The sequence below is a fragment of the Salmo trutta genome, chromosome 16 (genome assembly GCF_901001165.1).
Source record: "Salmo trutta chromosome 16, fSalTru1.1, whole genome shotgun sequence".
NCBI classification, from domain to species: domain Eukaryota; kingdom Metazoa; phylum Chordata; class Actinopteri; order Salmoniformes; family Salmonidae; genus Salmo; species Salmo trutta.
In genome coordinates this window covers 37,658,153-37,946,510 of record NC_042972.1, presented here as the reverse complement: position 1 = coordinate 37,946,510, position 288,358 = coordinate 37,658,153, and the positions used below count along the sequence as shown (strand labels likewise).

The 288,358-nt window shown below is 43.4% G+C and overlaps 2 protein-coding genes across 9 annotated transcripts; both read right to left on the bottom strand.

Moving 5' to 3' along the window:
- Positions 1–60,564: 60,564 nt before the first annotated feature.
- LOC115150715 (rho guanine nucleotide exchange factor 10-like protein) lies at positions 60,565–238,740 on the bottom strand. The gene is made up of 27 exons (XM_029694267.1): positions 238,398–238,740; positions 216,960–217,271; positions 215,448–215,475; positions 207,247–207,422; positions 205,280–205,381; positions 204,917–205,047; positions 203,843–203,941; positions 202,880–202,988; positions 201,808–201,911; positions 201,317–201,394; positions 200,054–200,233; positions 198,959–199,075; positions 195,275–195,367; positions 194,349–194,519; positions 190,585–190,730; positions 189,642–189,814; positions 185,572–185,687; positions 173,237–173,364; positions 167,450–167,550; positions 150,126–150,244; positions 126,171–126,242; positions 109,827–110,041; positions 105,952–106,109; positions 102,861–103,003; positions 88,499–88,670; positions 64,043–64,165; positions 60,565–63,955 (listed from the first exon to the last, which is right to left on the bottom strand). Exons 2-27 carry the CDS (start codon positions 217,264–217,266, stop codon positions 63,411–63,413), a joined length of 3,906 nt encoding a protein of 1,301 aa, XP_029550127.1. The 5' UTR covers positions 217,267–217,271; positions 238,398–238,740; the 3' UTR covers positions 60,565–63,410.
- A 10,507-nt stretch (positions 238,741–249,247) lies between these two features.
- Positions 249,248–287,353, bottom strand: LOC115150714 (chromodomain-helicase-DNA-binding protein 5). 8 transcript variants are annotated; one of them, XM_029694257.1, is made up of 40 exons: positions 287,276–287,294; positions 286,200–286,482; positions 276,517–276,668; positions 268,387–268,629; positions 268,150–268,268; positions 267,454–267,701; positions 267,256–267,347; positions 266,881–267,007; positions 266,555–266,721; positions 266,226–266,444; positions 265,821–266,027; positions 265,405–265,616; positions 264,521–264,652; positions 264,109–264,223; positions 263,823–264,014; positions 263,424–263,624; positions 263,167–263,304; positions 262,795–262,916; positions 262,319–262,492; positions 262,063–262,204; positions 261,361–261,610; positions 261,128–261,252; positions 260,651–260,930; positions 260,068–260,240; positions 259,677–259,851; positions 258,495–258,581; positions 258,250–258,338; positions 258,028–258,161; positions 257,036–257,180; positions 256,616–256,781; positions 256,405–256,484; positions 255,964–256,183; positions 255,731–255,820; positions 255,460–255,624; positions 253,844–253,952; positions 253,597–253,729; positions 253,005–253,266; positions 252,617–252,780; positions 252,397–252,523; positions 249,248–252,144 (listed from the first exon to the last, which is right to left on the bottom strand). In XM_029694257.1, exons 2-40 carry the CDS (start codon positions 286,264–286,266, stop codon positions 252,020–252,022), a joined length of 6,168 nt encoding a protein of 2,055 aa, XP_029550117.1. In that variant the 5' UTR covers positions 286,267–286,482; positions 287,276–287,294; the 3' UTR covers positions 249,248–252,019. The 8 variants fall into 8 exon arrangements, with proteins under 8 accessions (XP_029550117.1, XP_029550118.1, XP_029550123.1 ...); XM_029694258.1 differs by lacking the exon at positions 287,276–287,294 and adding an exon at positions 286,606–286,783; XM_029694263.1 differs by lacking the exon at positions 286,200–286,482 and having other exon boundaries at positions 287,276–287,353.
- Between the last annotated feature and the right edge of the window lie 1,005 nt (positions 287,354–288,358).

Genomic DNA, 288,358 nt, shown 5'->3' with positions numbered 1-288,358 from the left:
GAAGCTAGCTAACACAGCTCGCTAGCTAGCTAGCTCCTTTATCTTGCCACCAACTTTGCAGTGTGACTGACCAAGGAAAGAACTGTTTTGGAAATTCAAGTTTTGAGTTAATATGTCATGGATGTATACTCTTAAGGATCGGACCCTTTTTTTCAATTTTCGCCGAAAATGACATACCCAAATCTAACTGCCTGTATCTCAGGACCTGAAGCAAGGATATGGATATTCCTGATACCATTTGAAAGGAAACACTTTGAAGTTTGTGGAAATGTGAAATAAATGTAGGAGAAAATAACACATTAGATCTGGTAAAAGACAATACAAACAAAAAAACGTTTTTTTTTCTTCTTTGTATCGTCTTTGAAATGCAAGAGAACGGTCATACAATAAGATAGTAGCCTAGGGGTAATTTAGAGTTTGTCTGAGTGAAAAGTTTCAGACTGATCCAGTGGAGAATTACCTCACTACACAACATTTTGCATCAAGTCTGCCAGGAGTTTGCCCAAATGTGCTGAATTGGTCAATTTATACATTTTAAAATATATAACTATAAAGAACATACAAAAATGCTATGGTAATAAACCATTTAAGTTTACACACTCCCAGGAATGTCATACATGATGGATCATTAGCTTCCCTACAGAAAAGACACATCTAGATGGCCAGGCTGGGTCTGTGTGGAGCCAGAGATAGCAGAGGGGTCAAACTGTAGAACTCCGTTCCTACATTTGAATATAACAATAGATTTTTTCAAACAAAACTACACTACATTTTATCTCTGGGACCCTCAAGATTACTGAATGTAAGTACATTATTTACCTTCAGAGGTGAATTCATCGTGATAAGTGTTTTGTTGTTGTGCACTATCCTCAAACAATAGCATAATATTTTTTTCTATAATAGCTACTGTAAACTGGACACTGCAGATAGATTAACAATAATTTTGAGCTTTCAGCCCATATAAGATATGTCTATGTCCCGGAAAGTTGGCTGTTGTATACGTTTTCTAATCACGTTATCACATATTAAGCAACAACCATCCTGGTATAGGGACACCGATCCCGTGGAGGTTTTAATATAATTGAATTGTTAATAGTTATTGTTAAATGTTCTGGGCCACCTAGCTAGTTAGATTGTCAAGCAAAGTGCGGGTTGGGTTTATCTTACAGCAAGAAAGTTAGAACTGGCTAGATAGCTAGCTAGATTACTTTTGCCAAAACAATTATCATTATTTTCCCCCTCTTGCAGTGGATCCTTCTGGTCTGGAGCCTCAGCTGCCTATGGACAGTCACCTGCAAATCTAAGTTAGTCTTTTGTATCACTTAGCTAAATGTAAATGGGCTCGCTAACACATAATTCACATCAGGTTGCCCTCCCAAAATAGTTCACTTGGACACTAGAAAAATCTATGTGTTATATTTTTAATCATGTTCATGTTGTTATCTCATGTGACCTGCACTGCCATTCAGTTTTGTGTATTGTAAACAGCTAAAGTTCACCAAAGTAAAAGGCCTTTAGTTGACTCAAAAATGTTGTATTCTATACCCATTTGAAGAGAAACAAGTTATGTGTTTGATAAAATTAAAGATTCTCTCAGGTTCCCTATTTAAATGTAGGGGACCAACATGGGTCCTCAACCCCAAGTTTGGGAACCACTGTACTATTAACTTCTCAATGATTGCTTCCTCTCTCTGTCTGTCTCTTGCATTGCAGCCTGACTCACCACTGTCTGTCTCTCTACTCTGTGTAAAGCGAAGTTATTTTGATATGAGAACTAATAGTAGCCTATTTTTTGTTTAGACTATAGTCAGGCGTGAAAGTAAGGCGGTATGGTCCGGTAAGGCATCCAGGCCAGCAAAAGCGATAGAGAGGGCACACCTTATCGGTAAAACATGAGCCTATCACAATAATTAAAACAAAATGTCAAGAATACTGTAGGCTATTACACCATTATTTATCATTACTGCATGTCAGAGGCATGAAGCATTTGCAAAAGGACTTGAAATGTGTGGTATAGCCTACAATAGAACATTGCCATTTTTCCAAGGCAGAGATGAGTGGCCAACACTGAGACTGTCACGTCCTGACCAGTGAGAAGGGTCATTTTAACATAGTAGTATGGTCAGGGTGTGGCACCTCAAGCTGAACCTAGGCAAGACGGAGCTGCTCTTCCTCCCGGGGAAGGACTGCCCGTTCCATGATCTCGTCATCACGGTTGACAACTCCATTGTGTCCTCCTCCCAGAGTGCTAAGAGCCTTGGCGTGACCATGGACAACACCCTGTCGTTCTCCGCTAACATCAAGGCGGTGACCCGATCCTGTAGGTTCATGCTCTACAACATTCGCAGAGTATGACCCTGCCTTACACAGGAAGCGGCGCAGGTCCTAATCCAGGCACTTGCCATCTCCTGTCTGGATTACTGCAACTCGCAGCTGGCGGGGCTCCCTGCCTGTGCCATTAAACCCTTACAACTCATCCAGAACACGCAGCCCGTCTGGTGTTCAACCTTCCCAAGTTCTCTCACGTCACCCCGCTCCTCCGCACACTCCACTGGCTTCCAGTTGAAGCTCGCATCTGCTACAAGACCATGGTGCTTGCCTACGGAGCTGTGAGGGGAACGGCACCTCCGTCCGTACCTTCAGGCTCTGATCAGTCCCTACACCCAAAGAAGGGCACTGCGTTCATCCACCTCTGGCCTGCTCGCCTCCGTACCTCTGTGGAAGCACAGTTCCCGCCCAGCCCAGTCAAAACTGTTCGCTGCTCTGGCACCCCAATGGTGGAACAAGCTCCCTCACGATGCCAGGACAGCGGAGTCAATCACCACCTTCCGGAGACACCTGAAACCCCACCTCTTTAAGGAATACCTGGGATAGGATAAAGTCATCCTTCTAACCCCCCCCCCCAAAAAAAAAAAAGATATAGATGTACTATTGTAAAGTGGTTGTTCCACTGGATATCATAAGGTGAATGCATCAATTTGTAAGTCGCTCTGGATAAGAGCATCTGCTAAATGACGTAAATGTAAATGTAAATGTGGCAGGGGGGTTGTTTTGTGTGTTTTGGGGTATTTTCCTAGGGAGTTTTTCCTAGCCACCATGCTTCTTTCACATGCAATGCTTGCTGTTTGGGGTTTTAGGCTGGGTTTCTATACAGCACTTTGAGATATCAGCTGATGTACGAAGGGCTATATAAATACATTTGATTTGATTTGAAAGACTCCTGCCTCAGATTGGAAACCATACTCGGCCACACATGGAAAATGAAACATAGAAACAGAAAACTAGAACAAATCCCCTAGAAACCAACCCCAAAACACACAAAACAACCCCCCTGCCACGCCCTGACCATACTACTATGGCAAAATGACCCTTCTCACTGGTCAGGACGTGACACCCCCGAAGGTGCAGACCCCGACTGCACCCCAAACAAAAAACCCACAAAAACCCCAAACCTAAAGGGAGGGAAGGGAGGGTGGGTGTAGCACAGGGTTGGGTGTAGCACAGGAAGGGTTGGGTGTAGCACAGGAACCGCCGTAGACAGTGGCCACCCTCCCTTCCCTCCCTTTAGGTTTGGGGTTTTTGTGGGTTTTTTGTTTGGGGTGCAGTCGGGGTCTACACCTTCGGGGGTACTGTCACGTCCTGACCAGTGAGAAGGGTCATTTTGCCATAGTAGTATGGTCAGGGCGTGGCAGGGGGGTTGTTTTGTGTGTTTTGGGGTTGGTTTGTTTCTAGGGGATTTGTTCTAGTTTTCTGTTTCTATGTTTCATTTTCCATGTGTGGCCGAGTATGGTTTCCAATCTGAGGCAGGTGTCTTTCAAATCAAATCAAATCAAATGTATTTATATAGCCCTTCGTACATCAGCTGATATCTCAAAGTGCTGTACAGAAACCCAGCCTAAAACCCCAAACAGCAAGCAATGCATGTGAAAGAAGCACGGTGGCTAGGAAAAACTCCCTAGGAAAAACTCCCTAGAAAGGCCGAAAACCTAGGAAGAAACCTAGAGAGGAACCAGGCTATGAGGGGTAGCCAGTCCTCTTCTGGCTGTGCCGGGTGGATATTATAACAGAACATGGTCAAGATGTTAAAATGTTCATAAATGACCAGCATGGTCAAATAATAATAATCATAGTAGTTGTCGAGGGTGCAACAAGCACGTCCGGTGAACAGGTCAGGGTTCCATAGCCGCAGGCAGAACAGTTGAAACTGGAGCAGCAGCACGGCCAGGTGGACTGGGGACAGCAAGGAGTCATCATGCCAGGTAGTCCTGAGGCATGGTCCTAGGGCTCAGGTCCTCCGAGAGAAAGAAAGAAAGAGAGAATTAGAGAGAGCATATTTAAATTCACACAGGACACGGGATAAGACAAGAGAAATACTCCAGATGTAACAGACTGACCCTAGCCCCCCGACACATAAACTACTGCAGCATAAATACTGGAGGCTGATTGTAAGCCATACTTAGGCAGCCTGTTTTTCGTTGGGTTTTGTGGGTGTTTATTTTCCATTTAGTTATTGTACCTGACGGAACTGTTGGTCGTTTTTGGTATTTTGTAAAGTGTTATTCATTAAAGTATTCAGAATGAGCACTATCCTCGCTGCGCCTTGGTCTATTCAATACGACGCCTGTGACAGGAGTCGATGGACGTTTAAAAATTGTCTTATGTCCGGCATATCACAAACCCACTGTCAGCGGCCTCTCCCTGCCACTTGCCAAGGTTGGTCTGGGCTGAGGTAGATCCGCCTTTGGCGGAGTTTGCCGTTGAACAGAGTGGTGAATGAATGCGCTGCTAACAAAGCAAATCCGGGGGGAGCAGGCAAACATAACGAGTATACCTGAATCACGTTCGCAGAGACACAGGCGTGATTAGAACTCTGAACAATAATATTATCATTCTGAGCATTGACCAATGCTGGGAACTCAATAATACGTGGGTAAACGATAATTAACCAAATAAAAAGTGCGTAAACGCTATTTCACAAATTAAAAGGTGCTTTGTCTTGGCAGTTGCATCCATGACCTTGACCCGGTATTCGATGACATTGATGGCTAAGGAATCTCTTACCATCAATCTTTTGGGAATGGCTCAGTCCAGCTCATTCATACTGGGCAACCTGTCTTTATCATCACACAACGAACTTCCAACAGCAGCATTCCCCTGCTAAATGACCACATTCATTATTCATCAAGGATTTCTGTCATAATCGATTTTGTCCGAGGGGCCTTCATTGCACACTGTGCTCTTAATCCCTACCTCGAGAGACTCTGAACTTTGTCATATCTAATTAGTCAGCTGGAGTCAGCTGCATTAAGACAGCCTCTCCAACCTCCCCATTATATGCATGTTAATCTGGCCAGCCTGTGCTTTTGAATTCCATAACTGCCTCTACGTATTTCCAACATGGCCAGTCATATGATCTTACCTGACAGCGGAGTCATGAAGAGTGTGATGGGAGTTGCAGGGCTCCAGCACTCCAAAATCACTGAGTGGGTATTTCTCCAGAGGATTGTGAGTGTGTTTATGATGGAGCAGCTTCTCAACCAGAATGGAGGTTGCTGTGTGTCATTCATTCACACTGAATTAGACTACATAATGTGATAATGTTAACTCCTTACAGCCACCAGGAACACTTCAAGTATGCTTTGTAAATGTTCTTGTTGATACACAAACAATCAGTGAGAGCTAAAACAAACCATGAAGGGAAAGTATTCAAAATTCAGAAGATGCTAATTTATTCACAATGACACACCACCCCTGCCCCGATCCTATGATCCCTGGGCCTCTCCGTTACCACGTGGAAGATGGGCCTGTGCTGCGTGTGACATCTGTATCTGCCACTGTCCGTGCTGAGCCAGTCATCCTCCCAACTTCTTGGCTGTCAGTCACCAGTGTCCGTGTGCAGCCTGGGACACAGCTGTCACGGTGACAGGAACAATCTCCATGTCCTCACATCCTCCTGAACCGTTTGACTCAGAGGTAATTTAACTCTTTTTGTGAAAACTGAAGATTTACTCAGGTTTATATAAAGGACATGAACAGAAATACAATTCAAGTATCACTCACATACAATGTCACATAATCTGATAATGAGATATAATCTGTTATATTTATTTTATTTATTTATTTCACCTTTATTTAACCAGGTAGACAAATTGAGAACAAGTTCTAATTTACAATTGCAACCTGGCCAAGATAAAGCAAAGCAGTTAGACACATACAACAACACAGAGTTACACATGGAGTAAAACAAACATACAGTCAATAATACTGTAGAAAAATAAGTCTATATACAATGTGAGCAAATGAGGTGAGATAAGGGAGATAAAGGCAAAAAAGGCCATGGTGGCGAAATAAATACAATATAGCAAGTAAAACACTGGAATGGTAGATTTGTAGTGGAAGAAAGTGCAAAGTAGAAATAGAAATAATGGGGTGCAAAGGAGCAAAATAAATATATAAATACAGTAGGGGAAGGGTAGTTGCTTGGGCTAAATTATAGATGGGCTATGTACAGGTGCAGTGATCTGTGAGCTGCTCTGACAGCTGGTGCTTAAAGCTAGTGAGGGAGATAAGTGTTTCCAGTTTCAGAGATTTTTGTAGTTCGTTCCAGTCATTGGCAGCAGAGAACTGGAAGGAGAGACGGCCAAAGGAGGAATTGGCTTTGGGGGTGACCAGAGAGATATACCTGCTGGAGCGCGTGCTACAGGTGGGTGCTGCTATGGTGACCAGTGAGCAGAGAGCGTACAGGTCGCAGTGGTGGGTAGTATATGGGGCTTTGGTGACAAAACGGATGGCACTGTGATAGACTGCATCCAGTTTATTGAGTAGGGTATTGGAGGCTATTTTGTAAATGACATCGCCGAAGTCGAGGATCAGTAGGATGGTCAGTTTTACGAGGGTATGTTTGGCAGCATGAGTGAAGGACGCTTTGTTGCGAAATAAGAAGCCAATTCTAGATTTAACTTTGGATTGGAAATGTTTCATGTGAGTCTGGAAGGAGAGTTTACAGTCTAACGAGACACCTAGTTATTTGTAGTTGTCCACATATTCTAAGTCAGAACCGTCCAGAGTGGTGATGCTGGACGGGCGGGCAGGTGCAGGCAGCGATCGGTTGAAGAGCATGCATTTAGTTTTACTTGTATTTAAGAGCAGTTGGAGTCCACAGAAGGAGAGTTGTATGGCATTGAAGCTCGTCTGGAGGGTAGTTTACACAGTGTCCAAAGAAGGGCCAGAAGTATACAGAATGGTGTCGTCTGCATAGAGGTGGATCAGAGACTCACCAGCAGCAAGAGCGACATCATTGATGTATACAGAGAAAAGAGTTGGCCCAAGAATTGAACCCTGTGGCACACCCATAGAGACTGCCAGAGGCCCGGACAACAGGCCATCCGATTTTACACATTGAACTCTATCAGAGACGTAGTTCGTGAACCAGGCGAGGCAATCATTTGAGAAACCAAGGCTATTGCATCTGCCGATGAGGATGTGGTGATTGACAGAGTCGAAAGCCTTGGCCAGGTCAATGAATACGGCAGCACAGTATTGTTTCTTATCGATGGCGGTAACGATATCGTTTAGGACCTTGAGCGTGGCTGAGGTGCACCCATGACCAGCTCTGAAACCAGGTGCATAGCGGAGAAGGTGCGGTGGGATTCGAAATGATCAGTAATCTGTTTGTTGACTTGGCTTTCGAAGACCTTAGAAAGGCAGGGTTGGATAGATATAGGTCTTTAGCAATTTGGGTCAAGAGTGTCCCCCCCTTTGTAGAGGTGGATGACCGCAGCTGCTTTCCAATCTTTGGGAATCTCAGACGACACGAAAGAGAGCTTGAACAGGCAAGTAATAGGGGTTGCAACATTTTCAACAGATCATTTTAGAAAGAAAGGGTCCAGATTGTCTAGCCCGGCTGATTTTTAGGGGTCCAGATTTTGCAGCAGAAGGCTTGGGCGTGTAGCTGTGGGGGGTGCAGTGCTTTTGACCGTGGTAGGGGTAGCCAGGTGGAAAGCAAGGCCAGCCGTAGAAAAAAGCTTATTGAAATTCTCAATTATAGTGGATTTATCGGTGGTGACAGAGTTTCCTATCCTCAGTGCAGTGGGCAGCTGGGAGGAGGTGTTCTTATTCTCCATGGACTTTACAGTGTCCCAGATCTTTTTTGAGTTTGTGTTGCAGGAAGCAAATTTCTGCTTGAAAAAGCTAGCCTTGGCTTTTCTAACTGCCTGTGTATATTGGTTTCTAACTTCCCTGAAAAGTTGCATATCAGGGGGGCTGTTTGATGCTAATGCAGAACGCCACAGGATGTTTTTGTGTTGGTTAAGGGCAGTCAGGTCTGGAGAGAACCAAGGGCTATATCTGTTCCTGGTTCTAAATTTCTTGAATGGGGCATGCTTATTTAAGATGGTGAGGAAGGCATTTAAAAAAATAACCTGGCATCCTCTACTGACTGGATGGGGTCAATATCCTTCCAGGATACCCGGGCCAGGTCGATTAGAAAGGCCTCCTCGCTGAAGTGTTTCAGGGAGCATTTGACAGTGATGAGTGGAGGTCGTTTGACCGCTGACCCATTACGGATGCAGGCAATGAGGCAGTGATCGCTGAGGTCTTGGTTGAAAACAGCAGAGGTGTATTTAGAGGGCAAGTTGGTTAGGATGATATCTATGAGGGTGCCAGTGTTTACGGCTTTGGGGTGGTACCTGGTAGTTCATTGATAATTAGTGTGAGATTGAGGGCAACAAGCTTAGATTGTAGGATGACTGGGGTGTTAAGCATGTCCCAGTTTAGGTCACCTAGCAGCACAAGCTCTGAAGATAGATGGGGGGCAATCAGTTCACATATGGTGTCCAGAGCACAGCTGGGGGCAGAGGGTAGTCTATAGCAGGCGGCAAAGGTGAGAGACTTGTTTTTAGAGAAGTGGATTTTTAAAAGTAGAAGTTCAAATTGTTTGGGTACAGACCTGGATAGTAGGACAGAACTCTGCAGGCTACCTCTGCCGTAGATTGCAACACCGCCCCTTTGGCCGTTCTATGTTGTCGGAAAATGTTCTTGTTAGGGATGAAGATTTCATATATTAATCACATTTAACCTCTTACATCTAGACGTTCCGCTAGTGCAACACCTGCTCCAATATCCAATGATGGGCGTGGCGCGAAATACAAACTCCTCTAAAATCCGAAAACTTCAATTTTTCAAACATATGACTATTTTGCAGCATTTTAAAGACAAGACTCTCGTTAATCTAACCACACTGTCCGATTTCAAAAAGGCTTTACAGCGAAAGCAAAACATTAGATTATGTCAGCAGAGTACCCAGCCAGAAATAATCAGACACCCATTTTTTAAGCTAGCATATAATGTCACAAAAAACAAAACCACAGCTAAATGCAGCACTAACCTTTGATGATCTTCATCAGATGACAACCCTAGGACATTATGTTATACAATACATGCATGTTTTGTTCAATCAAGTTCATATTTATATCAAAAACCAGCTTTTTTACATTAGCATGTGACGTTCAGAACTAGCATACCCCCCGCAAACTTCCGGTGAATTTACTAAATTACTCACGATAAACGTTCACAAAAAACATAACAATTATTTTAAGAATTATAGATACAGAACTCCTCTATGCACTCGATATGTCCGATTTTAAAATAGCTTTTCGGTGAAAGCACATTTTGCAATATTCTCAGTAGATAGCCCGGCATCACAGGGCTAGCTATTTAGACACCCAGCAAGTTTAGCCTTCACCAAACTCCGATTTACTATTAGAAAAGTTTGATTACCTTTGGTGTTCTTCGTCAGAATGCACTCCCAGGACTTCTACTTCAATAACAAATGTTGGTTTGGTCCAAAATAATCCATAGTTATATCCAAACAGCGGCGTTTTGTTTGTGCGTTCAAGACACTATCCGAAGTGTAAATAAGGGTCACGAGCATGGCGCATTTCGTGACAAAAGATTTCTAAATATTCCATTTCCGTACTTCGAAGCATGTCAACCGCTGTTTAACCTGTCTGGGGTATGTGGGACGATTTCGTCCCACCTACGTAACAGCTACTGAAATTCCAGTGGCGCGATTTTTGAATCGTTAGAAATACTATTACTTCAATTTCTCAAACATATGACTATTTTACAGCTATTTAAAGACAAGAATCTCGTTAATCTAACCCCACTGTCCGATTTCAAAAAGGCTTTACAACGAAAGCAAAACATTAGATTATGTCAGCAGAGTGCCCAGCCAGAAAAAATCAGACAGCCATTTTTCAAGCTAGCATATCATGTCACATAAACCCAAACCACAGCTAAATGCAGCACTAACCTTTGATGATCTTCATCAGATGACACACCTAGGACATTGTGTTATACAATACATGCATGTCTGTTCAATCAAGTTCATATTTATATCAAAAAACAGCTTTTTGCATTAGCATGTGACGTTCAGAAAACGCATAACCCCCGGCAAACTTCCGTTGAATTTACTAACAGTTTGCTAAATTACTCACGATAAACGTTCACAAAAAGCATAACAATTATTTTAAGAATTATAGATACATTACTCCTCTATGCACTCGATATGTCCGATTTTAAAATAGCTTTTCGGATGAAGCACATTTTGCAGTAATCTAAGTACATAGCCCGGCATTACAGGGCTAGCTATTTAGATACCCACCCAGGTCAGCCTCCACCAAAATCACATTTCCTATAAGAAAAATGTTCTTACCTTGCTTGTTCTTCATCAGAATACACTGCCAGGACTTCTACTTCAATAACAAATGTAGGTTTGGTCCCAAATAATCCATCGTTATATCCAAACAGCGACGTTTTGTTCGTGAGTTCTAGAATGCTTCTTCCCGGTCTCGCGCATGGCGCATTGGCGTGTCAAAAATGTCTAAATATTCCATTACCGTACTTCGAAGCATGTCAACCGCTGTTTAAAACCAATTTTTATGCCATTTATGTCGTAGAGAAGTGATAATATTCCGACCGGGAGTATGCATTGAGCCTAAACAGCCGAATAAAATTTCTCCTCAGAAGCGACTCATGCACGCGCATCATTCAAAGGTCCTCTGAGCATCCACTTACAAAAGGCGATAATCTGTTTCAACCTGAGGCTCCCTCGTAAACCTTCAGTTATTTCGCGGGCTCTGAGAGCCTATTGGAGCCCTGGGAATTGTCACGTTACAGCTAAGATCCTTACTTTTCAATAAAAAGATGCAAGACGCACGACTCCTTGTCAGACAGGGTACTTCCTGCTTGAAACCTTGTCAGGTTTTTGCCTGCCATAGGAGTTCTGTTATACTCACAGACACCATTCAAACAGTTTTAGAAAATTCAGAGTGTTTTCTATCCAAACCTGAACAATAATATGCATATTCTAGCTTCTGAGTTGGTGTAGGAGGCAGTTAAAAATGGGAACATATTTTTTCCAAAATTCTCAATACTGCCCCCTACCCCAAACAGGTTAAAATCTATTTTTTTGCCACTTTTCTAGTAAAAAAGCGATAATATTCCGACCGGGAAAGCGTGTATACGTACAAGGAGAGAGAAAATAAAAGCATGGGATCCCCTCGTGCTTGAGCCTGAGTTTCATAGTACTGTGACTGGCAACTATCCAAACGCGGTACTTTTTTTCAGCCAGAGCCTGCAAAGCCACGATTCAGCTTTTTGCCGCCTTCTGAGATCCCATGGGAGCCGTAGGAAGTGTCACGTAACAGCAGAGATCCCCTGTAATGGATAGAGATAATCAAGAAGGGCAAGAAATGGTCAGACAGGGTACTTCATGTACAGAATCTTCTCAGGTTTTGGCCTGCCAAATGAGTTCTGTTATACTCACAGACACCCTTCAAACAGTTTTAGAAACGTTAGGGTGTTTTCTATCCAAAGCTACTAATTATATGCATATTCTAGTTTCTGGGCAGGAGTAATAACCAGATTAAATTGGGTACGTTTTTTATCCGGCCGTGAAAATACTGCCCCCTAGCCATAACAGGTTAACCATACTAGTGCGAGTAAGATTTACACACACTCTAAACAGAGGTTATGCATTAGCAGGTGCAGCATTATGACTGAGATCACCACCACTGTTTGTGTATGTGCAGTTACATTAAAAAATAAATACAATAAACAGTACATTCAGAAAATATTCAGACCTTGACTTTTTCCACATTTTGTGGAAAAAGATCCTTTGCTATGAGACTCGAAATTGAGCTCAGGTGTATCCTGTTTCCATTGATCATCCTTGAGATGTTTCTACAACTTGATTGGAGTCCGCCTGTGGTAAATTCAATTGATTGGACATGATTTGGAAAGGCACACGCCTGTCTATATAAGGTCCCACAGTTGACAGTGCATGTCAGAGCAAAAACCAAGCCATGAGGTCGAAAGAATTGTCCATAGAGCTCCGAGACAGGATTGTGTCGAGGTACAGATCTGGGGAAGGGTACCAAAACATTTCTGCAGCATTGAAGAGCCCCAAAAACACAGTGGCCTCCATCATTCTTAAATGGAATAAGTTTCGAACCACCAAGACCCTTCTTAGAGCTGGCCGCCCGGCCAAACTGTGGAGAGAACCTTCCAAAAGGACAACCATCTCTGCAGCACTCCACCATTCAGACCTTTACAGTAGAGTGGCCAGGTGGAAGCCACTCCTCAGTAAAAGGCATAAGAGCCCGCTTGGAGTTTACCAAAAGGCACCTAAAGGACTCTCAGACCATGAGAAACAAGATTCACTGGTCTGATGAAACCTAGATTGAACTTTTTGGCCTGAATGGCAAGTTTCACGTCTGGAGGAAACCTAACTCCATCCCTATGGTGGCATCATCTTGCTGTGGGGATGTTTTTCAGCGGCAGGGACTGGGACACTAGTCAAGATCGAGGGAAAGATGAACGGCGCAAAGTACAGAGAGATCCTTGATGAAAACCTGCTCCAGAGCACTCAGGACCTGAGACTGGGTGAAGGTTCACCTTCCAACAGGACAATGACCCTAATCAAACAGCCAAGACAACGTAGGAGTGGCTTCAGGACAAGTCTCTAAATGTCCTTGAGTGGCCCAGCCAGAGCCCAGACTTGAACCCGATCAAACATCTCTGGAGAGACTTGAAAATTGCTGTGCAGCGACGCTCCTCATCCAACCTGACAGAGCTTGAGAGGATCTGCAGAGAAGAATGGGAGAAAGTTCCCAAATACAGGTGTGCCAAGCTTGTGGCGTCATATCCAAGAAGACACTATGCTGTAATTGCTGCCAAAGGTGCTTCAACAAAGTACTGAGTAAAGGGCCTGAATACTTATGTAAATTTAAAATATATATATATATATATATATTTTATTCTTTATTACTGCAGTTACTTTTAAATAAGGTCATCTTTTGAGATATAATGTTATCTGGTGGCTCAAAGAGAGACATGGCTTCATGCAATTGATTAACCATAACTGTTAATAAACAGTTAATAGGTTATTTTTGAAAGCAGTCAATGCTTCCACTTATTGCAATGGTTAAATGGTTAACCGTGACCTATGGATGTCAATATATGGTGCCCTGCTGTTGAATATACAGGTAATTGCCAAAATAAAGGAAACACCATCAAAGTGTCTTAGTGCATTGGGCCACCACGAGCCAGAACAGTTTCAATGCACCTTGTCATAGATTCTGCAAGTGTCTGGAACTCTATTGGAGGGATGCAACACCATTCTTCCATGAGAAATTGCATAATTTGGTGTTTTGTAGATGGTGGTGGAAAATGCTGTCTCAGGCGCCGCTCCAGAATCTCCCATAAGTGTTCAATTGGATTGAGATCTGATGACTGAGATGGCCATGGCATATGATTTACATCATTTTCATGCTCATCAAACCATTCAATGGCCACTTGTGCCCTGTGGATGATAATATGGCCTCCCCAGCATTTTTATACAGTACATGACCCTAATTATAATGGGGTGTTAATTGCTTAATTAACTCAGGAACCACACATGTGAGGAAGCACCCACTTTCAATATACTTTGTATCCCTACTTTACTCAAGTGTTTCCATTATTTTGGCAGTTACCTGTATGTTGCAATGGAAATAAATGTGCATTGACTGTTGGCAAGTGACTGTTTAGGCGTTCACCATCCATAGTGTTGGACACATGGTGCTGGCCTCTAATGAGACTGAGGGTGTCTGTATGTGTCTCCCATTACTCACAGCTGAATTCTAACAAGGGTGTGAGACAATGCTGTCATATCCCCCACCGTGTGAGTACAACAGTGTTTGCATTCAGGGAGCTTTCTGTTCCATGAATAATGAAGAAATGCCTAATCAGGTCATACGAGTGTAAATCAACGAAGCACATCGGTGAAGTGACTTGTATTTCGACAGTACCTCATCAAATGGAGGGGGTTCATACTCATGCTCTGCAGAGAGCTCTGACAAAAAAACTATCAGTTTAAACAGCTCAGCTGAAAAGGTATTCAGTTGTAATAGGTAATAGGGAGGGGATGATCAGACATTTTCTTTGTTGAATCTCTGTGGGCCCTATCTAGCCACCCAATTAAATGAATAATGAAATGTCATACATCGGAAATATCAGGGACGCTGAAATGACAATTAGTCTGGAATATTGCTTTGATGTCTGTGGCACATGGATCACCTAAAGCAGAGACACCCAATTACCCAGGGTAATTTCCCTGCAATAACCACCGACAATCAAACAACTGGGAAACAAGTCTCACTAAACAGGAATGCGCTGTGGTTATGCAATGTGTAGGCCTGTATTAAAAATATAATGAACCACTGATTGCTATTTTCCTTTTCATTCATTCAATGATCAGTGTGGGTGCAATGATTGAATAACATGTATGTGTACATTTATTTTGTAACTCTCGCGCACACAATGTGAAAATCAAATCAAATTGTATTAGTCACATGCGCCGAATACAACAGGTGTAGCCCTTAGAGTGAAATGCTTACTTTCAAGCCCCTAACCAACAATGCAGTTTAAAAAATACGAATAAGAAATAAAAGTTACAATTAGTTAAAGAGCAGCAGTAAATAAAAATAGGGAGACTATATACAGTATACAGGGGGCACCGATATAGAGTCAATGTGTGGGTTCACCGGTTAGTCAAGGTAATTGAGGTAATATGTACATGTAGGTAGAGTTATTAAAGTGACTACACTAAAGTGTATGCATAGAAAATAACAGAGAGTAGCAGAAGCGTAAACGACGGGGGGGGGGGGGGGCAAAATGCAAATAGACTGGATAGCCATTTGATTAGATGTTCAGGAGTCTTATGGTTTCGGGGTTAAAGCTGTATAGAAGCCTCTTGGACCTAGACTTGGCGTTCTGGTACCACTTGCCGTGGGGTAGCAGAGAGAACAGTCTATGACTAGGGTGGCTGGAGTCTTTGACAAATGTTAGGGCCTTCCTCTGACACAGCCTGGTATAGAGGTCCTGGATGGCAGGAAGCTTGGCCCCAGTGATGTACTGGGCCATACGCATTACCCTCTGTAGGGCCTTACGGTTGGAAGCCGAGCAGTTGCCATACCAGGCAGTGATGGAACCAGTCAGGATGCTCTCGATGGTGCAGCTGTAGAACCTTCTGAGGACCCATGCCAAATCTTTTCAGTCTCCTGAGGGGGAATAGGTTTTGTCGTGCCTTCTTCACCATTGTCTTGGTGTTCTTGGACCATGTTAGTTTGTTGGTGATGTGAACACCAAGGAACTTGAAGCTCTCAACCTACTCCACTACAGCCCCGTCGATGAGAATGGGGTCATGCTCGGTCCTCTGTTCCTGTAGTCCACAATCATCTTTTTTGTTTTTAATCAGTTGTTGATTGAATATATCTGGTTGTTTTTACCCACAAAGTTCGAGAACTGATGGAACGTTGATTTGTTTGGTTTTGCTAGCTAGCTAGTCAGCACCGGCTGCTTCTTGATCAATGAGACCTGACTGCATTGTGGAAATGGCAGAGCGCTCGTAGTGAGGATGACTACTGCTTTGGCCCCGGTTTCTCGATAGCGATGGAACTTAGGCTTTAGCAATGCATCGTTCCTATAACCATCGAAGAACTCGCATGCATTTCCCAAAACATCTTATAGGAAGAACTTTCAATAACCTGTTTGGGATAGGGGGCAGTATTTTCACGGCCGGATAAAAAACGTACCCGATTTAATCTGGTTATTACTCCTGCCCAGAAACTAGAATATGCATATAATTAGTAGATTTGGATAGAAAACACCCTAACGTTTCTAAAACTGTTTGAATGGTGTCTGTGAGTATAACAGAACTCATATGGCAGGCCAAAACCTGAGAAGATTCTATATGGGAAGTGCCCTGTCTGACCATTTCTTGTCTTTCAATAGCCTCTTTATCGAAAATACAGGATCTCTGCTGTAACGTGACATTTTCTAAGGCTTTCATTGGCTCTAGGAAGGCGCCAGAACGTGGAATGATAGCTCTGCAGTCTCTGGGCGAAAAACAGCAGGGGTTTTGGAGAGTGGTCCTTCTGAGGACAATGGCACTGGCGCGCACGTGCATGTGACGACTCCATGTTTTTCTTTCAGTGTTTGAACAGATACAACGTCTCCTGGTTGGAATATTATCTCTATTTTACGAGAAAAATCTCATAAAAATTGATTTTAACCTGTTAGGGCTAGGGGGCAGTATTTACACGGCCGGATAAAAAAACGTACCCGATTTAATCTGGTTACTACTCCTGCCCAGTAACTAGAATATGCATATAATTTTTGGCTTTGGATGGAAAACACCCTGAAGTTTCTAAAACTGTTTGAATGGTGTCTGTGAGTATAACAGAACTCATATGGCAGGCAAAAACCTGAGAAGATTCCATGCATGAAGTGGCCTGTCTGACAAGTTGTTGTTCTTCTTGCCTCTGTTTATTGAAGACTGAGGATCTTTGCTGTAACGTGACACTTCCTACGGCTCCCATAGGCTCTCAGAGCCCGGGAAAAAGCTGAACGATATCGAGGCAGCCCCAGGCTGAAACACATTATCGCTTTTGACAAGTGGCCGATCAGAGGACAATGGGCTTAGGCGCGTGCCCGAGTCGACCCCATGCTTTATTTTCTTTCGTCTGTGTACCTAATTGCAGATTCCCGGTCAGAATATTATCGCTTTTTTACGAAAAAAATGGCATAAAAATTGATTTTAAACAGCGGTTGACATGCTTCGAAGTACGGTAATGGAATATTTAGAATTTTTTTGTCACGAAATGCGCCGTGCTCGTAACCCTTATTTACCATTCGGATAGTGTCTTGAACGCACGAACAAAACGCCGCTGTTTGAACATAACTATGGATTATTTGGGACCAAACCAACATTTGTTATTGAAGTAGAAGTCCTGGGAGTGCATTCTGACGAAGAACACCAAAGGTAATCAAACTTTTCTAATAGTAAATCGGAGTTTGGTGAAGGCTAAACTTGCTGGGTGTCTAAATAGCTAGTCCTGTGATGCCGGGCTATCTACTTAGAATATTGCAAAATGTGCTTTCACCGGAAAGCTATTTTAAAATCGGACATATCGAGTGCATAGAGGAGTTCTGTATCTATAATTCTTAAAATAATTGTTATGCTTTTTGTGAACATTTATCGTGAGTAATTTAGTAAATTGTTAGTAAATTCGCCGGAAGTTTGCGGGGGGTATGCTAGTTCTGAATGTCACATGCTAATGTAAAAGCTGGTTTTTGATATAAATATGAACTTGATTGAACAAAACATGCATGTATAGTATAACATAATGTCCTAGGGTTGTCATCTGATGAAGATCATCAAAGGTTAGTGCTGCATTTAGCTGTCTTCTGGGTTTATGTGACATTATATGCTAGCTTGAAAAATGGGTGTCTGATTATTTCTGGCTGGGTACTCTGCTGACATAATCTAATCTTTTGCTTTTGTTGTAAAGCCTTTTTGAAATCGGACAGTGTGGTTAGATTAACGAGAGTCTTGTCTTTAAAATGCTGTAAAATAGTCATATGTTTGAGAAATTGAAGTAATAGCATTTCTAAGGTATTTGAATAACGCGCCACAGGATTCCACTGGCTGTTACGTAGGTGGGACGATTTGGTGCCACCTACCCTAGAGAGGTTAAACAGCGTTTGACATGCTTCGAAGTACGGTAATGGAATATTTAGAATTTTTTTGTCACGAAATGCGCCGGCGCGTCACCCTTCGGATAGTGACTTATCCGACCAGTGTCCCACACTGGTCGTAAAATAAGTCCAGTGGACTTTCCACCTCCCCCCAAAAATGGGAACAATAATAATTCCTTGACATGTGTAGTCTCTACTACAATGCAACTAGTAAAATGCTCTAATCATGTGTTCTGGTAGGATAACATTTGTTGAAAGTTGAACATTTACCCTGACACCCCTTTGACTCTATAGCTACATTAATCACCAGTTTCTTCCCAGAGGTCCATAGGTCATCCTTGTAGACTGTCCGATGCTAGTGCCTTACAGCTGTAGACATATCATGTAGGTATCTACTTACGATAGTGCCCTACGCAACACACCACTAAGTAGGATCGACCTAGAGTGTTGGGCCGAAAGGTTGCTGGATCGAAACCCCAAGCTGACAAGGTAAAAATCTGTCATTCTGCCCTGAGCAAGGCAGTTAACCCACTGTTCCCCAGGCGCCGAAGACGTGGATGTCGATTAAAGGAGCCCCAAGCACATCTCTGATTCAGAGGGGTTGGGTTAAATGCAGAAGACATTTCAGTTGAAGGCATTCCGTTGTACAACTGACTAGGTATCCCCCTTTCCCATCTCTTATGGGATTAATTGCCACATAATAAAACATTACAATTCACTATGGTAATGAAATGATAATACTTCCGGTGTTCTCCACATTGTGCATCGCATAAAGACTGAAAAAATATATATATATAAAAAACACATAATTTACAAATAATACTAAACCATAGGTAAAAAAATATAAAGGTAAAAATGTATACATAATAGTATTCTACATTGTAGAATAATAGTCAAGACATCCAAACTATGAAATAACACATATGGAATCACGTAGTAGCCAAAACAGTGTTAAACAAATCAAAATATATTTTACATTCGAGATTCTTCAAATAGCCACCTTTTGCCTTGATGTCAGCTTTGCACACTCTTGGCATTCTCTCAACCAGTTTCACCTGGAATGCTTGTCCAACAGTCTTGAAGGAATTGCCACATACTGTATGCTGAGCACTTGTTGGCTGCTTTTCCTTCACTCTGCAGTCCGACTCATCCCAAACCATCTAAATTTGGTTGAGGTCGGGGGATTGTGGAGGTTTGGTCATCTGATGCAGCACCGCATCACTCTCCTTCTTTGTCAAATAGCCCTTACACAGCCTGGAAGTGTTTTGGGTCATTGTCCTGTTGAAAAACAAATAATAGACCCACTAAGCCTAAACCAGCTGGAATTGTGTATTGCTGCAGAATGCTGTGCTAGCCAGAATGCTGGTTAAGTGTGCCTTGAATTCTAAATAAATCACAGACCATGTCACCAGCAAAGCACCCCCACACCATAGCACCTCCTCCCCCATGTTTTACGGTGGGAAATACACATGCTGAGATCATCCATTCACCCACACTGCGTCTCACAAAGACATGGCGGTTGGAACCAAAAATCTCCATTTAGAAATTACAGTACTTTTTGTACATAGTCCTCCCATTTTAGGGGACCAAAAGTATTGGGACAAATTCACTTATACAGTGCGCTTCGGAAAGTATTCAGACCCCTTGACCTTTTCCACATTTAGTTACATTACAGCCTTATTCTAAAGTGGATTAAATAAATAAAAATCATCAGCAATCTACACACAATACCCCATAATGACAAAGTGAAAACAGGTTTCTAGAAAGTTTTGCAAATGTATTAAAAATTACAAACAGAAATACCTTATTTACATAAGTATTCAAATCCTTTGCTATGAGACCTGAAATTGAGCTCAGGTGCATCCTGTTTCCATTGATCATCCTTGAGATGTTTCTACAACTTGATTAGAGACCACTTGTGGTCAATTCAATTGATTGGACATGATTTGAAAAGGCACACACCTGTTTATATAAGGTCCCACATTTGACAGTGCATGTCAGAGCAAAAACCAAGCTACGAGGACGAAGGAATTGTCCGTAGAGCTCCGAGAGAGGATTGTGTCGAGGCACAGATCTGGGGAGTGGTACCATAACATTTCTGCATCATTGAAGGTCCCCAAGAACACAGTAGCCTCCATCATTCTTAAATGGAAGAAGTTTGGACTGAGCAATCAGGGGCTATATCGGTGTGAATGCATTTGAAATGAGCATTTGTGCATTCACACTGATGTAGCCTTTTAAGTAGCACACAGATGCAATGTTCATTTCCTGTCACTGTTCCTAAAATATGTGGGGTGGTTGTCATGGTAACAGCAGGTCATGCAAAAAACCCACTTCAGAGACAAAAAATGTGATTGGAGAGTCTAGACAGAGGTCGCATATATATGGATAGAGTTTGTATCAGGATTCACATCCACTTAGGCTGTGTTTACACAGGCAGCCCAATTCTGATATTTTGTCCAATTGTTAGTGGGGGAAAAAAGATCAGAATTGGGCTGTCTGTATAAATTCAGCCATATGGAGGCGGTATAAATCGGAAGCCAAACGATAAGATTCCATGTGGTTTTTCTTTGTTAACACATTAGGGATCATATCAAATACTGTAGTGATCAGATATGCAAATAACTGGCAAAATATCTATATTGTGCTGCCTGTGTAAACACAGCCTTAGAGACACAGATGCTAATTTCAGCTTCTTGACCAAAATGATGTAATAGGAAGGAGTTAATGAGCGTTAAGCTATAGATGTTTTACTCTACTCAAAGTGTTGCTTTTCCGTCACACATGATGAATAAGGAATGGACAAGAGATAATTAAAAGACTCTTCTCCTCTTGATGAGACCATCGTATTCATTAAAAGCAGCAAACAAATGATCTGCCTAATGCATTAGCATAGTGCCTTTGCTACTTGAATGCAAACAAACCATTTGCTATTTAATGGTTTTAAAGAGCGATGTGACAGCTGTGGACACATTCAATTGTCAGTTCGGAATAAATTAAACTAAAAAAAATAAAAAATAAAAGGTGACTAGTTATTAAAAGCATCCTTTTGTGGCTGTTTGCTTTGTGGTGTTGGTGGTTACTCTGCATATCAGTCTGTTGACGCCATCGGTGTCAGGGCCAGCTCTAGCCTTTTGGGGGCCCTAAGCAAGATTTGTTTGGGGGGGGGGAATATTTTAGTGGACCCCTTCTTGATGGTGAAAAGTACATTTCCTGCAATTCTCCACATTTTGCCATGGGCGGAGAGAAAACTTTGCAATTTTAGGACAAATTTCAGATAATTCCACTCGTTTTGTAATGACTTATGCCGTTTTAATATGATATCTGAGTGAGAATGACTAACAAAATCAAATCAGGGCCCTCTTAAGGTCAGGGCCCCTGGGCACTTGCCCCCGTTGCCCGGTCAGTATTTGGCCATGATTACGACAAGTTTAGATGGCTGATTAGACCTACTACCCATCTGAAAATTGTTAGCTGACATTACTAATTGAGTGACTGTCAGTGATTAACATAAGAGAAAAACTGCTGATGCACAACCAAATTTTGAAATTGCACCTGGTGTATTCTACTATTCTTACTCTCAATAGTACGTTGAGACCCCTTCTGAGTTCCTTTTTGGGCGGGGGGGGGGGGGCCCTAGCGGCCAGGGGCCCTAAGCATCCGCTTATGTCGCTTATGCCCGGAACCGGCCCTGATCATTCTTCATGCTCATCAATTGTCTCTGAGAGGGTATATGCTCATTAACATGGTCTTTGTACTTATCATGCTATACAGCGGTAGGAATGCCTCCCAGTGATCTTTTTAGGCCACATAGTCCTTCTTCCGTTCCAATTAAGGCGTTCACAAGCTTCCCAGCCGAAACAGTTCGGAAGAGTTTGTGCATATATTATCACAACATTGTGACGTTTTGTTCGTTTTGAACTTCATATGGGTTTTTCGGCTGTTCGGGCACACAACATTTTTTCTCGAGGCCAGCCGAAGTCTACACCCCTTCATCCGTGATTTGTCAACTGTAGGGATTCTTCAATAACGTCTTTGTTCTCATTCAACGAGAGATTACTTGTTTCTCTGCTGATTTTGTCATTGAGAAATACTGCAACAAAAATCTTACTTAGATGTAAAATTGCGTGACGAAGATCTCCTTGACAAAAACGTAAACTTCTTTGAGTTATCTTAGATCAGTACTAACTATTTTGAGGAAATGTATACTGGCTACGATGTCTCAAATAGGACAAACACTACTATAGTACTATTGCTGCTTTTTTCTCATTTTTCAAGAGAAGGTCTTTTAAGGGAGTATACGAGTACACTCATTCGGTTCGTCTAGCCGACTTTGGCTAGCAGCCAGCCAAACTGAAGCATGCTGACACTTTTAGTCCTGATTGAAATCACTCTTCCCTCCAAGCCAAGTGTTTCTACAGTTTATCCACTACTTTACACTGGCCAAGGTCAAACCTCAATACAGCCCATGAATTTGGCATACACTGTGTGTGAATGTCAGATATTTAGAAAATGTTCTAAACCTTTAGGGTATTGGGAATAGTTACAGTGCATTCAGAAAGTATTCAGAACCCGTCCCTTTTTCCACATTTAGTTACGTTACAGCCTTATTCTGAAATGTATTCAATTACTTTTTTCCCCATCAATCTACACACAGTACCCCATAATGACAAAGTGAAAAAGGTTTTTAAAAATGTTTTCACATTTATTAAAAATAAAATAACATAAATACCTTATTTAGATCCTTTGCTATGATACTCGAAATTGAGTTTCTATTGATATTCCTTGATGTTTAAACAACTTGATTCCAACTTGAGTCCACCTGTGGTAAATTCAATTGAATGGAAATTATTTGGAAAGGCACACACCTGTCTATATAAGGTCATGAGATTAAAGGAATTGTCTGTAGAGCTCCAAGACAGGATTGTGTCTAGGCACAGATCTGGGGAGGGTCCAAAACATTTCTGCAGCATTGAAGGTCCCCAAGAACAGAGTGGCCGCACAGCCAAACTGAGTAATCGGGTTAGAAGGGCCTTGGTCAGAGAGGTGACCAAATGTCACATCTGGAGGAAACCTGGCACCATCCCTACGGTGAAGCATGGTGGTGGCAGCATCATGCTGTGGCTATGTTTTTCAGCGGCAGGGACTGGGAGACTACTCAGGATCAAGGGAAAGATGAATGTAGCAAAGTCCAGAATCCTTGATGAAAACCTGCCCCAGAGTGCTCAGAACCTCAGGCTGGGGACGAGGCTTCACCTTCCAACAGGACATCGACCCTAAGCACACAGCCAAGACAATGCAGTAGTGGCTTCGGGACAAGTCTCTGAGTGTCTTTGAGTGGCCCAGCCAGAGACCTGAAAATAGCTGTGCAGTGACGCTCCCCATCCAGCTTGAGAGGATCTGCAGAAAAGAATGGGAGAAACTCCACAAATACAGGTATGCCAAGCTTGTAGCGTCATACCCAAGAAGACTCAAGGCTGTAATCTCTGCCAAAGGTGCTTAAACAACGTACTGAGTAAAGGGTCTAAATACTTACTGGATGTAAATGTGATATTTCAGTTTTCCATGTCTAATACATTTGCAAAAATGTATCCAAACCTGTTTTGCTTTGTCATTATGGGGTATTGTGTGTAGGGGGTATTGATGAGGGAAAATTATTTAATCCATTTTAGAATAAGGCTGTAACGTAACAAAATGTGGAAAAAGTCAAGGCGTCTGAATACTTTCCGAATGCAATGTATCTATGAGTGGTTGTATTAAAGGGTACATGTGACAATTTAGTCATCTGTACTCCTCATCAATTACCTCTAAAAAAAACAACTAATTTCACTGTTTTAATATCTTGTGTTAATAATAAGTTAATAAGTGGTATGTTCACATTAATAAGAATTACGTCCTAGCTAAGGCTGTGTTTACACAGCCACCCTAAACCCAAAACGGATTTTCTTTCTATACCTCATATTTTTTTCTGACTGTCCACACTCAGTTTTACATGTGACCAAATCAGATTTGCTCATTCACACTGATGTAGCCTCTGAAGTAGCACAAATACACTACCGTTCAAAAGTTTTAGAACACCTACTCATTCAAGGGCTTTTCTTTATTTTTACTATTTTCTACATTGTAGAATAATAGTGAAGACATCACCACTATGAAATAACACATATGGAATCATGTAGTAACCCAAAAAATTTTAAACAAATCAAAATATATTTTAGATTTGAGATTCTTCAAAGTAGCCACCCTTTGCCTTGACAGTTTTGCACACTCTTGGCATTCTCTCAACCACCTTTACCTGGAATGCTTGTCCAACAGTCTTGAAGGAGTTCCCACATATACTGAACACTTGTTGGCTGCTTTTCCTTCACTCTGCAGTCCAACTCATACCAAACCATCTCAATTTGGTTAAGGTCGGGGGATTGTGGAGGCCAGGTCATCTGATACAGCACTCCATCACTCTCCTTCTTGGTCAAATAGCCCTAACACAGCCTGGAGGTGTGTTGGGTCATTGTCCTGTTAAAAAAACAAATGATATTCCCACTAAGCCCAAACAAGATGGGATGGCATATCGCTGCAGAATGCTGTGGTAGCCATGCTGGTTAAGTGTGCTTTGAATTCTAAGTAAATCACAGACAGTGTCACCAGCAAAGCACCCACACACCATAACACCTCCTCCTTCATGCTTTACAGTGTCTCACTAAGACACAGCAGTTGGAACCAAAAATCTCAAATTTGGACTCCAGACCAAAGGACACATTTCCACCGGTCTAATGTCCATTGCTCATGTTTCTTGGCCCAATCAAGTCTCTTCTTCTTATTGGAGTCCTTTAGTATTGGTTTCTTTGCAGCATTTTGACCATGAAGGTCTCCTCTGATCAGTTTATTTTGAGATGTCTGTTACTTTAACTCTGTGAAGCATTTATTTGGGCTGCAATTTTTGAGGTTGATAACTCTAATGAACTTAGCAGAGGTAACTCTGGTTCTTCCATTCCTGTGGCGGTCCTCATGAGAGCCAGTTTCATCATAGCGCTTAATATTTTTTGCAACTGCACTTGAAGAAACTTTCAAAGTTCTTGAAATGTTCTGTATTGACTGACCTTCATGTCTTAAAGTAATGATGGACTGTTGTTCCTCTTTGCTTTTTGAAGCTGTTCTTGACATAATATGGACCTGGTATTTTACCAAATAGGGCTGTCTTCTGTATACCACCCCTACCTTGTCACAACACAACTGATTGGCTCAAACACATTAAGAAGGAAAGAAATTCCACAAAAAAAAACTTTTAAAAAGGTACACCTGTTAATTGAAATGCATTCCAGGTGACTACCTCGTGAAGCTGGTTTTGAGAATGCCAAGAGTGTGCAAAGCTGTCATCAATGTAAAGGGTGTCTATTTGAACAATCTCAAAAATGAAATAGATTTTTATTTATTTAACACTTTTTTTGGTTACTACATGATTCCATATGTGCTATTTCATAGTTTTGATGTCTTCACTATTATTCAAAATAGTAAAAATAAAGAAAAACCCTTGAATGAGTAGGTGTTCTAAAACTTTTGACCGGTAGTGTATGCAATGCAAATTTCTTGTCAGTGTTCCTTTACATTGTGTGGTGGTTGGCATGATATTGATAATCCACTTATCCAGAGTGACTTGCGTGAGCAATTAGGGTTAAGTGCCTTGCACATTGACAGATTTTTCACCTAGTCGGTACGGGGATTCAAACCAGCAACCTTTTGGTTGTAATGGCCGACCGCTCTTATTCGCTAGGCTATCTGCCACCCAGACAGAGATTGCATATGGAAAATTGGGTTTGTATCAGGATTCAGATCCACATATGGAGGACATATGGAAGCAATATAAATCGGAAGTAAAAAGATCAGATTCCATGTGTTGTTTTGCTGTTTACACATTAGAGAAAAGATCAGATAGGTATCATATATGCAAATAATTGGCCAAAGATCTGAATTGGGCTGCCTGTGTAAATGCATCCTAAGCACTTTGCATGCCCTTACCACAGCCCAGGTCCCATAATTGCCTTCCCTGACCAGGGATACTGTGCCTATTTTGGTGGAAGCATCATGTTATGGGTATGCTTGTCATCGGCAGAGACTATGGAGTTTGTCAGGATCAAAATAAATATGACAGGAGCAAAGCCGAGGTAAAAAGTTAAAGGAAAACCCCCCTCAGTCTTCGGAAAACCCAACCATGGGACAGAGTTTCATTTTTCAGCAAGATAATTACCAAAATACCAAAGACACAACAAAATGGCTTTCCAAGAGGTGTGGAGTGTTCCTGAGTGGTCTAGTCTCAGTCCTGACTAACATTTTCTTGAAAGGGAAGACAAGGTTTAAATATTGCTGTCCATCAATGATTCCCCCCAACCAAATCTCGCTTAGGGCCCCCAAAAGACCAAAGCCGGCCCTGCTGGAACCAACTGATTTTCAATTACTGGCACCTTTCCACACTGAAAGGTGAGTCAGCTACACTAAACTGGTGGCCATCTCATTAATCCTCGGAGCAATGAGGAAAAACAATGGCCGACTCGCTTAATCAGCAATTATCTAGCACTGCCACCAGAGAGTTCATAATTATCCACCCGTTTATTTCATTAGAATCAGAGGTGCTTCACGTCCCTCTTGGGAACCAACTCTAAAGTACACAAACCAATCTCCCTGATGAAAAGAGGGTTTACATTTGCAGTTTCCTCTACAGTTTAAGAAACAGTATCAATGAAACCTTTGAAGCACTGGTGTCAAATTGGAGATCCAGTCTACGGTATGGTATTTAGTTTGGCTGCTAGACTTTGGATTATCGGTAATATGTTTAATGATTTTTCCATCCCAAGCGAAAAAAAAGTATACTTAAATATACAAAGAATTTAAATAATATACTTCAATTACGATAACTTTTTTCCTAGTATATCTTATGTATACTATAAATATAATATCATTATCTTTCAACACACTTAAAAGTGTACTTTATATTAACTGTTTTTTTCAGTCTTTTAGTATACTATAAATATGCTATCATCACACTTTAATATACTTATTAAAAGTGTAATTGAAGTTATTGTTTGTCTTTTAGTATACTATAAATATACTGTCATGAACCTTCAATACATTTATTAAAAGTATACTTTAAATTCATTGTTTTTCAGTCTGTTAGTATTCTATAAATTTACTTTCATCAACCTTCAATACACGTAAAGTGTACTTTAAATTCATTGTTTTTCATTAAATGTAAACACACTCATTAACACTCAAATTTCAAATCCTTTAATTGTAATTTAGTATATTTATTCCAACTACAGTTGGAGTTTGTTTTTAAGTTGAAGCATTGCTTTTTTAAAATGAAACTCTGCTTGTGAGTGATCACGTACACTATAAGTATACAGTGCCTTGCAAAGGCATTCATAACCCTTATATTTCTTCACATTTTATTGTGTTAAAAAGTAGGATTACAATTGATTTAATTGTCATTTGTTGTCAACAATGAACTCCAAAATACTGTTCAATGTCAAAGTAAATAAATGTAAAGATTAATAAAAATTTGAATACTAAAACATATATTCATTGCTTAAGTATTTTGTTTAGGCGAGCTGAAATTAGTTGAGTCAAATTTGGCTTAACAAATCATAGAATATGTTACATGGACTGTGAAATAATAGGGGTTGACATTATTTTTTTAGGACTAACCCTTCCCCTGTCCCCCATACATACAGTATAACATCTGTAAGGTCCCTCAGTCAAGTATTTAATTTCAAGCACAGATTCAACTACAAAAACTAGGGAGCCTTTCGGAAGCCTCATAAAAGGGCAGTGATTGGTAGGTCGGCAACAATATCAAATCAGACATTGAATATCGCTTTAATTATGGTCAAGTTAATAATTATGCTGTAGATTATGTATTAAACCCCCCAGACACATCAAAGATACAGCTGCAGGACAGGAATGAAACTGCTCAGGGATGTTACCATGAGGCCATTGGGGATTGTAAAACAGTTACAGAGTTCAATGGCTGTGATGGGAGAAAACTGAGGATGGCTCAACAATGTTTTAGTAACTCCACAATAATGATTTAAATGACAAATGGAAAATAATAAAACAAATAAATGCAAAGCCTTACATTTGGGGCATATCCAACACAACACATCACTGAGTAATTGCCGCCTTATTTTTAAGCATGGTGGCTGTATCATTTTATGAGTATGCTTGAGTTTATTCGGATAAAAAGAAACTGGATGGAGCTAAGCACATGCAAAATCCTAGAGGAAAACCTAATTCAGTCTGCTTTACAGCATGTAATGGGACAGGACTTCACATTTTCAGCAGGACAATAGGCCAAATCTACGCAGGAGTTTACTAAGAAGACAGTGAATGTTCCTAAGTGGCCAAGTTACAGTTTTGACTAAAATCTGCTTGAAAATCTATGGCAAGATCGGAAAATTGCTGTGTAGCCATGAGCACAAAATCTTGACAGAGCTTCAAGAATTATGAAAATAATTAAGGGCTAATATTGCACAATCCAGGTGTGTCAAGCTCTTAGAGAGTTAACCTCTCTAGTACATGTGGGACGAACTCGTCCCACCTACGTAACAGCCACTGAAATCCAGTGGCGCGATTTTTGAATCGTTAGAAATGCTATAACTTCAATTTCTCAAACATATGACTATTTCACAGCTATTTAAAGACAAGAATCTCGTTAATCTAACCCCACTGTCCGATTTCAAAAAGGCTTTACAACAAAAGCAAAACATTAGATTATGTCAGCAGAGTGCCCAGCCAGAAAAAATCTGACACCCATTTTTCAAGCTAGCATATCATGTCACATAAACCCAAACCACAGCTAAATGCAGCACTAACCTTTTATAATCTTCATCAGATGACACACCTAGGACATTGTGTTATACAATACATGCATGTCTGTTCAATCAAGTTCATATTTATATCAAAAACCAGCTTTTTACATTAGCATGTGACGTTCAGAAAAAGCATAACCACCGCAAACTTCCGGTGAATTTACTAACAGTTTGCTAAATTACTCACGATAAACGTTCACAAAAAGCATAACAATTATTTTAAGAATTATAGATACATTACCCCTCTATGCACTCGATATGTCCGATTTTAAAATAGCTTTTCGGATGAAGCACATTTTGCAATAATCTAAGTACATAGCCCGGCATTACAGGGCTAGCTATTTAGATACCCACCCAGGTCAGCATCCACCAAAATCACATTTCCTATAAGAAAGATGTTCTTACCTTGCTTGTTCTTCATCAGAATACACTGCCAGGACTTCTACTTCAATAACAAATGTTGGTTTGGTCCCAAATAATCCATCGTTATATCCAAACAGCGACGTTTTGTTCGTGAGTTCTAGAATGCTTCTTCGCGGTGTCGCGCATGGCGCATTGGCGTGTCAAAAATGTCTAAATATTCCATTACCGTACTTCGAAGCATGTCAACCGCTGTTTAAAACCAATTTTTATGCCATTTATGTCATAGAGAAGTGTTAATATTCCGACCGGGAGTATGCATTGAGCCTAAACAGCCGAATAAAATTTCTCCTCAGAAGCGACTCATGCACGCGCATCATTGAAAGGTCCTCCGAGCATCCACTTACAAAAGGCGATAATATATTTCAACCTGAGGTTCCCTCGTAAACCTTCAGTTATTTCGCGGGCTCTGAGAGCCTATTGGAGCCCTGGGAATTGTCACGTTACAGCTAAGATCCTTACTTTTCAATAAAAAGAGGTAAGACGCACGACTCCTTGTCAGACAGGGTACTTCCTGCTTGAAGCCTTGTCAGGTTTTTGCCTGCCATAGGAGTTCTGTTATACTCACAGACACCATTCAAACAGTTTTAGAAAATTCAGAGTGTTTTCTATCCAAACCTGAACAATAATATGCATATTCTAGCTTCTGAGTTGGTGTAGGAGGCAGTTAAAAATGGGAACATATTTTTTCCAAAATTCTCAATACTGCCCCCTATACCAAAGAGGTTAACCAAGAATATTCCCCGCTGTATTCGCTGCCAATGGTGTTTCTAGCATGTATTGACTCAAGGAGCTGAATACTTATGCATCAACTATATTTTAGTTATTTATTTTCTATTCATCTTTTCAAAACATTTATAGAAATCATTCACTTTGACATTTATGTATTTTTTGTAGATTGTTGACAAATTACAAATTTAAATCCATTTTAATCCCACTTTCTAATAACAAAGTGTGAATAAATCTAAGGGATATGAATACTTTTGCAATAATAATAATGAGTTTTGAAGTTCTTTGTGGATTCCTGTTCAGAAGAGTGCAGAGAAAGTTGACAATGATAACAATTGTTTATTGCACAGCTGAGGAACATGCTTACTGAGCGTATACTTTTTCAAATCTCAAGAAAATATACTTAATTATACTTTCAAAAAAAGTATACTTAACCTTAAATGTCCACAAAATATATTTAAAGTATACTTTCAAAAATATATGTGCACAAAAATGCATATTCCCCAGCATCCTTTTCAGCAGTTGAAATTTGGATTTATAACATGATATTATTCTTCAGATTTAGCTTATTCAAACGTTTTGATGTTGATTTTCAAACTGAATAATGTTGTACTTTTAATTAAGCATCACACATTATTGAAATGTTAAGTTATTACCACAACATGAACGACTAAAGTGTAAAATACCAATTGTGCACAATTCGCAAAAGTTATTTTGAAATTAATGCTCCTGCCACTGATGGTTTGTAAATAGAATTTTAACATTGGCTGAGAAGATGCCTTGGTCAATCAAGGTAACATTTACATGGATTTACAGTAGCTAATTTGGTTAATCAGTAGAGATGTATTTGTAAAAGTGTACTTGAAACATGATTATAAATTTTTGTTTTGTAAAGAAAATGCAGGATTTTAAATAGCATTTTAGTATATTTCAAATTTATGAGGAATATACATAAAAGGTACTTAAGATGTATTCAAAGTACATTTGTTTTGCTATTTATCTAATATACTAATATACTTACAGTAAGTGCAAAAAAGTGTCCCAATTCAGATACTAAAATGCTAAATAAAATACAGATAAAATTGATATTAAATGTATTTAAAATTGTTCCAATTTAGATCATTTAAAATATACTTTAAATATGTTAATGAAGTATGATTTAAGTATATTAAATGTTTTTTTCCCGCTTGGGATTGTAGAGCTGTAAATCAATTATTAATGTATTTTATGTATAGTCAATACGTGGGAACACAGCATAGAGTGAAGCCGTTCTATATTGAAAGGAATCCGTTGGCATAGCTATTGTTCTGTTTGCAGTCTGGAGGCAGCTTAAGTTCTCAAAGTATTAGCTTGGTGAGGTGGTATGAAAGGTAGTAAATAATTCAACAAATGATCTCTACACACAGTAAAAAGGAAAATAAAACAAGCTACCTTTTGTACAGCTTTTTTTGTATTTGTGAGGCAGCATTAAGACATGCACAGGGTCAAAGCACTGTACATTTGACATGTGTCTGTGTGTATATGTCATGCGTATGTGTGTGAGTGTGCTAGTTAGCTAGAGCATCTATACTGTATTCTGATTAGGTTTGCAAAATTGCAGGAACTTTCAATAAACTCCCTGGTTTTCCCAAAATCCTGGTTGGATATTCCCAGAATAAGCAGGAATTGCAGAAATCAACAAAACCAAGGTTTTTTGGAAAACCAGAGCATTTACTAAAATGTCCTGGAATTTTGCAACCCTAATTCTGATCATGAAAGCACATCATTGCTTAAATGCATGTCATCTCACCCACCACATGGTGTTCACATTCACATGAAAATACATAATAAAAAAAGGGCTCAATTCTATCTGTATGGTGGAAGTTCCGCGGTATAGCGCGATTGAAATGTAAAGGTAATTTCCCATTGAGCCGACATGTGCAGCGTTTACTGTGAATGCAGTCTCCGTGAACCCATGTGTATTTACATTGTGGAGGTCCCAGGGTCTGATCTAATTTTGAGAGCGATATGTAGTCTATTGCATTGCCTCCAGCCTTTTACATATAAGCTTATCTGATTATCATGCCAACCATCATTGGGCAACCAATTGCAACGCTCCAATAGATAACAACTGTCGTCGAGACCGACACCTCCGACAAGCTCACTTTTCAAATGCATGAAAGGCAGTGGGCAAAACTGAGTTTTCTTCAAAAAATAAATGATTTAAATCAAATCAAATTGCATTTGTCACATGCACCAAATACAACAGGTGTACACCTTACTGTGAAATGCTTACTTACAAGCCCCTAACCAACAATGCATTTCAAGAAATAGAGTTAAGAAAATATTTTTTAAATAAACTAAAGTAAAAAAATAAGAATTAACACAATAAAATAACAATTACGAGGCTATATACAGGGGGTACCGGTACCAAGTCAGTGTGCGGGAGAACAGGTTAGTCGAGGTAATTTGTACATGTAGGTAGGGGTAAAGTGACATTGCATAGATAATAAACAGCGAGTAGCAGAAGTGTAAAAACAAAGGGGGGGGGGGGGGGATCAATGTAAATAGTCCGGGTGGCCATTTGATTAATTGTTCAGCATTCTTATGGCTTGGGGGTAGAAGCTGTTAAGGAGCCTTTTGGACCCAGACTTGCCGTGCGGTAGCAGAGAGAACAGTCTATAACTTGAGTGAGTGACTGGATTCTTTGACAATTTTTTGGCCCTTCCTCTGACACCGCCTAGTATATAGGTCCTGGATGGCAGGAATGTTGGCCCAAGTGATGTATTGGTCCGTATGCACTACCCTCTGTAGCGCCTTATGGTCAGATGCCGAGCAGTTGCCATACCATGCAGTGATGCAACCGGTCAGGATGCTCTTGATGGTGGAGCTGTATAACTTTTTGAGGATCTGGGGCCCCATGCCAAATCTTTTCAGTCTCCTGAGGGGGAAAGGTGTTGTGCCCTCTTCACAACTGTCTTGGTGTGCTTGGACCATGATAGTTTGTTGGTGATGTGGACCTGAAGGAACTTGAAACTCTCAAACCACTACAGCCTCGTTGATATGAATGGGGGCGTGTTCGGCCCTCCTTATCCTGTAGTCCACGACCATCTCCTTTGTCTTGCTCACGTTGACAGAGAGGTTGTTGTCCTGGCACCAAACTGCCAGGTCTCTGACCTCCTCCCTATAGGCTGTCTCATCGTTGTCGGTGATCAGGCCTACCACTGTTGTGTCATCAGAAAACTTAATGATGGTGTTGGAGTCGTGCTTGGCCACAGTCGGAGGTAAACAAGGAGTACAGAAGGTTACTAAGCACGCACACCTGAAGGGTCCCCGTGTTGAGGATCAGCGTGGCAGATATGTTGTTGCCTACCCTTACCACCTGGGGTTGGCCCATCAGGAAATCCAGGTTCCAGTTGCAGGGGGAGGTGTTTAGTCCCAGGGTCCTTAGCTTAGTGATGAGCTTTGTGGACACTATGGTGTTGAACGCTCAGCTGTAGTCAATGAACAGCATTCTCACATAGGTGTTCCTTTTGTCCAGGTGGGAAATGGCAGTGTGGAGTGCGATTGTGTCATCTTTCGATCTGTTGGGGCGGTATGCAAATTGTAGTGGGTCTAGGGTTTCCGGGATGATGGTGTTAATGTGAGTCATGACCAACCTTTCAAAGCTCTTCATGGCTACCGAGGTGAGTGCTACGGGGCAGTAGTCATATAGGCAGGTTACCTTCGCTTTCTTGGGCACAGGGACTATGGTGGTCTGCTTGAAACATGTAGTTATTACAGACTCGGTCAGGGAGAGGTTGAAAATGTCAATAAAGACACTTGCCAGTAGGTCCCGCGCATGCTCTGAGTACACATCCTGGTAATCCGTCTGGCCCTGCGGCCTTGTGAATGTTGACCTGTTTAAAGTCCTTGCTCACATCGGCTACGGGGAGCAGGATGGCTAAATAATTTAGCAGTACATCAGGGTTACTTGCTACTGTGATTCCTGAAATGCAGAGCCTGTTTATGGAATATTTTTTGAATCTGAAATGATCAGCTGGTTAACTAGCTCTCATTTTGACCACCACATGTTGCTAATGCTAGCTAGCTAACCACTTAATATAACTGTTTTCTCAAAATGAATGTTAGCTAGCTAAGTTAGCCATGTTATAAATACAACTCCCATCTGCCTTGGAATTCAGGACAAGATTTGAGAGCACTAGTTAGCTCCAAAAGTAGTTAGTAGCTTTGACTACATGCTGACAGTGAATTCAGAGACTCGCTATTAACAATATTGTACCTGGTTCTCGTGAAGCAATTGTAATGACAGTCCACCACAACATACCCGAGAGTTTCCTGTTTAGCAATTGGTAATCTAGGTTTAATTTCATTGTGTATAAAACACAGTTTGAGATGATTGTGAGGGGATTTCGCTAGTAGTTTGAATAGAGATTTGGGCTTCCCGGGAAAATGTTATTCAAGGTTGCAACAGTAACCAAGGTGGGTAGGGCTTAGCGATGGGTAAATGATCGGTCGTTTTTCTCCATATTAGAGCCTTCAAGACGAAGTGGGTTTAGAAATTACCTTCAGCCTTCACACCCCTCACCCTGCAGGAATGCCTGTGAATAACCCAGAAGACTGAATCTCTATAAGTCCCACACCGTGTTCTGCTGTAGTAAAGGATGTCACACCAAGGCACAAACCCAGGACCTCTGCCCTGCTAGCACATGTGATTGCCGACCTGAAGCATCTTACCAGTTGGCACCACTTGAAAAGCTAGCAATTTGGCGGCGCAAGTGGCGACACTTTAGGCTGAGGACTAAGTTTAACACAACCCCATATGCTACACTATGGTTCTTCGAAAGATAATAGATGGTGAGGAAACTAGGGATATGAATTAGTATGGATAGGCATTAATGTGGCATATGGTGTGGTCCATTTACATCTGCTTGGCCAATTTGTTGATTGGATGATTGATTAATTTAACTGTTTAACATGGGCATGTTGGGGGTATTTTGAGCATTAACGGTATTTTTTTCATAGTTGTTACAGATTTAATTCCACCTAGTAGCTGACTCTCCAAATTATTTCTGTAACATTCTCAATTTTAAGTAATTAAACCCTAGATTTGAAGAGCTATCTAATATTCCCTTTATTGTATCAGAAATGTGACGATTACCTCATAGCATACATTTTTTTTAAATCAAATAGTATCGCAAATCAGGTTTCTAGGGTCAATATTATGTTATGAACAATAATCAGAATTAAAGGTTGTGTGTTACAGATGGTAGTTGTATAAGGAAGAGAACAGAGCTGTCTAGTGGAATAATGGGAGGAATAGGGCAAGTTTGAAAGAGGAATAAGTGCAATATGAAAATGGAGGGAAGAAAGGCAAAAAGTATCTGTGAACACAGAAACATTTTATGAATCTGCTCAGTTTTTACCAACAAGAAATTATAGTTGTGTGTCATCGTAATTATTTTACATTAAAATGATCAGATAAACAAATGCAGTGTAAAGCAAGGTCAGTGCATAATGTTCCAAGCTGAACCTTGAAATGAAGACAAACCAAGATTAAACATCCTCCTACTCAATTTCACTTCATCAGCAAGTACATCTAAATGTAAATGTACTTTGCAGAATCATGCAAATCAAAGGTGACGTGTCCTACATAGCTTCCAAATGTGTAAACAATTTCATTCCTTTGCATTGCCTGGTAATGTTCAATCATGTTGTTAATCATACTCTTACATTCGATTTGAAAAAGGTAGACGATATAAAACAGTTGGTTGGTAAACTGTAAACAAGCTGTCCTTGAACACGGTGGTTGAATGAGGAAACTGAAAGCTCCAATTCCTGATAGTTGCTGATATGTTAAGAGCTTACCCTCTTATTAAGGGCACTTGTCAGTATTTGGTATTCAGACTTACCTTACACAGGTGCACAACAAGCTCTTTGGGAGTGGCTCCCTTATGTGCACTGAATAAATGTAATTCAACCACTGAAAACCCTCCTATTTGCTGGCCAACCGATTTCCTCATGGAGTTTTCATTCTTTGGTGTTTTCAGCAGTAGCGGTATGTAGGTAAAAACACTGGGAAAGCCAAGCCAGTAAAAAAGCCATATTACAACCTATGTTGTGATAATTGTGTTTGCTCTATAACCCTTTCGTTCATACGCCACCTTGATATACAATAAGGCCATAACAACAAAAAGACAACAGTCACACAGCGGCGGAATAAATTCAACTACACATACGTTTGTTTCATCACAAAACCGGAGAGCAACATCTGTCTGGTGGTCCACAAAGCAAATATTGCTTGTAACAAACAGTTATGACCTGCAGCATGGTCAAGCAAGTTATTGTTTTTCACAGTTTACTAAACAACTACTGATTTAGAACCACTGGTGGTGCAAGTCAGCACCAAGACAATGGATGGGAGCACTGCCTCCGCTATTCCAGTACCATTTCAACTTAAACATTTAAGGATGGCTGCGCCCGGCTGGCGGGCGGCCGTGGCTGCGCCCGGCTGGCGGGCGGCTCTGGGGGCTCCGGACAGGCGGGCGGCTCTGGCGGCTCCTGACTGGCGGGCAGCTCTGGCGGCCCCGGACTGGCGGGCAGCTCTGGCGGCTCTGGACTGGCGGGCAGCTCTGGCGGCTCTGGCGGCTCCTGGCAGGCGGGCGGCTCTGGCGGCTCCTGACTGGCGGGCAGCTCTGGCGGCTCCGGACTGGCGGGCAGCTCTGGCGGCTCTGGACTGGCGAGACCCACTGCAGGCCTAGTCCTAGGAGGCGGCACAGGACGGACCAGAATGGGGAGACCCACTGGAGGCCTGGTCCGAGGAGGTTGCACAGGTTTAACCAGGATGGGGAGACCCACTGGAGGCCTAGTCCTGGGAGGTGGCACAGGACGGACCAGACTGGAGAGATCCACTGGAGGCCTTGTCCGAGGAGGAGGCACAGGATAAACCGGACTGTGGGGGAGCACTGGAGTTCTAGACTTTACGCTCTTTACCCATACTCCAGGCTGATTGCCCACTTTGGCCCGGCATGGGCGGAGAGCAGGCATTGGGCGAACTGGACCCTCCTAGCGCCCTGGAGACACAGTGCGCAGAGCCGGTGCAGGATACCCTGGCCCGAAAAGGCGCACTGGAGACCAGACGCGCTGAGCTGGCACAACCCGTCCTGGCTCGATGCCTGCCCTCGCATGGCACTTGCGGGGGGCTGGCCTATAGCGCACCGGGCTATGCACGCGTACTGGGGACACCGTGCGCTTTACCGCATAACACGGTGTCTGACCAGTACTGCGCTGCCTCCTGTAAGCACGGGGAGTTGGCTCAGGTCTACCGCCTGACTCCGCCAATCTCCCCGTGTGCCCCCCCCAAAAAAATTGGGGGGGCTGCCTCCCGTGTCCATTGCGCTCCCTCTCTTCGTACCAGCGCCTCTCAGCTCTCGACTCTTCTATTTCCCATTGCGGGCGGTGATAATCCCTCGCTTGAGCCCATGGTCCTTTCCCATCCAGGATTTCCTCCCAAGTCCACGACTCCAGATAGCTTTTCTCCTGGTTCTTAACCTTGCTCTGCTCCTTACTCCGCTGCTTGGTCTTCTTGTGGTGGGTAATTCTGTAGCGGCTGTCGGAAGAGAGAGTAGACCAAGGTGCAGCGGAGTTAGTGTTCATCATGATTTTAATTTAATAAAGAACACTACACAAAACAAAATGAGAACTGACAGCCAAACAGTCCTGTCAGGTGCAAAACACTCAACAGAAACAATTACCCACAAAACCCAAAGGAAAAACATGCTCCTTATGTGTGACTCCCAATCAGCAACAACGAACTTCAGCTGTGCCTGATTGGGAGCCACACACGGCCCAAAACAAAGAAATACAAAAAACCTAGAAAACGAACATAGAACGCCCACCCAATGTAACACCCTGGCCTAACCAAAATAAAGAACAAAAAACCCTTCTCTATGGCCAGGGCGTTACAAGTCGTCATAAACCATGCCCCAGATTCCAGGTTTAAACTGCCATGCTTGGTCTGTGTTCCATGATGATTCCATGGTAATTCCATGAAGTGGGCTACTTGTCCCAAATTATTTAACTTGTAATACATTAAATATTATCCACTATTGCTAGCGACCCTCAGGATCAGCTACACAGACGTGACAGTATAAAGAAAGTTAATTTAATAATATAACTGAATGATTATAAATGCATGCTACAAATTGAAGGGAACTAAGTGGCGGTGGCTACCGATTGTAGCTCATTTTTAACATGATACAAATTGTTTAAAAAAAAACGGAGAAAAGTCCAGGCTAAAATGAAAACATTCTAGAGCGCCCAAAAGTTAAATTCAGCCACACTTTCACTCTGCCCGGATTTGGCTTATCATCTCTTTTGCCTTGCGTCTCACCGATTCATTCCTGCAAGTTAGAAGGCCATACAATTTAAATTCTGCATAACCTGTTAGGGCTAGGGGGCAGTATTTTCACGGCCGGATAAAAAACGTACCCGATTTAAACTGGTTACTACTCTTTCCCAGAGAATATGCATATTATTAGTAGATTTGGATAGAAAACACTCTGACGTTTCTAAAACTGTTTGAATGGTGTCTGTGAGTATAACAGAACTCATATGGCAGGGAAAAACCTGAGAAAATTCCAAGCAGGAAGTGGCCTGTCTGCGATTTTGTAGTTCTCCCTTTGCTTCTCTATCGAAACCACAGTGCCCGTGGGGTTATGTAGCACTTTCTAAGGCTTCCATTGGCTCTCTAAAGCGTTCAGAAAGCGGATTGACGCGTCTCCTGTCTCCGGGCAGAGTACAGGAGCACAGTTTGTCAGTGGACTGCCTGGTGGCTAAGAGTTTGGAAATGCGCGTTCACAAGACCTCGCCATTTTTTCTCTTCCTTTTTGAATGAATACAGCATTGTGCGGTTGGAATATTATCGCTATTTTATGAGAAAAATACCATAAAAATTGATTTTAAAGTACGGTAATGGAATATTTTGACATTTTTTGTCTCGAAATGCGCTTGCGCGTTACCCTTTCGATAGTGACCTGAACGCACAAACAAAACGGAGGTATTTGCACATAAGTATAGATTATTTGGAACAAAAACAACATTTGTTGTGGAAGTAGCAGTCCTGGGAGTGCATTCTGACAAAGAACAGCAAAGGTAATCCAATTTTTCTAATACTAATTCTGAGTTTAGTGAGCTCCGAACTTGGCGGGTGTCAAATTAGCTAGCCGTGATGGCTGAGCTATATACTCAGAATATTGCAAAATGTGCTTTCGCCGAAAAGCTATTTTAAAATCTGACATAGTGATTGCATAAAGGAGTTCTGTATCTATAATTCTTAAAATAATTTATGTATTTTGTCAACGTTTATCATGAGTAATTTAGTAAATTCACCGGAAGTTTTTGGTGGGAATACAAAAGCTGTTCTTTGATATAAATATGAACTTGATTGAACAAAACATGCATGTATTGTATAATATAATGTCCTAGGAGTGTCATCTGATGAAGATCATCAAAGGTTAGTGCTGCATTTAGCTGTGATTTGGGGTTTTGTGACATATATATGCTTGCTTGAAAAATGGCTGTGTGGTTATTTGTGTCTATGTACTCTCCTAACATAATCTAATGTTTTGCTTTCGCTGTAAAGCCTTTTTGAAATCGGACAATGTGGTTAGATTAACGAGAGTCTTAACTTTAAAATGGTGTAAAATAGTCGTATGTTTGAGATATTGAAATTATAGCATTTTTGAGGTTTTTGTATTTCGCGCCACGCTCTTCCACTGGCTGTTGAATAGAGTGGGACGCTAACGTCCCACCTAGCCCATAGAAGATAAACAGCACAGCATTTCATATACTTCAATGTGGGAAAGGGGAACACATAGCCTACCTGTTGATATGCTTCAGTTTGCTGCCATATGACTGGTTTCAGATGTCTCCAGCGATCATAAGGTAAAATAGATTGAAAAATATTGTCATTTGTATTTACAATCCCCTTTACAAAGATATTGCTTATTTACCTAGATCTTATCAATAGCTCTTATCCATTTTCAAATTACAGTGTATTGACAATGGTGTTACTTCTATCAGGAAAATATTTATTTGATGTTTTTCCACTTGGAACCGACAGGTTGTTAATCGTTTCCTCGCACGTAAAGGTGGTGGAATTATGAAGGAATTAACTCAAAGTCAGAATATGGGGCTGTAGACACACCTCCCTCTGTAAACACACCTCCATTTATTTGATCTCCACACCAAAGTTTTTTATTTTATCTTTATTTAGCTAGGCAAGTCAGTTAAAAACAAATTCTTATTTTCAATGACGGCCTACGAACAGTGGGTTAACTGCCTTGTTCAGGGGCAGATCGACAGATTTGTACCTTGTCAGCTCAGGGATTCAATCTTGCAACCTTGCGGTTACTAGTCCAACTGTCACGCCCTGACCTTAGAGATCTTATTTATTCTCTACGTTTGGTTAGGTCAGGGTTTGACTCGGGTGGGAATATCTATATTTTCTATTTCTTTGTTTTGAGCCGAGTGTGGTTCCCAATCAGAGGCAGCTGTCTATTGTTGTCTCTGATTGGGAATCATACTTAGGCAGCCTGCTTTCCACCTGAGTTTTGTGGGAGGTTGTTTTCTGTTTAGTATTCTGTTACCTGACAGAACCCTTGGCTTTTCGTTTTTGTTACTTTGTTCGAGTGTTTTTTGATCTAATAAAATCATAAACACTTTCCACGCTGCGCTTTGGTCCACTTCTCCTTCTAACAACGACGAGCGTTACCGAACCTCCCACCAAAGACGGACCGAGCAGCGTGGCCAGGAGAGTTGGACATGGGACGAGATCCTGGAAGGCAAAGGACCTTGGACGCGGATTGGGGAATATTGCCGGTGAGGTGAACAGCTGGAGGCAGCGAGAGATGAACGGTGACGATATGAGGAACTAGCACGGCAACAAAGGAAACCCGAGAGGCAGCCCCAAAATATTTTTTTGGGGGGGGGCACACGGGGAGATTGGCAGAGTCAGGGTTTAGACCTGAGCCAACTCCCCGTGCTTACCATGGGGAGCATGTGACCAGGCAGGCACCGTGTTATGCTGTGATGCGCACTATATCTCCAGTGCGCATTCATAGCCCGTTGCGCTCTGTGCCTGCGCCCCGCATTTGCTGTGCTAGTGTGGGCATTCAGCCAGGACGGATGGTGCCGGCTCAGCACTCCTGTCACGCCCTGACCTGAGATCTTATTTATTCTCTATGTTTGGTTAGGTCAGGGTGTGACTCGGGTGGGAATATCTATATTTTCTATTTCTTTGTTTTGAGCCGAGTGCGGTTCCCATTCAGAGGCAGCTGTCTATCGTTGTCTCTGATTGGGAATCATACTTAGCAGCCTGTTTTCCACCTGAGTTTTGTGGGAGGTTGTTTTCTGTTTAGTATTCTGTTACCTGACAGAACTGTTGGCTTTTCGTTTTTGTTACTTTGTTCGAGTGTTTTTTGATCTAATAAAATCATGAACACTTTCCACGCTGCGCTTTGGTCCACTTCTCCTTCTAACAACAACGAGCTTTACACCAACGCTCTAACCACTAGGCTACCTGCTGGCCTAGTTTTTCCCCATGCGTCAGTTCAAGGTCAGAATACATGTAGAGAGAAAAGTGCATAAAATGGGAATAAAGATCCATTTATGCACCCGTAACACAGCTCTGAATTCCCCCCTTAGAGAGAAAGGTGGTCTAAGAGGGATCGATTGTGTGGGGGAGTGCCTTTTGACTTGGTCAATTACCCACCATTGATATGTTGTTGTTCCAGTTGTGTTTGTACTCTTGATCTAGAATTAAACCTATGTGCCCTGAGTGGACCAATTCAATGGGGTATGGATTTCTCGACCACTGAGTCCAAGTCAAGGATGTCTCTCGTTATGAAGAAATGTGCACTAATGTCTTGTTATATGACGTCTTAACTATGTTAAAAGGTACTCTTTAATTGCTTGGAAAGAGTATTAACGATGATAAACTTCTATCAATAAATGAACAGACATGTTAACAGCATGTCAAATCATTAAATAAAATTGTATTTGTCACGTGCCGAATACAAGTCTAGACTTTACCGTGAAATGCTTAATTACGAGCACTTTCTCAACAATGCAGTTAAAAGTACGAAAATGAACAAATAGACAAAAATAAAATAGGAATAGCAAGGCTATATATATAGGCTAACAAGGAGGAGTACAGGGACAGAGTAAGTGTACGGTGGTACGAGGTAGTTGGGGTAAAGAACATTTTTTTTTTGCAGAAATGCCTTCTGGAACATGTGAACTTTCATGTGCCTTAATAACAAACTTGTATGCCATCTGTAAATACAAATAAACATGGCTCTCTCTGGATATACTGTCTGAGTCCGTACAGCCAGTTGTGTTCTCAGTTCATTGCGCAGACAGGAATAAATATCTCTCCGGGAAGAAGAAGGGCGGTGGTGTATGTTTCATGATTAATTACTCACGGTATGATTGTGATAACATGCAGGAACTCAAGTCCTTTTGTTCACCCGGCCTAGAATACCTCACAATCAAATGCCGATCGTATTACCTCCCAAGAGATTTCTCTTCGGTTATAGTCACAGCCATGTATATTCCCCCTCAAGCCGATACCATGACGACCCTCAAAGAACTTTGCTTGACTTTATGCAAACCGGAAACAAAATATCCTGAGAATGCATTTATTGTAGCTGGGGATTTTAACAAAGCAAATTTGAGAAAATGTGTACTGAAGTTCTATCAACACATTGACTGTAGTACTCGCGCTGCTAAAACACTCGACCATTGCTACTCCAATTTCCGGGATGCCTACAAGGCTTGGGAGTGTGTTGCCAAGGAAATAACCTCTCACTCAACATCAACAAAACAAAGGAGCTGATCGTGGACTTCAGGAAACAGCAGAGGGAGCACCCCCCTATCCACATCGACGGGACCGCAGTGGGGAAGGTGGAAAGCTGACAAATCACTGACAAACTGAAATGGTCCACCCACACAGACAGTGTGGTGAAGAAGGCACAACAGAGCCTCTTCAACCTCAGGAGGCTGAAGAAATTTGGCTTGGCACCTAAAACCCTCACAAACCTTTACAGATGTACAATTGAAAGCATCCTGTTGGGTTGTATCACCGCCTGGTACTGCAACTGTACCGCCTGCAACCACAGGGCTCTCCAGAGGGTGGTGCAGTCTGCCCAACGCATCACCGGGGGCAAATTACCTGCCCTCCAGGACACCTACAGCATCCAATGTCATAGAAGGACAAAAAAATCATCAATGTCAACAACCACCCGAGCCACTACCTGTTCAGCCCGCTATCGTCCAGAAAGCGAGGCCAGTACAGGTACATCAAAGCTGGGACCGAGAGACTGAAAAACAGCTTCTATCTCAAGGCCATCAGACTGTTAAATAGCCATCACTAGCACATTAGAGGCTGCTGCCCTATATACACTACCGTTCTAAAGTTTGAGGTCACTTAGAAATGTCCTTGTTTTTGACAGAAACGCACATTTTTGTCCATTTAAAATAACATCAAATTGATCAGAATTACAGTGTAGACATTGTTAATGATGTTAATGACTATTGTAGCTGGAAACAGCTGTTTTTTAATGGAATATCTACACAGGCGTACAGAGTCACATTAACAGCAAACACCAATGGCACGTTGTGTTAGCTAATCCAAGTGTATCATTTTAAAAGGCTAATTGATCATTAGAAAACCCTTTTGCAATTATGTTAGCACAGTTGATATCTGTTGTTCTGATTAAAGAAGCAATAAAACTGGCCTTCTTCAGACTTGTTAAGTATCTGGAGCATCAGCATTTGTGGGTTCGATTACAGGCTCAAAATGTCCAGAAACAAATAACTTTCTTGTGAAACTCGTCAGTCTATTCTTGTTCTGAGAAATGAAGGCTATTCCATGCGAGAAATTGCCAAAAAACTGAAGATCTCGGCCAGTCTGAGATATGGCTTTTTCTTTGCAACTCGGCATGCCGTTATGCTTGACAAGGATTCATTCTCTGTTGCAAGGAAGTGGTCAATTAATTAGTCAAATCCATGACCGAATACAATGCTTTCTTTCATCTGGAATCACAGACCAAAACATTGTTTTAATGAGTAATAGGCATCAATTCGATTTGAGTGACCAATTTTCTAAATAGCAACCTGTGTCTGCACTTTACAGTCATCAAACAACTTTGGCTGTGATAATTCCATCACCCTTTTGTTCTATTACAGCTGGGAGCAGATAAAAAAACACTGGCTTCCATTTGCATGGCTTGTACAACATCACAGATTGCCTCAAAGCTGCCTTTTGAAAGGGGAGGTCGAAGGTCCCTACCGAGCAATCACGGTGTGCTGTTGTCTGACGATGGCCCCATACTGGTCAGTAAAAAGGACACTGCTCAACTGATAAAAGTGCACAGCGTGATGTATCACATCCAGGCTTCACCGATGCCAAAAGGGTAATCTTGTTTTGTGATTAAGCAAATCTTGTCCTGTGAGCTGAACCAACACAGCCTCAGCAGTTTGTAACAGTGACACAATAAACACAATAAATATGGTAACCAGAGGTTGATTTGTCTGCATATTCTATTTGTAGATGACTGTGAGTGACAATTACATCAATAAGTGAAAATCAACCAGCAGTTAATGTATAGTTTGAAAACAAGGAGCAGAAATATACAAAGATGAAATTCAGATCAATTTGTCTAATGCTTTGCTTTTGCAAGTTCTTAGTTTTATCTCGAAATTAAGTCAAATTGCTTCCCTGGCCTATGATGCTGGTGGGTTGGAAAGGGAACTGGCTTTTCTGAGCTAGATAATACAGTGCCCTCTCTAATTATTGGGACAATTGGCTCTGTACTCCAGCACTTTGAATTTGAAATGATATAATGACTATGAGGTTAAAGTGCAGACTGTCTGCTTTAATTTGTGGGTATTTCCATCCATATTGGGTGAACCGTTTAGAAATTACACCACTTTTTGTACATAGTCCCTCTATTTTAGGACACCAAAAGTATTGGGTCAAATTCATTTATATGTTATTAAAGTAGTCAAAAGTTTAGAATGTTGTCCCACATTCTTAGCACACAATGATTATACCAAGCTTGTGACTCTACAAACTTTTTGGACGCATTTGTTTTGGTTGTGTTTCGGATTATTTTGTGCCCAATAGAAATTAATGGTAAATAATGTATTGTGTCATTTTGGAGTCACATTTGTGGTAAATAAGAATAGAATATGTTTCTAAACACTTCTAAATTAATGTGGATGCTACCATGATTACGGATGGTCCTGAATGAATCGTGAATAATGATGAGTAAGAAAGTTACAGACTCACAAATATCATGGTGTAATCATTGCGTGCTCGGAATTTGGGACCAAAAACTAAACTTTTTACTACTTTAACACATATAAGGGCATTTGTCCCAATTTGTTTGGTCCCCTAAATTGTGGGGACTATATCCAAAAAGTGCTGTAATGTCTAAACAATTCACCCAAATGGCTGAAAATACCCTCAAATTAAGGGTGACAGTCTGCACTTTAACCTCATACAATAGTAATTGTCATTCCAAATCCGAAATGCTGGAGTACAGAGCGAAAACAATAACAAATGCGTCACTGTGTCATGCCCTGATCTGTTTCACCTGTTCCTGTGACTGTCTCCACCCCCTCCAGGTGTCGTTTATTTTCCCCAGTGTATTTATCCCTCTGTTTCCTGTCTTTCTGCCTGCCTGACCTTTCTGCCTGCCTTAACCACGAGCCTGTCTGGCACTCTGTACCTTCTGGACTCTGATCTGGTTTTGACCTTTTTCCTGTCCACGACCATTCTCTTGCCTACTCCTTTTGGATTCATAAACATTGTAAGACTCCAACCATCTGCCTCCTGTGTCTGCATCTGGGTCTCGCCTTGTGTCATGATAGTACGAACTGGCCATGACAGACCCAGCAGACTTGGACCTTCCCCGCCACGCTGTCTCCCTGCAGGGAGCCAACATTAGGAGACATGAGGAGTTGTTACAGGGCCTTTTGGAAGGGCTCAGTTACTTGACGTAATACAACGACCATGGGTTAAAGGCTATTATGGAGCAAATCAGGGAGTTAGCTCAGAGGCTGCCTGCCACCTTTGAAAAACCCCAATCACCCAGTAAATGTTTCCCTTTCTGTGGTGAGTTTGTACAGCCTATCCCGGCTCCCCAAGAACACGACTTGCCTCCTCCGGAGCAATATTCGTGGAATCCTGGTACCTTCCGGGGTTTTCTCTCAGTGCTCGCTTATTTTTGAGCTACAGCCATCTTCGTTTCCTTCACACTTCAAAGATAGTGTATATTATTATGCTAATGTCGGGAAGGGTGCTCTCCTGGGCTACGGCAGTTTGGGAACAACATTTGTGCCATTTGTGGTCATCTGGAGGAATTTATGGCAGAGGTGAGAAAAGTTTTTGAGTCTCCGGTATCCGGGAAAAAGGCAGCCAGTAAACTGCTTGACTTACGTCAAACCTCCCGTAGTGTGGGAGACTACGCGATTGATTTTCGCACGTTGGCTGCCGAGAGTACCTGGAATCCGGAGTCTCTTTTCGATACTTTTCTGCACGGATTATCTGAGGAGGTAAAGGATGAGCTAGCTTCTCGGGAATTGCCGGTGGACCTCGACTCCCTTATCGCCCTTACCGTCAAAATCAATGAACGCCTTAGGGAACGTAGGAGTGAGAGGAGGTCTGGTCTCGGGCACTCTCGTGCACCCGCTATGGCTTGTTCACCTTTGAGGGAATCTGGAAGTTTTCGAAGGCAGCTTTTCTGAGAGGATTCGAAGCAACCCGAGCTCTCTCGTGAATCTACGATGAGTGAGTTGAATACTCCTGAGCCAATGCAGTTGGGAAGTGCTAAGTTATCAGTTGGGGAATGCTCACGGAAGATGAACAGTAACTGTTGTCTGTACTGTGGAGCGGCAGGACATTTGATAGCTACCTGCCCTATTAGGAAACCCTTGTCTCTAGTGGGTACCAGCACTATGGTGAGTCAAACTGGGAGTTCACTAATTCCCATCCCCCGCACACCCTTTTTTGTGCTTGTGCTGTGGGGAGACCAATCTAAGTCTCTCCGAGTGCTCATTGACTCTGGGGATGATGAATGTCTTATGGATGCCACTATTGCTTCGGAGCTTGGTATTCCTACTCAGCCTCTCTCTGTTCCCATGGATGCTAGGGCACTGGACAGCCGCTCTATAGGGGAAGTCACCCATAGTACTGTGCCCGTTCAATTACGGGTTTCTGGTAACCACAGTGAGACCATACAGTTCCTCCTCATTGCAGTTGTTTTGGGATTTTCCTTGCTTCAAAAGCACAATCCTGTGATTGACTGGACTAAAAGCTTCATCCTGGGTTGTGGATGTCTCTGCTATTCCCACTGAATACCATGACATCCTGGAAGTGTTCAGTAAGGAACGTGCTACTTCCCTTCCCCCGCACAGTCCTTATGACTGTGCCATTGAGCTTCTCCCATGCACAACACCACCTCGGGTTTGGTTGTATTCTCTGTCCGGAAAAGAGACCAAAGCTATGGAGGAGTACATAGAGGAGACTCTGGCCACTGGGGCCGTCCATCCGTCTGCATCTCCTGCCGGCGCAGGGTTTTTCTTTGTGGAGAAGAAGGACAAGACCCTGTGACCGTGCATTGACTACCGGGGACTAAACAGCATTACGGTTAAAAATCATTACCCCCTACCTCTCCTCGGGGGTTTGAACCTCTCCAGGGGGCCACAATGTTTTCCAAGTTGGACCTTCAGAATGCCTACCACCTGGTTCGGATACGCGAGGGGGATAAGTGGAAGACAGCCTTCAACCCAGCCAGTGGACATTATGAGTACCAGGACATGCCATTTGCACTCACCAACGCCTCCGCTGTTTTCCAGGCTTTGGTCAACGATGTGCTCCGGGACATGTTAAACTGTTTGTGTTCGTTTACCTTGATGACATCCTGTTTGTCCCCGTTCTGCCATAGAACATGTACTTCATGTCAGACAGGTCCTTCAGCGCGTCCTGGAGAACCAATTGTTCGTGAAAGCCGAGAAGTGTGAGTTCCACTGCTCTACTGTCATCTTTCTTGGATATGTCATTGCTGAGGGCAATATTCAGATAGATCCTGGAAAGGTGAAAGCAGTGGTGGATTGGCCTCAACCAATGTCCAGGGTGCAGTTGCAACGGTTTCTTGGTTTTGCTAACTTCTACCGCCGTTTCATTCAGGATTACAGCACCCTGGCGGCCACCCTCTCACCTCTCTCAAGGTACCATTCAAATGGTCTCCAGCTGTTGACAAAGCCTTTGTGGACCTGAAGCATTGGTTCACAACAGCACCCATCCTCATCCATCTGGACCCCTCGCATCAATTTGTGGTGGAAGGTGATGCTTTGGGTGTTGGAGTAGGGGCCATCCTGTCCCAGCAGTCTGCGAAGGACCAAAAGCTTCATCCCTGTGCCTTTCTGTCCCATCATCTCAATCCTGCAGAGAGGAACTACGATGTAGGCAACCGAGAACTCCTGCCGGTTAAGATGGCGTTGGAAGAGTGGAGGCACTGGCTGGAAGGAGTAGAACAGCCATTCTTGGTCTGGACCAACCATAAAAACTTGGAATATCTCCGTACAGCCAAGTGCCTCAACTCCAGGCAGGCCCAGTGGGCCCTCTTGTTTACAAGATCCAACTTCACCATTTCCTACAGCCCATGGTCAAAAAATGTGAAGCCTGACACTCTCACCCGCCTATACATTTCCTCTGCCACACCCTCGACCTCCGAATCTATTCTACCTACCTCATGCTTCGCTGCCACAGTGTATTAGGGTATTGAGAACCTGGTTTGTGAGGCGCAACGCTCCAAGCCTGGACCTGAAGGGGGTCCGGCTAACTGGCTGTTTGTCCCTAACCCAGTCCGGTCCCGGGGCCTGGAATGGGCTCATTCCTCCAGGCTGACCTGTCATCCAGGGTCCGGTCATACACTAGCTTTCCTCCGACAAGGTTTCTGGTGGCCTACTATGGTTCCTGACGTCTCTGCCTTCGTTGCCACATGCACAGTGTGTGCTCAGAACAAGACTCCACGGCAAGCTCCTTCTGTCCTCCTTTGGCCACTACCGAAACCCTCATCGTCCCTGGTCTCATATACCTTGACTTCATATCCCTGGACTCCAAGGCCGCCCATTTCATCCCTCTCCCCAAACTACCCTCTGACAAGGAGACAGCCCAGCTTATGGTGCCGCATGTCTTCCGGATCCATGGACTCCCGGTAGACTTGGTCTCCGATCGGGATCCTCAGTTCTCTTCACAGTTCTGGAAGGCATTCTGCACCCTTATTGGGTCATTGGCCAGCCTGTCATCCAGATTCCATTCCCAAACCAACGGTCAGTCAGCGCGAGCCAACCAAGACCTGGAACCCACCTTGAGATGCCTGGTCTCAACCAACCCCACTACCTGGAGCCGTCAACTGGTCTGGGTGGAGTATGCCCGGAACACCCTTCCCTGTTCTGCCACGGGACTCTCTCCTTTTGAGTGCTCCATGGGGTATCAGCCTCCACTCTTCCCTCAACAAGAGCAGGAGGTCAGCGTACCCTCGGCCCAGATGTTTGTCCACTGTCGACGTACCTGGAGAAGAGCCAGGGCGGCTATTCTCAAGACCAACTCCAGGTATCGTCGACAAGCGGACCGTCGCCGGACCCCAACTCCCCGCAAACGCATTGGGTGGAGAGTATATCTTTCCACTCGGGACCTACCCCTGTGGGTAGAGTCCCGCAAACTGTCTCCCCGGTTCATTGGTCCTTTTCCCATCTCCAGAGGCCTGAGTTGCACTGCTGTCCATCTTGTGTTACCCCGTACCCTCCGTATCCACCCTACTTTCCATGTGTCCAGAATTAAGCCTGAGTCTCACAAGCCTTTGTCTTCTGTTTCCAGGCCCATCTCTCCCCCCGGGTAATTGATGGCAAGCCAGCGTATACGGTGAGACGCCCCCTGAAGGTTCGACCATGGGGCAGGGGTTTCCAGTACCTGATTGACTGGGAGGGTTATGGCCCGAAGCAGAGGTGCTGGGTTCCTGTTAAAGACATCTTGGACCCGGCCCTCATCGCCGATTTCCGACACCCCGGTCAGCCAGGTATGCGCCCAGGTAGGACACCAGGTGGCATCCCGGGGGGGGGGGGGTACTGTCATGCCCTGATCTGTTTCACCTGTCCCTGTGATTGTCTCCACCCTCTCCAGGTGTCGCTTATTTTCCCCAGTGTATTTATCCCAGTGTTTCCTGTCTCTCTGTGCCAGTTCGTCTTGTATGTTTTCCAAGTCAACCAGCGTTTTTCCTGTTCTCCTGCTTTTTGCTATTCTCCTTTTTCTAGTCCTCCCGGTTTTGACCCTTGCCTGTTTCTGGACTCTGTACCCACCTGCCTGACTTTTCTGCCTGCCTTGACCACAAGCCTGTCTGTCATTCTGTACCTCCTATACTATGATCTGGTTTTGACCTTTTGCCTGTCTACAACCATTCTCCTGCCTACTCTTTTGGATTAATAAACATTGTAAGACTCCAACCATCTGCCTCCTGTGTCTGCATCTGGATCTCGCCTTGTGTCATGATACACTGTCCCAATAATTACGGATGGCAGTAATTGATTCCTGCAGTAATGTACAATGGATCATACATTTCTCACCATGAATTGTTTGTGAAATACTGGTTCTGTATTCTGCACAATTGTGAGTTCAATTGCGATTGGCAGATGTATAGATACCAACAGAAAGATGTCCACCATTTCTTACTCAGCTATTTTACCCCTACAAATGTGTTTCGGGGGTACAGTTACTCCATTAGAAGAATTCCATATGATAATTCTGGGAAAGAAATCCATGTGATTGTTTTGTTAAGGATTACTGAAGCTAATATTTGTGATCTAACCATTTTGTGTATAGTATCACATCTGTTGTGGTGCATTTGTAGAGCTGTTTTACAAAACAAATTAGCCACGGGAAACAATTGATTGATCGTTTGCGTGATAGAGCTCTACTTCTTCAGCAATCTTTAATTCAAAGGATTACAACCAAAACCATATTTACAGTATATATCTATAGCTGTATTTCTAAATGGCTCTGCGTATGACAGTAAGAACATCACAAAGGAAAAAAAAACAGATTGCAGTTTTTTTAAGTTGCCTGTTGCTTTGATAACAATAGATTCAATTGTTTTTTTTTACATTCGTTTATGTCACATGAAAACAGAAGGACTATGTTGTATGTTGCGTAACGGGAGTCATATGGATGACGTAATACAACGCGAGACTAGGATGACAGAGGTTTAAAAAACATTCCCTGTCAATGTTGGTTACAGTGAATGTCCACACGCTAAGACTTAACACTTTCAGGCTGGTATGCTTCCTGTGTAGGCTGCAGCCTCCTTTCCTCATGCTATCAGAAGCAGAATTGTATTTTGAATAAATATAATTTCTTCCACCATTAATATTGATTTTCACTCCCTTTGAAAGCTAAGACTCCAAAACTACATTGTGTGTGCCAGTCAGTCCTGGGGCCCTGTGTAAAAAGTCCATTATCCAGCTTCACTTCTTTCTCAGATTAGAGATCAGCCTTGACAGGGAGGATTAGACCCTTTTCTAGTTCCCTTTGGACAACCTAATAGAATCAAAATACACATCTTACACATCAGGTTGCAGGGGGAATTCGGTATTGGCTGACTTAAAAAACAAACTTATGAGGGCTGGGTATGTTTGTGCTTACCTGCATGAAAGCAGAGCATTTTGGCTAATAAAAAAAACGTACATACAGAACATAATGAAGAGCACAGCCATGTCACAAAATGTCTACGGAAAATGTTTGTACTCCTTCAATCTGCCATGTAGGGGAAAAGACCAACAAGTGTATTTCCTTTTGAGAGAGAGAGAAATAGAGTGTATGTGTGAGAGAGAGATGCAAGAGAGAGAGGACGAGATGACTGCCAGTGGACTGATATGGTGTGTGCTGCTCACCCACAAGACTCTTGGCTGGTGGTACAGCTGTCATACAAAGGACACAGACAATAAATACGGTGGTATTACTGGGCATTTGTCAGATGGAGAAGATAGGAGAGGCAATGCTGATTCAGGGCACCAAACAGACACATAGTGAAATAATAGCCTCTCAATATGGATACCAAGGGGGGAAAGTATCGATTTGCATTTGTTATTTTCTATATTGAGGATGCAGCAAGTCATATTTTGTTCACCTTGTAAAACGGAACAGGGCTGTTGTCATATTCAACACATTATTTATCTCTGACTTGTTCATCCAAATAAACCAGTGATAGGAAGAAGAGAGAGCGAGGACTGAATTGACTATACCTGAATGCTAACACTCTCATTTTGTTTGAATAGTGGGAGAAATGTTGGAATAAAAGTGATTTTGATTTACTGCAAGACATAAAACAACATTTTATCTCCTCGATGGAGGTCCCAGTGAGATGGTAGCAGAGAGTTACAGCGATAGATATGAATTGAAGGTCACCCTTCAAATGACTAAACATTCTCATAAAATAAACGCTGCAAGTCAGGAAAAAAAGTACTCTGTATAAAATGTTTTATATTTCCAAAGGTAAACAAAGAGAAGGGAGAGGGGGCTACAATGGTGCTTATACCATAATGTAGTTTGAGGAGATTGCCTGTAAAATTCTTTAGCTTTTTACCAATTATCATTTTACACACTGTTAACATATAAATCATAACATCAAGGACTGGGACCAGGGAGCAGTGAATACACTAAACAAAAAAAGAAAACTATCATTGTTATTTTTATGAAGAGTGTAAGGAAGACGTACCTATTTTTCAATAGCCCTTCTCCCAGTCTCCGGACATGGCGATATATATCGCTGAAGATGATAAGTATTTAATATCACCATGGTGTCGAGCCATGGAGCGGACCTTGTCCTTAGAGACAGGCTGAATAATGTACAGCGATCAAAATTTTATCAATCCGCTGCATGATTAAAAGGCGATAAATAAAATATTTGGGTGAGTCGCTCCAGGAGCCTCCACAAAGCACTTTGTACAGACAGGTCTATCCAGAGCAATGAGAGAGTGATGGGCCTGACAATTAGAGCAGCATGGTGGGAGTTGGAGCAAGGACCTCTGCTTACTTCTCTCCTGCATGGCAGGTCTGTCTGGGAAACTTAATACAATTAGATTTTTTAATTGATTTATTAGGATCTCCATTAGCCAACACCAATGGTGACAGCGAGTCTTACTGGGGTCCGACACATAACAAAAAGGACACTACAGACAATACTTTACATTTTACCTACATTTAAAAACAATAACATGTAGTGTGTGTGAGCATCTATCAGTTACACATACATGTCAGTACCAGTCGTGGTCAAAGGTTTTGAAAATGACACAAATATGAATTTTCACAAAGTCTGCTGTCTCAGTTTGTATGATGGCAATTTGCATATACTCCAGAATGTTATGAAGAGTGATCAGATTGCAAAGTCCCTCTTTACCATGCAAATGAACTGAATCCCCCCAAAAAAACATTTTCACTGCATTTCAGCCCTGCCACAAAAGGACCAGCTGACATCGTGATTCTCTCGTTAACACAAGTGTGAGTGTTGACGAGGACAAAGCTGGAGATCACTCTGTCATGCTGATTGAGTTCAAATAACAGACTGGAAGCTTCAAAAGGAGGCTGGTGCTTGGAATCATTGTTCTTCCTCTGTCAACCATGATTACCTGAAAAAAAACACGTGCCGTCATCATTGCTTTGCACAAAAAGGACTTCACAGGCAAGGATATTGCTGCCAGTAAGATTGCACCTGAATCAACCATTTATCGGATCATCAAGGACTTCAAGGAGAGCGCTTCAATTGTTGTGAAGATGGCTTCAGGGTGCCCAAGAAGGTCCAGCAAGCGCCAGGACCGTCCCCTAAAGTTGATTCAGCTGCGGGATCGGGGAACCACCAGTACAAAGCTTGCTCAGGAATGGCAGCAGGCAGGTGTGAGTGCATCTGCACGCACAGTGAGGCGAAGACTTTTGGAGGATGTTCTGGTGTCAAGAAGGGCAGCAAAGAAGCCACTTCTCTCCAGGAGAAACATCAGGGACAGACTGATATTCTGCAAAAGGTACAGGGATTAGACTGCTGAGGACTGGGGTAAAGTCATTTTCTCCGATGAATCCCCTTTCCGATTGTTTGGGGCATCCGGAAAAAAGCTTGTCTGGAGAAGACAAGGTGAGAGCTACCATCAGTCCTGTGTCATGTCAACAATAAAGCATCCTGAGACCATTCATGTGTGGGGCTGCTTCTCAGCCAAGGGAGTGGGCTCACTCACAATTTTGCCTAAGAACACAGCCATGAATAAAGAATGGTACCAACACATCCTCCGAGAGAAACTTCTCCCAACCATACAGGAACAGTTTGGTGACAAACAATGCCTTTTCCAGAATGATGGAACACCATGCCGTAAGGCAAAAGTGATAACTAAGTGGCTCGGGGAACAAAACATCAATATTTTGGGTCCATGGCCAGGAAACTCCTCAGACCTTAATCCCATTGAGAACTTGTGGTCAATCCATAAGAGGCGGGTGGATGAACAAAAACCCACAAATTATGCAAGAATGGGCTGCCATCAGTCAGGATGTGGCCCAGAAGTTAATTGACAGCATGCCAGGGCGGATTGCAGAGGTCTTGATAAAGAGGGTCAACACTGCAAATATTGACTCTTTGCATCAACTTCATGTAATTGTCAATAAAAGCCTCTGACACTTATGAAATGCTTGTAATTATACTTCAGTATTCCATAGTAACATCTGACAAAAATATCTAAAGACACTGAGGCAGCAAACTTTGTGGAAATTAATATGTGTCATTCTCAGAAATTTTTGGCCAGTAGTAGGCTTGATTACCAACAATGATGAGACAGCCTACAGGGAGGAGGTGAGGACTTTGGGAGTGTGGTGCCAGGAAATTAACCTCTCACTCAATGTCAAACAAAACAAAGGAGATGATCGTGGATTCCAGGAAACAGCAGAGGGTGCACCCCCTTATCCACATCGACGAGACCGCAGTGGAGAAGGTGGAAAGCTTCAAGTTCCTTGGCGTACACATCACTGACAAACTGAAATGGACCACCCACACAGACAGTGTGGTGAAGAAGGCGCAAGAGAGCCTCTTCAACCTCAGGAGGCTGAAGAAATTTGGCTTGGCACCTAAAACCCTCACAAACTTTTACAGATGCACAATTGAGAGCATCCTGTCGGGCTGTATTACCAGCTGGTATGGCAACTGCAATCGCAATTGCAAGGCTCGCCAGAGGGTGGTGCGGTCTGCCCAACGCATTACCGGGGGCAAACTACCAGCTCTCCAGGACACCTACAGCACCCGATATCACAGAAAGGCCAAAAAGATCATCAAGGACATCAACCAACCGAGCCACTGTCTGTTCACCCCACTATCATCCAGAAGGCGAGGTCAGTTCAGGTGCATCAAAGCTGGGACCGATAGACTGAAAAACAGCTTCTATCTCAAGGCCATCAGACTGTTAAACAGCCACCACTAGCACATTAGAGGCTGCTGCCTATAGACATAGACTAGAAATCATTGGCCACTCTAAGTAATGGAACACTAGTCACTTTGATAATGTGTACATATCTTGCATTACTTATCCCATATGCATATACTGTATTCTATACAATTCTACTGTATCTTAGTCACTTTAATAATGTTTACACATCTTGCATTACTCATTTCATATGTATATACTGCATTCTATATTATTCTACTGTATCAAAGTCTATGCCGCTCTGACATCGCTTGTCAATATATGTATGTATTCTTAATTCCATTCCTTACTTAGATTTGTGTTTATTGGGTATATGTTGTGAAATTGTTAGATATTACTTGTTAGATATTACTGCACTGTTGGAGCTACAAACACAAGCATTTCGCTACACCAGCAATAACATCTGCTAAAGATTTGTATGTGACCAATAAAATTTGAGAGGGGGAGAGGCATTGTGCCGTGAGGTGTGTCTTTATTTGCTTTTTGAAACCAGGTTTGCTGTTCACTTGCACTAGATAGGATGAGTTTCCTTGAATTTTTTTCTGGATCTGGGGACTGTGAAAAGACCCCTGGTGGCATGGCTTGTTGGGTAAGTGTCTGTGCTGTGTGTATGTTTACTATGCAAACAATTTGAAATTTCCAACACATTAATATTTCTTATAAAAACAAGAAGTGACATAGTCTTTCCTCAACTCTTATCCAAGAGAGACTGGCATGCATAGTATTAATATTGGCCCTCTGATTACAATGAAGAGCAAGACGTGTCACTATTCTGGGCCAGCTGAAATTAACTAGGTCTTTCTTTGCAGCGCTTGACCATATGACTGGACAATAATCAAGATAAGATAAAACTAGAGCCTGCAGGACTTGCTTTGCGGAGTGTGGTGTCAAAAAAGCAGAGCATCTCTTTATTACGGACAGACCTCTCCCATCTTTACAACCATTGAGTCTATATGTTTTGACCATGACAGTTTACAATGTAAGGTAACGCCAAGTAATTTAGTCTCCTCAACTTGTTCAACAGCCACACCATTCATTACCAGATTCAGCTGAGGTCTAGAACTTAGGGAATTATTTGTACCAAATACAATGCTCTTAGTTTTAGAGATGTTCAGGACCAGTTTATTGCTGGCCACCCATTCCAAAACAGACTGCAACTCTTTGTTAAGAAAACCTCGCCAATATCCAATGGAAGAGCGTGGCACGAAATACAAAAACCTCAAAAATGCAATAATTTCAATTTTTCAAACATACGACTATTTTACACCATTTTAAAGATAAGACTCTCGTTAACCTCTCTTGGGTAGGGGGCAGTATTTTCACGTCCGGATAAAAAACGTACCCGATTTAATCTGGTTATTACTCCTGCCCAGAAACTAGAATATGCATATAATTATTTGATTTTGATAGAAAACACCCTAAAGTTTCTAAAACTGTTTGAATGGTGTCTGTGAGTATAACAGAACTCATATGGCAGGCCAAAACCTGAGAAGATTCTATACAGGAAGTGCCCTCTCTGACCATTTCTTGGCCTTCTATAGCCTCTTTATCGAAAAGAGAGGATCTCTGCTGTAACGTGACATTTTCTAAGGCTCCCATAGGCTCTCAGAAGGCGCCAGAACGGGGAATGATGACTCTGCAGTCCCTGGCTGAAAAACAGTAGCGCATTTGGAAAGTGGGCGATCTGAGAACAATGACACGGGCGTGCGCGTGCATGTGCACGTGAAGACACCATTTTCTTCGTCAGTCTTGATTTTAAACAGCGTTTGACATGCTTCGAAGTACATAAAGCCTTTCAAAAAGGCTTTACAGCGAAAGCAAAACATTAGATTATGTAAGGAGAGTACATAGCCAGAAACAATCACACAGCCATTTTCCAAGCAAGCATATATGTCACATAAACACAAAACACAGCTAAATGAAGCACTAACCTTTGATGATCTTCATCAGATGACACTCCTAGGACATTATGTTATACAATACATGCATGTTTTGTTCAATCAAGTTCATATTTATATCAAAAAACAGCTTTTTACATTGGCGTGTGATGTTCAGAAAATGTATTCCCACCCAAAACTTCCGGTGAATTTACTAAATTACTCATCATAAACGTTGACAAAATACATAACAATTATTTTAAGAATTATAGATACAGAACTCCTTTATGCAATCGCTTTGTCAGATTTTAAAATAGCTTTTCGGCAAAAGCACATTTTGCAATATTCTGAGTACATAGCTCAGCCATCACGGCTAGATATTTTGACAACCACCAAGTTAGGGGCTCACTAAACTATAATATGCATATTCTAGTTTCTGGGCAAGAGTAGTAACCAGATTAAATCGGGTACGTTTTTTCATCTGGCCGTGAAAATACTGCCCCCTATCCACAACAGGTTAAGGGTTACAGTGACTTCATTCGCTGTGGTTGCTGACGTGTATATGGTTGACTCATCAGCATACATGGACACACATGCTTTGTTTAATGCTAGTGGCAGGTCATTGGTAAAATTAGAAAAGAGTAGAGGACCTGGAGAGCTGCCCTGCGGTACACCACACTTTATATGTTTGACATTATAAAAGCTTACATTAAAGAAGGTTGAAGGTTGAAAAGCCATAACACATGTTTTCTCAACAACAGATTATGGTCACTGAAATCTAACAGTTCAGCTCCCGCAATCTTCTTATAATCAATTTCTTTAAATTACTCATCAGTGCAGTACATGTTGAGTGCCCTTCTCTATAAGCATGCTGAAAGTATGTTGTTAATTTATTTACAGAGAAATATCATTGTATTTGGTAAAACACAATTTTTTCCAACAGTTTGCTAAGAGTTGGCATCAAGCTGATAGGTCTGCTTTTAGAACCAATAGAGGCTGCTTTACCACTCTTGGGTAGTGGAATTACTTTGACTTCCCTCCAGGCCTGAGGACAAAGACGTTCCTCTATGCTCAGATTAAATATATAACAGATTGAAGTGGCTATAGAGTCAGCTACCATCCTCAGTAGCTTTCCATCTAAGTTGTGGTTTCTAGAAACCTCTGAGAAATATAGGCCTATGCTTATTCATATGAGATTTAAATGGTCAGTATTACCAACATTTGCCATCCCATAAACCAGATCTAAGCCCATTGCTGTGCCTATTCCTAATATTTGTTACTATGGACAGACATACACTAAGAGCTTTGATGGAGGCCCATAATAACACCCAATATGACTGTGTATGTGGGCCCTGTCTTTGTGTTCTCTTAATGCAAATCGTCAGCCCCAGCCTCTTTGTCGAGGATAGTTGGTACATTGTGCTGTTCTTCCTTTATCATGGGTACTGCTGAGCCGGCAGAAATGAAAAGCAATGCAAATATGCCCAGCTTTTTGGAGCCAATAGATAAAGCATGAAGACCTTCAAACTGCATCGCTTCATTCGCTCCAGTTTAGCCTTGACCGAGCCATGCAAATTATACCTGAGATGCAGGGAGAGTGACGCCGCCAGCTTCACAGGTCCAAAGCTGGGGCTCAAGATAGCCAAATCTCTCCTGGGGCAGGGTTAATTGGGAAAAATATCATTAGAAAGGTTTAGAAAGGGGTTTGTGAAGTTCCCCTGGAAAAAAGGGACATAATGCACTAACTACTGTTTGAGTTCTATTTGACAGGGGAAGCTTGCGCAGCATTTTGGGCTTTTTCTCAGTGTGTCGTTTTGCTTGCAGGGAAGGATGCATTCTATTGCTGACCCAGGTACAAGGTGCAATTCAGCAGAGCTTTATCAGATCAGTATTATGTTCCCTGTTCTATGCATGGTTTTGGACACCGTACAGGTACAGCAGCACAGGGCATTATATGTTCTTCATTCTGCCTCTGCATTGTCTTCTGTTCTGTGGTAAGCAGTTCTCTCCAGGGGAGGCCTAATTTTTTTATATTTTTTTATTTCACCTTTATTTAACCAGGTAGGCAAGTTGAGAACAAGTTCTCATTTACAATTGCGACCTGGCCAAAATAAAGCAAAGCAGTTCGACAACATACAAAAACACAGAGTTACACATGGAGTAAAACAACATACAATCAATGATACAGTAGAAAAAAATGTGAGCAAATTATGTGAGATAAGGGAGGTAAAGGCAAAAAAGGCCATGGTGAGTAATAAGAGTGAGCAGCTTGGTAAATGAGAAATTGCTGTGAAAATGAAGAGAAATAAGGAGAAGCGAACAACAATGTGGATTATTCACACTCAAAGACTATTGAAGCATATTATGATCCATTCTCTTCTGCGTTCTGTTGCAGAGAGTAGGCTACAGTGGGGAAAACATGATTATTAGCTGATCAACGTTATTAGCTGAAGACATTCCCCTGTTTATCAGTTGCTGTCAGCAGGGAGCTATCATAGCTATTTATGAGGAGACATGAGGACAAGAGAGGGTGTTGAAGACATGCAACTGGCAGGTCAGGGGTTTGTAGCACACAGTCCTAATGGCCAACCAGGCCATCCAGAAACCGTAGTAAGCAGGGTCGTCAGCTGCTGCTTGGGCTGGGTTGGCAGACAGCAATGCTACACAGAGAGAATGTCTCCCAAACTGTAGAGAGCCAGCGATTAGATATGCAGCTGGTGTCCCACGTGGAAGGCTAGTGGTGTGGAGACATATGGGCAGATGGCGAGAGGAGGGTCACCAGGTCTAACAGACTGGGCTGGACCTCACTAACATGGGCTGTCCGAACAGAGAAATGTGAAGTCCGGTTCCAAATCAGACGAACCAAGAGATTGGACACAGTGGTCTTTAACAGACAGATTAGACTCATATTAGGCATCACACAATAGGTCGAAATGTAGACAAAAGTTATTTTTTTTTGTAATTGAACTGCTTTAGACTTGCAAAGATACCTTCAAATCAACACACCAACCTTAATTCGAGCCCCACAAAAGATAATTGGAATATCATGTTATCGCTATGAAGTATTTATTTAACATTGACGTATTACACATGAATTATGAAACACTTTCAAAGTACAGTATGTAAGCATGTATTCATTAACGTACCAAAAGGAAATTGGAATTGACATTTAATGGAGTTAAGCAATGTTTTATATGTGCGATGTAACTTAACATTATACTGTACATCTAATGTTAAACTGCTCACTCTATCCACATATACAACTGATTCACATTATTTCATCATGTTCAAAAGTTAAACCGAGTGACTTATCATAGGCCTCTTTCTCTACCACAGGGGTGTCAAAGTCTATAGTATTATAAGGGCACATTATTTTCAATTATGTGAATGAGAGTCAAAGTATGGGTAGCTTCTGTAAAGTTATAATAGACAATCTCCATTTATGAGTGTGAATAGATAAAATAATATTGAGGCTAAAATGATGGGAAAGGATGAGAGGACGGACACACATTAAGATACACATTAAGTTATGAATCCCACAAGAGAAAGGGAAAGTATAAGATGATGAGAATGCATACTGTAGATGCGAGAAGGAATTATACAACAAGCAAATGATCATGCTGTTTGTATGTGGCTGCTATGAAAGTTAACTGTGTTTGCGGTGGTCAGGGGTGTATTCATTCTGCCGATTCTGTTGAAAAACTTAAATGGAAGCAAACAGAATGAAACAGGGATAAACATACCTGAATTTGTCCAATAGAAACTCTCATTTGCAACTGTTGGACTAATGATTACACCCTAGATCAACTAGATGCAGGCAAGAGTCTGCAAGGCGATATTGAATATGTAATTTCTCTCTCAAGCTGTGCACCTACGTCGTAAACTTTAATTTGGAAGCTAGGTTGTAACCTCATGATGGGTATAGGGAAAATTTGAGTATCATGTAGTAGCCTAAACCTATCGATGTTACACTGAGCTAGCTGGGTGAATGGAATGTGAATGACAGTCATCCAATATGCTGTAATAGAAATAAGGCCATTCTCATTAAAAAAAAAAAAGATTGGCCTCCCTCATCTTAAACAGCACCGACCGCCAATGATGTATACTACATAAAGGTTACTCAATCATACACTCTGGCTACATCCAAATAACCTTGACATGTGGGTGACCTCCAGAATAGTGTTGTATAATAGTATTATCATAGGAACACTAAACAAGTCTTGTACAGTAGGCTTTCAACAGCTTTTATCATGTGCACTGTACATTTTGATAGAAACAACGCAACACTGTACTGAGTTATGTTTTCTGTTGACCTTGACCTGTTAAACAAAGAAACTGTATATTAATGCCGGGGAGACGAAGTAAAATAAAATAATGTTTCAGAACCATAGAAAGCATGACCTTCTACTGGGATGAAAAAGAGAACTCGGGTATGGAGATGTAAGGGGAATTATACAACAGATTCTATAGAAGTGGTGACAAAATATGGAATCAACCATCATTTCCATCCAGCAGCATAGGAAACTCAAAATAACACTAAGTCTTCAACACCATGCATTCATAGCCAAACATCTCAATTCATTTGTCAATCAACTCTTTTCAAAGACATTGTCAAAGGTAGGCCATTTCCATTGTAGCAGAATAGAATAGAAACAGAAACAGGGCAGGAGATTACTATGTCTCTGTTAGCACACCAAACCACCGATGGCAATGGCTTCAAACAGGGAGTGAACGAAAGGAGATAAAAATGCTTAAGGACACTAGGGGATAGATTTATCAAAGGTTTGTGTGTGTTAAATTGCCACAAAAACCCATACAAAGCATTTTCCCTTTTAGGTGCCTCCACACAGCCACTAATGGCGTCTAGGTGGCTGCAGCAGTTGTAGCCGTTGTCTTTTGTAGTTAATTCAGTAGGCCTTTTGATGTGTAACATAGGTTAAATGAAGTTTGTTGCATATTATCATGCTGGTGTGGATATGTATTTGCTTTAACTGACTTAAAATTGACAATATCATCGTCATCCACAAGAAACATGTATGGTGTGCATTTTGTACTTTGTAGTAATAGAAGTGGGAACATTTAAATGTAAAACTACTAAACTCTGATAGACCAGGACACATCAAAGACATTGCCTTCTATTCCCTCTCATATCTCAGATAACCTATCTATTTATGCAGTAGGAAAAAAATCTGGCGATTAAGGACTCACAGTCAGCGTCCAACACGCTTTCATTTTTCTAAAAGCACAGATTCACTTGTGACACATTGACAGACATTTCACGTATTTCATATTGCCAGGGAGTGCTTGAGGTTTGCTGAACTAATAGAACTAAATAACAGTGAAGTACTTTGTACACCTACAGTAGTTTCTCAGCTTTTCTCAGTCCTAAACAGATGGCTTCTCTCCCAAAGGATCAGATAAAAGAGGTCCATCTTCGGCACTGCAGCATGGTAGATTCAACAAAGTCTCACTCTCAAAGGAATGTGGTCCATTCTTACTCACAAAGGAAGGCTGTCAACCATGGGAGAGAAATATGTGTGTGAGGCAAGCACTGTCCGCTCTGATGATGCTTGATTTCGGCATATCCATTATTGTAAGGAGGGGAGAGGACCAGTTTAAGCTGTCACGAGAAAGGCTCTGGGCCTGTGGCTGAGAATGAGTAAGCAGGGCCATCCAGATCCACCAATGGGATGGCAGTGCCCCATGCTCAGATGGAGCATGCAGGAGCTCCCTAACACAAAGAGTCATCAGCTGGCCTTGTGCTCTGTGCCAGCACTAATGTCCTGCTTTCACATGGTTCATGTTCCTGGAATTACGGGATGGAGAGGATTCAGGGCTGGGGCAAAGATCTGCTTCTCCCCTCTACACTGCCTGAATGTTGATACCCAGATCACACTGTCAGTGGTAGTTGCCATACCATCAGGGTGGTTTCTGAAGACTCCACCCCCGCCCGCTCCGTTGTCCCTTCCCTCAGTCTGTGGAAGCCCCTGCCCCCAGATATGACCGCTGCCGAGGTCACTCTGTCCCTGCGCCCCCTGTCCCGCTCACAGGGGCGTCCCCGCACCCACATCTCTGGGTTGTCACTGAACTCATAGATTAAGCCATCCTCCAGGCTGTGCTCCAAAGACTCCAGGGAGGAGTCCGATGCTTCATCGCCCCCCGCCGTTAGAGGTCGCCCTGGCAACCCCGAGGTGGAGCGCAACCTGTACTGTAGCAGCACACCCCGCCCCTTGCCCCCCCCCTCCCCCTGGGAGGAGCCTGATTGCGGCAGAGACTCCTGGGAGGAGGAGTCACTGCGGTCCTCCTCTCCGCAGGCAGAGTCGGGTCCGTCCGCCACAGAATCCCTCTTCAGTAGCTCTGGGGACAGGGTGCTGGATGTGGCCACCAGGAAGTCCACCGGACCACAGTGGGCATTCAGAGAGGTCATCCCCTTTCCTGCAGGACAGAGATACAACCAGAAAAGAACAATGGTGACATACATACCCCCAGAAGCAACTAGGTATCCTCCTCCATCCTCTGTACCTGTTATTTTGGGGATGCCCTCCAGTTTGGGCACGGGCAGAGTGATGATGATTCCCTGAACAGTGCCCACCCACAGCAGCCCCTGGTAGATGAGCAGGCTGGTGACACGCATGCTCTTCTGGCCTACAACATAAGAATAGGGAAACATGGGGGTTTTGTTAAGTACTGTCTTAACATTGTAAAAATATGTTTTATTGTCACATACACCGGATAGGTGTAGTGAAATGTGTTGTTTTACAAGGTCAGCCATAGAAGTATAGCACCCCTGGAGCAAATTAGCATTAAGTGCCTTGCTCAAGGGCACACCGACAGACTTTTCACATTGTTGGCTCGGGTATTCAAACTAGCAACCTTTCAGTTACTGGCCCAATGCACTAACTGCTAGGTTACCTGTCCCCCTCATGTTGATATTCTTGATAAATATGGTCTGGTACACTCACTGCATTACACACTTCATTTCCAACCTCCCCTTCCTTGCCAAGACTCTGGAAAGGACTGTTGCCTCCCAATTACAAACCCACCTACTAATCAGCAACCTATATATGGGTGGCAAGTAGCCTAGTGGTTAGGAGCATTGGTCCAGTAATTGAAAGGTTGCTGGTTCAAATCCCAGAGTAGGTGAAACATCTGTCAGTGTGCCCTTCAGCAAGGCTCTTAACCCCACTCTCCAAGGGTGTCTCAGGGGGAATGGGATATGCAAAAGTGTTTTATAATCATTTGCAGTGGTGTAAAGTTCTTAAGTAAAAGTACTAATTAAGTAGTTTTTTGGTCTTTACTTTACTATGTATTTGACAACTTTTACTTATATTTCACTACATTCCTAAAGAAAATAATGTATTTTTAACTCCATACATTTTCCCTGACAACCAAAAGTACTCCATTAAATGCTTAGCAGGACAGGAAAATGGTCCAAGTCACACATATCAAGAGAACATCCTTGGTCATCCCTACTGCCTCTTATCTGGCAGACTTACTAAACACAAATGCTTCGTTTGTAAATTATGTCTGTGTTGGAGTGTGCCCCTGGCTATCCGTAAATTTAAAAAACAAGAAAATGGTGCCATCTGGTTTGTGAAATGATTTATACTTTTACTTTTACTTTTGATACTTAAGTATATTTAAAACCAAAACTTTTACTCAAGTAGTATATTACTGTGTGACTTTTACTTGAGTAATTTCCTATTATGGTGTCTTTACTTTTACTGAAGTATGACAATTGGATACTTTTTCCACCACTGCACTTGTGCATGTGTGAAATAGGACAAATTTCAGCACCCACCTAATTATTGTTATAATCGAGCCCTTCCAGTCTGGTTTCCATCCCCTACACAGTACTTAAACTACACTCCTCAAAGTTGTCAATGACCTCACCTCTGCTGATGCTGGTGCCCTCAACATCCTGATTCTCCTCGACCTGGGTACCGCTTTTGGCACAGTGAGCCATCAGATCCCCTCACTAGGCTTGAGGGTCTGAGTGTTGAAGGCACTGTACTCTCCTGGCTACAATCATACCTTACATACCTGATCCACTACATCTCCCTCAATGGCCACACCTCAGCTGCAGTTACACAGGGTGTCCCCCAGGGCTCTGTGCTGGGCCCCTTACTCTTCATCCTCGCCCTTGGTCAGATCCTCTGTCACTTCTACCTTAAATTCCACTGCTATGCCGATAACACCCAGATCTAACTCAGCACCAAATCCCTTTTCAACTTACTTCTAACCACATTAAATCCTGCCTCTCTGCAATAAAAACATGGATGCAACAAAACTTCCTCAAGCTCAACAGTGATAAAACGGAACTCCTCCTCATAGGCACCAAATCCACCCTCACCAAAGCTGGCAACCTCACCCTCACCATTGATGATACCACTGTCTCTCCCTCCCTCCCCCCACACACGCAACCATGGTGTCATCCTGGACTCCACCCTCTCCTTTGATCACTACATAAGACAGACTGTCAAATCCTCATTCTTCACCTCCGCAACATTGCCAAAGTCAGGTCCTCCCTCTCCCATCCTGTTCCTGAAACCCTCATACATGTATTCTTCTCCTCCCATCTTGACGACTGCAACTCACTGCTCTCCGGTATCAACTCAATGGTTCAAAACTCTGCTGTCCGACACCTCACCCACAGTAAGTCCTGGCAGCTCATCACCCCTGTCCTCTGGTGGCATGGCTTGTGTGGTATGCATGGGTGTCCGAGCTGTGTGCAAGTATTTTAAACTTCTTAAGGATCGGCGTCCCGTCAACAGGACAGTTGTAAATTATGCAGAGCCTCATGTTAAGATCGCAGATTTTAGAGAAACAAATGTCGGTACATACAAGTGTCTTATATCGGCTGAAAGCTTACATTTCGTTAATATAACCGCACTGTCCAATTTACAGTAGCTATTACTGCGGAAAAAATGCCATGCTACTGTTTGAGGAAAGCGCCAAACAACAAAACACTTTTTTTCACCTGATAGGTTTGATAAATTCACCTCTGAATATGAAATGTGTACTTACATTCTGAAATCTTACTCTGATTTATCATCCAAAGGGTCCCAGAGATAACATGAAGTGTTGTTTTGTTAGATAAGATAATTTTTCATATCCTAAAAAGGTCCATATAGCATGCACGATCGATTTTGTATATCCACTCGTTCAATTTGCAAAGAAAGGAATCTGTGAAAATCTCACCTTAAACGTTGTTTCAACGAGTCAAATCACATTAGTATGTATACCTCAGAGATCCTAGAACGTAACAAGACTTCACTATATCATTAGGGACACCAAATTTGTTATTAGAGAGCGACGCCTTAATGGCACGATGATGACGCTGGCGGTCATCCCTTGAATGACTGTATCTTTGTCAAATAAGCACCAATCGGGGTCAAACAAAGCTAGCTAGATAGTCAATGAGCTGGGCTTTACGGCAGTAACCAGGTATATGTTGTAAAATGTAGCTCCTAACCTTGTGCGACAGCATGTCTTTTTATTTTGGACACAAATTAAAAGAGTATTCAGAGTTATGAAGTTATGAAAACTGGTTGTTTTGCAAATGTTGAACTTATAATCTGGCTACTCATACTTGGAAAGCTGAATCAAAGTACAAGTATACAGATTTGACGATATTCTTGCAGGAAAATGTAATATGAATGCGAATGTCTCCTTCACGATTTGCCCAAATGTACCTGGGGACTTCACACTAAAAGTATTGTAGTTCACTCATACTTCAAGTTATCCGTCCAAAACTTTGCACATACACTGCTGTCATCTTGTGGACACTATCTGAATTACAACCAGAGTGATGGCTAGAACCGGAACCTTTCTCTTCCATTTCAAAGATAGCGTATTTTCTTCTACCAGATCTATTGTGATATATTCTCCAACATTCAATTCACATTTCCACAAACTTCAAAGTTTCCTTTCAAATGGTACCAATAATATGCATATCCCTGCTTCAGGGCTTGAGCTACAGGCAATTAGATTTGGGTATGTCATTTAGGCAACAAACAAAACATTTTAAGGGGGGCTATCCCTAACAGACAGCTCGGTACCTTCAGCTTGTCAACACCTCTAACGAAAACAAGTCGTGATGATGTCAATCTCTCTTCCATTTTGAGCCATGAGAGATTGACATGCATGTCATTAATGTTAGCTCTCTGTGTACTTTTAAGGGCCAACCTTGCTGCCCTGTTCTGAGCCAACTGCAATTTTCCCAAGTCCCTCTTTGTGGTCCCAGACCACAATACTGAACAGTAGTCCAGGTGCGACAAAAACAGGGCATGTAGGACCTGCCTTGTTGTTAGTGTTGTTAAGAATGAAGAGCAATGCTTTATTATGGACAGACTTCTCCCCATCTTAACTACTGTTGTATCAATATGTTTTGACCATGACAGTTTACAATCCAGGGTAACTCCAAGCAGTTTAGTCACCTCACCTTGCTCAATTTCCACATTATTCATTACAAGATGTAGTTGAGGTTTAGCATTTAGTGAATGATTTGTCCCAAATACAATGCTTTTAGATTTGAAAATATTTAGGACTAACATATTCCTTGCTACCCATTCCAAAAGTCACTGTAATAGCTGACATGTATAGTGTTGAGTCATCCACATACATAGACACACTGGCCTTACTCATAGCCAGTGGCCCTACACCCAAACAAGGGCACTGCGTTCATCCACCTCTGGCCTGCTCGCCTCCCTACCTCTGAGGAAGCACAGTTCCCGCTCAGCCCAGTCAAAACTGTTCGCTGCTCTGGCACCCCAATGGTGGAACAAGCTCACTCACGACGCCAGGACAGCGGAGTCAATCACCACCTTCCAGAGACACCTGAAACCCCACCTCTTTAAGGAATACCTGGGATAGGATAAAGTAATCCTTCTAACCCCCCCCCCTTAAAAGATTTAGATGCACTATTGTAAAGTGGTTGTTCCACTGGATATCATAAGGTGAATGCACCAATTTGTAAGTCGCTCTGGATAAGAGCGTCTGCTAAATGACTTAAATGTAAATGTAAATATCATTAGTACAGATTGAAAAAAGCAAGGGGCCTAAACAGCTACCATGGGGAATTCCTGCTTCTACCTGGATTATGTTTGAGAGGCTTCCATTAAAGAACACCCTCTGTGTTCTGTTAGACAAGTAACTCTTTATCCACATTATAGCAGGGGAGTGAAGCCATAACACATCAGTTTTTCCAGCAGCAGACTATGATCAATAATGTCAAAAGCTGCACTGAAGTCTAACAAGACAGCCCCACAATCATTTTATCATCAATTTCTCTCAGCCAATCATCAGTCATTTGTGTAAGTGCTGTGCTTGTTGAGTGTCCTCTATATGTGTGCTGAAAGTCTGTTGTCAATTTCTTTACTGTGGAATAGCATTGTATCTGGTCAAACACAATTTTTTCCAGAAGTTTACTAAGGGTTGGTAACAGGATGATTGGTCGGCTATTTGAGCCAGTAAAGGGGACGTTACTATTCTTGGGTAGCGGAATGACTTTAGGCATGGAGGGAAGCTGAGGGCACACACTTTCTAGTAGGCTTAAATCAAAGATGTGGCAAATAGGAGAGGCAATATCGTCCACTATTATCCTCAGTAATTTTCCATTAAGATTGTCAGACCCCGGTGGCTTGTCATTGTTGATAGACAACAATACATTTTTCACCTCTTCCACACTGACTTTACGGAATTCAAAAGTACAATTATTGTCTTTCATAATTTGGTCAGATAGACTTGGATGTGTAGTGTCAGCGTTTGTTGCTGGCATGTTATCCCTACAGTAAGTTTGTTTATCTTGCCAATGAAAAAGTCATTAAAGTAGTTGGCAATATCAATGTGTTTTGTGATGAATGAGCCATCTGATTCAATGAATGATGGTTGCGAGTTGGCTTTTTTCCCCAAAATGTCATTTATGGTGCTCCAAAGCTTTTTACTATCATTCTTTATATACTTTATCTTTGTTTCATAGTATAGTTTCCCTCTCAACCATAACATTTTTCAATTCCTCATCAATCCAAGGGGATTTAACAGTTTTTACAGTAATTTTCTTAATGGGTGTGTGCTTATTAGTAACTGGAATAAGCTGACCTAAGTATGACCTCATATACACTATTTTAGGCCCAGCCTGTGGAACTTTGGTTTTCCTAGATATGGCTATTATATTGTGATCACTACATCCAATGGATTTGGATATTGCTTTAAAGCACATTTCTGCAGCATTAGTAAAGATGTGGTCAATACATGTTGTTGATTTCATTCCTGTGCTGTTTGTAAAAACCCTGGTAACTACCAATTGTGCTGTTTGTAAATACCCTGGGAACTACCAATTGGGGAGAAAAAGGGGTAAAAGTACAAAAAATATTTATAATATTAAACTTAACAAGCTTGAAAACAAACCAAAACATTGTTTAGAAAGTCACTTTTAGTTGCCTAGTTTGCTAGATTGACATATATACTATAATGTTTAAATGGATGGGTTTACTGGTGTGAAAATACACCAGCTGTGCTATTTTGGAACACCATGCTGCTGATGTCATGCAGCCTGTCGTTTTTGTATTTATACTTTTTCATACCGACAAATTTGTTGTCGGAAGACAATAGAATGTTCATGATGTCACTGTGACAACTGTATACAGACATGTCGATAGATGTAGCATAAACCAGCCTTTAGTCTTGAAATCTTTGGCTGTTTAGTACACTATCGTACTCACTCTGTTTAGCCTCATGTGAATCCTTAAAGAGATGGGTGGGCTAAGGCTTAAGAAGGTGTAAACGCTGCTGAATGGGTGTAGACAAAGAAAACCTCTCCAGTAGGTGTACAAAAAAAGTGGGGTCACAAGTTTATCAAATTTCAAAGCAGAAATACTTTCCCATTGTTCCCCAACTGTAGTGTATGAAATACCAAGTCTTTACTTTTATCCAATGTAAAAAACACAATTAAAAATGTTGCTACAAAAGACCGAATCGAGCCGGTCGGTCACATTCGTCTCTGGCCCTCTGTGTGATCACGTGAAATATGCAGTATCATTTTTTTTTGAAACATTAGATGATTTTAAAATGGAAAATGACAAAGCTATAAAACATTATCCTAAATATAAACCATCAATTTAGTGAATACCACTAGTATTTAATAGGAGGGTTTCAGCATGAAATATCCTTTATATATTTTTTACACACCTATATATTTTTTAACTATGTCAACATGTCTTTGTTGTAAATGCTTTGAAGCCAAACTGGTGGCAGTTGTAAAAAAAATACAATAATTAGAAAAGTTGCAGAGTTAATTGAAAATAATGCCATTGTTGATTAGATTAAATTAATTTGTCTATTTTCTTGAACAATATGGTCTATCCACTAGAAACTCATGAACAATTTGGACACAGATATAACAAACATACACTACCTTTCAAACGTTTGGGTCACATAGAAATGTCCTTGTTTTTCAAAGAAAAGCAATTTTTTTGTCCATTAAAATAACTCCAAATTCATCAGAAATACAGTGTAGACATTGTTATTATTGGTAATGACAATTGTAGCTGGAAACGAGAGATTTTTTATGGAATATCTACATCGGCGGACAGAGGCCCATTATCAGCAACTATCACTCCTGTGTTCCAATGGCACGTTGTGTTAGCTAATCCAAGTTTATCATTTGAAAAGGCTAATTGATCATTAAAAAACCCTTTTGCAATTATGTTAGCACAGCTGAAAACTGTTGTCCTGATTAAAGAAGCAATAAAACTGCCCATCTTTAGACTAGTTGAGTATCTGGATCATCAGCATTTGTGGGTTTGATTAAAGGATCAAAATGGCCAGAAAGAAAGACCTTTCTTCTGAAACTCCTCAGTCTATTCTTGTTCTGAGAAATGAAGGCTATTCCATGCGAGAAATTGCAAAGAAACGGAAGATCTCGTACAACGCTGTGTACTACTCCCTTCACAGAACAGCGCAAACTGGCTCTAACCAGAATAGAAAGAGGGGTGGGAGGCCCCGCTGCAAAACTGAGCAAGAAGACAAGTACATTAGTGTCTAGTTTGAAAAAAAGCTGCCTCACAAGTCCTCAACTGGCAGCTTCATTAAATAGTACCCGCAAAACAGTAGTCTCAACTTCAACAGTGAAGAGGCGACTCCGGGATGCTGGCCTTCTAGGCAGAGTCGCAAAGAAAAAGTAATATCTCAGACTGGCCAATAAAAAGAAAAGATTAAGATGGTGAAAAAAAACACAGACACTGGACAGAATAACTCGAGCTTCTTCAATGTTGACGTTGAGACTGGTGTTTTGTGGGTACTATTTAATGACGCCTATGTAGTGTGACGACCCTCCCACTCTGTCTGCCGTATTCTCTCTTGTTCTTGTTTCTTTATTAGGAGGCCGGTGGGCGGAGTTGGAAGGGTCGTCAGAGAAATGGGAAACACCTGGGCTCAGGTGTTTCCCAGGATAAATGGACCTCTTCCCCATTCATTGAGGAGACTCTCTCCACACAGACACCTTGCTGTTTTTGGTTGTGTAGTTTTGTGGTTTTTTTGGTTATTTGCTTTGGCACCTTTCAACACTCAGCATTATTACATTCAAGTATGCAACACACTCACTTACACTACTGATTACTGATTACACATGCCATTGTTACCTACTTAGTTGCTTTATTTAATAAATATATATTTTTGTTACCCTTTGTCTCCACGTTGTCTCCCTTTTGTTACGAACCCTGAGCCGGTTCGTAACAAGTGGGGGCTCATCCGGGATCTTGAACTTGTGTTTGGGAGAAAACGTGGAGGTATGTTAAATTGAAGTGCTTGGTTTGTTAGTTTGAGTTTGGTGCTCAGTACTGGTTGCCTTTGTTGGTTTGGTTTGTGTGCTGTGTTGGAGAGAATACATTGGTTAGTTTCCAGGCCTCTGCCCAGCCTGGAAACACTTGTTCTACTCGCTGTGGGAACATTGGTCTGAGGTGAGTACAATCAGCTGTGTACCTCGGTGGGAGATTTGGTTAGGGTAGTGAAACTTACTACCGGAGCTATAGCCTTTTTCCCCTGATAGGCTTAGCGACGTGTTTCATTTTGGAATATGTTGGGCATTGTTAATGTTTGTTATTTTTGTGTGGTGTCTGTGGACTGAGCAGTTGTCTCGGGAGCACATCCGTGGCTTGGTGGAATCTACCAGCGTGCTGGGGGGTTACTTCCTCGCCAGCGGGCTACAGTGCATAATTACCCACCGCAAATCTGCATGAAGACTAGGGTTGAGTTATTGTAGGTTTTGGGGAAGCTCCATATCTCATTTTTTTTTTTCTGTGGTACCAGTGTGATTGTTTTTTCTCTTGTTGTGGTCTGATGTGCTCAGAGGGGTTGAGTGAGATTTTTTTCTCTCCCTTTCCTCTCTCTCTCTGACTATGGCGTCTAATGTAGACGAGTTCATTCGCTTTCCATCAGAGGAACTGTTAGACTTATGTACTAAAGAACAGCTGTTGAAGGTTGCTGAACACTACAAAATTGAAATTAGTGATAAACGTCTAAAAAATTCCATTAGGTTAATATTGAAGGCCAATCTGATGGAGAGTGGTATTCTTGACGTTACCACTGGGGCAGCCTCTGCTGAGGACTCGCCGTCTCCCCGATATGTCACAATTACCGCTCCATCGGTTAGTCCTAGTAATCTTCTTTTTGAACAGCAGAAAGAGCTGCTTCTGTTACAGCAAGAGCACGATCGTGAGAAGCTAGAGTACGATCGTATAAAATATGAAAAGGAATTGGAATTTAAACAGGATAAGGAGCGTGCAGATCGGTTGAAATATGAAAAGGAATTGGCTGCTGATCAGTTAAAATATGAAAAGGAATTGGCTGCTGATCAGTTAAAATATGAAAAGGAATTGGAATTTAAACAGGATATGGAGCGTGCAGATCGGTTAAAATATGAAAAGGAATTGGAATTTAAACAGGATATCGAGCGTGCTAAAATCAAGCTGCAACAAGAGCGACTAGAGTTGGTTAGGGAAGGAAAGCTCTCAGGAGAGAGTTTGCTCTGGGAAGGTGACCCAGAATTACTTAGGAATCGTTCCTCTTTTGGTCGTGCCCCGGACACATTTGACATTGTTGGGAATTTACGGTTGTTGCCTCAGTTTAATGAAAGGGATCCTGAGACATTCTTTTTGTTGTTTGAGCGTGTTGCTAACGCTAGGAGTTGGCCTGATTCTGATCGCGCTTTGATGTTGCAATGTGTGCTGACTGGTAAAGCGCAGGAAGCATATTCAGCTCTTAGTGTAGCCGACAGTGTCATTTATGATAAGGTTAAAACGGCGGTGTTACAGATTTACGAATTGGTTCCTGAGGCTTACCGCCAACGATTTAGAACTTTAAAAAGGGATGATAAACAAACTCATGTTGAGTTTGTGCGACAATTATCTTCACAGTTTAATCGCTGGTGTTCCGCCTCTGCAGTTATGACTTTCCAAGGGCTGTGTGAGCTGATTATGTTAGAGCAATTTAAGGACACAGTCCCTGATCGTATAGCCACGTATATTAACGAACGGAAAGTTAAAACTGTCGCTGAAGCTGCGGTTTTGGCAGATGAATATGTTTTGACTCACAAAACTGTTTTTGTAGAGCCCCGTATACGGAGTGAGTGGAGACGTTCGGAGAGATTTGGACCTCGGTCACCGAGATACTCTGGTTCACGGGCAGAGTTTTATTCAACTAGGGTTGAGCCTGACTCCCATGGTAAAACTGACTTTGGTCAAGAGTGTCACTACTGTCTAGGCTCAGGACATTGGAAAAACGAATGTCCGGTTCTTAGGTCCAAGGATAAGTTCAGTACAGGTACTTTTGTTAAATCTAAGCCTACGGCGTTAGCTGCGCCTGTTCCACATCAGTTCACTGCCGACACATTGTCTCATGCCCAGGGGCAGGTGAAAGTCCATATTGATCCAGACTATTTACCTTTCATTACGGAGGGTTTTGTGTCTCTGTTAGGAAGTAAGAACCTAGTGCCAGTGAAGATCCTAAGAGACACAGGTGCCTCTGAATCATTTGTGTTGGAATCTCTGTTACCCTTCTCTGCTGAGACTGATTCAGGGAATAGCGTGCTAATTAGGGGAATAGGTTTGAACACTCTGTCAGTTCCATTGCATAGATTAATGTTGGATTGTGGACTGGTGAAAGGTGAGGTTGTTGTGGGGGTGCGTCCTTCATTGCCTATTGAGGGTATTGACGTTATCCTTGGGAATAACTTGGCTGGTGAGCGTGTGTGGCCTGTTGTGTCTCCAGCTCTAGTGGTTTCCACTACACCGGTAATTGTAGGGATTCCTGATGAGAGTGCGCAGAGTTTCCCAGAGGTGTTCTCTGCGTGTGCAGTGACGCGTTCTATGATCCATGGTGATCTAGTTACTGCGTCGGTAAATGAGAATACCACAAAGACGTCTATCACTGTTTTCCCCGTTATTCCGTTACCTGTACCCCGCTCCGATCTAATCGATGCGCAACGGACTGACCCCACATTAGAGAAGTTGCGTGACCAAATTGTGCCTGTGGAACAGTTGGGAGATGTTGCACATGGATATTTTCTCCAAGAGGATGTCCTGATGAGAAAATGGATGTCTCATGGTAGTTGTTTTCTGGGGGAGGCGATTAGTCAGGTTGTTGTACCAGTTAAGCTTCGTGAGTTGGTTTTGACCACTTCTCACAATGATGTTGCTGGACATATGGGTGTGAGGAAAACCTACAATCGTATATTAAGACATTTCTTTTGGCCTGGATTGAAGAGAGATGTTTCTGAGTTTATCAAAACTTGTCACACCTGTCAATTAACTGGTAAACCTAATCAAGCTATTAAGCCAGTACCACTGTTTCCTATTCCGGTACTCAGCCAACCTTTTGAGTACCTGATTATTGATTGTGTTGGTCCTCTGCCTCGTTCTAAAAAAGGTAGTAATTATTTGTTGACTGTGATGTGTCAGACCACTAGGTTTCCGGCTGCCTATCCTCTCCGGTCTATCACGACTAAGTCTGTGTTAAAAGCTTTGACTCAGTTTTTCTCACTGTTTGGAATTCCTAAGGTCATTCAGAGTGATCAAGGATCAAATTTCACCTCTACTCTCTTTGGTCAGGTTTTACAACAGCTCCATATTAAACACAATTTGTCTAGCGCCTATCATGCGCAAAGTCAGGGAGCACTGGAACGTTTCCATCAAACACTTAAGTCTTTGTTGAGAGCTTATTGTACTGAGATGGATAAGGATTGGGAGGAGGGGTTGCCTTGGTTACTGTTAGCCGCTAGGGAGGTTTCACAGGAGAGCACAGGTTTCAGTCCAAATGACCTTGTGTTTGGACATAGGGTGCGTGGACTTTTATCTGTTCTCCAGGATGATTGGAAGTCTCCCGAGCCTCCTCAGTCCTTGTTATCGTATGTGTGTGATTTCCGGCGACGCTTGTATGCCGCTGGTGAAATGGCGAAAGAAAAGCTATCATCTTCACAGGAAAGGATGAAGGGCATATTTGATCGTCGAACTGAGCCTCGTCACTTTAGTCCAGGTGACCGGGTTCTTGCTCTGCTGCCAATTATTGGTTCTCCTTTTCAAGCCTTGTTTGAGCGGCTGGCTGCAGGTCACCTCACGATCAATTTGGCTAAATGTGAGTTTGCTCAGGCAACTGTTACATACCTTGGAAAGGTGGTTGGGCAGGGTGAAGTGCGTCCGGTTCGGGCTAAAGTGGTAGCTATTGATGCTTTTCCACCACCAACTACAAAAAAGGAACTTATGCGTTTCTTGGGAATGATTGGTTACTACCGTGGATTTTGTAGGAACTTTTCTACTGTGGTCGCTCCCTTGACAGAATTGTTGAAAGCTAAGGCTGTTTACGTATGGTCTTCTCATTGTCAACAGGCTTTTGAAGATGCAAAGAGGTTGCTTACCTCAACTCCGGTGCTGGCTGCTCCTCGTGTGGATTTGTCATTTACCTTGCAGGTGGATGCTAGTCATGTGGGGGCAGGTGCAGTTTTGCTGCAAGCAGATGTGTCTGGGGTTGAGAGGCCTGTTAGTTTCTTTTCCAGGAAATTTGATCGTTGTCAGTTGAATTACTCGGTCATTGAAAAAGAAGCGCTAGCACTCATTTGGGCGCTACAACACTTTGAAGTGTATGTTGGGTCGGGGGTAGTACCTATTGTGGTCTACACCGACCATAACCCTCTCACCTTTTTCAGGTCCATGATGTGTCCCAATCAGAGGATAATGAGATGGTGTTTATTTTTACAATCCTTCCATCTCGATGTGAGGCATATCCGGGGAACTGATAACGTGATTGCTGATGCGCTCTCTCGTGCGCCCTGTTCCTGAATATTTATGTGACTGACCGTTGTTTGGTGTTGTCGTGTTCTGTCGTTCCTGTCTGTTCCCTCCTGGTCTCGTTGTTTTTTTTTCCTCTTAAAAGTTGCTTCCTGTACACAAAGGTTGCTGAGGTCTGGGGAGAAGGAGGTTGGCTGGGGCAAGTGGAAGATGAACATGTAACCTCTTGTAAATTTGGGACGCAGAGGCTGGTATGTTGTTCCGGGGCCCTTGTTGGTCCCCGGTTTTATGGGGGGGGGTGTGACGACCCTCCCACTCTGTCTGCCGTATTCTCTCTTGTTCTTGTTTCTTTATTAGGAGGCCGGTGGGCGGAGTTGGAAGGGTCGTCAGAGAAATGGGAAACACCTGGGCTCAGGTGTTTCCCAGGATAAATGGACCTCTTCCCCATTCATTGAGGAGACTCTCTCCACACAGACACCTTGCTGTTTTTGGTTGTGTAGTTTTGTGGTTTTTTTGGTTATTTGCTTTGGCACCTTTCAACACTCAGCATTATTACATTCAAGTATGCAACACACTCACTTACACTACTGATTACTGATTACACATGCCATTGTTACCTACTTAGTTGCTTTATTTAATAAATATATATTTTTGTTACCCTTTGTCTCCACGTTGTCTCCCTTTTGTTACGAACCCTGAGCCGGTTCGTAACAGTAGATATTCCATTAAAAATCAGCCGTTTCCAGCTACAATAGTCATTTACAACATGAACAATGTCTACACTGTATTTCTGATCAATTTGACGTTATTTTAATGGACAAAGAAACGTGTTTTTCTTTCAAAAACAAGGAAATGCATAAGTGACCCCAAACATTGAAAGGTAGTCTATACTATATATTAATACACTGCTCAAAAAAATAAAGGAAACACTAAAATAACACATCCTAGATCTGAATGAATGAAATAATCTTATGAAATATTTTTTTCTTTACATAGTTGAATGTGCTGACAACAAAAGCACACAAAAATAATCAATGGAAATCCAATTTATCAACACATGGAGGTCTGGATTTGGAGTCACAGTGGAAAACCACACTACAGGCTGATCCAACATTGATGCAATGTCCTTAAAACAAGTCAAAATGAGGCTCAGTAGTGTGTGTGGCCTCCACGTGCCTGTATGACCTCCCTACAACGCCTGGGCATGCTCCTGATGAGGTGGCAGATGGTCTCCTGAGGGATCTCCTCCCAGACCTGGACTAAAGCATCCGCCAACTCCTGGACAGTCTGTGGTGCAATGTGACGTTGGTGGATGGAGCGAGACATGATGTCCCAGATGTGCTCAATTGGATTCAGGTCTGGGGAACGGACGGGCCAGTCCATAGCATCAATGCCTTCCTCTTGCAGGAACTGCTGACACACTCCAGCCACATGACGTCTAGCATTGTCTTGCATTAGGAGGAACCCAGGGCCAACCGCACCAGTATATGGTCAAAAAGGGGTCTGAGGATCTCATCTCGGTAGCTAATGGCAGTCAGGCTACCTCTGGCGAGCACATGGAGGGCTGTGCGGCCCCCCAAAGAAATGCCACCCCACACCATGACTGACCCACCGCCAAACCGGTCATGCTGGAGGATGTTGCAGGCAGCAGAACGTTCTCCACGGCGTCTCCAGACTCTGTCACATCTGTCACATGTGCTCAGTATGAACCTGCTTTCATCTGTGAAGAGCACAGGGCGCCAGTGGCGAATCTGCCAATCTTGGTGTTCTCTGGCAAATGCCAAACGTCCTGCACGGTGTTGGGCTGTAAGCACAACCCCCACCTGTGGACGTCGGGCCCTCATACCACCGTCATGGAGTCTGTTTCTGACCGTTTGAGCAGACACATGCACATTTGTGGCCTGCTGGAGGTCATTTTGCAGGGCTCTGGCAGTGCTCCTCCTGCTCCTCCTTGCACAAAGGCGGAGGTAGCGGTCCTACTGCTGGGTTGTTGCCCTCCTACGGCCTCCTCCACGTCTCCTGATGTACTGACCTGTCTCCTGGTAGCGCCTCCATGCTCTGGACACTACGCTGACAGACACAGCAAACCTTCTTGCCACAGCTCGCATTGATGTGCCATCCTGGATGAGCTGCACTACCTGAGCCACTTGTGTGGGTTGTAGACTCCGTCTCATGCTACCACTAGAGTGAAAGCACCGCCAGCATTCAAAAGTGACCAAAACATCAGCCAGGAAGCATAGGAACTGAGAAGTTGTCTGTGGTCACCACCTGCAGAACCACTCCTTTATTGGGGGTGTCTTGCTAATTGCCTATAATTTCCACCTGTTGTCTATTCCATTTGCACAACAGCATGTGAAATGTATTGTCAATCAGTGTTGCTTCCTAAGTGGACAGTTTGATTTCACAGAAGTGTGATTGACTTGGAGTTACATTGTGTTGTTTAAGTGTTCCCTTTATTTTTTTGAGCAGTGTATATATGTTTTAAGTTATTCAAGTAAAAATGACCATAAATTGCTATACCTGTAAATTGCCAATGTTACCGGAATCACTTACCGGTAGCTTTGCAACCCTAGTTATCACTATAAATGAAGATGCCATAATTGTGAATTTACAAACAAAACAGGAGACAATACATGAGGTTTATGTTTTTCTGGTCCCTCAGTCATTGGCTCTCATGGTACTAATATCTAGAGCTCCACTTAATATCTACGGCAATCACCTAATTGAATTACAATAACCGCAATGTGATCGCTACTCAAAGAATTTGCATGGTTGTTCTGTGTCACACTCAGATTATGACGTGTGATTCGCATGAGTGGTTAGAGAGCACCTTAATTGATCCATTTCACCACGCATGAACACAGCTCAAGTTTGGAAGAAACAGCAGGGTTGTGCAACTAGGGTGCGGATGCAGGATCACTGAGGTGCATGTTAATAAGTGTCTGCAGAGAGGAAGCGATCTCAGAGGGTCACAAGAGAGTTAGAAAGCATAGTGAAGAACTCAATTTTAGAAATGTCAGCCAACTGCTTACATAGAGATTGTGTCTATTTCTAGTCTGTGTCACAGAGTGCTGCATCAGAAAGGCAGCGGTTGTCATGAACACCCACTGCAGGGTTAACATGAACTGTAAAGTTAAGTGAGAACATCGTCTAGGAACAGCAATGAAAGAGAATAATGACAAAGACTGGAGTTTAGGGAGGTTGTAGCACTTACCTGCAGTCAAATTACCTAGTGGCCTCATGGGTGGAATGTTATTCATATTTTTCCTAATTTCCTAATTAATAATCATTATTTTAAAAAAGCCACCTAAAATCCGATGTTTCTATGTCAAAAGGTTTTGGTATATTTCAATCTTCTGTGTATATAAAGTTGGGATGCAAACTCAAAATTGAATACATTTCAACTATATATCTGACATGGTACGTCTTCATTTTTTTACGCCCATAACCATGTGTTTGAGGTGCATACTTAAAACAAATATATATTTGTTTAAGACTCTCAGGAAACACTCTGTGACCCTGATTTAGCCCGCTGCTGTAAAAGGTTAAGCGATCCTCCACCTCTGATTTCTACAGTAACGAGGGCTGATCTAAGGAGCGTTTTTTTGTGCTAAAAATATGTTTCTAAAGATAAATATTTTGCTGTGATATTTCAAATGAGGACCTTTTCAAGTACAGTACCAGTCATAAGTTTGGACACACCTACTCATTCAAGGGGTTTTCTTTATTTTTTATATTTTCTACATTGTAGAATAATAGTGAAGACATCAAAACTATGAAATACCACATATGGAATCATGTAGTAATCAAAAAAAGTGTTAAACAAATCAAAATATATTTTTGAGATTCTTCAAAGTAGCCACCCTTTGCCTTGATGACAGCTTTGCACACTTATGGCATTCTCCCAACCAGCTTCATGAGGTAGTCACCTGGAATGCATTTCAATTAACAGGTGTGCCTTCTTAAAAGTTAACTTGTGGAATTTATTTCCTTCATAATGCATTTGAGCCAATCAGTTGTGTTGTGACAATGTAGGGGTGGTATGCAGAAGATAGCCCTATTTGGTAAAGGACCAAGTCCATATACTGGCAAGAACAGCTCAAATAAGCAAAGAGAAACGACAGTCCATCATTACTTTAAGACAAGACAAAAACCATCAAGCGCTATGAAGAAACTGGTTCTCATGATGACCGCCACAGGAAAGGAAGACCCAGAGTTACATCTGCTGCAGAGGATAAATTCATTAGAGTTACCAATCTCTGAAATTGCAGCTCAAATAAATGCTTCACAGAGTTCAAGTAACAGACATCTCATCATCAACTGTTCAGAGGAAACTGTGTGAATCAGGCCTTCATGGTCAAATTGCTGCAAGGAAACCACTACTAAAGGGCACCAATAATAATAAGAGACTAGCTTGGGCCAAGAAACACTAGCAATGGACATTAGACCGGTGGAAATCTGTCCTTTGGTCTGATGAGTCCAAATTTGAGAATTTTGGTTAGAACCGCCGTATCTTTGTGAGACGCAGAGTGGGTGAATGGATGATCTCCGCATGTGTAGTTCCCACCGTGAAGCATGGAGGAGGAGATGTGATGGTGTTGGGGTGCTTTGCTGGTGACAATGTCTTTGATTTATTTAGAATTCAAGACATACTGCATTCTGTAGCGATACGCCATCCCATCTGGTTTGCACTTACTCCCAATATCATTTGTTTTTTAACAAGACAATAATCCAAAACACACCTCCGGGCTGTGTAAGGGCTATTTGACTAAGGAGAGGGATGGATTGCTGCATCAGATGACCTGGCCTCCACAATCACCCATCCTCAACCCAATTCAGATGGTTTGGGATTAGTTCGAACGCAGAGTGAAGGAAAAGCAGCCAACAAGTTCTCAGCATATGTGAGAACTCCTTCAAGACTGCTGGAAAAGCATTCCTCATGAAGCTGGTTGGGAGAATGCCAAGAGTGTGCAAAGCTGTCATCAAGGCAAAGGCTGGCTACTTTGAAGAATCTCAAATATAAAATAGATTTTGATTTGTTTAAAACTTTTTTGTTTACTTCAGGATTCCATATGTGTTATTTCATAGTTTTGATGTCTTCATTATTATTCTGTCTTCATTATGACATCGGACAGAAACCCCTTGATGAGGAGCAGCACATTAACCCTTTGCATTCGTACCCATATACAATTTGAAAGTGGCAGATTTGGTCACTAATAAGAACCGAAATTGAAACATGGTGGCTGTACAGTAACATGCTATACATGATGTCAGAGCTTTGGCTCTGTACTTCACAGCGCTGTGTGGGTTTTGACTGACAGCTGTTCTGAATTTGAGCATCGCTCGCAACAAGAAGTTTCCTCCATCCCTCCCTGTAATTAAGCAACTTTTAGAAATGTTTTATCTCACTGAATGAAATGCTGTAAATTTAGATGACTCAATGTATTTTGAAAGATGCCACTTTGAGGACTATTATAAATACTGCTTTGATGTCATACAAGCAAGCCAAACACCGGTGAGTGCTAATGTGCACTTTACATTTCCAAATCATAAAACCTACGTCATATAGTGTCAAAGTTTACGATCACTATGTTTGATGTACAGTTACAAGATGACATGGCATCATACCCTGGATTGTTCTCTACAGAATGAGCCTGTTTGTTTATTTTGAAGTATATGAATGCACTCATGACTCCTTTCTATGCGCACCAAAATTTTGGTCTGTTTCTCTGAATTGCCATGTGAAAGCCTAACACTGTAAGATCATATATTATAACTTAGCTAGTCATGATGGCAATAGAACAAGCTTTCAAATCATGTCCACCTGACCCAGATTGCAATTTAAAATAGACAATTTTTGGATTGCGTTCCTCAACAGCACAGCTAGGAGAGCTCGAAGAAGTGCCTGATAATGTAGTTGAAGACTCTTCTTTAATCATAAAAGTTACAATTGATAACGGATTTACTCTTTGACCCAGTTTTTTTTCACTTTAAAATGTTGATTTCAAAGTTTAACAAACCATACAACTCTATGCACAAGGACTACTTTCAAAAATTTCTACATGAAATTGTGTAAAAACTAAATTGGTGGAGGAACTGTGCCGATGCAAACTTTAGTAACGGAATTACAGTAAAATCTCCCTCAGGTTTTTATGCGACCACATTTTCAAAACTCTGTAAAATATTTGCTCCAAATTAAGATTCAAAGATGTCTGCAGAAAGAATGGGGTGTCAGCTATGACATGGCACCTTGAGTTAGAAAACATCTATTTTGGTTGTTGAACTACAGTAAGTGAAATGGATTTACACCGGGTTACGGAATTGTGGTAACTGAATTGCATCATGGATCCCTGATCTGTACTACACATAAATGCATAATTATGGAAATGAATGTCATTTTGCTCATATTTCATACGTTTGGACTGTGGTGGCTAATTTCTGCATTACCAAATGAGGAGAGTTACAAACAGACCAGTCTGAGTTAAACTACATATTTAATAATTAAGATACTTTGCAAAAGCACTTGACCTTCAATGATGCCATTGAAAAGGAAGGTCTCTACACAACAATACAAAGAGCATTTTATACCCATGAATCCACCCCTTCAACGTACATTGACGAACCACAAATCTTAGGAACAGTTCACAAAGGTTAAGTTTTGTATGAAAAGATATCTATAAAACACAGCAGACAGCAACTGCTATATCAACAGTGTTCATTATATAGACCGGTATTTGGTTTCCCTAGAACCGTCCCTCCCTGCTACGGTATAGTACAAAACTATTAGCTCATGTCCTCTGGAATTCTTTTTAGGCATCTTATCAAAATACACCATAAATCTCCTCTGTCAGTGCTATCTCATAGAGGCCCATCCTCAGTAAGACAACTCTTGTTCCCACTCGCAGTGACCTGTGCACAGACATTGTGGAGACAAATAATTGGTTCCCCATTAATCACGCCATCCCTTCACATGGTTCAAGAATAGGGAAAGACACATTCACATATGAAGACAATGTTTCATTCTAAAACATCTTAATTATCTATGTTACCCAACTAATTCTGATTCATCCACCACAAGACATCACAGCTCAGCTCAGCAGAGCACTGTAGAGTACAGTGCAGTACAATACAGCACAGAATGGCAGAGCAGAGTAGGGTAGAGTACAGTAGAGTTCAGTACGGTAGAGTGCAGTTGAGTACACTGCAGTATAGTCCAGTACAGTAGAGTTCAGTATATTATATTCTACTGTACTATACTTTATGGTACTGTTCTGTACTGTATTGTATTGTACTGTACTATATTGTATTGAACTGTACTCTACTGTGATCTACTCACTGTACTATACTGTATTGTTCTTGACTGTGCTATCCAAACTTGTGAAACATATCTCTATGATAGGTTCAGATTTGGTTCAGCCCGGTCCGTCTGTGGATGGGGTGGACTGGCCAAATTTGAACATCCATGGACGTCCGGTGTCGGTCGATGCTCAGTGGGTGAGGATGCTGGTTATGGTAAATAGAAAGAGAGGGGTCGTCATGGGTGGGTGCCAGTAAAATCTGGCAGAGGTGACATTAACTGGTGAGTGAGAACGAGAGGCAGTGAGAGAGCAAGAGGGAGAGGTTGTCCAGACTCAGACTGTTTTAACACTCTTGGTTTGACCACCAGATAACAGAAAGAGAAAGAAAACAGTAACCAGCTGAACATAACAGTATGCCAGTGGGAGGCAGGACAGTAGCAGGTGACTATTATGATTTCCCATTGTAGCCAATTCAGTTGCAATAATTCCATTAATGATTTTTTGGGTAACGGAATTACGAGTTTTAATCACTTACTAATTCATAAACAAAATTGATATTAGTAAATCACTATAACTAATTGGTAGGTCAACGAATACTTGTTACTTCTGTCAACTTTCATTATCCTCCCTCCTCATGAGGGAGAGAAATGTTTAAATATCTTAAAGATACAATATGTGGGATTTTGGTAACAGAATTACAAGGCACAAGGCAATGTAAACAATTTCTCCAAATCAAAATATAAGTGTTGATATTAGTTGGCAGGGGTCTTTACTTCAACATTATTGTGTTTTGATGTATTTGTGATACCTTTTAAGACTCTTTCTGGTAGATGTTTTCTAAGACCCCTTTTCCATCTGTTTATCCGGAAATCAAAGCCTTTACATATGACTAATTAAGATGGAAAATGATAGATGTTTCAATCTATGCCTTTCCAAAAATATAGACTCTTAGCTTTCATTTGACATCCAATTTGACATGCTCCTGTGAACTTCACATGTTGGTACTCATGGGTCCTTTTAGATGGAAGTTCCCTTAGAAACTGTGCACACCTTGGAGAGGTGTGTGACCACTTGGAGACACCAGTCAGTCCTCTCAGTCAAACCCTTGACATTTTTGTTGTCTTATGTTGCACCTACCCCACATTTTCCAGGAATATACTTATTATCATGTTAATGAATGTAACCAGAGTATTTTCAGATTTCGGTATCAACAAATGCGGCAAAAAAGGAAGTACATGTAAAATGCTCATAAAATCATCAGTGTAATGTTTGGATTCAGTGTTGTGTCAGGTGAACTGTTGTGTCCTCACCTTTGGTCTAATAATTTTCCCATTATCTCCAAGCTGTTCCCTTTCAATTGCTACTATGGTTATGCATATGCTTTCCATGTTTCTTCTGTAAGAAACATTTCAATTTAGCCACATCCATATAGGCCAATTCCCACGAGTGTAAAAGGTTAAAGGGTGAGGATTTTGGGAAAAGATCATTCATGAATGAATTATCTATTAATATAGAGGCCGGTGGAAATGGAAGAGCATTGATCTGTAATAACTCAATCAATATTCCATGTTTCATGTGCACTCAGTGTATCCAGAAAAACCAGGTGCTCCTTTACCCATGAGCACAGCAGAAGAGAAGCTGGAGCATTTTCTCTCTCAGGCCCTGAGGACCCCTCTAGCCACCCCTCATTCTAGCCCCCCTAACCCCCCTTGCACCCTGTCTCCCAACTTTCCCTGAGGCCAACCTGCCACCCTCTCTCATTCTCATACATGCTGCATATTTCATCAGGAAGTGCTGGAGTAGGGAGGAAATGACCTCAGGATCACCGAACTATCTAAAGTCTAGACATCTGGACCGATAGGAATGTCTTCTACAAGTGTCTAACAAAAATACATTTTGATCTGAGAAAAAAAAGCTTGGGCTTTCTGAAACATGACTCTTTTTATTATTATTTCCTTCTCCATCCATTTCATGAGAAAGGGCTACAACAGTGGAACCGTTGACAGTAATTATCTTTGTCTGGCTGCTGAAGCTTGATTTGGTGCACTGCCTTTTTCTCATTTTAGTTTTGTCCGACTCTGATCCTCAGTCCTTTTGACCTGGAGAATATCAAACTCTGTCTGGGCTGAGATGCATGGTGGAAGGAGGCACATTTGAATACATTCAGACAGCATTAGGGGAAAGGGAGCACAGGCTACACTGAATCAGCTCAAAATACCCTCAGAAACAGTGTGAGAGTTGAGGCACCAGGTTAATCAGGATGTAATGACTCCCTGGGCCATAGGTCCCTGGGCTGAGATTGAATCAAAATGACAATGTGTGGAATGACTACCCTCAGACATACTCTTTTCTGTGTCTGCTGCGTGTTTATCCTGACTCTCCCATGGAAATACCTGGGTTGGCTGATATACAGTATATATAATGTATCATGAAGGTAGGAAGGTGGAGTGTGAGGAAAATGTATACATCATCCTAAAGGGGTTGTAGCGAGAGGTAAAATGAGGGTGAGATGAAGACAGCAAATACGGGTGAGAAGAAAAGAGATGTGGCAGTACAAAATGAAAGGGAGAAAGATAAGGTGAGAAGAGAGAAAGTAAGAGAGGAGAGAAGAAAATGGAGAGACGCCAATAGAAAGAAGGGGGAAAAACTGGCACAATACCAGCGTTGCAGGGATGTTAAAGAAAAAACAAGCGTTTCCATGGCAACTCCTGCAATGAAAAACTTTGCCTGGTAGCATTTTAACAGCGCCTTCATGACTCTACTCCTTTTATTAATTCCAGCCTCTTACCCTACAGCTTCATTAGGGCTTCTCGGGTTCTGGAGGCTACTTATTCAGGTCAATCCTTGGAGCACAGGACCCAAGGAGCAGCTAGCTCCAGCAAGACAAGATACCTGTCCAGTGAGGAGCGCATCGTCGGCGTGACTTAATTGGTGCCCTCTCATTGCTCTTGTACAATGAGGGCCCCAAAAACGGACTAATGTATGCCATATGTTTTCCTCCTAACCCCACTAATACAACAGGTTAGGCTCATGCATTTGCATGTGCTTGAAGACAGATTTGATTGTGATAGAAAAATAGCAAAGACTTGTGGAGTTGACGTTGTGTCATACAACACTTGACTTAAGTGTTTTCTAAATACTTAAAAAAAACAACCAAGATTGGGCCATCAAAATTATAGAGATGCATTAAATCAGAGGGCTTAACCTCTCTTGGGTAGGGGGCAGTATTTTCACATCCGGATGAAAAGCGTGCCCTGTTACTCAGGCACAGAAGCTAGGATATGCATATAATTGGATTTGGATAGAAAACACTCTAAAGTTATAATATAATTAGATTTGGATAGAAAACACTCTAAAGTTTCTAAAACTGTTAAAATAATGTCTGTGAGTATAACAGAACTGATATGGCAGGCGAAACCCCGAGGACAAACCATCCCCAAAAAAACAATTTCAGCCTACCACTATTTTCAATGGCTGTCACTTTTTTTATAAGGCGAAGTCCTCCCAGATTGCAATTCCTAGGGCATTCCTAGATGTCAACAGTCTTTAGAAAGAGTTTCAGGCTGGTTTTTGGAAAAATTTGCCAGAAATTGTAGTTTTTCTAGGTGGCTCCCATTTTGGCTGTAGTGTTTCCAAGCGTGTGAATGAGGGCGCGTTCTTTGGTATTTTTCTCCGGTAAAGACAATAACGATTCTCCGTCTTAAATTGTATTGTTTATTTACGTATTAGGGTACCTAAGGTTTGATTATAAACGTTGTTTGACTTGTTTGGAAAACTTTATTAGTAACGTTTGGGATTAATTTTGTATGCATTTTTATGGAGGGAAACTGGGTGGATTATTGACTGAAGCACGCCAGCTAAACTGAGTTTTTATGGATATAAAGAAGGACATTATCGAACAAAAGGACCATTTGTGATGTAACTGGGACCTTTTGGAGTGCCAACAGAAGAAGATCATCAAAGGTAAGGCAGTTATTATATCACTATTTCTGACTTTCGTGTCGTACCTGCCTGGTTGAAATATATTTTTCATGGTTTTGTATGCGGGGCGCTGTCCTCAGATAATCACATGGTGTGCTTTCGCTGTAAAGCCTTTTTGAAATCTGATACAGCGGCTGGATTAACAAGAAGTTAAGCTTTATTTTGATGTATTACACTTGTGATTTTACGAAAATGAAATATTGATAAATCTGTAGTTTGAATTTTGCGCTCTGCAATTTCACCGGATGTTGGCCAGGTGGGACGCTACCGTCCCACCTGGCCATAAGAAGTTAAGGGCAGGAGTGTTAGAGAGTGCGACATTGGGCTCTACTGTAATAACAGAAGAAAAATGTTGGTCCCTGGAATTAGAAGGTCAAGATGAATCCCTATGCCAACCTGAGGGTGGGCGTTCTATACTGTACCTGGGTTGTGCAAAGATACTCGCGTGGAGATGTTGATTTCCTGCAGATGCTCCAGTGTCTCAGTGTGGAACAGGCGAATAGAAGAGCCCTCACTAAAGGCCATCCAAACTCCTCCCCCAGCCCGCACCATATGGGCCACGCTCACCATGGGGTCTGGGTGCACCTCAAACCTCTGGAAGAGAGGGAAGGGGAGAAGCTGTGAATAACATCACTATGGAAGCAGTGAATAACATCACCATGGAAACCATAGTAGAGATGGGACTTAAAATAGGCCTAGAGCTGGCAACCAAATGCTTACACACAGAACATGTAGATACAAATCAATGACCAAACAGTATGGCCACCGTTAGACCCGTTTTACATTGGTATTTTAAATTAGATATACTGTAGATCTGAGTTTTTTATGAATACAATTAATTTGACATGTAGAGATCCTGGTCTAAATCACGTGATGTTATCTGGGTTAGCTTTCTCTGCTATCAGATATAAGGGTCATGTGACGAAGTGCTGAGGTACAGTGAGGGAAAACATTATTTGATCCCCTGCTGATTTCGTACGTTTGCCCACTGGCAAAGAAATGATCAGTCTATAATTTTAATGGTAGGTTTATTTGAACAGTGAGAGACAACAACAAAACAATCCAGAAAAACGCATGTCAAAAATGTTAAACATTTATTTGCATTTTAATGAGGGAAATAAGTATTTGACCCCCTCTCAATCAGAAAGATTTCTGGCTCCCAGGTGTCTTTTATACAGGTAACGAGCTGAGATTAGGAGCACACTCTTAAAGGGAGTGCTCCTAATCTCAACTTGTTACCTGTATAAAAGACCTGTCCACAGAAGCAATCAATCAATCAGATTCCAAACTCTCCACCATGGCCAAGACCAAAGAGCTCTCCAAGGATGTCAGGGACAAGATTGTAGACCTACACAAGGCTGTAATGGGCTACAAGACCATCGCCAAGCAGCTTGGTGAGAAGGTGACAACAGTTGGTGCGATTATTCGCAAATGGAAAAAACACAAAAGAACTGTCAATCTCCCTCGGCCTGGGGCTCCATGCAAGATCTCACCTCGTGGAGTTGCAATGATCATGAGAACGGTGAGTAATCAGCCCAGAACTACACGGGAGGATCTTGTCAATGATCTCAAGGCAGCTGGGACCATAGTCACCAAGAAAACAGTTGGTAAGACACTACGCCGTGAAGGACTGAAATCCTGCAGCGCCCGCAAGGTCCCTCTGCTCAAGAAAGCACATATACATGCCTGTCTGAAGTTTGCCAATGAACATCTGAATGATTCAGAGGACAACTGGGTGAAAGTGTTGTGGTCAGATGAGACCAAAATGGAGCTCTTTGGCATCAACTCAACTCGCCGTGTTTGGAGGAGGAAGAATGCTGCCTATGACCCCAAGAATCCCATCCCCACCATCAAACATGGAGGTGGAAACATTATGCTTTGGGGGTGTTTTTCTGCTAAGGGGACAGGACAACTTCACCGCATCAAAGGGACGATGGACGGGGCCATGACCCATCAAATCTTGGGTGAGAACCTCCTTTCCTCAGCCAGGGCATTGAAAATGGGTCGTGGATGGGTATTCCAGCATGACAATGACCCAAAACACACAGCCAAGGCAACAAAGGAGTGGCTCAAAAAGAAGCACATTAAGGTCCTGGAGTGGCCTAGCCAGTCTCGAGACCTTAATCCCATAGAAAATCTGTGGAGGGAGCTGAAGGTTCGAGTTGCCAAACGTCAGCCTCGAAATCCTAATGACATGGAGAAGATCTGCAAAGAGGAGTGGGACAAAATCCCTCCTGATATGTGTGCAAACCTGGTGGCCAACTACAAGAAACATCTGACCTCTGTGATTGCCAACAAGGGTTTTGCCACCAAGTACTAAGTCAAGTTTTGCAGAGGGGTCAAATACTTAATTTCCCTCATTAAAATGCAAATCAATTTAGAACAATTTTGACATGCGTTTTTTAGGATTTTTTTGTTGTTATTCTGTCTCTCACTGTTCAAATAAACCTACCATTAAAATTATAGACTGACCATTTCTTTGTCAGTGGGCAAACGTATAAAATCAGCAGGGGATCAAATACTTTTTTCCCCTCACTGTACATGCTTCCAATGTGGAGAAAAAAAATTATCCTAGAGAAATTTGGACATTTATAATACCGGTATATTGCATTCTGGCTATCAAAACAAATGACCATATAAAGTGTGACGTTACTGTCTGTAATTGCTTATTTACCATTGCTTTGCACATCACAATTTTATGGACCTGTATGTAGACATTTTATCCATAATGAAGTTATAATATCATAGATATGACTTTATTAAACGTATGCATGCACATAAAAACTCACCCACACAGAAGCACGCACACAAATGTGCACACTAAAGAAAGTACTGTGGATCAATGACATAAGAACCCCTCTCCAGGATTTGTATTTAATAGTGTTGTATAATAATGTGGCATAATCACCTTCCTGTGTAAAAACCATGCAGATTAAAAACAAAAAACTGTTTTAAATCTTAAATATGTAACTTTTTGGGCGACCTGACCAAGTTCACATAGAATTGTGAGTTATAGATCTGTCATTCTCATTGAAAGCAAGTCTAACAAGCGGTAGATCTGTTCAATGTGCCCTATTTCTATGCTTCCCATTCTTAAGTTGTGTTTTTACGTCTTTTACTTTCGGTTCTGTGCACCAGCTTCAAACAGCTGAAAATACTATATTTTTGGTTAATTAACAAATATTTCACAGTGGTTTAGATGGTACAATGATTCTTTGCGCTTGCTTGTTTTGTCACATAAACTGAAATTAGGCGAACTATTAGAATTTTAGCAACCAGGAAATGGCAGAGCGATTTCTGCATATTGCACCTTTAAGTGATAATTAGGCTGAAAAATAATGGGAATTCACATGAGCACCACAATGTCTACTCCACCCTTGCTCTACCAAGGTTTTCCAGCACACAGCTTTGACCTACAGTACTACAGTAGCTATGTTGGTCTATTATACTTCAAACAATGTTTAGGCAGGTTTCATAGGATTCAAACCGTCTCAAATAGCCTAATTCATACTTTTAGAGGAGGTGCTCCCACAATAATGTGATTTGTACCGCATACAAGGTAAATTATAGAATTTTTCATACACCACTAATTCATACTCTTCAGAGAGATAATGGTTTTTACAGTGTCCTGCTATTAAAATGATGTGTGTATATATTAGCCCCACATCCTTAGACTGTATGTATTTTTAGATATAAGCCTATTGGAAATTGTAGTATCACAATCTTTATTGCAAAAATAAATACAAATACAAACATAACTTTAAGCTACATATTCATTTGGCAGAAGTAATGAACTGTCTTTTGATCACCACAGCAATTGATTAAACAGGACCATGTTTGCATATTCTGAGAGTATGTCAATATTACACAGATACGCTAACGGTTACAGAAATCAGGAATACAGACAGGCTTTATCTATCTGAGTAACACACCACCACCTTTTGTTATGTTGGGCACCTACTGACCAAAAACATTTTTTTATTATGAAAATAAAACATTTTCTCAATGACGTATTGTATCCAGGACCTCTATACCAGGCAATGTCAGAAAGGCCCTAAAAATTGTCAAAGACCCAAGTCATAGATTGTTTTCACTGATACCACACGGCAAACGGTACTGATGCATCAAGTCTTGAACCAACAAGACACTGAACAGCTTCTACCCCAATGCCATAAGACTGCTAAGTAGTTAACCAAATAGCATTTCACTGTCAGTCACAATTGTTGTTTACAAAGCACGTGACAAATAAAATGTGATTTGATTTCTATTGCTAAAATAAAGGTTAAAGGAAATACAGGCAGGCACCACATTACTACGAGACAAAACAGCTCACTCAATCAAGCCTGATGGTCTTGTAAGTATAAAAGCAAAGCATGCTTTCATTTAATAAAAAATAGCTTGAAAAGGTAGTGGAATTGGATAACGTCTTAGTGTGGTATGTGAAAAATCCAATAATTTACCTTGCATGCGGTACAAACCACGTTATTGTGGGAGCGCCTCCTTTAAGAGTATGAATTAGGCTGTTTGAGAAGGTTTGAATCCTAAGCAACCTGCCTACACATTGTTTGAAGTACTTGATTAGAAAAGACAACCAGAACATCTGAATGTAGCACTCTTTAAATCTTTTCCACAAAACCCAAGTAGGCCAGATGACTGGAGATTACCAAACCTGCTTTCTCAGAAGGCCATAGTGTGTCTCTCTTGAGCTTGTAATTAACTGCACCAATGATTCACAGACTGGGGCATCTTTTCTACTGTGTCAGTATACAAAATCCTCCCACCCTCCAACTTCTCAAGACCACAGGAAAAGAGAAGGCTTTTCAGGCACAAACTCGGGCTCCCAAGTGGCGCAGGCACTGCATCTCAGTGCAAGAGGCGTCACTACAGTACCTGGTTTGAATCCAGGCTGTATCACATCCGACGGTGATTGGGAGTCCCATAGGGCGGCGCAAAATTGGCCCAGCGTCGTCTGGGGTAGGCTGTCATTGTAAATAAGAATTTGTTCTTAACTGACTTGCCTAGTTAAATAAAAACTTTTTTAACTGAATGAGTCGCTGAGGAAGAGCAACGCGCCTTATCATGGCTAGGCATGCTACCCCCGAGGTCTGCACCATGACAGGGGCTGGCTCTGGCATCATCTCCCAGGTCCTCTTGGTTTATGAGTCAGGGGCTAAGAGATTAGTCAGAAAGAGAGCGAGACAGTGAGAGTGAGAGAGTGTGAGTGTGAGAGAGAGAGAGAGAGCGCGAGGCACCAGCGGACAGGGATTTCCACCTGTTTGTGTGCTCTTGCCAGAGGGACCTCCTTTGTTTGAGAGTGGGGAGAGAAGAGAACCCTTTGATGTGTTTTCTCTTTTAATTGACTCCACAGCAGTAGGTGCATGCTCTGCTCTGTTTGGGAGGAGAGGATACTGCATCTCTCCCATTTTCAAGTGCAACCACAAAAAAACATGTTTGGGTTAGGTTTAGAAAAAGAAAAGAACCGGTTTAGGGTTAAGTTTAGGGTTAGGACAAGGGTTAAGGTTAAGGTTAGGGCAAGGGTTAGTAGATTGTTAGTTGAACTATAACTGATAATCTGTAGAGCATCTACATTTTAAAAACATTTTGTTTTCTCCGGATGGACTATACAAATAAAGTGGTACCAAATGTTTTTTTTTCTGATAGAGATTTCAATTCAAGAAGCCTTATTTCAAAGAATTTAAGATCTAATTACAGACCAAGTTCAAACTTGTACAAAATGTAAAGAGCATTAACAATGTCAGTGAACCGCGAGAAATTATGAGGGGGGTTTAATCAGTGATTTTGGCATAAACAGACTTATTCATAATTAACAGACTAATCATTAACTGACACCTTGTCATCATGACACCTTGTCTAGCATATGTTTCACTGGATATGTCATTATCTGGCTGCTTTAAATTTGATCTGTCCCTGTACATTGGTGAGGCCAAACACAAAACTTAAAATTAAATGTAACATTAATTTAACTAAGCAAGTTAAATTAATTTACTGTTATTGTAAATTCTTATTTACAATAACAGCCTACACCGGCCAAACCCGGACGACGCTGTACCAATTGTGTGCCACCCTATGGGACTCCCAATTATGGCCAGTTGCGATACAGCCTGGATTCAAACCAGGGTGTCTGTAGTGACGCCTCAAGCACTGAGATGCAGTGCCTTAGACCGCTGCGCCACTCGGGAGCCCAATGTCATAGCCACAGTAATAATTAATTGACTGGTAGGGTAATTTAATTGAAGAGGTTAGTGGAAGTGATATTTGTTTACAGGGCTGCATGACTGCCAGCCTTGACAACATTGGATACTGCCTGGAGTGTCCATCAGCCTATCAGAGCATATATTTGGCACTAAGGTCTCTTCTAAAATGGATGGTGATGCTGAACATGTAGTGGAGCACTCTTTCCTCACTATCAAATAAAGTGAAAGCAACAACTGCTCACCCAATTGACACCATGGTATTAGGGAGCTGAGTTCTGCATTGCTTACAACCACGAGAGTGGTATCAAAGCGTGACAGAGGTAATATGCCCCTACCACCCAGCACTGCTGTCACACAAACAGCAGCACCACCCGAAGTCCTTCATCAGCAGAGGAGAGAAGCACTGCTGGCTAAAGCCCCAGCACTAAAGTATCATTAACCTGTTTGGGATAGGGGGCAGTATTGAGAATTTTGGAAAAAATATGTGCCCATTTTTAACTGCCTCCTACACCAACTCAGAAGCTAGAATATGCATATTATTGTTCAGGTCTGGATAGAAAACACTCTGAATTTTCTAAAACTGTTTGAATGGTGTCTGTGAGTATAACAGAACTCCTATGGCAAGCAAAAACCTGACAAGGTTTCAAGCAGGAAGTACCCTGTCTGACAAGGAGTCGTGCGTCTTGCATCTGTTTATTGAAAAGTAAGGATCTTAGCTGTAACGTGACAATTCCCAGGGCTCCGATAGGCTCTCAGAACCCGGGAAATAACTGAAGGTTAACGAGGCAGCCTCAGGCTGAAACACATTATCGGCTTTGGCAAGTGGCGGCTCAGAGGACCTTTGAATGAGGCGCGTGCACGATTCGCTCCTGAGGATAAATTTTATTCGGCTGTTTAGGCTCAATGCATATTCCGGTCGGAATATTATCACTTTTCTACGAGATAAATGGCATAAAAATTGGTTTTAAACAGCGGTTGACATGCTTCGAAGTACGGTAATGGAATATTTAGACATTTTTTGTCACGCCAATGCGCCATGCTCAAGACCGTGATGTAGCATTCTGATAGTGTCTAGAACTCACGAACAAAACGTTGCTGTTTGGATATAACGATGGATTATTTGGGACCAAACCAACATTTGTTATTGAAGTAGAAGTCCTGGCAGTGTATTCTGACGAAGAACAAGCAAGGTAAGAACATTTTTCTTATAGGAAATGTGATTTTGGTGGAGGCTGACCTGGGTGTGTGTCTAAATAGCTAGCCCTGTGATGCCGGGCTATGTACTTAGATTATTGCAAAATGTGCTTCATCCGAAAAGCTATTTTAAAATCGGACATATCGAGTGCATAGAGGAGTAATGTATCTATAATTCTTAAAATAATTGTTATGCTTTTTGTGAACGTTTATCGTGAGTAATTTAGCAAACTGTTAGTAAATTCCCCGGAAGTTTGCGGGGGTTATGCTTTTTCTGAACGTCACATGCTAATGTAAAAAGCTGTTTTTGATATAAATATGAACTTGATTGAACAGACATGCATGTATTGTATAACACAATGTCCTAGGTGTGTCATCTGATGAAGATCATAAAAGGTTAGTGCTGCATTTAGCTGTGGTTTGGGTTTATGTGACATGATATGCTAGCTTGAAAAATGGGTGTCTGATTATTTCTGGCTGGGCACTCTGCTGACATAATCTAATGTTTTGCTTTCGTTGTAAAGCCTTTTTGAAATCGGACAGTGGGGTTAGATTAACGAGATTCTTGTCTTTAAATAGCTGTAAAATAGTCATATGTTTGAGAAATTGAAGTAATAGTATTTCTAACGATTCAAAAATCGCGCCACTGGATTTCAGTGGCTGTTACGTAGGTGGGACAAGTTCGTCCCACATGCGCCAGAGAGGCTAAAGTCCCACCGCCTGAACAGCTCATTAGCCCTGCATTACACTGAGCGCAATCTCAATTGCACTCTACACTGTCCTTTCACACCTGGAAAAAAGGAACACCTATGTGAGAATGCTGTACCTGCCTAAATGATTACCGCCCCGTGGCACTCACGTCGGTAGCCATGAAATGCTGTGAAAGGCTGGTCATGGCTCACATCAACAGCATCCTCCCGGACACCCGAGACCCACTCCAATTCACATACTGCCCCAACAGATCCACAGATTATGCAATCTCAATCTCACTGCACACCACCCTTTCTCACCTGGACAAAAGGAACACCTATGTGAGAATGCTGTTCATTGACTACAGCTCAAAGTTCAACACCATAGTGCCCACAAAGCTCATCACTAAGCTAAGGACCCTGGGACTAAACACCTCCCTCTGCAACTGGATCCTGGACTTCCTGACAGGCCGCCCCTGGGTGGTAAGGGTAGGCAACAACATATCTGCCATGTGCTCAGTCCCCTCCTGTACTCCCTGTTCACAGACGACTGCATGACCAAGCACGACTACAACACCATCATTAAGTTTGCTGACGACACAACAGTGGTAGGCCTGATCACCGACAACGATGAGATGGCCTATAGGGAGGAGGTCAGAGACCTGGCAGTGTGGTGCCAGGACAACAACCTCTCCCTCAATGTGAGCAAGACAAAGGAGCTGATTGTGGACTACAGGAAAAGGCGGGCCAAACAGGCCCCCATTAACATCGACGGGGCTGTAGTGGAGCGGGTCGAGAGTTTCAAGTTCCTTGGTGTCCACATCACCAACAAACTATCATGGTCCAAACATACCAAGACAGTCGTGAAGAGGGCACGACAAAACCCTTTCCCCCTAAGGAGACTGAAAAGATTTGGCATGGGTCCCCAGATCCTCAAAAAGTTCTACAGCTGCACCATGGAGAGCATCCTGACCGGTTGCATCACAGCCTGCTATGGCAACTGCTCGGCCTTTGACAGCAAGGTGCTACAGAGGGTAGTGCGTACGGCCCAGTACATCACTGGGGCCAAGCTTCCTGAAATCCAGGACCTATATATTAGGCTGTGTCAGAGGAAGGCCAAAAAAATCAAGGCTCCAGTCACCCAAGTCATAGACTGTTCTCTCTGCTACCGCACGGCAAGCGATACTAAGTCTAGGATCAAAAGACTCCTACCCCCAAGCCATAAGACTGCTGAACAATTAATCAAATGGCCACCCGGACTATTTACATTGACCCCTCCCCTTTGTTTTTACACTGCTGCTACTCGCTGCTCCTTATTATCTATGCATAGTCACTTTACAAATTACCTCGACTAACCGGTACCCCCACTCATTGACTCGGTACCAGTACCCCCTGTATATAGCCTCGTTATTGTTAAAGAAATATCTTGTGTTTTATTACATTGTTTTACTTTAGTTTATTTAGTAAATATTTTCTTAACTCTATTTCTTAAACTATATTGTTGGTTAATTAAGGGCTTGTAAGTAAGCATTTCACGGTAAGGTCTCCACCCACAGCGTACACATCACAGACTGAAATGGTCCACCCACAAGGACAGTATGGTGAACTGAAATGGTCCACCCACAAGGACAGTATGGTGAAGAAGGCACAACAGCGCCTCTTCAACCTCAGGAGGCTGAAGAAATGTGGCTTGTCACCTAAAACCCTGACAAACTTTTACAGATACACAATTTTACAGATGTACCTCTGTCTGGTACGACAAATGCACTGCCCTCAACCGCAAGGCTCTCCAGAGGGTGGTGCGGTCTGCAGAACGCATCACCGGGGGCAAACTACCGGCCCTCCAGGACACCTACATCACCCGATGTCATTGCAAGGCCAAAAGTATCATCAAGGACAACAACCACCCGAGCCACTGCCTGTTCATCCCGCAACCATCCAGAAGGCGAGGTCAGTACAGGTGCATCAAAGCTGGGACCACGAGATTGAAAAACAGCTCTACCTCAAGGCCATCAGACTACTAAACAGCAATCACTAACTCAGAGACGCTACTGCCTACATAGAGACTCACTAGTCACTTTAAGCAATACCACTTTAGTAATGTTTACTTAACCTCTTCGCTATAGGGGGCAGTATTTTCACGGCCGGATGAAAAACGTACCCAATTTAAACAGGTTACTACTCTGGCTCAGAAACTAGAATATACATAGTATTAGTATATTTGGATAGAAAACACTCTGAATGATCTAAAACTGTTTGAATGGTGTCTGTGAGTATAACAGAACTCATATGGCAGGCAAAAACCTGAGAAAATTCCAAGCAGGAAGTGGTCTGTTTGAGAATTTGTAGTTCTTCTTTTGGTTCTCTATCGAAACTACAGTATCTGTGCTGTTACGTAGCACTTTCTAATGCTTCCATTGGCTCTCTAAAGCCTTCAGAAAGTGGATTGAGGCGTCTCCTGTCTCTGGGCAGAGTTTTGTAGCTCAGTTTGTCTGTGGTCTGCCTGGTGACTAAAAGATTGGATATGCAAGTTCACAAGATCAGCTGTTTTTTCTATTCCTCTTTGAATGAATACACTATTCTCCGGTTGGAATATTATCGCTATTTTACGAGAAAAATACACTTAACAATTGATTTTAAACAGCGTTTGACATGCTTCTAAGTACGGTAAAGGAACATTTAGAATTTTTTGTCTCGAAATGCGCTTGCGCGTTACCCTTTGGATAGTGATCTGAACGCACGAACAAAATGGAGGTATTTGGACATAAGTATGGATTATTTGGAACAAAAACAACATTTGTTGTGGAAGTAGCAGTCCTGGGAGTGCATTCTGACGAAGATCAGCAAAGGTAATACCATTTTTCTAATAGTAATTCTGAGTTTAGCGAGCCCCGAACTTGGCGGGTGTCAAAATAGCCGTGATGGCTGAGCTATGTACTCAGAATATTGCAAAATGTGCTTTCGCTGAAAAGCTATTTTAAAATCTGACATAGCGATTGCATAAAGGAGTTCTGTATCTATAATTCTTAAAATAATTGTTATGTATTTTGTCAATCTTTATGATGAGTAATTTACTAAATTCACCGGACGTTTTGGGTGGGAATGCATGTTCTGAACATCACATGCTAATGTAAAAAGCAGTTTTTGGATATGGTATACCATAATGTCCTAGGAGTGTCATCTGATGAAGATCATCAAAGGTTAGTGCTTCATTTAGCTGTGTTTTGGGTTTTTGTGACATATATGCTTGCTTGGAAAATGGCTGTGTGATTGTTTTTGGCTATGTACTCTCCTAACATAATATAATGTTTTGCTTTCGCTGTAAAGCCTTTTTGAAATCGGACAATGTGGTTAGATTAACGAGAGTCTTGTCTTTAAAATGGTGTAAAATAGTCGTATGTTGGAAAAATTGAAATTATTGCATTTTTGAGGTTTTTGTATTTCGCGCCACGTTCTTCCATTGGATATTGGAGCAGGCATTCCACTAGCGGAACCCCTAGTTGTAAGAAGATATCTTACATTACTCATCTCATATGTACAGTGCCTTGTAAAATAATTAATCCCCCTTGGCGTTTTTTCCTATTTTGTTGCATTACAACCTGTAATTGAACTTTATTTTTTATTTGAATTTCATGTAATGGACATACACAAAATAGTCCAAATTGGTGAAGTGAAATTTTAAAAATAACTTATTTCAAAAAATTCTAAAAATAAGAAACGGAAAAGTGGTCCGGGCATATGTATTCACCCCCTTTGCTATGAAGCCCTTAAATAAGATCTGGTGTAGCCAATTACCGTCAGAAGTCACAAAAAGAGTTAAATAAAGTCCACCTGTGTGCATTCTAAGTGTCACATGATCTGTCACATGATCTCAGTATATATACAATAGAACAATGTTCTGAAAAGCCCTAGAGTCTGCAACACCACTAAGGAAGGGGCACCACCAAGCAAGCGGCACCATGAAGACCAAGGAGCTCTCCAAACAGGTCAGGAACAAAGTTGTGGGGAGCAACAGATCAGGGGTGATTAATAAAAATATCCAAAACTTTGAACATCCCACGGAGCACCATGAAATCCATTATTAAAAAATGGAAAGAATATGGCACCACAACAAACCTGCCAAGAGAGGGCCGCCAACCAAAACTCACGGACCAGGCAAGGAGGGCATTAATCAGAGAGGCAACAAAGAGACCAAAGATAACCCTGAAGGAGTTGCAAAGCTCCACAGCGGAGATTGGAGTATCTGTCCATAGGACCACTTTAAGCCGTACACTCCACAGAGCTGGGCTTTATGGAAGAGTGGTCAGAAAAAAGCAATTTCTTTTAGTAAAAAATAAGCAAACAAGTTTGTTGCTCGCCAAGAGGCATGTGGGAGACTCCCCACACATATGGCAGAAGGTACTCTGGTCAGATGTGACAAAAATGTTGCTTTTTGGCCATCAAGGAAAATGCTATGTCTGGCGCAAACCCAACACCTCTCATCACCCCGAGAACACTATCCCCACAGTGAAGTATGGTGGTTGCAGCATCATGCTGTGGGGATGTTTTTCATCGGCAGGGACTGGGAAACTGGTCAGAATTGAAGGAATGATGGATGGCGCTAAATACAGGGAATTTCTTCAGGGAAACCTGTTTCAGTCTTCCAGAGATTTGAGACTGGGATGCAGGGTCACCTTCCAGCAGAACAATGACCTTAAGCATACTGCTAAAGCAACACTCAAGTGGTTTAAGGGGAAACATTTATGACTTAAAGATTGCTGTACACCAGCGGAACCCATCCAACTTGAAGGAGCTGGAACAGTTTTGCCTTGAAGAATGGGCAAAAATCCCAGTGGCTAGATGTGCCAAGCTTATAGAGACATACCCCAAGACACTTGCAGCTGTAATTGCTGGAAAAGGTGGCTCTACAAAGTATTGACTTTGGGGGGGGGGTGAATAGTTATGCACACTCAAGTTTTCCGTTTTTTTGTCTTACTTCTTGTTTGTTTCACAATAAAAAATATTTTGCATCTTCAAAGTGGTAGGTATGTTGTGTAAATCAAATGATACAAACCCCCCAAAACTCTATTTTAATTCCAGGTTGTAAGGCACAAAAATAGGAAAAATGCCAAGGGGATGAATACTTTCGCAAGCCACTGTATATACTGTATCTTATACCATCTATTGCATCTTGCCTATGCTGCTCGGCCATCGCTCATCCATGTATTTATATGTACATATTCTTATTCCATCCATTTAGATTTGTGTGTATTAGGTAGTTGTTGGGGAATTATTAGATTACTTGTTAGATATTACTGGACTGTCGGAACTGGAAGCACAAGCATTTCGCTACACTTGCATTAACATCTGCTAACCATGTGTACAGTATGTGACCAATACATTTGATTTGATTTTACCTGTTGTATTCAGTGCATGTGACATAACATTTGATTTGATTTGACAATGTGTCTGTTCTTAGGAGAGGAGCAAATCCACAGCCACAGTCACACAGCCATGGAGGTGAAGGAAGGAAGGAGGGGGATTGGGCATGGGTAGGAGAGTGAGAAGGAGGGGAGTGGGCATGGGTCGGACAGGAGGAAGGAGGGGGAGTAAGCATATTCCTATCTTATAGAGTTGAGAGGAGAGGGAGGTAGACATGCCAAGCCTGTCAATATTGATCAAAGGCCCCTGTGTCGATGCCGTCTTCCCTGGTTAGGCTCTGACGACAGGCCTGATTTAGAACCCTTCTTTTTGAGGGCAGATGGACCATTCCCACAGCTCTGTCATAATGCAGAACACACACACAGGTCGCTTCAAACCCACTAAGGGAGGAGAGGAGGAGAAGGAGGAGAGATGGATGCAGATCCACAGGACTGTCTGAGGGGCTTTATTCTGTTTGCTCGGCACACTGCGATGTCACACCAGTGTGGCGCTGCCCATTTACACAGGAGCTGTGCAGGGAGCGCAGTGTAGCCTTCTGTGTTAACTGCCGGCTCTATCAAGGATCATCAATTCAAGATAGAGCAGAGCTGACAGTAAGGCTGTTCTAACTTAGGTAAATGGGCTAGACCACTAAAGTAGTAGAGAGGGGTGAGTCTGAGTGATCACGACCCTGGCCTGCGCCCCCATCACAAAGTTATTGCTCAGCCCCAGGGGCAAGTGCTGCTTCCCTGATCCCAGTTCCGCATCACAGCCCCAGTGAAGTCAGCCCTCTAGGGTGTGCATTAGTAAGGAAGACAAAGTTATGAAAGGAGCGACCAGCGACGACCTGAGCACACACGCCTGTTCAACGCGGAGGAGGGATATGCTGGAGCCAGCCAGACAGAACCTTGTCTTCTTTGCGTGGTCACTCAGCTGACTAAGCTCTGATCTCCAGAGGACTGGACAGGCAGGAAAGTGTACAAGCACAGAGAGCCACTGCTGCCTCAAAGCTCATTCTGTACTCAGGCTAAGTAACAATGTATAACTCAAGGAGTTTTGAGTTCGAATATATTTTACAATTCCAATAGCAAGTGTGTTGAGTTGAAGGAAAAGACAGGATATTGTTGGGCTTGTTGAGACTATTCTGTGCATGAGCCTCTGCTCTAAGGCAGTTGTGAAAAGTATGCCAGGCGGAAGTGAAGATGCTTTTCAGGAGCATTTCAGGAGGTATGTGTTTGTGTGCTGTTGTGCAAACTATAAAACACTTGGTGCATCTCCTATTGTACCTGGGTGGCAAGGCTGGAGCCCTCGATGACGGTCACAGAGTTGGCACAGCTGGCCCACATAGAGTCCTCCAGTACCAGAAGAGTCCGCACCGGCTCTGGGCCCACAATAACAGTCCTGCAGGAGTTTGGCTCCCACAGCTCACCTGAGAGCACAACACAACCAACACTCAGGATTAGAACACTTTAAACTGAATATTTAAGATCACTTTATTCGTCAGTTACACAAGATCCAACCGAAATGTTACTTCCGCTTTTTTTAATCCCAACCCATCCGAAAGATCCACATACATACAGGTTGTAGAAGGGTGCCCGTGGAGCAGTTGTTGTGGGTGGTAAAGTGCCTTGTTCAAGGGCACAACGGCAAGCAAAAGCATCTAGAATTTGATACCAGCAATCCTTTGGTTGCCAGCTCACTTCCGGACAGATTAGAACTGTCAACCCTTCGGCTGCTGGCTCGCCTCTCTAACCCCTAGGGTACCTGCCGCCCCATTACTCCTACTTTACAATGGACAAATCAAAGCTCTGCTAAAACAGCTGACAAAATCATGACTTGTTATCACCAGTTTATGATTATGTTTTAAATACATGCTACACTTTCTGTTTGACTATGAAATGTAGTGATTCAGCAGTTGTTGCCTTGAGCAAGGCAATTAAACTATATTTATTCTATTTACACTGAAGCAACTTGCCCTGGTGTTTGCTAGACAAATATTCCAAACTGAAAACACATACAAATACTTACTGTTTCACAAACACACATGTGCATGCGCAACTACGCATGCACATGTGCGCACATACACACAAATAGACATACACACATACTGTACACGAGTACTCACGTATGCACACACCAGCTTGAATCACAATTTGATGAAAGCAGTGTCTCTGGAATATGTTTTGAGACTTGTGCGCTAAACAATAATTCATTCTTAATACCATATGCTAATATCAGCCATACACTTTAATCAGCTTTCCAACTTCTTTATCGCAACTTTCTTTTTTTTGCACATCAGTGTGAAAATGAAGCAGACCTTTTTCCTTTGAGTTGTAATCACGGGGCACCCATACCTGCTTCTGTGGCAACGTGTTATAAAGCGCATTACATAAGCATTTCATTTGCAGTGCGTTAATGAAGCAACATTTAAGAAGAAAGTGCACACAGCCATTTAATTAACATTTTTAGTTGTTTATATCTTGCCTTTCAAAACAGAATAGCTTCACAATGACTTGCCCAGGTTAATTGCTTGTCGTGTTCTAAATGTCATTCTTCCACCTTTTCAAATTCAGTCTTTTAAAAGTCCCCTCGGCCCATGCACAAGCGATGTCACTGCTCTACCACACGCACCACAAAAGGAAAAAAGAAATTGGGATTTTCAGCTAAGCAACAATGTGCTGGGAATGCTGTTCATATGCCTTTTGATAGAAGTCCCATGTGAGGACTTGATATTTTCCTACTCCTGCAGACATGGTTTCCAGGCAGTAGCGTACCATCCAGGGGCATCAATCTTTAACAGCTGTGCAAAATGCACAAACATTGCCTGACACCATCCACGCTCCACTCCAGAGCTTTTCACCTGTCTTCTCCCTCTTTTTTATTTATTAATTTTACATAACATGAATAGTCATATTTAATCGACACGCAGCACACTGGCGTAATTAATCATCCTTTCTGCATGGCTGGAGGTGAGAGCAGAGTAGAGTGCTGTGGAGATGCAGGCAGCCACACTGACACAGCCAGGACAGACGCACCACACCACACTGCACGGTGATAAAGCCATTGTGCTCCCGCAGGCTGAGGTGACTGGGAGAGTGAATGTTGAGATTGTGCTAACTAAGCCTCCTGGCCCTACTGTATGATATGTCTGACTGACCAAAGCACAACCATGCCAACCACTGTATGGTGACTTCAGGTGTAATTTCTTCACACTGGCAGGGAATATCACCAACAATGGGCAATAAAATAGGTATTTTAAGGCAACATTTTCAAAGGTTGCTAGTCTTAATTAAGTTGCTTTTCACAAATGTATCCACTTGATGGAATCCCCTGAAAATCCTACCACGCATTACATGTCTCCCAAGCAGACTGAATGCATGACAGAAAATATGTTTCTTGCACACTCACTGAAGCATTCACTGCAGCAGATTGAGACATGCATTAGCATGTACAAATCGACAGATGTACAAATTGAAACAAGGAAACAGTAAGACTCATAATTGCACTACTAATTTGATTGGATTACTAAATCAAAAGCCATTTTTGTTACAGATACAAGCCCTGTTAATAATGTCTAATAACAAAATAACCTATCCATTTTAATGTCACATTCCATACAATATAATACAATTCTTACACATTGTTGCTATGGTAGGCTAATGAGTGAATGCAATGATTATCTGAATTAATATCAATTACTAGCTAATATTTGTACGAGTATTAGTGGCGTGACATAATTATAAATGTATTCCATTCTCCTGCTTTAATTGTACTGCAATTGCTTTCATTGCTATAATGGTGATAGCTTGAAACATGTATTTCTGAGTGTCCATCTATGACTACTGACATAAATAAATTGCTATGTTAGTAGTGTGATGCTTGAACACAATTCTGCCATTTTGGATTTAAATCTGAGGACTATATTCCTGACATACAGGGATTTCTATTTTTTACCCCGTTTTTCTCCCCAATTGGTAGTTACAGTCTTGTCTCATCGCTGCAACTCCAGTACGGAGTCGAGAGTTGTGAGTCATCCGAAACACAACCCAATCAAGCCGCACTGCTTCTTGACACAATGCCCACTTATCCCGGAAGCCAGCCGCACCAATATGTCAGTGGAAACACAGTACACCTGGCAACCATGTCAGCATGCACTGTGCCCGGCCCGCCACAGAATCGCTAGTACGCGATGGGACAAGGACATCCCTGCCGGCCAAACCCTCCCCTAACCCGGACGAAGCTGGGCCAATTGTACGCCGTCCCATGGGTCTCCCGGGCGCGGCCGGCTGCGACAGAACCTGGACTCGAACCCAGAATCTCTAGTGGCATAACTTAGACCATTGCGCCACTCTGGAGGCCAGGGAGAGACCTTCTTACCTCCATTACTTCTTCCATAGACCATCATGGTTCCATCCCTGAGCCCAGCAAACAGCAAGTTGGTGCAATGTTTGAGGCACAGGACAGGGCAGCTATGAGGTTTCCGCAGGTTCAACAGGCACTGGGCCTCAGTGTTCACACTGCCATACACCAGGATGCTGGTGGGAAAAGGAGCAGGTACAGCGTAAATGAACATAATTTATGAAGACCGAGTACCTCGTTAATGTGTCATTTGATGTAACTGGGCACTTTGCTGCTTCAGTATTGTGTGTGCAGCCTCTCGTTCTTTCTCGATTCCATCTGAAGTTCAGTGACTGTGCTGAGCTTTTTTTTTTCTTTACAATTACTTTTTATTTCTTGAAAGCGAACGTTAACTAACTTCGGAGTTGACAGTCATTCTATTGTGTCCCGCTAAAATAAATGCTGAAATTGTGCTGCTATTACACTCTGTCTTTTCCAATGATGTACATGTATATATAAACCCTGGATTGCTGATGCTGTCATAATACCAAATCAAATCTAGCGGTCACACAGGGAAATTATTCCAATTGTTTTTCCACCATAAATTTTTCCCGTAGGGAATTTTAGAAACACATAAAATAAGGGTTGTGTTTCGTGTAGATCTACCCTGGAATTACTTTTTGATAACCATGTAAATCTCTCTAGGTATTTTGACTCATATTGTGGTACTCTATGGGTACTAAAATGTACTCCCCAGAAGGAGCAATTCCATAGGAATTAATATAATTCTACAATTTCAATATAATGTTTCAAGAACAAAATTACTGTAACGATCGTCGAAAGGAGGAGACCAAGGTGCAGCGTGGTGAGTGCTCATGTTCAGTATTTATTATAACTCAGAACACTAAATCAAAATAATAAACAACGGAAAACGAACGTCACGTTCTGCAGGCTTACTCAGCTGTACAAAAACAAGATCCCAAACTGAAGGAGGGAAAAAGGACTGCCTAAGTATGATTCCCAATCAGAGACAACAATAGACAGCTGCCTCTGATTGGAAACCATACTCAGCCAAAACAAAGAAATACAACACATAGAATGCCCACCCCACACCCTGACGTAACAAAATAGAGAAATAAAATGTCTCTCTCAGGTCAGGGCGTGACAGTACCCAACCCCCCAAAGGTGCGGACTCCCGGACGCAAACCTGAACCTATAGGGGAGGGTCCGGGTGGGCATCTACCCATGGTGGCGGCTCCGGTTCGGGGCGTAGTCCCCGCTCCGCCCACTGATCCCTCCGCTTTTGTGCCACCGGACCGTAGATCCTCGCCGGAGGCTCTGGGCTGCGGGCCGCCGCTGGAGGCTCTGGGCTGCGGGCCGCCGCTGGAGGCTCTGGGCTGCGGACCGCCGCTGGAGGCTCAGGGCTGCGGACCGTCGCTGAAGACTCCGGGCTGCGGACCGTCGCTGAAGACTCCGGACTGCGGGCCGTCACAGGAGGTTACGGACTGCGGGCCGTCTCAGGAGGTTCCGGACTGCGGGCCGTCTCAGGAGGTTCCGGACTGCGGGCCGTCTCAGGAGGTTCCGGACTGCGGGCCGTCTCAGGAGGTTCCGGGAGGCTTTGTGCCATGTATCATCACTGGAGGCTCCGGGCCATGGATCATCCCTACAGGCTCCGGGCCATGGATCATCCCTACAGGCTTCTTGCCATGGATAATCACTGGATGCTCCGGGCCATGGATTATCACTGGAAGCTTCGTGCCATGGATCATCACTGGAGGCTTCTTACGTGGAGCTGGAACAGGTCTCACCGGACTGGGGAACGTCAATGGAGACTCTGGACTGGGGGACGTCGCCGGAAGCTCTGGACTGGGAACTGTCGCCGGAAGCTCTGGACTGGGAACTGTCGCCGGAAGCTCTGGACTGGGAAGGCGCACTGGAGCCCTGATGCATGGGGCTGGCACAGGTGGCGCCAGATTGGTAACACGCACCTCAGGGCGAGTGTGAGGAGCAGGAACAGGACACACCGGACTGGGCAGGCGCACTAGAGACCTGATGCGTGGGGCTGGCTCAGGTGGTGCCAGACTGGTGACACGCACTTCCGGGCAAGTGCGAGGAGCAGACACAGGGCGTACCAGACTGGAGAGACTCACTGGAGGCCGGGTGCGTGGAGCAGGCACAGGATATACTGGGCCGTGGAGGCGCACTGGAGGTCTTGAGCATAGAGCTGGCACAATCCGTCCTGGCTGGATTCTTACTTTCACCCGGCAAATGCGGGGCGCTGGCACAGGACGCACTGGGCTGTGAGTGTGCACTGGCGACACAGTGCGCGGAGCCGGCGCAGGATATCCTGGACCGAGGAGGCGAACTGGAGACCAGGAGCGCTGAGCTGGCACCACCCTTCCTGGCTGAATGCTAACTCTAGCCCTGCAAATGCGGGGCGCTGGCACAGAGCTCACCGGGCTGTGAATGCGCACTGGCGACACCGTGCGCATCACCGCTTGCTCAGTCACTCGCTCCCCATGGTAAGCACAGGGAGTTGGCTCAGGTCTCCACCCTGACTCTACCAATCTCCCCGTGTGCCCCCCCCCCCCCAAAAAAATTGGGGGCTGCCTCTCGTGCGTCCGTCGTTGCCGTGCTAGTTCCTCGTCTCGTCGTCGCTCTGCTCTCGCTGCTTCTACCTGTTCCCATGGGAGGCGATGCCATCCAACCTGGATCTCATCCCACGTCCAGGATCCCTTTCCGTCCTGGATGTCTTCCCAGGTCCATTGCTCCGGACCACGCTGCTTGGTCTTTTTGTGGTGGGATCTTCTGTAACGATCGTCGAAAGGAGGAAACCAAGGTGCAGCGTGGTAAGTGCTCATGTTCAGTATAACTCAGAACACTAAATCAAAATAATAAACAACGGAAACGAATGTCACGTTCTGCAGGCTTACTGAGCTGTACAAAAACAAGATACCACACTGAAGGAGGGAAAAAGGGATGCCTAAGTATGATTCCCAATCAGAGACAACAATAGACAGGTGCCTCTGATTGGAAACCATACTCAGCCAAAACAAAGAAATACAACACATAGAATGCCCACCCCACACCCTGACCTAACAAAATAGAGAAATAAAACGTCTCTCTCAGGTCAGGGCGTGACAATTACAGGTATTTTGTATTTCTTTGTGAGGTGGGGACATTAGTACTATTTATTTAACATGTTTTATGTTCAGTTCGCATAATACAATAGAAAATTATGAATTATGGTGTCTGTAACAGAATACACTTGACAAAAATGAATGTAAACATTAATAAATGCATTTCTATAGCTTTTTGTTTTTTTACAATAGAGGAGGAGTACCAAGATGGCTGTGGAGTGGCTTCAGTACAGCGCCCCCATGTCAGTCATCCAGGGTTTATACACATTGGTATTTTCTCTCATCTCAGGACAAATATACAAGAGTGAATGAGTTGAGGGAATGAGTTAACATAAAGAGATAAATGACACATTTCATTTTATTCTGGTGCCCAAATGAATAACAGAAACATTTGCAGAGAAAATAACTACAGTAAACTGGCAATATCTTGCATCTCAAATGCAAGAAGACTGTTTTCTCGTTCTGAGAAAGTAATGCAATCACCACATGCAGTAGAAATGGGAAAATATAGACAGTAGACAGGAAAATAAGAAATGGTTGTGCACCGGGATTCAACGTGTATGAAATCAACTCTGATTTCTTGGTCCGATCTACTACTACTAGTCTGAGAGCAGCCTTACATAAATTGAATACAGATTATGACTCTCTGTGAAAACAAATTGACGTCAGAGTAGGATGATAGTGGTGATACCAACAACAGTAAATACAAGAATATCGCTGTGTAACTCACACTACAGTATTTGACCATTTCTCTAAGAGCTGTGTTCTCCTCACCTTCCATCATCTAGTCCCAAACAGATGGTGTTCCCCACCCCAGTAGAGCTCCTGAAGGCTACAGCCTCCACCTCCTCTGAGGGTCTGGGTTCAGGCACATACTCCAGACACCTCACTGGGGCCCCCACCTGGAGGGTCTTCACTGGACGCAGTGTGGGCCTGTTCAGGGAGAATATCTCCACCTGCCCCTGGGTGACATCTCCTCCGCTGGCCACCTGCAGAGAGAAAAGTGGGTATATAAGGTCAGTAAAATACTCATCTACTAGTCACCTGCAGAGAGAGACGGTGGGATACTCCTCACTGGCTACCTAGAGTGAGAAAAGTTGGGTCATTAAGATACTACAGCACTAGTCATCTAGAGTAGGGGTTGCCAAACCTTTTCACTCAGGCACCCCTACCAGCATTAGGGAATATCCCACGTACGCGCCACATCTATTTCTATGTCAATTTCTCTGTACAAACCCCACGTCGGTGGAGAAAATGTGCAGTTTTAAAGCAAATTTCGTTGCAATTTCATACAAATATCACACGTATAATGTGTATTCATGTTATATTTAGTGACTCAAATAATTACTACAAAATCTATGGACTAGAAAAACCTAGCTAAAAAACGTTAGCAGACATAGGCTCGTTGATCTGGACATTTCTGACAAGCTATAAATAGTTCTCTAAGGTATGCAATGACTCGCATGACAAGAGGAAAACAGATGATACCCTACCAAATTTCGAAATTGAACCTTGTGCATTCTACTATAATAACTTTCAAGAGTAAGTTGAAATCCGGACTGAAAAAAAAAAAAGTTGGAAACCACTGACCTAGAGAGACAGTAGGCAGGCATCTATGGTCAGTAAGATACAGTATACAGTTGAAGTCGGAAACTGACATACACCTTAGCCAAATACATTTAAACTCACTTTTTCACAGTTCCTGACATTTAATCCTAGTAAAATTCCCTGTCTTAGGTCAGTTAGGATCACACACTTTTTCAGTTCTGCCCACAAATTTTATATGGGATTGAGGTCAGGGCTTTGTGATGGCCACTCCAATACCTTGACTTTGTTGTCCTTAAGCCATTTTGCCACAACTTTGGAAGTATGCTTGGGGTAATTTACCATTTTGGAAGACCCATTTGCGACCAAGCTTAAACTTCCTGACTGATGTCTTCAGATGTTCAGATATCATCTATTTTGTGAAGTGCACCAGTCCCTCCTGCAGCAAAGCACCCCCACAACATAACTGTGTGTGTGTTTTAGAGGTCGACCGATTATGATTTTTCAACGCCGATAGCGATTATTGGAGGACCAAAAGATGCCGATACCGATTAATCGGCCAATTTTGTTTAAAATATATATTTGTAATAATGACAATTACAACAATACTGAATGAACACTTTTATTTTAACTTAATACATAAATAAAATCAATTTAGTCTCAAATAAATAATGAAACCTGTTGAATTTGGTTTAAATAATGCAAAAACACCGTGTTGGAGAAGAAAGTAAAAGTGCAATATGTGCCATGTAAAAAAGCTAACGTTTAAGTTCCTTGCTCAGAACATGAGAACATATGAAAGCTGGTGGTTCCTTTTAAAATGAGTCTTCAATATTCCCAGTTAATGTTTTAGGTTGTAGGAATTATAGGACTATTTCTCTCTCTACCATTTGTATTTCATATACCTTTGACTATTGGATGTTCTTATAGGCACTGTAGTATTGCCAGCCTAATCTCGGGAGTTGATAGGCTTGAAGTCATGAACAGCGCTGTGCTTCAAGCATTGCTAAGAGCTGCTCGCAAACGCAGGAAATTGCTGTTTTAATGAATGCTTACGAGCATGCTGCTGCCTACCATCGCTCAGTCAGACTGCTATATCAAATCATAGACTTAATTATGATTCATATAAACACAGAAATACGAGCCTTATGTCATTAATATGGTCAAATCCGGAAACTATCATTTCGAAAACAAAACGTTTATTCTTTCAGTGGCTCAGTTGGTAGAGCATGGTGTTTGCAACGCCAGCATGGTGTGTGCAACGTCAGGGTTGTGGGTTTCGATTCCCACGGGGGGCCAGTACAAAAAAAGGCATTAAATAAAATGTATGCATTCAGTACTGTAAGTCGCTCTGGATAAGAGCGTCTGCTAAATGACTAAAATGTAAATGTAAACATGATGCTGCCACCCCCGTGCTTCACGGTTGGGATGGTGTTCTTCAGGCTAGCAAGCCTCCTGCTTTTTCCTCCAAACATAACGATGGTTATTATGGCCAAACTATTTTTGTTTCATCAGACCAGACGACATTTCTCCAAATGTATGATCTTTGTCCCCATGTGCAGTTGCAAACAGTAGTCTGGCTTTTTTATGGTGGTTTTGGAGCAGTGGCTTCTTCCTTGCTGAGCGGCCTTTGAGATTATGTTGATTTGGACTCGTTTTACTGTGGATATAGATACTTTTGTACCTGTTTCCTCCAGCATCTTCACAAGGTCCTTTGCTGTTGTTCTGGGATTGAGTTACACTTTTCGCACCAAAGTACGTTCACCTCTAGGAGACAGAACGTGTCTCCTTCCTGAGCAGTATGACAGCTGCATGGTCCCATGCTGTTTAAACTTGCATACTATTGTTTGTACAGATGAACGTGGTTCCTTCAGGCGTTTAGAAATTACTCCCAAGGATGAACCAGGCTTGTGGAGGTCTACAATTTATTTTCTGAAGTCTTGGCTGATTTCTTTGGATTTTCCCATAATGTCAAGCAAAGAGGCACTGAGTTTGAAGGTAGGCCTTGAAATACATCCACAGGTACACCTCCAATTGACTCAAATGATGTCAATTATCCTATCAGAAGTTTCTAAAGCCATGACATCATTTTCTGGAATTTTCCAAGCTGTTTAAAGGCACAGTCAACTTAGTGTATGTAAACTTCTGACACACTGGAATTGTGATACAGTGAATTATAAGTGAAATAATCTGTCTGTAAACAATTGTTGGAAAAATGACTTGTGTCATGCACAAAGTAGATGTCCTAACCAACTTGCCAAAACTATAGTTTGTTAACAAGAAATTTGTGGAATGGTTGAAAAATGAGTTTTAATGACTCCAACCTAAGTGTATGTACACTTCCGACTTCAACTGTATCTGGGTCAAGACATCTTCTCCCCTAGCCACCAGCAGAGAATGAGGTGGTCATTTAAAGGTCAGTAAAGACCGTCGGTCACAGCAAACATGCTTCCCAGTCTAAACAGTTTGGGTATATATTATGATTTGTCCGCTTTGGTGTTCGGCAGGTTTTTTTTACGGCTGTTTGACATTCTTCTTGAGGCCTAGTCCAAGTTTGGTAGCCGAAGTCTACGCCCTCTTCGTCTGTGGTTGGTCAGCAGTTCTTTCTTGCCATTCAACAAAAGACAAATAGTTTTCAGAAAATAAAATTTGCTTGAGAAATACTGCACCAAACATCTTAGTGAATGTTAAATTGTGCAACTAAGACCTTCTCTGCAAAAATGTCAAAATTCGTTACAGATTTCTTAGATGAATTCTGACTATTCAGAGGAAGTGTTATGGCTATGTTGTTTCTACGTTGGCTCAAGAAGACAAACTAATATTTCTGCTTCTTTCTCATTTTTCAAGCAGTCTTTTAGGGGAGTTTGCGAGGCACAGAAGTTTTCTTCACCAAGCCGAGTTCTGCTAGGATCAAACCAAACCTAGTATGCAGGTGCCTTAACACAACACAGGCAAATAGGGTCTGGGTGAATGGTGGTTGAGAAATATGTTGGATAGGAGACTATGGGCCATCTTTTTTAGTGACTTGCTCATGCTTACAATATGCACGTCTTGATAGAATTTCAGAAGACGGAGAACACTTCGTCTTCTGTAATTCCTCTTAGATGTGATATTCGCAACTGTCAGCAGTTTCAGCAGAGACTAAAGTTAAAATCAAATATCCTTTCAAATCCTGTCTATAGTCCTCCATCACTTTTAAATATCCCTCAGATTCAGAGACCACAGACTGTAATGGATTCATAATGTCATCTCTAGAACATCAAACAATTTCTAAAACTCAGATCTTTTCATCAACGGAGAACAGAGATATAAAAAAATACTGTACTTTGAAAGGCTGTGCATGGCTTGACAATTGAGGGTTTTCTTTAAGATGATTGATTTAATGCTTGAGTCGGGTACTGAGCAATGACAAACTCAATCCCAATGAAGGGATGAAATACAGCAGTTGACTGTTGAATCAGATGACAAGGTGACCCCTTTAAAACTCATCTTCCACAGAATGGACAGAATGAGACAAGGTTATTGGTCATTAGGAGGGGGGGGCACATTGACCAAGTTCTAACAGTCAGTATCTAAATAATATATGTGAAAAGGTTGATAGTGTATCTGGTTAAGTTGTTGCCAACAAACATGGCTGACCTTTTACAGTTTTGTGCAACTTATTTTTTTACTTATTGTGTACATAATGTTGCTGCTACCGCCTCTTATGACCAAAAATAATTTCTGGACATCAGAAAAGCAATCACTCACCACGGACTGGAAGAAACGTTTTCCTTTAACGAGTCAGACAAGAAGGATATCCTGCTCTCACTGGAACAGGCCCAGATCCACGCCTTTTGCGTGAAGAAAAGACGCCGGAAAAGGGGACGCAGATCGGGGATCCTTCTGAGAAGCCGGAGGCGAGCGAGTAAACTCCCAATGCCTTCCATTAGTGCAATCGTTAGAAAATAAAAAATTGATGATCATCCTACCAACGGGATATCCAAAACTTTAACATCCTATGTTTCACCCAGACGTGGCTGAACGAAGAAACGGACAATATAGAGCTGGCGGGAATTTCCATGCACCGGCAGAACAGAGATTCTACCTCTGGTAAGATGAGGGGTGGGGGTGTGTGTCTTTTTGTCAATAACAGCTGGTGCGTGATGTCTAATATTAAAGAAGTCTCGAGGTATTGCTCGTCTGCGGTAGAGTACCTTATGATAAGTTGTCGACCACACTATCTACCAAGAGAGTTCTCATCTGTATTATTTGTAACCGTCTATTTACCACCATAAAGCGAAGCTGGCACTAAGACCACTCTCAACCAACTCTATAAGGCCATAAGCAAAGAAGAAAATGCTCACCCAGAAGCGGCGTTCCTAGTGGCCCGGGGACTTGAATGCAAGCTAACTAAAATCAGTTTTACCACATTTTTACCAGCATGCAACCAGGGGGACAAAATCCTAGACCACCTTTACTCCACACACAGATGCATACAAAGCTCTCCCCGCCCTCCATTTGGCAAATTTGAGCATAATTCTATCCTCCTGATTCCTGCTTACAAGCAAAAACTAAAGCAGGAAGTACCAGTGACTCGCTCAATACGGAACTGGTCAGATGACACGGATGCTAAACTACAGGACTGTTTTTCTAGCACAGATGGAATATGTTCCGGGATTCATCCAATGGCATTGAGGAATACACCACCTCAGTCATTGGCTTCATCAATAAGTGCATTGACGACGTCGCCCCCACAGTGACTGTACATACATATCCCAACCAGAAGCCATGGATTACAGGCAACATCCGCATCGAGCTAAAGGCTAGAGCTGCCGCTTTCAATGAGCGGGAGATTAATCCGGAATCAGATGGTTTAGTCACCAAAAATACATTGGAAGTAAAATGCATTAAAAAAACAAATAATGAAAGAAAAGCATTGTATGTTAGAATTTTGTAAAGTTGGTACTGGCATTGACAACTTACATGGAAAGATACTAAGGATGTTACTTGACTATATAGCCACTACTATCTCTCATAGACCCACTCCAATTCTCATACCACCCCAACAGATCCACAGATGACGCAATCACAATCGCACTCCACACCGCCCTTTCTCACCTGGACAAAAGGAACACCTATGTGAGAATGCTGTTCATCGACTATAGCTCAGCATTCAACACCATAGAAGCTCATCACTAAGCTAAGGACTCTGGGACTAAACACCTCCCTCTGCAACTGGATCCTGGACTTCTTGAGGGGCCGCTCCCAAGGTGGAAAGAGTATTCAACAACATGTCTGCCACGCTGATCCTTAACACTGGGGCCCCTTGGGGGTGTACTTGTCCCCTTCTGTATTCCCTGTTCACACACGACTGTGTGGCCAAACACGACTCCAACAACATCATTAAGTTTGCTGATGACACAACAGTGGTAGGCATGGACAACGATGAGACGGCCGATAGGGAGGAGGTCAGAGACCTGGCAGTGTGGTGCCAGGACAACAACCTCTCCCTCAATGTGAGCAAGACAAAGGAGCTGATCGTGGACTACAGGAAAAGGCAGGCCGAATAGGCCCCCATTAACATCAACAGGGCTGTAGTGGAACGGGTCGAGAGTTTCAAGTTCCTTGGTGTCCACATCACCAATAAACTATCATGGTCCAAACATACCAAGACAGTCGTGAAGAGGGCACGGCAAAACCTTTTCCCCCTCAGGAGACTGAAAAGATTTGGCATGGGTCCTCAGATACTCAAAAGGTTCTACAGCTGCACCATCGAGAGCATCCTGACCGGTTGCATCACCACCTGGTATGGCAACTGATCGGCATCTGACCATGAGGCACTACAGAGGGTAGTGGAAACGGCCCAGTACATCACTGGGACTAAGCTTCCTGACCTCTATGGACCTATATAATAGGCGGTGTCAGAGGAAAGCCCATAAAATTGTAAGAGACTCCAGTCACCCAAGTTATAGCCTGTTTTCTCTTCTACCGCACAGCAAGCGGTACCGGAGCGCCAAGTCTAGGACCAAAAGGCTCCTCAATAGCTTTTACCCCCAAGCCATTAGACTGGTGAACAATTCATAGAAACCGCCACCGTACAATTCATTGACACCCCCCTCCTCTTGTACACTGCTGCTACTCGCTGTTTGTTTGTTACCTATGCATAGTCATTTCGCCCCCACCTACATGTACAGATTACCTCAATTAGTCTATACCCCTGCACACTGACTCAGTACCGGTGCCCCCTGTATATAGCCTCGTTATTGTTATTCTTATAGTGTTACTTTTTATTATTACTGTAACGATCGTCGTGCAGGAAGGAAGAAGTGGACCAAGGCGCAGCTGGGAGCGAACATATGTTATTTATTTCAGACTGAAATAACACGGTCAAAACAGAGAATAAACGTATCGCTACTGCTCAAACAAAAAGAGACAACAACCCACAAACATCGTGGGGGAAAAGGAACTTAAATATGATTCCCCAATCAGAGGCAACTAGCGACAGCTGTCTCTGATTGGGAATCGACATAACCCAACATAGAAATACGCCCCAAAGCAAGGCTATACCAAAACATAGAAAATAAACTATAGAAATGCCACACCCTGACCAAAATAGAAGAGTTCACCTGGTCAGGGCGTGACAGTACCCCCCCTCCAACGGTGCGTACTCCCGGCGCACCAACCTAAAGTCTTAGTGGGGGGGACCCGGGTGGGCGCCTCACCCTCGGTGGAGGCTCTGGCCCCGGGCGTGTTTCTCCCCCTGCCTCCACCCTAGCCCTACCCCTCTGACCCGGACTGGACCACGGTGGAGCGGCATGCTCAGGCTCCGGAGCGGAGCCGCCGACCGGAACAGGACTGATCACCGGTGGACCAGACACAGGCCGTGCCGGACTGTTGACACGTGCCGTGGGCCTGGTGCGGGGGACAGGGACGGGCCGGACAGGACCGGGGACACGCACCACCAACCTGGTGCGGGGAGCAGGGACGGGCCGGACTGGCCTGGGGACACGCACCACCAACCTGGTGCGGGGAGCAGGGACGGGCCGGACTGGACTGGGGACACGCACCACCGGCTTGGTGCGGGGAGCCGGGATGGGCCGGACAGGACTGGGGACACGCACCACTAACCTGGTGCGGGGAGCAGGAATGGGCCGGACAGGACTGGGGACACGCACCACTAACCTGGTGCGGGGAGCAGGGACGGGCCGGACTGGACTGGGGACACGCACCACTGGCTTGGTGCGGGGAGCAGGGACGGGCCGGACTGGACTGGGGACACGCACCACTAACCTGGTGCGGGGAGCAGGGATGGGCCGGACAGCACTGTGGACACGCACCACTAACCTGGTGCGGGGAGCAGGGACGGGCCGGACTGGACTGGGGACGCCTGGCAGCTCGGGACAGTCTGGGCAGTCTGGCCACTCCGGCAGTTCAGGGCAGTCTGGCCACTCCGGCAGTTCAGCGCAGTCTGGCCACTCCGGCAGTTCAGCGCAGTCTGGCCACTCCGGCAGTTCAGCGCAGTCTGGCCACTCCGGCAGTTCAGCGCAGTCTGGCCACTCCGGCAGTTCAGCGCAGTCTGGCCACTCCGACAGTTCAGCGCAGTCTGGCCACTCCGGCAGTTCAGCGCAGTCTGACCACTCCGGCGACTGTTGACTGACGGGCAGCTCCGACGACTGTTGACTGGCGGGCAGCTCCGACGACTGTTGACTGGCGGGCAGCTCCTGCCCCGTCAAACAGCCCTTGTGCCCCCCCCTAAAAAATTCTTGGGGATGCCTCTCGGTCTCCCTAAACTCTTCCATTGCCCTGGAAATGCTCCTCCTTAACTCGGCCCATGTCCATCCTTCCTCTTCGTTCCTCTGCTGCTTGGTCCTGGTTTGGTGGGTTGTTCTGTAACGATCGTCGTGCAGGAAGGAAGAAGTGGACCAAGGCGCAGCTGGGAGCGAACACATGTTATTTATTTCAGACTGAAATAACACGGTCAAAACAGAGAATAAACGTATCGCTACTGCTCAAACAAAAAGAGACAACAACCCACAAACATTGTGGGGGAAAAGGAACTTAAATATGATTCCCCAATCAGAGGCAACTAGCGACAGCTGTCTCTGATTGGGAATCGACATAACCCAACATAGAAATACGCCCCAAAGCAAGGCTATACCAAAACATAGAAAATAAACTATAGAAATGCCACACCCTGACCAAAATAGAAAAGTTCACCTGGTCAGGGCGTGACAATTACTTTTTATTTTAGCCTACTTGGTAAATATTTTCTTTTTCTTGAACTACACTGTTGGTTAAGGGCTTGTAAGTAAGCATTTCATGGTAAAGTCTACACTTGTTGTATTCAGCGCGTGTGGCAAATAAAGTTTGATTTGATGTAAACAGAGAGGTCTACTTTCTTGGGAACCTGAATATTGACTAGTTTTCATCTTAACTCTTTTCATTTGGGGTGTTTCTATTGGCCACCATGTACTAACAGTCAGTATCTAAAAAATATGTGTGAAATGCTTTATGGTGTATGTGAAGTAAACAGAGAGGTCTACTTAATTGGAGACTTGAATATTGACTGGTTTTTATCAAGCTGTCCACTCAAGAGGAAGCTTCTCACTGTAACCAGTGCCTTTAAATCTAGTTCAGGTTATTAATCAACCTACCAGGATGTTAACAAACACTACAGGTACATGCATTGATCACATTTTTACTAATACTATAAAACTTTGGATGCAGTGATAACAATATAGTGACTATATCCAGGAAAGCCAAAGTTCCAAAAGCGGGGCCTAAAATACTGTATAAGAGGTCATACAAAAGATTTAGCTGTGACTCGTATGTGGATGATGTTAAAAAATATTTGTTGGTCTGATGTGATTAATAAGGAGAATCCAGACGCTGCACTTGATGAATTTATGAAAGTCCTTCTTCCAATTATTTATAAACATGGACATGTTAAGAAACTGACTGTTAGAACTGTTCAGGCTCCATGGATTGATGAGGAATTGAAAAACCGTATGGTTGAAAGAGATGGGGCAAAAGGAATGGCTAATAAGTCTGGCTGCACATCTGACTGGCTGACTTATTGCAAATTGAGAAATGATGTGACTAAACTCTACAAAAAGTAGAAACCGTATTATGAAGTCAAGATCAAGTCAAGATCAATGATATAAAGAATGATGGAAACAACTTTGGAGTACTTTAAATGAAAATATGGGCAGAAAGACAAATTAAATTCCATCTTTCATCGAATCAGTTGGTTTATTCACCAAAAAACCATCGACCCACTCCAATTCTCATACCACCCCAACAGATCCACAGATGACACAATCACAATCGCACTCCACACCGCCCTTTCTCACCTGGACAAAAGGAACACCTATGTGAGAATGCTGTTCATCGACTATAGCTCAGCATTCAACACCATAGAAGCTCATCACTAAGCTAAGGACTCTGGGACTAAACACCTCCCTCTGCAACTGGATCCTGGACTTCCTGAGGGGCCGCTCCCCAGGTGGAAAGAGTATGCAACAACATGTCTGCCACGCTGATCCTTAACACTGGGGCCCCTTGGGGGTGTACTTGTCCTTTCTGTATTCCCTGTTCACACACGACTGTGTAGCCAAACACGACTCCAACAACATCATTAAGTTTGCTGATGACACAACAGTGGTAGGCATGGACAACGATGAGACGGCCGATAGGGAGGAGGTCAGAGACCAGGCAGTGTGGTGCCAGGACAACAACCTCTCCCTCAATGTGAGCAAGACAAAGGAGCTGATCGTGGACTACAGGAAAAGGCGGGCCGAATCTCTGCCCAGAAGGCCAGCATCCCGGAGTCGCCTCTTCACTGTTGACGTTAAGACTGGTGTTTTGCGGGTACTATTTAATGAAGCTGCCAGTTGAGGACTTGTGAGGCATCTGTTTCTCAAACTAAACACTCTAATGTACTTGTCCTCTTGCTCAGCTGTGCACCGGGGCCTCCCACTCCTCTTTCTAGTCTGGTTAGAGACAGTTTGCGCTGTTCTGTGAAGGGAGTAGTCCACAGCATTGTACGAGATCTTCAGTTTCTTGGCAATTTCTCGCATGGAATAGCCTCAGAACAAGAATAGACTGATGAGTTTCAAAGAAAGGTCTTTATTTCTGGCCATTTTGACCCTGTAATGGAACCCACAAATGTTGATAATCCAGATACTCAACTAGTCTAAAGAAGGACAGTTTGGACCAGGTGCCATTGGAACACAGGAGTGATTGTTGCTGATAATGGGCCTCTGTACACCTATGTAGATATACCATAAAAAAAACGGCCGTTTCCAGCTACAATAGTCATTTACCACATTAACAATGTCTACACTGTATTTCTGATAAATTTTATGTTATTTTAATGGACAAAAAGTGTGCTTTTCTTTCAAAAACAAGGACATTTCTAAGTGACCCCAAACTTTTGAACGGTAGTGTGTGTAAATTATAGTCTTTTGTTTGTAAGGTCTTTTCATTATGTGTCGGACCTCAGTAAGACTAGCTGACGCCATTGGCGTCGGCTAATGGGGATCCTAATAAATCAAATAATAAGTCAAATCAAATATTGGCCTTGTGTCAAGCCTGCCAATGTCACTACAAGGGAAGGGAAGAGAGGCAGGGGGTAAACCTAGAGCTGTAGCAATTTCAATTAGGAGGCTCCAAATCACACTCTCCAATCATTAAGTGAAGTCGTCATGGGTTTTCAACAGGATTCTACAAGCTGTTTTTCTCTCTATGGGACTGATACAACTGTCCAACTGAAGTGTATTGTCCCTCCCAAAAACTGACACTGAATAGCAAAGATGGATTTTCCACAGGAGTCACATTATGTGAATAAGACTTGGGATAAATATAGTCTTTAGACCCTTTCGACTCCCCTCCCTGGCCTTATTTGCATGCAATCATTTGTTAGATTTGTATCAGCATGCTGATCTGGAAGGGAAAAGTCCCTTGGGCTCTGGCTAGCGAGCCAGAGCAAATAATGGACTGTTACATGGGGAAAACTACGGAGACGAGCTCCCCGAAAACAAAGCTTCAAGACAAGTGGCTCTGTGTAACAAGAGCCTGAAGCAATCCCAACTCCCTCATTCTCCTACACGTAACCACCCACACATCCAACTGCCCCTGTCCTTCTCCATCCAATTCCTCCACAGACCCAGTGAAATGACTGTGTCCTGACAAACTCATCACTACATGTTTGTGGGAATAGATATCTGGAGTCGTGCCCTGGCCAGAGTTCTATTGTTTTGTCAGAGTGCAGCAGGAATTTCCTTAAAGTATCTAACTGCTCTGACAGCAGTAATTAGATGTGTCTGGAACGAGGGAGGCAGTGTAAGAGGATGAAAATAGACATGCCTTGGTGGTGAGGCTAAGTGAACGCTCAAGTGAACGCTGAAGTTTGTAACGTTGGCAATGACTCATTCTAAAATCTTAGCTCTTATTCTGTTTCAGTCCCGCTTTGTTTACCACGTTACACACCATGAGGATGAATCTGAACTTGTCTGAAATCTGGAGTGGCTGAGGACGAGGGAGCGAGGAGAGGTCATTGATGGTATAAGGGGGAAATACACCAGTCAGAGAAGGGGAGTGAAGCGGCGAATGTAGACAGGCAGGGAAATGCATGTGAATCAGACTGATTAGAAACAATGGCATTGCTGTGATCAAAGCCAGCAGAAATCCCACCAGCCCATCTCACTTTAACATGATTAGTGTCATCCCTCATTTGACAAGCCTGCCAGGGAGGTAGATCTGAGACGAGTGGGGGAGTGAGCAGAGGAGAGCAGAGCGCCCGACCAGTTGTTTATTCATGGATCCACTAGCTCTTATTATGATATTGTGTATCTTCCAAAAAAGAATAATCCTAACTTTGGGATGTTGTTAGGAAATAAATTACAGGCATGTGACATAAAGTAGCTTGGGAAGAACACTTACTTAGGTGAAGATATATGCTGTTTGAAAAGCTTTGTGTGATGATTGCATAGTAGGTAACAGTGGATGCTGGACTGTTTGCAAAACTTGATCTTTCAAGGTAGGTACTTTATTTACTTTGCCACCATGGCATTTTTTTGCTTTTACCTCCCTTATCTCACATCATTTGCTCACATTGTATATAGTCTTATTTTTTTTCTACTGTATTATTGACTGTATGTTGTTTACTCCATGTGTAACTCTGTGTTGTTGTATGTTGTCGAACTGCTTTGCTTTATCTTGGCCAGGTCGCAATTGTAAATGAGAACTTGTTCTCAACTTGCCTACCTGGTTAAATAAAGGTGAAATAAAAAAAATAAAAAATAAATCATGTGTTGCAACCTGTCACACATGTGGCCTACATAACTGCAGCACTTGACGTTCTCAAGCTCAACGTTGCCAAAACATTGCAAAACACTTCAATCATTGTTATTCATTTATTATTTAAGTACTGTACAATCGTGGCCAAAAGTTTTGAGAATGACACAAATATTAATTTTCACAAAGTCTGCTGCCTCAGTTTGTATGATGGCAATTTGCATATACTCCAAAATGTTATGAAGAGTGATCAGATGAATTGCAATTAATTGCAAAGTCCCTCTTTGCCATGCAAATGAACTGAATCCCCCAAAAAACATTTCCACTAAATGTCAACCCTGCCACAAAAGGACCAGCTTACATCATGTCAGTGATTCTCTCGTTAACACAGGTCTGAGTGTTGACGGGACAAGGCTGGAGATCACTCTGTCATGCTGATTGAGTTCAAATAACAGACTGGAAGCTTCAAAAGAAGGGTGGTGCTTGGAATCATTGTTCTTCCTCTGTCAACCATGGTTACCTGTAAGAAAACACGTGCCGTCATCATTGCTTTGCACAAAAAGGGCTTCACAGGCAGGGATATTGCTGCCAGTAAGATTGCACCTAAATCAATCATTTATCGGATCATCAAGAACTTCAAGGAGAGCGGTTCAATTGTTGTGAAGAAGGCTTCAGGGCGCCCAAGAAAGTCCAGCACGTGCCAGGACCATCTCCTAAAGTTGATTCAGCTGCGGTATTGGGGCACCACCAGTACAGAGCTTGCTCAGGAATGGCAGCAGGCAAGTGTGAGTGCATCTGCGAAGACTTTTGGAGTATGGCCTGGTGTCAAGAAGGGCAGCAAAGAAGCCACTTCTCTCCAGGAGAAACATCAGGGACAGACTGATATTCTGCAAAAGGTACAGGGATTGGACTGCTGAGGACTGGGATAAAGTCATTTTCTCTGATGAATCCCCTTTCTGAATGTTTGGGGAATCCGGAAAAAAGCTTGTCCGGAGAAGACAAGGTGAGCGCTACCATCAGTCCTGTGTCATGCCAACAGTAAAGCATCCTGAGAGCATTCATTTGTGGGGTTGATTCTCAGCCAAGGGAGTGGGCTCACTCACAATTTTGCCTAAGAACACAGCCATGAAAAAAGAATGTTACCAACACATCCTCCGAGAGCAACTTCTCCCAACCATACAGGAACAGTTTGGGGATGAACAATGCCTTTTCCAGCATGATGGAACACCGTGCCATAAGGCAAAAGTGATAACTAAGTGGCTCGGGGAACAAAACATCAATATTTTGGGTCCATGGCCAGGAAACTCCTCAGCCCTTAATCTCATAGAGAACTTGTGGTCACTCCTCAAGACGCGGGTGGAGAAACAAAACCCCACAAATTCTGACAAACTCCAAGCATTGATTATGCAAGAATGGGCTGCCATCAGTCAGGATGTGGCCCAGAAGTTAATTGACAGCATGCCAGGGCGGATTGCAAAGGTCTTGAAAAAGAAGGGTCAACACTGAAAATATTGACTCTTTGCATCAACTTCATGTAATTGTCAATAAAAGCCTTTGACACTTATGAAATGCTTGTAATTATACTTCAGTATTCCATAGTAACATCTGACAAAAATATCTAAAGACACTGAGGCAGCAAACTTTGTGAAAATTTATATTTGTGTCATTCTCAAAACTTTTGGCCACGACTGTACATTGAGTGGGGAAGATGGCCAAAGAGCCTATGTTCATGCCCAATGCGCCAGCTGGGTGCACCAGTGGAGTGAATGAAAAGCGTGCTGTGGTCTCCTCAACTAAAAAATCTTGGGAGTAAAACAAGGTTCAGCAATAATAAAGTCTACTATTATTGTGATTTCTGGTGCATATTCAAGGTCAAATAGAGCATAGTCTCTTCCACATAAACATAATTGTCCTCTAAAAGGCATGGATGCATCCCAAATGGCATTCAATTAGCAACATTTTAGTGTAGTATTTTTGACCTGAGCCCTATTGGTCCTGGTCAAAAGTCTTGGACTATGTAGGGAATAGCGTGCCCTTTGGGATACAAACCCAAAGGGTGCTCTAAAATCGAATTGTATTTGTCACATGCTTCGTAGACAACAGGTGTAGACTAACAGTGAAATGCTTACTTACTGGCCCTACCCAACAATGCAGAGTTAAATATAAAATAAAATGAAATAGAAATAGTGACACAAGGAATAAATACAGTACACAGTCAATAACAAAATAGAAAATAACATAGCTATATACAGGGAGTACCAGTCCCGAGTCGATGTGCAGGGGTATGAGGTATTGAGCTAGCTATGTACTGTACATTTACTGTAGGTTGGGGTAAAATGACTAGGCAACAGGATAGATAATAGACAGTAGCAGCAGTGTGTGTGTGTGTGTGTGTGTGTGTGTGTGTGTGTGTGTGTGTGTGTGTGTGTGTGTGTGTGTGTGTGTGTGTGTGTGTGTGTGTGTGTGTGTGTGTGTATGTGTGTGTGGTGTCTGTATATGTGTGTGAATGTTATGTGTGTGTGGGCGTATGTAGTCTGTGTGTGTCTGTTGGGGTGTCAGTGTAAGTTGTGTGAGTAGAGTTCAGAGTCTTCAGGATAACCACTAAAACAATTAAGTCCCAGATAGGGAGCACAGCCTTTCTAGCTAGGTCCTAGAGGGCTTCTTCCACTGTCTGGCATTATCCACCCAATTTATCCACCTGATTTATCAACCTACTTTAGGAGGATTACCCCATCAATTGCCCATTCTTCACAGAAAGGAGGGGCACCAAAAAATGAAACTAAGATTAACAGATGATTTTCTGTGGCATGGTTTTTCACAGAAAGTGGTCCTATTTTAAATCCAGCTAAATTCCAACAAGTCCAGGGATTGTGGCACTTTTGTCTGCCATTGAAATTTGCTCCACTCATCACAAAACCCCTCTGTAGTCTTTTCTTTCTCCCACACTCTCGTATACTACCAAAACGGTTTCGAAAGGGTTCTACCTGGAACCAAAAGGGTTCTACCTGGAACCAAAAATAGTTATTCAAAGGGTTCTCCTATGGGGACAGCCAAAGAACCCGTTTAGGTCTAGATAGCACCTTTTTTACTAAGAGTGTATATGAAAGTGAAGGGTCAGCCAATATAAATGGAATATTACAGAAGGATATTAGTATCAAAAGGTGTCGTGGTTAATGTTTGTTAAATACTTTGGTGTGTGCGTGCATGTCTGTGTGCATGCGTGTGTGCATGTGTGTGTTTGTGTGCATGCGTGCATGTGTGTGTGTGCCTGTAAGCACTGCATGTGTCACTCACCCAGAGGTAGCCTTGAGGTAGCAAGGTGCACCCTGCAGAGAACTGTACTGGATTGTGAAGGGCAGCTTCAAGCTAAAAAGGAAACAAAACAAATATTAAGCAATAAAAAATATTACCAGTGACGTGTAGGCAGGCTTCCCCCAAAAATGTACCCCCTGGCAAACTCATCTCTACTTGTTTGTGGGAATAGATATCTGGAGTCGTGCCCTGGCCAGAGTTCTGTTGTGTTGTCAGAGTGCAGCAGGAACTTCCTGAAAGTAACTAACTGCTTTGACACCAGTAATTAGATGGGTCTAGACCGAGGGGGCAGTGTAAGAGGATGAAAATAGACATGCCAATTCGCAAGAGGCTGAATATTTCTCACCGGAGAAAGCATAGGTGGCTAGCTAGCAAGCTAAAATTGTCCGTTTCTTAAATTAGCCATGCATGGAGATAAGGATTTGGACTTGTGGTTTTACTTAATTCTCCATTCTGGCCAATGATTATAAAGGTGATTCTGATCCATTCGTAAATTCGTACATAGTGCCCCTGGCTTGAGAGGATGGAAGTTCAATATGTAGCTAAATGTAGTAGGCTGATGTTAAGTAGCTGACTCATCATTGCCCATGAAAGGAAGTTAGGCTAGTGAGCAAGCATTTTAGCCAGGTAGCCTAGGACAACAAAAACTCAAAGCGTGCACTGTATGACGGAGTCATAGACTATTTCATCAACATGAAAGAGAGGAGGATGGCTTTGGCATTTCTCTACAAGTAGGGTGAGTCAACATGTTTTTTCTACTTACTCACACACACACAGAAATCACAACCATGGACAGCCAAATCATATTTAGCTTATGTTGATTGGACTAAATTGTTTTTGGTATCTTTTAGTTTTCACTGTATTAGCATAGATGATTTGATGATGGTGCTGGAATAGTGGAGACAGCTTCTGTTTTCTTTGCTACGTGCAGTAACTCTCCGTGTATCTAAATCAATAGTTGTTCAGTATCATTAGCCCGAAAATGTCGGAAACATTAACTTGACCATGCTGTAGGTCATGCAACTGTTTGTTACATGCAATACACTTTGTGGACTTCACCAGACAGAGGTTGGTCTTTGGTTTTGTGATAAAACAGGTGTGGTTGAATTTATTCTGCCACTGTTTCTTCTTATTGTCTCGGCCTTAGGCCTATATATCACAGTCACAAGGCATATAAATCTAACAGGTTATAAAGCAAACAAAGCACTTATCACAACACAAAGGTTGTAATATGGCTTTTCATTTCTGGCTTGGCTTCCCCAGTGATTTTACCCATGCAACGCTACTGAATATTATATATTGTTTTGTTCATTTAGATAATTAAATATTCATCCCCATATGGTTTAGGTACAGTTGCTCTTCTAGCTGGAGACTGATTTCCCTTGGGATTGACTCTACACATCTGGATCGGCTTATAGAGCCCTGTAAGAGGATTAGATTCAGCCAAGACATAGGCCCGTTTCTCAGTGGTGTGGTATCAATTCACGTGTTCCATCGTCAACACGTGTTACCATGTCCAGCAGATCTAAGTTGTCAACCTGTGAGTGACGTTTATTTCCCTGGAGTCTGACAGGTGTTTTTCCATCTAAAAAGGCCACTCTTTTCATATTGGGAACTTCCTTTCAAGCAGCACTCACAGCACAGTTCTCCTACTGACAAAATGACAGTACCACATTGAGAAATTGCACCAGGCATGGGAAATTGATGGAGATGCACTGTTTCATGTTGAAATAAACAAAGGATGTTTCTTTAAAGCTTTTCATTTGGTAGGATGTCAATCATAATAGTGGCCTCCTGCAACGAAGGCATTTTATGACTGTCTAAAATAGGTAGAGTGGGCTAACATACAGTACCTTGTCAGAGTTTGAACCATGGTTTCCATAGCTCCTACTGTTATAATAGCACCCTTGCCCTTTCACTACAGCACAGACCTCTCCTACCTACTGCCCACAGCCATCTGTAGATTCTGCTTCTCAACACCCCCTCACATACAATAAATGTACATGTACTTGGTTTGTGCTATTTGCACCCTCACAATTGAAAGAGCACAGTTAGTACCTGGGACCTGCAGAACAATTGTAGCCATTATGTTGCTCCTGAATGAGAATTTATTTGGGTATGAATGGATGATGAAAAAAAAACCTTTAGCATCAACTCATTTTCTATTACTAAAAAGTTTGGGAAGGTACAGTATACAGTACATGAAAAACAGGGAATCCACTGGAGGACTTTAAGTGCTATTTGAGTGTGACATTTACCTTGACCATAACAGACCAGTCCAGAGTTGGAGCAGTATGAATCGCTGCAATAAAAGGCCTATAACTGGCTAAGCACAGCTCTCAGATCTATGAGTCAGTAGTAAAACAATAGAAATAGACATTCAGAGAATAAGAGAAACAACAGCAGTCTTAGGCCTGGAAGCTTTCAGTGTCGGCCAATGAATAGCTGCTTCTCAATCTTGGTGTCCCCATGAGACAAAGCACTGTCGGCATGCAGCCTCCCTGACCAGCACTATAGCCATGGCTGTGAGGGAATGTTTATTGTTGGTGGTGATGCTGGGCCATGTGGCAAACGGAACATCTAATTGTGTGGTGCTGGGGTGGGAATGTGGCTCAACGAGGTCAGCTATGGATGCTGCACGCCATTTACTGTTGTCCAAAAGGCAGGAAACATCAATCATGGGTAATTTATAACATTCACTTGCCAAATCCCTCCCTCTCTCCCTTGCAGGGTGTGTTTGTAAACACAAAACACACCCCCAAAAATTATGCTGGACAGATGACTGCTTCTGCCCATCTGTCCAGTGAGTGCGTTCCTCCACATCCCCTCGGTCTCTCTACATCTATTCACATTCATCACGCAGATGCACTGTCTCTCTCCATCAATCTCTTGCTCTGCCTCCCCTTTTTTCTTCTCTCTCTCTGCTTATAGAGCCCACGTGTTCCAATCTCTCTCCCTCTCTGCCTGTCTCTCCCTCGCTATTCCTCTTGGCTAGCTACGAGGAGTGAGATGTTTTTTGATTGGTAATTAAACGGCAGTAATAATATGGCTCCATATGGAAGCCCTGCGGTTAGAAGGAGGAGGCTGGTAGCTGAAGCAAAGGGACAGCAGCGTAGCGATGGGATACTGCTGGTTTTGTGGGCTGCAGACAGTGGGTTTTATTAGTCACCGGAGACCGCTGGCCTTTGCAGGTAATTTTCACAGTCAGAGTTTGATTTGTCTCTCTCTCTCTCTCTCTCTCTCAAATATATATATATATATATATATATATATATATATATATATACACACACACACACAGTACCTGTCAAAGGTTTGGACACACCTACTCATTCCTGGGTGTTTACATTGTAGAATAATAGTGAAGACATCAAATCTATGAATAACACATATGGAATCATGTAGTAACCAAAAAAGTGTTAAACAAATTAAAATATATTTCATATTTGAGATTCTTCAAAGTAGCCATTCTTTTCCTTGATGACAGTTTTGCACACTCTTGGCATTATCTCAACCAACGTCTGTTCATTGACCTTTCAACTCTGAACTACACTGTATGTTGAGTGGATTGTTGACTGCTCAATTTTTGCAAATCTTATAATAAGGTTGTTTGAAAGGATCTACAGTCTCTCTCTAGAATTTCCATGACAGTATACAGAAGATAGCTATTTGGTAAAAGACAAAGTCCACATTATGGCAAAAACAGCTCAAATATGCAAAGAGAAATTATGTAATGAGTGCGTTGAGAGTCGGGAAGCAAGTTCAGGAAGTGAGTGTTTTAATAAATAAAATAAACAATGAACGCGAAACACAAACAACGCACCAACATGAAAACAGAGTCAGAAATAATGAAGCCTCTGCAAGGAACCAAAGGGAGTGACATATATAGGGATGGTAATCAGGGAAGTGATGGAGTCCAGGTGAGTCTGACGATGCGTAGGTGTGCGTAACGTCGGTGACAGGTGTGCGGCTTAACGAACAGCCTGGTGACCTAAAGGCCGGAGAGGGAGCATACGTGACAAACGACAGTTCATCATTACTTTGAGACATGAAGGTCAGTCAATGCGGAAATTTTAAGAAGTTTTAAAGTTTCTTCAAGTGCAGTTGCAAAAACCATCAATCACTATGATGAAACTGGCTCTCATGAGGAGCGCCACAGGAAAGGAAGACCTAGAGTTACCTCTGCTGCAGAGGATAAGTTCATTAGAGTTAACTGCACCTCTGACTACAGCCCAAATAAAGTAACAGACACATCTCAACATCAATTGTTCAGAGGAGATTACGTCAATCAGGCCTTCATGGTCGAATTGCTGCAAAGAAACCACTACTAAAGGACAGAAATAAGAAAAAGAGACTTGCTTGGGCCAAGAAACATGAGCAATGGACATTAGACCGGTGGAAATCTGTCCTTTGGTCTGATGATTCCAAATTTGCGATTTTTGGTTCCAACCGCAGTGTCTTTGTGAGACGCAGAGTAGGTGAACGGATGATCTCCCCATGTCTGGTTCCAACCGTGAAGCATGGAGAAGGAGGTGTGATGGTGCTTTACTGGTGACACTGTTGTGATTTATTTAGAATTCAAGACATACTTAACCAGCATGGCTACCACAGTGTTTTGCTGCGATATGCCATCTCATCTGGTTTGCGCTTAGTGGGACTATCATTTGTTTTTCAACAGGACAATGACCCAAAACACACCTCCAGGCTGTGCAAGGGCTATTTGACCAAGAAGGCGAGTGATGGAGTGCTGCAGCAGATGACCTGGCCTCCACAATCACCCAACCTCAACCCAGTTGAGATGTTTGGGATGAGTTCAACCGCAGAGTGAAGGAAAAGCAGCCATCAAGTGCTCAGCATATGTGGGAACACATTCAAGGCTGTTGGAATAGCATTTCAGGTGAAGCTGGAAATAAATTCCACATATTAACTTTTAACAATGCATACCTGTTAATTTAAATGGATTCCAGGAGACTACCTCATAAAGCTGGTTGAGAGAATGCCAAGAGTGTGCAAAACTGTCATCAAGGCAAAGGGTGGCTACTTTGAAGAATCTAAAATCTAAAATATATTTTGATTTGTTTAACACTTTTTTCATTACTACATGATTCTATGTGTTAATTCATTGTAGTAAAAATAGTAAATAGTAAAAATAAAGATATATATGTGTGTGTGTGTGTGTGTGTGTGTGTGTGTGTGTGTGTGTGTGTGTGTGTGTGTGTGTGTGTGTGTGTGTGTGTGTGTGTGTGTGTGCATGTGTATATATGTATATATGTGTGTATGTATGGCGCGGCAGGTAGCCTAGTGGTTAGAGTGTTGGACTAACCGAAAGGTTGCAAGATCGAATCCCCGAGCTGACAAGGTAAAAATCTGTCGTTCTGCCCCTGAACAAGGCAGTTAACCCACTGTTCCTAGGTTGTCATTGAAAATAAGAATTTGTTCTTAACTGACTTGCCTAGTAAAATTTAAAAAAAAGTTATATATGTGTGTGTGTGTGTGTGTGTGTGTGTGTGTGTGTGTGTGTGTGTGTGTGTGTGTGTGTGTGTGTGTGTGTGTGTGTGTGTGTGTGTGTATAGCTAGGCCCTTGACCAAATTGAACTAAATGCAGACAGCAAGTGCTAGATTATGCACATCTTTAGTGTTGACAATGACTAGTGGACGCTCAATAATGTAAATCATAATGCTGGAAGGTGTGAACCAGTTCCACCTAAAACGTACAGGAAGCATCGACAGGTACAAAGGCAGCATGTGGGGTTTCCAGCGATGCACACGCCATTGAGGTTGCCAATTCTAATAAGGTGTCAGTGAGGAACCATTTAAAAATCTAGGTTCCGCTAAGGCAATTGTCAGTCAGCAGCCCACTCTCCCTCACCGTCTACTACAGCTGTCTGCCAAGGAGAGCAGACAAGATCCCAGTTGGATGGGGGAGGATGTAGGGTGGATGGAGGGAGGGAGGGAGGCAGGTAAGCCAGATCGAGCGGAGATTTGATGGAGGACTTTGGGGAACGTGGGGAAGAGAGGGGAAGAGGATCAGCAGGTGAGCTAATTAAAGGGGGATTTGTTGGTGCGATGAGAGGGCGGTCTCCCAGCTGCCGGTTCCCAATGACCCAACGCCCGACACTGAGTCTGCCCCACCCATTACCCCAAGGGTGCGCCAGTCCATATGCCGCCTTCAGACTGACACTATGGTTAGTGTAGGCCAGAGCCGCACTGCAGCATGCTAGGAAAACAGGAGAAGGATGTATAGCCATAGATATTCCTACACACATCATCAGGGACTGGCCTTCCCCTCTATGATAGTCACTATTCATGTTTTATATTGCATCAATGGCAGCCAAACAGTTATATGCATCAACATTTGCTGTCAAAGCCAATAATCTGGCCTGTGATTGAAGGTACTGTCACTGGTAACAGTACACAATAGAACCATGTTTTATACTATTTATACAGTTTACATGTGTTGTCAGGCTTTTGTCTCTGGTTCGACAGAACCAATTAATGTTGTTCTCCTCCTGAGAGAAACACAGGTGGACGTGTGTGTTAACCCTTAAAGTTAAGTTCCTGTGCAGCCGCTGTGAAATATATACTCCACTATGTCTACATTTACTGCACATTAGATGTGTGAAGATTGCTGGGCGTGCTTCTACGAGGCACAAATATCGAACCCAGTGGACCTGTAACGTTATCAATGAGAAGTCACACTGCAGCAAACAGGCTTTGCATTGTCTGTGTAATGGATTATCTTTATTGGAAAGTGTGCTGTATCATCACTGATGGGATGTCTTTTAGAGTGTGATTCCTGAGCTTACAGTTTCGGCCTGCCCAGCAGAGAATTGTGAGTTTGTTTGCAGATGTATTATATATTTAAGCTCAGAATTACAACAACAAAACAAGCCCAGTTAAAGCAACCCAATGGATTTAGGTATAATACACCCAAGGCAAAGCTCCTCCTCCCTCCCCTCCCTTCTCCTATCCTTTCCTGCTCAATACCACATAGTCACACTGCCCCCCTCCCAATTCCACATAGCAATCTCTCACACGCACTAACAGACACTAATAGAAAACCTCCGCTGTTTATTAACTGATAATTGACTGGCTCTGGCGCCTGCTCCCAACTGCATCCCTCACTGCACCCTCCCATTGCCGTAGGCTACAGTCAGGATGGCCGGGAACTGAATTTCCAGTCAAACTGAAATGAATGGCTGCAGGTAAAGCAAACTGAGCAGGTTAGGACTTTCAGGGGTTTTATTGTGAACATGCAGACAAGACTGTGTGGCAATTCACCATTACCATCCACACAAACTGCCTTGAGCATGTGCTGGAGAATAGGATGTGTTTACTGCATGATACATGTTTAGTATTCTGTACAAGGGAATCACAGTGGATTATCTCACAGGGATGTAATCAATAGAGGGTTAGGATTGAACAGTGACAGTCAGGTAACGCCCCCTTCCCAAAAGTAAACCAACACACACACACACACGCGTGCACATGTGTATGCACACACAGGCACACACACACAGTCAGTGGCAGTATTTATAGAGACTCTCTAAGACAGCTTCCAGACTTTTACATTTTTATTTCACCTTTATTTAACCAGGTAGGCCAGTTGAGAACAAGTTCTCATTTACAACTGCGACCTGGCCAAGAAAAGCAAAGCAGTGCGACAAAAACAACAACACAGAGTTACACATAAACAAACGTACAGTCAATAACAGAATAGAAAAGAAAAATTGAAAAATCTATGTACTGCGTGTGCAAATGTAGAAGAGTAGGAAGGTAGGCAATAAATAGGCCATAGAGGTGAAATAATTACAATTTAGCATTAATACTGGAGTGATGAATGTGCAGATGATGATGTGTAAGTAGAGATACTGGAGTGCAAAAGAGCAAGAGGGTAAGTAATAATATGGGTTGAGGTAGTCGGGTGTGCTATTTACAGATTGGCTGTGTACAGGTACAGTGATCGGTAAGCTGCTCTGACAGCTGATGCTTAAAGTTAGAGAGGGAGATATAAGAGCACATGTCTCTGCCACCAATGGGACAGACCTGTGTTTGCTTGTTAGTTGTTCAATATCCTCCAGTGAATCTAACCCAGAAGGATGGCAGGATCAAAGTTGAGACACACTGCTCATGTTATCATTTCATGAGCTGGATGTCATCCAGCGATTTAAATTCCATGAGCGTCAACGGACAGAGATCAAAGTGTCAACCACCTGCTGTGCTTGCAGCCCTCTATTACTCAGAATATTCAAAGTCATTGGAAGACTATGATTAAACCATCTGCAGCAGTAGAAACTCATTGAATAGGGTGCTGCTCTCTTTCTGTTTTTAACTCTTCATTGACCCGTAGCTAAGCTCATAGTGTGGTCAAAGCTCCGGGCTAAACATATGGCTATCAGCTTATTATTAAGCCTGGCCAGGGATGTCTCCTTCAATTTTATAAGTACTGACTGTAGAGTAACGATTGGCTGTCTCCTTTGGCTATCCCACAGATCATATCAGGCAATAACTGGAATGAAGTGGGAGAGTGGTTTTGCATATCTCTGCTCTGAGCGCAGCCTGACATTGCCAGGACATCACAAACTCATATTCGTGACTCAACCCAGATTTTTCTCTTCCTTGTGTCCTTCACAGCTGCTCGCTGACCGATTGCAACATGTCCGACTAATGTGATGCAATTTCCGCATGTCGCTCCCTCCGTCCCCGCGGTCATGGCGGGCGGTTCCAACTCGCCTGGATGAAAGCGATGGACTCTCCCCCGATGAATAGGTTTCAAAAGAGGACCACAGGTCAAGAGTTCTCTGTGGCGTCAATCGCTTCCCTCCATCTCTCCCTTCATCCATCTTTCCCTCTCTCTGCCAGGCACAAATCTATCTGCATGAGGCCAAATTGTTCTGGGCTATGGGGATCTCTGCCCACCTATAAGATGTCACAACCACAACGCCGTCTCGACAGGGGTTCTGGATGGCACCAAACGGGAGGCACAGGGTTTAATCCTCCTGATCAGATGGCATGGGACTCAGAACAAAGGGTCCTCTGGTGCCCACTGAGACAAAAACAGTGGGACGTGGGCACAGTTGCCAAGGCGTCTCTACATAGAATCAAGTAATATCCTGGGTTTGGAATTTCCCCTGTACCATTCTATTGTGGCCTGACTGGCTTGACAAAACAGAAATTCAATGCACGACTCTCTCAAAAATACTAATACATTTTCTGTTTTTGTAAGCCGCGACTTGATACATTTTCTGGACAATGTAAAAAAAAACAAGCCGACTTATACATTTCTGAATATGAACACGGTAGTCAATAAGCCACTATGTGCTCAAAAGCGGGTGCTGTGCTGGGTGCTCTCACAAAGTGCTATCCTCAAACATTTGGTTTTGTCTTTCAGTTTTCTACATGGAGGTAGCTAGTGTTCTAGTAAAATCTGGCAGTGGGCCATGTATTGGATTCAGGTAGAGGGGTGACTGACACGAGTAATTAGTAGAGAAGAACAGAGAGAAGGAGAGAACAAACACAGATCGAAGGAGAGAACAAACCAACACAACAAACAGACAGGAACAATGCAACAGGAACATTCAGAAACAGGGTGGGATGCAGAACTAGTTTGCTTTGTTTTCGTTATAGTGATGCAATGATTTCATATAATTCTGGCACATTAGTCTCCTTTTATATCAAGCAAAAGTAGGCTAAGATTTAGCCCATCTGTTGTGTTCCCATCCTGGTTGTACAATGTGGCTGTGCGCTATCTTGACAGGAACAGAGTGAAGTGAGACGCTGGGCTGGGGTGGAGGGGTTGAGGACAAGGGTGGCTTTCCCCACTCCCAGGCATTGCTAGAGCACGGATGATTTCCAGTAATTAGTATGTTAAATGTCACAGCAACAGATCAGCCTCGTTGTAGATGACCTCGCAGTCCAGCCGTGTAACGGCTCAGGCTGCCCCTGCATCTGAACACCAGCACCACACTGTCCTCTGTTGGTATGGAGTGTAGTAAAGAAGACAAGACATGGATGGAAGCAAGCTGAGGAACACTCAACTCTGTTCTCTTATATCGAGGTGGAGTTGACTATTGAGAACTGGTCACTAGCAACAACATTGAGTCACCATCAGTTGATTCTTTAAAAAATGTCAATTCTGAAAACGCTTACCTGTACCTCAGTGCCAGTCGGTGCAGTTTAAATTGAGGGAAGATAAAACAAATTGAATAAGCATGGCCTTATTTCTATTACAGCATATTGGATGACTGTCATTCATATTCCATTCACCCAGCACAATGTAACGTCAATTGGTTTAGACTACTACGTGATGCAAACATTTTCCCTATACCCATCATTAGAATGCTACAACCTAGCTTCTGAATGAAAGTTTACCACATAGGTCGAGAGAAAAATTTGAGTTGTCAAGGTGACACATTCAATATCACCTCGCACACGCTTGCCTGCATATAGCTGATCTAGGGTGTAATCATTAGTCCAACAGTTGCAAAAGTTTCTACAAATTCAGGTATGTTTATCCCCGTTTTGTTCTTTCTGCTTCTGTTTAAGAAACATAAAAGCTCTTCCTCAACACGCCTGATCACCGCAAACATAATTCACTTTCATAGCAGCCACATACAAAGACCATGATCATTTGCTCGTTGTATAATTCCTTCTCATATCTACGCGCTCTCCTCCGCTCACCTTTTCCCTTTGCTTGTGGACTGTAACCAGGCGAAAACCTTTCCAACCCAAACCTTCACACCATAACCGTGTCATGACGTTGCCCTCTTTGGGTACAGCGAGCACCATCCCCCTCTCTCTGCACCATCCCCCTCTCTCTCTCTCTCTCTCTCTCTCCTACACCCAGGTTGCTGTTAGGCAGGTCATAAATTCCTGGAGGAGATTCTTCCTCATGGCCAGACAGTATATAGAGAGAGTGAGTTTCATAGAGAAAACAAAGGAATTTCTTCCACCTCACAGAACTTGAGAACTGAAAAATATTCATGTTCTGGAGAATGTATAAAAGGTCGGTGAAGCAGCCAGCTACGAACTGGTCCATTTGGTACAATTTTGTGAAACAATACAGCCACATTACCATAACCCTGTTTATAACAGAGTCTCAGTTGTGAGGCTTGCATCTAATTGTGGTATAAAATGAATGAGTAAAAATGAAACTATTTGTGAAATGATGTGATGCTATGTAATGATGTTAATGTGAGAGAATTGTATTTCTGTTTAAAGTTTCACTAAGTCATTGGCCCGCCCCCAGGAGCACAGACATGACCTGGCGTCATGGGACAGCCCTTTTCTATGTTCCAAATAAAACCCCCACCTGGGTTTTCCCACTTCAGACCAAGCTTACCTCGATTACCGAGAGGGCTAAGGTTTGAGTATAGACCATGCTTCTCTCAATTACGAGAGGGCTTAAGGTATGAGTAGAGACCAAGCTTACCTCAATTACGAGAGGGCTAAGGTTTGAGCCCATTGCTGAATTCTTAACCATACCACGTGGTTAAACTCTGAGACTATCTAACCGACAGAATAGGAACAAATCTTTGATACTAATTACTAGTCTGCAGCTAGGAATTCGGTATCATTGAACGTGAAGACCGGCAACCGCCGAAACATCTATTCTTTAACAACATTGCTGAATGTTACACTGAACTATCCATTCTAACCACAGGAGAGAGAGAGAGTGTGCGGACAAACTCTCCAACAGAAACAAACTTTCCAACAGAGATCAAGACGACACACTGAGCGTAAATATATATATTGATTGCAATTATTTCCGAATGAGTGAGCGTTCATGTGCAAAGGATTAGCATTTAATTGTTATAATTATCAACTTTGTAGTGTCTTTTATCTCAGTCGACCCCCACTTCCCTTTTGTCCACCAAGCCGCCATGCGGGTTTAGCCCACTAGGGCACATTCCCCTATCATTTCCCTGTAACCATATCTACTTGCTTGTTTGTGCATTTCTGTGATTATTTAGTTAGTTAACCTCTCTAGGGTAGGTGGCACCAAATCGCCCCACCTACGTAACAGCCAGTGGAATCCTGCAATTAGGTAAACAGACGAAAGAAAATAAATCACTGGGTCGACTCGGGCACGCGCCTAAGCCCTTTGTCCTCTGATCGGCCACTTGGCAAAGGTGATAATGTGTTTCAGCCAGAGGCTGCCTCGATATCGTTCAGCTTTTTCCCGGGCTCTGAGAGCCTATGGGAGCCGTAGGAAGTCTCACGTTACAGCTAAGATCCTGAGTCTTCAATAAACAGAGGCAAGAACAACAACACCTTGTGTTTCATGCAGGCCACTTCCTGCATGAAATCTTCTCAGGTTTTTGCCTGCCATATGAGTTCTGTTATACTCACAGACACCATTCAAACAGTTTTAGAAACTTTAGGGTGTTTTCTATCCAAAGCCAATAATTATATGCATATTCTAGTTACTGGGCAGGAGTAGTAACCAGATTAAATCGGGTACGTTTTTTTATCCGGCCGTGTAAATACTGCCCCCTAGCCCTAACAGGTTTTAATAAATAAATGATTTAAGACAATTGATGTATGGATGACTCATAGTGAAGACTGGGTTCGTGCAGATAACCAACAATTTACAACGTTTGGAATGAGACCGTGAGGTAAAGAACAATTCATCATTAATTAGAAGACTAATTGATCAGATATTAAACTATCTGAACGTTATATTAGGAAAAGTATAACTTTGTAATCTGAATATTTTCCTTGGTGCCCTGACTTCCTAGTTAATTACATCTACCTGATTAGTTAATCATGTAATAATAATTACATAGTATTGATTTGATAAACTAAAAATAAGTCTTCAGTTCAATGATGTCAAAGACACGACAACTGCGAACCGCTACACACAGCCTACATCGTTGTCACCATATTAGCTAACGTCATAGTCAACATAGCTAGCTACTAGAACTAGCGCTTTAATAAACCCGCTACAATCATGCAGTACAGTGTACAGCAAGCAGTTTAGCAGTTACACCGATGGCCCCCAGTGGCAATAAATTAATATAGCTAGCACTCTTTCTTGCTTCTCCTTCATTTTTGAATAAATACATCTTATTTCTCTTTCTTTGAGTAAACTACTAGCACATTGTATGCACTGCAGTGCTAGCCTACTGTAGTTTATTCTTTCCGTACTAGATTAATTTACTGATCCTTTGATTAGGTCGACAACATGTCAGTTCATACTACAAGAGCTCTGATACATTGGAGGACGTCCTCCGGACATTGTCATAATTACTGTGTAAGTCTATGGAAGGGGGTGAGAACCATGAGCTTCCTAGATTTTATATTAGAGTCAATGTACCCAGAGGAGGACCGAAACTAGCTGTCCTCTGGCTACACCATAGTGCTACCCCAGGGAGTGCTGTTGAGGCTACTGTAGATCTTCATCGCAAAACAGTGTGTTTTAATAAATTATTTGGTGACGTGAATAGATTTAGTATAGTTTTATCTAATATTTTATTTTCTGAAATTCACTGAGGAGGATGGTCCTCCCCTCACTCATATGAGGAGCCTCCACTGCTGTATCTATGTTTGTCCTGTACAACTGCGGTCCTTCCGCGGGGTGATGAAATTCATACTTACTAAAAAAAACTTTTATCGAATACAACCACCTACTTTTTCCTAATTTGTGTTGCTCAACTCAGCACGAATGTGCGCCAATTGAATTGGTCAGTGCTATCCGGGTTCCTTGGGACGTCCCTAACCTAAACCCTAACCCGTATTCTTACCCTAACCTTAACCCTTACCTAAGCATTTTTAATTTCAACTTCAATGGTGTAGGGACGTCCCAAGGATCCTGGATTACACGGATCCAATTGAATCTCAATTTACGTACGTAGTATGTAGTACGTAGTATGTACTATGAGCAACACAAATGTGGAAAAAGTCAGTGGTTGCTAAAAGTTTATCAAAGGTATGAATTTCAGGACCGCAATTGTACAGGACAAACTTAGCGTTTTCACAATTTAAATTTTTACAATAATTGACTGATGGTGACTCAATGTTGTTGCTAGCAGTTATCTAAAGTCAACTCCGCCTCGATATAAAAGAACAGAGTTGAGTGTTCCTCAGCTCGATGAAAGCCAGACAGAAAAAGCTTTAAGCAAGGAAAAACTGAGGGTTGTGATAACCATTTTACTACCATGGTAATCACACAAACAAATGCGACCAGACAGTCCACATTTTCTGTCAAACCATACGTGTTATGGCTATCCATTAATATAGTTGGGGAGTATTCATAAGGATGTTGACATCATTCAGAGGCTTGAACGGATGATAATGTAAAGCACGTGATTAATCCTACCTTCACATATATTTAATTGCCATACTTTAGGTCTATTTCCAATAAAACTCATATACTTCATCAGTGCTATTTGAGTTTACCTCTGAAGACTCTACAGACCGCAACAACACTAACAATCTCACAGGGGGGAGCCCAATATACCCAGCAGGAAGCTGAGGTAGCGGAGTTGTGCAGACTATCACCAGCTATATAAAACATTATCTTGGCTCAATACGTTTGGCATCTGATACTCTTTAGTACTGACATGAAGAGATCCACAAAGATGAGACCTTGGTATCTGTCTACACTACATCTAGGTTAAGATGTTGGAACAGCCACAACTCCCAGTGAGTTGTTTTCTCTAAAACCCAGAAGTGTGGCTCTTGCCCTGACCCTGTAAAGAGTGCTTCTTTGATAGGGAGTGTTAAGCAGTAGAAGCTTGTGTGCTGTCACTGTGTCCCCATGATGGTGACGGTGACAACCTAGGCTAGGCGTGTCTGGACTGCAGCAGGTGTTTTTTTTCTGAGCCCAGCGACCCTACCGCGTTGACCGGGAGGCCCAGCCGTATCCAGGCGACACGTCTGCTGTGATCCTGCTAGCACAGAGAAATTAGATTGACACTTCCTCCTGCATCCCCATAATCCTCCCTCCGAGGGCCTGTCTCCTTGTCCCGTTTGAACTGTGGGGATGAGCAGTGGCTGACTGTTTGTGTGGAGAGATCAGTTGTCCTCTGACGCTGGGTGACACACCGGGAGAGAGGAGGAAGGAGATGAATAAACAAGTGACAGATTAGGGCTGTTTGAAATGAACCCCACTTCACCAGAAATCTATAGCCCTCCTAATGAATTACGCTGCTCCTGTGAGACAGGGGGGCTGGGGAGGTTACGGCTTTAGCAATTAATAAAGCAAAGCCTTGATGAGGGATGGGGAAAATGGCTGCAGGGACGGAATGTGCTTTTCAAACAGGCAAGCACAGGCACTTTTTCACCCCGCTGTTTGTGTGTTTATGTTTGCCAGAGAGATAGCGCTGCAGAGTAGAAAGGGAGCCTGCTACGTCCCAGCGGATCTGTGTTGAGGAAGAGCTTTTAATCCATGCTATGGCATCTGTTCACCACAAATCAGAGAGGAGGATGATATCTGCTGCTCAGAAAGGAAGAGAACGACCTTCATGAAGAACAGAGGAAGAGAGCGATTGCATAAGGTGTCATCCTTATGACTTTACCCAAAAACATGTTGGGGAGGAAAAAAATAAACCAACAGATGGATGTTGCATCAGGGAAAAGGGCACCTTTCTCCCTTTCCCTTTCTCTCCCTCTTTTTTTTATCCCTATTTCATGGGCACGTCATCTATGGCATGGTGACAAGCACACATACAGCCTTCAAATTGAGCCACCTTTTCCACCAACGAAATAACAGCTTCGAGTCATTGTCATAAATCAGCAGATCTTTCAAACCCAACGGAGCTATAAAAAGACTCCATTAACACTTACAGCCTGAGACCAGTAGTGATGGCCCCTCTACAAACTCATCTCCAGCACTCTGAGTCACTCCTTTAGGGCCAGTAGTAGAACACGCCACTGCCTCCTCTCTTATCCTCCCATCAGCAGGAAAGATGGATGAGACAGAGAGCGAGAGGGACATGTACAGCACACAGCACACACACAAAACAAGTCCAGTAAACAAGCGCAGAGAACCCAGTGACCATGTTTAATGTGTCTACACTGCACTGAAATGGTCTCGCCATGACGTCTGTTTAATGGATTTAAAAACCCAATAACAGTGACCTTGCTTGGCGAGGCTAGTGATCTCTGTGTACTAATCGAGTGTATTAGGCAGTCTCTGTTGCAGTCTCTGTTTACAGGAGCTAATCCTCAACAACAAAAAATAGAAAAAGCTTGTCACTATCCACTTCAAAGACTACATAATGAAATCTGCAAAGGCATTATAAAGAGCTCTAGTGCTGCATACCAGCCATCACCATCTTCATTCCTTATAATGCCCTTATAAACGGAATGTGGGGGGAAAAAACTATTCTGAGAATCTTTATGGCCTTAGATCTCTTAGAGCCCTATGAGACGCTGAGGAGGATGCTTTTTCAGTCTGGAGGAGACGTGGAGGGATTCTGCTGTGTGTCCAGGTGCAGACACACCCATTTCTCTCACTGCTGCCTTCGTGATCAAGAACCGCCATCCTCTGAGGGCGGTTTGAAAGTGAGAAGTGTGATGCCACATTCCTGGGCTCTAGGGAGACATGTTGTATGCACAAGCATGATCTTAACTGAGACAAGCATGTGACATGCTCTACAGTGACCACCACAGCACACAAGTGATGTGATGTCCTCCTTAGAATGGGAAGAGAATACACATGCTTGTTATAGCTTCCAGTCCCTACTGGATTGGCTGTTGATACCTAGCACTACCTAGCCTGGTTGTTAGGCTAACACCCACATGAAGGTGAAGTTAACATGGCTATCTGAATTATCGTGTTACTTGGAAAGGGGGGTGAGGAGTATAATATTATGTCTACTCTGCTATATTATAGTGCAGTTAAACACAGTCATTTCCCATTGAGGGCAATCAAAGAGTACTTGCTGTAGCCCAGGAGCTAAAAATACATTGTCTCAGGGATGATCTCACTACAAAGGTCCTACGCTGTGTCTACACTTCAGACTTACATGCAGGTTCTGCTATCAAAATGTGAAGATTGCATTCAAAAGACAGGACTACAGTAGATGCACAAAAGTCGCATTGTGGTCTGATTGTGTTCAGATCTGTCTTTTCAATGTAATCTTCGTATTTTGACAGCAGAAGTCGCATGTAAACTCTGAAACAATGTCCCCCACGGAGCTACTATACAAATCATATCAAATTGTATTTGTCACATGCGCCGAATACAACAGGTGTAGAACTTACATTGAAGTGCTTACTTACAAGCCCTTAACCAACAATGCTTTAAGTCAAGAAAAAAAATACAAATATGTGTTAAGGAAAAAATAGATGAGTAAAAATGAATTAACAAATAATTAAACAGCAGCAGTAAAATAACATGCAAGGTTATATACAGAGGGTACCTGCAGTAGCAGAGAGAAGAGTCTATGACTAGGGTGGCTGGAGTCTTTGACAATTTTTAGGGCCTCATTCTGACACCGCCTGATATAGAGGTCCTGGATGGCAGGAAGCTTGCCCCCAGTGATGTACTGGGCCGTACGCACTACCCTCTGAGTGCCTTGCAGTCGGAGGCGGAGCAGTTGTCAGGATGCTCTAAATGGTGCAGCTGTAGAACCTTTTGAGGATCTGAGGACCTATGCCAAATCTTTTCAGTCTTCTGAGGGGGAATAGGCTTTGTCGTGCCCTCTTCACGACTGTCTTGGTGTGTTTGGACCATGATAGTTTGTTGGTGATGTGGACACCAAGGAACTTGAAGCTCTCAACCTGTTCCACTACAGCACCGTCGTTGAGAATGGGGGTGTGCTCGGTCATTCTTTTCCTGTAGTCCACAATCATCTCCTTTGTCTTGATCACGTTGAGGGAGAGGTTGTTGTCCTGGCACCACACGACCAGGTCTCTGAGCTCCTCCCTATAGGCTGTCTCATCGTTGGCCTACCACTGTTGTGTCTTCGGCAAACTTGATGATGGTGTTGGAGTCCTGGGGGCGGCCCATCAGGAAGTCCAGGATCCAGTTGCAGAGGGAGGTGTTTAGTCCCAGGGTCCTTAGCTTAGTGATGAGCTTTGAGGGCACTATGGTGTTGAACGCTGAGCTGTAGTCAATGAATAGCATTCTCACATAGGTGTTCCTTTTGTCCAGGTGGGAAAGGGCAGTGTTGAGTGCAATAGAGATTGCATCATCTGTGGATCTGTTGGGGCGGTATGCAAATTGGGGTGGGTCTAGGGTTTCTAGGATAACGGTGTTGATGTGATCAATGCCCAGCCTTTCAAAGCACTTCATGGCTACAGACATGAGTGCTACGGGTCAGTGGTCATTTAGGCAGGTTATCTTAGTGTTCTTGGGCAGGGGACTATGGTAGCATACTTGAAACATGTTTGCATTACAGACTCAGACAGGGAGAGGTTGAAAATGTCAGTGAGACACTTGCCAGTTGGTCAGCGCATGTTCGGAGTACACATCCTGGTAATCCGTCTGGCCCTGCGGCCTTGAGAATGTTGACCTGTTTAAAGGTCTTACTCACATCGGCTGTGGAGAGCGTGATCACAAAGTCGTCTGGAACAGCTGGTGCTCTCATGCATGTTTCAGTTTTACTTGCATCGAAGCGAGCATAGAAGTAATTTAGCTCATCTGGTAGGTTAGTGTCACTGGGCAGCTCGTGGCTGTTTTTCCCTTTGTAGTCTGAAATAGTTTGCAAGCCCTGCCATATCCAACGAGCATCGGAGCCGGTGTAGTATGATTCAATCGTAGTCATGTATTGATGCTTTGCCTGTTTGATGGTGCGTCGGAGGGCATAGCGGGATTTATTATAAGCTTCCAGGTTAGAGTCCTGCTCCTTGAAAGCGACAGCTCTACACTTTAGCTCAGTGCAGATGTTGCCTGTAATCCATGGCTTCTGGTTGGGGTATGTACGTACTGTCACTGTGGGGACGATATCACTGATGCACTTATTGATGAAGCCAGTGACTGATGTGGTGTACTCCTCAATGCCATCAGAAGAATCGCGGAACATATTCCAGCCTGTGCTAGCAAAACAGTCCTGTAGCTTAGCATCTGCTTCATCTGACCACTTTCATATTGACCGAGTCACTAGTGATTCCTGCTTTAGTTTTGCTTGTAAGCAACAATCAGGAGGATAGAGTTATGGTCAGATTTGCCAAATGGAGGGCTAGGGAGAGCTTTGCATATGTCTCTGTGTGTGGAGTAAAGGTAACATGCTGATGGAAATGAGGAAAAACTGATTTGAATTTCCCTGCATTAAAGCTCCCGGCCACTAGGAGCGCCGCCTCTGGATGAGTGTTTTCCTGTTGCTTATGGCCGTATACAGCTCATTGAGTGTGGTCTTAGTGCCCGCATCAGTCTGCGGTGGTATATAGACAGCTACAAAAAATATAGATGTAAACTCTCTTGGTAAATAGTGTGGTCTACAGCTTATCATGAGATACTCTACCTCAGGCGAGCAAAACCTCGAGACTTACTTAGATTTCGTGCAGCAGCTGTTGTTTACAAATATGCAAAGGCTGCCACCCCTTGTCTTACCAAAGGCCGCTGTTCAATCATGATGAAAAAGCTTAGAACCCGCCAGGTGTATGTAGGATCAACAGATGTAGGATCTTAATTTGATAACTCTTTTGTTGCTGAGAATTTTCCTATACAGCAGGAAATGCAAACTTGTAGTGTATTAAAGGTTTAAAAGGCTTCTTAAGTTTGTAATTTCCACATTAAAATGTATCAATTTATTATAATCCACATAATAATTAATATTTCCTGTAGAAAACTTGCTCAAATTAAGATCCGACATCTGTATGTCGGATCTGGCCCCTTCGGCCACATCTCTTTTAATCTGGATGTCTTTTTTTCCTCGCCCTCAATCAAGTCAGACTGCCAAGTGAGGCTGCCAACGTGGGAGAAAGAGATGTTGGGAGCTTTGTCACAGAGAGGCGTGTGCTTCCCAGTCGTAGTGCAAAGGCAGAACTGCAGAGAGAGGAAGGGAAACAGGAGAGAGAGATAAGAGAGAGACAGAAGAAGAGAGAGGGAGAAAGAACCCTGCTCCAAACCCTGCTCCATTAGCCTGGCCTTGGAGCGTCTGAGTGGGACATACGCTACATGGAATGGAAATAGACGGCCTTGGGAACACAGCAGACCACTTCCCTGTGACATTCACGGTGGAGAAAGGAGGAGAGTGGAGTGGTGAAGCTGGACCCTAGCTGGGGGATTCAAGTTGAGCACCACAGACAAGCCAACTAAAACCGTTTTAACACCCAGCAGAGTTAGACAAAGGCAACAGCCTACAGCCACTTCCCTGGACAACATGAACACTCACTTTCACCCCTCTGTATTAGTTTTATGAACAACAGGTTCACATGTGGTTGGTGAGGTGGGCAATGGGGTAGGGGTATGGTGTTCTAATAATACAATACATTCTACAAAGACCTCATTTCAACATACAGTAGAGCTTAAAGTTGGAGGCATTGCATGGTTAACATATTCTAATTAGTTCCAAGAACAACAAAGGGCTACAGTATGTTTTACATTAGCAATGACAGACACTGCTTATGTGCCTCAGAAGTGGGTCAAACCATGCCTGGTAGATTGGGTCGTGTGCGTGTGTGTCAGTCAGTCCCTACTGATCTCACTCAACAGAGACTTGTGATAAGGGTTTTCTCTGGTGCCTAACGACTTTGCCCAGCAGCCCTCTCCATCTCCCAGCGAGCAGAGCAGAGCAGAGCAGAGCAGTGTTCAGAGTACAGAGCGCACAGCAGCGATCAGTGGGCTGAGCTCCCTCAGGTGACCCATACTCTGCTCACATGTTGTTCATGCTACGCTGCTTTGGAACTTTATTTTTCTTTCGTAACGACTCTGGCCCCTTCGGCCACATCTCTTTTAATCTGGATGTCTTTTTTTCCTCGCCCTCAATCAAGTCAGACTGCCAAGTGAGGCTGCCAACGTGGGAGAAAGAGATGTTGGGAGCTTTGTCACAGAGAGGCGTGTGCTTCCCAGTCTTAGTGCAAAGGCAGAACTGCAGAGAGAGGAAGGGAAACAGGAGAGAGAGATAAGAGAGAGACAGAAGAAGAGAGAGGGAGAAAGAACCCTGCTCCAAACCCTGCTCCATTAGCCTGGCCTTGGAGCGTCTGAGTGGGACATACGCTACATGGAATGGAAATAGACGGCCTTGGGAACACAGCAGACCACTTCCCTGTGACATTCACGGTGGAGAAAGGAGGAGAGTGGAGTGGTGAAGCTGGACCCTAGCTGGGGGATTCAAGTTGAGCACCACAGACAAGCCAACTAAAACCCTTTTAACACCCAGCAGAGTTAGACAAAGGCAACAGCCTACAGCCACTTCCCTGGACAACATGAACACTCACTTTCACCCCTCTGTATTAGTTTTATGAACAACAGGTTCACATGTGGTTGGTGAGGTGGGCAATGGGGTAGGGGTATGGTGTTCTAATAATACAATACATTCTACAAAGACCTCATTTCAACATACAGTAGAGCTTAAAGTTGGAGGCATTGCATGGTTAACATATTCTAATTAGTTCCAAGAACAACAAAGGGCTACAGTATGTTTTACATTAGCAATGACAGACACTGCTTATGTGCCTCAGAAGTGGGTCAAACCATGCCTGGTAGATTGGGTCGTGTGCGTGTGTGTCAGTCAGTCCCTACTGATCTCACTCAACAGAGACTTGTGATAAGGGTTTTCTCTGGTGCCTAACGACTTTGCCCAGCAGCCCTCTCCATCTCCCAGCGAGCAGAGCAGAGCAGAGCAGTGTTCAGAGTACAGAGCGCACAGCAGCGATCAGTGGGCTGAGCTCCCTCAGGTGACCCATACTCTGCTCACATGTTGTTCATGCTACGCTGCTTTGGAACTTTATTTTTCTTTCGTAACGACTCTGGCCCCTTCGGCCACATCTCTTTTAATCTGGATGTCTTTTTTTCCTCGCCCTCAATCAAGTCAGACTGCCAAGTGAGGCTGCCAACGTGGGAGAAAGAGATGTTGGGAGCTTTGTCACAGAGAGGCGTGTGCTTCCCAGTCTTAGTGCAAAGGCAGAACTGCAGAGAGAGGAAGGGAAACAGGAGAGAGAGATAAGAGAGAGACAGAAGAAGAGAGAGGGAGAAAGAAGGAATGAGAGAAAGACAGGGAAAGAGAGAAGAAGGGATAGAAAAAGAGAGGAAGGGGGGCTGCTGTTGAGTTAAGCCCTTAATCACAGGCTGTTCTGCATGAAAGACTTACCACCTTCTCTTTGGTTAAAGAGAAAACACATTCAGCTCGCCTCTCCCAGCCCCTTGTTCCCACATCCTCTACATCAACAACTAATGTGCACACAAAAACATTAATTTCAGAAACTCACCCACACAGTCACATACTGTCATGCAAGCACAAACACAAAAACAAAGCTGTCTCTCATCCCAAGGAAACAATTCGGTATCAGGCAATTTCATGGTCAGCTCATATTAATGACAGATATGCCCTTCTATTGGCATGCTCAGGTGCTTCATTTGTTAGTGTCAGAAATAGAGAATGTGGGCAAATCCTGAAGCAATGTGGTACTTCTGGCTCCAAGTCCATGAATTGCTTTGGCTCACTCTCTCAGCAGGTGTACCAGATATTAGTCGAAGAATCCAGAAGCTCCATGCGATCCTCTGGGAGTGTTCTAAAACCCACAGTAATAGAAAGGCATGTTTGTCTCCTCTAGACTCAACTTTTCCAGCTGCCGAGGACCCCCCTTGCTCCGTTGCCCACATAGTTTCCAGACAGACTATTGGGTTGTGTGTGGGATCTTAATCTAATGTCGGAACATTGATTTATGCTTGGGTGTCCCACGACCATTAAGGCCTGATCACTTTATAACATCCTCCTCTGGTGGTAATTTGGAATCCCCCACCCACCTTGCGATTCAAGCCCCATAACCGCATTATAGCTAAAAAATGTAGTCTGAATATCATCTTCCAGCCACTGCAAATTGATTTTTATAACTCTTTGACGGAGTCCTGAAACCCTTTTAGTCTGTCTCTCACCTGAGTTTGCCATTTGATCTATGAGAGGCTCCCAACTCTTCACAGGCTCTATCGATCGCCACTTTCTAACCAGCTTTGCTGTGGAAGGTACAGTGTCACCTTGTAATTCTAAGACTCCACGGTCGTGTCTAGAGTTGGCAGTTAATAAAGTTTTGGAATTTTAATCATGAAGTTTTGATCATAGAATTCCGAACACATCATGCATTTACATTTAAATGTGCCCACATTGTTTCCGGATTCCCTTTTCCCACGCTATATGCAAATGCAAGTATGCATTCTGAAAATGGTGGAATAGGCAAATATGTTAATTACACAACAACAACTTGATGGCAGTAGCTAACTACTGTAGCTAAGTAGCCTGCTAACTTCTGTAACTAGCCAGAAAGCTAGCAAGCAAATAAATAATCTGTCTGTAAACAATTGTTGGAAAATGACTTGTGTCATGCACAAAGTAGGTGTCCTCACCGACTTGCCAAAACTATAGTTTGTTAACAAGAAATTTGTGGAGTGGTTGAAAAATGAGTTTTAATGACTCCAACCTAAGTGTATGTAAACTTCCAACTTCAACTGTAGACCTGTCTTTTCAATGCAATCTTAATATTTTGATAGCCTAGGACCTTTGTAGTGAGATCATCCTGAGACAAGGTATTTTTAGCTCCTGGGCTGCAGCAAGTACTCTTTGATTGCCTTCAATGGGAAATTAGTGTGTTTAACTGCACTGTAATATAGCTGAGTAGACATAATATTATACTCCTCTTTCATTGTTGTTGCTGCGATCTGATTATTGATTGCGTGGTGATGTCGATAGGGGGCGGCCATTCTGTTTAGCCCTACAGTGTGCCTCAGTTCATGTCTGAGAAACAATTCTAAAAACTATTGAAGAACCCACGCTGCTCTGTTTAACTAGAAGACTTGAGTCGAACAAAGAGGCGTTTTAACCTGGAACTCACCTTCCTGTCCGAGGATTTGGTGGTAAAGACAGGCACACGGCAGGCCAGTAAAGGCCAAAATGGTGCCATGGTCTTCCCTTCATCCTCTGCACAGAACCATCCTGGTGTGTTCTCCTCTCCTAGAAGAAAAGACAACAGGTTTTAATTCCACTCAATCATATGTCGTAATGGCATATACCTTGTAACTGTATTTGTACTTACTGCAGTTGAGCCTTCCAAGTGGGCTCTTTAGGACCCACTTCAAATAAGCAATCACAAGAAATATGAAATACTTGACTGAACAGTGGACACGGTCTATTTTCTTGTTTCCAAAACAAAGTGTAACCCGATGAATTGGTTTCAGGTATGTAATATGAATAGGATAATTTGAATTGTGTGTGTGTAATCAGTCAGAGCAAGGGGAGATGGGACCAGGTACAGCCCACGCCCAGCAGCTCCATGCTAGGCCAACACTGATTAAGACACTGGTTATGATCCTTTATTAAAGAGAAAATAACAGCAAGAATCTGCCCCAGCAGGAGAAAGGCAATCGCTGGTTAATAAAGAATTTGGCTGGCGCATGACATCTGAATACCTCGAAGCCACTACAACAGGTGCACCTGCTCACCAGACACAACACAAATCTGCCAAAATACCTCCATTAAGTAATTTCGTAACTGTCAATTGCAACTAACTAAAAGGCAATTGTGCGTGCAATCAAACAGCTTGTTTTAATTTACTCCCTGTGTCTTGTGCATAACTGCATATATCAATATGCAATAAGCCACAGAAATACAGAGTTGCTGTTTCCAAAGCATTAACATCACAGTGTATCTTAAACACCTAATTTGGTTTGAGATATGCGACCAGTTAATTTGACAGGGGCGGTTGTTTTTGCTATTTGGCTGTTGCAGTGCAGGTAGGAATACAGGAGACTTAGTTGAGTTCTGTCTCCACAACTCATAACATTTCAGATGGGTTTCACTTAGAAGGACTGGTACACAAAAAGAGGGAGTGAATTTGCAGGTGATACAGTACCTCAAGATGTCGCACTGCTTTTAAACCCTTATTCTCAGATTTTCCATAGATAAATATGTACTGGAGACACGTACATTCAACACCTCTTAACTCTGCATAGCTTCATGTTTACAAGCCTCAGTACAGTACTGAATAATTGTTCATGATGATACACATTTATAACCTCCTTGAGATTGATGACCTTCAAAATATGAATCCATTCAGTGATGTTTGGAGTGAGTGAGAGGACAGGGTCAAGGTCAAAGCGCCTTCTGTTGACAGGCTTTCATATCTGATACTCATTTCTTATGATAACTTATTCCATATTTCTCTGAACCAGTGTGAATAGGAACAATGAAACCTTGAGTGTGTCTTCAGAATGATAGAGTTGAGATGTCTTTTGACAACAATGCTAAGAAAAAAAGAGGAAAGTCCAGGCTTTCTTGTGAGCCAGAAGAAAAAACATACTGTATCGCTAAAATCCACTAGTCTAAATCACTGAGGGGTGGTATTTATGTTGAAAGTTAGGTTGCAAATGATGATGTACTGTAGCTCCCTAGTGTTGGCCATTGAAATACAAGTGCACATGCACTATGTCAAATCAATACACATTAGAAATGGTAGAGCATTTGACCAGAGCAACCAGATGAAGTATCCTGCCAGAGAAGACTACCTGACAAATCAGAGGAGCAGGCTCAGAGAGATCATCAACTGATTAATCAATAATGATGAAGTTGGGCTATTTAGTGTTTGGGTTGCAATCATGTATAAAGTATTCATAACTGCAAAGTATTCCTAAATGATCTCCCTCTGAGATGATCTCTGAACCTTTCTCAGATAGAGCTCTTCCCAGGGAGGATCAGGGCTATGAGGGTCATTTATTAAAAGGCTCTAATTGAAGGCAGATTGCCCGAAGCTGGTCCGCATGGGTCAGAGGTTCCACTGATTTCCTTTGCAGAAAGGTGCTCAGCACCTTTCTTCAGCTAATCATTCAATGAGCATAAATAACACTCAACTACTGTATGTTTGGCAACCAAGTGATTGTTGGTTCAGCAAAGGTATTGGTCCTGCTGATGTTATTTGTTGTGGAGGGTGATATTAAATACATGAGTACATCCAAGACTGTTACCCATTCTGATTTCCTTAAGTACTGTGTGCATGAAGGGAGGGAGAAGAAAAACAAAATACAGGCATTGTGAAAACACACCCTGCCATTCAGCTTTTCTTGTGTATTAATGATGACAAGTAATGGTGCCTGCCCCTCGGAACAAACAGTAAACACACAACCAGTCTAATGTAGGCCTTAATGAGAGAAAGACAGACAGTAAACTTCGCTCACAAGCACACATGGGCATGTGCATATACACACACACACACACGGCCAAAGTCACTAATGAATCAGAGATAATACATTCTATTCACAAAAGACCCTCTAATCCTTTCAGATAGAGCAGAAAGCCAGAGCTCCACAGCCAAATATCTCTGTCCCTCCCTCCCTCCCTCTAGCTGCCATTATTCTGCTTAATGTTGTGTTGTAAACTGAAGCATCAAGGTGAAAGATAAACAAACAACGTGTCTCATCAGGTCTGAATGAAAGAGGGAGGAAAGAGAGAGGGGAGCTCGGCCTAGCCACAGTACAGCACTGGTCAGTACACCACTGCCAAATGTGGAAAAGAACTAGAAAATATCAGTTGTGACAGATTACACACCATCACATAAAATTGCTGTCAGGAGCTGCGTCTGGATGTCAACCACTCAAAAATAAAACCTTAGAACCAATACACTAAGGATGGATACTCTGGAGGTAAAACAGTCATCCACTCCAGTCTTGAATGCTGCTGTGGGGCTGCTTCTCTATGCCATCTGGCTGCCTCATATACAACTAAACAAAAAGAATCCTATAATATGACTTCTATTTCCTGGTTACCCAAACTGCCTGGCTACCCAAACTAATGTTTCTTCTCCACGATGAGTCTGGATTTGCCTCTCTCACCTACGATTTCTAGAAAGCAAACACATTCTTGGTCCCAGAAACCGATGGGTTGGGCCAGAGCCAGCCTACATGATGACGTTATCAACTTTGATACTTTGATTGGTTAGATACGATCCAATCACTGATGAATTTTCTTTTTACAACACCCCTCATTTTGAAGTCACACACCAACTTATAGGATGGCAGATTCAGACTGAATGTACAGTACCAGTCAAAAGTTTAGACACACCTAGTCATTGTAACGACCGTCCAAAGGAGTAGATGTAACAGTGTAGGTTCCGTCCCTCTCTTCGCCCCAACCCGGGCTGGGAAACCCTACTTCAAGTCTCAGAGCGAGTAACGTCACTGATTGAAACGCTATTAACGCGCACCACCGCTAACTAACTAGCCATTTCACATCGGTTACATAGACCAAGGTGCAGCCTGGTGAGTGTTCATCTTATTATTTATTATAAATCAGAACACTTAAACAAAATCATAAACAAACGACCGTCACATCTTGCATGCTATAACAAGCAGTACAAAAATAAGATCCCACAACTACAGGTGGGGGGAAAGGCTGCCTAAGTATGATTCCTAATCAGAGACAACGATAGACAGCTGCCTCTGATTAGGAACCATACTCGGCTCAACACAAAGAAATAGACACCATAGAATGCCCACCCCACACCCTGACCTAACCACATAGAGAAACAAACCGTCTCTCTCAGGTCAGGGCGTGACAGTCATTCAAGGGTTTTTCTTAATTTTTACTATTTTCTACATTGTAGAATAATAGCGAAGACATCAAAACTATTAAATAACACATTTGGAATCATGTAGTAACCAAAAAAGTGTTAAGCAAATCAAAATAAATTTTATATTTGAGATTCTTCAAAGTAGCCACCCTTTGCCTTGATAACAGCTTTGCACACTCTTAAAAGCCAACAGAAATAACTTCAAAAGTATAACTTGAAATGAAACCAAGTAATTTGCATGACTACTGATTTCAATAAGATTTTCTGCCAACTTACAAGCAAATACTTTATGAATTTATTGTTACAAATCAGCTTGCAAGGCTGCTAGCCAATTAGGCTACTAACATTAGCCCTACTAGCCTGCTAACGTTACGTTAACACTGCATGAGTCAGCCAGTAGCTATCAACACCTAGCTTACAACTACATTAAAGAAAACCAAGGTTTTGTCAAATCAATAACGGTTATTTTAGAAATACATCCAACCAGTTATCAAATAATGTTACCGGTATATGCATTTATCTTAGCCAGCAAGCCAGTCATCCAGCCAGCTAAAGTTAGTTATTTTAGCCTGCTAGCTAGCCTAGCCAGCTAACTAGCCTAGCTACCCAACCACCATGGGAGACAGAGCTAAATAATATGACAGAAATCAACAGCAACTAGTCTAGCAAAGGCAGGAACCCACAGAAACACACACAAAAATGGCAGCATGGAGAGTTAGCTAATCAAATTAACATATAGTGAGGTAAATCCAAAGTAGATAGACTACAGAGACAATAATACAAAGTTGACCAAACAATTTGGAGGGTGAAAAACAAATGAAGACCATTCGAAGTACTAGCTAAACAATTAGAGCAGGCAGGAATGATTTTCTACTTTCCTTTTGAGCCAGAGGCAAGCCTGTCAGTGGTGCAGGAGAAGTCAGAGCTACATGGAATGGAAAAGCAGAGCAGGATCATGTGGCTCCCACGTGTGGGGAATCTGATTGGTTGTTTACGTTATACCTCCTCATGATTGGTGTATTGTAGCTCACCACTGCCAACAAATCGGTCAGTATGGCAAGTGGTTTACGTTAGCCAGCTCGAGCTAGTTAACGCAGAGTAGATTCTCCATATGACGTTGAGAAATAGTCCATTGTGAGTATGTTTGAAGAAATCATAACTTTGTTTGTAGTTATAGGTAACCAGATCATGACTACAACTAAGTTACTAAGTCTTTGACCACACTGTATTGTTAATTTGATGAGTAAAAACATCATGCTTTCTACCCTTAAGTGAGTGCCAGCGCCTACATTCTGATATAGGATGCATTGATGTGTACTGAACCTGTCGTCCATAATAAAGCGAAGTGTGCTGTGGTAAACTGTGCTGTGGTATACTACATCAGTACAAAATGTACTGGACTTACTGCTGAAGACCACATTTTTATTTATTTTTAACTTTTTCTAGGTAAGTCAGTTAAGAATACATTCTTATTTACAATGACGGCCTAATCTGGCCAAATCCAAATACACAGACTGTAGTATGACCGTAGCCAACAATTAATCTGTCCTTCATGTATTTCTTGCCATTGAAAACCAAACAGAAACATTTACATATTGCAAAATTGCCTTTTCAAAATGACCATTCCATAGAAGTCAAGCAAGTCGTTGCAGTGAACTATCAAAAAGCTGCCCCAAAATAACCTTGTCTTGGTCATGTAGGAGTCTTTGTGATTTTGAATAGCTAAACCATTAGCAAGAGAACGCTCAATTGCATTCATCAAAATGTCAGGCCTTGTTCCCTTGACTTGATCAAATGTAGCACAATGAATGTTGGACAACTGTCTTTAAAGCTTCACCAATTGGACTAGGCCATGGACGATCTGCTCCCCACTCTACCACATTTGGTTTAATGAATGAGAGCTCTCTAGCTGTTGTCCAAGTTTAAATGCTGTATTTTGACCTTCAACTATTCATACTCAGTGGGATCTGTTCTATTTGGAAGCCTATTAATGTGGTGGGAGTTGGGGTCAATTCCATCCAAGTTTTAATCCATTCAAGAATTGAATAGCATCCTGTGACAAATTGACATGTCCAATTCAACAGACAGGAGTTGAAATGGTGATTGATCTCAACATGGAAAGGTGCATTCAAGCCATTCCACATAGGGGTTTAGTTTCTCCGGTTGTGATGTTATATTCAAATCAGGCTTGTGTTTCAAGTCTTTTGCTGATGATGATTTAATTTCCAGAGTGCAGCAGTCTATCAACCCTATGATACAAAGTTATAGACTAATTAAATATACCAGCGCAATTGATATTTCCTAGGGATCAATGCAAGAGTGGGATTTGTTAATTAAATCCCTGATAATGTATTACTCATCATAAACATTTCCCACTGTTTGAGCACAGTGAGATGTTGAGATAATCTTTGCGGTCTGACAGATTCATTTCGGGGTGTAGAAATGTTAAAGCTTAGCAGCATACAGTGGAGCATGTGGCAACGGCTTTATTGTTTGTATTTGACTCATCGTCACTAGGCATCTTTCGATCATTCTTATCCAGTGCTGAATAACTACAACAAAAAACATATAGAAATTGATGTTGCTTAAGCAAGGCAAATAAACGTGCAGTTGCCATAACAACCATAATACGCAACGTGAGCCCTGAAGGAGATACATTGAATGACACCACAGAGGCACAATACTACACTGTAAAGGGGACACTACAGGGCAAAAGAGATCAAAAGGACATGGCAAAATGCTCAACCATTTAAGGTTTAAGACTTGCTGCTACTACAATCTGTCCCCTATACATTTTAAATTGATGGAGCACTATAACCAAATATGAGTTAAATTGGTACAACATTCTCACTCGCAGGTACAACAATATAACCTCTTACAAGGCATGCCTCAAAATATGTTAATGACTAGAAACAACAATATCATGCACCCACTATTGCAGTGGTTCCCACCGGTGTGCTGCGGCACTGGTGTACCTTGAGGAACTCTCAGATGTGCCCTGAAACTTTTCCTAATCTTGATAATTTTTTGGAACACTCGCTTATAAACGTGACCTGTGGAATGCAGATGGAATCTTTACTTGGGAGCGCTAGTGCCTGTCAGATAATACATTAAACGGCACATGGTGTATTGTTGTTGTTGTTTCAAGTCCAGTGTGCTCAGGCTGTTACATTTGTATGATTTGAGGGATGTGCATCACAAGCAAAGCCATTTGAATCATTTTACTTCTTCTATGAAAACCATTATCATAGGCAAGTCTGATTAGGCTTAGCCAGAGGTTGAATTTTTAATATATGATTCTTGGCTTAGCTACACCACAGCCTCTGCCAAAGCTGCAGCCCCCCCTGAAAAATCTGAATAAAAAATGTTAATACAATTAATATATTTTCTTTTTTTAAACCCAAAAGTGGTCCTTTTTCCTATTTTACCAGAGCTACATGTTTTTCTTTCTGTTTCAGATTCACGGGACTCTCTTAAAGGGGTACACACAAATACACCACCATGAGTAAGGAACTGTGAAAACTATGAAAATTATTAAAAATAAACCATACTTCATCTATAAAAAATTGTCACAGAAAATCGATGATTTGCAGTATGGATCAGATGAGATGGAGGTCATTACCAATAATAGGGAAATTGTAGATGTGCTGCAGAATTGTATATCCCATCAAGGGGTGCCATGGTTCAAAAAAGGTTGGTAACCAATGCACAATTGGTCAAAAGGTTTATGACGCTCCAAAGATATGGTCCGGTACTGTATTCTGTGGGGTGGAAATACAGTACCATTCGAAATACAGTAATTATTTCCCGCCCACAAAATGTTCACACAATGCACCATAATTTATAGTATGCCGTAGTAAAACATTTGGGTATTTTACTGTTGATGATACCCTAAGTTACAGTATAAATTACAGTTTTCCATTAACTTGTACAGAACTTGAACTGACAGCATGGATCTGAAGGACATCTCTTCAACTTGAACCTACAACATGGTACAGGAAGCACATGGCCCATCTCCTGTGTTCTGCTCCCCGGTGCTTCATCATAGTGCTTGTTAGCAGTGGATTAAAGACATGATCTGGAACTTTGGTGACTAGTAAGTGTTTTTTAAACCTCACACGTTGGGCTGGATGTGTCAATGTGTAGTTCATACAGACATCATCTATGAGCAGAATAAAAAAAAATCTAAATTAGCCACGAAATCCCTAGTTTGAAAGCGACTGTTTACTGGAAGCTGTGCATCGCCATTTTCCCCCACCTGGGCCAGCCTAGCAATTCGAGTTCCATCCAATAAGGTTCAGCCCTTCGCTATTTGAGTGACAGCTAGTGAGATGCACACACAGCAGAGTGAGAGAGAGAGCAATGACGTGGTGCACATATCTGCACATATGTGACATACAGTAAGTAGTACACCATTTTGGGGAACACTTTTGGCTTGTGAGCACTACTTTCAGAACTACTGGCTAAAAAGTATACAAAACTACTGGAGAATCTCTTTAAGAGGGCGTCTTAGAGTGTGTGCCAGGACGGTCAAGCCACACTCCACTCCTCAAGCATTGTCTATCAATCGGCTGCTGGGGAAGAGGAGAGTCTGACACACTTAGAGATAGCAAGGTAACCACAGGCCACAGCCCCCTGCCTGCCCTCTGCTCCCTGTGGTGGGACTGATTGCTTGTCTCAATCATCCTTTCCACCCTCCCATCCCTTTCAACCTCTCTCTTCTTGCCTCTATCCACTCCTCTGTCTCTCTGTCTCTGGCGCCTCAACTCCTCTCACTTGTCTGCTCTGCTTGTGTGGGCCGTCAAATCAGCAGTCCTAACCTTGCCTGGAAAGGCTGGAAGTCCATACATTGAAATAGTAATTAATTATTCTGCACAAAATGAACCTATTAATTATTAGGCTATGTGTCTGGCTATGTTATTGTAGGACCCTCTTAGAAACATTAGTCCCAATTGAAGTGGCATAAGAGATGCTGCGGAACACATAGCTTTCCTGAGTTCTGAGTGTGCTGCAGCACCACTGTTGGGCAATTGTGGACATGTGGTCCCAAGGTGACACAATTCGAGAGCTTGGGACTATAAGGTTATAATTGGCAAAATGTAGTTATTGACATAGCCTTGTTCTGTTCAATGTTCTCTACCTATGTAGTATTCTAAATACCCCCAATTCATGTTATTAAGTACAAAAGAATACAAGACAAAAGTCGCTGTCACCAATCAAACCAATAAGGGTTTTGGAACTTTAAAGCCAATATCTCAGAATCATATTTTTGTAGATGTAACCTTATCAGCCCAAGCTCTCAAAGTTTTTTTTACTGGAGGCATCTGTTCTATATTGTGTCTGTGATGTAAGGCCTTACTGCTGGACGCATCCAAAAGTAAAAACCTGTACATCAACAAACTTTTCATATCTGGCAGACATTCCTACTGTGTATATAATGTATGTGCCCAAGACAAAGAGCTACGCTACAAGACAAATCATGCTATTAATGTGCTTCAAGTTGTACCTTAGGCATACAATTATGTTCCTGTAGCTTAAGTGTAAGCAATGAGATGTGATTGATGTGTTTTGAAAGTACACTTTGAGGATAGCATTTGGCAAATTGGCACTAAGCGTATTCTGTGCGGTACAGTAAGGAGTGTACATGAAAGCATACCTGAGGGATATAAGTGTGTTATATAAATGGGGGGTTATAACATAAACACTGGTAGCTACAAGGCTGAGTATGGCTCCAAAATTAGCTTTGTGATGTTTAATAGCTCACTAAATCATGCATTCGAGTGTTTGCTATTTGGGGCATCAGCCATTTGGAGACATTTTGGAGCAAGGCACCCCTCTCTGTCCATACAGGATACAGCTGAGTAGAGTTCAACTGCTGATTGAAATAGAAATGACCATGAAATGACAAGAGGGCCTAGTGATGGCAGGCCATCCGTGAAATTACATCAACAACTCCCTTATTGTAATTACATTTGGTTAAATGGGAAAGCAAAGTGGGGGTGTAATGCAATTAACATGTAATTGACATCCTGGCCGGGTTGATGCAAATCCATTTTGTTCACACTGTGGCCTCAACAATGTCTCAATGGATTTTCACCTATATTGCCTATCATAAGTAGCCCCTTGGATTTCTTCACATTTTATGTTGTTACAAAGTGGGATTAAAATAGATTTAATTGTCTTTTTTTTGTCAACGATCTACCCAAAATATTTTGTAGTGTCAAAGTGGAGTTTTGTTATCCTAAATTGTATTAACACTAACAAAAAGTACCTTGATTAGATAAGTATTCACCCCTTGAGCCAATACATGTTAGCACGAGCTTTTGCAGCGATTACAGCTGTGAGTCTTCTTGGGTAAGTCTCTAAGAGCTTTGCATACCTGAATTATGCAATATTTGCCCATTATTCTTTTCTAAATTCCTCAAGCTCTGGCAAGGTGTTGGGGATGATGGCTAGACAGCAATTTCCAAGTCTTGCCATATATTTTCAAGCAGATTTAAGTCAAATCTTTGCCACTCAGGAATATTCACTGTATTCTTGGTAAGCAACTCCAGTGTAGATGTGGCCTTGTGTTATAGGTCTGGTGTAAAGAAAACTGAAGCAGGTTTTCCTCTAGGATTTTGCATGTGCTTAGCTCCATCCGTTTATGTTAATCGGTCTTTGTCAGTCTTTGTCGATGTCAAGCATACCCATACTGTCACATGTATCTTCGTCTTCTGACGATATAACGAAATCGTCGTCGGAAAAGGATGACCAATACGCAGCAGAATCGATATAGTTCATCTTGAACATTTAATTAAATCAACACGAATACAAAAAACAACAAACAAGAAAACGAACGATAAACTGACAGTCTGCAAAGCATAGGCTCAACACAGAACAATCACCCACGAATCACAAACACAAACACACCCCAATATATGGGACTCAATCAAAGGCAGATAGACAACACCTGCCTTCAACTGAGAGTCCCAACCCCAATCAACACAACATAGAAACACACTCACCAGACTACACATAGAAATACATAAACATAGACTATAAACCACAACCCCGGAAATACTACATCAAACACCCTTTAAACAAACACACCACCCTGAACCACATAAAACAAATACCCTCTGTCACGTCCTGACCAAACTACAATACTAATTAACCCTTATACTGGCCAGGATGTGACAGTACCCCCCCCTTAAAGGTGCTAACCCCGGAAGCACCTTTAACACAAAAAACAAAACAAAAACAACAACCCCAAACAACAAAACAAAAATTCCCCTCTACTAAAGGGAGGGAAGGGAGGGTGGCTGCCGTCAACGACGGCACTGTGCTACACCCCCCCCCCCTCCCCAACCCACCTATATCAGGAGGTGGCTCCGGTTCAGGCCTTTCCCGGCAGTCGGGCCACTCTGGCAGTTCGGGGCAGTCTGGCCAGTCTGGCAGCTCGGGGCAGTCTGGCAACTCGGGGCAGTCTGGGCAGTCTGGCAACTTGGGACAGTCTGGGCAGTCTGGCAACTCGGGACAGTCTGGGCAGTCTGGCAACTCGGGACAGTCTGGGCATTCTGGCAACTCGGGACAGTCTGGGCAGTCTGGCAACTCCGGCAGTTCAGGGCAGTCTGGCCACTCCGGCAGTTCAGGGCAGTCTGGCCACTCCGGCAGTTCAGGGCAGTCTGGCCACTCCGGCAGTTCAGGGCAGTCTGGCCACTCCGGCAGTTCAGGGCAGTCTGGCCACTCCGGCAGTTCAGGGCAGTCTGGCCACTCCGGCAGTTCAGGGCAGTCTGGCCACTCCGGCAGTTCAGCGCAGTCTGGCCACTCCGGCAGTTCAGCGCAGTCTGACCACTCCGGCGACTGTTGACTGGCGGGCAGCTCCGACGACTGTTGACTGGCGGGCAGCTCCGACGACTGTTGACTGGCGGGCAGCTCCGACGACTGTTGACTGGCGGGCAGCTCCGACGACTGTTGACTGGCGGGAAGCTCTGACGACTGTTGACTGGCGAGGCTGGGTTTACGCACTTGCAGGCTAGTGCGGGGAGCGGGAACAGGACGAGTCGGACTGGGTTGACGCACTTCCGGGTCCGCACGAGAGACAGGAGCTGGAAACCCAGGGCTATGGAGGCACACAGCCGGTCTAGATCTTACCTCCTGCACAACCCGCCTTGGCTGGATGGAACTAGTAGCCCTGTACGAGCGGAGTGCTCGTACAGGGCAGACTGGGCTGTGCAGGGGCCTGATGGTAGCCGTGCGTAGAGCGGGAGTTGGGTAGCCTGGTCCTCGGAGGCTTACCGGCGACCAGATGCGCTGCGCAGGCATCCTCCTACCAGGCTGGATGCCCGCTCTAGCACGGCACCTGCGAGGGGCTGGAATAACTCGCACCGGACTGTGCGTGCGTATGGGTGAGATAGTGCACTTCTCAGCGAAACATAGCGCTCTCCACCCCATACGCTCCTCCATATAACCACGGGTAGCTGGCTTCCGGCTCTTCCTTCGCCTAGCCAAACTACCCGTGTGCCCCCCCAAAAAAATGTATTGGGGGTGCCTCTCGTGCTTCTCCCTCAGCTCGTCTCTGGCCTCGTACCACCGCCTCTCTGCCTCAATTTCCCACTGCGGGCGGCGATACTCCCCAGCCTGGTGCCAAGGTCCGGCCCCGTCCAGAACTTCCTCCCAAGTCCACTTCTCCCGCCAGTCCAACTCGAACGCCGTCTGCTCCTTCCTCTGCTGCTTGGTCCTTGAGTGGTGGGTGATTCTGTCACATGTATCTTCGTCTTCTGACGATATAACGAAATCGTCGTCGGAAAAGGATGACCAATACGCAGCAGAGTCGATATAGTTCATCTTGAACATTTAATTAAATCAACACGAATACAAAAAACAACAAACAAGAAAACGAACGATAAACTGACAGTCTGCAAAGCATAGGCTCAACACAGAACAATCACCCACGAATCACAAACACAAACACACCCCAATATATGGGACTCTCAATCAAAGGCAGATAGACAACACCTGCCTTCAACTGAGAGTCCCAACCCCAATCAACACAACATAGAAACACACTCACCAGACTACACATAGAAATACATAAACATAGACTATAAACCACAACCCCGGAAATACTACATCAAACACCCTTTAAACAAACACACCACCCTGAACCACATAAAACAAATACCCTCTGTCACGTCCTGACCAAACTACAATACTAATTAACCCTTATACTGGCCAGGACGTGACACATACCATGATACCGCCACCACACCATGCTTGAATTTAAGGTGGCAGTTACTCAGTGATGTGTTGGATTTTCTCCAAACATAAGGTCTAGCATTTAGGCCAAAAGGTGTATTCCTCTGCCATTACTTTTTTTCCAGTATTACTTTAGTGCCTTGTTGCATACAGGATGCATGTTTTGAAAGATTTTTATTCTGTATATTCCTGTCCTATTCTTTTCACTCTGTCAATTATGTCATTATTGTGGAGTCACTACAATGTTGTTGATTCATTCTCAGTTTTCTCCCATTGAACTAGCTGTTTTAAAATCACCTCATGGTGAAATCCCTGAGCAGTTTCCTTCCTGTCCTGCATCTCAGTTCAGAAGGACAACTGGGTCTTTGATGTGTCTGGGTGGTTCAATACATAATCCATAGCATAATTATTAAATTGGCATGCTTAAATAAATATTAAATGTCTGATGTGTTATTGTTACCTATCTACCAATCACTGCCCTTCTTTATGAGGCTTTGGAAGAGCTCCCTGGTCTTTGTAGTTGAATATGTGCTCGAAATTCAATACTTGACTGTGTGACCTTAAAGATGTTGTGTGTAAACAGGGCAATCCTGTCAACCCCTATTATTTCACACAGTGTGAGTCCATGTTACTTATTATGTGATTTGTTAAGCCATATTTTACTGCTGGACTAATTTAGGCTTGCCTAAACAAACGGTGTGAATACGACTATATTTTAGTTATATCATTTTTAGTAATTTGTAAAGATTTGTAGGATTTTCTTTTCACTTTGACATTGTCATATTTTGTGTAAAGTGTAAGTACACAACATGGCCAAAGGTATGTGGACACCTGCTCGTCTAACATCTCATTCCAAAATCATGGGAATTGATATGAAGTTGGTCCCCCCTTTGCTGCTATAACAGCCTCCACTCTTCTGGGAAGGCTTTCCACTAGATGTTGGAACCTTGCTGCGGGGACTTGCTTCCATTCAGCCACAAAAGCATTAGTGAGGTTGGGCACTGATGTTGGGTGATTAGGCCTGGCTCGCAGTTTGTGCACGGGGGCATTGTCATGCTGAAAGAGAAAAGGGCCTTCCCCAAACTGTTGCCACAAAGTTGGAAGCACAGAATCGCTTAGAATGTTATTGTATGCTGTAGCTTTAAGATTTCCGTTCACTGGAACTAAGGGTCCTAGCCCGAATCATGAAAAACAGCCCCAGACAAGTATTCCTCCTCCACCAAAATGTACAGTTTGCACTATGAATTGGGGCAGGTAGCGTTCTCCTGGAATCCGACAAACCCAGATCTGTCCATCTTCTCTGAAGTGATGAATAACGCTTCACCATCTGGCAGTCCGCCAGATGGTGAAGCGTTATTCATCACTTCAGAGAACGCGTTTCCAATGCTCCAGAGTCCAATGGCTCCGAGCTTTACACCACTCCAGCCAACGTTTGGCGTTGCGCATGGTGTGCGGCTGCACGCCCATGGAAACCCATTTCATGAAGCTCCCGATGAACAGTTCTAGTGCTGACGTAGTTTCCAGGGGCAGTTTAGAAATCGGTAGTAGGTGTTGCAATCGAGGACAGACGATTTTTACACGCTACGAGCTTCAGCACTCCCTGGTCCAATTCTGTGAGCTTATGTGGCCTAACACTTCAAGCTGAGCAGTTGTGCTCCTAGACGATTCCACAGCTCTTCAGTACGTGCCATTCTACAGACAATTTTTGTCTATGGAGATTGCATAGCTGTGTTTTATTTATTTTTTACCTTTGCTTTTTTTTTTTACCTTTGATTCGATCTAGCAACCTGGCCTAACGCTCTAACCACTAGGCTACCTGCCGCCCCTGTGTGCTCTATGTTATACAGTGGCTCAAATAGCCAAATCCACTAATTTGAAGAGGTGTCCACATACTTTTGGACTTGTAGTGTATGTTAGGTCTAAATGTATAGTCCTACAGTAATAAACCTATTCTATACGTGACTATTGCAATACTGAGTATAAGGAATAAGGAAGCCAGAAAAATAAGTGGATATAGAGTGCATACAGGCAGGTAAAGTGATGGAGAGAATGTTTTATGGCAGGTTATAATGTTTTATATTAAAAACATTCCTAATATTGAACTTTTAATAGGCTTTTGGAAATGTTTGTCCCTCTCACTGAGTAGCTAGCTGCTATCTGTGTTTTGGGGATCTTTCCACTTAAACCGCAACAACCACTTCGTTATTTGCTCATCACCATTAAAAGATTTCCAATAACTTGAGCTTGAGAAGCATCGTGAGATTGGCATTGGGGTGGTTTGTTGTTGTGCAACCAATCTATTCTGCAAAAACATTCGCTTTCCAAGTAATAACCGGATAATACAAACACTTGGCAAAAGTTGGGTAAGGGGAGGAAACAATTCAAATCAAAATACCAAACAAACCACATTTCCACACTGTTGTCCTAGTCTAACAAAACCATATTGTTTGTACGGTATTGGGGTTGAGAATATACTACATAGACTAAAGCTTTCAGAATGGTTCTAAAATGTGTTTTGAGAGTAATTTGGCTTTGCATTTCGTCCATGTTAATGTAGAAGTGTTTAGCAACATATTCTATTCGTATTTACAATAAAATAGACTCCAAAAGGACACTATACATTTTTAACCATTTACAGTATTTCTATTGGGTACAAAATTATCTGAAACACAACCAAAACAAACAGCAAATGCATTCAACAAGTTTGTAGAGTGACAAGCTTAATGTAGTCATTGTGTGCTACTAATATGAGACCAAGTACTTAACTTCTTACTACTTTAATACACAAGTGAATTTGTACAAAAAATGTACAAAAAATGTTGTAATTTCTAGATGGTTCACCCAATATGGATGAAAGTACCCTCATATTAAAGCTGACAGCACTTTACCATCATTGTCATTGTATCATTTCATGTGTCACTGTCCCAATATTTTGAAGTTAACTATATAAGCTATAATTGCTACTGTGGAAGCTATCTATGAGCTACATAATTTCAATAGATCACCTGTCCTAATCAGCACTGCTGTGTTGTGGATGCTGCTGTGCTGTGGTTTACTCAACTGAAAGTATCCTCCCTGCCTGATGTTTTTGATGCCTTTCTGACAGTCAGACACCCCACGGGCTCTGCTGGAGAGCCTACAGATGTACTCCAGCACTGACGTATTCAGCACACTACCTCATGCCCCACTGTGAGACACAGAGCTGCAGCACCATGCAGAGATCCACTCTAGTGGTCTTTTCACTGGCATTTCTGAGGACAGAGAGATATGCAGATGTCTACAGAAACTAACACTGTGGATAGATAGCCAAACAGACATGACTACTTTAGCCTATAACACATAACAGTAGACTTAGTCCTGGCCCTATCGATCCCTTTGCAAGTTGTCCCTGGGGCTGAGTATTCCTCACCACCACAACGGGATGATGTTCAATTGCATCTCTGGCTGCTCATCTGTAAAATGCATTTCATGTTGTGGTGTTTAATCTGGTTCCAGTAACTTCCTTTGAAACCTTTACAGATTTGTGTACAGGAGCTTACTGTGAAGCCAGCGGCCTCTGGGATTTAAGCAGCCCAAATACAGAGCCGGCCCAAGTAACACGCTATCAGGACGCTTAGAGAGCAATACCTTAGACACAAAACCATGAGTAGTGTATGTATGTGTGCATGTGTTTTTGGGTGAGTCAAGGGGAAGTCATGGGGGGAGTGATGGGGGAGCTAGTTTCACCATGGCAAATCAGATTAATATCATGTACAGTAGCCCTGGCTGGCTAGCCCCGTGTCAGTTGCTCAGAGCACGCTTTGATGAACCTCCCAATTGATGGCCTCCAGCATCCCTGGGTGGATTCACTCCAGTTATAGAGCCAGGCTATAGGTAGTGGGGAGTGGGGAAGAGGGAGACTGGAGGGGGAGGCAGTAGGAAAGAAAATCACAGTGCTGCTCCCTGCTGGAAAGGGACCAGTGCTGATGCAGTCTCCTCAGACTGTGTGTGCCTTCATGCTCAGCTCAATATGGCCTAGCCTCTGAGGCCAAGCACACATTATACAGAACACATTATCCCTGGGGGACATCTTTGGTTAATGTGATTCAATAACACATAACACCAGACTTTCACTGAGCCAATGACTGTAAAACAAACCAGAAAGTGCCTTAGCAGGAGCACAGCTGCCTTAACCACCTTATCCTATATATTACTACTCTTTTGCAAGGATTTGTAAGTGAAATGTTGTAACTACTACTCTATAAAGCCTAAACAACACCATATAAATCAATTCACTGTGTATATTTTGCAGCTTGTATTATGTAACTGGTGTTTTGTTTCAGTAAGGGTAAGGAAGGGTCATGTAATGTAGTACTCACGCTGCGCAATCTTGGCCAGGTGCAGCCAGTTGACCCAGGAGATCTTGCTGAGGGGGCTGGGGGTGTTGAAAACCACCATGAAGCTGACGGGACGTCCCGACCTGGAGGGGAATGCACACACACACAAGTTAAAACAACTGACTCATGCTCTGTGGGGACCTCATCAAGACCGTTGTTCTACTGTCTATAGAAAGCAGCAGCTAAAAGCCCATCTGTGTTTTATGGGCCATTCACTGCACCGGAAAAGAGCCATAAGTGTAGGAATAATGGTATAGTGCTCCATAGAGCAAATCAGAGCAAATCAATAAAGACAAATACCACATACAAATGCTCTGCAAAAGGCCTGTTCCTTCTCAGTGACAGTCCACACAGAGCAAGGAAAAAGTTCCAGGTGCTATTTCAGACTTTCAAACTGAAATTCAAAAAATTCAAGTTCTCTTTAGGTCTACACAGTGTCATATAAGATAGGTCTATGGTCATTAGCTTCCCAAAACCAGGACACCGCTGCAGACTGGTCTATGGATGTATGTTTGGATACGCCATGGGATTGTGATATGGTTGGATTATGTGATTGAAATTCTGGTCTGCTTTTTATTTGGAAGCTTAGTCGTATGTGACTATTCGATGCTGTAAGCCTATCTATTTTACACATGTTGTAAACAAACCCCCCTTCTGCATTAATAAAGACATACTGTAGATATTCTACTGTACTATAAGAATGCCTCCTCTCCTGTAGAGGTACTTCTGGGGACAGGATGACGAGGAGGAGAGGGAAAGGGAGGAGATGTCGAGACCTCTCCCTCAGCGTCAACAAAACAAAGGAACTGATTGTGGACTACAGGAGACAGACGAGGGAGCATACCCCCATCCTCATTGATGGGGCCACAGTGTATAGGGTCAAAAGCTTCGGCGTGCACTTCATTGAGGACCTGAAATGGTCTCACCAAACTGATACCCTGGTGAAGAACAGCGCCTATACAATCTCAGACAGCTGAAGAAATTAAGGACCTCAGTCACCCGAGCCACGGACTGTTCACTTGATTACTGTCTGACAGACAGTACAGGTGCATCAGTACCAAGACCAAGAGACTAAAAAACAGCTTCTATTGCCAAGCTATCAGACTGTTGAACAGCTATCACTAGCCATCTACCAGGTGATGCACACTACTCACACACACACAAGCTATCACATACACACACATACACACACACACACACACACACATGCACACACACACTCACTGTTGTCCCATGTTATAGAGACATTAAACCACTGAACATAGTGTATTCTCAACATAGCTCATTCTAATAGTTTAATTACACTGTTTATACACACCACACATTCATTTATATACTTGATTCTTGACATAGCTCACTCTAATATATCTACTGCTGTACATTTCCTTCTTAGTAAATCGTGTGTAAATTCATCCAGTGTATATACTGTACGTAAACCGTAAATTCCGGACTATAAGCCGCAACTCTTTCCCAGGCTTTGAACCTCGCGGCTTAAGCAATGACGCGGCTAATATATGGATTTTTCCCGCTTTCAATTTTTTTTCTTCCAAAAAAACACATTCTGTGACGTGCTCAGTTTTTTGGTGGCATGAAGCTTTCATTAGACCAATGAAATTGCCGAACGGGTTACGGTCAAACAACTTTTTTGTTTACTGTTTAGATTAAATCGAGCGCGCTCAAACTTCCCATCATTCTGATTACTGTAGTCATTTTGTCACCCTCATCATGGCAAAGACACATAGAAATGCATATGATGCAGCTTTCAAGTTGAAGGCGATTGATCTGGCTGTTGGAAAAGGAAATAGAGCTGCTGCACGGGAGCTTGGTCTTAATGAGTTGATGATAAGACGACGGAAACAGCAGCGTGAGGAATTGACTCAGTGCAAAAAGACAACTAAAGCTTACTGCAAATTATATTTTTTTTGTTACAAGCCGTGTTTCGTTAAAGCCTATTTATTTTTGTTACAAGCCGTGTTTCGTTAAAGCCTATTTATTTTTGTTACAAGCCGTGTTTCGTTAAAGCCTGTGTAAAGTTCATTTGTTTCAATGTACCGGTAGGCACCTGCGGCTTATAGACATGTGCGGCTTATTTATGTTCAAAATATTTATTTATTTTTAATTCAGTGGGTGCGGCTTATATTCAGGTGCACTTAATAGTCTGGAAATTACGGTAGATTGCATTTGGATTACTGTTACAGTGCTATCTGGGTTGTTAATTACATTTGTTTCGACGTTTCTTGATTTTTATTTAAAAGAAATATTATAACAATTTGTGTACTACATTTTACTGCATAGTTAGGAGCCAGTAACATAAGAATTTCTCTGCACCCGCTATAACATCTGCTAAACCTTGGATGCGATCAATAAACTTTGATTTGATTTGAAGGAGTAAGAGTCCTGTAACCACAGAGCCGTAACAAACAGCACATTTCACCTCCCCCTGTTTCAATCAGGATGGTGGAAGTGATGTAAAGGTCAGATGATACGGCATGCGCCGTTGCACCCTGAAGGTAGAGACGCCCAGATCAGATAAGAGAAGGGATGAGAGGGGAGCATGAACTGCTAACACACAAAGAAGGAGCCAGGGAGCTGGATTAACAGGCCAGAATCCCCACTCTGCCCCCCTGCTCCTCGCCCCTTGGCCCCCGACATGCCTCTTACACCCTGGGTAAAAGCTGACAGTTCTGGACCTGAATGTGGGAATAATGTGATCCTTGAACAGGGGGAGCTCAGTGTGGAACTTTTTAAAGGTCTTAGGCCTCCAGTAGTGGCTCAGCACTCTGAGATCAGCAGCTGTGATTGGGCTACCATGTTACCTCTCAACAATGGCACACAGTTTTACATTCACCAACTCCTCCTGCTGACACTCATCCTTGCAGTCTCTATGCAATACTTGTCTTAAATGTTAGTTTTTCCTCTGTTCTACATGAATAAACAAGGACACAGATACTACTTGCTTCAGGTTGAGTGATAAAAGATACAACAGCAGTACACATCCCCAGTGACTCGTATCTCTCTCTCTCTCTCTCAAATCTGCTTCTGTCATACCTGCCTGCTCAGACTGAGTGAGAGCGTGAGAAAAGACAAGGACAGAAAGATGTGAGTAAGATCTCCAAATTATTTGACATGTTGAAAAAGTGGGGCTTTCACACAGAGATGTAATTCATACCCTTCACTGCTTAAATACAGCAGAAGCAATTTCCTGAAGAAAGAGAGAGATGAAGCAAGAGGGGAGGGAGAGGGGGAGAAAGATGAGAATGAAACTGGTCACTTCATCAGATTGCCAGGGAGGGTAATACTTGACGCTCACGCTGCTCCAAACATGCTAATCAGAGCAGACTTGGAGTCCTCCCACCGCCTGATTGACAGGCGCAGTGCAGGTGTGCTGGTACACAAGCAGCATGAGGAAGTAGGCACGGGCATGATGGCGGAATAGAGTGGAGCAAGGACCCAGCCCACAGCCCAAACCCGGGCTGATGTATGGCTGCTGGTCACTGCTGAGGCACACATGTGTCATTAATGCACAAAGAGTGGACCGACACAGAGGTCCTGTGGGAGCATCAGTGTGCCTAGGCCAGACCTGGCTGGACGGGGAAAGTCACAACTTAGCTGCTCATTGCAAGGGGAGTGAATGATGCATGTGCCATGCAGCAAGTCAAAGGTCTTCTTTCCACACTTGGCTTATATGTGTGTGTGTCTATAGCACCATTAAAGCAGCCATAGTTAAAGCAGATGTTAATGATGTGTTGTCACACGTACGGCGGTGCAGTAGAGATTCCCCTCACGTCCTCAGCTCAGTCTGTCCCTGCTCTGCGTGGAGGGATGGAGGGAAAGGAGGCTGTAATGTGCTGCTTGCTTGGAAACTCCCAGGATGACAGGAGGGGACCGACTCAGTAAAGGGGGACTCTGCTGTGGACCCACTCTCCCTCCACCACTCTCACAGAGACAGAGCAAGACTGTATATCAACCTGTGTGCATGATTGAGAATAGAGAGAAAACAAGAGAGAACAAAATAGAGAAAATAGAGAAAAGAGAGAAAGAAGGAGACAGAGAGAGAGACACAGAGAGCAAGATGCCGAGAGCAAGAGAGACACACATAGAGAAAGAAAGAAAAAGAGAGAAAGAAAGAGAGAGGTGTGCCCAGTCTACCCTCTGTTCTCTCCTGCAATCTGCTACCATTGCACCCTGGGTCGTGTCAGAATGGCTGAGGCACCCACCGCGCCAACTATCACCCCCCAACCCCCACCAATCACCACCAAACCCAAGCCCTAAGGCACTCTGCTGGCCCTGCCACCTCAACAGCCAGCCCTGCCGGCCAAGCAACCACCCAGCCTCCAGCAACAATTAGTCTGCTATCAGACCCTGCTCAGCTCTCTCTCTCTCTTTATTACTTTATCGCATGCCTCTCTTCACAATATACTATAACCATCACTACACTCTACACTGGAGTCCAGGTCTGTATAGTACTCTACTTGCTCAAAGCATTTCCCCCACTTTACATTATAGAAACCTGCTTCTCTGTGTGGCAGAATGAGGTCTGTCAGCTGCTACAAACAGATAATGTTACACTATCTGATACAATCCACAGAGATGGGGTACGGGGGTCTTCCTCCCTGGTCCATGCTGCTGCTAATGACATTATCAATGGGACCAAGGGGATGTGGTACTCCTCAAAGGGGATGCTGGGACTTTCTTGTATGCATGACATCTGGCTCCACCAAACATCGAGAAAGCAGCTTGGCCCTGCAGGCCCAGTGTGGCGCCACAGAGGGGGGGGGGGTACCAATCTGCAGTGCTGTGCTGCTCAAGCTGTCACTTTAGGTTGGATGGGTACATTTAGGCCCTCACTGCTGTCACCCTGCCTTGCCCCGTTTATGTTATGGAGGTGGATCAAGGTCTCTTTCCCTCCCTGCTCATAATACTCCCCTCCTCCCCCTCTCATCCTCCACACACTAGCAGCCACAGCACGACTCCCACTCTAATCTGTCTTCATTCTCTATCCTCCTCCTCTACTCTCAGCTGAGTCCATAGCCACTTGAGCACATTACGATAAGCACATTCAGACTCATCACAGTGTGAGAGAATTATAGAAGCTCCCATTAAGGAGCCTTTAGATTTAGAATATCTAAAAATGACAAAATTACCTGTCAGTCAAAGACCACTTTCTGTGTGTCCTTGAGCTGAACTACAATAGCTTTTTAATTTTTTTTTATTCTGTCCGAACAAATGAAAAACACACAATACTGGCTATACCTGTAATATGAATGGAACTCCATGAAAATAACATGGCTAATACTATCATTCCATTTGCGTTCTCAAGGAAGTGAATATGTGAACGATCAGTTAATGACCAATTGCGGTGCACACCTCTAATTTGCCAGCCAGCTGTGGCAGAGATGGGGTCAGGCTTTTAACACTGGCTGAGCGTAATGCCAGGTAATGTGCTCAGTGAGGTTAAGCGAGCGCAACGTCAGGCTCCTGCATCATCGTAACGTTAGCGCCCAGGCACATTAAAATGTTTGTCACCAGCCATTCTCTTTTAGTGTTGAGTGTGATGGCCTGTTTTCCGAGTTATGGATGAGGCAATTTCTCCAGCAACCCATTTTGTGGAGTCAAGACGGCAGTGTAAAACAAGCCCTTGCAGTTCAATTTGTCGTCTTTAAATCGTAAAATCACACAAGTGTGAAGATAATGGATGAATTCCACACATTGGGTGGTACTACAGTATGACTTTAACACAAGGCCCAGTAATATTGATGTAATACTCACTTGTCTGGTCTCCCAGGCACCTGCAGGCGTAAGCGGCACTTGTTGGCACTCTGAAGCTGATCCTCCTTGATCCGAATGAGTCTCTGTAGAGCTAGACACCAGTCCTGGGCCACAGTCGTGTTCAGGTTCTATGATCCACAAACACACAAGAACATTCTGCTGTGACAAGAAAATATAGCTACAGTGCATACTCCCATGTGCACGATATTCTTATATCCACTCCTACATGATGCACTTCTGTGTACATTCACAAGCTAACATTCATGTCTCATGCTTACACTCACACCTTTATATTTATGGACAGTACTGACATAAACTCAGCAAAAAAAGAAACTTCCCCTTTTTCAGGACCCTGTCTTTCAAAGATAATTCGTAAAAATCCAAATAACTTCACAGATCTTCATTGTAAAGGGTTTAAACACTGTTTCCCATGCTTGTTTAATGAACCATAAACAATTAATGAACATGCACCTGTGGAACGGTCGTTAAGACACTAACAGAATGGCAATAACAACTGCCCGAGTTACACCAGGAACGCACAATCCCTCCATCAGTGCTCAGACTGTCCGCAATAGGCTGAGAGGGGCTGGACTGAGGGCTTATAGGCCTGTTGTAAGGCAGGTCCTCACCAGACATCACCGGCAACAACATCGCCTATGGGCACAAACCCACCGTTGCTGGACCAGACAGGACTGGCAAAAAGTGCTCTTCACTGACGAGACGCGGTTTTGTCTCACCAGGGGTGATGGTTGGATTCACGTTTATTGTTGAAGGAATGAGCGTTACACCGAGGCCTGTACTCTGGAGCGGGATCAATTTGGAGGTGGAAGGTCCATTATGGTCCGGGGCGGTGTGTCACAGCATCATCGGACTGAGCTTGTTGTCATTGCAGGCAATCTCAATGCTGTGCGTTACAGGGAAGACAACCTCCTCCCTCATGTGGTACCCTTCCTGCAGGCTCATCCTGACATGACCCTCCAGCATGACAATGCCACCAGCCATACTGCTCATTCTGTGCGTGATTTCCTTCAAGACAGGAATGTCAGTGTTCTGCCATGGCCAGCGAAGAGCCCGGATCTCAATCCCATTGAGCACGTCTGGGACCTGTTGGATCGGAGGGTGAGGGCTAGGGCCATTCCCCCCAGAAATGTCCGGGAACTTGCAGGTGCCTTGGTGGAAGAGTGGGGTAACATCTCACAGCAAGAACTGGCAAATCTGGTGCAGTCCATGAGGAGAAGATGCAATGCAGTACTTAATGCAGCTGGTGGCCACACCAGATACTGACTGTTACTTTTGATTTTGACCCCCCCCTTTGTTCAGGAACACATTATTCCATTTCTGTTAGTCACATGTCTGTGGAACTTGTTCAGTTTATGTCTCAGTTGTTGAATCTTGTTATGTTCATACAAATATTTAGACATGTTAAGTTTGCTGAAAATAAACGGTGTTGACAGTGAGAGGACGTTTCTTTTTTTGCTGAGTTTACTTACACTCTCTATTAAAAGAACCCACCACCCCTTCCTCATAAAACTGCTTCGATTTATAGACCCTTTCATCAACCCACGGCAAAGCACTTTTATACCATCAAATACGTCATACACATTACATCTCCTACACCACTTTTACAGTTAAGTCCCCCCAGTCAAACAGTAAGAATCAAATAAATGTATGAAGTCAATGAGCCATGCAGAAGTATTTCCTATATTTGTTTTGTGGACATTTAGAATATAACTGGGCTGAGTGTGAAAATCAGTAATATGGCGTAAAGCCCATTTTACTCCACCTTAAAAAAATAGAGATCCAAAAGGTCACCTTTCCACTGAGAGGCTCTTTGGAAATTGCTGGAGTATACTGTGACTGTGTTATGTACAGTAGCTTTAATGTGATGGTGGCTACTGGTAGGTGTCCTGATTTGAACACAACAGAGCTCACTACAGGAGAGAGAGGCACTACATTCTTCAGGAGATAGCCCTCAAATCTGTCACATCTTTGATTCTCACATATCCTCTGTTTTTGATATTTTGGGGTATTTTATTAGGATCCTATTAGCTGTTGCAAAAGCAGAAGCTACTCTTTCTGGCACTGTTGGCATGGGGATATCGAATGTATTTATGGTGTTATCAATTGGTGATTCCAGAAAGATGTGTAGCTTTTATATGATCACATTTTAATTACATTTTAATTCTCCATTATGAATTTCATTGTGAATGTTCCCAGAAAGTTCCCTCTCTATCATATTTGAAAAATGATCATCTTTGTTGTTGTACAATGCCCTACATTTGACAAAATAACACTTTGTTCATGCATTTTCAATATCCAATCAAAGCACTCTGTGTTCTCAGAGTTCAGACCTGTAGATAGTTGGGTTGTGGAAGAAAGAAATAACTTTACGTGTGCAAGCATTATTTTGACTTATCAGCTTTATGAAAAATTTGTCAAGCTGCAAATTAAATCTCTTTAAAGTAAAGACCATTGTTTTTGGAGGTCAGGCTGCGGTTCACATTTTTAAAGAAGGTAATATGGATGTAGGCTTTTGTGAGTAACTCGGAGGCAGCCTGGGATATGAGGTGATGCAATAAATACTATAGTAGAACAACAGGTTGGGCTGTGTATACCAAGTATGTCTCCTATAGCATTCCTACAATAAGTAGTGAGGCAGCGTGCGACAGTGGTTTGGCACTAGTGGGGTGGTATGGTGTAATATAGTAAGTAGTAGGGTACGCTGGTGTTATATAGCAAGTAGTGGGGTACGCTGGTGTTATATAGTAAGAAGTGGGGTACGCTGGTGTTATATAGTAAGAAGTGGGGTGGGCTGGTGTTACATAGTAAGTAGTGGGGTGGTGTTATATAGTAAGTAGTGGGGTGGGGTGGGGTGGTGTTATATAGTAAGTAGTGGGGTACGCCGGTGTTATATAGTAAGAAGTGGGGTGGGCTGGTGTTACATAGTAAGTAGTGGGGTGGTGTTATATAGTAAGTAGTGGGGTGGGGTGGTGTTATATAGTAAGTAGTGGGGTGGGCTGGTGTTACATAGTAAGTAGTGGGGTGGGGTGGGGTGGGGTGGGGTGGTGTTATATAGTAAGTAGTGGGCTGGTGTTACATAGTAAGTAGTGGGGTGGTGTTATATAGTAAGTAGTGGGGTGGGGTGGTGTTATATAGTAAGTAGTGGGGTGGGCTGGTGTTACATAGTAAGTAGTGGGGTGGGGTGGGGTGGGGTGGGGTGGTGTTATATAGTAAGTAGTGGGGTGGTGTTATATAGTAAGTAGTGGGGTACGCCGGTGTTATATAGTAAGAAGTGGGGTGGGCTGGTGTTACATAGTAAGTAGTGGGGTGGTGTTATATAGTAAGTAGTGGGGTGGTGTTATATAGTAAGTAGTGGGGTGGGGTGGTGTTATATAGTAAGTAGTGGGGTGTTGTTATATAGTAAGTAGTGGGGTGGTGTTATATAGTAAGAAGTGGGGTGGTGTTATATAGTAAGAAGTGGGGTGGGGTGGTGTTATATAGTAAGTAGTGGGGTGGTGTTATATAGTAAGTAGTGGGGTACGCTGGTGTTATATAGTAAGAAGTGGGGTGGGGTGGTGTTATATAGTAAGTAGTGGGCTGGTGTTACATAGTAAGTAGTGGGGTGGTGTTATATAGTAAGTAGTGGGGTCGTGTTATATAGTAAGTAGTGGGGTGGTGTTATAGTAAGTAGTGGGGTGGTGTTATATAGTAAGTAGTGGGATGGTGTTATATAGTAAGTAGTGGGATGGTGTTACATAGTAAGTAGTGGGGTGGTGTTACATAGTAAGTAGTGGGATGGTGTTACATAGTAAGTAGTGGTGTGGTGTTATATAGTAAGTAGTGGGTTGGTGTTATATAGTAAGTAGTGGGGTGGTGTTATACAGTAAGTAGTGGGGTGGGGAGGTGGTATATAGTAAGTGGTGGGATGGTGTTGTATAATACGTAGTGGGGTGGGGAGGTGTTATATAGTAAGTAGTGGGATGGTGTTACATAGTAAGTAGTGGGGTGGTGTTATATAGTAAGTAGTGGGATGGTGTTACATAGTAAGTAGTGGTGTGGTGTTATATAGTAAGTAGTGGGTTGGTGTTATATAGTAAGTGGTGGGATGGTGTTGTATAATAAGTAGTGGGGTGGGGAGGTGTTATATAGTAAGTGGTGGGATGGTGTTGTATAATACGTAGTGGGGTGGGGAGGTGTTATATAGTAAGTGGTGGGATGGTGTTGTATAATAAGCAGTGGGGTGGGGAGGTGTTATATAGTAAGTGGTGGGATGGTGTTGTATAATAATTAGTTGGGCGGGGTGGTGTTTTTTAGTTAGTAATGTGGCGGGCTGGTGTTATAAAGTAAGTATTGGGATGGTGTTGTATATTAAGTAGTTGGGTGGGGTGGGGTGGTGTTATATAGTCAGTAATGGGGTGGGCTAGTGTTAAAAATTATGTGGATATATTGAAGCAACGTCTCAAGACATCAGTCAGGAAGTTAAAGCTTGGTCGCAAATGGGTCTTCCAAATGGACAATGACCCCAAGCATACTTCCAAAGTTGTGGCAAAATGGCTTAAGGACAACAAAGTCAAGGAATTGGAGTGGCCATCACAAAGCCCTGAACTCAATCCATTTGTGGGCAGAACTGAAAAAGCGTGTGCGAGCAAGGAGGCCTACAAACCTGACTCAGTTACACTAGCTCTGTCAGGAGGAATGGGCCAAAATGCACCCACTTATTGTGGGAAGCTTGTGGAAGGCTTCCCGAAACGTTTGACCCAAGTTAAACAATTTAAAGGCAATGCTACCAAATACTAATTGAGTGTATGTAAACTTCCAAATTCAACTGTATATAATAAGAAGTGTGGAGTCTTATATAGTAAATAGAGGGCTGGTGTTAAATAGTAAGTAGAGGGGTGGTGTTATATAGTAAGTAGTGGGGTGGTGTTATATAGTAAGTAGAGTGGTGGTGTTATATAGTAAGTAGTGGGGTGGTGTTATATAGTAAGTAGAGTGGTGGTGTTATATAGTAAGTAGTGGGGTGGTGTTATATAGTAAGTAGTGGGGTGGGGTGGTGTTAAATAGTAAGTAGTGGGGTGGTGTTATATAGTAAGTAGAGTGGTGGTGTTATATAGTAAGTAGAGTGGTGTTGTTATATAGTAAGTAGTGGGGTGGTGTTATATAGTAAGTAGAGGGGTGGTGTTATATAGTAAGTAGAGGGGTGGTGTTATATAGTAAGTAGAGTGGTGTTGTTATATAGTAAGTAGAGTGGTGGTGTTATATAGTAAGTAGTGGGGTGGTGTTATATAGTAAGTAGAGTGGTGGTGTTATATAGTAAGTAGTGGGGTGGTGTTAAATAGTAAGTAGTGGGGTGGTGTTATATAGTAAGTAGAGTGGTGGTGTTATATAGTAAGTAGAGTGGTGTTGTTATATAGTAAGTAGAGGGGTGGTGTTATATAGTAAGTAGTGGGGTGGTGTTATATAGTAAGTAGAAGGGTGGTGTTATATAGTAAGTAGAGGGGTGGTGTTATATAGTAAGTAGAGTGGTGTTGTTATATAGTAAGTAGAGGGGTGGTGTTATATAGTAAGTAGTGGGGTGGTGTTATATAGTAAGTAGAAGGGTGGTGTTATATAGTAAGTAGAGGGGTGGTGTTATATAGTAAGTAGAGTGGTGTTGTTATATAGTAAGTAGAGGGGTGGTGTTATATAGTAAGTAGAGTGGTGGTGTTATATAGTAAGTAGAGGGGTGGTGTTAAATAGATCTTCCCTGTAGCTCAATTGGTAGAGCATGGTGTTTGCAACGCCAGGGTTGTGGGTTTGATTCCCACGGGGGGCCAGTACAGAGAAGAAAAAATGAAATGTATGCATTCACTACTGTAAGTCGCTCTGGATAAGAGCGTCTGCTAAATGACTAAAATGTAATGTAAATGTATATAGTAAGTAGTGGGGTGGTGTTATATAGTAAGTAGTGGGGTGGTGTTATATAGTAAGTAGTGGGGTGGGCTGGTGTTATATAGTAAGTAGTGGGGTGGGATGGTGTTATGTAGTGGGGTGGGGTGGTGTTATGTAGTGGGGTGGGGTGGTGTTGCATAGTAAGTAGTGGGGTGGGGTGGTGTTCTATAGTAAGCAGTGGGGTGGTGTTATATAGTAAGTAGTGGGGTGGTGTTATATAGTAAGTAGTGTGGTGGGGTGGTATTATATTGTAAGTAGTGGGGTGGTGTTATATAGTAAGTAGTGGGGTGGGATGGTGTTATGTAGTGGGGTGGGGTGGTGTTATGTAGTGGGGTGGGGTGGTGTTGCATAGTAAGTAGTGGGGTGGGGTGGTGTTACATAGTAAGTAGTGGGGTGGTGTTCTATAGTAAGCAGTGGGGTGGTGTTATATAGTAAGTAGTGGGGTGGTGTTATATAGTAAGTAATGGGGTGGGATATTGTTATATAGTAAGAAGTGGGGTGGGGTGGTGTTATATAGTAAGTAGTGGGCTGGTGTTACATAGTAAGTAGTGGGGTTGTGTTATATAGTAAGTAGTGTGGTGGGGTGGTGTTATATTGTAAGTAGTGGGATGGTGTTATATAGTAAGTAGTGGGGTGTTGCTATATAGTAAGTAGTGGGGTGGGGTGTTGCTATATAGTAAGTAGTGGGGTGGTGTTATATAGTAAGTAGTGGGGTAGTGTGGTGTTATATAGTAAGTAGTGGGGTGTGGTGTTGCTATATAGTAAATAGTGGGGTGGTGTTATATAGTAAGTAGTGGGGTGGGGTGTTGCTATATAGTAAGTAGTAGGGTACGCTGGTGTTATATAGTAAGTAGTGGGGTGGGGTGGTGTTATATAGTAAGTAGTGGGGTGGTGTTATATAGTAAGTAGTGGGGTGGGATATTGTTATATAGTAAGTAGTGGGGTGGGGTGTTGCTATATAGTAAGTAGTGGGGTGGGATGGTGTTATATAGTAAGTAGTGGGGTGGGATATTGTTATATAGTAAGTAGTGGGGTGGGGTGTTGCTATATAGTAAATAGTGGGGTGGTGTTATATAGTAAGTAGTGGGGTGGTGTGGTGTTATATAGTAAGTAGTGGGGTGGGGTGTTGCTATATAGTAAATAGTGGGGTGGTGTTATATAGTAAGTAGTGGGGTGGTGTGGTGTTATATAGTAAGTAGTGGGGTGGGGTGTTGCTATATAGTAAGTAGTGGGGTGGTGTTATATAGTAAGTAGTGGGGTGGGATATTGTTATATAGTAAGTAGTAGGGTGGTGTGGTGTTATATAGTAAGTAGTGGGGTGGGATATTGTTATATAGTAAGTAGTGGGGTGGTGTTATATAGTAAGTAGTGGGGTGGGGTGTTGCTATATAGTAAGTAGTGGGGTGGTGTTATATAGTAAGTAGTGGGGTGGGGTGGTGTTATATAGTAAGTAGTGGGGTGGGATATTGTTATATAGTAAGTAGTGGGGTGGGGTGTTGTTATATAGTAAGTAGTGGGGTGGTGTTATATAGTAAGTAGTGGGGTGGGATATTGTTATATAGTAAGTAGTGGGGTGGGATGGTGTTATATAGTAAGTAGTGGGGTGGGGTGGTGTTATATAGTAAGTAGTGGGGTGGGATATTGTTATATAGTAAGTAGTGGGGTGGGGTGTTGTTATATAGTAAGTAGTGGGGTGGGATATTGTTATATAGTAAGTAGTGGGGTGGGGTGTTGCTATATAGTAAGTAGTGGGGTGGTGTTATATAGTAAGTAGTGGGGTGGGATATTGTTATATAGTAAGTAGTGTGGTGGGATATTGTTATATAGTAAGTAGTGGGGTGGGGTGTTGCTATATAGTAAGTAGTGGGGTGGTGTTATATAGTAAGTAGTGGGGTGTTGCTATATAGTAAGTAGTGGGGTGGGATGGTGTTATATAGTAAGTAGTGGGGTGGGGTGGTGTTATATAGTAAGTAGTGGGGTGGGATATTGTTATATAGTAAGTAGTGGGGTGGGGTGTTGCTATATAGTAAGTAGTGGAGTGGGGTGTTGCTATATAGTAAGTAGTGGGGTGGTGTTATATAGTAAGTAGTGGGGTGGGGTGTTGCTATATAGTAAGTAGTGGGGTGGGGTGTTGCTATATAGTAAGTAGTGGGGTGGGATATTGTTATATAGTAAGTAGCGGGGTGGTTTTATATAGTAAGTAGTGGAGTGGGGTGTTGCTATATAGTAAGTAGTGAGGTGGTGTTATATAGTAAGTAGTGGGGTGGTGTTATATAGTAAGTAGTGGGGTGGGATATTGTTATATAGTAAGTAGTGGGGTGGGATATTGTTATCTAGTAAGTAGTGGGGTGGGGTGGGGTGTTGCTATATAGTAAGTAGTGGGGTGGGATATTGTTATATAGTAAGTAGCGGGGTGGTTTTATATAGTAAGTAGTGGAGTGGGGTGTTGCTATATAGTAAGTAGTGAGGTGGTGTTATATAGTAAGTAGTGGGGTGGGGTGGTGTTATATAGTAAGTAGTGGGGTGGGATATTGTTATATAGTAAGTAGTGGGGTGGGATATTGTTATCTAGTAAGTAGTGGGGTGGGGTGGGGTGTTGCTATATAGTAAGTAGTGGGGTGGTGTTATATAGTAAGTAGTGGGGTGGGATATTGTTATCTAGTAAGTAGTGGGGTGGGATGTTGCTATATAGTAAGAAGTGGGGTGGTGTTATATAGTAAGTAGTGGGGTGGGATATTGTTATCTAGTAAGTAGTGGGGTGGGATGTTGCTATATAGTAAGTAGTGGGGTGGGGTGTTGCTATATAGTAAATAGTGGGGTGGTGTTATATAGTAAGTAGTGGGGTGGTGTGGTGTTATATAGTAAGTAGTGGGGTGGGGTGTTGCTATATAGTAAATAGTGGGGTGGTGTTATATAGTAAGTAGTGGGGTGGTGTGGTGTTATATAGTAAGTAGTGGGGTGGGGTGTTGCTATATAGTAAGTAGTGGGGTGGTGTTATATAGTAAGTAGTGGGGTGGGATATTGTTATATAGTAAGTAGTAGGGTGGTGTGGTGTTATATAGTAAGTAGTGGGGTGGGATATTGTTATATAGTAAGTAGTGGGGTGGTGTTATATAGTAAGTAGTGGGGTGGGGTGGTGCTATATAGTAAGTAGTGGGGTGGTGTTATATAGTAAGTAGTGGGGTGGGGTGGTGTTATATAGTAAGTAGTGGGGTGGGATATTGTTATATAGTAAGTAGTGGGGTGGGGTGTTGTTATATAGTAAGTAGTGGGGTGGTGTTATATAGTAAGTAGTGGGGTGGGATATTGTTATATAGTAAGTAGTGGGGTGGGATGGTGTTATATAGTAAGTAGTGGGGTGGGGTGGTGTTATATAGTAAGTAGTGGGGTGGGATATTGTTATATAGTAAGTAGTGGGGTGGGGTGTTGTTATATAGTAAGTAGTGGGGTGGGATATTGTTATATAGTAAGTAGTGGGGTGGGGTGTTGCTATATAGTAAGTAGTGGGGTGGTGTTATATAGTAAGTAGTGGGGTGGGATATTGTTATATAGTAAGTAGTGTGGTGGGATATTGTTATATAGTAAGTAGTGGGGTGGGGTGTTGCTATATAGTAAGTAGTGGGGTGGTGTTATATAGTAAGTAGTGGGGTGTTGCTATATAGTAAGTAGTGGGGTGGGATGGTGTTATATAGTAAGTAGTGGGGTGGGGTGGTGTTATATAGTAAGTAGTGGGGTGGGATATTGTTATATAGTAAGTAGTAGGGTGGGGTGTTGCTATATAGTAAGTAGTGGGGTGGTGTTATATAGTAAGTAGTGAGGTGGTGTTATATAGTAAGTAGTGGGGTGGGGTGTTGCTATATAGTAAGTAGTGAGGTGGTGTTATATAGTAAGTAGTGGGGTGGGGTGTTGCTATATAGTAAGTAGTGGAGTGGGGTGTTGCTATATAGTAAGTAGTGAGGTGGTGTTATATAGTAAGTAGTGGGGTGGGGTGTTGCTATATAGTAAGTAGTGAGGTGGTGTTATATAGTAAGTAGTGGGGTGGGGTGTTGCTATATAGTAAGTAGTGGGGTGGGGTGTTGCTATATAGTAAGTAGTGGAGTGGGGTGTTGCTATATAGTAAGTAGTGAGGTGGTGTTATATAGTAAGTAGTGGGGTGGGGTGTTGCTATATAGTAAGTAGTGAGGTGGTGTTATATAGTAAGTAGTGGGGTGGGATATTGTTATATAGTAAGTAGTGGAGTGGGGTGTTGCTATATAGTAAGTAGTGAGGTGGTGTTATATAGTAAGTAGTGGGGTGGGGTGTTGCTATATAGTAAGTAGTGGGGTGGGGTGTTGCTATATAGTAAGTAGTGGGGTGGTGTTATATAGTAAGTAGTGGGGTGGGATATTGTTATATAGTAAGTAGTGGCATGGGATATTGTTATATAGTAAGTAGTGGGGTGGGATATTGTTATATAGTAAGTAGCGGGGTGGTTTTATATAGTAAGTAGTGGAGTGGGGTGTTGCTATATAGTAAGTAGTGGGGTGGTGTTATATAGTAAGTAGTGGGGTGGGGTGGTGTTATATAGTAAGTAGTGGGGTGGGATATTGTTATATAGTAAGTAGTGGGGTGGGATATTGTTATCTAGTAAGTAGTGGGGTGGGGTGGGGTGTTGCTATATAGTAAGTAGTGGGGTGGGATATTGTTATCTAGTAAGTAGTGGGGTGGGGTGGGGTGTTGCTATATAGTAAGTAGTGGGGTGGGATATTGTTATCTAGTAAGTAGCGGGGTGGTTTTATATAGTAAGTAGTGGGGTGGGGTGTTGCTATATAGTAAGTAGTGGGGTGGTGTTATATAGTAAGTAGTGGGGTGGGATATTGTTATATAGTAAGTAGTGGGGTGGGGTGTTGCTATATAGTAAGTAGTGGGGTGGGGTGTTGTTATATAGTAAGTAGTGGGGTGGTGTTATATAGTAAGTAGTGGGGTGGGATATTGTTATATAGTAAGTAGTGGGGTACGCTGGTGTTATATAGTAAGTAGTGGGGTGTTGTTATATAGTAAGTAGTGGGGTGTTGCTATATAGTAAGTAGTGGGGTGGTGTTATATAGTAAGTAGTGGGGTGGTGTTATATAGTAAGTAGTGATGTGGGATATTGTTATATAGTAAGTAGTGGGGTGGGGTGGTGTTATATAGTAAGTAGTGGGGTGGGATATTGTTATATAGTAAGTAGTGGGGTGGGATATTGTTATATAGTAAGTAGTGGGGTGGGATGGTGTTATATAGTAAGTAGTGGGGTGGTGTTATATAGTAAGTAGTGGGGTGGGATATTGTTATATAGTAAGTAGTGGGGTGGGGTGTTGCTATATAGTAAGTAGTGGGGTGGTGTTATATAGTAAGTAGTGGGGTGGGATATTGTTATATAGTAAGTAGTGGGGTGGGATATTGTTATATAGTAAGTAGTGGGGTGGGATGGTGTTATATAGTAAGTAGTGGGGTGGTGTTATATAGTAAGTAGTGGGGTGGGATATTGTTATATAGTAAGTAGTGGGGTGGGGTGTTGCTATATAGTAAGTAGTGGGGTGGTGTTATATAGTAAGTAGTGGGGTGGGATATTGTTATATAGTAAGTAGTGGGGTGGGATATTGTTATATAGTAAGTAGTGGGGTGGTGTTATATAGTAAGTAGTGGGGTGGGATATTGTTATATAGTAAGTAGTGGGGTGGGATATTGTTATATAGTAAGTAGTGGAGTGGGGTGTTGCTATATAGTAAGTAGTGAGGTGGTTTTATATAGTAAGTAGTGGGGTGGGGTGTTGCTATATAGTAAGTAGTGGGGTGGGATATTGTTATATAGTAAGTAGCTGGGTGGTTTTATATAGTAAGTAGTGGGGTGGGGTGTTGCTATATAGTAAGTAGTGGGGTGGGCTGGTGTTATATAGTAAGTAGTGGGGTGGGATATTGTTATATAGTAAGTAGTGGGGTACGCTGGTGTTATATAGTAAGTAGTGGGGTGGGGTGTTGTTTTATAGTAAGTAGTGGGGTGGTGTTATATAGTAAGTAGTGGGGTGGTGTGGTGTTATATAGTAAGTAGTGGGGTGGGATATTGTTATATAGTAAGTAGTGGGGTGGGATATTGTTATATAGTAAGTAGTGGGGTGGGGTGGTGTTATATAGTAAGTAGTGGGGTGGTGTTATATAGTAAGTAGTGGGGTGGGATATTGTTATATAGTAAGTAGTGGGGTGGGGTGGTGTTATATAGTAAGTAGTGGGGTGGTGTTATATAGTAAGTAGTGGGGTGGGGTGGTGTTATATAGTAAGTAGTGGGGTGGGATATTGTTATATAGTAAGTAGTGGGGTGGGGTGGTGTTATATAGTAAGTAGTGGGGTGGGATATTGTTATCTAGTAAGTAGTGGGGTGGGGTGTACCTGGTATGTCCCCTGTAGTGTTCCCACCAGTAGTGTGACCTCCTCCACCACAGACAAGTCGTGCTGCAGGTCCTGGAGTTCCTGGTAAAGCCGTGGAGGACCCAGGATCACTTTCCCTGTGGTCAACACACAACACAGCCTGTCACACTACAGTGCACACATCAACAGGTTACACCAGTTAACATGTCACACACATCAATGCTTGTCTCCTGAAGACATCATGAAACATCTCAAGGTCAAACAACAATCCCCAAATGGAACTGCATTTCGAGACTTTCCTGAACTACAATAACTAGTGGAAGTGATAAAGAAAACTTGCACTTGTTGAAACTCTGGTTCCACTAAGAAAGGAGTTCAATGTGTGATGGATCGATCACCACCGTTATTTGTTGAACAGTCTGAATGAAGTCGGGAGTCTGAATGCATAACTAAAAAGCAGATAGAGAGAGGCCATTTGGAGCTATATGATGCCCTTTTCCCAAACAAAAGGAATGCAGGTGTCTCATTAGATGTGAGATTCACCAATCGATTTTGAAGCACACTCTTTAAAGTCTACCTCTCCAACCTCAGGGAATCAATAGCTCTACCTCTCACTGCCATCCTCCCTCCCTAATGCCCTCGTCCACATCTCTACACAAGGCTCCAGGAGCACAACACAATTCAATGTTGCAGCAAGATGTAGCTGTAGCCTTGTCCTGTGCTGTCATCACAACCACATAATCAAGTAGCAGTCCGGCTTTGGCACAAGGCAGGTAACTGAAGCATGGCCCTTTGTGGGAATCTAGTGGCTGTGTAAAGCCAGGGGGTGGCTGTGTGGCTGTATCGACAAATAGTCAGAGAGTGGAGAGAGGCAGGTATTGTTCTCTTAAGAGAGCCTTTGTAACCTTTAAGCCTTTAGTGCAGAGGAGGCTGGCGAGCGGAGCTATAGGAGGACGGGCTCATTGTAATGGCTGGAATGGAATGAGCCCATCCTCCTGTAACTACTCCCACCAGCCTTCACTGATTTAATGGGATCTCTCACACAGACGGGCATAGACATCTGACATCTGTGAGACACGATCAATAGCAGACACATCTGAATATAAAGAGGTGTGCCTGCTGTGACTCTCTGTAAACAATAGCTTCCCTGTAGCTGTGGGGCTTTGGGATTCGCTGGCACACAGGTCCGCTGTGTCCCCGCCTGCCTAGAGTTGGCCCCAGCCCCAGAGGTGAATGTGCTGAGTTGTAATCCAGCGTAATCCCGTTGGTGTGGCGGGATTGGTTTTCACACTCAGACACGGTCATTCACACTGGCCGCCAGGCACGAAGCAGCAAGGCAGGGCTGAGCCCACAGGGGCCCCTGCCCTTCCTCCCAGAGGCAGCCGCTTCATGTAACAACAGCCAGCAGGAATCTTCATCCTCAGCATATAGTCCAGCTGGTGCTGCATCCAGCTCTGGGAACTAACCTAAGGGAATTTACAGCAGCCACTGCTTCCAAATCCCCAATATATCAAATCTGCACCAAAGCCATAGACTAATCCCCATCCAAACCTGGACACCAGCTCACTGCATGTAGATGAAGCATAGATTCAGTGTAGCATTGCTGTGCATTGCAGTCTCGTGTCAGTATCAGTATAAAAAACTCTGTAATGGTGGCAGGGAGAAGGTAAGCCTGTGTGTGGGTACATGGGATGGCACAAGACCAGACACAGTGGGGATACAAAACAGTTCCCAGAAGGCCAGCCTTCTTCATCAATAAGGAAGGGCATCAGGGCCTGCAGGAGATGAAAAATGAGCCCATTTCTCGCCAAGCCGTGGGAGTGTAGGATTTAGGCCGGACCCCCACAGGGGACAGGGAACTATAAATAGACGTGGAGCGAAAGAGAGCGAGAGAGCAAAATAGCAAGTGAAAGAGCGAGCGAAAGAGAGAGAATCTGAAGTCAAATGTCTACTGATGATCTGGTACTTCTGTCCCCAACCAAGGAGGGCCTACAGCAGCACCTAGATCTTCTGCACAGATTCTGTCAGACCTGGGCCCTGACAGTAAATCTCAGTAAGACAAAAATAATGGTGTTCCAAAGAAGGTCCAGTTGCCAGGACCACAAATACAAATTCCATCTAGTCACAGGTGCCCTAGTGCACACAAAAAACAATACATACCTTGGCCTAAACATCAGCGCCACCGGTAACTTCCACAAAGCTGTGAACGATCTAAGAGACAATGCAAGAAGGGCCTTCTATGCCTTCTAAAGGAGCATAAAATTTGACATACCAATTAAGATCTGAGTAAAAATACTTGAATCAGTTATAGAACACATTGCCCTTTATGGTTATGAGGTCTGGGGTCTGCTCACCAACCAAGGATTCACAAGATGGGACAAACACCAAATAATTCATGCAGAACAGAATAAGTCCGATTCCCGCTAATTATCAAAATCCAGAAAAGAGCTGTTAAATTCTACAACCACCTAAAAAGAAGCGATTCCAAAACCTTCCATAACAAAGCAATCACCTACAGAGAAATGACCCTGGAGAAGAGTCCCCTAAGCAAGTTGGTCCTGGGGCTCTGTTCACAAACACAAACAGACCCCACAGAGCCCCAGGACAGCAACACAATTAGACCCTACCAAATCATGAGAAAACAAAAAGATCATTATTTGACACATTGGAAAGAATTAACAAAAAAACTGCACAAACTAGAATGCTGTTTGGCAGAATTCCTGACCACTGTGACTGACCCAAAATGAAAGAACGTTTTGACTATGTACAGACTCAGGGAGCATAGCTTTGCTATTCATAAAGGTCGCTGTAGGCAGCCCTGGCTCTCAAGAGAAGACAGGCTATGTGCACTCTGCCCGCAAAATGAGGTAGAAACTGAGCTGCACTTGCCAAATGTATGACACATATTTCTCTCAGATTACACAGACCCACAAAGAATTAGAAAAACAAATCCAATTTTGATAAACTCCCATATCTATTGGGTGAAATACCACAGCGTGCAATCACAGCAGCAAGATGTGTGACCTGTTGCTACAAGAAAAGGGCAACCAGTGAAGAACAAACACCATTGTAAATACAACCCGTACTTATGTTTATTTATTTTCCTTTTTTTACTTTAACTATTTGCACATCGTTACAACACTGTATATAGACATAATATGACATTTGAAATGTTTTGGAACTTGTGTGAGTGTAACATTTACTGTTCACTTTTTATTGTTTATTTCACTTTTATTTATCCATTTCACTTGCTTTGGCAACGTAAACATATGTTTCCCATACCAATAAAGCCCCTTGAATTGAAATTGAATTGAGAGAGAGCGAGAGAGAGAGAGACAGAGAAAGAGAGAGAGGAGAGAGCGAGAGAAGGGGGTGATAGACCCTTTAATGTCAACTTAAATCATCCCACAGCGTTGCAGTAAACTTTTAAGACTTTAAGGCTTAATCTTCAGAGAATCTAAACCTAATCTTGGCATCCCTGTTAAACTGTTGCTGTTCACTGAGCGTGACACGGTCAGACGCTGCTGTAAAAGGCGCCATTAATATTTAAAGGCCGTTCCATTACATCATGATAAGGCTTTGTATCTCCTCCTTCCCATAGCACATTTATCAGTGATCTCTCCACCAATCTGTACGCACAACAGAGTTTTGTGAGGGGTGAAAAAAGGCCTGTTTCGCCATTAGATTCCTATCTAGTGCTGCTGCTTCTCTAATTGGAGCTGGAGAGGAAGGGAATAATCTCTGCAGATTGATGACACCACTCCAGATATGTTTGTGGTCTATCAGAGAGTGAAATGAGACTGTGGAGGGTGCAGCTCTGTTTTCCCACTGTATCTCTCGCAGATAAAAACAGCCCAGGCAAATGGAACCAAGTGACCATCATCGCTATTCTTTTCACAAACACATCCTCAATCAGAGTGACAGCGCTGCGTCACCAGAATTCACTGGGATAGTTCACAGTAGCAAACAGATTAGAGGGCTGTGCTGAGTCAGACCATGGGGCTGAGACTAGGAGTCTGGCCAAGTGATGAGATTAGCTGGACTACAGGGATAGAGAGGCGATGGATGGATCACTCAGTAGGTTTACCAACCTGGGGGACAGGCACTGCCAGGGTGCTTGGCACCGCCATGTTGGAACAGGGTCTCCTTGGCCTGGGAGGCCTCCTGACCCACCTCCACTACCTGGACCTGCAGCAGGGGGGCACTCCACTTCATGGTGTACTTAGGACCAACAGGTACTAGGCTGCTGATATCAAGGGGCCCCCTGGTGGTTGAAAAGAGAAGAAAACAAGCAAACAAGTCAACACTTCTCCCAGCATCCCTCTCTTCCTAACAGCAGGACTAATCCCAAACCACCAACAGGAGGAGAACTGAGGTATAGCTCCTTATATTGTCACATAAAGAGCTGAGAAGCTGAATTAGAATCCTTCTGATCAGCTGTGTTCACGGCAGAAAGCGGGACCCCCGGCTATGAGCAGAGTTAATTTCATATTCATATATTCCTGTAATCACGCATACAATCAACATTGTGATCACTTTGTCAAAATTCTAGAGGGCAGGCAAAGTCAACTTCAGGGGAATCAAGTTGAACGAAACATGGGGTGATAACTACTTTGAAGGCCGAACAAAAGAGCTTTGAGGTATGAACGTCTCAAACAGGAGCTTTGTAAATGGAGGAAAATATTTGCTGTTTACCTTTAGCTCTGAGACGATGTGAACAATGGCACTGTCATAGAGGATAAATTGTAGAGGGACCAAGAAGTATTTTATGTCAGTGATCTAGGACTCTTGTTGCTCTAGTTAAGCTGCCTGCAGTTTGTTTAAAGCTGATAAAGCTCCTGTTCCTCCAGATAGTGCTAGAGAACGCCTATTAGCTATTGCTCTTTGCTATGCAGTTTGCCTAAATATATCCCTGTAAAGCTTTGTAGGCTGAGCCTTGTGGTGCTGCTGCTGTGGAGCTGGGAAGGTGTTTGTGTATTCAGACTGTAGAGCTGTTTAGCAGAACTCCCTCTACTCTACAGAGACACCACTTACTTGACGTTGATGTTGGCACAGATGAGGATATCGTTGAAGAGGAAGACTTTGCGCTCCTTAGACTTCAGGACCTGGCCTCGCTCCCCATACACCGTCTCAATCAGTGTCTCACAAAGCACCAGCGACCCCTGGTCTGAGATCAGTTGCTAAAGGGGCAGAGCAATCAGGACACTGTCTCAAAAGGCACATCAGAAATGGCAAATTCTCCAGGGTTTCAGTTCAATTGCTAAGGAGCACAACAGGCAGGCTAAAGACTGGTTAAGTGAGTGTCTCATTTGGGATCAGTGTCAGATCAAGGGAGATTTGTCCAGTCAGGGCACACAGAACACATTCACATGCTAAGACACACACACAGTGGCGACCTGTCAGTCAGGGCAGGTGTTTTGTGTGCCTGTTTTGCATGTTATTTTGGCATTAATACGTGTCACATATTAGTATACAAACAATGTAAAAAAAGAATGTATAAATTATTGACTTAATAAAGCAGAATACAAACATGGTCTCTTTTTTGCTTTCTTGAGTATGAGAGCTCTAAAATGCAGGTGTTTCAGCCTAGCTCAGTGCTTTCTGTGGTGGTGGGGCAGCCAGCGGAATATGTGGAGCGTAGGGGTTGGTAACGTTCTCTAGTTGCACCATGATTGGCTCAGTGTTCTGTCACACATGGGGACACTTCGTCAACGCAAAATTTAAAGGTAGAGCTCGACAATTCTAGCCACTTGGGTGCTGCCATAGAGTTACGTTAGAAGCGCCCATCCAAGAAGGCTCAAAGTCATTGGTCACAGATAAAATTACATCAAATCAAGGTACAGTGAGGGAAAAAAGTATTTGATCCCCTGCTGATTTTGTACGTTTGCCCACTGACAAAGAAATGATCAGTCTATAATTTTAATGGTAGGTTTATTTGAACAGTGAGAGACAGAATAACAACAAAAAATCCAGAAAAACGCATGTCAAAAATGTTATAAAATGATTTGCATTTTCGGAGAAATTATAGATAAAGCGTATCGGTGCTCAATAGACATAAACATTATACAACAAGTTGAAAATCCCAAATTCAACAATGATGGTTTGGAGGGAATCAGTGGTTAACTGCAAGCATTGCAAAGCAATCACTAGCCTGCTATTCTGTGGAGTGGGTGTGTGGTCCCATGTCTGGGTTTAAGGATAAACAATCCAGCATGACTTCTGCCAAACTCAAAACAACTGTAAACTCGTAACTGGGAAATGTTAAAAAAAACGAGGTCCGACTGGGAAAATACGTTTTGAACGGTCATCTAACTCGAAATTGCAAGTCGAGAACTCGGGTCTCTTTCTAGAGCTCCGACCTGAAGATCACAGACATCATGACTCAAACTTGTTTTTTGTAGAGTTCAGAAGTTCACCAGCACCATAAATCCAGAGAATGGCAGACTTTGATGACAAACTTTTCCCTCGAAGGACCGCCGTGCCACCTTCCTGTTCAAGTGAGCACAGCACAACAAGGTGAGTCAAAAGATTTATTGTATGCTGCTGCATAAATTATGTAATATGCCAGGAAGATATGTACTGTATACTACTGTAGCTAAGAAAGTAATACTAAGTGTATGTTGTGTAGTAAGCTGTTAGTAGTCCATGTGCCTCAATCATTTGGTCCCTTTTTGGCTCATCATTTCCCCTACTGTTCTGACTTGGTAGTGCACATGTAGCCTATAGCCTGTTTTAGAGAAATGTAGTCATTGAATATTGTAAGAGCTTTCATTGTCTGCTTATATGCCCCCTTTATTTATCCTGTGGTTCTGACTTGGGGTACAGGGAGAATACTGTAAGAACGGCCCATGTTCTGAATTCTGGCGCTGTACATTTCAGAAGTGCTGAAAAAATAGTTATATTGACTACGTCCATCCTAGCTCGATCATTAATATCTTAATCGAAATTACGGACTGCTTCTTATCGTCAACTTATGCCATAGTTTGTACATCACAGATGTCAGTAGAAACCACATTTGTTTAAGCAAGTCAGCCATATCAGTGTTGTTTTTTTAAAGGCAGTAAATGAGGCTGAATGAACTGTTTCGCTGCCAGACAAGGCTCCTCTGATAGCCAGGTGTAGCAGTGGTAAGGTGTTGGGACTCTTTGTTGGGACACTGCTGTTGGAACAGCTTTATGTAGGCCCTAACAGTTTGTTGGCACCGTTTGGCACCGTTATAGAGCAATTAATGTATTGTTTAGTGTTGGGGGTTTTTCCCCACCAAGATTTACATGCTAAAATCGCCACTACATACACACAGACACATGAAATATCCACAGAAATGTCTTTGTATACTGCAGTATGTGAGAACACACAAGACATACTTTTCCTAAGGTACATATGGCAGGGGTAATCTGATTGAAAGCATTACTTGGTTCAGTCATTTTTTATGTCCAGCTGAATCAATACAGTCAGTTGTATGTATTCTAAAACAATCTTCTGAAAAAAAGAGTCATTACAACTACAGTAAAACAAAAGACTGAACTAACGGTAAAGTACAAATATGCAGCTCAGATAGTGTCCCACTCTGATGTTTCTGTTTGTTCGATAGAAACACAATTTTTATGAATAATAATAATCTGTGTTTTGTCCATTTTACAATGCACAGTGCTCTACATCCCATCACATCTCACAAAATGGATTGTTATATCTGTGGAGAATCAGTAGCTGTGCTTGGCTTTTGTTCAGATGGCTTGGGAAATGAGTCATTAGTCAAACAGTAGCCTGTCTTCTATGATCACAGAACTACAGCACCCTCCAGAGGCAGAGAGACGTACATCATGGAAGGCCCCTCTGAAAAGTCCCAAGTGTCAACAGTGTGTATGCATGTGTGACTGTTTTGTGTGAGTGTGTGTCTGAGATATAGACTGAAACGGAAACCTCAGCCTGTTCCCACTCACAGTGTTATCTCCCATATTCCACTGACTTAGATACTTAGTGACAAATAATTAATATTTCATTGGATGTTATGGGATAATGGAAGAGAACTGCTTCCTATTGAAATTCTGCAGTCTCACCGCAGTAAATGGAATTCTGTGTGGAGCTGACGAGATTGGCCAAATCAGCTCATCTCAGGGCTCTGGAAAATTCACCACCATGGACCAATAGAAAGAAAGAGAGAGGGAGGCACAGAGGGAGGGAGGGAGGGAGAGAGGGAGATGATGGGCTCCAGGTGGGGACAAAGAGAGGGAGGAAGAGGGAGAAAGTGAGCAAGAGAAAGAGAGGGAGAGGGAAGAAAAGAATAGCAGAAGGAAAGGAGGGGGGAAATGATAGGGAGAAGGACAAGGAGAAACGGGGAGATATAGCTTCCAATTAAATGTCTCATTTACCCCTTAATTCCTCTTATTCAAAAATGCATTTGTTCAGATTTGCAGTGTCTGGACTGTAATTCCAGTGTGATAATGGAGAAGAAACGCCGTGGTGTTTAGACACTGTTCAGGGGCTATAATGGACATAATATCTGGGCAATGATTTTTAAAAAATAAAATGCTTTCCTAGACTAATGTTTGGGAAAGTAATGTAAGTGATGGCTATATATGCTAATGCATAGGTGTTTGGCTTATGCTGATAACACAGAGGAGGTAGAGGAAGGGCTCTGGGGTTGAGCCACACAGTAAGCAGGTTGATTACTCTGTGTGCGTGCGTGTGTATGTGTCAGTGTCTATGTGTCGGTTTGTGTGTGCCGGTGTGTGCTTGTGTCGGGGGGTGTGTGTGCGTGCATGTGCTTGCGTACATGTGTATTGCAGTGTTTCTGTCACCTTGCTGAGCGAGCGGTCGCTGACACTGCGTGCTAGCTGCTGAGTCTCAGCTATTTGGTCGGCCACACGCTTCTGTTCATTCAGCTTCTCGGCCAGCATTTCTAGTTCAGTCAGAGCCAGCTGCAGAGGCAGGCAGTCTACGTGACCCTTAGGTGTGTTCTTCAGCATGTCCTGACAGAGAAACAGTGAAGAGAGAAACAAACACTAAATAAAGTGAAGAGGTGTTGGTTTGTGTGTAAGCGTGTGTGTGCATTGTTTTCTCTGTTTTTACGGCCCAGAGCCTAGTAAGCACATTGTTCTCATTTTCATATTTCTTTTAAAAATCCAAGTATTTATTGAGTTCATCCCAGATCTGTGTGTGTCTGGCTTACCTACAACTGTGTGTGCTTGTGGACCTGCATAAATAAGGCCTTGTATTCTGTGTGTGAGTCCCAAAAGAGCTTCAGTGCTTTGAGTTTAGTTCCCTGTGTAATATATGGTTTAACACAGACACTCCCTCTCCAGGGTGCTGAGTTTGAGGCAAGAGGAAAATGCCTCATTCACATTCACAACTTATCTTTTGAAGTCATGGATAATCAACCCCTACTTATGGATAGAATGAGGTACTGCAGTTCCAGTACGCAAGTTGAAATCAAAATCTTTCCACACACAATGTTGAGACAGGAAAAGTAAAGGAAGACAAAGAAGCCTACTGCATTAAAAGCTTATATGGTTAGACTAGCTAGGTAGAACCATGCATGGTGTTATACCGTATCTCAAGTATTTATCTGTTTTCAATGGCTCAATGTATCATCGCATGTGTTAATCTCTTGATTAGGTCCATAAAACATTGTGAGGTGTTAATCTCAGATTGTTTATCTGTTCGTTTTCTCATGCGACATTATCTTGTCAATGTTAGCAGTGAAGGTGCTGGTAAAGGCATATACCTGCAGTAAAAGGATGAACTGGGGAAAGCGTTGGATGGGCTTCACCATGAGGCCGTATAGGGTGATCCGGTCAACACTGGACGCCTGCTTCTTCTACACAACACAGGATAAGACGTTTTAGATAAACAGCATACCATAGTAAAATCAGGAGATAAGCAAAAACACAGAGAGAAAGACCCCTCTAGACACCTCTTATTCAGAGGACAAGATATGGAGAGTGCATGAGTGTGGGAGTAGGAGTGGGTTTAGGTTAGTAAGGTGTGGAGAAATAGAATCTGGTGGCTGTGCTGGTCATTAGAGAATTGGGAAGTGGATGTGTTCACATGCCACATCTATTTCTATGGGCACAAGCACTGTTCATGAAACAAACTGTTCACACCCCACATGTTGGTGGAGAGAAAATGTTGCAGTTTTAAAGCTTATTTCCTGCAATTCTACACATTTTGTCATGGGGTGCAGAATTGTTTTTGCAGTTTTAAAGCAACTTTTCTTGCAATTCTATACATTTTGCAATGTCTAATGTGTATTCATGTGAAATTTGAGCGACTTGAACATTACTACAAATTGTTGAAATTGCACCTTGTCTATTCTACAATTACAACTTTCAAGAGTAAGTTGAAGCCAGACTGAGTTCCTTAAATATACTGTATGGGGCGGGGAGAGTTGTGAGAGTTGCTAATTGGTGCAATATAAATATTCTCTATGATTAGTGCAGTGTTTTGCAACAAGTAAACACAACCAGGCCAGCTTGAAAATATTTGAATAAAGCAACTACACTTTTATGTAGTTGCTGTCCGCACCCCGCGAAAATCTAATTAGCATAATAAAAAAATCCCTATAAGAATCCCTCTATGGAAAGAGGTGTTCTCCATTTTGCTCTACAACCTCCACAAGTATCAGGAGACTGGTCTGAAGTTGGTACAGCCGATCTGCCAACTTCTGTCTCTAGCATCCGAACCGGATGTGACCCCTCACACTATGACCCCTCTGTGCAAAAGTGAGACTCTGATGAACATTTACATGCTCAGGCCTCACAAGGCTTGTCTGAAGGTCCGTCGGTACCAGTTGAAAAAATGTATGGAAGATTATATGGAGTTTGTTTAATGCCAAAAATATGGGGTTAAATATATGTTCAAAAAAACAAACAAATATTTATTATATCTCTCAAATATAGGACAGAAAATTCTGAACACACTTCCTTTTTGTAACGAGGGTCGTATAAAGGGGACCAAGGCGCGGAGTGTAGAGTGCTCATACTTTACTTTAATGAAAACACTTAAATCAAAAACAACAAAACGACAGCCAACAGTTCCGTCAGGTATACTAACAAAATGGAAAACAACTACCCACACCAACACAGGAAAAACAGGCTGCCTAAGTATGGCTTCCAATCAGAGACAATGATAGACAGCTGCCTCTGATTGGAAACCATACCTGGCCAAAACACAGAAAACAAAAACATAGAATGCCCACCCACCTAGTCCCCCCCCAAAGGTGCGGACTCCCGGCCGCAAACCTGAACCTATTGTGGAGGGTCCGGATGGGCATCCATATTTGGCAGCGGCTCTGGTTCCGGGCGTAGCACCCCACACCCGCCCACTGATCCCCCCGCTTCTGTGTGTCCGGAGGAAGCAGACCGTGGGTCATCGCCAGAGGCTCTGAAACGCCAACCGCCGCTGAAGACTCTGAGCTGAAAGCCACTGCTGAAGGCTCTGGGCTGCAGACCGCCGTTGAAGACTCTGGGCTGCAGACCGTCTCTGAAGACTCGGGGCTGCAGACCGTCTCTGAAGACTGGGGGCTGCGGACCGTCTCTGAAGACTCTGGACTGGGGAGCGTCGCTGGAGGCTCAGGACTGGGGAGCGTCGCTGGAGGCTCCGGACTGGAGAGCGTCGCTGGAGGCTCCGGACTGGGGAGCGTCCCTGGAGGCTCCGGACTGGGGAGCGTCGCTGGAGGCTCCGGACTGGGGAGCGTCGCTGGAGGCTCCGGACTGGGGAGCGTTGCTGGAGGCTCCGTACTGAGGAGCGTCGCTGGGGGCTCCGGACTGAGGAGTGTCGCTGGTGGCTCCGGACTAAGGAGTGTCGCTTGGGGCTACGGACTGAGGAGCATCGCCGGAGGCTCCGGACTGGGAAGCGTCATTATAGGTTCCGGACTAGTGACCGTTGCTGCTGGCTCCATGCCATGGATCATCTCTACAGGTTCCGCGCCATGGATCATCACTGGAGGCTTCGTACCCTGGATTATCTCTACAGGTGCCGGGCCATGGATTATTCCTACAGGTTTCGTGCCATGGTTTATCCCTTCAGGCTCCGGACCATTTATAATCCCTACAGGCTTTTTGCCAAGGATTATCTCTACAGGCTCCGGGCCATGGATTACCTCTGGAGGCTTCGTGCCATGGAACATCCCTACAGGCTCCGGGCCATGGATCATCACTAGAGGCTTCGTGCCATGGATCATCTCTACAGGATTCGGACCATCGATTATCACTGGAGGCTTTATTCGTGGAGCTGGAACAGGTCTCACCGGACTGGGGAGACGCACTGAGGGCCGAGTGCTCAAAGCAGGCACCGGCCGTACTGGGCTATGGAGGCGAACTGGAGGGAGAGTGCGAGGAGCAGGCACAGGACGCACTGGACTATGGAGGCGCACTGGAGGGAGAGTGCGAGGAGCAGGCACAGGACTTACTGGACTATGGAAGTGCACTGGAGGGAAAGCACAAGGAGCAGGCACAGGACGTACTGAGCTATGGAGGCGCACTGGAGAGAGAGTGCGAGAGGCAGGCACGTGCTCACCACAATCAGCACGGGGAGTTGGCTCAGGTCTCACCCCTGGCCCAGCCAAACTACCCGTGTGCCCCCCCAAAAATACATTTGGGGACTGCCTCTCGTTCTTCCCCGGTAGGCTCCGATATCTCTCTATTACCTGGCCCCAAGTCCATTTTCTCCTTTCCGTCCACTCCTTATGTGATCAGGTGTCCATTTCTGCCTGGGCACGCCGCTTGATCCAATCATGGTGGGTAGTTCTGTAACGAGGGTCATATAAAGGGGACCAAGGCGCAGCGTGTAGAGTGCTCATACTTTACTATAATGAAAACACTTAAACCAAAAACAACAAAACGACAGCCAACAGTTTCATCAGGTACACTAACAAAACGGAAAACAACTACCCACACCAACACAGGAAAACAGGCTGCCTAAGTATGGCTTCCAATCAGAGACAACGATAGACAGCAACGATAAACAGAGAAAACACAGCTCTCCTAGGTCAGAGCGTGACACTTTTGATATGTTTTTGAAACTGTCTGTTGTTCCATGTAGTGAATCTGTTATTCAATGTGTTTGTATGGGCTAATAGCAGTAAGGCAAAAAATAATTGTTCATCAAATAATTGTTCATTTTCACTTCAAGGGGTCTTAAAATTCAAATCAAATAGCTAAATGATCCTTGGTATGACCTTCTTAAAACAATTCCATATAGCTTAGTAGACCCCTCCCCCCCTCCTTCCCCTCCCCCGGCTTAGACAGGGCTTAGACTCTGATGGGTTAACCAAGTATCAAGACACCAGTAGAATTATACTATGAGGGCCAAATTAAATAGTAGATGAAGGTCAACAGTGACCGTGGGTTAGAGTGTATTGAAAGAACAATAGAGAAAAAAACATGGGCAGTTCTACTTTGTGACTCACCTTTAAGAATTCCAGGAAAGCTGGTTTGGACATGCATGCCTTTTTTATGAGGGCCATGGCATTGGTGAAGTTATTGACATAGTCGCTGTAAACATCTAGCACCATCGACTTAGAAAACTGTAAAAACACAGAAAGGTGGGGTTATGGGAAACGCAAGAGAAACAATCCTTGGATTTCACATCAGGAATCTGTTGGGTTTTTCATGGAACAAATTAATTCAAGAACTAGTCATGCTTGGTCATTTATTTGTAAAAGCATCTGACAACATTAAGTTCCTTGAAAGTCAGTAGCTCCCCAGCTCATCTAACAATCCTATTCATGGAATGGAAGGGAAGAAAAGGGTAGAAAATTGCCATTTAAGTGTGGTATTTAAGACCCTGACCTGTTTACCATCCAGGAGACCAACAAACACCCTTCACAATCCACAATCCTGCTGCGGCGGCACACAGTCATTCGCTCTCTTTTGATTAAACACAAAGCAGGCAGTAGTAGCTGAAGAAGCAGTCTCACATAAATTAACCTTCTCCTTCATCTTCTCTGCAAGCCAGCCACAAACAACACACAGATAGTATGAGACCAACTAATAGCATAAAACATTAACAGCTGGGTAACAAATCCACTGTCAGGTGAAAAAGAGAAATGAATGAGGAGTGTTTAGTCCCAACACCCAGCCTCCCACCTCTCAAAACAGGCCCATTTGGCTGGTGTCAGGATATCAATGGAACATTACAATAAACAAGACCAGAAGGAGGGCAGAGGGATCAAAATGGCATCTTTCATAGGTAAATAATCAGCAACCCTTATGGATGGCCACGTTGCAGAGGGTCACAGCAGCACACTCATACATTAGTCCAATAGTCCTGTGCCTATGCTATAAACACACATTTTCAGAGTGTATATGCTGCAGAAGAGATATTCATCTCAGCTGTAATTGTCTCCATGTTTGAAGTTAGTGATGTTTGCTCAATTTTAAGTGCAGCTCATTATAACTGTGTCTGTGGAAATTGTCTTCCAATGCCCTATGGGAAAACTGACACACTCTCTCACACGCACGCACGCACACACGCACACACACACACACGCACACACACTAACCGAGGCCACAAATAGGTCCCCAATCTTCTCACTGCTGTCCCACTCAGCCACACGTGACGCCAGTGCGATCTGGAACATGGAGTGACACTGAGTGATCTCCCGTAGGCGGTAAAATACAGGCCCTATCTTCCGTGGGCTCAGGATGCGTGGGTCCGCCTCCAGCAAGGGCCTCTGGTAGTCCTGGTGAAATAGTATACCCAGGTTAACTTGGATTAGGTGTGCTTTACGGTGGAGAACGAAATAAAACACACAAGTAGGCCCTGATCATAAAAGCATCACATCAATAGCAACATCTCTCAACAGATACAACAGCACCATCACGTGTGCCTTGGACCCTTAATGAAAGGTACATTGATGGAATCGTCAGTTAGTAACAATCTTATAAGTCATTGCAATTAGTCAAGATGCTGTAGAGTATCAAACTAGTCAACTATGTAAAACGTGTAACTGCAGTGTCTTTTAAGATGAGAGTCATGGCTAATGTAGCCTGTACAATCAGAAACTGCCAGATGCAGTCAGCAGAAAATGAAAGTGAAAGCAATGAAAGTCAATGTTTGGAAACAACAATAGATGACAGACTAGTGGTGCTATTGTTGTTTTACGAGCCTCCCCTGCCCAACCATAAATCCTCCACAGCAAATGAATTATCGACAAGTGGAATATGGACATGGGGAATAACACAGGCAATTTCTGATATTACAGGACTGAAGTCACAGTTCTTAATGCCTAATAATTGCGCTCTTGGCTTTTGTTTTTATCTTTCCTTTATCAGTGAGTTTGGACTTGAATGGTATGCAAAATCACAAAAAAGGCTAAACATCCCAAATTATCAAACATGCCACAACAAAGGTAATACATCGTATATTCACAGAAAATATTTTCCAGAGCATAACCCTCTCATTGATCACACCTGATCCCATTTCAGCAGGTGTGTCACTCTTCATCTGATAGGAGAGATAACGAATGATTCTTTCTCTACCACAGAAAAAGAGAGACAACAGAAAAAAGAGTGAAACCCATGCTGTGATTCTGTGAAAACCTGACAGAGAGAGAATCTCTTTATTAGCATCAGCGGGGCACCACAGATGTAAAAGGAATCTATTTCATCATGATTATTTATACGTAGCAAGCCTGGTTATTTGATAAATCTCTCCAGTTTTCCTTTCAGCCTCATTCTTAAATGCTGAAAAGATGAATGTATTACATCTGTCAGAGTAAGGGTAGGGTGGAGTGGAGGGGTGGGGCAGGGAGAAAAGGACTTACCTCAAGGATTCTCCTGAGGGATTCAAGATAACTGCGCTCACTCTGAATGATGGAGCCCAGGATGTGACGTCTGACCACCTGAGGACAGAAGAGGCCAATCAGGAAACATACAAGTCGAAGGTCAAAGGTCACACACAGAAAAGGGCATGATGGGAGTTGATTGTATGCCATAGCCTCAATTGTGTGTGACAGGTTGTTTGATAGTACTATGCCTGTGTGTGATTGTAATTTGGTAAGAGAGTTTGGGTGGAGTAGCCTTGTATGCATGAGGCCTGGATTTACCTTGAGGTTTCCCTTGAAATGAGTAGCGCTGTACTTAACTGTAGCAGACATATTCCTCCCAAACGTACTACCGAGTCAGTGTTGGCAATCGAAAAATAATGTTTGCATCATTGCATGCATATAACATTACCTTAGAGATTCACAGAATCCTCTGACAGACACACACACACACAGAGACAAACAAACATATGTTATACACACATACAGACCTGCTGGCTGCTCAGTCCCTCAGGCATAGGGCTCAGCTGTGCAGGAGGATGTTTCACATCTGACACAGCCACATCCAGGTACCCTGCGTCATCCTCCACATCCTCTGCACAGGGGCACACACACACGCACACAAACACACACAGAGGCACATTTAAAGCTTTCATATCTCAACTGGAGTAACACTCCAAATGTACTACCTCTTAAACATGAAGAAAGGAAGGAAAAATACATTTTAAACAATACTGTATCTCAGTAGAAGTAAAAGAGGCGAACAGACAGTACGTCTTCAAAAACACGTTCAAACACTCGGACTTCTCAGCTTGAGTACGAATGTGTTCAAAAAGCACTTCAAAAATTCCCAACTTGCCTGCAACCATACAGACACAGATACTAAAACTGCTTTTCACCAGCCAACACCATTCTAATGAATGATTTTGGAACAATAATAGTGTCTCAGTATCAGAAATATAAAATGCTGCACAGATTCCCCCTGATCAACAGCTAAAAATAGAACCACTGGTCTGTTTGATTGTTTGAAGATGTGTTTGAGTCGTGGCTCTGTTATCTGTGGTTTCTGGAGCTGCTCAACACTCCATTAATGGATGGTAATCTGGTTCCATTGTGCAACGAGGCTTCCTGGGGTGCAGCCTGTCATGTGAGATTTTCTGCCCATTGCTCTCCTACACATCAAAACCTTCAGTTGGCCACAACATCTGTCTTTAATGGGAGCAAGCCAGCTAGACATATCCCGGCTGTTTTGTTTGAAATATCTTCCATTGTTAAGATCATTTTTCAAGGAGTCTTTTTCTATTTTAAAGCTGGGATTGGAAAAACAATGGGAAACTTTCTCCTCTATCTGCCTTAACATTAATTTTGGCCCGGCTAGCATCAAACAAGTTCTTCACCGCAGCTTAATTCAAAAGAGGCGACTGAAATGTATGTGAACTCCGGTCTTCCACAGAAACTCTCACTTCACTACAAATTCATACATATCGCTATAAGAGGGAGACTTTAATCTGCTACACAGTCATTTGGCAAACAATCGGTTTGAATAACTTTTTCTCAGATTACCTGAGTGGTCCTTCTTGTGCAGGAAGGAGACTTTCTGCATAAAAGCTATTCTGGTCTTGTCCAGTCCATCCTTGGTCCCACTCCTGGCGGCCTTCATTAGCTGATGAACCTGGTTCAAAAGGACAAAGAGACTAGAAGAGTTAGTCCACGAGGAGAGGGAGAGTGGAGCCAGGAAACACTGCACAGTAATCCACAAGGAGAGAGAGAGAGAGAGAGAGAGAGAGAGAGAGAGAGAGAGAGAGAGAGAGAGAGAGAGAGAGAGAGAAAAAATAGCAAGTGAAAGAGCAAGAGAGAGAATCTGAACTCAAAAGTCTACTGATGATCTGGTACTTCTGAGAGATGGGGCACTAGATGCATCAAGCCATTAATGCCGACATCTGCGCATCTCCGTTGGTCTAGTCTCTAATCAGGAAGTCTATGAGGAGATCATAGTGAGATTATGGTAGCAGACTGGGCTGTAGTTGTGGGGAGGTAGTGGAGTCATGCTCAGTGTGGCTCCATTCATCTAACCACAAACCCCACTCTGAGCATCACTGAAGCCCTGCAGAGTCATGTAAAGCCTGCGGACCCAATATACACACATGGTGACAGTATTTTTAAATGATGTCACTATTTTTAAATGATAGAAACTAGGTTATCAACTGGGAGCAACTGGCAACGTGTTTGATGCAAATGTGTTTTACTTATTCATGTGTCCCCAAAACTGATACTAAACTAGAAGGAGGGAGACAAATCTTTCATGAGAGCGACAGTCTGGAGGAGAGTACAGAAACACAAGGGGGGATGGTAAAGAAAGTTAATCATGTGAATATCTAATCAGTTAAAATGCACATCATACTACAGAATACATATTTTGGCTTTAGTCATTGTTATCCTTGCATAGCCTCCTGGGTGCTGTAGTTTTGAGGTCTAGGCTGAGATACCTTGGTGTCATGTTGTGTTCTCTTACTGCCAGTGATATACCTTGGTGTCGTAGTTGTTTTTGCCACCCAGCCTCATGACTATTTCACGTTTGGTCCTGGCACAATGCTCCCTCAGCCGACGCACGTCAGGAGAGTACTGCTACAGTACGGGGAAAGGTGTCAAAGCAGTGGGGTGTGGGGCATGTCAGGGCAGGTCGCATTAAACCACACAACAGGGCACAGGGATGAAGGAAGTAAGATGAGACGGCGGAAAATGGAGGGGAAATTATCAAGGCAAAACAAGCAAGGCAACAACAGGATTAATCACAAGTATGGAGAGTGGAAATTTAGAGCACTGCGCTGGTCATAGGGTAATGTCAACCGAGACTAATAGCACTGATCTTGGTGAAGGGAGTGTTGTGCAGGAGGGGAGGCGTGAGGCACACTCCTACTGTGATATTTATTACAGTAATGCCTCCATCGTTACTGCCCAAACATAACAAACAATTGTTCATAACAAGCAGGTCATCGCTCCCCTGTTCTGAGGATATAATTTCATACGATATTAGGATATTATTAAATTAAGTGGTATCAGCATTTACAATACAAAAAAAAAAAATTGAAATATTTAAGGGCATGTTTTCATGTACCAATAGCACTAGCTCAGGCAAATATTCCCTACAGACATACATGCAACAGGGATGAGACTGGACCAAGTCTGACCAAATAGAATAGAGCACAACGTCAATGAGTAAATACTGCCCCCATGTGGAGGAGGGAGAGGCTACAGTCACCTACTGTATGGTTATAACCATAGATTTTATATATAACTGTTATAACATACAGCACCTAGACAGTGTCATGGCATTGGTGCCTTTCAAGTGACAAGGGAGCTTGTTTACTCTCAGGCCACAAAGCGAGATACAACCCACGCAGACAGTGTTGATATATTTTTCATGTCCTTTGTATTTTCCCCACCAGTTTCTCACATGAATAAAAAAGCATGCGTGAGGAGCAGTAACATTGGCTGAAATATTCTCTTTGAGTCATGTCTTGTGCATTTAAGACAAACGCACAAAAACAAACAGACAGACAGACAGACATAGATATACAAATGGAATACCATCTCTCCTACCTTGCTGAGGGTTGGTAGTTTGCTCTCGGTATCAGACTGCTCTTCGTAGCTCTCAAACTCACTGGAGCTCCAATCGTTGCCTGCACCCTGGGGCCCTTCTTCTCTGTGCACATCCTCATAGATCATGTCCCCTGACACACACACACACACAGATGTGCTGACATCAATACAGCACAAATACTGAAAGTGCATTTTTAGACAGCAGATCCTCAAGCTTAATCAAGCACAAGTCAAGTTTTTTAAAAGGAACCAAATGACATTTTAACCCAAGCCTGAAGTCCATTGATCTGATGGTGCAGTACCAGACAAGGCACAATAAAAGCACTCAGTGGCCCCAGCCCCGGCCCTTACCCCAGAACTCACCTTCGTCAGGAGAGAGTGGTCCCTCACAGGGCACGTCATCATAGATCACCTCTAGGATCCCTGTCTGGGGCTCTGCATCAGCCTCAGCATCAGCCACATCTTCTGGTGAAGACAGTAAAGACCACTCACATTCACAACCCCTAACCATAGAGCTAAGAGGGCCTCGCACTGGTAATCTGGCAAAGCAACCAAACTTCAAGAGTATTGCACACTGCATTTTGCCCCCATACATGCATTTGATTATGCCATCATTTCTGTTACATACCAAATATTTTGTAAATTTACATTTATGCAATTGTATTTGCATCAGTTCTGATGCATCTCAAACATCAAATACCTATTATTTTATTAGCAGTGACTTAGAAGGGAGATAGGCCTTGTGCGTTGCTGTTATGTGTGCTAGGTGTGCACTCTTAGAAAAAAGGGTTCCAAAAGAGTTCTTCGGCTGTCCCCACAGGAGAACCCTATTTAGTTCAAGGTAGAACCCCTTTGGGTTCCATGTAGAACCGTCTGTAGAATGGATTCTACATGGACCCAAAAGGGTTCTACCTGGAACCAAAAAGGTTCTACCTGCAACTAAAAAGTGTTCTTCAAAGGGTTATCCTATGGGGACAGCCGAAGAACACTTTAAGGTTTTAAGAGTGTGGGATTGTGCTGTGGAATTGTGGCAGCATGATCCACCTTGTTTGTAATGTATCGAACCTATCTATCTCCACAGTTCGCAGAATTTGTCATTAACTGCTTTGAGAGTGTTTCAGCCTAATTTAGTTTAGGGGATTTATTGATTCGCTTTTAAATTGTGATTTGTCTGGAACGGTTCTTTATAAGCCCCAAACAATCCCTGGATTCAATGAATCTGATGAGAGATGTAGATTCTGACATGGATTAGCCGACACTGCTTTAAGGATCTAAATAACCTGGGACACAATCCAAGAGAGAGACACAGTGTTATTCTACCACAATAGTGACTAACTGAGCAGCACTCTCTGTGAAGAATGTGTACTGAATGAAAAGGGAATAACTGTATCTTGGCCATCAACTCAGTCCTCTGGGAACAGAGGAGGTTTTACCTTGGTTTACTGAATAACTTTTTAGCACAGTATAACGTTGCTTTCTTCAGTTCGTCTTTGATGAATGTGTTCAAAGTCAAATTTGTAAAATCATAGAATTAGGGTAGTCTTGGGATTAAGACCCAAGAATTAGGGGGGTGTCCGGTGGCCATTTGAATAATTGTTCAGCAGTCTTATGGCTTGGGGGTAGAAGCTGTTAAGGAGTCTTTTGGTCCTAGAGGGATAGTGCTATTGGTTGTTGGCTATAAACGGGAAATAGCTCATATATCCCATAATAGCGGCAGTACTTAAGACATCGAAAACACAACCACTCATGCCAATTATGTCACAATAATAACACCCTAGCGAATCAGAAAACTGAGGTACACTACAATTTTGACATACTGTCCATGCATGATGATAAACACCAAAATTATCATTATAAACAATATTGACAAAAACAGTAAAGGACATATGTGAAAGAGAACTAATGAGAAAGGTGAAATAATGGAGAAAGGTGTGGATTAGTCAGGCTCCATACAGTCTTTGAGTGGACCACCTTCAAAAAGCCTAATGTCAGCATTGCTGACTGAGTCAAAATCCAAGAGCAATTTCCCTTTGTGGAAATAGACTAATAGTCCACTATTGATCCGCATCCTGAATTAATTTAATTAATGTCTATGTGTAAATCAAATCATAGGAGGGAGAGAGTATGTATTAGCTGTTGCCCTCCATGAAGGTTACAGAAGATTACAGGCCAATACAGTTTTTACTGTAAAACAATGTCAACAAATATGCAATGCTACCAACAACAAGCCTTGTGGTGAAGGTTATGAAGGCTATACTGTAATTGATGTGAGCTTGCTCATGTCTGTCTATATCATGTTTCATGTATCTCTGTACTATGCTGTTGTGTACCTTCAGAGTGTTCCCTCAGGCTAGAGCTCTCCTTGGGCATCTCCACACTATGGTCCTCCCAGTCAGTCTGCTTTTCCACAGGTAACGCCTCTCCCGGACCAGAACCTCCCTGGGCCTGCTCTCCCACGGAGGGTGCTGCCGCACTGGGCTCAACCAGCTCAAAGGGGCCAGAGACCCTGGAACATATCAGACAGAGTAGTGAAAGCAGTTATGACCACTCTAGGCTGAGTGCTGTGTGACTCATTACAAATGTAGTGCAGTGTGGATGAGGAGGAGGAGGAAGAGAAGGAGGAGGAGGAGAGGTGGAGTAGCCGGGGGCCAAGCACTGCCGTCCCAGCATGCTAACACTCCCATTAAACCTGGCACAGCACATATGTTCCTAGTGCAGCTCAGTTCTGCTAGGTTGGTCAGTCCTATTCACTGTGGTGTGATGATTCTGCTGACCGCTGTTGTGAGGGGTTGAGAGTCCTCTGGTCCAGGTGAACTCATGTGAAACCATGAATATGATAATGTGACCTTACCTCCAGCTTGTTATATTAACTGTGAGCTATGAAAGTTCCCCCTAAACTATACCCCTTGATCACCTGTCATATCTAAAGCCTGACCATAATAATGATTAGCTTTAAATAAAAACTGGCCTGTAATATTGCCTTTGACACAACTCCCAATAATACTGATCTTGTCGGTATTCTGTAGAGCTACCACTTGCTTATGTTTTCAAGCTACCAGTCAGATTTACAACAGTCCTCCCACATTATACAGCTAGGTCTGGGATGGAGAAACCAATCTCATTAAATGCATCCCTCCCACCATCCCTGTCGGCTATGCCAACAGCCAGTAAATCAATCAGTCAGCAAGATACTGTACCTCTCCCCTGTTCCAGACATGCCTGACAGACCGCAGTAGTTACATAACTACGCAGATAAGTTGAGAAGGAAATATTTTGCAGCCAAATAGCTTGCGAGCAGCCTGTTGGCCAGTTGGCAAGACAACGATGAAGGTGTTAGCTAATGCTTGTTTGAGTAATGTTCAAACTTAAAATCCCCTCCCTAGTAATGTCCGCAAATAAAAGTTGCAAATCTTCACCTTCATTGGCTCCACAAAGACACCAGACAGAATCTGTTAGAAAGCAGCTCACATGCATTTCCCATAACTTTGGTTTCAAAGGGAGATTTAACAAGACATTTTGTGAGAACAATAATATTATTTCAATGTTGGAGGAGTATATATTTCATGGTTCATCTTTGCTGGCCTACACCCTTCACTTGTCTATATAAGTCCCTGTGAGTCATAGGCCTGTAGGAGAGAACAGGGGAGCAGGGCAGGGAACGTTTTTCAATGCAAATAGAATAGCCTGAGGCAAAGCACAGCATGAGCACTGAGCAGCCTGAATGCAAGGCTTTTACTGTCTGAGATCTGTTTCAACTCCCTCCAGCTACAGTACTGTCAACCCAGGGAAAGTTCTTTAAATGTCTTTCCTCCTGTCTCTCTGTGGAACAATGCTGACCATGCTGATGATGGGCTAGATATACAGTACGTGTCAAAAGTTTGGACACACCTATTCAATGGTTTTTCTTTATTTTTACTATTTTCTACATTGTAGAATAATAGTGAAGACATCAAAACTACGAAATAACACATGGAATCATGAAGTAACCAAAAAAGTGTTAAACAAATCAAAATATATTTTGATTTTAGATTCTTCAAAGTATCCACCCTTTGCCTTGATGACAGCTTTGCACACTCTTGGCATTTTCTCAACCAGCTTCACCTGGAATGCTTTCCAACAGTCTTGAAGGAGTTCCCACATATGCTGAGCACTTATTGGCTGCTTTTCTTTCACTCTGCGGTCCAACTCATCCCAAACCATCTCAATTGGGTTGAGGTAGGGTGATTTTCGAGGCCATGTCATCTGATGCAGCACTCCATCACTCTTCTTCTTGGTCAAATAGCCTGGAGGTGTGTTGGGTTATTGTCCTGTTGAAAAACAAATAATAGTCCCAATAAGCCATGGGATCACCTACTCCGCGTCTCACAAAGACACGGCAGTTAGAACCAAAAATCTACATTTTGGACTCATCAGACCAAAGGTCTAATGTCCACTGTTCATGTTACTTGGCCCAAGCAAGTCTCTTATTTTTTTGGTGTCCTTTAGTAGTGGATTCTTTGCAGCAATCCGACCATGAAGGCCTGATTCACACAGTCTCCTCTGAACAGTTGATTTTGAGATGTGTCTGTTACTTGAACTCTGTGAAGCATTTATTTGGCCTGCAATTTCTGAGGCTGGTAACTCTAATGAAGTTATCCTCTGCAGCAGAGGTAAGTCTAGGTCTTCCTTTCCTGTGGCGGTCCTCATGAGAGACAATTTCATCATAGCGCTTGATGGTTTTTGCGATGGCACTTTCAAAGTTCTTGAAATTTTCCCGCATTGACTGACATTCATGTCTTAAAGTAATGATGGACTGTTGTTTCTCTTTGCTTATTTGAGATGTTCTTGCCATAACATGGACTTGGTCTTTTACCAAATAGGGCTATCTTCTGTATATCAACCCTACCTTGTCACAACACAACTGATTGGCTCAAACGCATTAACCTCTACGGGCTAGGGGGCAGCATTGAGAATTTTGGAAAAAATATGTGCCCATTTTTAACTGCCTCCTACACCAACTCAGAAGCTAGAATATGCATATTATTGTTCAGGTTTGGATAGAAAACACCCTAAAGTTTCTAAAACTGTTTGAATGGTGTCTGTGAGTATAACAGAACTCCTATGGCAGGCAAAAACCTGAGAAGGTTTCATGCAGGAAGTACCCTGTCTGACAAGGTGTTGTTGTTCTTGCTTCTGTTTATTGAAGAGTCAGGATCTTAGCTGTAACGTGACAATTCCTAGGGCTCCAATAGGCTCTCAGAACCCGGGAAAAACCTGAACGATGACGAGGCAGCCTCAGGCTGAAACACATTATCTCCTTTTCCAAGTGTCCCATCAGTGGTCAATAGAATTAGGCGCGTGCGCGATTCGCCCCCGTGGAGTATTTTCATTCAGCTGTTTAGCTAATTGCAGATTCCCGGTCGGAATATTATCGCTTTTCTACGAGATAAATTGCATAAAAATTGATTTTAAACAGCGGTTGACATGCTTCGAAGTACGGTAATGGAATATTTAGAAATTTTTTGTCACGTTCTGCGCGTTCTGCGCACGACCATGATTTAGCATTCTGATAGTGTCTAGAACGCACGAACAAAACGCCGCTGTTTGGATATAACGATGGATTATTTGGGACCAAACCTACATTTGTTATTGAAGTAGAAGTCCTGGGAGTGCATTCTGACGAAGAACAGGAAAGGTAAGACCATTTTTCTTATAGGAAATATGATTTTGATGAAGGCTAAACTTGCCGGGTGTCTAAATAGCTAGCCCGTGATGGCTGGGCTATGTACTTAGAATATTGCGCTTCATCCGAAAAGCTATTTTAAAATCGGACATATCGAGTGCATAGAGGAGTAATGTATCTATAATTCTTAAAATAATTGTTATGCTTTTTGTGAACGTTTATCGTGAGTAATTTAGCAAATTGTTAGTAAATTCCCCGGAAGTTTGCGGGGGTATGCTTTTTCTGAACGTCACATGCTAATGTAAAAAGCTGGTTTTTGATATAAATATGAACTTGATTGAACAGATATGCATGTATTGTATAACATAATGTCCTAGGATTGTCATCTGATGAAGATCATCAAAGGTTAGTGCTGCATTTAGCTGTGGTTTGGGTTTATGTGACATTATATGCTAGCTTGAAAAATGGGTGTCTGATTATTTCTGGCTGGGTACTCTGCTGACATAATCTAATGTTTGGCTTTCGTTGTAAAGCCTTTTTGAAATCGGACAGTGTGGTTAGATTAACGAGAGTCTTGTCTTTAAATAGCTGTAAAATAGTCATATGTTTGAGAAATTGAAGTAATAGCATTTCAAACGTTTTAAAAATCGCGCCACAGGATTACACTAGCTGTTACGTAGGTGGGACGAATTCGTCCCGCCGGTCCCATAGAGGTTAATAAGGAAAGAAATTCAACAAATTAACTTTTAACAAGGCACACCTGTTAATTGAAATGCATTCCAGGTGACTACCTCGTGAAGCTGGTTGAGAGAATGCCAAAAGTGTGCAAAACTGTCATCAAGGCAAAAGGTGGTTACGTTAAAGAATCTCAAATATAAAATATATTTTGATTTGTTTAACACTTTTTTGGTTACTACATGATTCCATATGTGTTATTTCATAGTGTTGTTGTCTTCACTATTATTCCACAATGTAGAAAATAGTAAAAATAAAGAAAAACCCTTGAATGAATAGGTGTGTACAAACTTTTGACTGGTACTGTAGCTTCATTGTTATCAATTCCCTCCCTCTATCAAGTCTAACCTAACAACACACCACCTATTATATCAACTGCATCTCCCATCTACTGTGTGCACCCGGTAAGTCATAAAGCATTGTACACAGGTCTGCATACAGTATGTGTCTACTGTGACATTGTTTACTTTAACAGTTTGTAGATCTACCACTCAGTTGAGGAAGGGTGGAATGCAGATAAAGAAAAAGGAGTGTTGTAAAGTGGGGTTGCTTCGGTGGAGTGTTAAATGTGTTTACCTTTAAGGTTACAGCTCAAATGAACATAAGACAGAGCCATATAAATGTCAGGTGTCAAGTTGTCATGGTGACCTTTGTCTAGGACTTTTCATCTTAAGGGTCTCACTTAATGAAAGGTATCTGTTAAAGGTCCTAGAATCAGACGTACCTAGACACACACACACAATACCACTGCTTTCCTGGGTTGAGGCTAAGTACACAGGTAGACATATTATGCATGTTCTGCAGCAATGTTTCTATTCAAAGTATTCTTTGTGATGCAAGCTTCACCAAATTTGTTAAATGTGCAACAAGATTGAAAAAATCTCTAGACCCCTTTTACTCCACACACAGAGTCTCCTAAAAAGCTTGCACTCCATTTGGCAAATCTGACCACAATTCTATCCTCCTGATTTCTGATTACAAGCTAAAATTAAAGCAGGAAACTCCAGTGACTCGGTCAGAATAAGCATATGCTAAGCTATAGGACTGTTTTACTAGCACATACTGGAATATGTTCTGGGATTCTTCCGATGGCATTGAGGAGTACACCACATCAGTCACTGGCTTCATCAATAAGTGCAGCTATGACATCATCCCCACAGTGACCGTATGTACATACCCCAACCAGAAGTCATGGATTACAGGCAACATCCGCACCGAGCTAAAGGGTAGAGCTGCCGCGTTCAAGGAGCGAGACTCTAACCCGGAAGCTTATAAGAAATCCCGCTATGCCCTCCGACCAACGATCAAACAGGCAAAGCATCAATACAGGACAAAGATCGAATCATACTACACCGGCTCCGACGCTCGTCGGATGTGGCAGGGCTTGCAAACTATTACAGACTACAAAGGGAGGAACAGCTGAGAGCTGCCCAGTGACACAAGCCTACCAGATGAGCTAAATGACCAACTGGCAAGTGTCTTCACTGACATTTTCAACCTCTCCCTGTCTGAGTCTGTAATACTAACATGTTTCAAGCAGACCACCATAGTCCCTGTGCCCAAGAACACTAAAGTACCCTGCCTAAATGACTACCGACCCGTAGCGCTCACGTCTGTAGCTATGAAGAGCTTTCAAAGGCTGGTCATGGCTCACATCAACACCATTATCCCAGAAACCCTAGACCCACTCCAATTTGCATACCGCCCAAACAGATCCACAGATGATGCAATCTCTACTGCACTCCACACTACCCTTTCCCACCTGGACAAAAGGAACACCTATGTGAAAATGCTATTCATTGACTACAGCTCAGCATTCAACACCATTGTGCCCTCAAAGCTCATCACTAAACTAAGGATCCTGGGACTAAACACCTCCTTTTGCAACTGGATCATGGACTTCCTGACGGGACACCCCCAGGTGGTAAGGGTAGGTAACAACACATCGGCCACGCTGATCCTCAACATGGGGGCCCCTCAAGGGTGCATGCTCAGTCCCCTCCTGTACTCCCTGTTTACTTATGACTGCACGGCCAGGCACGACTCCAACACCATCATTAAGATTGCCGATGACACAACAGTGGCAGGCCTGATCACTGACAACGACAAGACAGCCTATAGGGAGGAAGTCAGAGACCTGGCCGTGTGGTGCCAGGACAAACACCTCTCCCTCAATGTGATCAAGACAAAGGAGATGATTGTGGACTACAGGAAAAGGAGCACCGAGCATGCCCCCATTCTCTCGACGGGGCTGTAGTAGAGCATGTTGAAAACTTCAAGTTCCTTGGTGTCCACATCACCAACAAACTAACATGGTCCAAGCACACCAAGACAGTCGTGAAGAGGGCACGACAAAACCTATTCCCCCTCAGGAGACTGAAAAGATTTGGCATGGGTCCTCAGATCCTCAAAAGATTCTGCACCATCGAGAGCATCCTGACTCGTTGCATCACTGCCTGGTATGGCAACTGCTTAGCCTCTGACCGCAAGGCACTACAGAGGGACCAAGCTTCCTGCCATCCAGGACCTCTATACCAGGCGGTGTCAGAGGAAGGCCCTAAAAATGGTCAAAAACTCCAGCCACCCTAGTCATAGACTGTTCTCTCTGCTACCTTACGGCAAGCGGTACCGGAGCACCAAGTCTAGGTCCAAGAGGCTTCTAAACAGCTTCTACCCTCAACACATAAGACTCCTGAACGTCTAATCAAATGGCTACCCAGACTAGTTGCATCCCCCCCCCTTTACGCTGCTGCTACTCTCTGTTATTATCTAAGCATAGTCACTTTAATAACTCAACCTACATGTACATATTACCTCAATTACCTCGACTAACCGGTGCCCCTGCACATTGGCTCTGCACCGGTACCCCCTGTATATAACCTAGCTATTGTTAGTTTACTGCTGCTCTTTAATTATTTGTTACTTTTATTTCTTATTATTTTTTTAGGTATTTTTTTAACTGCATTGTTGGTTAATAAGGGCTTGTAAGTAAGCATTTCACTGTAACGTTTACACCTGTAGTTTTCGACGAGTGTGATGAATACATTTTTATTTGATTTAATTTGAAATATATCTGATTCTTAGCTGAAACAGACACACAGTGCAAATGCTCGGACACACACCTTACACCTTGATGGTGGAAAAATCTATTGATATCTCCACTAGGAAAGGGAGAATGTTGACCCACAGTGGAACAGTGTACTCAGCAGAAATCTTCCCGAAGAGAAACTGCAGAGACTTAACAGTTCCTTCTCTCACAATCCAACCCTATTCAAACACACAGACACAGACATACTTTATCACAGTCACTCAGCTACCCCACTTTCTTATCACAGGAAAGCACACAGGAATGGCCAGCCCTGGCTCTCCTATCAGCACAGGACCAGTGGACCCAGGACCAGTGGACCCCACCAAGGTTGGGGATCACAAATGAAGAGGGTGATACAGTACACTGGTTGATAACATGTTTCTATTGTACATTCTAATGAACCCCCCTAACTCATATATAACTTTTATACTGCATTCTGCTGTCACATGTGCTCCCTCTCCGGCCTCTAGGTCACCAGGCTGCTCGTTATGGCGCACACCTGTCACCATTGTTACGCGCACCTGCGCATCGTCAGACTCACCTGGACTCCATCACTTCCTTGATTACCTTCCTTATTTATGTCACTCCCTTTGGTTCCTTCCCCAGGCGTCATTGTTTCTGTTTCATGTCTGTGCGTTGTTCAAGGTTCTTGTTTTGCATTATGTTCCGTTTATTTTATTAAAACACTCACTCCCTGAACTTGCTTCCCGACTCTCAGCGCACATCGTTACAACTGCTATAACCTGCAGACTGTAGACTACTTGTTTAGGCTACTGATTCAGTATTTTTTTTTCCTCACATACCCTGTCAGAGATTGGCTGTCTCCTTTGACTTCCTTTTCCGAACATATCAGTCCAACCTTTCAACTTTGACACACACTTTCTCTATGAAAATAGAGTTGTATCTGATTTTGTGTTATGCAAATATATTGATAACCCAATGAAGACAGATATTTCCTCTTCCGAGACTAAACCACACGGTCTCTAAGGATGTAATACCAATTCCCACATACTGTGATAGCATATAAAAAGCAGGTAGTCTCTTACCGCCTGGGTGGGTCGCTAACTGGAACATCTGTGGGGACATTAGAGCCAAGAAAATCATGTTTAAAAAATGCTAACGTCATGTTACTCTTTACTTTTTTACTTGTGCAACATGTACCATATGGGAGGAACAGTTAAAACATTTGGAATTCATCTAAGTAGGTTTCAATATGAGCAAAACTTCTAAATGTACCTTGTTTTATGAATAGGAAGGTAATTCCTGTGTCTCAAAGACAATTGCTGTTGAAAAGACAATCGGAATCTTAATATTAGCTGTATATAGGCATTGTGTGTATAGCAGCTTTTATGAAAGATATCCCTGCCCAAGCTATTATCTAATTTATACAGAGACAATGTAAACCCTCTCATTTGCCTGCAGGGCTGAGTCCCAGCCTGATGCCGTCTCCTCCACCAGCCGCTGGTTATGTAACAGGCTTTCACTGTAGAGCATCATCAACCCCAGAATTCCCCAGCGGGGCAGAGGAATGCTCCACAACCCACTTAGCGGATTACTGTACTACATGTAGGCTTTGTGAGAAGCCTTTTAATTAAGCACTAGTCACTTCATTTTGTCCAGCAGAAGTTCCCGTAGATTAAAATCTTCCGCTTTGGCTGGGAGTGTAATTAACAGAGCTTTTTTGGCAGCATGACTGAGTCAGGTAGTCAATACTATACTGATAACAAGAGTTTCACTGCTCTTTATCCAATTACAACAAGGTTTAACCTGGCTCTCTTTATGCCTGTCTGTCTGAAGCTATTATTTTTATTTTTATTTATTTTTTATTTCACCTTTATTTAACCAGGTGGGCTAGTTGAGAACAAGTTCTCATTTGCAACTGCGACCTGGCCAAGATAAAGCATAGCAATTCGACACATACAACAACACAGAGTTACACATGGAATAAACAAAACATACAGTTAATAATACAGTAGAACAAAAGAAAACAAAAAGCCTATATACAGTGAGTGCGAATGAGGTAAGTTAAGGCAATAAATAGGCCATGGTGGCGAAGTAATTACAATATAGCAATTAAACACTGGAATGGTAGATGTGCAGAAGATGAATGTGCAAGTAGAGATACTGGGGTGCAAAGGAGCAAGATAAATAAATAAATACAGTATGGGGATGAGGTAGGTAGATATATGGGCTGTTTACAGATGGGCTATGTACAGGTGCAGGGATCTGTGAGCTGCTCTGACAGCTGGTGCTTAAAGTTAGTGAGGGAGATATGAATCTCCAGCTTCAGAGATTTTTGCAGTTCGTTCCAGTCATTGGCAGCAGAGAACTGGAAGGAAAGACGACCAAAGGAGGAATTGGCTTTGGGGGTGACCAGTGAGATATATCTGCTGGAGCGCGTGCTATGAGTGGGTGCTGCTATGGTGACCAGTGAGCTGAGATAAGGCGGGGCTTTATCTAGCAGAGACTTGTGAAATCACTTCATGAACTGACAGCACCTTATGAGACCAGTGGAGAAAAGTCACTCACAATGTGATGTAATAGAAAGAACACTTTACCTGGAGAGGCTGTGGAGTATTGTCCCTGGGAGGGGCCGTCCTCCTGACCAGCAGGGGGCATTGCATTGAGGTGCTGTTGTGAGTGTGCAGTGGGTGTTAGTATGTTGTCCTGTAGTGGGTTTGTAGCCTCCTTAAATGACTGGTTTGATTTTTGACTGGCTTTTACAGAGTCTGAGACAAGGTCTTTACAATTCGCTGGCTCTTCCTCTTCATCAGCACTGTCGACAAACTCAAACTTCTCCTCTTGCTCTTCATCCTCCTCCTCCCCTTCCTCCCTCTGTTGCTGCTGAAGCATCACAGAGGACATAAGCTCTAGAACAGAGAACAGAGACAAAGGGATAGTGAAAATGTTGAAGAAGAAAAAACATAAATAATATTCCTTCACAAAATTAGCTACAATTTAGAAACTGATTTGAGTTTGTTTATATACAATGTCAAATGTGTAAATACACAAACCACAAAAGGTATAATAGTTGTAAGTACTAATAAAGTGTACTAACCGACCTATGTAACTACCAGCCATTTCCATCTAAAAGGACCCATGAGCACCAACATGTGAAGTTTATAAGAGCATGTCAAATTGGGTGTCAAATGAAAACTAAGAGTCTAGATTGTTTAGACATTAAGGCATATTTTCCATCGTAAAAATTAGGAAAAAGCAAAGACTGATGGAACAGGAGTCTCAAAAAACATCTACCAGAAAAAGTCTTAAAAGATAATATAAATACATCAAAACACAATAATATTGAAGTAAAGAACCCTGCCAACTAATATCAACACTTGTACTTAACAAAAAAATTAAATGCAACATGTAAAGTGTTGGTCCCATGTTTCATGAGCTGAAATAAAAGATCCCAGAAATGTTCCATACACACAAAAAGCTTATTTCACTCAGATTTTGTGCTCAAATGTGTTTACATCCCGTTAAGTGAGCATTTCTCCTTTGCAAAGATAATCCATCCACCTGACAAGTATGGCATATCAAGAAGCTAATTTAACAGCATGATCATTACACAGGTGCACCTTGTGCTGGGGACAATAAAAGGCCACTCTAAAATGTGCAGTTTTGTCACACAACACAATGCCACAGATGTCTGACGTTTTGAGGGAGCGTGCAGTTGGCATGTTGACTGCAGGAATGGCTACCTGAGCTTTTGCCAGAGAATTGAATGTTCATTTCTCTACCATAAGCCGCCTCCAACGTAATTTTAGAGAACTTGGTAGTAGGTCCAACCGGCCTCACAACTGCAGAGCATGTGTAGCAATGCCAGCCCAGGACCTCCACATCCGGCTTCTTCACCTGCAGTATCGTCTGAGACCAGCCATCAGTCAGCTGATGAAACTGAGATGATAAAGCCCTTTGGTGGTGATGTATTCTGATTAGCTGAGCCAGCTCCCCAGTGGGTCGGCCTGGCTCCCAAGTGGGTGGGCCTAATTGGTAATGGAATTTCAGAAAAATCGGTAACGGAATTTCTGCAATCGAATTGGCAACAATGGGAAATCATAGTAGTAACAAACCACAGTTGAATTCACAAGTTTGGACAGCACAGTGCATATTTATACATTTGTGTACCCGTTCACGATACATCACCATGAAGAGAATGACATTTATATCCATAATTATGCATTTCTGTGTTTTACAAATCAGGGACCCATGATGATATTCCATTGCCGCAATTCCGCTACCGGGTGTAAATCCACTTCACTTACTGTAGTTCAAAAACAGTCAATATGTCATGTGATAGCTGACACCCCATTATTTCTGCAGACATAGCTGAATCTTAATTCAGAGGCGATATATAACAAAGTTTTTGAAAAATGTGGACACAAAAACAGAAACTCTGTTACCAAACTTTTCATGTGTTTTTGTAAAATGTTCAGTGTAAAATGTTAAAAGTAGTCTTTCTGCATAGAGTTGTATGGTTTGTTAAACTTTGAAATCAATGTTTTTTGGGGGGCATTACATTTTACGAGAAAAGTGAGTCTCAGCGCAATTACGTTATCGTGGAATTTCCCTGCCATGAAAAGACAAAGGTTTCAGGACACTTCATGTAAAGTTGAACCTCATTTTCAAATAGTTGATCAAGCATTTTGGTAAGGCCTATTTACTTTGTGATCTTTTTTATTGACTGATATAGTTTTCAACTTTACACAGTCAAAGAAGACTCTATAATCTGTAGTTTGTGTATGGGTGCTGGGAAATATCAGGATGAAACTGACAAATTGAATCATGTTAGAATGGGCTCCGCTTCCTCCTACTACACAAATTGTTTTAGTTTTATTTTATCTAAATTCCAGAGAAAACAATGGTGTGAAACGTTGAACTCATGCTGTTTACATTTAAATGAATTGTAATACAAAATAACATTTAGACAACTGCAAGATATTTTTGGGGAAAACAGTCTATTCCCAGATTCACAGGCAAAACCACAGGTAACTGCTAAAATAAAGGAAACACCAACATAAAGTGTCTTAACGTTAGTACCGACTGGCGTCATTTTGACCCCAGAGCCATGCTTTTGATCATAGCCCAAAGGTGGTTTATTCAATTATTTAAATGTTTCATTACTTTTTTTTAATCAACTTCCCCCCCCAACAAATATACAGTAAATACTGGTTTAGTGTTTTTGTTTCAATTTGGACTTTTAAAAAATTAATGTCCTTAGGGGTCATATTGATCCCAGCCAAAAACAGCTAATTCCGCCTATTATAGTATATAATTTGATAAATATGACTTTTATTTGAATCTCTGGAGACATAATTACAAGTTATCAATACCACCAGAGGGTGGAAGGGACCTGTATTAGAGATTCTGACCAGATACACAGATCATTTCCCAAAATATAGTTCCCCATGTACTCAGCTAAGATTGTACAAAAATTAAAAAACAAAAATTACCTGACAAATAAGCTTAGTTGCATTCAAAATAGTGCATAAAAGTATGTCAGTGGTATAAATACTTGCTAGAACTGTAATACAGAAACCAGCTACCCTCTAAATGTACACATAGTGCTGTATTGGTATGAACACTCTGAAAAAGAGTTATTATACAGGAAACACCAGAATTCTTATAATATCCTCCAATATTCTATATATGTAATTTGTTAATGGTAGTTGGGTTGCTATAACATTTGGTTTGAAGTGATTTTGAGGACGGGCATGTTTTTTTAAGCATTCTGCCATAGGCCCTACCACTTCCATTGTTCAAATCAAATTGTATTTGTCACATGCGCCGAATATCATTGGTGAAATGCTTACTTACAAGCCCTTAACCAACAATGCAGTTTTAAGAAAATACAACAAATAAAAGTAAGAGAGAAGAATAACAAATCATTAAAGAGCAGCAGTAAATAGCAATAGCGTGGCTTGGGGGGTAGAAGCTGTTTAGAAGCCTCTTGGACCTAGACTTGGTGCTCTGGGACCACTTGCCGTGTGGTAGCAGAGAGAACAGTCTATGACTAGGGTGGCTAAAGTCTTTGACAACTTTTAGGGCCTTCCTCTGACACCACCTGGTATAGAGGTCCTGGATGGCAGGAAGCTTGGCCCCCGTTTCACTAGCAGCAATGCTAATGCCGGCTGTATTCCATATTCTTGGTCATTGTCTCTCAGGATCAATCTCAGGATCAATGGATGAATCACATTTGTCAATACAATTAAGTACATACATTATTTAGGTGTCCCGCCCCTTTAAATGACAGTCGTTTTTACCACATAAATGACAACATTTCTATTTACTCAATTCTAAAAACTACGTGATATTACAATCAAATAATAAATCAGCTTTTTAGTACTTATATGGATTGTAGCGACTCAGACAGCCGATGAAACTGTTGGTTTGCACAACCAAAGAATTTCTGCACATGCTGTTATAAACCGTCTCAGGGAAGCTCATCTGCGTGCTCGTCATCCTCACCAGGATCTCGACCTGACTGCAGTTCGGCGTTGTAACTGACTTCTGTGGGCAAATGCACACCTTCGATGGCCATTGGCACGCTGGAGAAGTGTGCTCTTCACAGATAAATCCCAGTTTCAACTGTAACGGGCAGACAGCGTCGTGTGGGCGAGCTGTTTGCTGATGTCAACGTTGTGAACAGAGTGCCCGGTGGGGTTGGCGTTGAAGTTATGCTATGGGCAAGCATAAGCTATGGACAACGAACACAATTGCGTTTTATCGATGGCAGTTTCAATGAACAGAGATACCATGATGAGATCATGAGGCCCATTGTTGTGCAATTCATACACTGCCATCACCTCATGTTGTACTCCACACTGCCCTTTCACACCTGGACAAAAGGAACAGCTATGTGGAAATGCTATTCATTGACTACAGCTTAGTGTTCAACACCATAGTGCCCTCAAAGCTCATCAGTAAGCTAAGGACCCTGGGACTAAATACCTCCCTCTGCAACTGGATCGTGGACTTCCTGAAAAGATTTGGCATGGGTCCTGAGATCCTCAAAAGGTTTTACAGCTGCACCATCGAGAGCACCCTGACGGGTTGCATCCCTGCCTGGTATGGCAACTGCACGGCCTCCGACCGCAAGGCACTACAGAGGGTAGTGCATACGGCACAGTACATCACCGGGGCCAAGCTTCCTGCCATCCAGGACCTCTGTACCAGATGGTGTCAGAGGAAGGCCCTAAAAATTGTCAAAGACTCCAACCACCCTAGTCATAGACTGTTCACTCTGCTACCGCATGGCAAGAGGTACCGGAGCACCAAGTCTAGGTCCAAGAGGCTCCTAAATAGCTTCTACCCCCAAGCCATAAGACTCCTGAACATTTAATCAAATGGCTACCCAGACTATTTGCATTCCCCCCCCACCCCTGTTCGCAAATGTGCCTGAGCAGACAGTGTTGAAATGAGAAAATGTGTAAGAATTGAAGGTGTAAACAAATTTTACACTAATCAGAAGAATATTGAAATATCCTGTACAAAACAAATCTGCTCCTCCCTAGGCATAGATCAATCAACTTCAACGTTTTTGGTGTCGGCCCATCACCTACTATGGTAGCCAAAATAATGGGCAATATTCGGGATATTCAATATTCAACCAACTACATGGTGGTTGCCCTGGCTCCGCCACTGGAGCCGCTCCTAGAAGGGGGGGGGGGGTACTGTCATGGTTCCACCTGTCACCAGAGGGCGGCAGAGACCATCCTAGAGACATTAATGACACAGATGTGTCCTATTTACTCATTATGATTTCCCTGTTAAAAGAGATGTGTTTTCTGTTGTCCTTTGCTGAAGCTTGTGCCGTGTGCGTTTGTCTCCTGAGTGAGGTTTTGAGACTTAGTGTTTGTTGTTTTCCCAGTGTTACTGTGATCTTTCCGTTACCGTTTCTCAGTAAAGTATTATGTTTATCATTAACCGCTGATTCCTCGTCTGGTCTCTTCTCTGCACCTGGTTCCAACCTCACCATGTCACAGCAAGCTTCAGCTCACAACATGGACCCAGCAGAGATCACCCAGATCAAGAATGTTGTAACCCACTAAGGATCACTGCTGGAGCGGCAGCAAGAACAACTCTTCCAGATATCAAAAACACTTACATGCACCAGGAACCCAAGATCCCAGCCCCCGAGCGCTATGAAGGCCACCCGGGAGGTTGCAAGGGGTTCCTCACCCAGTGCTCTCTGATGTTCGAGCTACAGTCCTCCTCGTTCCATACTGATCGGGCGATGATCACCTACATATTCTCTCTACTCTCGGGCATTGCCCTGGCGTGGGCAACAGCAGTGTGGGAACAGCAGCCACCCTCCTGCAGCTCCATATTAGCCTTCACTGCCAAGCTGCGACGAGTTTTCGACCACCCAGTCGGCAGACGAGAAGCGGCCAGCCGACTGTTCAACATCCGCCAAGGGGCCAGACCAGTGGCTGACTTCACCATTGAGTTCCGCACCCTCGCCGCCGAGAGTGGGTGAAATACAGAGGCACTGGTCACCGCTTTCCACTAGGGGTTGTCTAACTCCAAGGATGAACTGGCCTCTCAGGAACTGGGAAAAGACCTTGAGTCCCTGATAACGCTGGTAATCAGGATCAACATCCACCTCCGAGAACGCATGAGACGGCATTAAATATATATATATATATATATATATATATATATATGTATATATATATACTGCTCAAAAAAATAAAGGGAACACTTAAACAACACATCCTAGATCTGAATGAAAGAAATAATCTTCTTAAATACTTTTTTCTTTACATAGTTGAATGTGCTGACAACAAAATCACACAAAATAATCAATGGAAATCCAATTGATCAACCCATGGAGGTCTGGATTTGGAGTCACACTCAAAATTAAAGTGGAAAACCACACTACAGGCTGATCCAACTTTGATGTAATGTCCTTAAAACAAGTCAAAATGAGGCTCAGTAGTGTGTGTGGCCTCCACGTGCCTGTATGACCTCCCTACAATGCCTTTGCATGCTCCTGATGAGGTGGTGGATGGTCTCCTGAGGGATCTCCTCCCAGACCTGGACTAAAGCGTCTGCCAACTCCTGGACAGTCTGTGGTGCAACGTGGCGTTGGTGGATGGAGCGAGACATGATGTCCCAGATGTGCTCAATTGGATTCAGGTCTGGGGAACGGGCGGGCCAGTACATAGCATCAATGCCTTCCTCTTGCAGGAACTGCTGATACACTCCAGCCACATGAGGTCTAGCATTGTCTTGCATTAGGAGGAACCCAGGGCCAACCGCACCAGCATATGGTCTCACAAGGGGTCTGAGGATCTCATCTCGGTACCTAATGGCAGTCAGGCTACCTCTGGCGAGCACATGGAGGGCTGTGCGGCCCCCCAAAGAAATGCCACCCCACACCATGACTGACCCACCGCCAAACCGGTCATGCTGGAGGATGTTGCAGGCAGCAGAACGTTCTCCACGGCATCTCCAGACTCTGTCACATCTGTCACGTGCTCAGTGTGAACCTGATTTCATCTGTGAAGAGCACAGGGCGCCAGTGGCGAATTTGCCAATCTTGGTGTTCTCTGGCAAATGCCAAATGTCCTGCACAGTGTTGGGCTGTAAGCACAACCCCCACCTGTGGACGTCGGGCCCTCATACCACCCTCATGGAGTCTGTTTCTGACCGTTTGAGCAGACACATGCACATTTGTGGCCTGCTGGAGGTCATTTTGCAGGGCTCTGGCAGTGCTTCTCCTGCTCCTCCTTGCACAAAGGCGGAGGTAGAGGTCCTGCTGCTGGGTTGTTGCCCTCCTACGGCCTCCTCCATGTCTCCTGATGTACTGGCCTGTCTCCTGGTAGCGCCTCCATGCTCTGGACACTACGCTGACAGACACAGCAAACCTTCTTGCCACAGCTCGCATTGATGTGCCATCCTGTAACGGCTGTCTTCAGAAATGAACCAAGGCGCAGCAGGTATGTGAATACTCATATTTAATTACCCAAAAAAGGAGTAAAGCATCCACAGGAAACAATAACACGACAGCAACAGTTTGCAGGCTAACAAACGCAGTGCAAAACAACCACCCACAACCCCAAAGAAAAACACACACACCTATATAGGACTTCCAAACAAAGGCAACAACACACCTGCCTTCAATTGGAAGTCCCAATCAACAACACAATCATTCACAAACACAAAAACTGCCACGTCATGACCCCATAACTAATACAATACCTCCATCTGCTGGTCAGGACGTGACAGTGCCCCCCCCCCTCAAGGTGCAGACCCCGGAATGCACCTACCAACAGAAAACACCAACAAAAAACTCATAAACAATAACCCCTAAACAATAAGTGAGGGAAGGGAGGGTGGCTGCCGTCACCGACGGCACTGTGCTACACCCTCCCCCCCAACCCACCTATCCTGGAGGTGGCTCAGGTGCAGGACGTGGACCTCGCTCCACCTTCGGCGTCGCCCACTTTGGTGGCGCCGATAGCTGCGCCGGGCAGACGGGCCACTCGGGCTGACCCTGGCAGACGGACCACTCGGGCTGGGTCGGAAGACATGCGGGCCACTCGGGCTGGGCCGGAGGACAGGAGGGCCACTCGGGCTGGGCCGGAGGACAGGAGGGCCACTCGGGCTGGGCCGGAGGGCAGGAGGGCCACTCGGGCTGGACCGGAGGGCAGGAGGGCCACTCGGGCTTGACCGGAGGGCAGGAGGGCCACTCGGGCTGGGCAGGAGGGCCACTCGGGCTGGGCCGGAGGACAGGAGGGCCACTCGGGCTGGGCCGGAGGGCAGGAGGGCCACTCGGGCTGGCCCGGAGGGCAGGAGGGCCACTCGGGCTGGACCGGAGGGCAGGAGGGCCACTCGGGTTGAATCGGAGGGCAGGAGGGCCACTCGGGCTGGACCGGAGGGCAGGAGGGCCACTCGGGCTGGGCCGGAGGGCAGGAGGGCCACTCAGGCTGGGCCGGAGGGCAGGAGGGCCACTCGGGCTGGGCCGGAGGGCAGGAGGGCCACTCGGGCTGGACCGGAGGACAGGAGGACCACTCTGGCAGATCCTGACAGGCAGGGCACCCTGGCAGATCAGGGCAGGCGGGCCACTCTGGCAGATCAGGGCAGGCGGGCCACTCTGGCAGAACCGGGCAGTCTGGCAGAACCGGGCAGTCTGGCCACTCTGGCAGAACCGGGCAGTCTGGCCACTCCGGCAGAACCGGGCAGCCTGGCCACTCCGGCAGAACCGGGCAGTCTGGCCACTCCGGCAGAACCGGGCAGTCTGGCCACTCCGGCAGAACCGGGCAGTCTGGCCACTCCGGCAGAACCGGGCAGTCTGGCCACTCCGGCAGAACCGGGCAGTCTGGCCACTCCGGCAGAACCGGGCAGTCTGGCCACTCTGGCAGAACCAGGCAGTCTGGCCACTCCGGCAGAACCGGGCAGTCTGGCCCCTGTTGCAGCTCCGGGCAGTCGGGCCACTCCGGCAGCTTCTGACTAGCGGGCGGCTCTGGCGGCTCCTGACTAGCGGGCGGCTCTGGTGACTCCTGACTGGCGGGCGGCTCTAGTGACTTCTGACTGGCGGGCAGCTCTGGTGACTGTTGACTGGCGGGCAGCTCTGGTGACTGTTGACTGGCGGGCAGCTCTGGTGACTGTTGACTGGCGGGCAGCTCTGGTGACTGTTGACTGGCGGGCAGCTTTGGTGACTGTTGACTGGCGGGCAGCTCTGGTGACTGTTGACTGGCGGGCAGCTCTGGCGACTTACGCCTGGCGAGGCTGGGCTGACGCACTAGACTCCTGATGCGTGGGGCAGGTACTGGACATGCCAGCCTGGAGACACGCACCTCCATGCTAGTGCGTCTAGCGGGAAACACCGGACCGAGAGGGTGCACTGGTGGTCTTGAGTGCAGGGTTGGCTTCAGGCTTCACCCCTTCCGGCTCGATGCTCACCTTGCCCTGGCACCTGCGGGGCGCTGGTACCGGGCGGACTGGGCTGTGCGTCCGTATAGGCGAGATGGTGCGTACCTCAGCGTAACATGGCGCCCTCCACCTCATACGCACCTCCCTGTAGTCACGGGTAGCTGGCTTACGGCTCTTCCCTGGCCTGGCCAAGCTACCCGTGTGCCCCCCCCAAAAAAAATCTTGGGGCTGCCTCTCGGGTTCCCTTAGCTCACTTAACTTGTCCTCCCAGAATTGTCTTTCGTCCTGCCAGGTCCATTCCTCCATTTTTTTCTCCCGTGGCTTCCTCCTCTTCTGCTGCTTGGTCCTTTGGTGGGTGGTTCTGTAATGGCTGTCTTCAGAAATGAACCAAGGCGCAGCAGGTATGTGAATACTCATATTTAATTACCCAAAAAAGGAGTAAAGCATCCACAGGAAACAATAACACGACAGCAACAGTTTGCAGGCTAACAAACGCAGTGAAAAACAACCACCCACAACCCCAAAGAAAAACACACACACCTATATAGGACTTCCAATCAAAGGCAACTCAACACACCTGCCTTCAATTGGAAGTCCTAATCAACAACACAATCATTCACATACACAAAAACTGCCACGTCCTGACCCCAAAACTAATACAATACCTCCATCTGCTGGTCAGGACGTGACACATCCTGGATGAGCTGCACTACCTGAGCCACTTGCGTGGGTTGTAGACTCCGTCTCATGCTACCACTAGAGTGAAAGCACCGCCAGCATTCAAAAGTGACCAAAACATCAGCCAGGAAGCATAGGAACTGAGAAGTGGTCTGTGGTCCCCACCTGCAGAACCACTCCTTTATTGTGGCATTTGCCAGCCCATCCCATCTATCTCAGCCCATCCCATCTATCTCTGCTGGCCACCCACTTCGTGTTTCTACACAACACATATCTTTCAACTATGCTATGATGTTTGACGTACAATTTCAATCTATCTAATCGAATAGAATCTACAGATTGCATGTTGAAGATAAATACTTTTACTAAGAGTATTAGTATATTAGTAATTGACTGACCCGGTCTCTCCAGATCTCCTAACAGTACTATTTCTAAGGTAAATTTTAGATCAATGCTATGCATTTTCAGCCATTCCTGAACCTGAGACTAGAAACAGGCTACCTGAGGGCAATACCAAAATAAATGGTGTATTGATTCTGTATCCTCACAACAAAATCTTCAGAGCTTCGATGATTTTATGCCCCAAATATTCAACATTTTTGTTGGTGGCAAGAATTCAGCGCTTTCCTGAGCACCCCAAGCCCCCCGAACCCATCATTGAGGAGTCCATGCAGCTGAAACTCACACGTCTGAGCCCACAGGAGCATGACAGGCGCATGCGCGTTTCCTGCTGCCTCTACTGTGGAAATGCCAGGGCTCGCCAGGACAAGGGGAGAACCTGACAAGCTGTGGAATTACCCCCCGGCTGCCCAGTCTGTCACTACCCGCAACCCTCCACTGGGACAACCGTCAGCACCAGATTCAAGCCTTCGTGGACTCTCGGACCGCAGATAACTTCATTGATCAAGACTTCGTCAGAGAATTACAAATCCCCTGCGTGAAATGTCCTATCCCTCTGCAGTTTCAAGCCTTCAATAGAGTTTCAAGCCCATTGGCTCCGGCCAGGTGGAATATCAGACCAAGCCCATTCTACTGCAGGTTGGGGTGAATCACTCAGAGACGTAGTTTTCTTTTGATCACAGCTCCCGAGAACCCCCTTATCCTAGGGTACCAAGGATAAGTACCAAGGACCAAGCCCATTCTACTGCAGGTTGGGGTGAATCACTCAGAGACGTAGTTTTCTTTTGATCACAGCTCCCGAGAACCCCCTTATCCTAGGGTACCCCTGGATAGCGCTACATAACCCACTACTCTCCTGGTCCACGGGACCCCTACTAGACTGGGGAAAGAACTGCCAGACTAAATGTCTAAGACCCCTACCTGGAGCCTCGCCATGTCCCCCTGCATCCATTGAAGACCAAGACTTCTCAATTCTCCCTCCTGAATACTTCAACCCCGGGAGGCCTTCACCCTCCCTCCTCATCATCCTTACGACTGCACCATAGAACTCCTACCCGGCTCCACCCCTCCCCGGGGCCGTCTTTAGTCCCTTTCGATCCCTGAAGCTGCAGTCATGGACAATTACATCCAGGAGTTGCTGGAGTCAGGTTTCATACACTCCTCAACATCCCCAGCTGGTACAAGTTTCTTCTTCGTGGGAAAGAAGGATGGAGGTCTGTGTCCCTGCATTGACAACCGAGGGCTGAACAGGATCCTGATAAAGAACCATTACCCCCTACCCCTGATGTCCACTGCCTTGGAGCTGGCCCAGGGGACCCAATTCTTCACCAAACTGGACCTCCGCAACGCTTACAATCTGGTGAGAATCAGGGAGGGAGATGAATGGAAAACTGCCTTTATTAACACCCCTAGTGGCCACTGAGTATTTAGTCATGCCATTCCAATTATCGAGCTCACCGGCAGTCTTCCAAGCATTGGTCAATGACACTCTTAGGGATATGTTGAATCAGTTCATCTTTGTTTACCTCAACAACATCCTGATCTTCTCCAAGACTCTTCCGGAACACATCCTGCACATCCGCCAATTCCTGAGACGCCTCCTGCTGAGTCAACTATACATCAAGATTGTGAAGTGTGAGTTCCATGTATCCCAAGTCTCTTTCCTGGGCCACATTATCTTGACAGATTCACTGTCCTGCCAACACAATGTCTCTAACGAGGAGAGGGACTCCGAGCCCATCATCCCCAGCTCCCGCATTGTGGCTCCCATGTTATAGAGTCTAGAGACCACGGTACAACAAGCCCAGACCCGAGAACCTGACTCCGATGGGGGTCCCACTAACAGACTTTATGTTCCACGAACAGCCCATACTCGAGTGCCACAAGGGGGACACTACTCTAAATTAACTTGGCATCCAGGGGTTAATCGGACACTGGAGTTCCTGAGGAAGAAATTCTGGTGGCCCAAAATGATTGAGGATGTGAAATTCTTTGTTGCAGCTTGTTCCACCTGTGCCCAAAGCAAGTCCTCACGACAGCGACCGGCTGGGTTGCTCCAACCTCTGCCCATCCTCAGCCGGCCCTGGTCCCACCTGTCCATAGACTTTATCACAGGGTTACCTCCATCCCAAGGGCTTACAACTATCCTGGCGGTCGTTGATCGGTTCTCCAAGCCAGCCTATTTCATAGCCTTACGCAAGTTGACCGCTGATCTCATGATTACTCATGACTACACAGACTTCCCCAGGAAATTGCCTCGGATCGTAGGCCCCAGTTCGTCGCACGGTATTGGAAAGCCTTCTGCTCCCTGTTGGGGGCGTCAGTGAGTCTGTCCTCGGGGTTCCATCCACAGTTGAATGGGCAAACAGAGCGGGCCAACAAGGAGCTGGAGAAGTTCACTGTTTCATCTCCACCCAGGCCAGCAACTGGAGCAAGTTCCTCGTCTGGGCGGAGTACGCTCACAACACACTGTCGCCGTTCGAGTGTTAGTTCGGGTTCGCACCCCCCCTCCCCATTTCCTGAACAAGAGGCCGAAGCAGGGGTGCCATCAGCCGAGGCGTTCATTTGATGATGTCGCCGCACCTGGATAAGAGAGCTATCCTCCTTGCTCTGCTAATCTGCCCGACACCAACACCAGGCAAACCGGCACCGAAGGACTCCTTGGCTCCTCCGACCGGGTCAACAAGTGTGGCTGTCCACCCGTGATCTTCCCTTAAAGGTGGACTCGCGGAAGCTCATTCCACGCTACATAGGACCATTCAAGATCCTGAGTCGCATCAACCCGGTCACTTATCGTCTCCAGCTTCCCAGGTCTATGAGGGTCTGTCCATCCTTCCATGTCTCCCGTCTCAAGCTGGCAAGGACCAGTCCCTTCTCTCCCCCCACACCTGCCCCTCCACCCCCACGACTTGTTGATCGTCGCCCGGCCTACACTGTCCAGCGTCTGTTGGAGGCTCGTCAGGTCCGAGGCACCCTGCAGTACCTGGTGGACTGGGAGGGCTATGGCCCAGAGGGGCGGGCGTGGGTGCCTGCCTGGGACATCATGGATCCGGGACTCGTTCGGGACTTCAACCAACTACGTGGTGGTTTCCCTGGCTCCGCGGCTGGAGCCGCTCCTAAAAGGGGGGGGTTACTGTCATGGTTCCACCTGTCACCAGAGGGAGGCAGAGACCGTTCTAGAGACATTAATGACACAGATGTGTCCTATTTACTCATTATGATTTCCCTGTTAAAAGAGGTGTGTTTACTGTTGTCCTTTGCTGAAGCTTGAATTATGTGCCGTGCGTGTTTCTCTCCTGGGTGCGTTTGAGACTTAGTGTTTGTTGTTTTCCCAGTGTTACTGTGATCCTTCCACTACCGTTTCTCAGTAAAGTATTATGTTTATCATTAACCGCTGATTCCTCGTCTGGTCTCTTCTCTGCACCTGGGTCCAACCTCACCATGTCACAGTATACTGTATTACCTACATTTCGGCATGTGGGTCACTAGCAACAGGTTGTTTTGACCAGTTTGCTTTCTCAGGATTGTAAAAAACTCCAATCCTTTAAGCATGGCAGAATTATGGTTGCCCCCAGAACCACAGAGGGAGAGACATGAAACAGAGGGGATTACAGTTCCAGTATAAAAGCAGGACATATGGCTGAGAAAGGCTGTTAGCATAATTAAGGGCTTTCCTAAAGATTAATGGAGATATCTATACCCTGAGAGTGATGAGCCCATACAGGTTGTTTTAAATTTGAGCATAAATACGTGTCTGGCCTAAATACCTAAACTTTACACCCTGGGGGGGGGGGGGGGCTTTATATCTGTAGCAGAGCACCACTCCTGAGTCCTGGACTTCTGGTGAACTCTCATAGTACAGCTTGTGCTTTACATTTTGATTATTGCTAACTGTTTCCTCTGCAGGACCATTCCTGGCCCTGATAGGACTGTTTGCACGGCCCTCTGGCGAATGACAGCATAGGGTAGAGAGGGGTGGACACGATCATCGGTAACTACGCGGGAAAGAAGTTTGGCGCTGGCCCACTTGGAGATTGCACAATTCCTTTTCAGTCCAAATCTTCCCCTGAATACAAAGTCTGACTCAAGAATGTCCATTACAGTTTTACAAGCCTCATCAACGCAAGCAGTCTCCTGACAATTCTGAGGAAATCAGGTCAGTTTTAGGGAAGTGAGGTACTATAATGTTGTTGGCATGGTGATGGCTTGGAATTACACAGGGATACTTTTTCTGATCTTAATTTGAAATATATTACACATGACAATTGGCAAAGTAGGCCAGGTTTGAGACTCACAGACACTATCCTTTAGGGGTAATACTAACCATATCCACACGGTCGGTGCAATTCTCAGCCCACCATGGACTCTATCCCGTTCACTGTACCACAAACCCAGTTTCTCCAGCCGGCCCACTTACTGCTCTAATAAACAATGAGCCTTTTGTAGGAGGAGAAACCTCTGTTCACCCTCAGAGAGCATTGTTTCTGTGTTGGTAACTGAACTGCTGGGCTAGCTGGGAGTTAGATCACAGGTCAGAGGGTCACGGACATGCTGTGCTGTATGTGATGTGTCAGAGCCAGGCTCTGCTCAGTATAATGGAGTATCTGTGGGATAAAATCTATGATAACCACTGTCCTCTTGGGGTTCAATACTTTAGCTGTCTACCGCCATGTATAATGGAAAAATCACCAGGGTTTTTCCAAAGGAAGAAAAGCAGGACTGGTAAAATAATCTTTCATAATAAGTTCTGCTTTGGCATTGGCATGTCTTACAGCTACTATGGTACAAAAAAACGTGCACAATGAAAACTAATGAGCTCATGTCACTTTTTGCATAAAAAAAACATACTTGTCATTGTCAGCAGAACATACACTGAGTGTACAAAACATTAGGAACACCTTCCTAAAATTAAGTGTTACCATACCCCCCTCAGAACAGCCTCAATTCATCAGGGCATGGACACTACAAAGTGTTGAAAGCGTTCCACAGGGAGGCTGGCCCATGTTGACACCAATGCTTCCCACAGTTATGTGAAGTTGGCTAAATGATTCAAATAACCAACTCATTATCAAGCTTTGATTATTTGAATCAGCTGTATAGTGCTATGGCAAAAAACAGCACCGGCCCCAGCACCGAGTTTGGGAAACCCTGTACTACCATACCCCATTCAAATCTTTTGTCTTGCCCATTCACCCTCTGAATGGCACACATACACATAAAAATACTTCCTTAACCTGTCTCCTCCCCTTCATATACACTGATTGAAGTGGATTTAACAGGTGACATCACTAAGGGATCATAGCTTTCACCTGGTCAGTCTATGTAATGGAAAGAGCAGGTGCTCCTAATGTTTTGATACACTCAGAGTAGTTTGTTGCTGTTGTGTTCCTCACTAGGCTCCTCAAACTCTGGAATCCCCCTCCTCATGTTGAAATACTTTGTACGACATACATTTAACCTGTTGGGGATAGGGGGCAGTATTTGCACGGCCGGATAAAAAACATACCCGATTTAATCTGGTTACCACTCCTGCCCAGTAACTAGAATATGCATATAATTGTTTGATTTGGATAGAAAACACCCTAAAGTTTCTAAAACTGTTTGAATGGTGTCTGTGAGTATAACAGAACTCATTTGGCAGGCCAAAACCTGATTCCAAACAGGAAGCGCCCTCTCTGACCATTTCTTGGCCTTCTTTGCCATCTCTATCCAAAACAGGGGATCTCTGCTGTAACGTGACATTTTCTAACGCTCCCATAGGCTCTCAGAAGGCGCCAGAACGTTGAATGATGACTTTGCAGGCCATGGCTGAAAAACAGTAGCGCATTTGGTAAGTGGTCGATCTGAGAACAATGAGACTGGGGCGCGCATGCACGAGACGACTCCATGTTTACATTTTCAGTCTTTGAACGAAAACAACGACTCCCGGTCGGAATATTATCGCTTTTTTACGAGAAAAATCGCATAAAAATTGATTTTAAAAACTAAACTTTGTGTTCCTGACGACAAGCCTTACAGAACTACCCACCACAAAAGGACCAAGCAGCGGAGGAGGAAGGAGCATCGGGTTGATGAATGGACTTGGCAGAGTGAACGACGATTCTGGGAGGACAAACTAAGGGAGCTAAGGGAACCCGAGAGGCAGCCCCAGTAATTTTTTGGGGGGGGGCACAAGGGCAGTTTGGCGGGGCGAGATTGGAGCCCCAGGCCAGCTCCCCGTCCCTCTCTCTTTTTTAAACTGTTTTGCCCTGTCTTTCTCTCCCTCTTCCCCTCTCTTTCTCTCCTCTCTTGTTTAGTCCCTCCCTCACTCCTCCACTCTCCTGCCCCCTGCAGCTTAACAGACAGCAGCACAAAGAAGGCCAAAGACAGAGCACAAATCTTGGCATTGGCCAATAGAAATGCTAGAGTATGGCACATGCCCCAATCAGAGCAGATATGCAGATGTCATGGGCGGGTCAAGAGGAATTAGGAGTGGACACTCAGGGTGAAAGGGGGAATAGTTTTAGTGATTACATCACCAAGGCAAGGACTTGGGGAATACAAGGAATTAAGTACTGTATTTGTAAGTAAACACATCTTACTTTTCATATATATATTTCAAAACATTTTGGTCACTATTTAGTCAGGGCAAGAGAATCTGTGATTGGCTAAATGTCTTGACCTCTGACCTATTATGTCAATGGCTCTATTTCTGCTCCTAAGTACATTTACTGTACGACCAGGCAGTCAGTGACCTGAACTGCTGGTAGACATCAGGATGAGATTTGATCAGAGGTTAAGCCCCATTAAAAAGCCTGCAGTTCAAAAGTCAAACTCTAAACAGTTCTAAAATCACTTCCATCTACAGAGACAAAATATATATACACTACCGATCAAAAGTTTTAGACCACCTACTGATTCAAGGGTTTTTCTTCATTTTTACTATTTTCTACATTGTAGAATAATAGTGAAGACATCAAAACTACGGAATAACACATATGGAATCATGTAGTAAACAAAAAAGTGTTAAACAAATCAAAATAAATGTTATATTTGAGATTCTTTAAATAGCCACCCTGTGCCTTGATGACAGCTTTGCATACACTTGGCATTCTCTCAACCAGCTACACTTTGAATGCTTTTCCAACAGTCTTGAAGGAGTTCCCACATATGCTGTGCACTTGTTGGTTGCTTTTCCTTCACTATGCAGTCCAACTCATCCCAAACCAGCTCAATTTGGTTGAGATCGGGGGATTGTGGAGGCCAGGTCATCTAATGCAGCACTCCATCACTCTCCTTCTTGGTAAAATAGCTGTTACACAGCCTGGAGGTGTGTTGGGTCATTGTCCTGTTGAAAAACAAATGATAGTCCCACTAAGCCCAAACCAGATGGGATGGTGTATCACTGCAGAATGCTGTGGTAGCCATGCTGGTTAATTGTGCCTTGAATTCTAAATAAATCACAGACATTGTCACCAGCAAAGCACAACAGGTTAAAAACTAAACGTTGTGTGCAAAAGCCTTTAGCCAGCCTGTCAAAAGAGACTAGGACAAGAGGAAACAAAGGAGATTGAACTGGTTCTGTCCTAAAGCCATTCTTGAGGAAAATTAGATAGCTTGCATAATTGAGATGAAGCAAACACACCCTAACCCAAATAAAGAGGTCAGCAGCACCGCTATGGTGTGGTAATGTGTCACGTCCTGACCAGCAGAGGGAGCAATTGTATTAGTTTTGGTCAGGACGTGGCAGAGATTTTGTGTTACGTGTGAGTTGATTGTTGGACTCCCAATTGAAGGCAGGTGTGTTGAGTTGCCTTTGATTGGGAGTCCTATATAGTAGTGTGTGTTTTTCCTTGGGGTTGTGGGTAGTTGTTTTTGCACTGCGTTTTGTGTGCCTGCAAAACTGTTCCTGTCGTCGTGAGTATTGTTTATTGTTTTCCCTGTGGATGCTTTGCGTGTTTTTATTAAAGAAATATGAGTATCCACATTCCCGCTGCGCCTTGGTCCATTCCTGACAACAAGCCTTACATAATGTCTGGGGAAGGTGTCGTGATGTCAAGGAGATCTTGGATACACATAATTATATATGTCTCTAATTTGATACACATAATCAAATACACCACATGCATATAATATCTATAGAAGTATGGATCCATAGAGCTTTGTTGGAATTCGAACATGAGTGGGGAGAGATCGGCTGAACTGAATGTGGCGTTTCACCCACAAACACTTGGGGAAAGTTTCCAGAATTTTGTTTCCCAGTAACCCCATTTCATCCATCCTAGTCATCCCAGTCACCCCCCTCCCCCCAACATCCACACACACCCTCAGACTCTACTCACACACTAACGTTATTAACATGCCACATGAACAACACCTGTTGCCATGTTGAGTCCATTGCTGGCTGCATGCATAATGCCCAGGCCCGGGCAAGTCATTGGTCAGACAGGGAGAGGCAGTCAGGGTACATCATTGGACAATAGAACAGAGCAGCTGGTGGAGAGTAGAGACTGAATAAACAGCAATGGAATTCTTGCAGAAGACAGCCTTCTTTTATCTAGGGTCTTCCTTGGGTATTTTATGCAGGGTGGTTTGACTGGTTTCTAAACTTCCTCTCTCTCATCGGTGTCTTCTTCAACAAGATCCATGGACAACAAACAGTTGGGAGAAGTGACAGTCCGAGGCAGCTCCCTTCCTACTTCCACTGAATATCAATTTCCCAAAGGAAATCATCTTATCAAAGATAGGGTTGTAAGACAACCCATTTAGACACAAGCTAACCACTTCTGACCAGATTGACTGTCATTTTAGCTGTCAAAAGCAGAGCTCCATGAGTGGGAGTGTTTGTAACACATACTAATGGATTGTATGCCTCCTCCATGATTCTCCAACCAACTCCTGCCAAACATTTAGCATAGGGACTTGTTAGAGTATCTGACTGTCAGATTTAGCTCAGAGTAGAATGAATCATACACCATAACCCAGTTTGTTTTTCTCCTATTGTAAGCTCCATTGTAAACTACAGTATACTGTACTGATTACTGAATATGGAGAATATACAGCATCGTAGACTGTATGGTCAGCATAGTGAAACCTTCCTGATGGGCTGCTTTCATATGCACTGTCGTGGTCTGTACTGTTCAGACATGCAGGTTTACATTATTCATACAAGAGTCACATTGGCCTTCAGTTGCCCTCCCCTGCTGTTGCTGTGGCCACTGTGTGTGATGGTAGTCACACTACTCAAGGACGCCGTTGGTGTTACTGTATCCTCACCGCCTCTCTATCGCTGCTCTGACCACTGACTGTATGACTATACCTCAGTCCAAATACTGCAGGTAAGTCACCTCAGTAACAACAATGTAATTGTAATATAAATATTCTGATGTCGGTGTATGGTTAAGCTATGGTAAGTCCGGAAATGCATCCATTTTTATCTCCTGTCAAATAATTTCTAGGTAACAATATTTCTATTCAAATGATCAAAAAGAAACAAAAATATCTTTTTAGCAAGTAGCAAATTTCTCAAGCAAGAATTTTGCTAGGACTGTCTGGAGGTCGTCTGAGTGGGGAGGGAAAAACTGAAAATGTGCTCTAATTGGCAGAGCGGTTTAAAACTCTCTTTCTTATTGGTCTATTAACCACTTTACCTCCTGCTGATGTCACCAGGCAGGCCAAACTCCATTCCACCAAAACAGGCTGAAATTTCAGGCAGTCTTTTCAAACAGCTGTAACACTAAAAGGGCATTATCACAATTTTCACAATTTCACAGTATTAGTATGGAAATATATATAAAACACAGGAAATCATGTTGACTGTACTGGGCCTTTAATAATACACATAATGACCTGGGTGTCCTGTCATTGGCTCGTTGGACTAATCTTTTTATTGGCCAGTTTGGAGCATTTGTGTGCACGTTCATTGATTGATACTTCTCTATTGTTAAGTCTCGGCCAGCCAGGGTTGTTTTTCAGTATCAGAATACAGAATTGTTACCTATTACAATACAGAGGGTGGTTGGGCTGTCCCTTTGATGCAGTCTTAAGAATGTCACTTTGTTATGAATGTATGAATGCAAGTTATAGCACAGTTACAGCAAGTATGAGGGAATTGACACGATGCAAACAGAGCGATACCAAACAGCTCTATACCAAACATCCTCCTATGTACCTCACTATACCAACACACTACTCTCCTACGAATGTACTCCTAAATCTCCTTACCCATTCCCTAGGGCTTCCAGGAGTGGGAAGGCCTCAGCTGTGTATTGGCTGTGGCATGAGAGGAGAAGGAGAGTGGGTTCCTATTCATAGCTTTATGGTTTATGCTACAGGCCAGACATGCATGGACTATTAATGGAACTTGATTGTCAGACAAGGGGAAAAGAAACTAACAGTCTGACTGCTAGAACATCCGGCTAGAGAGAGAAACACAGTACATCTTCCCAAAACGCAGATCAGAGGACCCTTCTCCCTTCTCTTTTTGCCTCTGTTGAGGTGAGGCAGCGTGAAATTCATACAGGGAGGGGCTATTGTACTCCAGGAAGCAGACCCTACACTAGGGCTGGATAGGGACTCCTGTTTCAGCCTGGGGTGATGTAGGGGGTACAGACAGTATTGTAGTGCAGTGGAGTAGCTCTGGCCCAGCTCTGACTGGAATCAACGGATCAATGAACCATCCTCCCAAAGGGCCAAAAGATGGTGTCTGTCTCTGGACCATAGTGCCTCTTGGTCTTACCCCTGATAAGATGGGTAGTGAAACACCTGACACAGCCCTGAACACTAGTCCTGGTGTAATTATTTGTGAGAGAGTGTATTCAAATAGAGGCCACCCAGCTTTGGGCAGTGCTCTCCTCTCCTCCTCCCCAACTCTACCCCAAGCTGAAATCTTTCGGACACAGTGTGTGTTGCAAAACAACACACACTCACCCACCCCCACTCCATCCATGGCCCCTCTGACAAAGCTCCTGTCTTTGTTGCTTGGAAATAATTTTTTTTTTTAAGAAACAGAAAAAGAGTAATCAGAGGGAAAGAGAATATAGTAGAAAAATTCTCACCTTCTGGTCCTCAGTAGTTCCACTAACAAGCTTCAGTTACTCGCTTTGGGCTTTTAAGGTTACTTCCCATGAACGTCCTGCTTCTATACTGACAGGTTCCTCATACTTATCACCCTGTCTGCTTTTGAAGCTGCTAGGGCTCCAGCCTCAGGCGGAGTAGACTGGAAATATCCTGCACTATTTACTTTCCCACACCAAGTAAGTTATTTCCTGCTCTGCACACTAGCTGCACTGAATGAGGCTCCCCCTTCTCCCCTCTCTCTCACTTCTATGGTTCAGTCTCCCCCATCTGTTCCTCCCCTCTCTCTTTTTCAAACTGTTTTGCCCTGTCTTTCTCTCCCTCTTCCCCTCTCTTTCTCTCCTCTCTTGTTTAGTCCCTCCCTCACTCCTCCACTCTCCTGCCCCCTGCAGCTTAACAGACAGCAGCACAAAGAAGGCCAAAGACAGAGCACAAATCTTGGCATTGGCCAATAGAAATGCTAGAGTATGGCACATGCCCCAATCAGAGCAGATATGCAGATGTCATGGGCGGGTCAAGAGGAATTAGGAGTGGACACTCAGGGTGAAAGGGGGAATAGTTTTAGTGATTACATCACCAAGGCAAGGACTTGGGGAATACAAGGAATTAAGTACTGTATTTGTAAGTAAACACATCTTACTTTTCATATATATATTTCAAAACATTTTGGTCACTATTTAGTCAGGGCAAGAGAATCTGTGATTGGCTAAATGTCTTGACCTCTGACCTATTATGTCAATGGCTCTATTTCTGCTCCTAAGTACATTTACTGTACGACCAGGCAGTCAGTGACCTGAACTGCTGGTAGACATCAGGATGAGATTTGATCAGAGGTTAAGCCCCATTAAAAAGCCTGTAGTTCAAAAGTCAAACTCTAAACAGTTCTAAAATCACTCCCATCTACAGAGACAAAATATATATACACTACCGATCAAAAGTTTTAGACCACCTACTGATTCAAGGGTTTTTCTTCATTTTTACTATTTTCTACATTGTAGAATAATAGTGAAGACATCAAAACTACGGAATAACACATATGGAATCATGTAGTAAACAAAAAAGTGTTAAACAAATCAAAATAAATGTTATATTTGAGATTCTTTAAATAGCCACCCTGTGCCTTGATGACAGCTTTGCATACACTTGGCATTCTCTCAACCAGCTACACTTTGAATGCTTTTCCAACAGTCTTGAAGGAGTTCCCACATATGCTGTGCACTTGTTGGTTGCTTTTCCTTCACTATGCAGTCCAACTCATCCCAAACCAGCTCAATTTGGTTGAGATCGGGGGATTGTGGAGGCCAGGTCATCTAATGCAGCACTCCATCACTCTCCTTCTTGGTAAAATAGCTGTTACACAGCCTGGAGGTGTGTTGGGTCATTGTCCTGTTGAAAAACAAATGATAGTCCCACTAAGCCCAAACCAGATGGGATGGTGTATCACTGCAGAATGCTGTGGTAGCCATGCTGGTTAATTGTGCCTTGAATTCTAAATAAATCACAGACAGTGTCACCAGCAAAGCACCCCCACACCATAACACATCCTCCTCCATGCTTTACAGTGGGAAATTGACAAGCGAAGATCATCCGTTCACTCACACCGCGTCTCACAAAGACACGGCGGTTGGAACCAAAAATCTCCAATTTGGACTCCAGACCAAAGGACAAATTTCCACTGGTCTAATGTCCATTGCCCATGTTTCTTGGACCAAGCAAGTCTCTTATTCTTATTGGTGTCCTTTAGTAGTGGTTTCTTTGCAGCAATTCAACCATGAAGTCCTGATTCACACAGTCTCCTCTGAACAGTTGATGTTGAGTTGTGTCTGTTACTTGAACTCTGTGAAGCATTTATTTGGCCTGCAATTTCTGAAGCTGGTAACTCTCATGAAGTGAACTCTGGGTCTTCCTTTCCTGTGGTGGTCCTCATTAGATCCAGTTTCATCATAGCGATTGATGGTTTTTGTGACTGCACTTGAAGAACATTGACATTTTCCGTATTGACTGACCTTCATGTCTTAAAGTAATCATGGACTGTCGTTTCCTCTTTGCTTATTTGAGCTGTTCTTGCCATAATATGGACTTGGTCTTTTACCAAATAGGGCCCCCCCATGAAGCTGGTTGAGAGAATGCCAAGAGTGTGCAAAACTATCATCAAGGCAATAGTTGGCCATTTGAAGAATCTCAAATATAAAATATATTTTGATTTGTTTAACACGTTTTGTGGTTACTACATGATTCCATATGTGTTATTTCATAGTTTTGATGTCTTCACTATTATTCTACAATGTAGAAAATAGTAAAAATGAAGAAAAGCCCTTGAATGAGTAGGTGTTCTAAAACTTTTGACCATTAGTTGATATACATGGCAAGGTAAGCAAGCTCGGATAAAATTAACAAATTTGCAACGAGGGAAAGACATAGGAGGACTATCTATACCAAACATGAACTTGTATTTCCAGGCACTAGCATTTCATCCCATCCTAAATTGGATTCACATGATTCTTCTGCCCCCTGGCCAAGTACAGAGATAAATATGGTGTCCTATTTTCCTGGTAGAGATGGTATTCACTGATATACCTCTACGGGCTAGGGGGCAGCATTGAGAATTTTGGAAAAAATATGTGCCCATTTTTAACTGCCTCCTACACCAACTCAGAAGCTAGAATATGCATATTATTGTTCAGGTTTGGATAGAAAACACCCTAAAGTTTCTAAAACTGTTTGAATGGTGTCTGTGAGTATAACAGAACTCCTATGGCAGGCAAAAACCTGAGAAGGTTTCATGCAGGAAGTATCCTGTCTGACAAGGTGTTGTTGTTGCTTCTGTTTATTGAAGAGTCAGGATCTTTGCTGTAACGTGACAATTCCTAGGGCTCCAATAGGCTCTCAGAACCCGGGAAAAACCTGAACGATGACGAGGCAGCCTCAGGCTGAAACACAGAATCCCCTTTTCCAAGTGTCGCATCAGAGGACAATAGAATTAGGCGTGAGCGCGATTCGACCCCGTGGAGTATTTTCCTTCGGCTGTTTAGCTAATTGCAGATTCCCGGTCGGAATATTATCGCTTTTCTACGAGATAAATTGCATAAAAATTGATTTTAAACAGCGGTTGACATGCTTCGAAGTACGGTAATGGAATATTTAGAAATTTTCTGTCACATTCTGCGCCATGCGCACGACCGTGATTTAGCATTCTGATAGTGTCTAGAACGCACGAACAAAACGCCGCTGTTTGGATATAACGATGGATTATTTGGGACCAAACCTACATTTGTTATTGAAGTAGAAGTCCTGGGAGTGCATTCTGACGAAGAACAGGAAAGGTAAGACCATTTTTCTTATAGGAAATGTGATTTTGGTGAAGGCTAAACTTGCCGGGTGTCTAAATAGCTAGCCCGTGATGGCTGGGCTATGTACTTAGAATATTGCAAAATGTGCTTCATCCGAAAAGCTATTTTAAAATCGGACATATCGAGTGCATAGAGGAGTAATGTATCTATAATTCTTAAAATAATTGTTATGCTTTTTGTGAACGTTTATCGTGAGTAATTTAGCAAATTGTTAGTAAATTTCCCGGAAGTTTGCGGGGGGTATGCTTTTTCTGAACGTCACATGCTAATGTAAAAAGCTGGTTTTTGATATAAATATGAACTTGATTGAACAGACATGCATGTATTTTATAACATAATGTCCTAGGTGTGTCATCTGATGAAGATCATAAAAGGTTAGTGCTGCATTTAGCTGTGGTTTGGGTTTTTGTGACATTATATGCTAGCTTGAAAAATGGGTGTCTGATTATTTCTGGCTGGGCACTCTCCTGACATAATCTAATGTTTTGCTTTCGTTGTAAAGCCTTTTTGAAATCGGACAGTGTGGTTAGATTAACGAGAGTCTTGTCTTTAAATAGCTGTAAAATAGTCATATGTTTGAGAAATTGAAGTAATAGTATTTCAAACGTTTTAAAAATCGCGCCACTGGATTCAACTGGCTGTTACGTAGGTGGGACGAATTCGTCCCGCCGGTCCCATAGAGGTTAAACAATATAACTATGCTTTTGTCCTGTTAATGCTCACACAATTTCTATTTGGCACAAAATATAAGAACAATGTAGCTGGGAATTAGAATGGCATGGCCATACTACAATATTTCACAATAATGCCTTGCAATCTGGAGGGCTGTCACGTCCTGACCATAGAAAGCTTTTATTTTCTATGGTAGAGTAGGTCAGGGCGTGACAGGGGGTTTTGTCTAGTTTATTTATTTCTATGTTGGTTCTAGTTTATTTTGTCTATGTTGGGGGTTTTGTCTAGTTTATGTATTTCTATGTGGGGTTCTAGTTTCTGTATTTCTATGTTGTTGTTTTTTGGGATGATCTCCAATTAGAGGCAGCTGGTCATCGTTGTCTCTAATTGGGGATCATATTTAAGTTGTTTTTCCCACTAGGTTTGGTGGGAGATTATTTTGAGGTAGTGTATGTTTCACCTCTTCGTCACAGTTTGTTATTTTGTTTAGTAGTTTATTTGCATGTGTTGCATAGTTTCACAGTTATAATAACATGTGGAACGATGCACACGAGGCCCCTTGGACTCCTTCGTACAACGAACGTGACAAGGGCAGCCTTTTGCATCCCCCGGTCCACATATGGAATCCGTACTTTGCCGATATCACGGACAGTAATGGTTTAGGAACATTCCAAGATTTGAAAGACACAGACATACACATTACCAGGTAACTCCTTTTTTATATTAGGATAGCTATGCTGGCCTATGGAGTCCCTTGGGAAACCCATCTACCGAACCATCCAAGCATGAGATTTATAAATAAATTATTTTGGCGCTCAAAAGGACTGATCTCTATTATATATAAACAACCTTTGGGAAGCTCATATTCTAACCTAGCCATTGAAAAAGTATGTTCCACAAATCTAAGTAAATCTGAACAACCCTTTAACTGGAACAGAATTAGGAAAAATATGACCGTGGCATCCCGTAATCCGAACCATCAATTTATGCATTTTAAGTTTGTTCACAGACTGTATTTAACACCAAGGAAAAGTTTTACGATGAAATTGTCCCCAACTCTCAACTGTTCACTGTTTCCCCTAAATCAGGTAGGCACATTCCTTTATATGATGTGGGAGTGCCCTGTAGTCTAATGCTTCTGGGACAAAGTTATAAAATTCATTTCGAAAGTGCATGAAGGTAAATATTCAATGCGTTTGCATCTACTATGTTACAGTCATGGAATTGATCACTTCTCCTAGCTATAAGCACTGGACTCTTGGATGAAATCAGGTCTATGCTCTGAAAAAGTGTTGGATTTTATTTACAATTTCAATCTGTTTTGGGAGTGACCGCAGTTCCTAAAAAAGGGATGGCCTGCACCTGAACAGGAGAGGAGCTTGGATGTTGAGTGCTAACATTGAAATACTACTTAAAAAGTGATGGGACATCAGTCCTTGCCCGGAGCAGGTAACCCTTATTGAGTCTTCTATTAATCCACATCGTCATTCGAGACATAGACCAAATGGCACAGTTCTAAGCAATATTTTATCTATACCATTTCAAGCCAACCGCATGGCTATTTCATATAAGGGTTATCTACTGATAATTAGCATGTTTGTGTTAGATACTCTGTCTGATATGAAATCCCGCAGTTGTGGATTTGGGCTGATTCATGTAAATGTCAGAAGTTTGATTTAGAAAATGGATCATATTGTAATTCTGTCTTCTCAAACACGGACAATTACTGAGACATGGTTAAAAAACAAGTCTGTGCCAGACTCTGATGTGTCTCTGAATGGATATAATGTTTATATATCTGACAGAGCTGGCTGGGGTGGGGGTGTTTCCATATTCATAAAGAACAACTTGAATGTTGCTGTGTGTATTACCATCTCTGTCCCAAAGCAATGTGAATGCCTAGTCTTAAATGTGGCCCTTTGTAATAATGCCAAACTAATGTTAGTGGGAGTTTATCACCTTCCCTCTGCCTCCTTATGTGCTGTCAGCAAATTGTCTGACCTGCTGTCTAACTATGCTAAATCCAAATTATTAATAGTGGGTGATCTTAATCTGCATTTGTTGATGCCAGTGTCTGATGGGCTAAAATATATTTACATTTAACTCTGTTGCATATAAACATGTGTCGTACAAAAGGCTAAGGAAAATCAAATCCTTGGTTCACACATGAATTGACTGAGAAATGACAGGAAAGAAATGTAGCTTGTGCTAAGGCTAGACTGAATGATTGTACGTCTGCTTGGCAGTCCTTCAGACATTTGAGAAATAGATGGTTAGAAAAGCAAAATCAACATATTTCTTGAATTGTGTATCAGAGTGGTGGTAATCCAGCTAACTTCTGGAAAGTGGTCAAATCTTTGAAACAAAACTCCACCCCCTCGTTGCCCCAACAGGCTTTGACAGCCTCTGGTCCCATTTTAGACAAAATGAAAATGTGTAGTGCTTTTAATAACCATTTTGCTTCAACTGGCCACCTGTTTGAAAGAATAGTCTCTGAAACGGGGAGTCTTTTAGCCACCTCAGAACAGATTGTGGAGAATGATGCTCTAACAGACTCTGATACTTTATTTTAATTTCAACCATTTGACGTCTACGATGTATTAAAACAAATCAAATGTTATTGGTCACATACTATCACGACTTCCGCCGAAGTCGGCTCCTCTCCTTGTTCGGGCAGCGTTTGGCGATCGACGTCACCGGCTTTCTAGCCATCGCCGCTCCATTTCTCATATGTCCATTTGTTTTGTCTTGTTCCATACACACCTGGTTTTTCATTCCCTAATCACACTGCATGTATTTAGTCCTCTGTTCCCCTCCATGTCTTTGTGTGTAATTGTTTCGTGTTACGTGGTTATCGTTACGCGCCCGACTGGGTTTTCATGTTTCCGTGTTTTTTGTACACGGTTTGTTTATTTTGTATTACAGTGTCTTGTATTGAACATTTATCGCGCCTTACTCTTTTGCCTTGTGGGCTGGAGGTTTTCAAGAAGCTGTGTTCTTCTGTTATTTTCTCTACTGCCATAATAAAGTGTGCGCTTGTTCAATACTCCCTGCTCTCCTGCACCTGACTTCTCCACCAGCAGCGCACAGCCCTTACACATACACATACTTAGCAGATGCTAATGCGGGTGTAGCGAAATGTGTTATGTTCCAAGCTCCAACAGTGTAGTAATATCTAACAATACAAAACAATACATGCAAATCTAAAAAGTTAAAGAATGGAATTAACAAATATATAAATATTAGGACGTACAATGTCAGAGTCTGGAATATTCTGTAAATATACAGTATATGTATATGATGGTATGTATTGACCTTATAGACAGTATATGGATAGATAGAATATGTAGTATATTAAGTGCCTTGCTAAAGATCCATGTAAAGAAATCCACAGGGGCTGAGTCACTTGACCCATTCTTACTACAGCTCTCTGCCCCAGTCATTGTTTAACCATTAACCTGTATATTTTACTTGACAATTGCTACTGGTGTTATCCCTAAGATTTGGAAAGCAGCACATGTACTCCCCTTACATAAAGGCGGAGATCCTTCTGATTTAGATAACTTGGAGATGGGGCGGTAATTATCTTGCCTAGCCAGGGTACAAGAATCCCTGACCAACTCCCAGCTAAGAACTTGTTTAACTTCTCACTCTATTCTCAGTGTGGTTTTAGATCTGGATGTTTCAGCCACTCTGCTTGTGTTAGATGATGTGTTAAATTACAACAAAAAATAACATTGTGCTGCCTTATTTATAGTCCTTTCCAAGTCATTCGACACCGTTGACCATTCTCTATCCATTAAAAACCTTGAGGCATTACTACAGACCCGGGTTTGATCCCAGGCTGTGTCACAGCCGGCTGCGACCCGGGAGACCCATGAGGTAGCGCACAATTGGCCCAGCGTCGTCCGGGTTAGGGGAGGGTTTGGCCAGCTGGGATGACCTTGTCCCATCGCGCTCTAGTGACTCCTTGTGTCAGGCCGGGTGCATGGATGCTGACTTCGGTTGCCAGCTGTACGGTGTTTCCTCCGACACATTGGTGTGGCTGGCTTCCGGGTTAAGCGATCAGTGTGTCAAGAAGCAGTGCGGCTTGGCAGGGTTGTGTTTCAGAGGATGCATGGCTCTCGACCTTTGCCTCTGTTGGATATCACAAAATTGGGGAGAAAAATGGGTAAAAAAAAGTACGAAAGAAAACTAAAAACTTCAGAAATGGGCCTGGACAATAAGTATTGCAAATGGTTTAAGAGCTACAGTATCTGACAGACAGGACACAATGTGTTCTTTCTGATGGTGTCAAGTCTAGTTTTCTCAATATTATGAAAGTTGTACCGCAGGGGTCGGTATCTGTTCTCTTTACTATTCACAGTATATAAATAATATTGGTCTATTACGTTCTGTAATATTCGTCTGTATGCAGACGATATGGTTATGTATGCCATTGCACCGACTGTTGACCAAGCTATGTTAGAGCTGCAATCTGATTTTGTTGCATTACAGAAAGCCCTTGATGATTTAAAACTTATTCTAAATATATGTTGTTCACTAATTCACTGAAAAATGTCTCAGATGGGCTACATATTCACTCATTGGGTGGCTCTCTCAATGAGCGGGATCCCGCTTATAAATATCTGGGTGTTTGGATTGATAAAGATCTAACGTTTAAAAAACATACTGATGAGCTAGATAAAAAGCTACAATTCAAAATGGGCATCTTTATTAGAAATAGATCTTGCCTCTCCATGAACAGCAGGAAGCAGATTGTGCAGTCAACTTTCCTGCCGGGGAGTTGGACGGAGACATGTTGGGCTGGGGAGAATGTGGGCTCCCGAGTGGCACAGCGGTCTAAGGAGAGTGCATCTCAGTACAAGAGGCATCACTACAGTACCTGGTTTGGATACAGGCTGCATCACCTCCAGCCATGATTGGGAGTAGGGCGGCGCACAATTGGCCTAGCGTCGTCCGGGTTTGGCCATCATTGTAAATAAGAACGTGTTCTCAACTGACTTGCCTAGTTAAATAAAATAAATAAATAGGGGGGATAGGCCCACCACTTTTCGTTTCTATTTTCTTTATATACCAATTGTATTATTATGATAATTTCTCTGTATGTAATTATTTTTTCTCTGTTTTTTTGGAGTGGCCTAGGATATAAACTTTGTAAATGTACATGAGTATTGTACCTGTAACCCCCCCCCAAAAAGCAAAAAGATAATACAAGCAAAAATACAACAGCTTTTCTCCAGTTTCTTCATTCTCTTTATTGATGTTTCAGAGCAACTAGACTTACGTGACTTAGTCCTTTCAGCTCCTCAGCGGTGCATCTCCATCTAACTCTGTTCTGGAACGTTTTCTTGAAATAATTCCAGGTGGTTCCTGTCTTCTTCATCTCCTTCTCATTTGTCCTGTTCCATTCCTTTTTTGGGCGGCCAATCTTCCATTTGCTCTGTGGGTTCCACTCAGAGCAATAGAAAGTCTACTTAAAAATTAAGCTTTACAGTTCACACATACATACATACATACATACTCAAGCTGAGAATTTGCTTATTTTCTCAGATGTGCATTTATCAAATGAGGTATGTCTATTGTTGTCGAGAGGATTTATTAAAATACATTGAACAAATACACAAAGTACAAAGTAAAAGATTACAATTAACTTTTTTTCATTGATTTGCAATTTAGCACAAACATCTGTACCATTATAATAACACTGCTTGAATTCAATAGCTCTCTCAAAGCTAGCTACGCAGAGCAACCATCTCTTTCTTTACCAAAGTGAACCTTCATACAAAACATTTCACATGCTGTGCATTCTCTGCAACAAAGGTGCCTTTACCATGGTCTTTTGGTAGCTTTTGAAGCCTTGTTTATAAGCATGTACATATACTGTAAATATATTTATAATATTAGACTGAAGCCTTCTTACATACACATTACATTCATACTGACTTCAGTTTGATTGCATTTAATTTAAACAATTTGATTTCAGTCACTTCAGCACTCCGTAAGGAAACAGACGTGGATTTGATTGAACACATTCTGTGTGCACATTGCAGTTCTATGGCAACTACCCTGCAACATTCATTTTCTCTCACGCATACTATGAACACTGAACAAAAATATAAATGCAACATGTAAAATGTTGGTCCCATGTTTCATGAGCTGAAATAAAAGATCCCAGAAATGTTCCATACACACAAAAAGCTTATTTCTCTCAAATTTTGTGCACAAATTTGTTTACATCCCTATTAGGATGCATGTCTCCTTTGCCAATATAATCCATCCACCTGACAGGGGTGGCATATCAAGAAGCTGATTAATCAGCACGCTCATTACACAGGTGCACCTTGTGCTGGGGGCAATAAAAGGCCACTTTAAAATGTGCAGTTTTGTCACACAACACAATGCCACAGATGTCTCAAGTTTTGAGGGAGCGTGCAATTGACATGCTGACTGCTGGAATGTCCACCAAAGCTGTTGCCAGAGAATTGAATGTTCATTTCTCTACCATAAGCTGCCTCCTACGTCGTTTTAAAGAATTTGGCAGTACGTCCAACCGGCCTCACAACCGCAGACCACGTCCAGCACAGTGGGGGAGAAACCCTTTTGTGGGGAAAAACTAACTCTGATTGGCTGGGCCTGACTCCCCTATGGGTGGGCCTGGTCATGTGATTGGCTGGGCCTGGCTGCCACCCAGGCCCACCCATGGCTAAAACCCTGCCCAGTCATGTGAATCCATAGACTAGGGCCTAATTAATTCATTTCAATTCACTGATTTCTTTATATGAATTGTAACTAGGAAAAATCTTTTAAATTGTTGCATGTTGAGTTTATATTTTTTTCAGTATAGTTAGGTACATGATCGATAAGAGTATGAGAGAGACAAAACACTGGACATCTTAGTATTTACATAGCATTGCTAGTTGCTTCTGTCCAGTGACACTATTCCAATTTATGACAAGGTGTGGGTCTTGTCCAAACCATCCAAACCAACACTTTAGTCCACACAGGGACCCTCATATGACTTACAAATTGAGTAACAGGCTGAACAGAAACACTGGGACTGCACACTCCATGGACAGAACAGCACTGATAAACAGTCACTCAATTGGGTGCAAAATAATAGCTTACGAACTGATATGTGCCCTATTTGTTGAAATTCCTATCTCAACTTCAGGTGAAGTGCTTTGTCTGAGAAGACAGTGGCCCAATCCCAAATGGAGCCTTAAGACTTACAGTACGCCCTATGCCCTTGGGAGATCTTAGAGGATTTGACGGGTGTAAGCAATATGGTTATAGCTCCACCTTGCCCTATGATACACTATGTGGGAGTTTCACCATGTTGCTTATACCGTTCAAATCCTCTCAGACCTCCACAGGTGCATTGGGAGTAGGGCTTAGGGGTCCAATTGGGATCAGCAACTGAAACAGTATGTAGTTACACATTCCAGCCAACAGAGGGCATGACAGAGCACCTCAGGAGATTCATATAAAAAGCCTACAGAGCAGAGCTACAATCAGACCCTGTATACAGGAATCTCTTCAGTTCAGGATGGTCCATTCACAATTTCTTTCTCAAAACCTCCACATACTGTAAGTGCTATAGCCCTGTCATTAAAAACAATACAAATAGGTAATGCCTCTACTACTCTTTGAGAAAAATAAGAGCAAACATTGCAATGAGAAAATTGAATACACACATTCTTGAAGAATCTGAACAAATGAAGTCTCATTAAACATATAAACCAGTAGTTTCACTTTGGACAATCACATTAGCAGACAGATGGAATAAACAGTATTGTCAAGTGAATCCATGCTGTCGCTCTGATACAGTTTAGTCCTCACAACACGCAATGCAATAAACAGTTCTCTTCCAAGGAACCCATATATAAAAAGAAACATAAAAATACATTTTGATACTTTTACTGTAATGCTCTCCAACCTTGTTCCTTGATGGCTAATATCTATGAAGATTCTAATCTATTGATGATTGAATTAGCTATCTAATTCAACCACTGCCCTCACTTCTTAATGGAAACAATTTCACCCAAGTCTAAGATTATCAGCATACAATCTGGGACGTTAGCCATCCAGGACACGGAGTAAGCAGCCGTCTTTTAGTGGCACTAAAGCAGTAAATACTGAAATAACACTTTACCTTAACATGAAGAACACACAATAAAGCACTTTTCATGGAAAACATGAAACCTAGGCCAAAAGGTGACGGACGCAGTGTCATAAGCACTTTTTTGTTTTAGCATTTCTCAAAATGGAAGAGGGAGAGAGGAGCTGTATGTGTAGCAGGCAACAGCCAATAATCACATTCAAATGTTAAAGAAATACATGTACTATACCATTGGCAGAAATAGGCTAGACTTGAGTCTCTTCTGAAATGTACAAATGGTTACAAACTGTACCACAGTTAGATATGTTCTGTAACTTCTATGTGATCGTCACTTTTTGCACTAATCCAGCCTGTTACATTGTTATGCATGTATGCATTAAATTCACAATGATTATGCAAGGCAAAATAAACAGCAGTCTCTTGAACTATGTACATTACAAAGGGGAACCCTTAGTATATTAGTAGCTAATGCAGCTCTGTAACTAGGATCCCTTTCTCCAGAGGCGGGAGATGGCAGTCTTTATGGGGTGAGGCATAGTGCAGCTGTACTTCCTTAAAGTCACTCTTATTCCTACAAGTTCCAAATCAAGGCTCTGCCATGAAACTATAAAAACAAACACATGTACTAAAATTGACCAGAGAATTGGCTGCTGTATGAGCACCCACTTATCATCTCTATAATTCTAGGAGGGGAGACTTATGCCTTCGTGGTTTTCCTTCTATTTGTATGTAGCTAAAGCACAAAGCTCCAGCAGAGGTCAGTCCCGATGCACAATGAATAGGCCAATGATGAACGCAGGAGGAAAAGACCCAGAACGAGGGAGCAGAGTCAGGCCTAAATGGAATAAATAGACACAGATACGTCTCATTACAGCAGCCTTGGCACCTCCACCGGCTCATCTTCATGTGAACTTTGACTTTCCCAGCTCTCCCTGTAGCCAAGACAGGGCAGTTCCAGTCATCCTATAAGATCACCACAGTCGTGTTCCTCTGCCCAGCCGTTGCTGACACATGGCAGATCTTACTACCCCTGGATAAGTATTTTACGTATAGCAATGTGGTGCCCGATGGCACAGTCGATGGCGTAGCACCCAACCATTAGTTGATGCATGCAACGTCTGAGCAGGGGAACACGCTTCCACATGTCAGGTAGCAGAGGTCGGGGCGTATGAGGTCGTTTGACTCTCACGTCCTAATAGACAGTTCCTCTGCTTGACTCGCCAACCTAAGTCATAAAAGCAAATAGCTACTGCAAAGTATGTTGAAGAATCCTTGAAAGATAGAAGTGCAATTGATACGACAGACAGATACATCAGTGTAATGTTCTTAGTGTTATCCTATGATCCATAGACATAGAACTTCTTTAGGAGTTCTCTGGGGGGTTGATTCTGTAATCATTGATACAGTAGTTGACATCCCTTGGCTTGGCTGACTCCAGATCAGTTTTGGAGTAGATTATCTAATCTTCAATACAGATAACATCACTGGGCTTGCCTGACTTAAGGTCAGGGGTGGTGACATCCCTCAGGTGGTCGCAGGACTTCTTGTCCAAGTGGCTGGATGGCGGTGGGGGGCCGTTGGACACTAGAAAGGGAAAAATGATTGGGGGGGAGTGAAGGGATACCAAACAGGGATACCAAACAAAGGGTGCTCAGCAAAAGAGATGACCCAAATACAATATTTGAAGCTATGTATTCCCTAACATATTATTAGAAAGAGAAGCAGAGCAGTAGTTCATCTTACAGTGCTCCCTCTTTTTCATACATTCTGTCCACGGCTGTTCAGCTGAAACATCTTGTCTTACAGTTAAAAGTCGTGTAGAGACAGGCCACTTACCACTGACATAGGGTCCCAGGGGCATCTGGCTATAGTTGACCATGGTCTCACCTGCAGGCCCCCGGAAACTGCCCCCAAAGCCAGTGCTGTACATCTGGGAACAGGCAAATGAGCCCTGGCCGAACGGCTGGAGGTAGAGTAAACATTTTACACATCCTGTCAATGATGGAATCAACCAAAACTACCTATCACCATAACAGAGCCAATGACAGTACAGTACCTGTTGGGGCGGAGGTTCGTTGCCGCGGCTGGTGAGGCGGCTGAGGATGCTCCTCTCAGACATCTGCAGACGCGAAGACACTGGGGGGATCCGGGACAACATGTTAGGAAGCCGCGTCACATCCGCCTTCATGTCACTTAACAGCTCCTCCAGCTGGTTCAGTACTGGAACGCACACACACACACACACACACACACACACACACACACAGACACACACACACACACACACACACACACACACACACACACACACACACACACACACACACACACACACACACACACACACACACACACACACACACACACATACACCGTCAATGAGGAGAATGCACTTACGTATCCAATCTTATCTACAGTTCATGCAATGCTTAATTATTATTCACCCAGATCTTGAGTTTGTAGACAGTGTTTTAGTCCTGCTGCTGTGTACACACTGGGAGATGACAGACCTTTGTGCAGCACGGCGTTGGCTGGCTTGTTTCCAGCCAGAGACTCCTTGGACAGGTGCTGGTGAGACTCAGCCAGACACTCCACCTCAGCAAAGCGAGTGTTCAGGGCCATGGCCGGGTGGCTGGGGTCCTGGGTCATATTCAGGTACGCTGCCCTCCTCAACTGCTCCTCTATCACCAGAGCCTGCTCCAACAGCTAGGGCAGAGTGGGAGGGTGGGAGAGAAATGTCAATGAAATTGAGAGAGAGAGAGAGGGGGGGGTGGTGAGAGAGAGAGGGGGGGGTGGTGAGAGAGAGCGAGAGAGAGAGAGAGAGAGAGAGAAGGGGGTGGTGAGAGAGAGAGAGAGAGAGAGAGAGAGCAAGAGAGAGAGAGAGAGGGGGGGTGAGAGAGAAAGAGAGAGAGAGAGAGAGAGAGAGAGTGCGAGAGAGCGAGAGGGGAGATTGAATGTTGCCTTCAGTTGTCTTGTCCACTTTTCAGATTCAAGGTGTTCACAGATGTGTTTGTATGACAGCGATAAGCACTTTACCTTAAAGCGACGAGCCAGGAACTTGTTCTTCATCTCCAGGTAATTTCCCTTGTGCATCTCAGTCTTGAAGGGCTCATTGTGGATGGCATAGCGTGGGTCGTTCTGAATGTCCTGCCAGCGGGCATAGCCATGTCTGAGGTTCCCCCGTAAAGGAAAACAAACATGATAAAAGGGCTTCACATCACAAACAGAGAGACCTGCACACTGTGAATTCCGAACAGCTGTGTTAGATGCAGAGGAAGGATACGTTACGATGCCAGCCAGTAGCCAGTAGTCGTGGCGACGGTGCCAGATGTCATACATCTTCCCAGATGACACGGCAGCCCGCTCCTCGTTCTGCCACAGGGTGTGCAGCTCTGAGATATAGTAACACATCAGATCATACTTCTACACTATATATACAAAAGTATGTGGACACCCCTTCAAATTAGTGGATTCGGCTATTTCAGCCACACCCATTGCTGACAGGTGTATAAAATCGAGCACACAGCCATGCAATCTCCATAGTCAAACATTGGCAGTATAATGGCCTTACTGAAGAGCTCATTGACTTTCAACGTGGCGCCGTCATAGGATGCCACCTTTCCAACAAGTCAGTTCATAAAACTTCTGCCCTGCTAGAGCTGCTCCGGTCAACTGTAAGTGCTGTTATTGTGAAGTGGAAATGTCTAGGAGCAACAACGGCTCAAACGCGAAGTGGTAGGCAAGACAAGCTCACAGAACAAGACCATAGAGTGCTGAAGCGCATAAAAATTGTCTGTCCTAGGTTGCAACACTCTCTACCGAGCTCTAAACTGCCTCTGGAAGCAACGTCAGCACAGTCAGCACAATAACTGTTCGTGGGAACTTCATGAAAAGGGTTTTCATGGCCGAGTAGCCGTACACAAGCCTAAGATCACCATGCGCAATGCCAAGCGTCGGCTAGAGTGGTGTAAAGCTCGCCGCCATTGGACTCTGGAGCAGTGGAAACGTGTTCTCTGGAGTGATGAATCATGATCTGGCAGTCCGAAGGATGAATCTGGGTTTGGCGAATTCCTACCTGCCCTAATGCATAGTGCCAACTGTAAAGTTTGGTGATGGAGAAATAATGGTCTGGGGCTGTTTTTCATGGTTTGGACTAGGCCCCTTAGTTCCAGTGAAGGGAAACCTTAACGCTACATCATACAATGATATTTTAGATGATTCTGTGCATCCAACTTGTGGCAACAGTTTGGGGAAGGCCCTTTCCTGTTTCAGCATAACAATGCCCCCATTCACAAAGCGATGTCCATACAGAAATGGTTTGTCGAGATTGGTGTGGAAGAACTTGACTGGCCTGCAGAGAGCAGTGAACTCAACCCCATCGAACACCTTTGGGATGAATTGGAAAGCCTACTGCGAGCCAGGCCTAATTGCCCAACATCAGTGCCCGACCTCACTAATGCTCTTGTGGCTGAATTGAAGCAAGTCTGGAGTGCTGTACTTCCCATTGACATGCTTAAACTCCTGGACCTGGCTACAGACACAACAGTGAGTTAACAATCTAACAACAGAAGACTTGGATTTCTCCACCATTCTAGACTTGTTGCATTTTATTGAAGGCATGCTATCTAAAACCTGATGCTAGAGGGAACCAGCTTTACTCAATCTAAACATAGGCTACAAGACATTTCTCAACCCTGTTAGGATGTAATGTTCCATCATCTAGTGGAAAGCCTTCCCAGAAGAGTGGAGGTTGTTATAGCAGCAAAGGGTGGACCAACTCCATATTAATGCCCACGATTTTGGAATGAGATGTTTGACAAGCAGGTGTCCAAATACTTTTGGTCATGTAGTGTATGTAGTGTTCCTACACCTTAGCTGTTTCTCCTGCTCACACCTCACCTGTGAAGCCTCCGTCGGCAATGTTGAACATGAACCTCATCTTGAAACCATTCTTCTCCAGTAATTCCCTCCTGACCTCCTCCATCTCCTCCTGTGCTTCTTTTTCTCCATTCAGCCGTCCCTCGGGCACGAGCAAGTCCTCGCTCTTGGCCTCGTCTGAAACAACTAAGGAAATGGAACAGCTAGCTTACATTTTTGAGGTCCTCTTTCAGCAAAAAGTGTCACTCAAAGAGTGACAAGGTTTTAATGTTTTTCGCTGTTCCGCAAATACCTGGATTCAGTTCCTTCTCCTCAGGTTTGGCTGGGGCAGGATCACTGTCTCCTTTTTCTAAGGACTTCTCTGTCTCTCGACAGGGCTCCGCTAGAGAGTCATTGACAAACAGATGACCACATCAGAACAGAGACATGTCACAACTAATTTTTATGAAGTGGGACAAACCAAAGCCATTACACCAACCATTTACACCTCATTTGATTATAATAACCATGTAATGCACTGCTCACCTTTTGGTGAGCTTTGATTGGACGACAGCTCTGTCTGTATGGATGGAGGCGCTTTAGGATTGATGGATGGCTCTATCAGTGTGGAGGGTATGTCTGTCATTTCACTACTCTCCTCTGAGGAGACTGGTTTGTCCTCTGTGCTGCCTTTCGCTGTCTCATCACTGTCAGGAGTGATGTCCGTCTTCTCTACCTGGGAAGATGACTCTGTACTAACATGAGTCTGGAGAGACAACCATCACAAATGGAGAGGGAGTCAGAGTAAAACAAAAAGGAGACAGTTTACTTTAAAAGGTGACAGTTAGAAGGTGGCATGTGTTTTGTATTATAATAATAATTAAATTATATGTATGGGGAGATGTATGAAGACAGTAAAGGATAGAGGGATGAGAAGGATAAGAGAGGGGAATAAAGGGACATTTCTGAATAAGCGTGAACTCTGACCTCCAGTTCTGGTAGCTTCTTGCATTCCTGTTCTGTGGGCTCCTTGTCTTCAGCAGGTCCTGAGATCGAGTCCATCTTCTCTGTAAAAACAGCAAAACAATCACCAACAGTGTCTTTCATTTCCTGTCTAATGGATCTAATGAACTAAGCTGAGTTCTGAAACACACACACATACCACACACACTGGACAGGGTGAGGATGTGACTCTGACCTGGTGGGACAGGACTTCCAGGAGGCTGGGGTGTGGCTGCAGGGCTGGCAGGGACGGGGGTGTTGGGGTCAGAGGACAGACTCTCCGTCAGTTTCTTCAGCTCCAGTCCAATAGGGATCAGGTCTGGAGTGCTGTATTTCCCATTGACATGCTCAAACTCCTGGACCTGGATACAGACACAACAGTGAGTTAACAATCTAACAAAAGAAGAAACTGGATTTCTCCACCATTCTAGACTTGTTGCATTTTATTGAAGGCATGCTATCTAAAACCTGATGCTAGAGGCAGGGAACCAGCTTTACTCAATCTAAACATAGGCTACAAGACATTTCTCAACCCAGTTAGGAGGCTAACTTACTGCTTTCTGCTGGGTTTTATTAATGTAACTATGGAGTCATTGGATTACTGGTTGATGTGTACCTTTTTCCTGACCAGAGACATAACCCCAATCCTGGTGAGGACATGCTGGCGGGACAGCCCTTCTCGTGGAACCCCATCTGCAAAGGTCTCCGCCCCGTCTGCCCCGGGCTCACAAAGATGTCTCATGAACAGGGACACGTAGGCCCTAAGAGAGACAGGGTCACATTCATACAGCTAATCAATTTCCGATCATAGTAACAAAGATACTTGAACTGGGGCCTCCCGAGTGATGCAGTGGTCTAAGACACTGCATCGCAGTGCTAGCTGTGTCACTAGAGATTCTGGGTTCGAGTCCAGGCTCTGTCGCAGCTGGCCGCGCCCGGGAGACCAATGGGGTGGCGCACAATTGGCCCAGCATCGTCCGGGTTAGGGGAGGGTTTGGCCGGCAGGGATGTCCTTGTCCCATCGCAGACTAGCGACTCCTGTGGCGGGCTGGGCGTAGTGCCCGCTGACACGGTCCCAAGATGTACGGTGTTTCCTCCGACACATTGGTGCGGCTGGCTTCCAGGTTAAGTGGGCATTGAACTGAACTGTAGCTCAGTTGGTAGAGCATAGTGTTTGCAATGCATGGTGTTTGCAACGCCAGGGTTGTAGGTTCGATTCCCACGGGGGGCCAGCACAGAAAACAAATGTATGAAATGAAATGTATGCATTCACTACTGTAAGTCGCTCTGTATAAGAGCGTCTGCTAAATGACTAAAATGTAAATGTAAGAAGCAGTGCGGCTTGGCTGGGTTGTGTTTCGGAGGACGCGCGGCTCTCGGCCTTTGCCTTTCCCGAGTCCGTACGGGAGTTGCAGCAATGAGACAAGACTGTAACTACCAATTGGATACCACGAAATTGGGGGGAAGAAAAAAAATAACTAAATAGAAAAATATATATATTTTTAATACTTGAACTGACATTGTCTTGCATTTCGTATGGGAGTGAACAGTAGACTGCAGCTGAACCCCAGTTAAAATAACCCTGAGTACAGGAGGAGCTTTAAATACCTGAACTCTTTCTCACTCTTCCCTCTCAGGTCTCTGACCAGCCAGTGAGAGTTGAAGGCGTCCTGAGGAGGCATGCCCCAGCGCATGATAGCGTTGAGGAAGGCCTTCCGCTGACGGGCGTTGAACCCCAGCACCTGGCACAGGGCATTATACCCATTGGTCAAATCAATGTGCATACACATGTTGTCTACTACATTAAAACCAGAGTGCTTCCTTCCTTACCTCGATGTTGCCCCCTACGCGTGCCAGCAGGGGTGGCAGAGGTTTGTCCCTGTCACTCTTCAGCTGCCTGCGAGAATGCCTGCGCCCACCTACAGAGAAACACCCCCCCCCACCACCATCAGCCAGGTGCCTCAGCAACATCTTATCAATGATAGGTTCCAGGCCCATCTACACAGGACAGAGCAGGCACTGAGAGAGTTAGTTATCTATAACGTAGTGATTACGCAGGTCTCATTGACACCCACCTTCCGGCCTCTCCTCGAAATCTTCGTCCTCGTCCTCGGACCCCACGGAGTACTCGGAATGATTGTCTGAAAGATCATCCTGCCACTCTGAGCCACAGATCAGATCAGAGAGAAACAGCACAGTGCATTCACTTGTGTAGGGGCCTACTGGGGGAGGAGGGGAGACCGCTACAGTGGGCATGCACACTGACACTACTCCACTACACCACTGGGGGGCAGGCATTCTTTCAAAAACTACTACTGACTAGCAGCAGAGCCTCTGTCTGTTCTGTCCTCCCAGCCACTACACTGGTGGACTGTGCACTTCATCAACACTTCATGTCTCTGAGTGTGCATTTGCTTTAGATGGGTTTAAATGTTTCCCTTTCAGTCTCAAATGCCTGTTGTTGAACTATGGGGTGTAGTGTTATAAGAGGAACTCTACACAACTTACATACTGTAACGCTATAAGCAATATAAAGCAATCAAGCTTCTAAATGTGCCACTATTTTCAAGCAAGCTGCTCTAGTTTTTGAGAAAGATAATTTGAAAAATACAATTTTACTGAGTAAATGTATTTATTGGTTTCTTTTCTAGATGAAAGTGTGATGAATTGAAGGTTATTTGTTGATGTAAAAATATACATTTACTGATTGTAAGGTTGTGTCATTAGATTTGGGGTGGGGTCATGCAAAATTATTAGGAAAAAAATGGCCAAAACAAATGGGGTCCCCACTGAAAAAGTTTGAATACCACTGTTCTAGAGTGATGCTAAGTTCACTCAAATGTTTTCTAAAAGGAGGGGGACCAATAAGCATAGCATTACTGTTACAGTAAAGGGATACATCAGGATTTTGGCAATGCAGCCCTTTATCTACTTCCCCAGAGTCAGATGAACTCATGGATCCATTTTTTATACTCTGCATCCAGTATGAAGTAAGTTAGAGGTAGTTTCGTGAGCCAATGCTAACTAGCATTAACACAATAACTAAAAGTCTATGGTATCTACTAACATGCTAGCAGTTAATACGTCCAGTCATTGAGTTAGCAGTTGCACTAACGCTAGAGACATGAAAATGGTATCTATGAGTTCATCTGACTCTGGGGAAGTAGATAAAGGACTTCATTGCCAAAATCCTGAAGTATCCCTTTAAAGCAGAAGAGAATAGCAGGCCAGAGTGTACAGCACAGTATGAGGCAAACCTTGGTCCTCCTGAGACGTGTCGTTGTAGTTGACCTGCTTGCGGATGCGTTTGCCTTTGCCCAGGTTGCGGGCCAGGTCCTCCTGTTGCTGCTCATAATGGTGCCTCAGCAGCTTCTCCCAGTAGTCTGGATCCACATTCTCCTCCTGCTTAATGATCTCCCGCTGGGGCTCCTCCTGAACACACACGCATGCACACAACGTGAGAATACTGAACAAGGATACTATTGGCTAAACAAAATGGTTGGCTACTACTGAATAAACACTGGTAATCAATGAGAATACAATGAAGAGACTGCTGAATACTCACACATACACACTGTGAGAATACATAACAGAGCCACTCCTAGACATAACAACGCCCACGCTGACTGAGTGTGTGAGTGTCCTCACCTCTGCGTCCTCGTCTTTGACCACGTACTGGGCCACCTTGAAGGAGCTGAGGTATTCGTTCATGTTCTGGATCTCAGTGTCCTCCGTAGCATTCTGGCTGCGGTCCAGCAGCTTGGAGATGGCATTGTCATCATAGTGAATGACACTACCCTCATCTCCATCCTTTATGTCCCCTGGAATAAACACGAGTATCACAATATATCAGAGGGATACAGGCTGGTTTACTTTACATCCATGTCAAATCTAGAAACAATATTACAAGAATGAAAATTGGTTAAATGTTCAGTTCAAAACTGACTTTTCAAACAGAAATGCTAAACCCTTGGGGTGAATTGTATATTGATCCCATACAATAATCCCTACTCAGTTTTTTTTCATTTATTTATTTGGCGACCCCACTGCAGTTCCTCCGCGACCCCAACTTTGAAGCCCACTGCTCTAGATATGCCTCTGGTAACATGAGTGGCACACTATACCTTTCTCTGGCTGTGTTGCCATAACTATAGCAGCTTGCTTGAAAATAGTGGCACATTTAGAAGCTTGATTGCTTTATATTATGACACAGTGTAGTCAGTGTGCGTACCATTATTCTTACAGAGTTTTTGATGGGAACCCATGGCCCGTGCGGCTGCCTCCATCTCGTCCTTGAAGAGTTCCTCGGTGCCGAACTTGAGGATGTCGTCCAGCTCCTGTTTGGACATGGAGCCGGTCTTGGAGCCCAGACCGGGCCTCACCACCAGGTGGGTCAGCATCATCTTCCTCTTGGCCACCTGGGTGATGCGCTCCTCCACGCTAGCTCGCGTCACAAAGCGATAGATCATCACCTTCTTATTCTGACCTATACGGTGGGCCCTGCTGAATGCCTGCAGCAGAGAGATGGAGGGAGGGAAAGAGAGAGCGGCAGAGACAGTTACAGAGTTAGAAATAAAGAAACATAACAGGGAGTCAAGGAGGAAGACAAATAGAACGAGATAACACTGTGAGGGTTATAATGCATTCAGAAGACAGTATACTGTATGTACAGTATGCCTGTGTTAGTGTGTACCATTTCCCACAGTACCTGGATATCGTTGTGAGGGTTCCAGTCTGAGTCGTAGATGATGACGGTGTCTGCCGTGGCCAGGTTGATGCCCAAGCCTCCAGCTCGGGTGGAGAGCAGGAAGCAGAACTGCTGAGCACCCGGTGCTGCAGTAGGAATCAAGGCGCAGAGTCAATGAGTGAGTGAGTACGCGAGTGTGAGTACTGTTTGTGTTGCTCCCTGCTGGAGAAAGACAGAACAGCAGCGTAACTCACCGTTGAAGCGGTCGATAGCCTCCTGTCGTAGTCCCCCTGTGATGCCTCCATCAATGCGTTCATATTTGTAGCCCTCGTATTCCAGAAAGTCCTCAAGCAGATCCAGCATCTTAGTCATCTGGGAGAAGATGAGAACTCTGTGTCCTTCATCTTTGAGTTTCCTTAGCATCTTCTGGAGCAGGGTGAGTTTGCCTGAGGACTTGACCAGCTGGTTCCCATCATAAGAGCCATTGGGTAACACTGGTGCTTCCTGCATATACACAATGAGCAAATAACCCAACAAGAGACCACAGCCCCTTACACACAGACAGTCAACTCTCACTGATAAACAAACATACCTGCATGTTGGCAACCTATCAACTTCTACAATACACACCAGTGGAGGCTGCTGATGGGAGGACGGCTCATAATAATGGTTGGAATGGAGTCAATGGAATGTTATCAACCACATGGAAACCACATCATTGATGTGTTTGATACCATTCCATTCACTCCATTCCAGCCATTATTATGAGCTGTCCTCCCCTCAGCAGCCTCCACTGATGCACACATTTAGAAACACACAAGTCCTCCTAAACATCAGTCCCTCCCCGCAGCCCTTAGCATGGCCTCCCCCCTCTGCCCCCTCTCCTTCTCCCCTCCCTCCCTCCCTCCCTCCTCCCTCTACCCGGAGAGGGATCCCATCTCTCCTCCCTCCCTCACCACGGCTGCCACGGGGAACAGGTAGGGGTGGTTGCAGCACTTCTTCAGGTCCATCATGATGTTGAGCAGGGACACCTGGTTTCCCCCGCCCTTGGAGTTGAGCGCCTCAAAGTTCCGCGTCAGGATGAACTTGTAGTACTTCCTGTGGGTCAGAGGTCAAATGAAAGGCGGGATAGGCCTGGGGGAACAACTCTGAAGAGGTTTTATACAACAATGGGAGGTCCAATAGAAAAGTACTAGAAGAGGACTAACTAACTTCTGCATGGGGCTGAGCTCCACTCGTACAATGAGCTCTGTCTTGGAAGGCATGTTCTTGAAGACGTCAGCCTTCAGTCTCCTGAGCATGTGTGGGCCCAGCAGATCATGCAGCTTCTTGATCTGGTCCTCCTTGGAGATGTCTGCAAACTCCTCCAGGAAGCCATCCAGGTTACTGCACACAGAGCGAGCACAGACACAGCAAAACGGTTTATAGACACCACTTATAGACGGCACAATCCCCATTTCTTCCAGTCGATGTTAAGAGGAGCAACTGACGCTTAAGTGTCCGCCATGGCTTTAGGCTGTACTGTAAGCCTTAGTATGCAGGGATTTGAAAGGAGAACCCTGTGGTAACCATTGAATCTCCCTCAGCATTAGGTCTTTACTCTCTGCTACTGCAGCAGGTAAGAGGCCCAAGAGGCAGGCTGCCAGGCTAATGGATGGCCCCAGGAGGAAGTACAGTACAGCTCTTACTTGAATCTCTCTGGGGTGAGGAAGTTGAGCAGGTGAAACAGCTCCTCCAGGTTGTTCTGCAGAGGAGTACCAGTCAGTAGCAGCTTATAGTAGATCTTATAACCGTTGAGAATTCTGAAAAACTGAGGAACAGTGACAGCGACATTAGACACTCAACCAAGCCCCAAATAAAGTTGAGTCATAATGCTATACAAGGTTGATGATGTTGAAAAGGGAGGAGATAGATAAGATACTGATCATAGATTGTAAAGAAATCAGAATTTGGACCTTAAGAAACACTATTAGCCAATTTACCGTTCACCAGTGACAAAGAAAATAAAGACCAATTACATCCATTTGTAGAATGCATTGGTTTAATTTGAGGTGGGTTACCTTTGACTGGTTGTTCTTCAGTCTGTGGGCCTCGTCCACCACTAGACAGGCCCAGTTAATGGAGCCCAGAATGGTCTGATCGATGGTGATGAGCTCATATGACGTCAGCAACACATGGAACTTGATGGCCGTGTCTTTCTGTCAAGACCAAAACAGAGAGTCTATATATGACCACCACTCTCCTTTGGCCTGTAAATGACATGCTTGTCGATGTTTACTGAGATTCAATACATTGTAAGTGTAGTTTATGGGGATACCTTCATACGGAAGACCTTGCGGCCTGTTTTGACCGCGCTGTCCTCAAAGGTGAACTCGTTCTCCCTGATGACCGCCCGGCTTTCTTTGTCCCCAGTGTAGGTCACCACGTAGAAGTCTGGGGCCCACATCTCAAATTCCCTCTCCCAGTTGATGATGGTGGACAGGGGGGCACTGACCAGGTACGGCCCTTTGGAGTGACCCTGAGAGGGGAGGACATGTTTCAGCCTTGTTTCAGTCATGACTAAGGACACTATTTGACGATATACTCAACAGATATTGCATTACTTTCATCACAACTGATTCTATTGTGTTCTATTGTATTTACTTAATAACGTCATAGAACATTAATACTAAACAAATAGCCCCCTGTCCTGTATGAGCCGGTTCTCCTCACCCACCTCCTTGTAGAGTGAGTAGAGGAACACGATGGTCTGGACAGTCTTGCCAAGGCCCATCTCGTCTGCCAGGATAGTGTCTGTGCCCTGTGCCCAGGAGAACCGCAGCCAGTTCAGACCCTCCAGCTGGTACGGGTGCAGGGTTCCCCCAGTGGCATTGATGTACCAGGGTTGATGTTCAAACTTGATGGTAGGCTAGTGACAGAGAGAGAACAACCAGAGGTGTATCAGCTTATTGTTAAGCCAATAGTACAGTATGTTTTAGTCCCTAGTAATGATACCCACTCACATCTATAATTGGAGCGTTAGGAGGGATTTCTCTCTCCCTCCTCTTCTCCTCCTCTTTGCCCTTCTTTCCCTTTCTCACAACTAAAGGGCGCTGGTCGTCACCAATCATCTGCTCCCTGTCAAATCACAGGAGACGTCAACAAACAGTCTACTCAGGTTGTGAAATCATGTGAAATATGTTTGTCTGTATGTGCATGCGTAAGAGAAAGAGAGAGATACAGTGAAAGAGAGAGAGACAGAGACACTTCTGTGAGTGTAATGTTTACTGTTAATTTTTATTGTTTATTTCACTTTTGTATATTATCTACTTCACTCGATTTGGCAATGTTAACATATGTTTCCCATGTCAATAAAGCCCCTTGAATTGAATTGAGAGAGAGAGAGAGAGAGAAAAGTGTGAGTTCTGAGCTGACCTGTGGTCCCAATAGGAGTGTTTGGCGTTGTGATACTCAGGGACGTCAAAGTCATCCACCTCCCAGGTGCACTGGTCATAGGGCAGGTCTCTCCACTTGATCAGGTAGTGCACATCCCCATCCTTATCATAACTGTAGGGAACGCAAGGAACAACAACAATCACAACTCTGGGAGCTTCAGAATACAAAAGGAAAGGTTGCAATTACATATTTCAAACCTGGGACAAAAATGTATGGTTGAGAATCCTGTCTCTAGTTTATTCCACTGTATATCAAGTGCTGAGCGTGAGTCTGGGTGAGAGAATGTCCCGACAGGGAGAGGAAGGTGTGTGTGTCTGGGGTGAGAGAATGTCCCGACCGGGAGAGGAAGGTATGTGTGTCTGGGGTGAGAGAATGTCCCGACCGGGAGAGGAAGGTGTGTGTGTCTGGGGGGAGAGAATGTCCCGACAGGGAGAGGAAGGTGTGTGTGTCTGGGGTGAGAGAATGTCCCGACAGGGAGAGGAAGGTGTGTGTGTCTGGGGTGAGAGAATGTCCCGACAGGGAGAGGAAGGTGTGTGTGTCTGGGGTGAGAGAATGTCCCGACGGAGAGGAAGGTGTGTGTGTCTGGGGTGAGAGAATGTCCTGACAGGGAGAGGAAGGTGTGTGTGTCTGGGGTGAGAGAATGTCCTGACAGGGAGAGGAAGGTGTGTGTGTCTGGGGTGAGAGAATGTCCCGACAGGGAGAGGAAGGTGTGTGTGTCTGGGGTGAGAGAATGTCCCGACGGAGAGGAAGGTGTGTGTGTCTGGGGTGAGAGAATGTCCCGACAGGGAGAGGAAGGTGTGTGTGTCTGGGGTGAGAGAATGTCCTGACAGGGAGAGGAAGGTGTGTGTGTCTGGGGTGGGCACCTGTGGTTGAGGATTCTGTGGATGACCATCCACTCTGGCTTGATGCCGTAGCGGTAGAATCTCTCCTCCATGGCAGCGTACTGCGGGTCTTTACTCTTCCTCTTCTCGTTGTTCAGCTCCTCCTCCCCAGAGCCGTAGTCGTACGGAGGGGGCTCGTCCATGTCGTTCTTACGCTGGTAGTTACGGTACATCACCGCGTGGTACAGCTCCAACTGCACACACCACAGACAACACCAACGATGCTGCAGAACATTCTTGTCGTATTTCTGACAATGTGCTGTAGCAAATGTAGAGTCTTGTAACTTCTGCAAACTAGATTTTTAAAGTGAGAGTAAGCCAGTATATTTCACCATGGCTGACTTTCAAACACTGACAAACCCCTCAGCAGCAGTCAAACAGACAAATGTGTGTCTCACCTGCAGTTCACTGACCCAGGAGCAGTGCCAGTAGGAGAGACCAGCCCACTTGACAAACAGCTCCCTCTCCGGGTGGCCCTTCAGGGGGGGTTTTACCAGCGGGTCCACAGTCTCTCCATCGGGGCCAGGGGGCACCTCAGTTGGTAAGGGGGGGTCCCCCCAAATCCAGTGGAGAATCCTCTGTACTTTCCCCTTCGGAGGTGGGCACTAGAGGGGAAAAGAGAGTTGTGCGAGACAGCATGGCATTATCTCTCTGTTCTCTCTTGGGAGCCTGCACAGAGAATGACACTTTCATTTTGTTTCCAGCAGTCTATTTTAATAATGGAGAGCCAAGTGCATTCTCAAAAATAACATGGTTCATCAACTGGATCATCCCACTGACTGGTGGGAGAACTTGTCACTCACCATGCAGCGTGGGCACAGCCACTCCCCATTGGGTATCTCAGGCAGTGGAGGGTTGAGGCAGTGGATATGGTAGGAGGAGGGGCAGGTGTCACAGCACAGCAGCTCCCCTCCGTCTTTACACACTCTGCAGAACTCCAGGTGGTCGTCCTCTTCCTCAACCGCAACCTCTTCTTCCTCATCGTCATCATCTTTGGCCTCCCACTGGATGCCCTCCTTCTCCTGAATGCACAGATGAGGGATAGTGATAATGTATATTGTTCTAGAATGTGATAGTGATGATGCACTTCTGTTGTGTTTAGTGATAGTCCAGGTTAAGGTGTACTACTCACACAGTGGGGGCAGCTCCACTTGCCCTCGGGAGCTTTCTCCAGCTCGGGGTCCAGACACACCAGATGATAGGCTTTGGGACAGGTGTCACACAGGATGATCTCCCCTCCCTGCTGGCACACCTCACAGTAGTCCTGGTGGTCTGTCTCATAGCCGTCCCCATCCTCTCCTGAACACAAGACAGGAAACACAGATAAAAGTCAATGTAGTCTGTGTCTTCACACACACAGCAGTAACAGTCATTAGGTTATGAGGGTTTTGAAAAGGTAGGAGGATATACAGTATAAACTAGTGGAACTGGTTAGTGTAGATAACAGACATAGCATACTTTTCCTTTTTTTCCGACCCTTCCGGGCTTTCTTCTTGGCATTCCCCGAGGTATCAGAGCGCACCGAGACACTGTGGATGCTGACATCATCAAAGTCCGACTCCTCCAGCCCAAAGTCCTCCTCACTCTGCCAACAGACACGAGTAATTCACAACCACACAGTCAATCAGCAATGAGAGCCAATGACGTTCACACACAAGTTTGGACATAAAACCCTAAAATGAATATTTTGGTTGCTGTATAACTAAGACAATAAGCACATACACTGTACCTCATCCATACCTGAGTGTGGGAAGAACAATCTACTGTATCTTCTTAAGTCATAGTTATGTGACTGAAGGTAAGAAAGGAGACGTGTGCCGCTCCAAACCTTACCGAGGATGCTTTCTTCTTTGATTTGGTCTTCTTCCCTTTACTTTTCTTCTTTACCTCCTTTACAGTCTTTGTTTTCCGTCGAACCCCAGGCCCTATAGGACAACAACATCCAGCACAGGCCAGAGAGGTATAGATGGTACTTTATTAGTACATTTCAATACATACTGATATACAGAATTCTTTAATGACAGCCCTTACCCTTTCCCTCTTTCGTTTTGGCTTTTCTGATTTGCCCAGGCTGAGAGCTTGACAGTGTAGTGATCTCTTTGACAGAGGTGGGCGAGGCCACGGTGACCGTTTCCACGGCAGCAGCCACCGCGGCAGCCACAGCAGTTGCAGAGGTGCCTTTGAAGGGGTTGTTAGCGCTGAACTCTCGCCACTTGGCCCCTAACACTGTCATCATCTTTGACATGGGGATCTTAGGGTTCTTCTTGGCAATAAGTGGCCTGAGAAAAGTCAGGGAAAGAGAAAGAACACTGTAATCTTACTATCTTGTTATTTTCTTAGTTAATTATATACTGTAACAATCTGCACTAGTGACTTTTATTCACCAGAACTAGTGGTGACCCATCTGTGTGACATCCCCTCTGTGTTGTGTGAGTACTTTGATTGTGATTTGTCAACCAATGTCTTGTGGTTCAGCACATTGGTCTCTCTGAGATACTGGGTCAATGCATTCAGTCTCTGAGCTTCCAGGCTGTCACACACAGCCACAACATCTCTCTCTCTCTCTTGCTCTCTTTCTCTCTCTCTATAACAAACGGTCCAGTGTTTACCACACTGCTCCAGTTTCTCTAGAGTTTTTATTTGGATATATTCAACTACAACTACACAGCCATGAGAGCCATCCATAGACAAGAAAGGCAGTAAATTATGATCCTACATGTACAGTACCTGAGGAACTGGCTGAAGGCCTTGTAGTTGGTGAGGGTTGTATAGTCCTCCTCTGTGAAGCCATACTGCACATCCTCCAGACCCCACTCCTGCATCAGCTGGCTGGACGACTTGGGCTCCTGGGGCACAACAACACTGAAGTAAGAGTTCAGTCTATAAATCCACAAAGGTCCCAAACAATATCAAATACACATCAAACTAGACAGAGATGTTTTAACAGAGGCACTCTTACTGTACCTTATTATTTTCATCATCTTCGTCGTCATCATCCTCCTCCTCCTCCTCTTCTCTCTTCTTCCGTTTGGGTTTCTTCTCTTTCTTCTCCTTAGGTTTCTTCTTCTTCTTTGTGGTAGGGGCGTAGGTGCTGCTCTCGCTCTCTGAGCCAATCTCTGGACCCTGCAGTGGACGGTCATCCTCCCGCTCTGAGGCCTGCTCCTTCAAGTCACTGCCACCACCTCCTACTCCTACACCTCCTCCTCCCTGTCACACACACAGATACAACATTGTTCATCATCTCAACACTATCATTACTTTCACTTACAATCTCACCCCATCTGCCTGTCAATCATTCAGGAGACATTTGATGCACAGACAATGAGTCAGCAAATATCACTAACATACAGTCTGTACTTCAAGAGGAAAGATAGTCCCCCATACCATCTGGATAATGATGACCATTTGTAACCGTTTCAGGAAGCTAGGCATATGTCGCACGTCACTACTTCACAGGAGAGGCATTTGAACGTAAACATTTATTTTTAATCAAAATGCTTTTTTGGCAGAAATGCCTTCTGGAACATGTGAACTTTCATTTGCCTTAATAACAAACGTGTACGCCATCTGTAAATATGAATAAAATGGTTCAATTACAAGATTAGTTGGTTTAGCCACGGAAAAAGCCAGGAACCTTCCCACTAGCCATGATTGGCTGAGATAATGGATAAGCTGGACATGCCGGGAGATGAGTTTGAATTGGTATGCCACGTAGCCCACATCTGCCTATAACATGAGCTTCTCAGTATGGGGCGGCAGGTAGCCTAGTGGTTAGAGCATTGGACTAGTAACCGAAAGGTTGCAAGGTTGAGCTGACAAGGTAAAAATCTGTCGTTCTGCCCCTGAACAAGGCAGTTAACCCACTGTTCCTAGGCCATCAATGAAAATAAGAATTTGTTCTTAACTGACTTGCCTAGTTAAATTAAAACGTATGGATAATCCTTGCTACTGTGGATTTTTTGAAAAATATAATGTTAGCCATGGAGAATTGCAAAAGTGTTGCTACTGCTCTCAACAACGCTCCCCTGAATTTAGCAGGCGCTATTGACAAAGACCAGTGGGGAAAAGTTGTGATGGACTGCTTTATGCACAGGGTCAGTGAGAACCGGAGTGACTTGACACAATGGGCCAAACAAGCTGTAGCTCCAAAACAAAACGGAAATGACACAGCTAGACGTCTTACTTAGTTAAAGTGGTTCTAGTCTGCCGTGAAGCATTCATCCATGTATACGGGTAAGAGTCTAGCTACATTTTCAGATATTATATGTTTCTAATTTTGTCAGAAAGTCGTTTTCATTGCAAGTTAAAGCCTACTGTTCGCTAGCTAGCGAACGTTAGCTTGCTGGCTCACTAGCTGACGTTACGTGTATGATCTGTGTAGTAATATTACTTGTATCTCAGAAAGCTATTTGCATTGCTATTTATAGCCTAATGTTAGCTAGCTACAGTAGCTAACATTGAAGTTAGTTGGTTAGCTTTAGCTACCTGCAGATTCATACAACAGCATTTCATGCATGGTGGATAGCTATGACAATCAGTTTGTACGGTAAGGGTTGGGATTATAGTTCATTGTTTAGCTAGCTAACTAGCTACATGTCAAAACAAACGACTTCGCTTCGCCAGATGATTACATGATCCATCAAGTTAGCCAGGTGTGTCTGGGGGTGATTATGGCCATCTATTGTATTTCATGAACATGCATACATGGCTAGACAATAATGACCCATCCACTTAGCTAGATGTGGCTGGGGGGTAGGTATAGCATTTTGTTTGCATGACCGCATGACCCATTATCTAATAGTTATATAAAATTATATATTTTTATCTGGACACTTTCTATTTTTGAAAGCTACTATGCAAATATGCAAGGAACCATTTCACTATACGGTTTACACCTTCTGTATCCTGTGCATGTTACAAACAAACATGGATTTTATTTGATATACTGTGTGTTTACCAGAGACGGTAAAGTGAAGAACAACATGACCTGCACCAAAGTTATATTGGGATATAGGCCAAGAACTAGATAAATTGTATTTTTACTAGAGGTTGACCGATTAATCGGCATGGCCGATAAATTAAGGCTGATTTCAAGTTTTCATAACAATCGGTAATCTGCCTTTTGGAGCGCCGATTATAGCCGATTATATTGCAATCCACGAGGAAACTGCATGGCAGGCTGACCACCTGTTACGCGAGTGTAGCATCAAAAGGACCTGGTGGCTGCAAGGAGCCAAGGTAAGTTGCTAGCTAGCATTAAACTTATCTTGTAAAAAACAATCAATCTTAACATAATCACTAGTTAACTACACATGGTTGATGATATTACTAGGTTAACTAGCTTGTCCTGCGTTGCATATAATCAATGCGGTGCCTGTTAATTTATCATCGAATCACAGCCTACTTCAACTTCGCCAAATGGGTGATGATTTAACAAAAGCGCATTCGCGAAAAAGGCACAATCATTGCACAAATGTACCTAACCATAAACATCAATGCCTTTCTTAAAATCAGTACACAGAAGTATATATTTTTAAACCTGCATATTTAGCTAAAAGAAATTAGTGTTAGCAGGCAATATTAACTAGGGAAATTGTGTCACTTCTCTTGCGTTCAGTGCAAGCAGAGTCAGGGTATATGCAACAGTTTGCGCCGCCTGGCTCGTTGCGAACTGTGTGACCGTAATTAATTTGCCAGAATTTTACATAATTATAACATAACATTAAAGGTTGTGCAATGTAACGGCAATATTTAGACTTAGGGTTGCCACCCGTTAGCTAAAATACAGAACAGTTCCGTATTTCACTGAAAGAATAAATGTTTTGTTTTCTAAATTATAGTTATATAAATTATAGGATTTGACCATATTAATGACCAAAGGCTCGTATTTCTGTGTTTATTATATTATAATTAAGTCTATGATTTGATATTTGATAGAGCAGTCTGACTGAGCGGTGGTAGGCAGCAGGCTCGTAAGCATTCATTCAAACAGCACTTTACTGCGTTTGCCAGCAGCTCTTAGCAATGCTTGAAGCACAGCACTGTTTATGACTTCAAGCCTATCAACTCCCGAGATTAGGCTGGCAATACTAAAGTACCTATAAGAACATCCAATAGTCAAATGTATATGAAATACAAATGGCATAGAGAGAAAAAGTCGACGCGTCATAATTCCTATAATAACTACAACCTAAAACTTCTTAACTGGGAATATTGAAGAACTGGGAATATTGAACAACCAGCTTTCATATGTTCTCATGTTCTGAGCAAGGAACTTAAACGTTAGCTTTTTTACATGGCACATATTGCACTTTTATTTTCTTCTCCAACACTGTGTTGATGCATTATTTAAACCAAATTGAACATGTTTCATTATTTATTGGAGACTAAATAGATGTTATTTATGTATTATATTAAGTTAAAATAAAAGTGGTCATTGTTCATTCAGTATTGTTGTAATTGTCATTATTACAAATATATATATATATATATATACTGCTCAAAAAAATAAAGGGAACACTTAAACAACACAATGTAACTCCAAGTCAATCACACTTCTGTGAAATCAAACTGTCCACATGGGAAGCAACACTGATTGACAATAAATTTCACATGCTGTTGTGCAAATGGAATAGACAAAAGGTGGAAATTATAGGCAATAAGCAAGACACCCCCAATAAAGGAGTGGTTCTGCAGGTGGAGACCACAGACCACTTCTCAGTTCCTATGCTTCCTGGCTGATGTTTTGGTCACTTTTGAATGCTGGCGGTGCTTTCACTCTAGTGGTAGCATGAGACGGAGTCTACAACCCACACAAGTGGCTCAGGTAGTGCAGCTCATCCAGGATGGCACATCAATGCGAGCTGTGGCAAGAAGGTTTGCTGTGTCTGTCAGCGTAGTGTCCAGAGCAAGGAGGCGCTACCAGGAGACAGGCCAGTACATCAGGAGACGTGGAGGAGGCCGTAGGAGGGCAACAGCCCATCAGCAGGACCGCTACCTCCGCCTTTGTGCAAGGAGGAGCAGGAGGAGCACTGCCAGAGCCCTGCAAAATGACCTCCAGCAGGCCACAAATGTGCATGGGTCTGCTCAAACGGTCAGAAACAGACTCCACGAGGGTGGTATGAGGGCCCGACGACCACAGGTGGGGGTTGTGCTTACTACAGCCCAACACCGTGCAGGACGTTTGGCATTTGCCAGAGAACACCAAGATTGGCAAATTCGCCACTGGCGCCCTGTGTTCTTCACAGATGAAAGCAGGTTCACACTGAGCACGTGACAGACGTGACAGAATCTGGAGACACCGTGGAGAACGTTCTGCTGCCTGCAACATCCTCCAGCATGACCGGTTTGGCGGTGGGTCAGTCATGGTGTGGGGTGGCATTTCTTTGGGGGGCCGCACAGCCCTCCATGTGCTCGCCAGAGGTAGCTTGACTGCCATTAGGTACCGAGATGAGATCCTCAGACCCCTTGTGAGACCATATGCTGGTGCGGTTGGCCCTGGGTTCCTCCTGATGCAAGACAATGCTAGACCTCATGTGGCTGGAGTGTGTCAGCAGTTCCTGCAAGAGGAAGGCATTGATGCTATGGACTGGCCCGCCCGTTCCCCAGACCTGAATCCAATTGAGCACATCTGGGACATCATGTCTCGCTCCATCCACCAACGCCACGTTGCACCACAGACTGTCCAGGAGTTGGCGGATGCTTTAGTCCAGGTCTGGGAGGAGATCCCTCAGGAGACCATCCTCCACCTCATCAGGAGCATGCCCAGGCGTTGTAGGGAGGTCATACAGGCACGTGGAGGCCACACACACTACTGAGCCTCATTTTGACTTGTTTTAAGGACATTACATCAAAGTTGGATCAGCCTATAGTGTGGTTTTCCACTTTAATTTTGAGTGTGACTCCAAATCCAGACCTCCATGGGTTGATAAATTGGATTTCCATTGATTATTTTTGTGTGATTTTGTTGTCAGCACATTCAACTACGTAAAGTAAAAAGTATTTAATAAGATTATTTCTTTCATTCAGATCTAGGACGTGTTGTTTAAGTGTTCCCTTTATTTTTTTGAGCAGTGTATATAAAAATCGTCCAATTAATCGGTATCGGCTTTTTTTGGTCCTCCAATAATCTGTATCGGTATCGCCGTTGAAAAATCATAATCGGTCAACCTCTAATTTTTACCTGGAGTTTTGCCTTATTTTAGGCTACTACTTTCCACGGTAGTCTTGAAATCTTTGGTTGTTTACTACAGTACCTTACTCAGTATGTTTAACACATGACCTCATATGTAAATCCTTAAAGAGATGGGTGGGGCTAATGCTTAAGAGAGTGTGAATGATGCTGAATGGGTGTAGACAAAGAAGAGCTCTCCAGTAGGGCCATTTTCTAAAAAGTGCGGTTACAAATTTATCAACTTTCAAAGCAGAATTACTTTCCCATTGTTCCTCAACTGCAGTGTATCATACACCATTTTGTAGCTGAGTCTCTACTTTTATCCAATGTAAGAAACACCATTTCAAATTTTGCTATATAAGACCGAATCGAGGTGGTCAGTCACATTTCATCAATTGAATATCTAGCACCCAGCTTGTTGAGAGCTCCATAGAAGTCATGATCAGAGGCTTGTTAACCTCTAAACTGGCTGCTGCTTACACAGAGAACTGCAACAACACTGTAACATACACCTTGACAAGCTGCTCAATCACATCTCCCCCTCCCAGCCACAGTCAATAAGACTAGGGCAGGTATTGTCTCCTTCTATTGTCTCCATGGCCTCGCTATGGCAACATCTGGAAGGCTACACAGATGAATGTTTATAGATAAAGTGTATGAGTGAGCACTGGCATTGGGTTGTGTGCGAGTGTGTGTGTGTGTGTGTGTGTGTGTGTGTGTGTGTGTGTGTGTGTGTGTGTGTGTGTGTGTGTGTGTGTGTGTGTGTGCATGCGTGTGCGTGTATGTGTGTGTGCAGCTTGTTGCCTGTTGCACAGTTGGCCTGTGTGGATCCATGGAGAGACTCGCAGGCGTCTCGCTCTGTGGCGCAGGGGAAAGGCTCACGTTGCCGCAGCGCCCGCCAACCCCACCGCCAGCCCGTCTGTGTTGCCATGGCGACCAACCCGTGCAGAGTCTGGAGCTCTCTCTCTCGCTCCCTCTCTCTCTCTTACCCTCACTCTATAGCAGCAGCAGCCAATGAAACGGTGCCATCCAATCAGACACGTTTGCATAACGAGCTTGTTATGCAGAGGCCTGTGGTTGCAGAGCCTGTGTTCCAGCGCCCGTCTAGACAAATCTCATTTATGCATACGGAGAAGGAGAGAGAATGAGTTTGGAGGGAGGTCCAAATGAAAAAGGGTGGAGGGGTGGTGGAAGTAGTAGAAGCAGAGAAGCAGAACCTCTGTTAATCTAGAGAGAGAAACTGCAGAGAAGTGACTTAACCCAACCACTGACGGCACACACTGGGTTCAATGTTACACAAACACATCACAGGACACATAAAACCAGCGTGGAAAGAAAGAGGAGGACTCTCCTGGAAGATCATGAAAAATAAATAAAGTCCTAAAGCATAACCAAATTGTTTATTGCTATATATAATGCCTTCCCTTTGGTATCAACTTCATTTCTGTTCAGCATCTAGTTTCAGTACTAAATTAAATTAGAACATACTAATTGTATAATGTGCAACCATTATTTAAGAAATGAATGTCAGATTGAATACACAAACTTCACATCCTAACGATACCATAAACACCCAACGGCGTACAATTGTACAGTGCAACAGGGGGGAAAACACTGCTGACTATCAACACGCAGTGCCCCTAAAGGGATTTCTCTCCTTAAAACTGATCTAGCCAGTCATCAGTACTAACAGCTCTCCTGTGGTGTGCTTGGGCCCTGCTAGAGGGAGTCTGAGCACTGCTTGCTTTCTCAGCTCTGAGACTGACCTGGGGGAGAGAGGCCCACTGACAGGGCTGTAACCTCCATTGATCCGTGGCCTATGTCTGACAGTAGACTTTGGGGATTGTAAGTGAATAACAGCTAGTAGTGGTTTCCCTTAACAGGGAGTGCTGCCTGATAAACACGTACAGTGTACTGTCTAGCAGAGCTTGTGAACTGAGCATGGAAAGAGAGCGGTATGGAGAGAAAGAGAGAGTCGTGAGAGAGAGGAAAGAGACAGGGAGAACCCTCATTAGCACAGCGGGGTCCAATGCTCAGTGTTTATCATGGCCAGCCAAAGGGCCGGTGACAGGCTGGCCACCAGAGCTCCTCACAATGCAGCTGGCAGCCCTGGACAGGGACATCCCTGCTCTGTCATCGCCACAGTTCAGAACACTGATCAACCGCGAACACAAGCAGGGGACACACAAATGAGAAACAGGCACCGCAAAGTCAACACAAACTGTATAAAGAGCAAGGCCCTCAAACGGCAGAGGGATGTTTTACACCAAATACTTTCCTCCGGCTCACTGTCACTGTGTTGCACCAAACATTTTCCCCTGACTTCACTATGTCTTTCAAGGCACACTTGTGGTTAACCTCAAATAGCCAAGAATCTAAGGAGCAGTCATGAAAACAAATAAAATACAGGAGTGGTTTGTTGTCTGTTTTGATATATGGTGGTGGTGTGGTATGTGGAGAGCCTCAGCTCAGTGCTGCTGTTTAAAGCCTGTTGTCTGAATGCCAGGAACTAATGCCTGGTAGAGTTCAGCTGTCAGAACAGCTCTGTCACAATGTTGTTGTTGGAACCTACTGGCACACGCTCTAGCACTCCTCACCAACCGCCCATTTTGACTGCCACAGGGACAGGCACTTCTCCTGATCCACAATCTACACTAGCACTCAAAGCCCACAGCTTACACTGGCACTCACGCTGGCACTGGTGCCAAGTGCCCCTAAGCCAAAGACACTACTGTTTCTCCTTGAAATTAGAGAATAGTCCAAGAAACCAAATATTGTACCCCAGTAAAGAAATCGGAGTTCAATCCCAGCCAATATAAATGGCTGCTCAGGGACTACAGTATATGGCACAACATCTACTGTAGCTTTTTAGAGGTTCTGTGTTATTGTGCATGACATGATTGTAATCTGATAGAGTTTACCTCCTTTTTCCTCTTCTTGACTTTGGGCATCTTGCCCTCCTTCATCTTTTTGGGTTTCTTCTTCTTCTGTTGTTTGAGGGAGTCGTTGTCAGTGAAAAAGCTGTCCAGAGGTGTGAGCGGGACAGTGTTACGTTGACCCTCCTCATCCTCATCTAGACACACAAACACAAACATGGCCTTCAGAACCACATGATACAAGTATTCACAACTTTGACTCTTATTGTAACACACACAGATTTCATGGGGCTTCTGTTAGTCATCACTTTACCATCCTCCCCCTTTTACCTCACATCCTGTTAGCCAGGCAAGACTCAAACCTTAACTTAGTGGGCTGCTAGTTCTCTGTCAATTGTACTGTCTCAATATTGTTGTATACATATAAGCATGCTGACAACAGTGTATAACGGTGCTCCAGACTTCAATACTGCCATAGTGGGTCACAGAGGAGTAAGAGAGACAGCAGGGCCAGGGAGACTGCCTTAGACAGTAGACAGTACATCACTATAAAGAGACACTCCCACGGTGCCTCCTCACACACAAACACACAGACTGGAGGGCATGAAATATGCAGCACATGTATCAGAGTCAATCAGCCAGCCGACACTAGACTAGCCCTGCAGCCTACCACTCCCAGAGGGACACTGAGTAGGGAGGAGGGGTTCCCCGTCTCCATAGCACAAACATTGGCTTGCAATCCCCTTATCCTCCATTTAGCCAGGCTAGTCAAGAGGGGCCACACAGACACTAGGTGCTTCCAAGGTTCATTATCAATGAGAGACCCATAGAATTGTCTATCTATACATTCCCATTCACCACGGGATACGCTGGATGCATCTTCCCACGTGTCCGGCAAACGGTGCCAGAGCATTTGCTCTCAGACCAACAGGCTCCAAGACAGCTTCTACCCCCAAGACTGCTAAATAGTCAATAATGGTACCCAAACTATCTGCTGACTCTATCTTGCTCTGACCCTACACAAAGCAAAATATACACACAACATATACAGTGCATTCAGACCCCTTGACTTTTTTCACATTTTGTTATGTTACAGCCTTATTCTAAAATGGATTAAATAAATGTTTTCCTCATCAATCTACACACAATACCCCATCATGACAAAGCGAAAACAGGTTTCTATAAATGTTTGCAAATGTATTAAAAATAAAACCAGATGCCTTATTTACATAAGTATTCAGACCCTTTGCTATGAGACTCGAAATTTGAGCTCAATTGCATCCTGTTTCCATTGATCATCCTTGAGATATTTCTACAACTTGATCGAAGTCCACCTGTGGTAAATTCAATTGATTGGACATGATTTGGAAAGCAACACATATGTATATATAAGGTCCCACAGTTGACAGTACATGTCAGAGCAAAAACCAAGCCACGATGTCGAAGGAATAGTCCATAGAGCTCCGAGACAGGATTGTGTCGAGGCACAGATCTGGGGAAGGGTACCAAAACATTTCTGCGGAATTGAAGGTCCCCAAGAACACAGTGGCCTCCATCATTCTTAAATGGAAGAAGTTTGGAACCACCAAGACTCTTCCTAGAGCTGGCCGCCCGGCCAAAGTGAGCAATTTGGGGGAGAAGGGCCTTGGTCAGGGAGGTGACCAAGTACCCTATCTCCTCTGTGGAGATAGGGGAATCTTCCAGAAGGACAACCATCTCCAATCAGACCTTTATGGTAGAGTGGCCAAACGGAAGCCACTCCTCAGTAAAAGGCAAATGACAGCCCACTTGGACTTTGCCAAAAGTCACCTAAAGGACACTCAGACCATGAGAAACAAGATCCTCTGGTCTGATAAAACCAAGATTGAACTCTTTGGCCTGAATGCCAAGCATCATGTCTGAAGGAAACCTGGCACCATCCCTAGGTTGAAGCATGGTGGTGGCAGCATCTTGCTGTGGGGATGTTTTTCAGTGGCAGGGACTGGGAGACTAGTCAGGATCGAAGGAAAGATGAACAGAGCAAAGTACACAGAGAACCTTGATTGAAACCTGCTCCAGAGCACTCACAACCTCAGACTGGGGCAAAGGTTCACCTTCCAACAGAACAATGACCCAAAGCACACAGCCAAGACAATGCAGGAGTGGCTTCAGGACAAGTCTCTGAATGTTCTTGAGTGGCCCAGCCAGAGCCCAGACTTGAACCCAATCGAACATCTCTGGAGAGACCTGAAAATAGCTGTGCAGCGATGCTCCCCATCCAACCTGGGAGAAACTCCCCAAAAACAGGTGTGCCAAGCTTGTAGTGTCATACCCAAGAAGACTCAAGGCTGTAATCGCTGCCAAGGGTGCTTCAACAAAGTACTGAGTAGATGGTCTGAATACTTATGTAAATGTGATATTTCAGTTATATAAATAATAAATAAAATATGATTTTGCATTGTAATTATGGGGTATTGTGTGTAGATTGATGAGGGGGAAAAAATGATTTAATCAATTTTAGAATAAGGCTGTAACGTAACAAAATGTGGAAAAAGTAAAGGGGTCTGAATACTTTCCGAATGCACTGTACTTACACATTACACACACACGCACAATCACACAGTTTTACACTCATTATTTGCTGCTGCTACTCTGTTCTATATTTCCCTCTTATTATCTATCCTGATGCCTAGTCACTTTACCCTGCCTTCATGTACATATCTACCTCAAATACCTTATTATCTATCCTGATGCCAAGTCACTTTACCCTGCCTTTATGTACATATCTACCTCAAATACCTTATTATCTATCCTGATGCCTAGTCACTTTACCCTGCCTTTATGTACATATCTACCTCAAATACCTCGTACCTCTGTACAATGATCTGGTACTTGCACTCCCTGTACATAGTTCCATTCTCATGTATTTTATTTTATTATTCTTGTGTTACTATTTTATTTGTATTATTATTTTTAAACTCTGCATCGTTGGGATGGGCTCGTAAGCAAGCGTTTCACGGTAAAGTCTACACCAGTTGTATTTGGTGCATGTGACAAATAAAACTTGATTTGATTTAGATTGAGTCGTTCTCCTAAACATGCATCATGGTAGCTACCCACTGGGCACGTACAGTACTGGTCAAAAGTTTGGACACACCTACTCATTCCAGGGTTTTTCTTTATTTTGACTATTTTCTATGTTATAGAATAATAGTGAAGACATCAAAACTATGAAATAACACATGGAATCATGTAGTAACCAAAAAGTGTTAAACAAATGAAAATATATTTTATATTTGAGATTCTTCAAATTAGCGACCCTTTGCCTTGTTGACAGCTTTGCACACTCATGGCATTCTCTCAACCAGCTTGGGAAGTCACCTGGAATGCATTTAAATATTATGGCAAGAACAGCTCAAATAAGCAAAGAGAAACGACAGTCCGTCATTACTTTAAGACATGAAGATCAAAGAACTTTGAAAGTGTCTTCAAGTGCAGTCGCAAAAACCATCAAGCACTATGATGAAACTGGCTTTCATGAGGACCGCCAAAGGAAAAAAAGACCCATAGTTACCTCTGCTGCAGAGGATAAGTTCAATAGAGTTACCAGCCTCAGAAATTGCAGCCCAAATAAATGCTTCACAGAGTTCAAGTAGCAGACACATCTCAACATCAACTGTTCAGAGGAAACTGCGTGAATCAGGCCTTCATGGTCGAATTGCTGCAAAGAAACCACTACTAAAGGTCACCAATAAGAAGAAGAGACTTGCTTGGGCCAAGAAACACTAGCAACGGACATAAGACCGGTGAAAATCTGTCCTTTGGTTTGATGAGTCCAAATCTGAGATTTTTGGTAACAACCCACGTGTCTTTTTGAGACGCAGAGTAGGTGAACGGATGAACTTCGCATGTGTGGTTCCCACCATGAAGCATGGAGTAGGAGGTGTGATGGTGTGGGGGTGCTTTGCTGGTGACACTGTCTGTGATTTATTTAGAATTCAAGGCACACTTAACCAGCATGGCTACCACAGCATTCTGCAGCCATATGCCATCCCATCTGGTTTACACTTAGTGGGACTATCATTTGTTTTTCAACAGGACAATGACCCAACACACCTCCAGGCTGTGTAACGGCTATTTGACCAAGAAGGAGAGTGATGCGGTGCTGCATCAGATGACCTGGCCTCCACAATCACCCAACCTCAACCCAATTGGGATGGTTTGGGATGAGTTGGACCGCAGAGTGAAGGAAATTCAGCCAACAAGTGCTCAGCATATGTGAGAACTCCTTCAAGACTGTTGGAAAGCATTCCTCATGAAGCTGGTTGAGAGAATGCCAAGAGTGTGCAAAGTTGTCATCAAGGCACAGGGTGGCTACTTAAACCCTGGAATGAGTAGGTGTGTCCAAACTTTTGACTGATAATGTGTAAATTAAAAGTCTATTCCACGTTGGTTCAACATCATTTTATTTAAATGACATGTGGGTAGTGCCAGCTCTATAGTTATTAGGTCAACATGTCTGCAGTACCTCACACTGGGAGCTCTTTCATGTCTGAGCCACGAAATTATTTGCACCCTTGATAAAGATGAGCAAAAAAAGACTGTATAAAATAAATAATACAAATACTGAGCTATATTGTACGCTGAAAAAACTTCATGAAAATAGAGCTCTTTGGCCATGCACACCAGTGTTGAGTGGCGTCAAATAAGGATGCATAAGCAGAAAATTACCCCATAACTATTGTAAAATATGGTGGTGGATCTTTGATGTTATGGGGCTAGTTTGCTTCACTGGTCCTGGAGCCCTTGTTAAAGTCAACGGCATCATGAACTTTAACCAGTACCAGGACAATTTATCCAAAAACCCGGTTGCCTCTGCCAGTAGGCTGAAACTTAGCCGCAAATGGATCTTCCAGCAAGACAATGACCCCAAGCACACATCAAAATCCACAAAGAAATTGTTAATTGACCACAAAATCAACATGTAATGGCCATCTCAGTCTCCAGACTTGAACCCCATTGAAAACCTGTGGTTCGAATTAAAGAGAGCAGGCCATAATCACAAACAAAGGATATCAAGGATCTGGAAAGATTCTGCATGGAGGAATGGTCTCAGATCCCTCCCAATGTGTTCTTCAACTCATAAAACATTTTAGAAAAAGGCTCAGTTCAGTTATCCTCGCAAGGTGAGGTATTGAAAGGTATTGAAAACAGGGGTGTCAATCATTTTAACCCCTATCTATTTGAGAGAAAAATAATTAAGTGTTAAATAAAATCTATGTTTGCAGCCTGCCAGGCATGTCATCATTACGACAACTCAGCTAATGTTACAGCTCTTTCAAATGCACTCATGATAGAATTGGCTGAGATGACAAGAAACGCAGTTGTTTATTTAAGACATACAGGAAGGTTGAGAGCGAAAATCTGCTGTTTCCATCTCAAGACATCTAATTCTCCTCCTCCTATGTGACACCCGCCATAAGTTACCTCCAAGTTGACAAGAAATGGCCACTACCATCAATGCAATTGAGACAAACACATTATGTCTGCACATGTAAAAATGTATTTAATGCACCACATCTAAGTGTGTGATCCCAGAGAGAAGCCTCTGGCGTTCTGGCAGCTATTGTTCTAATGCTCTGTGATGTCTTCCAGAGGTGGCAGCTTCGTAACCGGGTGATGAGGGGGATCACTGTGGCATGTGGCAAAGGACAGCTGGCACCAAGCCCCGTTTGAACTAGACTGCAGCCTCACTTGGCACACTGTGCCCACGTTGGAGCGTGGACGGCGGGCAGGCAGCACCGCTCTGACCTTCTTGCAAGGGCTTGGCCACCGGACCGCTCCATTAGAAGGGAGATTCATGACCCTCTCATTCCTGAGAAGTCCAGCATTTACAGGAACACGCATTAGGCAACTCTCTCTGACAGGCTCCTTATGGAAATACCCAGTTAATGGTGCCCTGACCGCCAATGTGAAGAGAGTGACTTCAGGCTTCTCCCATCATTGAGAGGGTGTTTATAGCTCACTCTACTTATGTCTTAGGACACACAAAGGCACCCTACACGCATTTACTCCAAAGCTTGGAGTAAAAAAACAGCTTCTATCTCAAGGCCATCAGATTGTAAAACAGCCACCACTAGCAGAGAGAGGCGGCTGCCTACCTACAGACTTGACATCATTGGCCACTTTAATAAAATGGAACACTAGTCACCTTAATAATGCCACTTCAAGAATGTTTACATATCTCGCATTACTCATCTCATATGTATATAATGTATACTGTATCCTTTTCTATCTATTCTTTACTATCTATTGCATCTTAGCAGCTCTGTCACTGCTCATCTGTATATTTTATACTTATATATTCTTATCCCATTCCTTTACTAGATTGTGTGTATTAGGTTTTCTTCTGGAATTTGTTAGATATTAGGTTTTGTTGTGGAATTGTTAGATATTACCTCTTAGATACTGCTGCACTGTCGGATCTAGAAGCATAAGCATTTCGCTAAACTCACAATAACATCTGCTAACCATGTGTATGTAACATTTGATTTGATTTAATGTTGGTCTTTCTAGTTGCGGATATGCTGTTATAGTGTAGCATTTTGAATTGTGGACTGTATGACTTCATGATAGAATCAGAGTAGTAGTCATTGACTGTGAGCTCATTTTCCTGCTCCTGGGTCTTGGGAGTTAGTGATAATAAATGGTGGCAGTGCAGTCTAGATCTAAGGGTACAGAGTGATAGTGTGTGAGTGAGTTAGATGTACTGTGGGTCAATTTAGGGAAAGTCAGCAGGAGCCTGGTGGTGGCAGGGTATAATCTGGCAGCTGATGTAACATTACAGCTCCTTTGTGATTTGCTATTCTTTCTCATGCAACATAAATATTATGAGATCACATATTATGACAGTGTAATTAGAACATACATGTGCAGTTGGAACAAAAATGCAGTGGTAACAAGTGTGACAGAGTAAACACATAAAACACACATTTACTTGGGTAAACATTACACACACGCGCACACACACACACAGATGGACAAAAATGGTGTCAGCTTTCACAGTGGAGTCTCCAGAAATAGCCCCCACCAATCAGGGATGACTTTAGTAGGCACACAAAAGCCCATGCTAATCTTTCAATTTCATTGAAGGACGAAACAATTTCAAAAGGAAACAAGACAAAGAGAAATGTCAGAGGCAGTAGCAAAAGGTAAAACTGAGACACAAGGACAGCGCTAGTGACATGACCAAGAACGGGACAATGGGAAAAACAACAATGAGTTTGAGGCAGTGAGTGGTGGAGTGTATGGCTGTGACAGCAAACAGTGGAAGCTACTGTACTGTGGGTCCTCAGCTCTCCCTCCATGGCTTGTGGAGGGCCCTTGCCAATCCTGAAGTTCATTAGACTGCTGTCAAGGTTGGCTGGGTCGTTATGAAGAACATTCTCATTAAAGCATCAGGCACATGCATGTTTAGGAAGATGTTACATGCACAATTATAGAACAGAACTGATTGATACACTCAGGGAAAATAAATCTAAAACACATGAAGAACCAACTGGCACATAACAGGAGCAAGATTTATTTATTAACACATTCCATAGCTATTTGTATGCAATGAACCTCTCTTTTTAACCACTAGTTGTTGCTTATTGGGGATATGCATCAGTGATTGCTTTATCCCTCAGGTTGCAGCTGTGCTATGTATGTGATATGTATGAAATTGTATGAAATGTATGCATTCACTACTGTAAGTCGCTCTGGATAAGAGTGTCTGCTAAATGACTAAAATGTAAAAAATGTAAATGCAGCTGTCAGACTGCATGTACTGAAATCACAGAGCACTCCCCCCTTCTAAAGATAACCAGTTCTTTACTAAATTGTACCAATACAAAAAAGGTTATTTTGTTAGTCATAACACCCATGACTACATTCATTAACCTTTTCTGTATGTTCCAAAGTCAGAAATGTTGTTGGAAACTATTTTAAATGCGACATAATAATGTACATGTATTGATTCCATAGGCTACTATCAGAAAGAAGCTCAGACACAGGCATGTTGGTATTAATGACAGGCCAAATGCAAACCCCCAACTATCCACAGTGCATAAAACTCTTACAAGCAAACAGCATGAAATCCAAGCAAAATAGTTAACATACAAAACAGTACATTACAAAGGTGGGCCTAACGCGATGTCATTATTGCACCATGATAAACTGGTGCCATAACCAGCCAACCATTTCACACTAATAGGCTAATGCAAATGCATATTGGTCTGCCCTGGCTGCTAATCCAGGAGTAAATCATCTGGGGCCTGGCACAAGCTGGACGAGAAAACTATGAATGTATGATTCTATTTACTGAACTGACATGGTAGTATAAAAAGACAGGCTCCTGACCTAGGCACTTGCTGTAGGGCACTTCATCACCTCACCCCTGGCTCAGCCACTGGCTCCCCAGAGATGTATGACCTGGTTGACAGCCATGGATGGAGAGATTTATGAACCAGGCTCAGGGGCTACATAGACACCCTCTTTAACTAGCAGTGTAAATAAGAGGCATGTCCTGTTGCAGATGACCACATGAGTTGATGGGTTTACAGATCTCATCCACCATGCTCTCACCATTCTAACTTTGGAGGATTCACGTGGTCTTGACTGCATTCAAATGTGTAGGCCTATTAGTTTGTTTCACAGTCATATTCTGTGAAAGACTAACACAGCAGTAGTCCTGTGTGGCTCAGTTGGCAGAGCATGGTGCTTGCAAAACCAGGGTTGTGGGTTTGAGTCCCACAGGGAACCAATACAAAAAGGTATATGAAAAGGTATAAAACTGAATGCACAAATCGCTCTGGATAAGGGTATCTGCTAAATTACTAAAATGTGCATTAACAAAGACACCATTGTGGAAAATGGCAGGTGTAATTAACTAGTATGATGGATGTGTTGAGAGTATCAACCTATTGTGCTGGTTGACAGCCACAATCAGTTTGATTACACTTGACTTATCAACAGGACAGTTGCCCTAACCAGTGTTTTCCTGGTACACGTGGGTTCAGTCACAGCCCAGCACGTTTGTGGCCACTACCGAATCAATTGGACAAGAGCTTCAAAACAATTGGGACACAGCTGTTCAATTTTGACGATGGTGCATCACCAGGGAGAGTTGGACAGTCTATGGACATTCATTTAGTAATAATGTATAACCTTTTATTCAGTTGTCACAGCATGTGAGGTGAAACTTCTGACCTCAAATGGAAACACAAAAAAATATTATATTGTTGCCCAACAGCAAAATAAAGGGGCGCATCCTCAAAACAGCACGAATAAAATGGTGTGCATGTGCCTAATTCTAATAAGAAAAATGTAGGATATATGCTGATCGCAATCAAAGCCAAATGGAGATCGGTGGCCTAACATCTGAGCTTTTAATTTTAAAAAAATCTCGAGAATGCACGGATTCTAGGCTGTCCCCCTTTTCTCGGACCGGCTCATTTCAGTACCACAGATGGTGGCTTTTTATTCGTCTATCTATATCATATTTGAAGATGACACAGTGGCGACAAGTGCAGACATGTGCCACTGAGGAAAACAACGGGTTGTGCAAAAATTGAAACGCTTACTGCACCCCACCCTCTTGTCTCCTATAACGTATAGTACGACAAGCCCTTTTCCCGCATTCAACTAGGCGTAGCAGCGCAAAATATCTGACGGGCAGAAACTCCCCCCACCTTACTTCACTCGCTCACCTGGTATTTCGTCTTCAAAATCCATGTCCTCTTGTCCCTCGTCTTCATTGCTTAACGACCCAGGCATCTTTATCGCATACCAAAAAACCTCTTGCCTGAGAATTAACTGAAAGTTAACCCTCAAAACGCCACTGTTCACCTCGTATTGCCTCTCCGAAAATAATTATATGGGTCTTGTGTAAATAAAATGTATATCTGTATATTTTCAAGAATAATGACTTCCCTCTTTTTGTAGGAAAACATGTATTTCCTTTTACACTCTTCTCCATCCAAGTCCCCCAGTCTGAAAATAAGAAAGAGACAAAACTGGAACACACATGCCCAGATTGTGACGTCTGGTCTGTTGCCATGACAATCCATCCCATAATTTTCACCACAACTAGTTAAGTCATGCTCCCCTAGTTACCACTTTTACTAGTCGTATGCAGTGCTGCAAGTAGCAATGTCACTGTGTGCATCTCTTCCCGTCTGTCTCTTTGCCCGTTTTCCCAAGCAAGTCTGTAGAAATTGAGGTTACACCAGGATATGGGGGAAAAACTTCACTCAATCCCCTCCTCAGCCCCCACTTCGCATGTCGTCTCAAATGGATTTGATGCAGTGTAATGTATCCAGTTGTAAGACAATCTAAATCCAACTTGGTTTGAATGATCGCCAAAATTGCGTATTTTAATGAAACGTAGGCTATTATGACAATGGCAAGATCATAAAGCCAAGTTAATCGATCTAGTGGCATTATTAAACTTGAGGCAATGTGGGTAATTCGTCTTTAAACTTTAAAATATAGGATGCAAACAGCTCGCGGACATAAGGGCAACGATAATATGTTTGTTACCATAGACATTAAAAGTGTTTGTTACATGTAGCGGTCATTTCGGCTACATTGCATTGCGTCTTGATTTGAAGGCGGCGCATGTTGAACAGTCAATGTTACAAAGTAATATTCTACAGAGAAGGTATTCGTTCGTGAAATTATTGCAACCTACACTAAACTTGTTTAAATTGACAATTTCAAAAATATTATTCCTTTTGTTTTAGCAATTATTTAGTCAAGGTAGGCATGCATTCGACAAACTTACTTGCTTTTCCACCTACACGAAATTGCAAGTGCGCAGCCAGTGCTGTGTTGATTGCTTAGAACAGTTGTCAAGGTTACACTGCAACCTGAACTCAGGGGTAGACATAACATAGTACATTTAAATCCGGGAACCACAGATTATTATGAAATGTTACGATTTGTATTGGTATTTATTAACTTGTGGATGATATGTAAATTTATTTTATTTTTGAGGGGGTGGATCAGCTTTAATATTGAGGACAGATTGTTTCTTCCATCAATGTAATTGTCTGCATCATTTCCAATCCCTCATATATGTTTTTGGAAAATATATACACTGCTCAAAAAAATAAAGGGAACACTAAAATAACACATCCTAGATCTGAATGAATGAAATAATCTTATTAAGTACTTTTTTCTTTACATAGTTGAATGTGCTGACAACAAAATCACACAAAAATAATCAATGGAAATCCAATTCATCAACCCATGAAGGTCTGGATTTGGAGTCACACTCAAAATTAAAGTGGAAAACCACACTACAAGCTGATCCAACTTTGATGTAATGTCCTTAAAACAAGTCAAAATGAGGCTCAGTAGTGTGTGTGGCCTCCACGTGCCTGTATGACCTCCCTACAATGCCTGGGCATGCTCCTGATGAGGTGGCGGATGGTATCCTGAGGGATCTCCTCCCAGACCTGGACTAAAGCATCCGCCAACTCCTGGACAGTCTGTGGTGCAACGTGGCGTTGGTGGATGGAGCGAGACATGATGTCCCAGATGTGCTCAATTGGATTCAGGTCTGGGGAACGGGCGGGCCAGTCCATAGCATCAATGCCTTCCTCTTGCAGGAACTGCTGACACACTCCAGCCACATGAGGTCTAGCATTGTCTTGCAATAGGAGGAACCCAGGGAAAACCGCACCAGCATATGGTCTCACAAGGGGTCTGAGGATCTCATCTCGGTACCTAATGGCAGTCATGCTACCTCTGGCGAGCACATGGAGGGCTGTGCGGCCCCCCAAAGAAATGCCACCCCACACCATGACTGACTCACTGCCAAACCGGTCATGCTGGAGGATGTTGCAGGCAGCAGAATGTTCTC

Excerpts from the sequence above, each read along its gene's own strand:
- LOC115150715 (XM_029694267.1), bottom strand. The coding sequence starts at position 217,266 with ATGTCCTCTGTGATGCTTCAGCAGCAACAGAGGGAGGAAGGGGAGGAG. Across the intron at positions 189,815-190,584 it reads TGTGCCAACATCAACGTCAA|GGGGCCCCTTGATATCAGCA; the intron begins GTAAGTGGTGTC and ends TTCAACCACCAG. Across the intron at positions 167,551-173,236 it reads GTGCCTGGGAGACCAGACAA|GTCGGGACGTCCCGTCAGCT; the intron begins GTGAGTATTACA and ends ATTCCCCTCCAG.
- LOC115150714 (XM_029694257.1), bottom strand. The coding sequence starts at position 286,266 with ATGCCTGGGTCGTTAAGCAATGAAGACGAGGGACAAGAGGACATGGAT. Across the intron at positions 265,617-265,820 it reads CCTGGGTCAGTGAACTGCAG|TTGGAGCTGTACCACGCGGT; the intron begins GTGAGACACACA and ends TGGTGTGTGCAG. Across the intron at positions 256,782-257,035 it reads TGTCTCTGGTCAGGAAAAAG|GTCCAGGAGTTTGAGCATGT; the intron begins GTACACATCAAC and ends GTCTGTATCCAG.